Source organism: Tachypleus tridentatus, chromosome 9 (assembly GCF_004210375.1).
Source record: "Tachypleus tridentatus isolate NWPU-2018 chromosome 9, ASM421037v1, whole genome shotgun sequence".
In the NCBI taxonomy this organism is placed as follows: Eukaryota; Metazoa; Arthropoda; class Merostomata; order Xiphosura; family Limulidae; genus Tachypleus; species Tachypleus tridentatus.
In genome coordinates, this window is record NC_134833.1 from 153,448,739 (window position 1) to 153,725,537 (window position 276,799).

General features: G+C 33.6%; 4 protein-coding genes across 28 annotated transcripts; 3 read left to right on the forward strand and 1 right to left on the reverse strand.

Moving 5' to 3' along the window:
• Positions 1–33,615: 33,615 nt before the first annotated feature.
• On the forward strand, positions 33,616–148,727 carry LOC143226687 (apoptosis-resistant E3 ubiquitin protein ligase 1-like). Its single transcript, XM_076457983.1, is given in 22 exon segments — positions 33,616–33,746; positions 34,759–35,023; positions 57,189–57,378; positions 84,588–84,799; positions 96,403–96,623; positions 98,634–98,871; positions 99,344–99,513; positions 101,577–101,745; positions 123,546–123,578; positions 123,581–123,601; positions 123,604–123,680; positions 124,244–124,321; positions 125,278–125,419; positions 127,737–127,858; positions 129,934–130,009; positions 134,209–134,318; positions 135,265–135,444; positions 135,671–135,796; positions 138,023–138,211; positions 144,690–144,776; positions 146,250–146,425; positions 147,315–148,727. Coding segments are annotated over 21 exon segments (2,931 nt in total). The 5' UTR covers positions 33,616–33,746; positions 34,759–34,812; the 3' UTR covers positions 147,418–148,727.
• A 440-nt stretch (positions 148,728–149,167) lies between these two features.
• LOC143226686 (uncharacterized) lies at positions 149,168–190,776 on the reverse strand. 5 transcript variants are annotated; one of them, XM_076457980.1, is made up of 12 exons: positions 190,570–190,776; positions 189,410–189,541; positions 186,060–186,154; positions 182,182–182,867; positions 167,223–167,325; positions 166,546–166,675; positions 161,812–161,863; positions 153,857–154,027; positions 152,710–152,799; positions 151,600–151,682; positions 150,948–151,112; positions 149,168–150,549 (listed from the first exon to the last, which is right to left on the reverse strand). In XM_076457980.1, exons 3-12 carry the CDS (start codon positions 186,136–186,138, stop codon positions 150,483–150,485), a joined length of 1,626 nt encoding a protein of 541 aa, XP_076314095.1. In that variant the 5' UTR covers positions 186,139–186,154; positions 189,410–189,541; positions 190,570–190,776; the 3' UTR covers positions 149,168–150,482. The 5 variants fall into 5 exon arrangements, with proteins under 5 accessions (XP_076314095.1, XP_076314092.1, XP_076314093.1 ...); XM_076457977.1 differs by lacking the exon at positions 190,570–190,776 and adding an exon at positions 190,145–190,270 and having other exon boundaries at positions 152,710–152,823; XM_076457978.1 differs by lacking the exon at positions 190,570–190,776 and adding an exon at positions 190,145–190,268.
• A 9,826-nt stretch (positions 190,777–200,602) lies between these two features.
• LOC143226688 (uncharacterized) lies at positions 200,603–276,799 on the forward strand. 16 transcript variants are annotated; one of them, XM_076457984.1, is made up of 34 exons: positions 200,604–200,780; positions 202,111–202,724; positions 204,699–204,841; positions 213,545–213,820; positions 214,359–214,456; positions 216,185–216,572; positions 217,071–217,280; positions 219,613–219,665; positions 228,599–228,710; positions 229,115–229,374; positions 229,789–229,897; positions 230,442–230,705; positions 231,816–231,905; positions 232,644–232,898; positions 234,229–234,321; positions 235,300–235,389; positions 241,357–241,449; positions 247,496–247,585; positions 248,878–249,087; positions 249,612–249,704; positions 250,321–250,410; positions 252,349–252,528; positions 253,830–253,922; positions 254,100–254,189; positions 257,026–257,205; positions 257,848–257,940; positions 258,481–258,561; positions 260,482–260,565; positions 261,119–261,148; positions 262,076–262,177; positions 269,266–269,430; positions 273,099–273,152; positions 273,776–273,832; positions 274,309–276,799. In XM_076457984.1, exons 2-34 carry the CDS (start codon positions 202,130–202,132, stop codon positions 274,342–274,344), a joined length of 4,857 nt encoding a protein of 1,618 aa, XP_076314099.1. In that variant the 5' UTR covers positions 200,604–200,780; positions 202,111–202,129; the 3' UTR covers positions 274,345–276,799. The 16 variants fall into 16 exon arrangements, with proteins under 16 accessions (XP_076314105.1, XP_076314108.1, XP_076314107.1 ...); XM_076457985.1 differs by having other exon boundaries at positions 274,312–276,799; XM_076457988.1 differs by having other exon boundaries at positions 230,442–230,591.
• Positions 238,818–239,744, forward strand: LOC143226690 (uncharacterized). Of its 6 annotated transcripts, none has more exons than XM_076458002.1 (4): positions 238,818–238,885; positions 238,946–239,282; positions 239,362–239,457; positions 239,488–239,744. In XM_076458002.1, exons 1-4 carry the CDS (start codon positions 238,822–238,824, stop codon positions 239,597–239,599), a joined length of 609 nt encoding a protein of 202 aa, XP_076314117.1. In that variant the 5' UTR covers positions 238,818–238,821; the 3' UTR covers positions 239,600–239,744. The 6 variants fall into 6 exon arrangements, with proteins under 6 accessions (XP_076314117.1, XP_076314122.1, XP_076314119.1 ...); XM_076458007.1 differs by having other exon boundaries at positions 238,946–239,252; positions 239,410–239,457; XM_076458004.1 differs by having other exon boundaries at positions 238,946–239,078; positions 239,127–239,282; positions 239,362–239,744.

Consider the following 276,799-nt stretch of genomic DNA (forward strand, 5'->3'; position numbering starts at 1 on the left):
TTACATCTATATCGTTACATAAACTATTTGATAAGTAGTACAGTTACATCTATATCGTTACATAAACTATTTGATAAGTAGTACAGTTACATCTATATCGTTACATAAACTATATGATAAGTAGTTTGCAGTTACATCTATATCGTTACATAAACTATATGATAAATAGGTACAGTTACATCTATATCGTTACATAAACTATATATGATATGTAGTACAGTTACATCTATATCGTTACATAAACTATATGATATATGGTACAGTTACATCTATATCGTTACATAAAGTATTTGATATGTCGTACAGTTACATCTATAGTTACATAAACTATTTGATATGTAGTACAGTTACATCTATATCGTTACATAAACTATTTGATAATGTAGTACAGTTACATCTATATCGTTACATAAACTATATGATATGTAGTACAGTTACATCTATATCGTTACATAAACTATATGATATGTAGTACAGTTACATCTATATCGTTACATAAACTATTTGATAAGTAGTACAGTTACATCTATATCGTTACATAAACTATTTTTGATGTAATACAGTTACATCTATATCGTTACATAAACTATTTGATATGTAGTACAGTTACATCTATATCGTTACATAAACTATTTGATATGTAGTACAGTTACATCTATATCGTTACATAAACTATTTGATATATAGTACAGTTACATCTATATCGTTACATAAACTGTTTGATATGTAGTACAGTTACATCTATATCGTTACATAAACTATTTGATATGTAGTACAGTTACATCTATATCGTTACATAAACTATTTGATATATAGTACAGTTACATCTATATCGTTACATAAACTATTTGATATGTAGTACAGTTACATCTATATCGTTACATAAACTATTTGATATGTAGGTACAGTTACATCTATATCGTTACATAAACTATTTGATATATAGTACAGTTACATCTATATCGTTACATAAACTATTATTTGATATAGTACAGTTACATCTATATCGTTACATAAACTATTTGATAAGTAGTACAGTTACATCTATATCGTTACGCAAACTATTTGATGTAATTTACAGTTACATCTATATCGTTACATAACCTGTTTGATATATAGTACAGTTACATCTATATCGTTACATAAACTATTTGATATGTAGTACAGTTACATCTATATCGTTACATAAACTATTTGATATGTAGTACAGTTACATCTATATCGTTACATAAACTATTTGATAAGTAGTACAGTTACATCTATATCGTTACATAAACTATTTGATATATAGTTACAGTTACATCTATATCGTTACATAAACTATTTGATATGTAGTACAGTTACATCTATATCGTTACATAAACTATTTGATATGTAGTACAGTTACATCTATATCGTTACATAAACTATTTGATATGTAGTACAGTTACATCTATATCGTTACATAAACTATTTGATAAGTAGTACAGTTACATCTATATCGTTACATAAACTATATGATATGTAGTACAGTTACATCTATATCGTTACATAAACTATTTGATATGTTAGTACAGTTACATCTATATCGTTACATAAACTATTTGATATAGATAGTACAGTTACATCTATATCGTTACATAAACTATTTGATATGTAGTACAGTTACATCTATATCGTTACATAAACTATTTGATAAGTGGTACAGTTACATCTATATCGTTACATAAACTATTTGATATGTAGTACAGTTACATCTATATCGTTACATAAACTATTTGATATGTAGTACAGTTACATCTATATCGTTACATAAACTATTTGATATGTGGTACAGTTACATCTATATCGTTACATAAACTATTTGATATGTAGTACAGTTACATCTATAGTTACATAAACTATTTGATATGTGGTACAGTTACATCTATATCGTTACATAAACTATTTGATATATAGTACAGTTACATCTATATCGTTACATAAACTGTTTGATAAGTAGGTACAGTTACATCTATATCGTTACATAAACTATTTGATAAGTAGTACAGTTACATCTATATCGTTACATAAACTATTTGATAAGTAGTACAGTTACATCTATATCGTTACATAAACTATATATGATAAGTAGTACAGTTACATCTATATCGTTACATAAACTATTTGATATGTAGTACAGTTACATCTATATCGTTACATAAACTATTTGATATGTAGTACAGTTACATCTATATCGTTACATAAACTATTTGATATGTAGTACAGTTACATCTATATCGTTACATAAACTATTTGATAAGTAGTACAGTTACATCTATATCGTTACATAAACTATTTGATAAGTAGTACAGTTACATCTATATCGTTACATAAACTATATGATATGTATTAGTACAGTTACATCTATATCGTTACATAAACTATTTGATATGTAGTACAGTTACATCTATATCGTTACATAAACTATTTGATATGTAGTACAGTTACATCTATATCGTTACATAAACTATTTGATATGTAGTACAGTTACATCTATATCGTTACATAAACTATTTGATATGTAGTACAGTTACATCTATATCGTTACATAAACTATTTGATATGTAGTACAGTTACATCTATATCGTTACATAAACTATTTGATATATAGTACAGTTACATCTATATCGTTACATAAACTATTTGATAAGTAGTACAGTTACATCTATATCGTTACATAAACTATTTGATATGTAGGTACAGTTACATCTATATCGTTACATAAACTATTTGATATGTAGTACAGTTACATCTATATCGTTACATAAACTATTTGATAAGTAGTACAGTTACATCTATATCGTTACATAAACTATTTGATAAGTAGTACAGTTACATCTATATCGTTACATAAACTATTTGATAAGTAGTACAGTTACATCTATATCGTTACATAAACTATTTGATAAGTAGTACAGTTACATCTATATCGTTACATAAACTATTTGATATGTAGTACAGTTACATCTATATCGTTACATAAACTATTTGATATAGTAGTACAGTTACATCTATATCGTTACATAAACTATTTGATATGTAGTACAGTTACATCTATATCGTTACATAAACTATTTGATATGTAGTACAGTTACATCTATATCGTTACATAAACTATTTGATATGTAGTACAGTTACATCTATATCGTTACATAAACTATTTGATAAGTAGTACAGTTACATCTATATCGTTACATAAACTATTTGATATGTAGTACAGTTACATCTATATCGTTACATAAACTATTTGATAAGTAGTACAGTTACATCTATATCGTTACATAAACTATTTGATATGTAGTACAGTTACATCTATATCGTTACATAAACTATTTGATAAGTAGTACAGTTACATCTATATCGTTACATAAACTATTTGATAAGTAGTACAGTTACATCTATATCGTTACATAAACTATTTGATATGTAGTACAGTTACATCTATATCGTTACATAAACTATTTGATAAGTAGTACAGTTACATCTATATCGTTACATAAACTATTTGATATGTAGTACAGTTACATCTATATCGTTACATAAACTATTTGATATGTAGTACAGTACAGTTACATCTATATCGTTACATAAACTATTTGATATGTAGTACAGTTACATCTATATCGTTACATAAACTATTTGATATGTAGTACAGTTACATCTATATCGTTACATAAACTATTTGATAAGTAGTACAGTTACATCTATATCGTTACATAAACTATTTGATATGTAGTACAGTTACATCTATATCGTTACATAAACTATTTGATAAGTAGTACAGTTACATCTATATCGTTACATAAACTATTTGATATGTAGTACAGTTACATCTATATCGTTACATAAACTATTTGATATGTAGTACAGTTACATCTATATCGTTACATAAACTATTTGATATGTAGTACAGTTACATCTATATCGTTACATAAACTATTTGATATGTAGTACAGTTACATCTATATCGTTACATAAACTATTTGATATGTAGTACAGTTACATCTATATCGTTACATAAACTATTTGATATGTAGTACAGTTACATCTATATCGTTACATAAACTATTTGATATGTAGTACAGTTACATCTATATCGTTACATAAACTATTTGATATGTAGTACAGTTACATCTATATCGTTACATAAACTATTTGATAAGTAGTACAGTTACATCTATATCGTTACATAAACTATTTGATAAGTAGTTACAGTTACATCTATATCGTTACATAAACTATTTGATAAGTAGTACAGTTACATCTATATCGTTACATAAACTATTTGATATGTAGTACAGTTACATCTATATCGTTACATAAACTATTTGATAAGTAGTACAGTTACATCTATATCGTTACATAAACTATTTGATATGTAGTACAGTTACATCTATATCGTTACATAAACTATTTGATAAGTAGTACAGTTACATCTATATCGTTACATAAACTATTTGATATGTAGTACAGTTACATCTATATCGTTACATAAACTATTTGATAAGTAGTACAGTTACATCTATATCGTTACATAAACTATTTGATATGTAGTACAGTTACATCTATATCGTTACATAAACTATTTGATAAGTAGTACAGTTACATCTATATCGTTACATAAACTATTTGATATGTAGTACAGTTACATCTATATCGTTACATAAACTATTTGATAAGTAGTACAGTTACATCTATATCGTTACATAAACTATTTGATATGTAGTACAGTTACATCTATATCGTTACATAAACTATTTGATATGTAGTACAGTTACATCTATATCGTTACATAAACTATTTGATATGTAGTACAGTTACATCTATATCGTTACATAAACTATTTGATAAGTAGTACAGTTACATCTATATCGTTACATAAACTATTTGATAAGTAGTACAGTTACATCTATATCGTTACATAAACTATTTGATAAGTAGTACAGTTACATCTATATCGTTACATAAACTATTTGATATGTAGTACAGTTACATCTATATCGTTACATAAACTATTTGATATGTAGTACAGTTACATCTATATCGTTACATAAACTATTTGATATGTAGTACAGTTACATCTATATCGTTACATAAACTATTTGATATGTAGTACAGTTACATCTATATCGTTACATAAACTATTTGATATGTAGTACAGTTACATCTATATCGTTACATAAACTATTTGATATGTAGTACAGTTACATCTATATCGTTACATAAACTATTTGATATGTAGTACAGTTACATCTATATCGTTACATAAACTATTTGATATGTAGTACAGTTACATCTATATCGTTACATAAACTATTTGATATGTAGTACAGTTACATCTATATCGTTACATAAACTATTTGATAAGTAGTACAGTTACATCTATATCGTTACATAAACTATTTGATATGTAGTACAGTTACATCTATATCGTTACATAAACTATTTGATATGTAGTACAGTTACATCTATATCGTTACATAAACTATTTGATATGTAGTACAGTTACATCTATATCGTTACATAAACTATTTGATATATAGTACAGTTACATCTATATCGTTACATAAACTATTTGATAAGTAGTACAGTTACATCTATATCGTTACATAAACTATTTGATAAGTAGTACAGTTACATCTATATCGTTACATAAACTATTTGATATGTAGTACAGTTACATCTATATCGTTACATAAACTATTTGATATGTAGTACAGTTACATCTATATCGTTACATAAACTATTTGATAAGTAGTACAGTTACATCTATATCGTTACATAAACTATTTGATAAGTAGTACAGTTACATCTATATCGTTACATAAACTATTTGATAAGTAGTACAGTTACATCTATATCGTTACATAAACTATTTGATAAGTAGTACAGTTACATCTATATCGTTACATAAACTATTTGATATATAGTACAGTTACATCTATATCGTTACATAAACTATTTGATATGTAGTACAGTTACATCTATATCGTTACATAAACTATTTGATAAGTAGTACAGTTACATCTATATCGTTACATAAACTATTTGATATGTAGTACAGTTACATCTATATCGTTACATAAACTATTTGATATGTAGTACAGTTACATCTATATCGTTACATAAACTATTTGATATGTAGTACAGTTACATCTATATCGTTACATAAACTATTTGATAAGTAGTACAGTTACATCTATATCGTTACATAAACTATTTGATAAGTAGTACAGTTACATCTATATCGTTACATAAACTATTTGATAAGTAGTACAGTTACATCTATATCGTTACATAAACTATTTGATATGTAGTACAGTTACATCTATATCGTTACATAAACTATTTGATAAGTAGTACAGTTACATCTATATCGTTACATAAACTATTTGATAAGTAGTACAGTTACATCTATATCGTTACATAAACTATTTGATAAGTAGTACAGTTACATCTATATCGTTACATAAACTATTTGATATGTAGTACAGTTACATCTATATCGTTACATAAACTATTTGATAAGTAGTACAGTTACATCTATATCGTTACATAAACTATTTGATATGTAGTACAGTTACATCTATATCGTTACATAAACTATTTGATAAGTAGTACAGTTACATCTATATCGTTACATAAACTATTTGATATGTAGTACAGTTACATCTATATCGTTACATAAACTATTTGATAAGTAGTACAGTTACATCTATATCGTTACATAAACTATTTGATATGTAGTACAGTTACATCTATATCGTTACATAAACTATTTGATAAGTAGTACAGTTACATCTATATCGTTACATAAACTATTTGATATGTAGTACAGTTACATCTATATCGTTACATAAACTATTTGATATGTAGTACAGTTACATCTATATCGTTACATAAACTATTTGATATGTAGTACAGTTACATCTATATCGTTACATAAACTATTTGATAAGTAGTACAGTTACATCTATATCGTTACATAAACTATTTGATAAGTAGTACAGTTACATCTATATCGTTACATAAACTATTTGATATGTAGTACAGTTACATCTATATCGTTACATAAACTATTTGATAAGTAGTACAGTTACATCTATATCGTTACATAAACTATTTGATAAGTAGTACAGTTACATCTATATCGTTACATAAACTATTTGATAAGTAGTACAGTTACATCTATATCGTTACATAAACTATTTGATATGTAGTACAGTTACATCTATATCGTTACATAAACTATTTGATAAGTAGTACAGTTACATCTATATCGTTACATAAACTATTTGATATGTAGTACAGTTACATCTATATCGTTACATAAACTATTTGATAAGTAGTACAGTTACATCTATATCGTTACATAAACTATTTGATATGTAGTACAGTTACATCTATATCGTTACATAAACTATTTGATATGTAGTACAGTTACATCTATATCGTTACATAAACTATTGATAAGTAGTACAGTTACATCTATATCGTTACATAAACTATTTGATAAGTAGTACAGTTACATCTATATCGTTACATAAACTATTTGATAAGTAGTACAGTTACATCTATATCGTTACATAAACTATTTGATATGTAGTACAGTTACATCTATATCGTTACATAAACTATTTGATATGTAGTACAGTTACATCTATATCGTTACATAAACTATTTGATATGTAGTACAGTTACATCTATATCGTTACATAAACTATTTGATATGTAGTACAGTTACATCTATATCGTTACATAAACTATTTGATATGTAGTACAGTTACATCTATATCGTTACATAAACTATTTGATAAGTAGTACAGTTACATCTATATCGTTACATAAACTATTTGATATGTAGTACAGTTACATCTATATCGTTACATAAACTATTTGATATGTAGTACAGTTACATCTATATCGTTACATAAACTATTTGATATGTAGTACAGTTACATCTATATCGTTACATAAACTATTTGATATGTAGTACAGTTACATCTATATCGTTACATAAACTATTTGATATGTAGTACAGTTACATCTATATCGTTACATAAACTATTTGATATGTAGTACAGTTACATCTATATCGTTACATAAACTATTTGATATATAGTACAGTTACATCTATATCGTTACATAAACTATTTGATAAGTAGTACAGTTACATCTATATCGTTACATAAACTATTTGATAAGTAGTACAGTTACATCTATATCGTTACATAAACTATTTGATATAGTAGTACAGTTACATCTATATCGTTACATAAACTATTTGATAAGTAGTACAGTTACATCTATATCGTTACATAAACTATTTGATATGTAGTACAGTTACATCTATATCGTTACATAAACTATTTGATAAGTAGTACAGTTACATCTATATCGTTACATAAACTATTTGATAATAGTACAGTTACATCTATATCGTTACATAAACTATTTGATAAGTAGTACAGTTACATCTATATCGTTACATAAACTATTTGATATGTAGTACAGTTACATCTATATCGTTACATAAACTATTGATAAGTAGTACAGTTACATCTATATCGTTACATAAACTATTTGATAAGTAGTACAGTTACATCTATATCGTTACATAAACTATTTGATAAGTAGTACAGTTACATCTATATCGTTACATAAACTATTTGATAAGTAGTACAGTTACATCTATATCGTTACATAAACTATATGATATGTAGTACAGTTACATCTATATCGTTACATAAACTATTTGATATGTAGTACAGTTACATCTATATCGTTACATAAACTATTTGATATGTAGTACAGTTACATCTATATCGTTACATAAACTATTTGATAAGTAGTACAGTTACATCTATATCGTTACATAAACTATTTGATATGTAGTACAGTTACATCTATATCGTTACATAAACTATTTGATATATAGTACAGTTACATCTATATCGTTACATAAACTATTTGATATATAGTACAGTTACATCTATATCGTTACATAAACTATTTGATAAGTAGTACAGTTACATCTATATCGTTACATAAACTATTTGATAAGTAGTACAGTTACATCTATATCGTTACATAAACTATTTGATATGTAGTACAGTTACATCTATATCGTTACATAAACTATTTGATATGTAGTACAGTTACATCTATATCGTTACATAAACTATTTGATAAGTAGTACAGTTACATCTATATCGTTACATAAACTATATGATATGTAGTACAGTTACATCTATATCGTTACATAAACTATTTGATAAGTAGTACAGTTACATCTATATCGTTACATAAACTATTTGATATGTAGTACAGTTACATCTATATCGTTACATAAACTATTTGATATGTAGTACAGTTACATCTATATCGTTACATAAACTATTTGATAAGTAGTACAGTTACATCTATATCGTTACATAAACTATTTGATATGTAGTACAGTTACATCTATATCGTTACATAAACTATTTGATATGTAGTACAGTTACATCTATATCGTTACATAAACTATTTGATAAGTAGTACAGTTACATCTATATCGTTACATAAACTATTTGATAAGTAGTACAGTTACATCTATATCGTTACATAAACTATTTGATAAGTAGTACAGTTACATCTATATCGTTACATAAACTATATGATATGTAGTACAGTTACATCTATATCGTTACATAAACTATTTGATATATAGTACAGTTACATCTATATCGTTACATAAACTATTTGATAAGTAGTACAGTTACATCTATATCGTTACATAAACTATTTGATAAGTAGTACAGTTACATCTATATCGTTACATAAACTATTTGATATGTAGTACAGTTACATCTATATCGTTACATAAACTATTTGATAAGTAGTACAGTTACATCTATATCGTTACATAAACTATTTGATATATAGTACAGTTACATCTATATCGTTACATAAACTATTTGATAAGTAGTACAGTTACATCTATATCGTTACATAAACTATATGATATGTAGTACAGTTACATCTATATCGTTACATAAACTATTTGATATGTAGTACAGTTACATCTATATCGTTACATAAACTATTTGATATGTAGTACAGTTACATCTATATCGTTACATAAACTATTTGATATATAGTACAGTTACATCTATATCGTTACATAAACTATTTGATAAGTAGTACAGTTACATCTATATCGTTACATAAACTATTTGATAAGTAGTACAGTTACATCTATATCGTTACATAAACTATTTGATATGTAGTACAGTTACATCTATATCGTTACATAAACTATTTGATATGTAGTACAGTTACATCTATATCGTTACATAAACTATTTGATATATAGTACAGTTACATCTATATCGTTACATAAACTATTTGATAAGTAGTACAGTTACATCTATATCGTTACATAAACTATTTGATAAGTAGTACAGTTACATCTATATCGTTACATAAACTATTTGATATGTAGTACAGTTACATCTATATCGTTACATAAACTATTTGATAAGTAGTACAGTTACATCTATATCGTTACATAAACTATTTGATATATAGTACAGTTACATCTATATCGTTACATAAACTATTTGATAAGTAGTACAGTTACATCTATATCGTTACATAAACTATATGATATGTAGTACAGTTACATCTATATCGTTACATAAACTATTTGATATGTAGTACAGTTACATCTATATCGTTACATAAACTATTTGATAAGTAGTACAGTTACATCTATATCGTTACATAAACTATTTGATAAGTAGTACAGTTACATCTATATCGTTACATAAACTATTTGATAAGTAGTACAGTTACATCTATATCGTTACATAAACTATTTGATATGTAGTACAGTTACATCTATATCGTTACATAAACTATTTGATATGTAGTACAGTTACATCTATATCGTTACATAAACTATTTGATATGTAGTACAGTTACATCTATATCGTTACATAAACTATTTGATATGTAGTACAGTTACATCTATATCGTTACATAAACTATTTGATAAGTAGTACAGTTACATCTATATCGTTACATAAACTATTTGATAAGTAGTACAGTTACATCTATATCGTTACATAAACTATTTGATATATAGTACAGTTACATCTATATCGTTACATAAACTATTTGATAAGTAGTACAGTTACATCTATATCGTTACATAAACTATTTGATAAGTAGTACAGTTACATCTATATCGTTACATAAACTATTTGATATATAGTACAGTTACATCTATATCGTTACATAAACTATTTGATAAGTAGTACAGTTACATCTATATCGTTACATAAACTATTTGATATGTAGTACAGTTACATCTATATCGTTACATAAACTATTTGATAAGTAGTACAGTTACATCTATATCGTTACATAAACTATATGATATGTAGTACAGTTACATCTATATCGTTACATAAACTATTTGATATGTAGTACAGTTACATCTATATCGTTACATAAACTATTTGATATGTAGTACAGTTACATCTATATCGTTACATAAACTATTGATAAGTAGTACAGTTACATCTATATCGTTACATAAACTATTTGATAAGTAGTACAGTTACATCTATATCGTTACATAAACTATTTGATAAGTAGTACAGTTACATCTATATCGTTACATAAACTATTTGATAAGTAGTACAGTTACATCTATATCGTTACATAAACTATTTGATATGTAGTACAGTTACATCTATATCGTTACATAAACTATTTGATATGTAGTACAGTTACATCTATATCGTTACATAAACTATTTGATATGTAGTACAGTTACATCTATATCGTTACATAAACTATTTGATATGTAGTACAGTTACATCTATATCGTTACATAAACTATTTGATAAGTAGTACAGTTACATCTATATCGTTACATAAACTATTTGATATGTAGTACAGTTACATCTATATCGTTACATAAACTATTTGATATATAGTACAGTTACATCTATATCGTTACATAAACTATTTGATATGTAGTACAGTTACATCTATATCGTTACATAAACTATTTGATAAGTAGTACAGTTACATCTATATCGTTACATAAACTATTTGATAAGTAGTACAGTTACATCTATATCGTTACATAAACTATTTGATATGTAGTACAGTTACATCTATATCGTTACATAAACTATTTGATATGTAGTACAGTTACATCTATATCGTTACATAAACTATTTGATAAGTAGTACAGTTACATCTATATCGTTACATAAACTATATGATATGTAGTACAGTTACATCTATATCGTTACATAAACTATTTGATAAGTAGTACAGTTACATCTATATCGTTACATAAACTATTTGATATGTAGTACAGTTACATCTATATCGTTACATAAACTATTTGATATGTAGTACAGTTACATCTATATCGTTACATAAACTATTTGATAAGTAGTACAGTTACATCTATATCGTTACATAAACTATTTGATATGTAGTACAGTTACATCTATATCGTTACATAAACTATTTGATATGTAGTACAGTTACATCTATATCGTTACATAAACTATTTGATATGTAGTACAGTTACATCTATATCGTTACATAAACTATTTGATAAGTAGTACAGTTACATCTATATCGTTACATAAACTATTTGATATGTAGTACAGTTACATCTATATCGTTACATAAACTATATGATATGTAGTACAGTTACATCTATATCGTTACATAAACTATTTGATATATAGTACAGTTACATCTATATCGTTACATAAACTATTTGATAAGTAGTACAGTTACATCTATATCGTTACATAAACTATTTGATAAGTAGTACAGTTACATCTATATCGTTACATAAACTATTTGATATGTAGTACAGTTACATCTATATCGTTACATAAACTATTTGATAAGTAGTACAGTTACATCTATATCGTTACATAAACTATTTGATATATAGTACAGTTACATCTATATCGTTACATAAACTATTTGATAAGTAGTACAGTTACATCTATATCGTTACATAAACTATTTGATATGTAGTACAGTTACATCTATATCGTTACATAAACTATTTGATAAGTAGTACAGTTACATCTATATCGTTACATAAACTATATGATATGTAGTACAGTTACATCTATATCGTTACATAAACTATTTGATATGTAGTACAGTTACATCTATATCGTTACATAAACTATTTGATATGTAGTACAGTTACATCTATATCGTTACATAAACTATTTGATATGTAGTACAGTTACATCTATATCGTTACATAAACTATTTGATAAGTAGTACAGTTACATCTATATCGTTACATAAACTATTTGATAAGTAGTACAGTTACATCTATATCGTTACATAAACTATTTGATAAGTAGTACAGTTACATCTATATCGTTACATAAACTATTTGATAAGTAGTACAGTTACATCTATATCGTTACATAAACTATTTGATATGTAGTACAGTTACATCTATATCGTTACATAAACTATTTGATATGTAGTACAGTTACATCTATATCGTTACATAAACTATTTGATATGTAGTACAGTTACATCTATATCGTTACATAAACTATTTGATAAGTAGTACAGTTACATCTATATCGTTACATAAACTATTTGATATGTAGTACAGTTACATCTATATCGTTACATAAACTATTTGATATGTAGTACAGTTACATCTATATCGTTACATAAACTATTTGATATATAGTACAGTTACATCTATATCGTTACATAAACTATTTGATAAGTAGTACAGTTACATCTATATCGTTACATAAACTATTTGATAAGTAGTACAGTTACATCTATATCGTTACATAAACTATTTGATATGTAGTACAGTTACATCTATATCGTTACATAAACTATTTGATATGTAGTACAGTTACATCTATATCGTTACATAAACTATTTGATAAGTAGTACAGTTACATCTATATCGTTACATAAACTATTTGATATGTAGTACAGTTACATCTATATCGTTACATAAACTATTTGATAAGTAGTACAGTTACATCTATATCGTTACATAAACTATTTGATATGTAGTACAGTTACATCTATATCGTTACATAAACTATTTGATATGTAGTACAGTTACATCTATATCGTTACATAAACTATTTGATAAGTAGTACAGTTACATCTATATCGTTACATAAACTATTTGATATGTAGTACAGTTACATCTATATCGTTACATAAACTATTTGATATGTAGTACAGTTACATCTATATCGTTACATAAACTATTTGATAAGTAGTACAGTTACATCTATATCGTTACATAAACTATTTGATAAGTAGTACAGTTACATCTATATCGTTACATAAACTATTTGATATGTAGTACAGTTACATCTATATCGTTACATAAACTATTTGATATGTAGTACAGTTACATCTATATCGTTACATAAACTATTTGATATATAGTACAGTTACATCTATATCGTTACATAAACTATTTGATAAGTAGTACAGTTACATCTATATCGTTACATAAACTATTTGATATGTAGTACAGTTACATCTATATCGTTACATAAACTATTTGATATGTAGTACAGTTACATCTATATCGTTACATAAACTATTTGATAAGTAGTACAGTTACATCTATATCGTTACATAAACTATTTGATATATAGTACAGTTACATCTATATCGTTACATAAACTATTTGATAAGTAGTACAGTTACATCTATATCGTTACATAAACTATATGATATGTAGTACAGTTACATCTATATCGTTACATAAACTATTTGATATATAGTACAGTTACATCTATATCGTTACATAAACTATTTGATATGTAGTACAGTTACATCTATATCGTTACATAAACTATTTGATAAGTAGTACAGTTACATCTATATCGTTACATAAACTATTTGATATGTAGTACAGTTACATCTATATCGTTACATAAACTATTTGATAAGTAGTACAGTTACATCTATATCGTTACATAAACTATTTGATATGTAGTACAGTTACATCTATATCGTTACATAAACTATTTGATATGTAGTACAGTTACATCTATATCGTTACATAAACTATTTGATATGTAGTACAGTTACATCTATATCGTTACATAAACTATTTGATAAGTAGTACAGTTACATCTATATCGTTACATAAACTATTTGATAAGTAGTACAGTTACATCTATATCGTTACATAAACTATTTGATATGTAGTACAGTTACATCTATATCGTTACATAAACTATTTGATAAGTAGTACAGTTACATCTATATCGTTACATAAACTATTTGATATGTAGTACAGTTACATCTATATCGTTACATAAACTATTTGATAAGTAGTACAGTTACATCTATATCGTTACATAAACTATTTGATATGTAGTACAGTTACATCTATATCGTTACATAAACTATTTGATATGTAGTACAGTTACATCTATATCGTTACATAAACTATTTGATATGTAGTACAGTTACATCTATATCGTTACATAAACTATTTGATATGTAGTACAGTTACATCTATATCGTTACATAAACTATTTGATATGTAGTACAGTTACATCTATATCGTTACATAAACTATTTGATAAGTAGTACAGTTACATCTATATCGTTACATAAACTATTTGATAAGTAGTACAGTTACATCTATATCGTTACATAAACTATTTGATAAGTAGTACAGTTACATCTATATCGTTACATAAACTATTTGATAAGTAGTACAGTTACATCTATATCGTTACATAAACTATTTGATAAGTAGTACAGTTACATCTATATCGTTACATAAACTATTTGATATGTAGTACAGTTACATCTATATCGTTACATAAACTATTTGATATGTAGTACAGTTACATCTATATCGTTACATAAACTATTTGATATGTAGTACAGTTACATCTATATCGTTACATAAACTATTTGATATGTAGTACAGTTACATCTATATCGTTACATAAACTATTTGATAAATAGTACAGTTACATCTATATCGTTACATAAACTATTTGATATATAGTACAGTTACATCTATATCGTTACATAAACTATTTGATAAGTAGTACAGTTACATCTATATCGTTACATAAACTATTTGATAAGTAGTACAGTTACATCTATATCGTTACATAAACTATTTGATATATAGTACAGTTACATCTATATCGTTACATAAACTATTTGATATGTAGTACAGTTACATCTATATCGTTACATAAACTATTTGATATGTAGTACAGTTACATCTATATCGTTACATAAACTATTTGATAAGTAGTACAGTTACATCTATATCGTTACATAAACTATTTGATATGTAGTACAGTTACATCTATATCGTTACATAAACTATTTGATATGTAGTACAGTTACATCTATATCGTTACATAAACTATTTGATATGTAGTACAGTTACATCTATATCGTTACATAAACTATTTGATAAGTAGTACAGTTACATCTATATCGTTACATAAACTATTTGATAAGTAGTACAGTTACATCTATATCGTTACATAAACTATTTGATAAGTAGTACAGTTACATCTATATCGTTACATAAACTATATGATAAGTAGTACAGTTACATCTATATCGTTACATAAACTATTTGATATGTAGTACAGTTACATCTATATCGTTACATAAACTATTTGATATGTAGTACAGTTACATCTATATCGTTACATAAACTATTTGATATGTAGTACAGTTACATCTATATCGTTACATAAACTATTTGATATGTAGTACAGTTACATCTATATCGTTACATAAACTATTTGATAAGTAGTACAGTTACATCTATATCGTTACATAAACTATTTGATATGTAGTACAGTTACATCTATATCGTTACATAAACTATTTGATAAGTAGTACAGTTACATCTATATCGTTACATAAACTATTTGATATGTAGTACAGTTACATCTATATCGTTACATAAACTATTTGATATGTAGTACAGTTACATCTATATCGTTACATAAACTATTTGATAAGTAGTACAGTTACATCTATATCGTTACATAAACTATTTGATATGTAGTACAGTTACATCTATATCGTTACATAAACTATTTGATATGTAGTACAGTTACATCTATATCGTTACATAAACTATTTGATAAGTAGTACAGTTACATCTATATCGTTACATAAACTATTTGATATGTAGTACAGTTACATCTATATCGTTACATAAACTATTTGATAAGTAGTACAGTTACATCTATATCGTTACATAAACTATTTGATATGTAGTACAGTTACATCTATATCGTTACATAAACTATTTGATATGTAGTACAGTTACATCTATATCGTTACATAAACTATTTGATAAGTAGTACAGTTACATCTATATCGTTACATAAACTATTTGATATGTAGTACAGTTACATCTATATCGTTACATAAACTATTTGATAAGTAGTACAGTTACATCTATATCGTTACATAAACTATTTGATATGTAGTACAGTTACATCTATATCGTTACATAAACTATTTGATAAGTAGTACAGTTACATCTATATCGTTACATAAACTATTTGATATGTAGTACAGTTACATCTATATCGTTACATAAACTATTTGATATGTAGTACAGTTACATCTATATCGTTACATAAACTATTTGATATATAGTACAGTTACATCTATATCGTTACATAAACTATTTGATAAGTAGTACAGTTACATCTATATCGTTACATAAACTATTTGATAAGTAGTACAGTTACATCTATATCGTTACATAAACTATTTGATATGTAGTACAGTTACATCTATATCGTTACATAAACTATTTGATAAGTAGTACAGTTACATCTATATCGTTACATAAACTATTTGATAAGTAGTACAGTTACATCTATATCGTTACATAAACTATTTGATAAGTAGTACAGTTACATCTATATCGTTACATAAACTATTTGATATGTAGTACAGTTACATCTATATCGTTACATAAACTATTTGATATGTAGTACAGTTACATCTATATCGTTACATAAACTATTTGATATATAGTACAGTTACATCTATATCGTTACATAAACTATTTGATAAGTAGTACAGTTACATCTATATCGTTACATAAACTATTTGATATGTAGTACAGTTACATCTATATCGTTACATAAACTATTTGATATGTAGTACAGTTACATCTATATCGTTACATAAACTATTTGATATGTAGTACAGTTACATCTATATCGTTACATAAACTATTTGATATGTAGTACAGTTACATCTATATCGTTACATAAACTATTTGATATATAGGTACAGTTACATCTATATCGTTACATAAACTATTTGATATGTAGTACAGTTACATCTATATCGTTACATAAACTATTTGATATGTAGTACAGTTACATCTATATCGTTACATAAACTATTTGATATGTAGTACAGTTACATCTATATCGTTACATAAACTATTTGATAAGTAGTACAGTTACATCTATATCGTTACATAAACTATTTGATATATAGTACAGTTACATCTATATCGTTACATAAACTATTTGATAAGTAGTACAGTTACATCTATATCGTTACATAAACTATATGATATGTAGTACAGTTACATCTATATCGTTACATAAACTATTTGATATGTAGTACAGTTACATCTATATCGTTACATAAACTATTTGATATGTAGTACAGTTACATCTATATCGTTACATAAACTATTTGATATGTAGTACAGTTACATCTATATCGTTACATAAACTATTTGATATGTAGTACAGTTACATCTATATCGTTACATAAACTATTTGATATGTAGTACAGTTACATCTATATCGTTACATAAACTATTTGATAAGTAGTACAGTTACATCTATATCGTTACATAAACTATTTGATAAGTAGTACAGTTACATCTATATCGTTACATAAACTATTTGATAAGTGGTACAGTTACATCTATATCGTTACATAAACTATATGATATGTAGTACAGTTACATCTATATCGTTACATAAACTATTTGATATGTAGTACAGTTACATCTATATCGTTACATAAACTATTTGATATGTAGTACAGTTACATCTATATCGTTACATAAACTATTTGATATGTAGTACAGTTACATCTATATCGTTACATAAACTATTTGATATGTAGTACAGTTACATCTATATCGTTACATAAACTATTTGATATGTAGTACAGTTACATCTATATCGTTACATAAACTATTTGATAAGTAGTACAGTTACATCTATATCGTTACATAAACTATTTGATAAGTAGTACAGTTACATCTATATCGTTACATAAACTATTTGATAAGTAGTACAGTTACATCTATATCGTTACATAAACTATTTGATAAGTAGTACAGTTACATCTATATCGTTACATAAACTATTTGATATGTAGTACAGTTACATCTATATCGTTACATAAACTATTTGATATGTAGTACAGTTACATCTATATCGTTACATAAACTATTTGATATGTAGTACAGTTACATCTATATCGTTACATAAACTATTTGATATGTAGTACAGTTACATCTATATCGTTACATAAACTATTTGATATGTAGTACAGTTACATCTATATCGTTACATAAACTATTTGATAAGTAGTACAGTTACATCTATATCGTTACATAAACTATTTGATAAGTAGTACAGTTACATCTATATCGTTACATAAACTATTTGATAAGTAGTACAGTTACATCTATATCGTTACATAAACTATTTGATAAGTAGTACAGTTACATCTATATCGTTACATAAACTATATTATATGTAGTACAGTTACATCTATATCGTTACATAAACTATTTGATATGTAGTACAGTTACATCTATATCGTTACATAAACTATTTGATATGTAGTACAGTTACATCTATATCGTTACATAAACTATTTGATATGTAGTACAGTTACATCTATATCGTTACATAAACTATTTGATAAGTAGTACAGTTACATCTATATCGTTACATAAACTATTTGATATGTAGTACAGTTACATCTATATCGTTACATAAACTATTTGATATATAGTACAGTTACATCTATATCGTTACATAAACTATTTGATATATAGTACAGTTACATCTATATCGTTACATAAACTATTTGATAAGTAGTACAGTTACATCTATATCGTTACATAAACTATTTGATAAGTAGTACAGTTACATCTATATCGTTACATAAACTATTTGATATGTAGTACAGTTACATCTATATCGTTACATAAACTATTTGATATGTAGTACAGTTACATCTTTATCGTTTATAAACTATTTAATAACTGTACAGTTACATCTATATCGTTACATAAACTACATGATATGTAGTACAGTTACATCTATATCGTTACATAAACTATTTGATAAGTAGTACAGTTACATCTATATCGTTACATAAACTATTTGATATGTAGTACAGTTACATCTATATCGTTACATAAACTATTTGATATGTAGTACAGTTACATCTATATCGTTACATAAACTATTTGATAAGTAGTACAGTTACATCTATATCGTTACATAAACTATTTGATATGTAGTACAGTTACATCTATATCGTTACATAAACTATTTGATATATAGTACAGTTACATCTATATCGTTACATAAACTATTTGATATGTGGTACAGTTACATCTATATCGTTACATAAACTATTTGATAAGTGGTACAGTTACATCTATATCGTTACATAAACTATTTGATATGTAGTACAGTTACATCTATATCGTTACATAAACTATTTGATATGTAGTACAGTTACATCTATATCGTTACATAAACTATTTGATATATAGTACAGTTACATCTATATCGTTACATAAACTATTTGATAAGTAGTACAGTTACATCTATATCGTTACATAAACTATTTGATAAGTAGTACAGTTACATCTATATCGTTACATAAACTATTTGATATGTAGTACAGTTACATCTATATCGTTACATAAACTATTTGATATGTAGTACAGTTACATCTATATCGTTACATAAACTATTTGATATATAGTACAGTTACATCTATATCGTTACATAAACTATTTGATAAGTAGTACAGTTACATCTATATCGTTACATAAACTATTTGATATGTAGTACAGTTACATCTATATCGTTACATAAACTATTTGATAAGTAGTACAGTTACATCTATATCGTTACATAAACTATATGATATGTAGTACAGTTACATCTATATCGTTACATAAACTATTTGATATGTAGTACAGTTACATCTATATCGTTACATAAACTATTTGATATGTAGTACAGTTACATCTATATCGTTACATAAACTATTTGATATGTAGTACAGTTACATCTATATCGTTACATAAACTATTGATAAGTAGTACAGTTACATCTATATCGTTACATAAACTATTTGATAAGTAGTACAGTTACATCTATATCGTTACATAAACTATTTGATAAGTAGTACAGTTACATCTATATCGTTACATAAACTATATGATAAGTAGTACAGTTACATCTATATCGTTACATAAACTATATGATATGTAGTACAGTTACATCTATATCGTTACATAAACTATTTGATATGTAGTACAGTTACATCTATATCGTTACATAAACTATTTGATATGTAGTACAGTTACATCTATATCGTTACATAAACTATTTGATATGTAGTACAGTTACATCTATATCGTTACATAAACTATTTGATAAGTAGTACAGTTACATCTATATCGTTACATAAACTATATGATATGTAGTACAGTTACATCTATATCGTTACATAAACTATTTGATATGTAGTACAGTTACATCTATATCGTTACATAAACTATTTGATATATAGTACAGTTACATCTATATCGTTACATAAACTATTTGATAAGTGGTACAGTTACATCTATATCGTTACATAAACTATTTGATAAGTGGTACAGTTACATCTATATTGTTACATAAACTATTTGATATGTAGTACAGTTACATCTATATCGTTACATAAACTATATGACATGTAGTACAGTTACATCTATATCGTTACATAAACTATTTGATATATAGTACAGTTACATCTATATCGTTACATAAACTATTTGATAAGTAGTACAGTTACATCTATATCGTTACATAAACTATTTGATAAGTAGTACAGTTACATCTATATCGTTACATAAACTATTTGATATGTAGTACAGTTACATCTATATCGTTACATAAACTATTTGATAAGTAGTACAGTTACATCTATATCGTTACATAAACTATTTGATATATAGTACAGTTACATCTATATCGTTACATAAACTATTTGATAAGTAGTACAGTTACATCTATATCGTTACATAAACTATATGATATGTAGTACAGTTACATCTATATCGTTACATAAACTATTTGATAAGTAGTACAGTTACATCTATATCGTTACATAAACTATATGATATGTAGTACAGTTACATCTATATCGTTACATAAACTATTTGATATGTAGTACAGTTACATCTATATCGTTACATAAACTATTTGATATGTAGTACAGTTACATCTATATCGTTACATAAACTATTTGATATGTAGTACAGTTACATCTATATCGTTACATAAACTATTTGATATGTAGTACAGTTACATCTATATCGTTACATAAACTATTTGATAAGTAGTACAGTTACATCTATATCGTTACATAAACTATTTGATATGTAGTACAGTTACATCTATATCGTTACATAAACTATATGATAAGTAGTACAGTTACATCTATATCGTTACATAAACTATATGATATGTAGTACAGTTACATCTATATCGTTACATAAACTATTTGATATGTAGTACAGTTACATCTATATCGTTACATAAACTATTTGATATGTAGTACAGTTACATCTATATCGTTACATAAACTATATGATATGTAGTACAGTTACATCTATATCGTTACATAAACTATTTGATAAGTAGTACAGTTACATCTATATCGTTACATAAACTATATGATATGTAGTACAGTTACATCTATATCGTTACATAAACTATTTGATATGTAGTACAGTTACATCTATATCGTTACATAAACTATTTGATATGTAGTACAGTTACATCTATATCGTTACATAAACTATTTGATATGTAGTACAGTTACATCTATATCGTTACATAAACTATTTGATATGTAGTACAGTTACATCTATATCGTTACATAAACTATTTGATATGTAGTACAGTTACATCTATATCGTTACATAAACTATTTGATATATAGTACAGTTACATCTATATCGTTACATAAACTATTTGATATATAGTACAGTTACATCTATATCGTTACATAAACTATTTGATAAGTAGTACAGTTACATCTATATCGTTACATAAACTATTTGATAAGTAGTACAGTTACATCTATATCGTTACATAAACTATATGATATGTAGTACAGTTACATCTATATCGTTACATAAACTATTTGATAAGTAGTACAGTTACATCTATATCGTTACATAAACTATATGATATGTAGTACAGTTACATCTATATCGTTACATAAACTATTTGATATGTAGTACAGTTACATCTATATCGTTACATAAACTATTTGATATGTAGTACAGTTACATCTATATCGTTACATAAACTATTGATAAGTAGTACAGTTACATCTATATCGTTACATAAACTATTTGATAAGTAGTACAGTTACATCTATATCGTTACATAAACTATTTGATAAGTAGTACAGTTACATCTATATCGTTACATAAACTATATGATAAGTAGTACAGTTACATCTATATCGTTACATAAACTATATGATATGTAGTACAGTTACATCTATATCGTTACATAAACTATTTGATATGTAGTACAGTTACATCTATATCGTTACATAAACTATTTGATATGTAGTACAGTTACATCTATATCGTTACATAAACTATTTGATAAGTAGTACAGTTACATCTATATCGTTACATAAACTATTTGATATGTAGTACAGTTACATCTATATCGTTACATAAACTATTTGATATGTAGTACAGTTACATCTATATCGTTACATAAACTATTTGATATATAGTACAGTTACATCTATATCGTTACATAAACTATTTGATATATAGTACAGTTACATCTATATCGTTACATAAACTATTTGACAAGTAGTACAGTTACATCTATATCGTTACATAAACTATTTGACAAGTAGTACAGTTACATCTATATCGTTACATAAACTATTTGATAGGTAGTACAGTTACATCTATATCGTTACATAAACTATTTGATATGTAGTACAGTTACATCTATATCGTTACATAAACTATATGACATGTAGTACAGTTACATCTATATCGTTACATAAACTATATGATATGTAGTACAGTTACATCTATATCGTTACATAAACTATATGATAAGTAGTACAGTTACATCTATATCGTTACATAAACTATTTATTTTATTTTATTTACTAAAACTTTGTTAAAACTTAGCAAACAAATTAACGAGACACAAAACAAATTAAAACAAAATTAAAATCACTGTAACGAAAATATAAATGTCCATATACAGTGTCAGTATTACAGAATTGTAGTGCTGAAATCCGGAGATCGATCCAAGAAGTGAACAGAGTGAAGATAGCTAATTATGTAGCGTTCTGTTAAAGGATAGAGAGAGAGAGAAAGATGACGTCAATCAGAACAAAAGAAACGCTGTTGATCAATGCATTAAGATTTCTTTTTATACAAACGACAATATTTATTTTAATAGGTTTTATTTGTCTGTTGGAAAAATCGTTTACTATTCATATAGTTTACAATGATATTTTTCTACGTTTGTTGCTAATTGTATTTCCCTAAAGCTGCTCAGGGGCTGCTGTGTTTTTTTTGCTGTTCCTAATTTTGAAACGATAGAATGAAGGGGAAATGAAAGCCAATCAACACCACTCTATGAGCTACTCTAACTCAATAATGTTATCTTGCAGTCACTTTTTTAATGCACCTACCGCTGCATAAATACGTGGTACAATTTTTTTCCCATTAAATTCGCTGTAAGTGAAGTGGAAGTATCAGTGGGACTCGAATCAGGGAACCTCGGATCTATGGTCCGGTATACAATATATATTTTTTAACTTATTAACATAATTCCTTTTTCCTCTGAGTACCTGCTAAATAAATATTTTAAACGCCACAATAGACTATTTTCTATTAAACTATAAGTCAATAAAACAGTTTTAATATACTGTTAAACACAAGTTAATATAGATGTTATTCCTCTATTTTCACACAGCTTCTGTTTGTTGAAGCTCAGTCTCTTCAACTGGACCTTTTGTCTGATATTTGACCAATCCGTAAGAACAGATTTGTATACAAAATTGATCTATATTTAAAAATAACAGAAATGATAAGATACTATTATAGCTTCTAAGCGCATTTTCAAACATATTCCCTGGTTATAATCCAAATACACGATAGATGGCGCTTTACAACTTAACTAGAAGGTTCGGAAGTTAACATCCGAACATATTACATTTGTTGTTATATACACAACAACATTTTGAATGTTTTCATAATTAAAAGTCACATCTTTTGTTGAAACAGTTTGAAACTGTCTTTAACTAAATAATAATAAGCCAAGGCTTTTTTGAAAGAACAAGCATCTTTCTGTGACTGAATAATACAGTCACAACTTTTTTTAAAGATACTTTGTATTCTCATATAATTGTAAAGTAAACTCACACCTATGTTAGATGTAACTAACACAAAATATCTGTGAAGTTTAGGACCATTCATGGTTCACAGAGACCCTAATGTGTCAATCAAGCTTCCCTATGATATCTAATTATTTTATATTTAATCATAAGTAGGGTTAGCATATATATAAAAAAAAACACTAAACCATTTTGGTATCAAACCGTGGTATTCGTACCTGCGCACGTGAGGTGTGTTTCGTTTGAATAGCTTCTGAGTGAGAATATAAACACAGTTTCAAACTTGATGAACACAGGATCTGGGTGAGAAGGGGTGGAGAGAAGAAACACTGACACTAGATTTGGTTGGTGCATCTCTCAAAACTCTATTCATCGTGTGTTTTCATAACACTTTCTAACTCCTCCCTTTGGAAGTCAAAGAGCAAACGACCAATAATAACGAACTATTTCATAATTAGTTTGCCAATAAAATATATATTATACTAAATAAAACATGTTATCGTGGAAACAATGACTTCAGTTTGTAGTTGAATTGAGAAAACGGGAAATTTTATATTAAATATATTGTTTGTTTTTTGGTGTGTTTTTGCTTTGTTTGCAGTAACTACAGATTTACTCAATTGTTATCTGTGCTGTGTCCACCAAGTTAAACGAAAACCAGATTTTGGGTTTTATAAGCCTTCAGATTTACAGCTGATCCACAAGAAGAGAATAAAATATATTAGTTATGGCTTTAACATGGAATACACTGAGTATCTTGTCGAAATTGAAATTTTGGAACCTTTTTTTTTTCTGGTGAAATATTTTTCCAAGGTTGGTTATAAAATTTCTTGCTTTTGACAACTGGTAACAGATTTTGGAGTTCTTATCTTCAACCAATCAAGAAAGAATGCTAAATCACGTGACAGAAGCATTCTCCTTATTACAATAAAGCATTTTCTATAAACATTTTATCTGAGTACGTTGAAAGATTTATTAAACTAAAACACCAAAAACTGTGTCTTGATAATAAAACAATTTTAACAAACAGTTCAACTTTTTATAAATTAAAAGATAAAAGTATATAAATTAAAAGATAAACTTTATAACTGTGTTTTTAAAGTTAAACCTATTGAACTTAGTAATTGATTAACAACTACCACAACAACCAATTCATCAATGGGTAAGTTTTTATTTTAAGAATTACAACGTTTCGATCCATAGCATTGATAGTATTAGTCGAAATGATGTAATTATAAAAATCAGATCTTTGCTATTGTAAAGAGTGCTGTTACTGTAACCTATATAATTAATTTATAATTATTTGTTTTTGTTTTAATTTTCTTAAGAGCAAACCTGTAAAACTGGCTATGTGAGTTGTGTTTACCATAAGGGTTGAACCTTTTAGTTTAGTGTTTCAGTGTTACCTCCGCTAAATCAGGCAGAATAAATTTATCACGAATGTTCTAGAACTGTATATTGGAAATAAAAGTGATCTTGACAATGATTTTTCTAATTCAAAATGTAGAAAAATAGTTATTATTTTGTAATTCTACATCATTGTCACTGCTGTGGTTTACTTACAAATCTAGATTAGAAGTTCACTTACTTTGTTTAGTGAAAATCTGCAAAATGGTCTATCAGGAGTTGTATCCGCCAAAGTACTCAAAACCCAAATTCTAAATTAACAAGTTTCAAATCATAGAAATTGGTTGCGGGAGGTTCTGTGTTTTGATTTGTCTATTTCTCGTTTGAGTGACAGTTTTGTAGTTTGATGATATGGAAAGGAATCTTGAATTAACAAAGATTTAAATAATAATAATAATTAATGTGGATTTAAGTAACCCTATACATTGCTACGAACTGTCATAAAACGTTTTGAGACAGCATGTAACCTATTTGTCCATCTCAGCTGTTCCATCCTCTAAACTAGATTAAAATAATTTTTAAAATTATATCCAGCAGTTGTCATTCATACACTTATAAAGAAAAATCTTAAACTCACATTTTCTGCTCTTAAAACATCTAAAGGTAATTCATTTTTTAGTTAAATATTATTCTGATTAAATGTTACGTTGCTAACAAACATTATCAAATTGAAAATCAATCACATAAATTATTAGTTTATCAACAAATATCGTTAAGTTGAATGCTATTCAGTTTACATATTACATTATCAAGAAAGATTGTTAAGTTTAAGATCACTTAATATTATGGGGTTATATTAATAATATAATTTATTAAATGATAAATACCATTAAGTTGAAGATAACGGAGATTAAATGTTACATTACAATCAAATACCATCGAATTGAAGATTATTCAGTTTAACCAATACTTTATTAAAAATTTACTCAGTTGAACATAATTCAGATTAAATATTTCACACTATCAAGAAATATCAAAGAGTTCAAAATCACTAGCATTAACTATTGTATTACAATCAAACATGGTGAAACATAAGATCATTCAAATAATATCAAGAAATATAACATCAAATTGAAGGTTACTAAAATTAAATATTGTATTATCAGTAATCATGTTGAAGTGCAATATCACTAAGATTAAATATTACATTATAATCAAACTTCATCAAATGTAAACTCATTAATATTGAATATCACAATATATAAAAGCTTCATCAGGTTGAAGATCGCTCGGATTAAATGTAACGTTATCAGAAAACATTATCAATTTAAATATCGTTAGGCTCAAATATTACGTTAGCAACACATGTCACCAATTTAAATGTCACTCAGATCTCATAATACTTTATCAAAAAAGATAATCAAGTCGAACATCGTTGAGATTAAATATTAGTTTATAAATAAACATAATCAAGGTGAGGACTACTAAGATTAATTATTACATTATTAAAATCATGATTAACTTCAAGATCACTGGAATTAAATATTACGTGATAAATAAACATCACGAAGTTGATAATCATTTGGAATAAATATTATATTATCAACACACTTTATCAAGTTGAATATCACTCATATTAAGTATTACATTAAAACGAATATTTATCAAGTAGAATATCACTCAGACTAAATACTATATTATAAAAAACTCATGAATTTGAAAATCATTCAAATTAGATATCATGTATTGAAGAAAATGATCAAGTTCTAAATCATTCAGATTAGATATTATTTATCAACAAATATCACTAAGTTGAATATCACTCAGATTACACTATACACAATATTATCAAAGCGATGAACACTGTGATTAAATATTAAGTATTCAGCAAACATCATTATGTAAAAGATCATTCTGATTAACTATTACTTTATTAACAAATATCATATATTTAAAACCAGTCAAATTAAATATCACTTTGTTAATAAACATCTTTATTACATCACATTTTAAACAAGTATCATAAAGTGGAATACAACTTAGGTTATATATATTAGTTTATTGAGAATGATGATGAAGTTGAAGATGGCTGACATTAAATGTTATATTAAAATATATAATTTTTAGGTTCAAGAAAACTCAGATTAGATATTACATAGTCAACAAAAATATCATTAAGGTAATGATCCTTCTCATTAAATGTTACATTATTAACATATATTGTTAAGTTGAAAATTAATCAGATTAAATATCATGTCATTAACAAATACCATAAAGTTCAATATCAATTAGCTTACAGTTTACGTAATCCAACTAATATCTTCAAGTTAAAGGTCAGTGAGATTAAATATCACATTAATAGACAACATCACCAAGTTGAATGTTTTTCACAGTAAATATTACATTAATAGACAATATCACCAAGTTGAAGTTCATTCTATTTACGTATTACATTCTCAACAAATACCATGAAACTAAAAGTCACTGATATTAAATATTACATAATTAACAAATATCATCCAGCTGAATATCACTAAATCATTATGTTATAGATCACTTAGCTTAAATATTACATTATGAACAAAATATATCAAGTTGAAGATGGGTCATATTAAATATTATGTTATCAGGATTAAAATCTGATGAAGAATCTGAATACAGTCACCGTTTTAAAGAGTTTTGCCTGGCTTTGTTTCTGTCTAGTTATCATTTTCTTGATATTTTGACTGATTAAGATAAATGAATAAAATCAATATACGAAACATAATTTGAAAGATCTTTTTTTTTGCGTTCTAGTTCAGTGCTTTTATATAAGTTCTTCCTCTAGAAGTCGACCTTGGCAAGTGGATATGAATCTAAGTTCTGGAGTTTTCCGTTCCTTAGTTTGAAACGGAAAAAATGTCATCAGTTTGTGTTGTCTATTCTGTTAGAAGCTGGATATCAACATTATTTTTAGCCCCTAAACCAATATTTTCTTACCGTAAAACAGTCTTAGGGTGTTGATCCAACTCTAGTATTGGATTCATTATGGGGAAAACAATGTGTAATGATAAAGCTGAAGTTGTTGGACGTAATGTTTGAACTTTTAAATAAAATGGTTTGTTTTTTTGTCAACTGTATTCATCTTTATTAATAAGCTTTGTTTTCAAAATCATGAATCCATAATCAGGGATTTTTCCTAAATATATGAGTTCACTGGCAGTTCATCCTTGGTTATCTTTTGGACGAGCCCTCGACATGAATTTCTGCCAATAAATATTTGGTGCAATTAACCATTTTGTCATTGTCGTTTTCCAAAAAAAATCATGGAGCACTTGTTTGTTTTCTAATTCAGATAGTAAATTCTTATCAGTACAATGTATGGCTCTTCTGACACTTACTTAATTTTGTCACTTTAATGAAACCTTGTTTTATTCACATTAACATCAAATTGACATCTTCCTTTATCATAGGCTGATTTATTAAGTCTTCTATGAGTGAATAATTTTATGAAATATTTATTCTTCACCTCAAGAATTCTCTTGTAAACATCAATTCTTCATTATTAGTTAGAGTATTTGGTCTTACTATGTCTCAAACATTATATGTAGATTTATTGTAAATAACTTCTTGAACTAGTATTTCACTTCTTGGTGGTACGACGACCACAATTTCTATTGTCACTGGAAGTTCAATCTCTGGTGTTGTAATTGAAATGTACTCTACAGAGATTTCCTTTTCATATACTGTGAAGCAATCTAAATTGAAATAGAAACCCTTATAACCCTAGCACTTTCGAAAGTGGGTCTTTCTTTTCAGGGATTGCCAGATTCCCTAAAAAAGAAAGGTCCACCTTTCAAAAGTGCTTGGGTTATAAGGGTTTCTATTTCAGTTTTAACAAGACTTCTTGGACCTACGTGCTTTTAGCACATCATGACTACACTTGCACTAATTTTATGAATGAAGTGAACCAAACAATTTTAGCACAGTCAAAATTTCCAACATTATTCCCACGACATTATGGAAGATTTTCCTCAAATAATTATTTTATCGTTTGGAGTAAATGAAGTATTCCCAGTCGACTTTTCTCCATAAATCCAGCTAATTCCTGTCTTAGTTGTTCCTTTGGCGTGGTTGGCTCAAAACTACATCCTCAACGTAATAGCAACTGTTGATACTTACAGTCTTGGTTTAGTGGCTAAGTTTCCCTTATCTATAACAATTCTCCTTTCTGATAACATTTGAGAGAGGTTTTATTCCTTACAATATCTTGTCTGCAGTTACTGACAATTTTAAATTTATAGTTACATTTTAAGCACCTATTATCTTGTAGTTTATTCCCCCCAACCTGTGTAATTAGTTGTCTAGCCAACTATTTTATTTCTTCTAGGCTATCGTCATTGTGAGTTGGTGTTCCAGTATTACCCAATCTGACAAATCTCACAACATTGAAAGCATGTATTTTGACCTTATTTGGTTCAAGTTTCGTTGCCATCTGTAGAGATTTCATCCCAGTTTTCATATCCTCCTCTGTTATGGTAACTATAAATTGGTCTTGTGTTAATGATTCACTATTTCACAAGGATCGTTAAGATAAGACAATATAATTGAGCAAATATTTTTGCAAATTCGGCTAAGGTCTCTTCTTTCCACCATACTACGTTTAATAACATTGCTCTGGATTCTTCTTTCTTGTGTATCACTCCAAACTTATTAGATAAACCAATTAATAATGCTTCAAAATGATTACAGCTCTAAACTGAAAAGCTATTTAATGGTAAATGAACAGCAGGATGAATAACTTCTCGTCAACTGTTTCACCTGTTTACTTAAAAGTTATTTCGAAACGAGCTTGATATGTCTCTATTGGCAGCTTTCCATCATAGCTCAGTGGTTTTCCATTTGTATTTTGTTGAGCTGGTCGGCTAGATTCTGGTGATTTTGATAATAACATGATTGAAGTATTTCCGGAAAATTGTGCAGTAGCAGATGGCATAATAGCAGTAATAATAATAGGTGTATCCTAAATAAGTTATCTTATACTGTATGTAGTAGTAGATGGTGTTTTAGTTTGCAACTCTTGAGCAAATACAGAAAGAAAAGTGGCTGGTTTAACCACTGCATTTAATAATTCGTTTATGAAATGTTTTGTTCTGTCACTAATGTTCTTTACTTTGTAATTTGTTTCTTGGTGGAACAATGATAAGTCTTCGAATTTACAATGCTAAAATCAGGGGTTCCATTTCTCTTGGTGGACACAGCAGATTATTTGATGTGTCTTTGCTATAAGAAAACACAGTTGCCGTTACATTACACCTATTTCTATTTTATATTCACTAAAATAATTCAACTTCTGACAGCAAAGCTGTAGGGATGCGTTTTAGTTTGGTAGGTACTTTCTAGTTATTAGGTGAAAATAATATCTAGTAGTGAAAGTGAAATCATTAAGTTTGAGTTTTATACAATCTTCAGAGAGAATGAAAATTGTGATATTAAACATAGCCTAACAAAGATTAAGTTGCTATTCTGTCTACACGAATATCTATATCGCATTTTCTATCTGTATATAAAGATTATATACGTTTCTCCTAAATTCGTCCAGTCTCGTTATTTCGCATACACACACAATGAAAAAATTATCAGATTCAGAATTTCTCTCCCTATTTTTTGAGCGAAGCTACTGTTACTAGTAGGCCTAACTATCTGATGCTTGTGAGAAAAACGATTTTATCTGGAAGTACCACAACTATACAAATAACTCCAAGAGTTAATGCGAAAAAAAAAATGGACATGGGCTATTTATAAACATTGGAATGAAACTTGAAAAGAGAGTTGCATAGCTGCGCATCTTTCACTACTTAAGCCAATAGATGAAATTTTTAAAATGTACGTTTTGCTGTTACTTGTTCAGATTATTCAGACTTTTATGTTTGTTTGTTTGTTATTAAAGAAAAAGCTACACAGTGAATTATCTGTGCTCTTTCCGCCAGTATCGAAACCCAATTTTAGCGTTATAAGCTTTCAAACTTACCGCTGAGCTACCAGAGGATAAATTGTCAGAATTTAAATTATATGAGTTATTGATATTGCAATACATCGAAAATGTCCCCTTCAAAGTTGGTTGACCTTTACAAACAACAACAACAGCTCCTAGTGGTCAACTGGAGGCTGTAGTATTATTTTAGATAACTTCAAGGAATTTTTGTAAGTAAATAAATCAGTATTGGAGTGACCAGCAAGAAATAAAAGTGATATTTGTAGTAAATTAAAATAAAGTTAAGTTATTGTGATTGATAATTAATTTGTAATTTTATGTTTGCTAAAGCTGCCCTCCGCTAGTACAACGATGTGTTTACGAATTTACAACTCTAAAATGAGGGTTCGACTCCCCTCGTTGGGCTCATCAGATAGCCCAATGTGTTCTTCCAAGAAGAAAACACACGCGCTAAAAGCTAGATTGTATGGAGGGTATAATATACATTTTTATCAGTCCAAGATATATTCATGACCATTTTTGTATAACATCTGACAGCTGAGGAGAGGATTTACTGCGAACACAGCGTCCTCTCTTAGATTGAGCTGTAACTCATTGAAATGCATTAGGCCTACAAGTAAGTTTTTGATCAATTATAAAGTTGTTTGAACAAAACTTTATTGGAATTACAATGGTTCTAGGTTTATCGAAACAATATATGAATGTTTTTATTTTTTTATCATAATGTACGCAAACTACATATGGTTCATCGCAAGTTGTACGGTTCTAGAATCCCAAGAGAAGCGGCTTTTAACGTAATGAATTTAGTGAAACCTAGATCATAAACGACACGTGTAAATGACACATCGTTCAGTTTGCAAATTCATAATTTATTCAAAACCTGGGTTCCAAAAAAGCTTTCATAGTATATTTTAACCCTTATGAGATATGTTTATTCATATGCATGCAATGAATTTACTACATTGTTTTGAATGAGAGGCGAAACTGAAAAGTCTGAACTGAACAACTTATAAATTTAATATGAGTAATACCTCAATAAAATACTGATAGAATACTACAAAGTATAAATTGATATTTATTATAATTTTGTATTTGGAGATGGATTAAAATGTACTCATTTTAATGATATTAACTTACGTGTTATAATGTCCCTACATATAAAAACTAAATGGATCTTTTAGTTTTACTGTTCTTTCTGTTTCAGTTACATGGTTGATGGTTTTGTTCTTCTGCTGATTACCACGTTTATATCATTATTAATATGAATGCAAGTAGAGGAGTAGGCCTAAAATTATTTTTTAAAGGTTAAATTTATTTACTGGGTTGTAAAACCTTTAATATGAAGATAATATTTTACAAATTTGTTGCTCTTGCTGTATTACAACAAAAACTGTAAGCTCTAACATATATAGAGCATTTTATTATTTTTATTCATAAGTCTTAATAACAGTAAAATAGATTCGGTGAAGACTCACCGTCATTTGTTTTTATAATAACTGTAACACAAAATCTTGAATGACATGAGTGTATCTTGAACAAATGTACATATTTAGGCTTACAATAATTCATTAAACATGATTATGTATAGTTATGCAGCATTTGAGCAGTATTATCTTTTATGTTTTCAGATAATCATTTACCCCAGAATTATGATTTGAATAATTTGATTCCAAGCAGACAAAATGTCATTACAATCTTCAGTACAAGGAGAAAGTGAGAGTCATTTTCGATTATCAAGACGCTGGTTTATTTATAGTTCTATTACATTTTTAGCAACATTTACAGCATTATATCATCATTCCAGTGTACAACAAGAACAAGAAAGGAAGGAAGTTTATCATTGGTTGCAAAATATTGGTTTATATTCTCATCGTAAAGCTGTATATAACCAGGGTGAGTAGGTGTCATTTCCATCCTAGTTTTATTACTGTGTGGTAAAAAAAAAACCTGACTTGAACCTTAACCAGGGTGAGTAGGTGTCATTTTCATCCTAGTTTTATTACTGTGTGGTCAGTACGGTAAACAAAAACTGACTTGAACCTTTTTTTTAAGAAAACAATTTTTTTTTGTTTAAAATTTTGGTATTATGTGTAAATTTCAAATAAAATAATGATCCAGGAACTGTATCATTTTACTACCTTTTATCCAGAAATACTGTATAAACCCTGGCAAGACTTTAAGACATTTTAAAGTGTTTTCTTTCTAATCTGTTTATTGTTTTATTCTTTTTTAGGCTTTTGTACTTGTACACTTACAAAATAAGTAATTTTGAGCTTTAATACAATAGTCGTAAAATATTTTGGTAAAGAAAATTAGGGGAATGGAAATATTGCTGGTATTAAAAATAAGTTCCTTGCTCATAAAGTCTTAAATCCCAATGTTTGGTTAGAGATTGCAGAAAGTGATTGTTTTCAAACAAAGAAAAGTGAACTGTTGTTCAACTGAACAATATGTAGGAAAGTAAACAGAGAAATCTGACATCTGAAGTAACAGGAATGGTAAAAGTTTGGCTTCTAAGATAGTTTATTGTGAACTTTGGTATAGCTGAAACTATATTATTGTTACAGAATCATTTATGAGTTGTTGATGGTGCACATTGTTTCATAATGTGAGTGAATACCATGAAGGAAGTTTCAGTCTTTTGTCAAATAAGTGTAAAACAGGAAATATTTAATTTATTTTGGCTTTTGGTTTGTGTTCCTACATTTCAATAAAATCATCACCATCCACAATTAGGGAAGAAGAGATCAAGTGCTTCTGACTTGCCCGGGTTTTTAAGACCTAAAACCCTACAAGGGGAGTGCATGAACCTACATGGCTAAATGCACTTAAAAGATTTTGCTGTTAAATTTTTATTGTAAAACAGATTCAGCTTATATGTCTACATCAGAGACAGTCTGGACTGTATAACTAAACTCCCAACTACTCTTGAAAATGATGCACTTTTAGTTACCTTTGATGTATGTAGCTTATACACTAACCTTCCCATGACCTAGGGAAAATAGCAATACAGTATTGGATTGAAGCCTATGCAAAAGACCTGGAAAGTAGATTTTGATCATAAGTTTATATTAGATGGCATAATGTTTATTATGCAACCCAACATCTTTCAGTTTGAAAATGATTACTTTATCCAAATGAAAGGGACGGCCATGGGAACTAAGATGGCCCGACGTATGTCACCTGTGGCCCCGACGCATGCCATCCTTATGATGGGGTACATCGAAGAAGGCCTTTTGTATCCAAAAATAGCAGAAAGGTATGAAGCAGAGGGCACGATCTATATTCAAGACAACTGGTGGAGATTTCTGGATGACTGTTTTATCATCTGGAAGCAAGACCTGCGGAAATTTCCACTTCCACCAGTTTGTAAACAGCATCAATGATCAAATGAAATTTACAATGGTGATCAGTCAACATGCAATACCTTTCCTGTACTTTAAAATATACAAAGAAGGCCACAAATTGCAAACAGATATTTATCACAAAGATACGGGCTCAATTCAGTATTTGGACTTTACATCTTGTCATCCAAAACACACAAAGACTAACATTCTTTTCAACATGGCCCTGTGCATATGTACCATAGTCTCAGACCCCAAAATAATAGAACAAAGATTGCAAGAATTTTCAGTCCACCTTCAACAAAGAAACTACCCAATAACTTTAATTGAGACGGAATAGTTCGGTCAAAAATATACCAGCGCAAACCCTGAGGACAGTCAAACAAAGAGAAAATGATGACAAAAAAAATTACATTTGTATAAAAACACACAAACCAAATAATCCAGATATTTACAAGATAATCCAAGCATCAAAGTAAATACTCCACGGATCAGAAAAAGAAAGTCTACAAAATCCGGCTGACACAACTTGGGTGAAAAGTGAGAGACAAGCCCCTAATTTGAAAAGAATTCTTACAAATTTGGAGCAAACCAGAAAAACTATGGAGAAATATTTTATCCATAAATATAAGCCAGAATTAATTCAAATTCTTCTAAAATAGTGGTATGAATAATTTTATGAATGAAAACTTTACAAATCACGTGACCCTTATGATGTTCTCATCAACAATCGAACAAACTAATGTTCCGTATTTTCCCACCATTTTATAATGCAGTGTGATCAGTGAAGCATGAAATGCGTAACTGCAAATAAACGACCTTAAAACTCATGTGAAGTTTTAATTTCTATATACATATACAGATAATAAGCAATCGATTTCTTACCTTAATTGTGATTGCAACTTTTCCATCACTCAGTTTTGTATTATCTGACTTTTTTTTTTATTAATTCATAACTATATGTGCATTAGCAAAAAATGATTACAAATTTCAATTCATTTTATGAATCTTTCATAAACTCCTTGATTTAAACATTCTGTATTATTTGGTAGATTTTCTAATATTTATTTATCTGTTAAAAACTCGTTTATACATAAGAAAGAATGTATGTATTTGCAGAAACAACATTAAAACTTGAAATATTGTAAATAAACAAATAGTTAATCAAATAAAGTTTAGCAATATGCATTTAATGCAGATAATGTTTTGAAAAGATTATACTGTGATGTTGCAAAAATATTGTATTCCAAAAATTTGCCAGATTTTGTGCTGTAAAATGTATCGACAGATGGCAGTAGTTGTGTTGGAAACCAATATTTGTCAATTTGCAAATCATAAAAACACAGTTGGATATCAGTATCAATCAGCGGTTATTATTAAAAGGTTGCTACTTTTAATAACCTCAGAATAATATAGAAATCTGGCGAGATTCAAGGTGGATAGTTCAAACTAATATGTACGTTGTATAGATTTCACAGCAATACCTTAAGGGCTAATTTCTTGTCTGAGAATAGAACTGTGTAAGTATTTCATTTTTTTTCCTGACCACGTATTGGAATGAAAGTGTTTGCCAGTTCTTTCACCTTAGTCATTTAAGTAGTTTATAAGAAAATTATGTGTGAACTACATGAAACATAAAATTATTGATTGGTTATGAAAATATATGAAATAATGAGAGAGTTGAGAGCATTTTATCATAAGTTTAATGTTGCTTGTCCTACAACATTTTTTTCCTTGTATGACAGCTTAAGTTATGACTTTGGGTGGAACTGTTATCTCTTTCTTTTCTCTTTATTATAAACTATACATAAGCTATTTGGCTGCCATCTCGTATTGTTTTATTCAATTTTATTTCGTTTTGCAGTTCATGAACTCATTTGTATTTATACAATATGCACAGCGTATTATGCAGTATGCAAAGTGAGTAGCAGTTTTCATTTGGAAACATAATAAATGGAAATAGATATAATAATGCTGGAATGAATTACCCCTGTGTTGTAATTTGACACTGAAATGACTTGATGTTGATTTCTCTACAGGAATATACTGTTTGTACAGTTTATCTTCTCTGAATCCAAACATTCACCCAAGTTTTACCTTACGTAGGGGATTCACAAAGAAGAGGAGAGAATACTGATGGTTGAGTATTATCTGGAACATTTCAATAAACTATTTAGGCCTTGATTTCCTGTAGACAGGTGACCTCTCAGGATTAGTTGCTTGATATCCTTAGCATGAGTCAACCAAATGGTTCTGTGGATCACTTCATCTTATAGGTTGATGAGGTAGTTCTGAAAGGGATTACAAGTGGTTGTGTTTTATTGTGTTATGTCAGTTTAATTTCTGTGAATGTGAATCCATGACTTTGATCATTGTACAGTTTTGCACAATAGGCCATGTAGAATTCCCTGGTGGGTGGGGTTAATGAAAGCCTATTTTATCAAAATTTTCAAGGATGTCCCAATTTCCTAAACACAAGTGGGGCTCATAAAAGGCCCAAACTGATGTTCTGTTACCTGCTCTTGCGGCTCTTAATTTAATATATAATTTTGTGTTCTGTACTTCGTATTTGAAAAATGTTATTCATATGTTTCTCCTTATTGTATTTTATTTTCTAATTCTAAAAGAAATTGAAGATCTGGCATACTCACCTAATAATGTTAAGAAATTTTACTCTGGGTACTTGCTAGTTGAAACCCCACAGGATAATGGCATACTTTAGCAGCAGCATTCGGGCCTTGGGGGTATTCAGGTCATTCGTAATTATTCTGTTTTTGATTTTGATCTAATTTGGTATTTCAGTGCTCTGAGATGCCCAGCCAAGGTGTAACATTAATGAGGTGTTTTTTTCCAGCTGTAACAAATTACATCCTTTGTACTCTTGATTTTGTATGGAGTGGCAGTTCATAAAGGAAAGGGAGGGACCCTTATATTTGTTCTTCATAAGAATTTCTTTTTGGACTTTATCTGTTAACAAATACACTTGTAAGTTTACCCATGATTCTTTCCCAAAATCAGTTCTATTTTCTCCACCCTAATTCCATAGGTCAGAGGCATGGTGATTAGAGTGCTCGCCTCTTATTCTGTGGTTCATGGTTTCAAATTTTTATTATGTTGAACATACTCACCCTTTCAGTTATGGGAGTATTATATCATGCCAGTTAATCCCACTATTCATTGTTAAAAGTGTAGCCCAAAAGTTGGCAGTGGGTGGTGATGAATAGCTGCTTTCCTATAATTTGTCATTGCTAAATTAGGGATGGGTAGGACAGATAGCCCTTGTGTAGCTTTTCACAAAATTTAAAACATGGTACGAGAGAGACATTATCATTTGTGGTCTTGTCCTCCTGAACACATTACTTTTGTCAGTGCGACACCTTTCTATCTGGTCTAATGAAAGTGAATAAATAGCAATCTAAGAAGCAAAATAAACATAATGGAGGAAGTTAAGCCCCTACTTTTATGTCTCATAAGTTACCGATATTGAATAGGAGACAACGACCACTTTTCTTTAGTGGAATTGTCAGGATTTCTCTTCTAACCTTGAAGACATGAAGTCCTTGATCGACCAAGTTTCAATTTTCTTGCAGGAAGCATTCTTCACATCTGCTGATGACATCTCATCAGGCCAGTTTTCAAAGAAACAAGATGCATGATGTAAGAGTTTGTGGTCACGTCACAGTTTTCATCAGTTATCAAATCCTTTTCTGGTTTTCATCACTGACTACCCAACTTGAATTTGTTTATATTCATTTCTCCTTTGATCACAATGTTGCTATCGATCTGTTGACAAGATTAACGGGGCACTTTTGTTTCTCATTCTGACCTGCTCCCCAGTCAATACGAGTCCATTAGCTTATTATCATGGCCTCGTCAGAGTTGTTTACCTGTCTATTTGTTCTTGCCTTTGTGTATGTTACACTTAGTGGGTGGTTTGTGATCTATCTGGCATAAAGTTGTGCACTTTTGTGAATTAATGTGCCTTTGTATTATTTGCTATCATCACATTGTGACACATTCCTGGAATAATTCTTGATCATGAGAAACCCACTTGAAATAAAAATGTATCTCAAAATGGCTGTTATGTGTATTAACACTTTTATTAATAAGGAGAGAACAACGTCTTAACCTTCCCAGGTCATCTTCTTAACCTGAACCTGAAGACGACCTAGGAAGGTCAAAATCTTGTTCTCTTCTTATCAATAAAAGTGTTAATACCCTTACTAGCCATTCTGAGACACATTCCTGGACTAATTTGTGTTTGTGTAGCATTTGCTGTCATCAAGTTGTGTCACAATTGTAAACCAGTCAGTGTTTGTATATCATTTGCTATCGTCACATTCTGGAACTAACTTGTGTTTGTGTAACATTTACTATCATAACATTGTGTTACATTCCTGAATCAACCAGTGTTTGTATAACATTTGCATTCATAATGTTGTGTTACATTTATGAACCAACTTGAGGCATATACAAGTTTACTCACCCTGAATGATGTAGACACGACACTATGCAGACTTTTGTAGCTATTTGAAATCGCTGGAGTTACTAAAATGACACTTGATCCTTTCTCTTGGACATTCAGACAAGACTGGCTTGTTTTTCATTGTAATCAATATCTGCTGAGTTGATCCATTATAACAATCTTGCTGACACTGCAGACCACTCTGGCACTTTCACAGTTTAACCTGATCCTTATAGGAATTTCAGGCTTGTCATTAGATGTTAGTCAATTTAGGATGAGCATGCTTGTCTGGATCAGTTTTACAGTTGTCATCCAGTTTATGTATGGACAAGAGGGTGGAAGTTTTGACAAGGTTTTATATTACACACAGCTGTCTCACACATTGATGTCTCTTTCAAGGGACTGGTTCTTAAAGTCTAGGCTTTGTAACACTGAAATCACACTGACACAACAGCTCATGGTGTCTTTGTGATACCTAAGTTAAAACAGCTCATGGTGTCTTTGTGATACGTAAGTCAAAACAGCTCATGGTGTCATTGTGATACTCAAGTCAAAACATCTCATGATGTCTTTGTGATATTCAAGTCAAAACAGCTCATGATGTCTTTGTGATATTCAAGTCAAAACAGCTCACGGTGTCATTGTGATACCCAAGTCACAAGTGCTCACGGTGTTTCTGTGACACTCAAGTCACATTTACGTTATACTTTCGTGCTGGTGACTCTGTCCAAATTATTGATGTTTTTAGTTTTTTTGCATCTATTTATTTCTCTGATCTTGTTTCACAAAAAGGGTGTTTTTGGTATTTGTGTCGGTTTCATTACTTTATTTCCTTATTATTATTTTTAATAGATAAACCAAACTGTTTGGTAAATATATCTCTGGGGCTTTTGAGACACGAAGACCCAGTAACCAATCAACTCTTTCCGTTTGTTCGTGCTACAGTCGGACACACGTGTGAATAATAATGTATTAGTCACGCCACCTTGGTCTCGTGTGTATAAATGTCGTGAATACCTTTTAAGTACATAGCCACAATTATCTGTTGTTGTTTTTTGTGCTTGGCGTAGTTATATTTGTGTAAAAAATAAATAGTTTCGTGCAACGACATACGTCGAGACTAAAATTAACTGACTCCGTTTTCTAAGGTATATGTGGATGGAAAGGACGAAATAAAGGTATATGTAGAAGGAAAGGACGAAATAAAGATATATGTAGAAGGAAGGACGAAATAAAGGTATATGTAGAAGGAAAGGACGAAATAAAGGTATATGTAGAAGGAAAGGACGAAATAAAGATATATGTAGAAGGAAAGGACGAAATAAAGGTATATGTGGAAGGAAAGGACGAAATAAAGGTATATGTAGAAGGAAAGGACGAAATAAAGATATATGTAGATGGAAAGGACGAAATATATCAGTATTAAACGTTTATTTAATTGAATTATTTTCTCTCACAATTAATTGTAATCTGCTGAACAGAAATCAAAATAGATAGAAGCTCTGTATGTTTTTTGTTTGTGAAAACTTTCTGTGAAAAGTTGATACTTTCTTTTGGATGGGCCCGGCATGGCAAGATGGTTAGGTGCTCGACTCGCAGTATGAGGGTCACGGGCTCGAATCTCCTTCTTTCCAAACATAATCACCCATTAAGTCGTGGGGCATTATTGTGTTACGGTCAATCCCACTATTCCTTGGTAATTAAAGTAGTCCAAGAGTTGGCGGTGGGCAGTAATGACTAGCTGCCTTCCCTCTTAGCATATTTACGACACTGCGTTATCTCTCGCAGTAAATGCAGAAGAAACAATATTAAAAATACATGAATTATACACCAATTCGTTACAGGGACTTGTGTCACATTTTCTAACATTTCATATGCAACAGCCTGATATAAAATGTCACACAAGTACATCTTTTATTAAAATTAGCTCCTTTTAGCTCATTACCCTTTTTCCAACGAATTGTAACTTTATAAATGTCATCTTTAAATAATTTGACATCCTTTGATGCAATCACATCTTCGAAGGTACCTTTAATTGACTTTTGGTATGAAAACATTATCCTTTAACAAATGTTTACAAATGTTTAAAATGATAATCTATAGGAGAAACATCTGGTAAATATGGTGTAGGAGGGAAAGTTTCATACTGAAGTTCGATTAGTCTTTGGACAGTGACGTGTGAGACGTGAAGTCGAACATTGTCATTAAGCAGTATGAATTCCACCCGATAAACTATAGCTGGATGTCTTCGTGACCTTTCTGTATAAGTTCACAACAATGTTTCTTTTGGGTTTAAGAATGAATGATGGATCACATCTGTTGATGACCACCAAACGCTGACCATGGCTCTTATTTTGTAAAGAGCTGATTTAGATACTTCGTGTCAAGCCACTGTCCGGATTGTCGTATAGAACCCGTTTGTCATCACAGTTGACAGACAAGTCTTTAAAGGAACTGGTCGTTTTTGTTGCTAGTAAGGAACAAATTTCAACTTGTTTGGTTTTCAAGTGAGTTCATAAGATACACATTTTTCGAGATTTTTCACCTTACCAAATGATAGACGTTGAATAACAAACGTTATGTTTGTAGGTAAGTTCTCTCAGTTTAACAAATATCTGATTCAACTAAGGCCTTCAGTCCTTCCTCATTAGTGGCTGTCTGAGGGCGACCTCGAGACTCATTTTCAAAGCTTATCACCAGAGCGAAATGTTGTAAACCAATACTATGCTGTGTGCTCATTAGCTGTGCTGTTATCAAACGTATGATTGATATCACGAGCTACTGTCACATTGTGACCTAGATCGAACTTGTACAAGAAAATTACACGAATATTAATGTGATGATAAAATCAATAGAAACGTAATTTAGTTTCTGAAATAAGAAACATAAAGTGAGCTTGAAGTGAACCAGACAGTATACTATGTTATTCTGAGACCATGCTTGTCTTACAGTCGCCAAAAATCGGGTTTCAAATTTTTAGCTGAAAATCTAACATTTTTGATGTAACAGCCTGATATATTGGGAACCGTGGTGTCTGTTCTAGTGTTCGTCTGGCTCTAACCCGACATGGCCGGGTGGGTTAAGGCGTTCGACTCGTAATCTGAGGGTCGCGGGTTCGAATCCCCGTTGCAACAAACATGCTCGCCCTTTCAGCCGTGGTGACTATTCGTTGGTAAAAGAGTAACCCAAGAGTTGGCGGTGAGTGGTGATGACTAGCTGCCTTCCCTCTAGTCTTACACTGCTAAAGCCTTTCTGTAGCTTTACGCAAAATTTAAAATGAACAAACAAATCGTCTGTCTCCTGTTTAAAAAGCGAGGCTCGCACGCAAACGTCAACACTCACTTTTGAAATGACGATAGAACAGACGTTAATAATATTGATGCTGTACTTTGTTTCACAATCAGGATATTCTACACTACCTTGTTAGGAATTAATTACACTACCATTCACACTTTAAAATGCGACGTAACTTGAAATATAAAAATGTAGATTTACCGTATGTTGTTGTTGAGTGGCTTTTATCGTGACTGAAATACTCAACAATTAGTTTTAACTGTGGACAGTGTAAGTAGCTCAGAGATTTGGTTCTGAGTGAAATCAAGTGTTTAATACAATTAACCTATACCTCTCTCGTCACTAGGGGCGATACTTTTGTTTGTATTTGATATTCTTTACCTGTAAATGTTTTTCATAACTTTCTATAAATTTGTCCTTTAAATTGTATGTAATAGATCGTATGTTGGTTACAATGCCTAATTATTTGTTATAATCGACTGCTTTCTTTAAATTGTATGTAATAGATCATATGTTGGTTACAGTGCCTAATTTGTTATAATCGACTGCTTTCTTTAAATTTTGTGTAATAGATCATATGTTGGTTACAATGCCTAATTATTTGTTATAATCGACTGCTTTCTTTAAATTGTATGTAATAGATCATATGTTGGTTACAGTGCCTAATTTGTTATAATCGACTGCTTTCTTTAAATTGTATGTAATAGATCATATGTTGGTTACAATGCCTAATTATTTGTTATAATCGACTGCTTTCTTTAAATTGTATGTAATAGATCATATGTTGGTTACAGTGCCTAATTTGTTATAATCGACTGCTTTCTTTAAATTTTGTGTAATAGATCATATGTTGGTTACAATGCCTAATTATTTGTTATAATCGACTGCTTTCTTTAAATTGTATGTAATAGATCATATGTTGGTTACAGTGCCTAATTTGTTATAATCGACTGCTTTCTTTAAATTGTATGTAATAGATCATATGTTGGTTACAGTGCCTAATTTGTTATAATCGACTGCTTTCTTTAAATTGTATGTAATAGATCATATGTTGGTTACAATGCCTAATTATTTGTTATAATCGACTGCTTTCTTTAAATTGTATGTAATAGATCATATGTTGGTTACAGTGCCTAATTTGTTATAATCGACTGCTTTCTTTAAATTGTATGTAATAGATCATATGTTGGTTACAGTGCCTAATTTGTTATAATCGACTGCTTTCTTTAAATTGTATGTAATAGATCATATGTTGGTTACAGTGCCTAATTTGTTATAATCGACTGCTTTCTTTAAATTGTATGTAATAGATCATATGTTGGTTACAGTGCCTAATTTGTTATAATCGACTGCTTTCTTTAAATTGTATGTAATAGATCATATGTTGGTTACAGTGCCTAATTTGTTATAATCGACTGCTTTCTTTAAATTGTATGTAATAGATCATATGTTGGTTACAGTGCCTAATTTGTTATAATCGACTGCTTTCTTTAAATTGTATGTAATAGATCATATGTTGGTTACAGTGCCTAATTTGTTATAATCGACTGCTTTCGTACTTCCTAGCTCACGTTTCACAGAACGTAGGTGGGCCCGGCATGGCCAAGCGTGTTAAGGCGTGCGACTCGTAATCTGAGGGTCGCGGGTTCGCATCCCCGTTGCGCCAAAATACTCGCCCTTTCAGCCGTGGGGCGTTACAATGTTACGGTCAATTTCACTATTCGCTGGTAAAGAGTTGCCCGAGAGTTGGCAGTGGGTGGTTTATAGACTAGCTGCCTTCCCTCTGGCCTTACACTGCTAAATTAGGGACAGCTAGCACAGATAGCCCTCGAGTAGCTTTGTGCAAAATTCCAAAACAAAAAAAAGCTAAAATTTATTGAAGACTGTACACAAATAACCCTTGTGTATCTCTCGTCCCCGAATGTGAACGCCCTTTTAAGCCGTGTGGGCATTGTAATAAGACGGTCAAACCCATTTATCATTGGTAAAACAGTAGCCCAAGTGTCGGTGGGTGGTATTAACCAACTGTATTCCTTCTAGTTTGTCACTTCTAAATCGTGGACGGCCATCACAGATAACCTCAGAGGGACTTTGTGCACAATTCAAAACCAACCAACCATCCTTCATGTAAGTTTGCTTCAAAATTTTGAAACGAGTAAACTTTTTTAAAGATTGACCATCAAAATATAGTTCCTCTTATTTGTTCATTTTTTGATCATTGATGTCGAGAAACCCACTTGTTGAGAAATTTATATGCAAAACGACTCGTTTGGGTTGAGAAAATATTTTACATAGAAGAGCGAACAACGTTTCGACTTTCTTCGGTCATCGTCAGGTTCACAAAGAAAGAGGTAACTGACCGGAAGCTGACCACATGTTTGAAAGGGGTTGTGTAACTGTGTGTCGAAATGTAGAGGGCGGTATTAGATGTTTGAATATATAATTTTATGTGAACAGGAAGAAAGCAATCAAATATCATTTCTTAACCTCAAAATTACAAGAACTGACACACAATTCAAAACAGAAATCCACCGAAAAATCACCCATACTGGACTATACATTCCTTGGGACTCAGCACATAAAACAAAACAAAAACTCAACATACTAAGAAACCAAATAAACACAGCCATAAAACTATGCTCACCAGATAAAATTAACGATGAATTAGACAAAATAAAACAATACTTCACCAACATCAATAAGTTTCCTCCACAAACCGTAGAAAACATTATACGCAAACACCTAGACAGAAAGCAAAATCAACCAACTAAAGTAAATACAGCTCAAGAATCAAAAAACCACGAAACCATATACTGCTGTATACCATACATTCCTGACATCAGCAAACAAATAACCAACATTTGGCAAAAATTAGTAACAAAATATGACATTCCAGTTAATACCAAATTTATTCAAAAACCCGGCACAAAACTGAGGTCTATACTATGTAAAAACTACACTGACAAACACCACACCAACATTATTTATAAAATACGATGTGATAACTGCTACGACTTCTATATTGGAGAAACAAGTAGAAAATGGAAACCAGATTCAAAGAACATAAAAAGTCACCTTCACACGTTTTCGAACACTGCAAGTCAAATAAACACAACATAACCATGGAAAACACTCAAATACTAAATAAAGAAACAAACATAAACAAACGCAAAATTAAAGAAGCCTTACTTATACAACTTAAACCCAAAATAAACCAATATAAAGGAACGCCTTTATACCTATATTAATATAAATAAAATTATATATTCAAACATCTAATACCGCCCTCTACATTTCGACACACAGTTACACAACCCCTTTCAAACATGTGGTCAGCTTCCGGTCAGTTACCTCTTTCTTTGTTAACCTGACGATGACCGAAGAAGGTCGAAACGTTGTTCGCTCTTCTATGTAAAATATTTTCTCAACCCAAACGAGCCGTTTTGCATATAAATGTTCATTTTTGAATTTCGCACAAAGCTACTCAAGGGCTATCTGCGCTAGTCGTCCCTAATTTAGCAGTGTAAGACCAGAGGAAAGGCAGCTAGTCATCACCACCCACCGCCAACTATTGGGCTACTCTTTTACCAACGAATACTGGGATTGACATCCAAATATAACGCCCCCACGGAAAAAAGGGTGAACATGTTTGGTGTAACAGGTATTCGAACCCCGACTCTTGGATTAAGAGTCGAGTGACTTAACCATCTGGCTGTGCTGTTCATTTGTTCGAATCTTAACCAAGTTAAGGAAATACATTACAAATTAAATGAGATAAAACATTTATTTTCCTAAAAGAGGACCTAAGTCACCTGTTTTAACCGTTCAGTCCTCTACATAGTTATACAGTACTGTTGTAAGTCAGTAGAGAGTAAATTTGACGTTACATAAGAAGTGCTTAACTTTGCAGTTTGTAATGTCGTGACGTCAATAAAACGTGCGCATGCCATAAATCACGAGATGAATTATACACTCTGTAAAGTTTCACAGAGCATGACACACGGACTTCAAAAACAAGGAAAAATACCTACTACTGTTAATTTTGGTTTTATTTACTCTTAAGACGTAACTCCTTCAAAGATGATGTATAAATTGTATATACAAAAGAGTGGCGCAGATAGCCCAGTTGCTTTGCGCTATAAAACACAAAACTAACCTTTTCTTCAATGTCTCATTCTAATAAATTAACAAGGAAACGGAACACTGCTTTGTCGAGCATTATGGAAAAACTGTCTGCCCCTTGAGAATATTTCAAGCTCACTCGCGCTGTGTTGGAATCTATTCAACATCGGTTTCTTTCCATGTATCGATGAAACTTTTTAATATAACGCGTGCTCGTGGAGTCAGGACTGTGTTTACCAGTCGAACTGACGAACAAATGTGTGTAAATGTTTGTCTATGAATGCCTCAAATGTTTGAGCATAGGAACTTGACAGTACTTTCATAAATGCAACTCGTGGAGATCAGCGGATATATATCTGTGTTGTCATCACTGTGTCTGTTGTATGTATCGACTCTTATTGTTCAAATTAGGGTTTGTTTGCTTTACATAGTAAATAGTGACTCTTTTTAATATCCAACGTAAGGCACTCGAGTGGGTGGCTAGGGCCGATTACTTAAATCATATGGCTGAACCATTTGTGGTTAACCGGTTGCAAAACTGGCAGTAGAGTTTTGGGTAACTGTTTATGGGTATGCTTTGTACATACCTCCTGGATATCATTTTCCTGTGAAATGTGTGGCCCACATACTTTAAATCTAGGGACCCAAGGTGCGAGGATATTCTTGGGACCCTTATATGAATAAACCACGATTCAACCGACCGTTATTACTAGTAGTAAAAGTCCGTCAAAAATGGCTGAAAACCATTTTTGAATGGTTAATGAAAATTAAAAAATTTAACTAAAACGAATTTTTCTTTACTCCCAAAATACATATGCTCTTCACGTATGTCATCAGTCTCGAAGTAATTTTTTAATGACCTCGTTTTTAATAAAAACTATGCGCAAAAATGAAATTTTATAGTGAACAAAATTACGTGTGCACTCTAGAATTAAATTGCATTCCCGAGTCTTTTCACTTTATTGTAGGTTAGGAAGTAGAAAACATAGTACATGACATTCAAACACATATTCTCAACTATGTCGACTGTGTATAGAATAAAACATATTTGGTATTAATAACCACTTATTTAGTTTTAAAATCAAGTATGTAACGTGTTAAAATATCAAGAACATTTTTTACCCAGTTAAAACTTTTTATACACGGATCTATAACGTTAGTATTTGTTTGTTTAGAATTAAGCACAAAGCTACACAATGGGCTATCTGTGGTCTGCCCACCACGGGTATCGAAACCTGGTTTCTAGCGATGTGAGTCCGCAGACACGCGGCTGTGCCATTTGGAGGCGATATAACGTTAGTAATAATAGGACTATTTGTTGTCCGACTTAATCCATAAACGTCGCCTTAGCTAAAACATAACTTAGCAACTTTTACTTTGCTCTTGGTTACAATGTATTGTCATAAAGCCCCGGATGTGGCCTGGTGGTTAAAGCACTCGACTCGTAATTTGAGGGTCGCGGGTTTGAATCTCCATTACACTAAACGTGCTCGTCCTTTCAGCCATAGCGGCGTTATAATGTTACGGTCAATTCCACTTTTCGTTGGGCAAAGAGTAGCCCAAGAGTTGGCGGTGGGTGGTGATTACTGACTGCCTTCCCTCAGTCTTACACTGCTAAATTAGGGACGGCTAGCGCAGATAGCCCTCGTGAAGCTTTGCGCGAAATTCAAAACAAACCAAACCAATGTTATGAAACCTTTGAATTACTATTTTGCTGTTATGTCATCGAAAAGACACCCATTAACTCTTTCGACCCTGGAGATTAAAGTGTACGTTTGGAACGTTATTTTCAAAATTTTTATTAAATGAAATTTTTAGTACATACGTCAATGAGATTGGTATAAAAACTTCATTTATAATTTAAAGTTTAAATTATATATGTCTTTTTCTTAATTTAAAAAGAAATGTAAATAAAAATGTCACATAAACACGTCCAGTTGTCATATTGCTACGTTTTATTAGGCCCACCACACATGTACAAGTATATAACGAATTAAAGATTAGAATTTAAGATAGACAAACGAAATATAAAATAAGAACCTCTCGCCCCCTATGATTTGCTGAGATATCAATATGTTTAGTAAATCTACTAAAGTGGTTCCGCCCCTTAAAATAAGTCGTATGAAAGTTCTTAATTAATCCCACCTACTACTACGTAGCTCAAATTTATAACCATTAGAAAGATAATTTTCTCTTTACGTAATTCTAACAATTTATAAGCGACTTGAAAGCGAAGGAAGGAATTTTGTCGTAGAGACGTGTGATGAAAAAGTCGTTTCTCTGAATAGAGATAGGAATTTTTCCAACCCACACATAATTTACTTAAAACCCGACTAAATTACAGGGATTTTCAGGATACTAATACAGTAATATGATACTTTTTATATTTCAAAAGTTAATGTTTGAAGCCTAAAAAATTCGAAACGTTGTTCGCTTCTCTACATAAAAAAAATTTTCCCAACCCAAACCAACCATTTTCATATGTATATTTTTATCTACAAGTGGGTTTTCTCGTTATCACAGGTTAATGTTTTTCAGTGTATTTCTCAGTTATTTTCTATATTATAAGAAATATAACTGATATTTAAACATTTCTTGGTAAACATATTTCTACACATAAGTAACGTACGACAGGCGAAATACAGGGTGTTCGGAAAGTCACTGTACAGTTTTGTAATCATATTTTATTCAGTCTGTTTCAAGCCAGCAACTGATAGCGGTGTTTAGAAACAAAATAAGAAGGATCCAGGCCTGTATTGATGCCAACGGGGTCACTTTCAACATTGTTTATAATTGTCATTCATATTTACCTGTTAATAAATATATAAGTGCACAGTGACTTTCCGAACACCCTGTAGTATACTTTTGTAGGCCACTATATAGTTACGCCTACTGCATTTGTGTTATTCTAATTGTCTAAACTGAGATATATTTAAAAACCATATTCGAAACCTTCAACCAAGAGGGAAGTTAATTATATGTGTCCCATATAACACCTCAATACAGATGTTGTGAAGTTCAACAGACATCAAATAGACAGACAGTAGTACTGAAACACCTGCAGTGCAAATGGATCGGCGAGGCTCAGAACTTACAATGTTTATTGGACCAACGTAACTGTGAACCATATAATAAATGTTTTCACACATTCTAATTGTAAATTTATTACCCTTGGAAATTTACTTTGTAAGTGTTGTACGAAACTTAAGCCGCTTAGTCCGATATTGTGTTCTGCTAACAAGGGAACGTATGAATGTTATATTTATGTTTTGCACGTGGTCTTCATGCTATTTAAAGTGCCATATTACGGTGCGCTCTTCGAACATGGGCTCGGACGATCAGTGATATCAGCTTCATTTACAGTGGGTTTAACTTTGGAGGTTGAAAGTAAAATAAACAGAAACTCTATGTGATATGTTTAACAGTTGAAACCCTCAGAGTATATACTTTAAAATCACTTGATTAATTATGAAGGAAAAAGGTGATGATTTTATTTGATTTTCATTATTGTTGATGAGTTTTCTACAGGTTGAATAGTAAAGTAATAACAGAAAAGTTTTACTGGAAGAAAGTTATATATTGATTTAAGAAGTTCTAAAGGTTTTACAAATGAAATATGAAATTTGTGACGCAAATAAAAGTATTTTTTATCTCAAAATGAAAATCGCTTTTCTCTCGTACTAGTTTAAAAAGAATCAACAAATAACAAATATGAATAAAAATACTTAATTAAAAATCTGATTTTTCTTATGCAAAAGCCTTTTAATGTTTACTGACATACACGTTTAAGTGTAATAATATATATAATGCAGCGACTAATATATGCACGTGTGAATGCACGTGTTTTGTGTTCCCACTGTTGAGTGAACGGTTGAATGTAACACCGCTTATATTTTCAGGTGTATTTGAGTGGGTGATGTGTCGTAAATGTGCGCGTGAGCCTCGCCAGACCTTTATTTTCGTAACTTGAGTTCGTGATTTTGAACACATATTTTTGTCTCGAGACAGTAACTTACAAACTTTAGTAGTCAGAATAATTGAACACGTTTGTGGCGGGTTATTTTTAATGTCAGTTCTTACGTGTGTGGTTTGTGATGTACGCTGTGTTAGTGCTTTATATAGTTAAGATGTTTACGGCCTGTAATTACTATAGAGAATTGCTAAGCTCAATTTACTACAAGGGTAGCTCTGCAGGGCACAGTTTACTATAAGAATCACTCCACAGGACTCAGTTTACTACAAGGGTAGCTCTGCAGGGTACAGTTTACTATAAGAATCACTCAGTTTACTACAAGGGTAGCTCTGCAGGATACAGGAGTTTACTCAGTTTACTATAAGAATCAAGGGTACTACAAGGGTAGCTCTGCAGGGTACAGTTTACTATAAGAATCACTCCTACAGCAGGACTCAGTTTACTTCAAGGGTAGCTCTGCAGGGTACAGTTTACTATAAGAATCACTCCACAGGACTCAGTTTACTACAAGGGTAGCTCTGCAGGGTACAGTTTACTATAAGAATCACTCCGCAGGACTCAGTTTACTACAGGGGTAGCTCTGCAGGGTACAGTTTACTATAAGCATCACTCCACAGGACTCAGTTTACTACAAGGGTAGCTCTGCAGGATACAGTTTACTATAAGAATCACTCCGCAGGACTCAGTTTACTACAAGGGTAGCTCTGCAGGGTACAGTTTACTATAAGAATCACTCTACAGGACTCAGTTTACTACAAGGGTAGCTCTGCAGGGTACAGTTTACTATAAGAATCACTCCACAGGACTCAGTTTACTACAAGGGTAGCTCTGCAGGGTACAGTTTACTATAAGAATCACTCCGCAGGACTCAGTTTACTACAAGGGATGCTCTGCAGGGCACAGTTTACTATAAGAATCACTCCGCAGGACTCAGTTTACTTCAAGGGTAGCTCTGCAGGATACAGTTTACTATAAGAATCACTCCGCAGGACTCAGTTTACTACAAGGACTACTTTTCTGGGCTCAGTTTACGGCTCAAATTACTGTTAAAAGCGTGGATAAAACAATGGATTCTCATCTTTGTACGGAAGAACAAAACCGAAGTAAATTTATTTAATTACACTAATCACTACCTTACCCTAATTACACCAATCACTACCTTACCGTAATTACACCAATCACTACCTTACCCTAATTACACCAATCACTACCTTACCGTAATTACACCAATCACTACCTTACCCTAATTACACTAATCACTACCTTACCCTAATTACACCAATCACTACCTTACCGTAATTACACAGGACCAATCACTACCTTACCCTAATTACACAATCACTACCTTACCCTAATGCGCTAATCACTACCTTACCCTGGATATTACACTAATCACTACCTTATACCCTAATACACCAATCACTACCTTACCGTAATTACACCAATCACTACCTTACCGTAATTACACCAATCACTACCTTACCCTAATTACACTAATCACTACCTTACCCTAATTACACCAATCACTACCTTACCGTACCCACTCTTTTTCACAGTAAGTAGGTAGCTTGCTCTAATCGGGGGCCCGGAATGGTCAGATGGTTGTGACATTCGACTCGTAACCTGAGGGTCGCGGGTTTGAATTCCCGTCACACCAAACATGGTCGCAGCCGTGCGGGAGTTTTAAAGTGACGGTCAATCCAACTATTCGTTTGCAAAAGAGCAGGTGGGTGGTGATGAATAGCTGCCTTGCGTCTAGTGTTAGGGGCGATTAGCGCAGATAGCCCTCGTGTAGCTTTGCGCAAAATTAAAATACAACAACAAACAAACTCTAATCGAGAATATATATTAATTTCATAAGGTTAACTCTAGGGTATTTTCCGTTTTGGAGAAAAAAACAGATTGCGTATTAGTAAAATAATACTAACGTATAATAACGGTCTAAGTCATTACTTAGTATGTTTTAACACAAAATATTTGGTCTCTCCCCCAGTGACACAGCGGCATGTTTGCGGACTTATAGCAATGAGGTTTCGATAGCCGTGGTGGGCAAAGCACAGGTAACCCATTGCGTAACTTTGTGCGTAATCGCAAGCGCACGCAAAGTATTTTAATTTGACTCCATTTTTAATGGTTTGTTGAGTGAATATGTTGGCCAAAGAAACTGGACAGTTTAACCTCTGGCTACGTATGTTACGTACAACGTTTGTGAACCAACTTGTGTCTCAGAACAGCTGGTATTAATACTTTTATTGATAAATTGTTTATAGGAGTAATATCTTCTTGTGTGAAGTTGTTTTTTAGTTTTCTTTTATAAACAACTTGAGACAACAACATCAAAATTCTAAAAGCAGATAAAAGTAATGCTAGAGTTATAATGAACATCAATGAATACATTCAAAAAATGAACAACTTATCAGATACAAACAAATTTAAACTACTAAACACAAATCCAACAAAAACACATGAAAACCAATTAAACAAAATATTACTACAAATGAAAAAAAAACAATACAATCTCTGAAAAGCTTTATTCTTACCTACGAAAAACCGACTCTCGCACACCATAACTATACGGCACCCCCAAACCTTACAAACCTGATTGTCCACTACGACCCATAATATTGACCTACGAATCATTTAACTACAACCTCAGTAAATATATAACGTGGGTATTTACTACATATGTAACATCAGCCGGCTCCTGTTTCAAAGACTCTTTCAACTTTAAATATATTCTTAATCAACTGAATCAGAAAGCCTTAATGGCCAGTTTATGTAATCTCCCTTTTCACAGATGTCCCAACAACTGAAACCTGCAAGATAGATTTAGAACTTTATATCCAAGACCCCGACCCATTGATAGATATCTCCAGTAACCAATTAGCAACCCTTAGAGAATTCATTACCACCAAAACTAACTTTATGCTCAATTACCAAAACTACCTACAAATAAATGACCTAAGTACGGGAATCACGTGTCACCAGTTCTAACCAACATTTTTATGACACAGATTGAATCACAAGCAATCAATTCAGCCTTACACCCTCCACTATACTGGTACAGGTATGTTGATGATACAGTTGCTGGATTCACATCTACAGAACACACACTTAGTTTATTCAATCATGTTAACTCTATACGTACCAACATTAAGTTCACCCGTGAAAATTAACCAAATAGTATTTCTTAAACTCAAGATCACTAGAACTGATACACAATTCAAACCAGAAATCCACAGAAAAATCACCCACACTAGATTATACATTCCCTGGGACTTAGCACATGAAACAAAACAAAAACTCAACATATTAAGAAATCAAATAAACACAAAACTGTGTTCACTCGATAAAGTTAATGATGAAATCAACAAAATAAAACAACATTTCATCAAGATCAACAAGTATTCTCAAAACAATTGTGGAAAACATTATACACACACACCTAGACAAACAACAATAAATATCAGGATACAACAAACTACAAAACCTTATACTACTGTATACCATATGTTCCCGACATCAGCGAAAAAATTACCAACGTTTGGAAACAACATAACGTTCCAGTAAACACCAGATTTATTGAAAAACCAGGTACAAAACTAGTCTATACTGTGTAAAAACTACATTGACAAACACAACACCAACATTATTTACAAAATACAACGTGATAACTACCACGATTTCTATATTGGAGAAACAAGCAGAAAAATGGAAGCCAGATTCAAAGAACATAAAAAACATCACCACACATTTTTGAAAACTGCAAGTCAAATAAACACAACATAACCATAGAAAACACGAAGATATTAAGTAAGGAAACAAACGCAAAATCAAAGAAGCCTTACTTGTACAGCAACTAAAACCAAAATTAAAGCAGTGTACAGGAGCAACTTTATACAATACTAATTAATTACCTAACATCCAATTGCAGCGCCCCCTACAATCCCGTACCCGTTTATACTCTCGACCCTAAGACGTGTCCGGTGACGGTCACTTGCAAACTCTCTCTTTATTAACCTGAAGTTGACCTAGGAAGGTCGAAACGTTGCTCTCCTTCTCAATAAAAGTGTTAATATCAATACCAGCCGTTCCGAGATATATTTTTATTTCAAGTGAGTTTCTCGCCATCAAAAACCAACTTGTTCATATGCCATTTGCTATAATCACGTTGTGTCACATTTGTGAACCAACCAATGTCTGTATAACATTTGCTATCGTCACTTTGTGCTGCATTTGTGAACCAATTTATGTAACAATTGTTATTTTTGAACGAGATGCAGTTAACCAGTCTGTAATTTTCCAATGTGTACGTGTTTGAAACTTGTTACATTCATCTACTTGAATAAAGAGATGGCGCCACCGGACCGTCGTTGAGCAGACGTTCATCACCGTTGTGTTTGTATTCATGCAATGGTTGAGAGTAAAAATAAGAACACGGGAATAATATAGCTTATTTATTACATGCCGTAGTAAAAGGTTTTTATAGAATCAGAATGAGTATGCTAGGAATATTAATATGATGGTTTTCACGACAGTCATAAAGATGCACAACTTTCAGTAAATAGGAGAGCTCTCTATCCTTTGGAATTCATCAGACATAGTGCACTTTGAGAGGACGTGGTTATGCGTATAATGTAGTTCTCATTTCAGAACGCGTAATATTCCGTTGCTGTAACAGAGAAGGCGTATGTGCACATTTCAATGTTTGTTTTAGTGTTAACGCAGTATTTCTTTTCATTCGTCATTTGTATCTGTTTTTCAGACATAAATGCGGTAATGTTAATACGTGTTGTTGTTTTTTCATATTTTCCTTTCTTTGCTGTTGACGTCATCATTGCCGTGGATGTTGCATAGCAGGATGTACATCTCTCGTGCGCTGTGCGTCGCTAATGGCAACCGCCGATTTCTTCAGCGACCCTATCGTCGATTTGCAGAAACTTCCCACAACGGTCCGCGCTTCACTTGTGCACGCGGGAGAAGAACTGCGGCGACAAATCGTTCTACAGCAGTGGCTCCAGTCGCACGGTGTACAACATTTGTACAGAAGGTAAGTCCTAAACCTGATTTTCGTAACTACGGCCTAAAGTCGGGAAAACGAAGGTATTCCAGTTCAAACCCGTATGTAAACATAGTCTTAAGAACGTATGACGTAACAATAAGTAAACTTTTATTGTTGTATCGCTCGAGGTGGTGCGTTCGCGTTTTGTTTTTTTATTATTGTTTAACGATATCTCGTAACTTTCCACTGTGTTATTAATGTATGGATTTGTCCGTTTTGTGTACAGTTATTTTTCATATGTTTCCCTCGTGTACGTACGTCTACACCGTGCAGAAACCGACGGTTGTGATACTTTTATCTATAAATACATAAACGTATTTATTAAAGAGAACGCAGCAAGTAAGTTAAATTGTAAATTAAGAATTAGAACTAACTTCATATCATCTGCATTTTCTTAACCTCGAACAGTTTGTTTCCCTGTTTTATCTGTAAACATTGCACTGCGTGAAAAGAACTTACTTCTGGTGTGTTTTCAAGTTCTGAACATATGATTTTTTTCTCTAAGAACTACGTCCTCTGAGTAACCCAAGCAGACCTCCAAGCCCTAGGTTTATACTAACCACAGTTAAATTTGAAACCATTCTATTGAAATTTGCTAAATGTTGAAGACTATCAGAAGTAGGAACACCACGGTTTCAATGTTTAATTTTTCTTTATTAAAAGACTAGGCTTGATATATTTGAAGAAAGTTTTATGTTTCTTTTAATAAAACCAACTGCAATCTGGTTCAGTGATACTTAAAGACCTTTTATTTTTATTATTTACAAATAACGTTTTCTTTAATTTTCGTCTCAGCGAACATGCTCGCCCTTTCAGCCGAATGGGGGTTGTAAAGTCACGGTCAGTCCCACTATTCATTGCTAAAACAGTACCCCAAGAGTTGGCGGTGGGTGGTGATTACTAGCTGCTTTCTCTCTAGTCTTTCTCTGCTAAACTAGGGACAGCTAGCGCAGATAGCCGTCGTGTAGCTTTGCGCGAAGTTCAGAAAGGAAGGAAATCGACGATTTGTTTACTGGTTGAATGAATGTTATCGTCTTGCATGCATTTTCTTGTTTGACATATGTCGTGTGACACTCCCAGTGACACATAATACACTGTACTAACTTAGCAACATATTTGTTTTCTTCTCTGTTCTGTAAATTTGGATGAACTTTCGTTGAATCGCTTGCTTCATTTATCACCACCAGGGAGCTAACTGATGAAATTAAAACTAAAATTATATGTTAGATTACTTTCTGATAACACTCTGGATAAGTAGTTAAGCCTGTGATAACTGTTCAGAAAATTGTATCCGGTTCAATTTCCCATGGAACTCCATTTCAAAATCAGTAAGTTCCTATTCAGGAATAGAAGTCCCTCGCTGGTACAGCGGTAAGTGTACGGATTTACAACGCTAAAATCAGGGGTTCGATACCCTTCGGTGGACTCAGCAGATAACTCGATGTGGTTTTGCTGAAAGAAGACACACACAGGAATATTAAGGATAATTCTGTTTGGATTCGAAATCTTACACCTAAACACACACACGAACCTTGAAATGATTAATTATATAATTATGTTGAATAATTTCTCCAGTGATACAATGATTATAGTAATGTAATCCTTGTTATACACACTGGATTGTGTTTGTTACAGCCATTCGCATAGCACAAAACAAACTAGCCAGCTAAGTGAAGAACAAATCCTTGTTAGAAGATGGTAAAATATATTTACCATATTGTTTTTATCTGTTAGTTTTACTTTATACCTTTGTCATGTTTCTTGTATGTAGGATTCAAAATGGCCGTCGATCATCGGATTACATTTTATGACATGACGAATTGGCTTCAAAATCTTCGCAACTCTGTTTTTGTTTGGAATAAAATAGATACAAAGTTGTAGCTAGTGTCTAATTTAACTTATGCTATTATTTGTCAAGTATATTTTTATCGATTGAATACAAAGTGAAAGGTAAGATATGATAATGATATACCAACCGTACTGTATGATATCTGTCATATCGACATCGATAAGGCCTTTCGCCTAACACCAGGGTTCTTCAGGCCTGCTGGGGTACCACCAACCGCTCCGTGGTAGTTAATTAGGTTAATATATAGTTCATGCCCTGAATGGGTCTGAAAGATAACTTTAATTCCAATTCATGAATTACAATTATATGTTCAAGGGTACGTCAGATATTTAATTTGTGACGCTATTTATATTAGCAAATCGCTTAACAACAGCTGTTATGATGTAAGTAGGGTAAAGTTAATGAACTATACATTTTTATCTACATATAAAGATGTCAGAATTAGGGTAATAATTTTTAACACTGTATTATATATAACAATTCTTATTATTATTTGTTATTTTCACTGGTTCGTTACTCACATGAGTAGGTGAACCAACTGGGTATCGTTCTGATTTTGAAATAGGTATGTTTAGTGCTAAGATGCTCTTGACATCAACTGTCTATTCGTCTGATTAGGGTACGACCCAAACCCGTATCGAAGAGGGCTGGGCATAGCGTAATGGGCACCGTAAGGTCTGTGAATCTGATAATTGATGGTTCGTGCCCTGTTGCAGTAAAATTGCTCTTTGAACTTTGAGATTATGAACATATTTAAACGGAAAGCGTTATTGGCTAGTTGCTTTGCGTAAATATCTCAAACAAAAAACCATTGTTATGAATGTATAATAAGTTATCAACTTGTTTCGTTTCTAAACTTACATTAAATATTGATTTTCGTGAGCTCTGTTTTAAAATATTTGTATCAGGGCTGTGCGAATAGCTGAAATCACGAGATCGAACCGAGCCTTTCGTGTTGGTTCAGTTTCTTCTCGAAGTCAAAAATGTCCTCCAGTGTATTTCAATGCAGACAGCCTCTTAAGCGGCTTTGTAATTCACAAGAAAACGTAACTGTAGTGGGCATATTTGATTAGAAGAATACGGGCTCGAAATAGGGTAGGAACACAAACTTGTAGGTTAAAAACAAACAAACATGTACTCAGGATGATATTTTTAGAATTACTCCTTCGCGCCCCCTGCATCCAATGTATAAACACTCTGCAGGCTTTTAACATGCAGACGAGCTGGTGGCACTAAAGTTTAAATTCTATCCTTGTGAAAAAATAATTAGAATCTTAATATTAGTTTACGTACTACTGATAGTAGTCGGCGAACAGGTTCTAGTGTATTACAGATAGTATTACGGATATACAAATAACCCATCGTGTAGATTGGCTTTAAATAATAACAACAGCAGCATTTGTCCAAATGTCACTTTTTTATTTATGCTTGAATAACAAGGGAACTATTACTGTTTCATTACGTTTCTGGGTTTCTGGAATTTTTTTTTTTTCAAATTTAATGAAACTTGTCGGTTTGGGGGTTGTTCCAGAAATTAAACTTTGTGAAAACTGCATTCACCTCCTGGTTAGAAGGAGATTCTCATTTTCCTGCGAGGGGATCGATGGCTGTCTGAGGGTTTCACTTGTCTAACCACTCTCACCACTGCACAGTAGTGTGTTGTCTGTCAGTCAATCAGTAGACACTAAAATGACGTCACACGAGTTACACTTAACGTTGCAATTTGTTTATTGTCGTGATGTCGGTAAAACGTGCGCAAGCCGTGGTTCACGAGAAAAATTACGTACTCTGTACTCTACAACACAGCATGATGTATGAACTTCAAAAGCAAGAAATAAAAATATTTGTCACTCATAACTTTGGTTTGATTTACTCTAAAAACAAAACATTTTCGCGGACCCTTCGGAAGTACTTTTAGCTAAATTCAAAATAAACACGGACAAAAATTACTGATAAAGTCAGTTCATTACGTTTTATCCATTAGTTGCACAGTTTCAGTGGAAATTAGACAATACAGAAAGTGTGTTCACAATAATACATTTTTATTGCTTGTTTCCGCCAGTAGTTGTGTACCTAAATACATTTCGTAATTTTGTATTTCTACCAGAAGGTGTCCAGTGAATGAATGGAATGTTGTAGATTACAAAAAAGAGAAAGATTCACTGGTAGTTCAGTAACAAGCATAATAACTTATAGTAACATATTCTTCTATTATTAACGTCAGTGTTAAAAAAAACGTATTTGAAATGCAATTTTTCGTATCAGCATAATAAGTATAGGATCTATGTTTTCAGTATCTCCAGTGTTATCATCAGTAACTCCTGTTTGTATCTCTAGTGTTATCATCAGTGACTCCTGTTTGTATCTCTAGTGTTATCATCAGTAAGTCCTGTTTGTATCTCTAGTGTTATCATCAGTAATTCCTGTTTGTATCTGTAGTGTTATCATCAGTAACTCCTGTTTATATCTCTAGTGTTATCATCAGTAAGTCCTGTTTGTATCTCTAGTGTTATCATCAGTAACTCCTGTTTGTATCTACAGTGTTATCATCAGTAACTCCTGTTTGTATCTCTAGTGTTATCATCAGTAACTCCTGTTTGTATCTACAGTGTTATCATCAGTAACTCCTGTTTATATCTCTAGTGTTATCATCAGTAACTCCTGTTTATATCTCTAGTGTTATCATCGGTAACTCCTGTTTATATCTCTACTGTTATCATCGGTAACTCCTATTTATATATCTAGTGTTATCATCAGTAACTCCTGTTTGTATCTCTAGTGTTATCATCAGTAACTCCTGTTTGTGTCTCTAGTGTTATCATCAGTAACTCCTGTTTGTATCTCTAGTGTTATCATCAGTAACTCCTGTTTGTATATCTAGTGTTATCATCAGTAACTCCTGTTTGTATCTACAGTGTTATCATCAGTAACTCCTGTTTGTATCTCTAGTGTTATCATCAGTAACTCCTGTTTGTATCTCTAGTGTTATCATCAGTAGCTCCTATTTGTATCCCTTGTGTTATCATCAGTAACTCCTATTTGTATCCCTAGTGCTATCATTGTCTTCCAGGGGCTCTGCGACACTCTTGACTGCTGCTTATGACTTCAAAATATGACGTTTTGTTCTTCGTGTTAGGCAAGAGTGTAGACAGCTGTTTTTTATGATAAAAATATTACAAGTCAAACCACACACGCGTGTATATATATATATATATATATACCGTTGTGGATACAACGTTTTGGACAAGGCCTGCTCTTTAGGTATTACTAACTGATCGGTAAATCCAGAAACGGAAGTATTCTAAATCAGTTGTGACCTAGATTTACGACCACTTCCACCACTGTAGCTTTGCGGGAAATTCAAAACAAACAAACTTCCATCACTTGATTATTACACAGACAAATGTAGTGAGATCAACAAACGTAACTTCAAAGCACACGGAACTCTAAGGACAACCTTGTGTAGAAGCCTTGTAACATGTTCGTTCTATTTGACATTATTATCAAACCATCAGACAGAGGAGGAACTGTGATCATGAGGTGCAAAGATCTTTATCTTCTCGAAGTGTGACGTCATTTGAATGACTTACTATCGTACAAACCACTTCTAGACGACCCGCCAACAAAACATCATGAAGTCATCACCAATAGTGTCAACGGGTCGACCTACCACCGAAATATCATGAAGTTATTACCAACAGTGTGAACGGAACGACCCACTACTGACATATCATGAAGTAATTACCAACAGTGTCAACGGGTCGACCCACTACTGACAAATCATGAAGTTATTACCAACAGTGTGAACGGAACGACCCACTACTGACATGTGAAGTTATTACCAACAGTGTTGAACTAACTGATTGATACTGAGGAAGTACCTACGTCTACTAAAAATGAAATGTTACCTATTAACAGGTGTTTCTATGTATTTTGATAAAATAACAACCAGAGTTCATTACAAACTTACACACAACTATTTACATTGTAATCTAACCACCTCATACATAGAAGAAAAAACACAACAACCAAATTCTAAGTTCTGTACAGAAGAACCAAATTCCAAGTTCTGTACAGAAGAACCAAATTCCAAGTTCTGTACAGAAGAACCCTTATCCTCACGCACCACACTTACAACAAAGTCATTATTCTAAATAATTTTTACATTTTAAATCTATCGCCGCTAAACTCATTCTTCCCCCTGATTTCCTTCCTTCACAAAAGCAATATTGAAAAATATAATACATAGTAGCCTTAAAACTCATATCTCAACACATTTTATTGTATCTATCCTTGTAATAGAAAACACGTGTACTTGTATATTTACTCAAGAGCATCCATGTTCCTCGTCGCACCAAACATGCTCGCCCTTTCAGCTATGGGGGCGTTATAATTTGATGGTCAATCTCACTATTCGTTGATAAAAGAGTGACCCAAGAGTTGGCGGTGGGTGGTGATGACTAGCTGCCTTCCCTCTATTCTTACGCTGCTAAATTAGGGACGGCTAGAGCAGATAGCCCTTTTGTAGCGTTGCGCGAAGTTCAGAAACAAACAAACGAACATGAATGTGAAACTACAAAGAGACAAAATAATTTTTGACTTGGGAACTTTCCATCCCAATGTTCTAAATGAATTTTTTTAGTTTCTTGTAGTATTTGTCGTTTTAGTGTTTCCCACATTTAAATGTTTTATACAGTGAATTATGTATCTGTTCGTTTTAATTTTTAAACTATAATGCATGTATAATCATGTGCGCGCGTGGGCATGCATGTTTTTATATATGTTTACATGTATTTATATATGAATTTGTGTGTGTATATGTGGATGTGTCCCCCGCTAGTACACCGGTATATCCACGGATTTACAACGCAAAAATCAGCGGTTCGATTCCCCTCGGTGGGCTCAGCATACAGCCTGATTTGGCTTTGCTTTAAGAAAACACACATGTGGATATATCTGTGTGTTTGTGCGTGTATATATAGGGTACTATTGTTTCAAGTGTTTGTAAGAGTTATTATACACGTGTACTTGTTATACTGTCAGCGATTTAGAATGTTATGTTTACGGATTTACTGTTGAGTATATAATACCTGAAGAACAGCGTTGTCCGAAACGTTGTATCGACAAGTTTATGTATTAATATATATGTAGTTTAACTCTTTGGTGGTATGAACTGTGGAAAACGTTAATTATATAACCTCATATCGTATGGTAGCCGTCCTTACCATGATATTACCTAAACAGAGGACCAGTGTGTAGCTATATTTAAACAGGACAGATTAAAACTCTTTGTATTACAGTACACGTCTAATGCGTGTATGTATTAATACTAAAAAGCAAGATACTATTTTCAAGCATTCTATGAAGACAGAGGGGGAGGTAACTCCCCATGACCTTCCTCGTATTGTCCTATATTACTGGGTCAAGTTGAGCTTATTTAATAGTTGTTTTTTAAAGAAATTAGACATAAAATTAGATGGGAGATTAAACCCCCGAAACTCTTCATAACCGTCCTTATGAAGGTGTTAGACCCTGTATCTTATTAGTAGATAATAACAACACACTTACTCTTTAACTGTTTGTTGTACCAAGCAACATTTGGTAGCATGTACACGAGTCTTTCCTTTTTGTTGTTGTACGAACTGTAGGACAGATTTTGTTCTAAATAAAATAATACCCATATGCATACCCTCAGAATCCCCTTAATATACTTGTAAAGTTTCAGGTATCTCGACTCTCAGAGGTATGTATAGCGCAGAAAGACTGACACACAAGGCATTTTATATTGTTATACATAATGGTTTTAGTAGAAAGTTCATGTCTTTCTGACCGTGCACATAACATTTAGATCTGTTTCACAGCTCAAGTCCTCATAATACAGGTAACATTTAAATATGTTCCACGAGTGAAGTCTTCATGATGCAGGTAACATTTAGATCTGTGTCACGACTGAAGTCTCCACGATGCAGGTAACATTTAAATCTGTGTCACGACTGAAGTCTCCACGATGCAGGTAACATTTAGATCTGTGTCACGACTGAAGTCTCCACGATGCAGGTAACATTTAGATCTGTGTCACGACTGAAGTCTCCACGATGCAGGTAACATTTAGATCTGTGTCACGACTGAAGTCTCCACGATGCAGGTAACATTTAGATCTGTTTCAGACTGAAGTCTCCACGATGCAGGTAACATTTAGATCTGTTTCACGACTGAAGTCTCCACGATACAGGTAACATTTAAATCTGTGTCACGACTGAAGTCTCCACGATACAGGTAACATTTAGATCTGTGTCACGACTGAAGTATCCACGATACAGGTAACATTTAAATCTGTGTCACGACTGAAGTCTCCACGATGCAGGTAACATTTAAATATGTGTCACGACTGAAGTCTCCACGATGCAGGTAAAATTTAGATCTGTGTCACGACTGAAGTCTCCACGATACAAGTAACATTTAAATCTGTTTCAGGCTGAAGAGTCCACGATACAGGTAACATTTGAATCTGTGTCACAACTGAAGTCTCCACGATACAGGTAACATTTAGATCTGTGTCACGACTGAAGTCTCCACGATGCAGGTAACATTTAAATCTGTGTCACGAACGAAGTCACCACGATACAGGTAACATTTAAATCTGTGTCACGACTGAAGTCTCCACGATACAGGTAACATTTAAATCTGTTTCAGGCTGAAGAGTCCACGATGCAGGTAACATTTAGATCTGTTTCACGACTGAAGTCTCCACGATGCAGGTAACATTTAGATCTGTTTCACGACTGAAGTCTCCACGATGCAGGTAACATTTAAATATGTGTCACGACTGAAGTCTCCACGATGCAGGTAAAATTTAGATCTGTGTCACGACTGAAGTCTCCACGATACAGGTAACATTTAGATCTGTTTCACGACTGAAGTCTCCACGATACAGGTAACATTTAAATCTGTGTCACAACTGAAGTCTCCACGATACAGGTAACATTTAAATCTGTGTCACAACTGAAGTCTCCACGATACAGGTAACATTTAGATCTGTGTCACGACTGAAGTCTCCACGATGCAGGTAACATTTAGATCTGTTTCACGACTGAAGTCTCCACGATACAGGTAACATTTAGATCTGTGTCACGACTGAAGAGTCCACGATACAGGTAACATTTAAATCTGTGTCACGACTGAAGTCTCCACGATGCAGGTAACATTTAGATCTGTTTCACGACTGAAGTCTCCACGATACAGGTAACATTTAAATCTGTTTCAGGCTGAAGTCTCCACGATACAGATAACAGTTAAATCTGTGTCACGACTGAAGTCTCCACGATACAGGTAACATTTAAATCTGTTTCAGGCTGAAGTCTCCACGGTACAGTGAAGATGGTGTGATTTAAGTTAAGAAATGCTGTACCACTGTAACATTGATATTGTGGTTTATTAAACAGAGAATAATTAATGTTACAAAACGTGCCTAATAAACTGTATTTTAAAGCTAAATCTGTACAAATGGAATGATTGGTAAAGTAACATGGTATCGCATTTTGCTGTTTAGAGTGATTAGAATACAACGTGACTGCACTGTTGTTGATTGTGTTTAGAACACGAGTTTGACAATACTACATTCATTGTTCAAATCGTATGAGGCCCGGCATGGCCAAGCGTGTTGAGGCGTGCGACTCGTAATCTGAGGGTCGCGGGTTCGCATCCCCGTCGCGCCAAACATGCTCGCCCTTTCAGCCGTGGGGCGTTATAATGTTTCAGTCAATCCAACTATTCGTTGGTAAAGAGTAGCCCAAGAGTTGGCGGTGGGTGGTGATGACTAGCTGCCTTCCCTCTAGTCTTACACAGCTAAATTAGGGACAGCTAACACAGATAGCCCTCGAGTAGCTTTGTGCGAAATTAAAAAAAACAAAAAAAACGTATGAGTAATTTGTTGTCTGTGCTCAGAATAAGTGTTTGACTTTACTGTGTATTCCTTTTTGTTAACCTGAAAATGACCCAAGAAGGTCGAAATGTTCTCTACTTCATTTTTATATCGATACCAGCCGTCTTGAAATACATTTGTCCCATGTATTTTATTTATAACATGAATTTGGCTATTGTGTTTACAACGTTCGCAACGTGTGTTTTATTTAAAATAACAGTTGTTACTTCTTAGGAGTATATGTAATAGCCGCCTACTTTTCATTTGCCTGTTTGCTTTCACTGTTTTTAACTAAATTATAGTTTCTTTTTGTTCAAAAGGCAGAAAGCACGTTTGTGTGCGTGTATCAGTGTTATTGTCTTGATATAAGCTTTCCTAGTGCTTGCTTAGATTCCAGACACATTTTTACATCAACATCTCGGAGTTTTAGCACAAACTGGTCGATGCGAATCCTTCGTGGCAACGATATATAACTGGTGTAGAATATACTAAATGTAATATATTTTCTTGTGGGCACGTCAGGACTCGAACATCAGACTATTACAGACGAAAAAGCCAAATTGCTAAGATTGTTTTGTTTTTTTGTTTCTTTTGAATTTCGCACAAAGCTACTCAAGGGCTATCTGTGCTCGCCGTCCCTAATTTAGCAGTGTAAGACTAGAGGGAAGGCAGCTAATCATCACCATCCATCGCCAATTCTTAGGCTACTCTTTACCAACGAATAGTGGGATTGATTGTCACATTATAATGCCCCACGGCTGAATGGGCGAGCATGTTTGATATCACGGGGATTCGAACCCGCGACCCTCGGATTACGAGTCAAATGCCTTAACCACCTGGTCACGCCGGGCTTAGCGTTAATCTAAATTTTAATTTGTAAATTTTCAAAACAGCAGTCCCCTATTGGATCCGAATAGTTTTGAAAGCTGTCGGGATTGTAATTATGAATTCATATAAAACTTGACACGTTTCTTTAAGGGATTGTTAAAATAAACGTCTACCTGGAAATGTAGTTGTATAGACTTGTATAGACATTGGGACAGTCGTTTAAATGGTTCTTTAAACCAATAATTTACTTTTAGATTTTTTTAAAATATATTGGTATCAGGGATTAGGGTGGTGGGGTATCTCTTAGGACTGACTGCGTGGGTTTACTTGACCATGTACATTTTGTGTACTACTTGTTCCTCGAGTTTCCTCGGGTAAGGAAGAATGTTCCCGAGTTTCCTTGGATAAGGAAGAATCATTTTATTCGCTGTTGTCTTACCTTTTGGAGCAGATAACCTGTTGACTACTCTACAATGTTCTGTTTGTTGTTAGGTTTATCCTCAAATAACGTTTATATTTTCTTCCTTTTCTTCTTTTTTTATCTATTTATAAATAATAAAATACATTCCATGCAAATTTCTGTATCTGTTCTAAGTGATTTTTGTTTTACATTTGTGAATTTCGAAGGTTCCCTGACAAAAATATTCAAACACAAACAGTATTTGTGCTAGTTACCCTAGTCTCCGATGGGAGGCAGGGCGAGGATATAATAATAACTGTTTGGGTTCCAGCGTATCTCGAAAACTATTAGACCGATATGTTTCTTGACACATTAAGGTTGAGACTCATCGTACCAAAAAAAAAAAAAAAAGATCCGGTCCGTTGGTCATTCTCGACCTGAGAAGGATTTTCTGAGTTTTCGAAAGTGCAATTTGACGTCATCCAACAGAAGCGCATGCATTATAGTAAAAGAACGGTGGAATGTCTCTCACTACACTTGTTAGTGGGTGTATATTGAATGTCTTATTAGGGTTAGGAAACCACCTACATTTGGTACTGTATTTGAGAAAACAAATTTGTTAGGCACGGAAGTTCCAAGAAACTTTTCTAATTTTTATATAACAAGTTACGAATGAGATGTTTATTTGAAAGACAAGTTAATGTGTAAGGCTGTAGTTGTGGTTTCAGTTCAGTGATGTAATAACTGATTTCTGACCCCTGGAACGCAGGAACAGTGATTTTACTGGGTGTTCTACTTTTTGTTTTTATGACTCATACTGTATTAGAATAATTAAATCTAGTGCTTCAGTTGAATGCAGAGCTCGGCCAACTGGAAGGGTAAACTATGTAAACAGTTCCAGATATTGATCTCCGTTTGAGTTCCCTGGGAGCAGACGCATGGAGTCGTACACCCTGTAGAAAGTTTGAACCTGAACCCAAGGAAGAAATATATGATGTACGATCATGGAAAATAGCATTAACAACTGCTACCATTACCTTGTAGCATTAACAACTGCTACCATTACCTTGTAGCATTAACAACTGCTACCATCACCTTGTAGCATTAACAACTGCTACCATCACCTTGTAGCATTAACAACTGCTACCATCACCTTGTATAACACACTAATGTTATATATATATGTATTGACTTATCAAGTGGTTTTAAAATAGTTTATCCACATCTGAATGGTAAAAAAGACGATATTTCTTTACCCTATCAGTTTGTTTTTTAAATACTTACTCTGTGTTGTAGAGGTTATCTGTGTTTGTGTGTACTTTGTGTTGTAGAGGTTATCTATGTTTGTGTGTACTTACACTGTGTTGTAGAGGTTATCTATGTTTGTGTGTACTTACTCTGTGTTGTAGAGGTTATCTATGTTTGTGTGTACTTACTCAGTGTTGTAGAGGTTATCTGTGTTTGTGTGTACTTTGTGTTGTAGAGGTTATCTATGTTTGTGTGTACTTACTCTGTGTTGTAGAGGTTATCTATGTTTGTGTGTACTTTGTGTTGTAGAGGTTATCTATGTTTGTGTGTACTTACTCTGTGCTGTAGAGGTTATCTATGTTTGTGTGTACTTACTCTGTGTTGTAGAGGTTATCTATGTTTGTGTGTACTTACTATATGTTGTAGAGGTTATCTATGTTTGTGTGTACTTACTCTGTGTTGTAGAGGTTATTTATGTTTGTGTGTACTTACTATATGTTGTAGAGGTTATCTATGTTTGTGTGTACTTATTCTGTGTTGTAGAGGTTATCTATGTTTGTGTGTACTTACTATATGTTGTAGAGGTTATCCATGTTTGTGTGTACTTACTCTGTGTTGTAGAGGTTATCCATGTTTGTGTGTACCCCACTCTGTGTTGTAGAGGTTATCCATGTTTGTGTGTACTTACTATATGTTGTAGAGGTTATCTATGTTTGTGTGTACCCCTCTGTGTTGTAGAGGTTATTTATGTTTGTGTGTACTTACTATATGTTGTAGAGGTTATCTATGTTTGTGTGTACTTATTCTGTGTTGTAGAGGTTATCTATGTTTGTGTGTACTTACTATATGTTGTAGAGGTTATCTATGTTTGTGTGTACTTACTCTGTGTTGTAGAGGTTATCTATGTTTGTGTGTACTTACTCTGTGTTGTAGAGGTTATCTATGTTTGTGTGTACTTACTATATGTTGTAGAGGTTATCTATGTTTGTGTGTACTTATTCTGTGTTGTAGAGGTTATCTATGTTTGTGTGTACTTACTATATGTTGTAGAGGTTATCTATGTTTGTGTGTACTTACTCTGTGTTGCAGAGGTTATCTATGTTTGTGTGTACTTACTCTGTGTTGTAGAGGTTATCTATGTTTGTGTGTACTTACTATATGTTGTAGAGGTTATCTATGTTTGTGTGTACTTACTCTGTGTTGTAGAGGTTATCTGTGTTTGTGTGTACTTTGTGTTGTAGAGGTTATCTATGTTTGTGTGTACTTACACTGTGTTGTAGAGGTTATCTATGTTTGTGTGTACTTTGTCCACCAAGATTTCTCGAGAAAAGCTAAACGGATTTTGACGAAAGTTGAAATACTTTTGGACAATGATCCAACTGAGAAGTGATTAATTTCTGGAGTGTCCACGTTAAAGGTCAAGGTTAGGAAAATAAAACAGTTTTTCTCACTGTTTTGCTATATAACTTCATGGGCGTATGTGGAATATTATTCATCACTGTCCTGCCAAAATGGTCAGTGTCTGTTGAAAACGACGAACATACCGACACATACTCGTATTTTGGATGGCCGAATACAATCAACGTTCTGGTTATCAAATCGTCATGGGATGGGTTCGCTACAGTGTTATATAATTTATACAGCTAATATTAGTTGAAATTATAATGTTTTACTTTAGTTCGAAATTTGGTTTTATATTATTAACGTAACTTTAGGTGTCTTAGTGTAGCCCGGTATTGTATAGAGTTTTATTTAGGTTGTATAATTAAATTAATTTAATAGATAAAGACGTAAGTAGTAACATCGGGTGCATTAAAAGTTTTATTTGGAGCTTACGGTCGTATTTATTGTTATTAACGTAAATGTTGAGCCGTTATTGTTTTAATTTTATTTGTATAATGAAGCCGAAACACCGTAAATTTCAGCTTCAGTTAAAAAATACAGATGTCGCTGTAAATGTTAACATTTTATTTCCATTTATACTTGAAGGGCACTGATTTTCTAAAGGGTCGAGATCAATTTGAGTAAACATACTTTACTAAATAATCACGACAGTTCTGATTGTGCAAATAAACGGCACGTTATGGCCACGTAGGAAGGGCGCTCGACTCGCAACCTGAGGGTCGCGGGTTCGAATCTCCGTCCCATTAAACATGTCCACCCTTTCAACCTTGGTGGTATTATAATGTAATAATCAATCCTACTATTCGTTGGTGGTGATAACGACTAGCGAAATTCCCTCTAGTCTTTTACTGCAACATTATGAACGGCTAGTGCATATGTAGCCCTCGTGTAGCTTTGCGCGAAATTCAAAACAATCCAAAGTGTAAATAAAACACTTTGCATTCCAACATTTATAAAGTGTTGCGATTGTTACCGCAAGTGAAAAGATGACGTGGAAGATTTTAATTGGTTTAAATAAGAAAACTGATGTAAAATCGTATAATATTACCGTAATAATATTGTAATAATAGACCAATAGTGAGCTTTTAACATAGTCGTAAGTATTAATAACAGTTACTCGATTCACCACTTGTCATTGAATTGCATTCAGATTTAACGTATTGTAAATATAGGTTCACTGGTGAGGCTCTTCAAACCACCGTACAGTTATATACATATATATATAAAGACAAAATGTGTGTTTGTTTGCGTCCTAACTCTTCCCGGCTCGGGCATGGCGAGGTGGATAAGGCACTCGACCCGTAATCCCAGGGTCGCGAGTTCGAATCCCTGTCACACCAAACATGCTCGCCCTTTCATCCGTAGGTGCGTTATAATGTTACAGACAATCCCACTATTCGTTGGTAAAAGAGTAGCCCAAGAGTTGTCGGTGGGTGGTGATGACTAGCTGCCTTTCCGCTAGTCTTACACTGCTAAATTAGGGACGGCTAGCGCAGATAGCCCTCGTATAGCTTTGTGCGAAATTCCAAAAACCAAACTTCTCAGAGCCTATTGGTCCATAATTTGTACGTAAACACTATGAACTGTGAGAAATGTCTTAACCTTTATTTTCATTTTGTAAAGCCAGTTTAATTACTACCAGCCTATTGAATCAATCTCAAACAGTCTTATCAGGTTGACGCTTTGGACAATGTTCAACATTCTAAAAGAGATTCAAGGTCAAAATATGAAAGTTGCTTGGTTGTTTCTCAAACAACCATGGTCAGTGAGTGTAGGGTGTTGAAGTGTCGGGATCACCTTAAAATACTTAGTTGATAATATATGGAAAACAAGCTGTAAATGTTGTTTTACTTTGTTATACTTTTAAAATTTACAGGTAAAGTTTATGTTCAGGTTATTATTTTGAAATTTGTGATTTCTGTTAAACTTTGTTTTAATTAAGTTTAAACATTTTCTGTCACTTGATGGATATTCTCCATCAGGATATGAAAACTGGTCTTATTGTTTCTGTTTCCCTTCTCCAGGTTTACTGTTGTGAGTTGACACACGACAAATCAAGAAATACACTGGGCTAAGTATTTAATATTATTGTTTTAAACAGGTTGTCTGCTGAATAGTTCGGTGTTACATATTATTCAAATCCTATATAAATACAGCTTCACTGTGGCAAATAAAACAAAGTTAAAAACACCATGCGTATAGATATTGTAAGACAACTAAAAACACCATACGTATAGATATTGTTAGAGACAACTAAAAACACCATACGTATAGATATTGTTAGACACAACTAAAAACACCATACGTATAGATATTGTAAGACACAACTAAAAACACCATACGTATAGATATTGTTAGACACAACTAAAACACCATACGTATAGATATTGTTAGAGACAACTAAAAAACACCATACGTATAGATATTGTTAGAGACAACTAAAAACACCATACGTATAGATATTGTAAGACACAACTAAAAACACCATACGTATAGATATTGTTAGAGACAACTAAAACACCATACGTATAGATATTGTTAGACACAACTAAAAAACACCATACGTATAGATATTGTAAGACACAACTAAAAACACCATACGTATAGATATTGTTAGAGACAACTAAAACACCATACGTATAGATATTGTTAGAGACAACTAAAAACACCATACGTATAGATATTGTTAGAGACAACTAAAAACACCATACGTATAGATATTGTAAGACACAACTAAAAACACCATACGTGTAGATATTGTTAGAGACAACTAAAAACACCATACGTATAGATATTGTTAGAGAACTAAAAACACCATACGTATAGATATTGTTAGAGACAACTAAAACACCATACGTATAGATATTGTTAGAGACAACTAAAAACACCATACGTATAGATATTGTTAGAGACAACTAAAAACACCATACGTATAGATATTGTAAGACACAACTAAAACACCATACGTATAGATATTGTTAGAGACAACTAAAACACCATACGTATAGATATTGTTAGAGAACTAAAAAACACCATACGTATAGATATTGTTAGAGACAACTAAAACACCATACGTATAGATATTGTTAGAGACAACTAAAAACACCATACGTATAGATATTGTAAGACACAACTAAAACACCATACGTATAGATATTGTTAGAGACAACTAAAAACACCATACGTATAGATATTGTTAGAGAACTAAAACACCATACGTATAGATATTGTTAGAGACAACTAAAAACACCATACGTATAGATATTGTTAGAGACAACTAAAAACACCATACATATAAATATTGTTGGACACAATTAAAAAACTTCATATATATATATATATACACACGATATTGTTGTGAAGGTACAGTTTCAGTGACGTTCAACTTCCACGTGTGTATTTCGTTTCCTTCATCATCATGGGGCCCAACGTGGACCTCTTCTTCCTTACTTGGATTCATTTCGGTGCTTTTATTTCTTCGGAATTTCACGCAAGGCTACACGAGGGCTAGCTGTTCGTAATGTAGAAGGAAAGGTTGTTATTGTTGTATCTTATGCAACAGAAAGCTACACCAGATTTATCTGTGCTTCGCCCACCACGGGTATCGAAACCCGGTTTATAGCGGTAGAAGTCCACAGACGTACCATTGTGTCTCTGGGAGCAACAGTGATGGACTAGTGAAGGAAACTAGTCAACACTACCTACCTCTTCAGATACTATATTACCAACGGATAGTGAGATTGATGGTCTCATTATAACACCCCCACTGTTGAAAGGGCAAGAAATGTTGCGTACACACACGTGAACATAATAATAGATACGGTTTCATGTTAGAAATCGTGTGGCTATGAAACATGAGACATAAAACACTGTATAAGGGCATTCATTAACTCTGCCATTTATTTCATTAAACCACTTCGGTACGTATTTAGTGCTTGTAAAGTTAAAAAAGAAGAAATGAAACACGAAATCGGTTGTAGCGAACAGTATTCTGTGAACAATTCTTTGTTAAAAAGTATGGATTTCTTCTGACGATTATGCTATTTTATTTTTAGTATTATCCACAGAAATCGCGAATTGAAGATTCAAAAACAGGACAACATTTTATCATTTATAAAACATAATATAGACCATTCTTGTCACGTGCAGTATAGTTAGTTAGTGGCCGGTCGTTCCCAGAACGAACTCGTACAGTATTGACCAATCTGAATCCACTTGACAAATCAGTGTACCGAATATATATGGTACGTGATCACTGTACTCGTCTGCTCACGCGAGATGAGAATTAGGGTTAAGTACAAGGGAGGTACCTGGGACTGGTACAGTATGGTGTACATTCAGTAGCCACTGGTAAAGGACTTCCCAATCATCATTGTTATATTTGAGAGACATTCATTGGTGCTGGAAACACGCAAGTTACTTATTCATTCTCGAGAGTCAAGGAGATACCGTTTTACAGTAAAGTAAAGATGAATCGAAAAGAAATTTGATACGTGAAGTTTCTTATATTTTAGTAACGTAATAACTATTTTAGTATTTTGCCTATTTATAGGAGCATATTGTCACAGATGTTTAAATAATAATAGTGTTTTAAGAGAGAATTATGTGGGGCCTGTGCAGGGTTGTCCCTTGCAGTGGCTTTGTATGTAGTATCCAGAGGTATAGGAGGCAGATTTAAAGTGAAGGAGGCCAAGGTTTATTTGATCGAGTGAAATGTGTGCTATAGGCGCATTCGAATATTAGAGTCGGAATCAAGGTTAGTCTTAAGAACCTAGAAGCTTTACACTCTTCCTGACTCTAATTTTTTCTAAATTTGATGCATTCTTACAGTCGCAAAATATAGAAGATGAAATATTTCTAGTGAAAACTGTACTAACCAGGTAATGTTTCGGATTGCAGTTTTCTTTTCGGCTATACCGCATTTGTTAGATCGTGTAAAAGCACTAGCTCTAAACGCCACCTAAGAATAAAAAGTATATTTTGCTGGCAGTACTTAAATTTTTATTAGTTTTATTATCTTCTCTGAAGTGATTTATGTCAGCTTTTATTCATTTGACTGGTGCAGTTTGACTAACGCACGTCACTTACCAAGCCTAATAAACGTGGTGTGTCACAGAAAATTTATTAAAAGTTGGATACTTTATATTAAAACGATTTCGAATATATTAGCGAGCAAATCACGTGCCAGTTATAGTAACACAATGTGGAGTAGAACTGCATTTTAGCATTGTTTGTGTGATGTCACCGAAAAATTGATGCTTTTGAGAAAGGTGTACATACGCTTGAATTGTAAATGTATTTTCGGATTACGGATTTAAAATTTCCAAGACAGAGATATCCTGTGTATTTAATGGGTTTGGAAAATAAACAAACGTGGATTAACTCAAGAAGCTTGGTCTGTCCAGGAAAAGACTTTATAGTAAGTTATATTCCAGTCATGGTTAGCAAATTGTGGTGTATTTTATAGAATACACGAACGCGCAGAAACATTGGTGGCAAAGTTATCCACTGATCTCAAAAATTATCAACATAGGTCTCCTTCTAAAAATCCGAACAAGAAGGTATGTGATCGCCAAGATAAGCATCTGAGTCACACCTCCCACTTAAGTTTCCACAGTTTAAATAGCTGGAGAATGAACGGGTATTCGTGCTGCTTCGTATTAAAACATACCGGTGAAGTCGCCGAACACTTGCCTATAAATTTTTTTGTGTCTGTACTGTTGAAAGGGACGCTGGGAAATGGTTGTCATAACTAGATGGATTATGAAAAGAATACTAGGAGGAATGATGTGCTTCAGACATTAGAACCTTTACGATACAACGGTTTGCAAATTATGCCTTGGAACTATTTTCGAAATGCACTGTCGTTAGATAGAACACAACCGAACATGATATGTAATGATGTGATAAGTCTCCAAAACGGTTTTTAGGTCACGACCTCGATCCTTTATGAGTATATCGGTGGGTATGACTAGTGCTAGTGCTTATGTCTGAAGCTCTCTAAACTACTGTCTCTCTCTTTTGTTTTGCAATGCCTTAACAGTTTTATCGTTATTGTCAATGTATAAAGTTGAAATAAATTGTATGCATACTAATGTATGCAAACATATAAATTAAGAATTTACTAAGTTGCAAAGAAGAAGAGAACGAGGGTTTTGAAGACCAGCTGTTATACACACACACATACACAGCTGGCCAAAATCTTAAGGCCAATAAACATAAAGAAAAAATATGCATTTTGCGTTGTTAGGCTCAACCACTTATTTGAGTAGAGCTTCGAAAGATGAAAATAAGAAAAGGGAAAATAAAAAAACAACTTTTCAGCATTTAATAGGGAAATGTGAACACTGTGAAAGTAGCCTAAATCCTAGCTGGTCAAAAGTTTAAGACCATACTGAAACAAAGCGTTAATCGGTAAACACAACGAAATTTAGTCATTTGTGTTCAAGCATTAGCGTTGTCAACATCTCTCACTGATATCTCCTGTGTTACATTTGGTAAAAAACATGGCAAAGGCTAAAAAGTTGATAGAGTTTGAACGTGGCAGAATTGTTGAGCTGCAAAAGCAAGGTCTCTCTCAAGATGCCATCGGTGGTGAGATTGGGTGTAGTAAAACTTTTGTTGCAAATTTCTTAAAAGACCCTGAGAAATACGGAACGAGAACTTCAAGTGGTCGACCCAAGAAAATTTCGCCGGCGTTGAGCAGGAGGATTCGACGTGTTGTCCGGCAAGATACCAGCCGATCGTCGAACTAGATTAAGTCCCTTACAGACGCAGAATGAAGCTCAAGAACAATAAGATGGCATCTACGAGAGAAAGGCTTTAAAACAGTAAACGTCTTCAAAGGCGACGCCTCCTTCCACATCACGAAACAGCTCGGTTAAACTTTGCTGAGAAGCACCAAACATGGGACGTAGAAAAGTGGAAAAAGGTTTTGCTCTCTGATGAGAAAAATTTAACCTGGATGGTCCAGATGGCTTCCAACCTTACTGGCACGATAAGAATATCCCACCGGAGACATTTTCTACACGACACAGTGGAGGAGGTTCCATCATGATCTGGGGTGCTTTCTCCTTCCATGGAACAATGGAGCTTCTGGTTATACAGGAGCGTCAAACAGCAGCTGTCTACTACATTGGCATGTTGGAGAGAGAATCCTTATTGGCTGAATGCCCTCGTTTGTGTGGAAATGACTGGATCTTTCACCAGGACAACGCTGCAATCCACAATGCCCGCAGGACAAAGGACTTTTCATGGCGAATAAAATGATTCTTTTGGACCATCCAGCGTGTTCGCCCGAACTGGGGCCGGCATGGCCAAGCGTGTTAAGGCGTGCGACTCGTAATCCGTCGCGCCAAACATGCTTGCCCTTTCATCCATGGGGGCAATATAATGCGACGGTCAGTCCTCTATTCGTTGGTAAAAGAGTAGCCCAAGAGTTGGCGGTGGGTGGTGATGACTAGCTGCCTTCCCTCTAGTCTTACACTACTAAATTATGGACGGCTAGCACAGATAGTCCTCGAGTAGTTTTGTGCGAAATTCAAAAAACAAACAAACAAACAAACGCCCGAACTGAACCCCATTGAAAATGTTTGGGGGTGGATGGCAAGGGAAGTCTATAGAAGTGGACGACAATTCCAAACAGTGCATGATCTTCGTGAAATCATCTTCATCACTTGGAATAACATTTCAGCCAGCCTTCTGCAAACGTTTATATCGACCATGTCAAAGCGAATGTTTGAAGTTATTCGCAATGACGGCCGTCCCACTCACTACTGATACCTCTTGTTGGTCATTTCCTACCCTGTTTAGGACTTCTTTTTGGTATGGTCTTAATATTTTGACCAGCTAGTAATTAGGCTAATTTCATAGTGCTCACATTTTCCCTATTAAATGCTGAAAAAGTTTATTTTGTTTTCCCTTTTCTTATTTTCATCTTTCGAAGCTCTACTCAAATAAGTGGTTGAGTCTAAGAACGCAAAATGCATATTTTTTCTTTGTGTTAATTGGAGTTAAGATTTTGGCCAGCAGCGTACATCCCTTCACAGGCTTGGATGCGACTGTATGTCATTACGACTGTGGCACACGTACATCGAAGCATGCCTATATCCTCGGCCCGGCATGGGTAAGTGGTTAAGGCACTCGACTCGTAATCTGAGGGTCGTGGGTTCAAATCCCTGTCACACTAAACATGCTTGCCCTTTCATCCATGGGGCAATATAATGCGACGGTCAGTCCTCTATTCGTTAATAAAAGAGTAGCCCAAGAGTTGGCAGTGAGCGGTGATGACTAGCTGTCTTCCCTCTAATCTTACACTGCTAAATTAGGACGGCTAGCGCAGACACTCTTGGTGTAGCTTTGCGCAAAAAAAGGCCTTCAAAACTCGGATGTGACTTTACGTCATTACTGCTGTGGCACACACACAGTAGAGCGCACTTTGTTCTATGTGAAAATTTGACTACTTTGTCTTGAATAATTGGACTAAATGTATCGATAAATATGTAACTTTATATTTTACCGATTGTGTTCTCCACATCGTCTTTGCCCTTCTCGTTATCGGCTTGGTTGGGTATTATATATTATATTGTACTCTTACCGTATAGGATGGTTTTTCACTTATTGATCAGTTGTCGATCTCTGTGCTATTTTCCGATATATATGATTCGTCCTACATCTATTGTATTCTACATTACCAAGCTGTCTGGTTAATTGCGGCCTTTATAACAGTAAAGCATGCAACTGTCTTATGTATTTACGTTATGTCAGTAAGCTCAATGTTTTATTTTTAGAGCTCTAGCTGGAAAGCAAATGTACCACGAGCTTTTACCAGTTGTACTTTTTTTATATACTGATGAGTTGATGCTTGGTTCAAGTTTTCCAATACGTTTTGTTTTTTGTAATATATGTGATGACAGCTAGCTTTTCATTGTGATTTTTAATGTAGTCTTCTAATTTGAGTAAAATAAATGCTGACAACTTTCGAGCTACTTGTTGATATATATTATTTATAAATTGTAATTTTACTTTTTTTTATGTATATGCGACAGCGATGAATGTATGATTGATTACCTTGTGTGTACCAGTAACTTACATAATTTGCTTTTTATCAAATTATTCGTTATTTATCGGTAAATTATTAAGATTTGAACCACTCTTCTTATGTTAATTATAAACAAGTGTTTTGTTAAATACACGTAATTCCTCGGATCAACCACTTGATGGATTGTTGTTCTGTGATGTAACCGTTGCCATCTATCCGTGGTAATCGTCACTAACTTATTTTCTCAAAATATTTCAAATTTGAAAAAATAACCGATTTTTAAAATGCTGTTGTAGTCATTACTTGACTGTTTATATTCAAGAACTACAATTTTACTGAAGAGTTACTGGAATATGATGAGACCGACAGGTGAATATTTGTCAGTTCAGATTTTCTTATTTCTTAGATTGTAACTACAGATTGTTTTAAAGATTTCTGATCTTTAAATTCCTTTAAATTTATTCTTTTGAAAGAAAACTGAAAAGTCTCAGACCACTTAACAATAATAAAAGCGTGTTATTTTTTTAACTACAAGTTAGGCTTTAATAGTTAACAAGTGTTTGATAATAGGCCTAATTTAACTGTACTACAGAACACAACAATTTCACTTGCTAATTTTCTGTCACATGTACAGCAATGTTTTCGAATTTTACTACTGTGTTGAATTACGAACTCAATATTAGGACATCTGAAATAACGAAAGAGCTAACCAATGTACTAAGTGAATGATCAACCCAACACTGGAATGTAAATGGGGAAATATCACACACTTTTGGACTTATTGGGAATGTATGTATTCACAGTCACCAAAAAAACAGGTTGCTTAATGTTACCTACATGAGTTTAAAATAAATATTCACATTAAGATGTTTGTTATGCATACAGACTATCCATGATGTAAGGCTTTCTTTTGTGTAAGTTGTTAAATATGGTAGTATCATCAAAGCAAGTTTGTGGTTGAAAACATTCACATTTTAAAGTGTATACACATACTGTACAAACATAAAGGCTTGGGGTATGCTACTAGTACTGTAGCTTGTTGTACATCATTCTGTCATACTGTCTGTATTCGTGGTGTCGATTCAAGTTTCAGTGAATGGAGCTCATGTTTTACACACAGCTTTTGTACTGGAAATGCATTTTGCTTTCATGTGGGTAGTGTTGTACCATGGTACAGAATTTACGTCTGGGATGTCTGGTGGTACAAATCTCTTATTTGTATTCTTTCTTAGGTGACATCTACAATTCTTAATGGAAACTAGTGGGGTGGCTTATGTTTTATAAGATGCTGGACAGTGTTAGTTTGTGAGATGTTGGGCAGCATTTAGTTTATAAAATGTTTGTCAACGTAATTTGTATGATTTATCATAGTTTGTATCATTTTGGATAATATGTAGTTTGTAAGTTGTATGTCAGCATGAAGTTTATAAGTTGTTTGTCAGCATATAGTTTGTAAAGTGTCGGTCAGTATGTAGTTTGTAAGTTGTTTGTCAGCATATAGTTTGTAAAGTGTCGGTCAATATGTAGTTTGTAAGTTGTTTGTCAGTATGTAGTTTGTAAGTTGTTTGTCAGTATATACTTTGAAGGTGTTGGCTAGCATGTAGTTTGTAAGGTGTTGGCCAGCATGTAGTTTGTAAGGTGTTGGCCAGCATGTAGTTTGTAAGGTGTTGGTCAGCGTGTAGTTTATGAATATTCATGTTGGCACAGTTTACAGTAATATAGGTACCATCAACAATATTTGTGCCCAAATGTCTTCAGAACCAACATTTTCCTTCATCTCTACTCTTCAGAATGGTTTCTTCTGACTTGTATTCATCACCCACAAATGCATCTCCATCATCCTGTGATTGTATATCTATATCATTGTTTTGCTTATGGGTGGATTTTGAGTGAATAGTGAAAGTGTTGCTTTTGATTATGACACTTGTACCCACACAGACAGTGCCATCACCTGTACCAGATGATGTTTTACTTTTACTGGAACCAGAACCCTTGCTTCACCTTGAACTATTTATTGCAATATCCTCCATGAAATGCTGTTTCCTGGTTTGACATTTACTTTTGATCATCAGTGTTACACAGGTTTATCACTACTGGTACTAGTGCCATACTGCATCTCTTTGAAAAGGTTAATCACAGCTTCTGACATGGCAGGTAATAGAGTGGTTGGGTAAGCCCTATTATTTTGACGTTTGCTTGTGAACATAACATATTTTGAGAGTGTTAAGGACACATCCTCATGGTTATAAACCCAGCGGTCATATTTGAAAATTCCTTGTAGCCATCATCAATGGCCTCAACACAATTCTTCCCTATTAGAAGATATGGATAAACAATTTTTGTGATGGTCTGACTCATTTTTCAGTACCTCTGCTTCTACTTATCTAGTAGCTTCATCCACACTCTTTTAAAACCTTATAAAATTCAGTGGTTTGGCTAGATGTATGAACCTTTTCAAAGTACAAGCAAATGTGATGTTAAGGTTGTCTGTAAGTTAGAATATCCCTTGATAGAAGTAACTGGAAAAATAACCACCAATAAAACCATTGGTTTGGTCAGTTTTCAGTTAATATTAGAAACAAGATGTGTGAAGCCAAACTGGAAATTTGAGTAGCTGACCATCCACTTGTATATGTGTGGTATTGACTCTTAGGTTGGCTGCTCTTCATCCATGTTCCATGATACATATGGTGCAAGTGTAAATTCACAACCACAGAACTTCAGAAATGTATTTGCTTTAGGTGCATAACTCCCACATTTGGACATTTAATGCCTTTTAAAGATGTGAGGTGTGAATCCAGGATCATTACAGAGGTTTTTCCATCATGGCTAAAGAATTTACTTGGTGGTGTTGGAATTCCATCAGCTTCCAAGGATTTTCAGGGTGATTAAAATACAATGATACAACTCCAGGAGTCGCACATTCTGATACTTTGGTACATCTGTTGGCCAGTTTCATTCTTGGAGCACTGTAAAAAAATTACTTCCTCTCTCTCTCTGTTTCTGCAAATAATTCATTACTGTGGCCTGTATATCCGGAGTGTTAAAGCGAAAGCCGACTTACTCACTGTGATAAAACATTGTACAAAGCTTGATTTTATTTTCTCAAGCTCTCATAATTCTGACTTCCATTATGCATGAAGCATTTCTCAAAAAATTTAAACAATATATATTAACAGGTGCAGGAAGAAAGCCCTTTCAGATGCATACAGATCTTTCAGTACTGCTGCTGTACAAAGTAAAACATTGTGAGATGATTTCAGTCTTACCCCAAGATAACACATTGCCACCCTGCTTGAAATACAAGTATTATGAATACCAGCATATAGTGCATAGTGTATTTTATTCTCTCACTATTAAGAAAAACCGATATTTCCATTTATTCTGTGCAGAGTAATTGTAACAGCTGGTTGGTCTTTGTGTTACAAGTGGTGTGTTTTGATGTGGGTGAACACCATTGCCAACTAATTAACCACATTACTAAATGAACAAACTAATGCTGAACTTATAATGATCTGTAGTTTGTGTATACATGTTTGTAAATAATGCCGTGTGTGTATATATAGCAAGGGAGAGTTACTAGAATTGAGCGATACTGTGAATGTATTGCAGTATAGGATAATAAAATAACCTTACACTCGAGTAAAACAATCCCCAAACTCACAAAACTTTTGACAGTTATATTTTGACAGATTGTTGTTAGCATATCCCAGCATGTTAACTGGGTAGGTTTTTTACAGTTCACAAAATACATGTTACACAAGTTCGACTTGAAGCCTAACAGATAAATGGCAGGAGTTCCGCTATTTTTCTTCCTAGTTATCCAACAGTGGCAAGCAATGATAACAAGAACTTATGATACGTTTGCACGCTTGGATTCTGGAATACTATTCCCTTCTGTAGTGCACACACTTTATAATTTTGTTAAAAGTCTCTAGTATATGCAGGTATTTACCAGTTTCATCTCAACCAAAACTGAACATTTTTTGTAACACAAAACTCTCAGTGTTAATTGGTGAAGAGGAATGAACTTGTGTGTCGTGTGTTGTGCACTAAACACATTTTAAAACATGCCAATCTGCAGGCTACCATATTTTATCAGGATTACAGTTCAAAATTAAAAAAAGTAATCACATCCTACAGAAACATAATTATATAAGTTTAGAAGATTTATAAGGAAATATAATTTCTGCTTCAGGATACAAAATTATTTGGAATATTCAATAACTTTCATCCTGGCTTACTAAGCAAACATACAAACTGACTGGCTCAGTAATTAATCCACCACTGTAATACATTCATTAACTGGTTATAATTTAACATAATTAACATTCTATACTGGTATTAAAATTATTTTCTGAACTTTAAGCCGCATTAACTCCTTTATGTGGTATCAAAACTCCCTCTAACCAAAAAAACAGTAGCATTATAAATATTTAGTAAGAGCAGATATTGTTTTAAGCTGTTTTTTTATAGTTGATATATGAAATGTTCTCATTTCATCTAGTTTAACAAAGTTTGGAATAAATAGTCTTCAAGACATCTGTAAAGAAAAGCATCTTTCCGACACACAATTGTCCAAGACCCTTGGGGTATCCGACTGGGGGCTGTGGCAGGCAGCAGTATCAACCCTACCTTCTTCTAAGAATGACCTGACCAAAGTGACTGAAACAACCTGGAATTCAGTTATTATTGGAGAAAAAACACCATGGGGCTTTGGTAAAAAACTTGTAACATTATGTATAATTACCAATAGATAAAAAACATCTGTTATTTCACACATTATGTATAATTGCCAATAGATAAAAACATCTGTTATTTCTATGAATAGAAGATTAAAGATGGTTGAAAAGACAATTTTAAAACTTTTATGTTTTACATTTTGCATACTATATATTCTCTTAAATCATCTGTTACATCCTAATAATATTATCAAGTTGTAGTTTGCTTTTGTAAGTTCTAATTTGTTCTGTTGTCTTCCTATTATATTTCACTTTGTTAGCCATTGTTGTTGTTAGATGGATAAACATAAGTACAAATGTGCTTATTAACTCAATTGTAAAAGGGTGTTCTCATTTATATTAATGTATTTTCTATCTCAAGATGTCCAAACTTGTGGTATTATATTTCAACGAGTACCACAATGTGAGGTCATGTGCCTGCTTTCATTACCTAGTGACTGGCTATTGGTCTTGTAGCCTAGTTTCAACACATAGTGACTGACTGTTGATCTTTTTGTCTAGTTTCATTACTTAGTGACTGGCTGTTGTTCTTGTAGCCCAGTTTCATTACTTAGTGACTGACTGTTGATCTTGTAACCTAGTTTCATCACTTAGTGACTGACTGTTGATCTTGTTGCCTAGTTTCAATACTTAGTGACTGACTATCAGTCTTTTTGTCTAGTTTCATTACTTAGTGACTGACTGTTAATCTTGTAACCTAATTTCATTACTTAGTGACTGAATGTTGATCTTGTTGCCTAGTTTCAATACTTAGTGACTGACTATCAGTCTTTTTTAGTTTCATTACTTAGTGACTGACTGTTGACCTTGTTGCCTAGTTTCATTACTAAGTGACTGGTTGCTGATCTTGTTGCCTAATTTCCTTACTTAGTGACTGATTGTTGATTTTGTTTGGTAATTCATAGTGATTCAGTTTTCTTAAATGTATTTGTTTCTACAAATTTTCTGTTGCTATGTTGTTGTTAATATATGAAAGCTCTTCATATTGTATATCTTTACTTAGTTCAGAATTGCTGGTCTTTCGATAAGCAGTTATCCAAACCTTACAGGGTTGCTCCATTTGCACCTCGTTTCATTACTTTCTGAACCAAGTTAACTGAAAGTTAAAACTATAATATATTTTCATAATATTTGTTTGGGTTAGTAACTTTCTTCCTATGAATGACATAAACTGTTTAGTGTTTGTTGATTTGGTTGAGTACAATGTCTAGGGTGAACACTATCTGTGTTATTTTAGGGTTTCACTGACAGTATAAGGCTTTTCGCATTTTAAGTCATTTGTGATGTAATGCTAAATTTGATAAAATTAAATCATAAAACCTAAACAAAATATATATATTCAACTTGACTCAACAATTTTGTTTTCATGTTTATAAATTCATTTATTAAAGAATTCCTCTGAAATAAAGTATTTTCTCCTCTATTGTACTTGCCTCCTCTCATGAGATTAGCTATTTTTGTTCTGTGCTGCCCTCTATATGCAATTTTTCTTTATGCATACCAAAAGCATTGTGCTCCCCACACCTTTCTTGCTTCTTGTCTTTATGATCTGATGCTTACCCCTAGGGTATAGATATGTTTTAGTTGGGATATGTTGTTTTGTTTTTTATTGCTGCATGTTCAGTTTTTTTTCCTCTCCAGAAGTGGTTAATTTTCAACTCAATTCTGATAAGTGTTTTCATCAGTTCATTCAAGTCACATTTTTTCTGCACTCATATTTGGAGTAAACTTTCTATACTTTGAATTCTAAAGATCATATTGCAGCTTTTGGGATTACAGGTCTCAGATGTGGACAACCCGATGATGGATTTATTTGCTTTATATAAAGCATTGGGAGATCAAATGTTACATAGTTCACCTTTCCCCAGCCTTCTCCTTGGCTCCTACTAAGACTTCTTATATTTGGGTTCATGCTGATCATTTAGCCTCACTGTTACATCGGGGATTAATATTCTGTGCCCCAAATTATTTGAGAGAGAGGCAGCCCCACATAATGTGTCTATCATAGTTTTACATACATGGTTTCTTTGTTGTTGGGGCAACAGAGTTCATGATTCTATATTGGTTTGGGTCTGTTTACCCTCAATTTTGCATAAGATTTTCAGTAATCTCCCCTTTGACATCTTTGTCTTTGATACAGTCCCAGAATTATCAGGTTTTGGTGTCAACAGTCCATCTACATTACACCCTTACAAACACTGTAACCATTTATCTCTGTTGGATCTTTGTTAGCTTTCATGTCACCCCCCCAACAGGAACAACAAAATCCACTGCCACTGGTTTCTTATTTACCTGTTTCCTTCCCTTCTCCTCAACCTACTATGACTGACCAGCATTTATCAGAAGCACTTTGGTAAGAGCTGTAGTATTGGTGAATTTAACCTGTTCATCATCCTTCCTGGGTTTTGTTCCCACCTTTAGTTGTCCTCCAAAACAACTCAAGATAGCAGTTGGTAACTAACTGTTCTCACCTCAACCTCTTTATATCAGTATCCAAGTTCACCTCAAAGTCCTTCTTCCCATGAAACAGGTTTTTTTTCCTGGGTTCTGAGTATCATCTATGGGTGTCTCTTACACTTACCTCATATGGTGCTATGACCTCTTTCTTCTCCTTCTCGTTGATATGTCACTCTTGGATTGGTTAATTAATTTCAGTCTTTCCTTTAAACTTATTTCATTCTCTTACGTGTTTGTTCAAAATGTCATTAATCATTATAGTCCCAGCTTAATTCTTCTAGCTCCTTTCAGACTCTTATTTGACAGCTTGGATTATCTGGTTAGTCAACATATAGAAGCCCTTTCTCTGACCCACTCACTATCTTGTTCAGTTGGAGGTCTTTTCCAATTTGAATATCTGTCATACTCTGTTTTCTCCTTCACATATTAGTTTAATGGAATTTTAGTCTGCTTCCTTTTGGCTCAGTTCTTATTGCTAGCATGATTCTGTTGCTTTTGGATATTTTATCTTCCATGACATCATTGGTCTCCCATGGTCATGCCTGTTTACAATCAATTCATAGGGTGTTTCATGAACAATAAGTAGAACCTGTGTCAGTATCATTTTTCTTCTGTCCCTACAAGACGATCTGCATTGGTGGCTGGACAATATCCACACATTGACATTCAATTCATACTGTTTCCTTTCCTGATGGATCTACATCTTTTCATGAATGTTTCCCTTTAGCCTTTTGGTCTGGGATACTGTATGATAATGATTTCTTTTACCAATTCTATGATAGTGGCATGTCTTCCTCAGCAAAATGTTTTGGTCATTGGATCTCTTCTGCTGTTGCCCCGCTCACATCACATTTGCATTATAACATGTCCTTTGCAGGATGATTTCCATCTGGTTATAGACTGTCTTTTATTCCCCAACTGGTTATATTCCACTTGTTGTGCATTAGATCTCATTTTCAAGGTTCCTTTCCATCATTTGGAGTCCCAACATGTGGATGCATTTGCTACAGACGTTATACATTAAATTTCCTCATTTATTTTTTGGTTGCCTGTACTTTATCCACTGGTAATTGACCATACAAGCATCTTTAGGTGTTTCATCAATCTGCTTACTTCTTTGGGTAACTTATTCTCTTATTCACTCCTTGTTGAATCATCGTGACTGCTCACTATTGACCAAATCAGCTTTAATTCACAGGACCAAGTTGACTACTCCTCTACCCCTTGCCTCTTATCTGCTCCTCCATCCATTCTTTACTGCTCACAGGTTCTACATTTCAGTCTTCACTCTTACCTTTTGTCTGACCCTTGGTGACATGTTCTATTTTCACAGTCAAGCTGCCTCCTTGTTAGCTAGCCCCAATCCATCCATTTTACATGATGGCATAGCTGACGTGCGTTGCTAGCCTTTTGCAGTTGGTATACTTCTAGGGATTTCCCACTGACTGATCTACCTCAGTTCATTTGGCAGACATTCTTCAACTCTATTATCCTCACTTTTGCAGTTGGTATACTTCCAGGGATTTCCCACTGACTGATCTACCTCAGTTCATTTGGCAGACATTCTTCAACTCTATTATCCTCACTTTTGCAGTTGGTATACTTCCAGGGATTTCCCACTGACTGATCTACCTCAGTTCATTTGGCAGACATTCTTCAACTCTATTATCCTCACTTTTCCAGTTGGTATACTTCCAGGGATTTCCCACTGACTGATCTACCTCAGTTCATTTGGCAGACATTCTTCAACTCTATTATCCTCACTTTTTTGCAGTTGGTATACTTCCAGGGATTTCCCACTGACTGATCTACCTTAGTTCATTTGGCAGACATTCTTCAACTCTATTATCCTCACTTTTGCACTTGGTATACTTCCAGGGATTTCCCACTGACTGATCTACCTTAGTTCATTTGGCAGACATCCTTCAACTCTTTATTCTCCTCACTTTTGCACTTGGTATACTTCCAGGGGATTTCCCACTGACTGATCTACCTCAGTTCATTTGGCAGACATTCTTCAACTCTTTATTCTCCTCACTTTTGCAGTTGGTATACTTCCAGGGGATTTCCCACTGACTGATCTACCTTAGTTCATTTGGCAGACATCCTTCAACTCTTTATTCTCCTCACTTTTGCACTTGGTATACTTCCAGGGATTTCCCACTGACTGATCTACCTCAGTTCATTTGGCAGACATTCTTCAACTCTTTATTCTCCTCACTTTTGCAGTTGGTATACTTCCAGGGATTTCCCACTGACTGATCTACCTTAGTTCATTTGGCAGACATCCTTCAACTCTTTATTCTCCTCACTTTTGCACTTGGTATACTTCCAGGGATTTCCCACTGACTGATCTACCTCAGTTCATTTGGCAGACATTCTTCAACTCTTTATTCTCCTCACTTTTCCAGTTGGTATACTTCCAGGGATTTCCCACTGACTGATCTACCTTAGTTCATTTGGCAGACATTCTTCAACTCTTTATTCTCCTCACTTTTCCAGTTGGTATACTTCCAGGGATTTCCACTGACTGATCTACCTCAGTTCATTTGGCAGACATCCTTCAACTCTATTATCCTCACTTTTGCAGTTGGTATACTTCCAGGGATTTCCCACTGACTGATCTACCTCAGTTCATTTGGCAGACATCCTTCAACTCTTTATTCTCCTTACTTTTGCAGTTGGTATACTTCCAGGGATTTCCCACTGACTGATCTACCTCAGTTCATTTGGCAGACATCCTTCAACTCTTTATTCTCCTCACTTTGCAGTTGGTATACTTCCAGGATTTCCCACTGACTGATCTACCTCAGTTCATTTGGCAGACATCCTTCAACTCTTTATTCTCCTCACTTTTGCACTTGGTATACTTCCAGGATTTCCCACTGACTGATCTACCTTAGTTCATTTGGCAGACATCCTTCAACTCTATTATCCTCACTTTTTGCACTTGGTATACTTTCAGGGATTTCCCACTGACTGATCTACCTCAGTTCATTTGGCAGACATCCTTCAACTCTTTATTCTCCTCACTTTTGCACTTGGTATACTTTCAGGGGATTTCCACTGACTGATCTACCTCAGTTCATTTGGCAGACATTCTTCAACTCTATTATCCTCACTTTTGCACTTGGTATACTTCCAGGGATTTCCACTGACTGATCTACCTGAGTTCATTTGGCAGACATTCTTCAACTCTTTATTCTCCTCACTTTTGCACTTGGTATACTTCCAGGGATTTCCCACTGACTGATCTACCTCAGTTCATTTGGCAGACATCCTTCAACTCTTTATTCTCCTCACTTTTGCACTTGGTATACTTCCAGGGGATTTCCACTGACTGATCTACCTTAGTTCATTTGGCAGACATACTTCAACTCTTTATTCTCCTCACTTTTGCACTTGGTATATTTCAGGGATTTCCCACTGACTGATCTACCTCAGTTCATTTGGCAGACATTTTCAACTCTTTATTCTCCTCACTTTTGCACTTGGTATACTTCCAGGGATTTCCCACTGACTGATCTACCTTAGTTCATTTGGCAGACATCCTTCAACTCTTTATTCTCCTCACTTTTGCACTTGGTATACTTTCAGGGATTTCCCACTGACTGATCTACCTCAGTTCATTTGGCAGACATTCTTCAACTCTATTATCCTCACTTTTGCACTTGGTATACTTCAGGGTTTCCCACTGACTGATCTACCTTAGTTCATTTGGCAGACATTCTTCAACTCTATTATCCTCACTTTTGCAGTTGGTATACTTCCAGGGGATTTCCACTGACTGATCTACCTTAGTTCATTTGGCAGACATCCTTCAACTCTATTATCCTCACTTTTGCAGTTGGTATACTTCCAGGGATTTCCGACTGACTGATCTACCTCAGTTCATTTGGCAGACATTCTTCAACTCTATTATCCTCACTTTTGCAGTTGGTATACTTCCAGGGGATTTCCCACTGACTGATCTACCTTAGTTCATTTGGCAGACATCCTTCAACTCTTTATTCTCCTCACTTTTTGCAGTTGGTATACTTCCAGGGATTTCCCACTGACTGATCTACCTTAGTTCATTTGGCAGACATTCTTCAACTCTTTATTCTCCTCACTTTTGCAGTTGGTATACTTCCAGGGATTTCCCACTGACTGATCTACCTCAGTTCATTTGGCAGACATTCTTCAACTCTTTATTCTCCTCACTTTTGCACTTGGTATACTTCCAGGGATTTCCCACTGACTGATCTACCTCAGTTCATTTGGCAGACATTCTTCAACTCTTTATTCTCCTCACTTTTGCACTTGGTATACTTCCAGGGATTTCCCACTGACTGATCTACCTCAGTTCATTTGGCAGACATTCTTCAACTCTATTATCCTCACTTTTGCAGTTGGTATACTTCCAGGGGATTTCCACTGACTGATCTACCTCAGTTCATTTGGCAGACATTCTTCAACTCTATTATCCTCACTTTTGCAGTTGGTATACTTCCAGGGATTTCCCACTGACTGATCTACCTTAGTTCATTTGGCAGACATCCTTCAACTCTTTATTCTCCTCACTTTTGCAGTTGGTATACTTCCAGGGATTTCCCACTGACTGATCTACCTTAGTTCATTTGGCAGACATCCTTCAACTCTTTATTCTCCTCACTTTTGCAGTTGGTATACTTCCAGGGATTTCCCACTGACTGATCTACCTCAGTTCATTTGGCAGACATTCTTCAACTCTTTATTCTCCTCACTTTTGCACTTGGTATACTTCCAGGGATTTCCACTGACTGATCTACCTCAGTTCATTTGGCAGACATTCTTCAACTCTTTATTCTCCTCACTTTTGCACTTGGTATACTTCCAGGGATTTCCCACTGACTGATCTACCTCAGTTCATTTGGCAGACATCCTTCAACTCTTTATTCTCCTCACTTTTGCACTTGGTATACTTCCAGGGATTTCCCACTGACTGATCTACCTCAGTTCATTTGGCAGACATTCTTCAACTCTTTATTCTCCTCACTTTTGCACTTGGTATACTTCAGGATTTCCCACTGACTGATCTACCTTAGTTCATTTGGCAGACATCCTTCAACTCTTTATTCTCCTCACTTTTGCACTTGGTATACTTCCAGGGATTTCCACTGACTGATCTACCTCAGTTCATTTGGCAGACATTCTTCAACTCTTTATTCTCCTCACTTTTGCAGTTGGTATACTTCCAGGGATTTCCACTGACTGATCTACCTCAGTTCATTTGGCAGACATTCTTCAACTCTATTATCCTCACTTTTGCAGTTGGTATACTTCCAGGGATTTCCACTGACTGATCTACCTCAGTTCATTTGGCAGACATTCTTCAACTCTATTATCCTCACTTTTGCACTTGGTATACTTCCAGGGATTTCCACTGACTGATCTACCTCAGTTCATTTGGCAGACATCCTTCAACTCTTTATTCTCCTCACTTTGCACTTGGTATACTTCCAGGGATTTCCCACTGACTGATCTACCTCAGTTCATTTGGCAGACATTCTTCAACTCTATTATCCTCACTTTTGCACTTGGTATACTTCCAGGGATTTCCACTGACTGATCTACCTCAGTTCATTTGGCAGACATCCTTCAACTCTATTATCCTCACTTTTGCACTTGGTATACTTCCAGGGTTTCCCACTGACTGATCTACCTCAGTTCATTTGGCAGACATTCTTCAACTCTTTATTCTTCTCACTTTTGCACTTGGTATACTTCTAGGGATTTCCCACTGACTGATCTACCTTAGTTCATTTGGCAGACATTCTTCAACTCTTTATTCTCCTCACTTTTGCAGTTGGTATACTTCCAGGGGATTTCCCACTGACTGATCTACCTCAGTTCATTTGGCAGACATCCTTCAACTCTTTATTCTCCTCACTTTTGCACTTGGTATACTTCCAGGAGATTTCCCACTGACTGATCTACCTTAGTTCATTTGGCAGACATTCTTCAACTCTATTATCCTCACTTTTGCACTTGGTATACTTCCAGGGGATTTCCCACTGACTGATCTACCTTAGTTCATTTGGCAGACATTCTTCAACTCTATTATCCTCACTTTTGCACTTGGTATACTTCCAGGGATTTCCCACTGACTGATCTACCTTAGTTCATTTGGCAGACATTCTTCAACTCTATTATCCTCACTTTTGCACTTGGTATACTTCAGGGATTTCCCACTGACTGATCTACCTTAGTTCATTTGGCAGACATTCTTCAACTCTATTATCCTCACTTTTGTACTTAGCATACTTCCAGGGATTTCCACTGACTGATCTACCTCAGTTCATTTGGCAGACATTCTTCAACTCTTTATTCTCCTCACTTTTGCACTTGGTATACTTCCAGGGGATTTCCCACTGACTGATCTACCTCAGTTCATTTGGCAGACATTCTTCAACTCTATTATCCTCACTTTTGCAGTTGGTATACTTCCAGGGGATTTCCCACTGACTGATCTACCTTAGTTCATTTGGCAGACATCCTTCAACTCTTTATTCTCCTCACTTTCTCAGGCAGTTTTTATCCCATGCCTTTGGTTTTTTTCCAATACAATATTGTTTGTTCTTCCCTGGTGTCCTACCCTTCCCAGTTGGGTAATTAATGTGGTTAATCATTTCCTTACTTTATGAACCACTTCCTCATGTTTAGTGCTACATTTTAATGTACTATACATTTCCTTTTCTTATCATGTGAATGTCAAGAATCAGATTTCTTTGTCATTGTCACTTGATGTATCTTTCTCCCCTACCAGTTTTTCCTTGCCTGGTTTCTTCATCCTCCCACCAATCTCAGGAAGGCTGTTCCTCCTTTTATCTCATCTCCCTTCTCTTTCTCATTTTTGCCCTTCACCAGATCCTAATAGGCTTATATGTCTCTTTATTCTTTTAGAGCCCATTTTGCTACTGTCCAGTATACATGATTCTGACTCTTTATCTCATGGTAATCATCATTCCTTTTTTAATTTACCCTCTTCCTTTACTAATTGGGTCCATGATTTGGTTTGAATGTCTTATTCTACTATACCATTCTTCCTCCCAGAGTTCTTCCAGTTGGCCTTCCATTCAATCTCACATCTTTTGTTTTCCTTGCTTCTCATCTTTGTCATCTGATGCAAGAGATTTTTCATTCTGATATGTGGACCATTCTCTGTATGTTCATCTCTCATTCTCTACATCATATCATGGTTTCCTCTTTGTTGGAATTTCATCCACTACCTGTGACTGTTCTGCAGACTTTAATGCAACCTTAACATGTAACTTTTATATATCCATTTTTTTCAGGGACACTTCTCTGACTCTGTTGTGCATGGATACCACTCAGTGGCAAGTGGTGCTGACCAGGTATTCTTTAAATCTAAACTGTAAGCCATGTTGACTGTCACCTACATCCACAGAATTGCACACTCACTGTCTAGACAGGATGTTCCAAAAGTTCACTTGACAGTTATCTACCTCATGATAACTGTTTCATAAACATGTCCATTCGTCACTGCACCACCCATGAACTACATGGTTAAAACAGAAATAGATTGTTACCCTTATCTACCATGTCTTGAGTGAATAGCTTGATATGGTCTGCTTTTCAAAATAGGGTTTTGTGGTTACCTGTAATATTGTCTCTAGTAATGACATCCATCTAGACTCTCCAATGAATTGTTGAGCTGAGCATGAAAGTCCTTAACACTTTCGGTTCCAAATCACTGGGATGTTTCACCATGGAGGAATTCCACAAGAAACATATTAGAACCATTTAGTTGAGAGTATGGCAGCAGTGTTCTGCTGGTGTAGATACAATGTGACCTCTACAGCAGTAGAGCTGTTACCTTGCTCTTTGTAACATTTACAAAACCACTGGGATTGAGTCATCATCTTTTGGCTGACATGGCCTCCTAAAGCTATTTACACAAACATGAGAGTTGAGCCTTCATCTTTTGAGATGATGTAGCCTTCCAGTTTCTTTCACACAAGTGATGGAGTTGAGCTGTTGCCTGACTGGGACACATGGCCTCCTGATGCACATTACATGCACACAGGTGCTGTACCATCACAATTACAGTTCACCCCTTTGATTGGGAGTCCTGAACTTAGCTTTGCATGGAAGTTGGTTCCCAGCATTGAGGTTTTGGATTCAAGTGAACCAATCACCATAAGTCCTCATACAAGTTGATTCCTTATGATAGACATCCTTTTCATACCACTTGACAATTCCAAGATTGAGAGATGAGTGAAGATCTTCACAACATATCTAGAAATTGATGCGAGTTTTAATCCCAATTCTTGGGTTTGTGGTGGAGACGGTATGATTATAATCATTCTTTTATATGTGTATCAGTACCTTGCAAGGTGGTTGTGGATGTGGCTGACATAAGAAATATGGTTGATAGTGCTCCAGCTGCTCCACTTCTCACAATGTCTCCTTTATATGTGTATCAGTACCTTGCAAGGTGGTTTTGGATGTGGCTGACATAATAAATATGGTTGATAGTGCTCTAGCTGCTCCACTTCTCACAATGTCTCCTTTGTATATCACATGCTACACAAAGGAGAAGAAGTACACCTTGATAAGAAATGCTGTGGTTCTCCTCTGATCTTCAGATTTATTTCTCCCATTGTCAGGGGTATCCTTCAATGCTTTCAGGGTACTTCTCAGTGTGGAATTTAGCTAATCTTGTGAGGTGAGGTAAGAACCATGTTGGAAGATATAATTTTCCTGTGCTGAAAATGTATTTCTGACAGGTACTTACCTCGCTTCATCTTACGCTTATACGGTGCTTACGTCTTCTGCCAAACTTTGAAGTGATAGTTTGGTAGAAGAGTATAAGAGACTCACATGCATCACATGAGAGTGTCAGTGGTCAATAGGTGATACATGATGGGTTGCTTAGAGACATATTCAACCATCCAATTCCGACAGGAGGAAGTGGAAGGCTTGTGACATAAAGAAGTTTGCATATAGAGGCCATCACCAAATTAGAATAATTTATTTTGTGAGTGGAGATAAGTACCTGTTGGAAATATATTTTCAATATAGGAAAATGTAACTTTTACTACATTGTACATGTTGTTTTTTTTTCCTTTTTTATAACAGGTGCAATATTTTTTGTCTCTCTCTTTGTGACTGCTCTTACTCTGGTGGGCATGGCAACAACCATGTCCCAAACATTCCTTTTCTTTGATCATTCCACAACTAGAAAGTTGGGCTGCCTGGCTTATGTCACTGGCAAATATCTTGCTCCACAGAACTGTAAAGTTGAATTCTTGTGGTCAGATCCTGAGGTTGTGGGAGGTACTTTGACCTTCACTATCAAGGTAATATTTCGCTTTTAAACAGTTGTTGTTCTATTTTTATATTTTGTGATACCTTTTGTCTACTTACTGTTCTTTCTTAAATTGTGAAACATATTTACACACTTGTCACTGACCACTTCCTTTTGGTATTATTCTTATAGAATAAGAACTCTAACTAGAAAATAATTGTCAAACAGTTCAAAGCTATTATTCCTTAATGTTTCTGGACATTTGAAACAGCTTAAGTCTAGATAAGCAAACTATCACTTCTTATCTGTTCCTAACTAATGATTTGACCTCAAGTATTATCAAACTATTCAAAGACAATTTAAGTTTTATATTTTCCCTTTAATAAGACACATTCAGACACATTGTCTGAAAATAATTGTTAAGATAGAAATAAATTGATATTTAAGTATCTTAATACTCTACAGTTTGTACATGTGTATATTAATGTTGTCACTCACACTTTTGTTTGTACATGTGTATATTAATGTTGTCACTCACACTTTTGTTTGTACATGTGTATATTAGTGTTGTCGTTCACACTTTTGTTTGTACATGTGTATATTAGTGTTGTCGTTCACACTTTTGTTTGTACATGTGTATATTAGTGTTGTTGCTCACACTTTTGTTTGTACATGTGTATATTAGTGTTGTCACTCACACTTTTGTTTGTACATGTGTATATTAGTGTTGTTAAACTCACACTTTTGTTTGTACATGTGTATATTAGTGTTGTTGCTCACACTTTTGTTTGTACATATGTATATTAATGTTGTCACTCACACTTGTTTGTACTTGCGTGCGATATCAGTGTTGTTGCTCACACTTATGTTTGTATATGTGTATATCAGTGTTGTTGCTCACACTTCTGTTTGTACTTGAGTATATCAATGTTGTTGCTCACACTTCTGTTTGTACATGTGTATATCAGTGTTGTTGCTCACACTTCTGTTTGTACATGTGTATATCAGTGTTGTTGCTCATGCTATATTTTAAATACTTGTCTTGTGTAACTCTGTTTGTAGTAACAGTGTGTAATGTAATACTTTTTCTTACTGAAACTTTGAATTGCTACATGTTTGGATTAGGTATTATTCTAGATTCTACAGGGTGTTCAGAAAGTCACTGTGCAGTTTTGTAACCATATTTTCTTCAGTCTGTTTCAAGCCAGCAACTGATAGCGGTGTTTAGAAACAAAATAAGGATCCAGACGTGTATTGATGCTAACGGGGTCACTTTCAACATTGTTTATAATTGTCATTCATATTTACCTCCTGTATTCTATATTGAAACATGTCTGTTAATAAATATGTAAGTCCACAGTGACTTTCCTAACACCCTGCATATTTCTTAGAAACTGCAAATTCTATGATGTTGCATGTTATCTGCTCTAATTTTATCTTTCTGTGTGCATGCATATATATATGTGTGTGTGGTTTACAAATACAGTGTAACCCCTCTAAGCAGCCACCCCTCAGATTCAGTCACCCCTTGAAAGCGGTCATTCAATCACAGTCCCTTTTTTGTTTACATAATCCCTAATTATGTACAGTGGAACCCCTCTAATCAGGCCAGTTTGTCTCAGTCCCAAAGGTGGCTGCTTTGAGGGGTTCCACTGTACACAGAATGATAAGTAATGAAAGTTATAAATAAAGTGTTAAGACTTATTTTTACATTTTCATATTTCTTTTACATTTTCTTCACTTTATTGACTTCTGTAATATACTTGAGCATACATACTGTAAGTATTCAGTGGCATTATCAGTATTTTTGTCAATGTAAAAACTACTAAATAGTAATTTTCCAAAGATATCTGAGGATATTTTATCAGAAGATTCAAGTTTTTGAATTAATGTTATTTTTGTAAGTTTTTACAGATAAATTATATTAAACTTTGATAAGTGTTATACTGATGGTCTTGCTGGCAGTATTTCTTGGTTAATATTTTTACTACATATCTTTCATTCAGGTATATTTGTCATAGAAGGATGTACCTTATCATCTGTTTTATATTTTTTTTAACAGTTTTTTCAGCGTAATGGACGAGCATATCCCATCTGTAATGAAGATAACCTTCTTGTGGAAATAACACAAGGGACTAATAAAATAGCTTGCAGCATAGAACTTGGAGGTCAGGATCCCAGTGATGCAAACAAGGCTTGCGTTCAGTTTAGTGTGCGGCATGCGGGAGAATATAAGATATCAGTACTGTTAGGTGTTGTACATATCCGTGGAAGTCCATTCGTAAAACACTTTCTACCAGGTACAAGCTAGTTTTGTTTCAGGATCAACTGCATGCTAGTTATCTTAATATCAGAGACATTCTTTAAATGTTAAAACTTGCATATAAACTTGTTCAGCAAGAAACAGAACCAGCTAATAATTGCAGGATATTACATTAAGATTCGAATATATTTTACCAATAAAAAAAAAGAAAAGAGAGAGAGAACAAGATAAACCTCGTACAAGATTTAAGAAGTTTTTTCATTACCAGGAGAAATGATTTTAAGGTGTATGCAACACTGTGGTGTAAAATATTAAAATTACTAGTCTATTAGGAACTGTTTAACTTTTGATGAACTGGAGGGGACCTCTTCTAAGTTCCAGAAGAATTAGGTCAGTCTTTAAGACCCAGTTTTAATAATTTTCAAAATTAAGTAAATCAACAAGAATTTTGGATACTATATATTAATAGTCAAGTAAGTATGTTTGAATTAATGTTTAACCATTTATAGGTCCACCAGAACCACAAAAGACAGGGTTCATACACCATTGTTCTACAGTTGTATGTACAGAAGGATTACCTTACCAGCTTTTTATTGAACTGAGAGATCAGTACAATAACTTGTGTATTGTGGAAGCTTCTGCTGATCCCAGTGATGAGTTTAGTGTAGACATTGTTGAAGTAAGTATTCTTGGACATGATTCTAGTGATGAGTGTATTGTCGACATTGTTGAAGTATTCTTGGATTTGATTCTAGTGATGAGTGTATTGTAGACATTGTTGACGTATTCTTGGACATGATTCTAGTGACAAGTGTATTGTAGACACTGCTGAAGTAAGTATTATGGATATAATTATAGTGATGAGTGTAGTGTAAACATTGTTGAAGTAAGTATTATTGGATATGATTCTAGTGATGAGTGTATTGTAGACATTATTGAAGTAAGTTTTATTGGATATGATTCTAGTGATGAGTGTATTGTAGACATTATTGAAGTAAGTGTTATTGGATATGATTCTAGTGATGAGTGTAGTGTAGACATTGTTGAAGTAAGTATTATTGGATATGATTCTAGTGATGAGTGTAGTGTAGACATTATTGAAGTAAGTATTATTGGATATGATTCTGGTGATGAGTGTATTGTAGACATTGTTGAAGTAAGTATTCTTGGATATGATTCTAGTGATGAGTGTATTGTAGACATTGTTGAAGTAAGTATTATTGGATATGATTCTAGTGATGAGTGTATTGTAGACATTGTTGAAGTAAGTATTATTGGATATGATTCTAGTGATGAGTGTAGTGTAGACATTGTTGAAGTAAGTATTATTGGATATGATTCTAGTGACAAGTGTATTGTAGACATTGTTGAAGTAAGTATTATTGATATGATTATAGTGATGAGTGTATTGTAGACATTGTTGAAGTAAGTATTGGATATGATTCTAGTGATGAGTGTATTGTAGACATTGTTAAAGTAAGTATTGGATATGATTCTAGTGATGAGTGTATTGTATACATTATTGAAGTGGGTATTATTGAACATTATTCTGGTGATGAGTGTAGACATTGTTGAAGTGGGTGTTACTGGATATGATTTGCATAATAAGTTTTGTACAGATGCTGTTGAAGTGACTTTTGTGTCTCGCCAGTAATAAGTATAGTATAGATATTGTTATCCTGACTGTTGTCTGTCCAGTGATAAGTACAGGGTAAACTTTGTTGAAATGAATGTTGGGTCTCAACCGAGTAATATACACATTACCAAAATGAAACCTGGATAAATCCAGTTAGGAAAATAATATATGTATTTTAATTCATATTCAATGTGATTTTTGTGAGTAGATTTTTGTGGGCATGGTTGAAATGAGTAGTGGCAGTAATTCTATCAAGAAGTGTAGTGTAAATTTTGTGAAAATAAGTGTTGGATATATTTTAATATAACATAAGCACCGCTGAAGTGTTTATTAGGTGTGAATCCATGAAATAATCTAGTTAGGCATTAACAAAGTGAAGACTGCATCTAATCCTGTTAAACATTGTAGTTAGAAGTTAACCATTATTAAACTGAATGGTGTATTTGGTCCCACTGAATAGCATAGTTGGATATTGTTGAAATGAGTAGTGAATTTGATCCAATTGAATGATGCAGTTAGATATTAATGAAATGAGAAGCGTATCTAATCCTATTAAATAGTTTAGTAGACATTATTGAAGTGAATGGTGTATCTGATGTCAGTGATGAGAGAAGTTAAACATTATTGAAGTGAACAGTTGATGTAATGTTAGATATGAGTGTTGTACAGTCAACATATGACATAATACATAAGAACATTGTTGTAATGGTGTTAATTATTTTATATATTTTTCCAAAATAATGTGTTTTTTAATTACGTGATTTGTATTTTGAAGTGCTATTTTCTAATTTTTTTTTGTGTTCATTGATGCTTGAGTCATCATCATTTGTATCTTTGAATATTTAAAAGAATAAAAATATAAAGTAATGGAAGCACTTACATATTAAATATTTATTAACAATTTTTCCTTTCTTCACTACTGGAAAGATCACCAAGAGACTAAATAATGTTTTAGCCTAGAAAGTTGTAATTGTATTTCAATATAATTTTTCTTCCTCATTTATCAGACATTAAGAGTTTCAGTAGAAAATTAAGTACTTTAAAAGTTATAAAATGTTTAATTACTTAGAACACAGATATTAAAGTATGCTTTTAATGTCTTGCAGACTAATACAGGCCGACCTATACACGCACCTTTCCGATGGGAATGTCATCCCCACTCTTCAAGAATAGGATTGATTTTGAAACTCGATAAAGAAGGGTGTTACCGAGCCACGGTGTCTTATTGTGGGGCTGCTTTACGAAACGGAGACTTTCACATTATCGTTTTGAATCGTAAGCATTTTGTTCTTTAAAATGTGTTTCAGTTTCAGATAATTTGTCATGATATTTTGGTTTATTGTCATGAACTGTTTTATACTACAAGAAGTTCTATTGCTACTGGACTTTTCAAAAACTGCTTTTAAATAGTTTTCTTTCTGGTTTTTGCAAGAAATTCAAGATAATACCCTGTGGCAGTGTTCTAAATTATTGAACTTGCCATTATAGATTAATAACAGCATGAACCACACAGAGATATTTTATATGTCATAAATACTAAGGTGAAGGAGTTTCATATTGGGTACAGAAATGCATAAGCATATGGTTGTGGCTACAACAGAAACTATATGGAAGTCTTAGAGAGCAAAGAACCAATTTTTAGGCCAGGTTCACCCAATGATATTTTACTGTCTTCAATACTTGAATATTTATTTAGATGCAAATTTGCTATGATTTAATCCACCAGCCAGCTACTGGTTACAGTCATGTATATTCTACAAGTCTGCTACTGGTTACAATATTATTACAATGATAATGATGAACGACTCGTATGGGTATTAAAACTTTAATTAAAATAAAGTACAGAACAACGTTACAACATTCATAGACCATCTTCAGGTTTACAAAGAGAGTCTTTAGAATACAAGCTATGTCTGTAGAGAAATATATATGTAAAAACGGCTCGTTTGGGTTCAGAAATGTTTTACGTAGAGGAGTGAACAACGTTTCGACCTTCATCGGTCATCGTGAACCTGACAATGACCGATGAAGGTCGAAACGTTGTTCACTCCTCTGTGTAAAATATTTTCTCAACCCAAACGAGCCGTTTTTACAAATATATGTCTCTACAAGTGGGTTTTCTCGACATCACTGAAGCTATGTCTGTGTTTAACGAAGACTTAGCTGAGACAAAGAAATGTTCAGGACTGGCATATCTGAGTTTGTCTTCATCAGGTGACTGCACCACAAAGTTGAACCCAGACAAACTAGTCACTGTAAGTAAACGACCTTTAAACGAGAACTTCAGTCGTTTTCATTCAGACAAAATATCCACCTGGTGATGGTTGGTGCAACGTAAACGAAGTATTCTGAATAGCAAAGATTTTTCCTGAAAGTATAAGTAATCCTTTGTACACCTATTTACCTATTTATGAACCTGTGCTATGATATACAAACAATAAACGTCTCTTTCTTTTGAAAACATTCAAATCACCTTTATAATTCAATATAAAACAATAACGTCATGGCCCCTGTCAAGTGGTTGACTGAAAAACGCTTGTTTCTCCGAAAATCAAACAAAGCGAAGACACAAATTGAATTCTGTATTTTTAAATTTTAATAACAAAAAATGTCCAAATTTAACGAACTGTACTCAGTATGGAAACTATAAGGTCCACTAATACCTACATTCATAACAAATGTAACAGTCTCCACTAATATCTACATTCATAACAAATGTAACAGTCTCCACTAATACCTACATTCTTAACAAATATAACAGTCTCCAATAATACCTACATTGTTAACAAATCAAACAGTCTCCAATAACACCTACATTCATAACAAATGTAACAGTCTCCACTAATACCTACATTCATAACAAATGTAACAGTCTCCACTAACACCTACATTCATAACAAATGTAACAGTCTCCACTAATATCTACATTCATAACAAATGTAACAGTCTCCACTAATATCTACATTCATAACAAATGTAACAGTCTCCACTAATATCTACATTCATAACCAATGTAACAGTCTCCACTAATATCTACATTCATAACGAATGTAACAGTCTCCACTAATATCTACATTCATAACAAATGTAACAGTCTCCACTAATACCTACATTCATAACAAATGTAACAGTCTCCACTAATACCTACATTCATAACAAATGTAACAGTCTCCACTAATATCTACATTCATAACAAATGTAACAGTCTCCACTAATACCTACATTTATAACAAATGTAACAGTCTCCACTAATACCTACATTCATAACAAATGTAACAGTCTCCACTAATACCTACATTCATAACAAATGTAACAGTCTCCACTAATATCTACATTCATAACAAATGTAACAGTCTCCACTAATACCTACATTCATAACAAATGTAACAGTCTCCACTAATACCTACATTCATAACAAATGTAACAGTCTCCACTAATACCTACATTCATAACAAATGTAACAGTCTCCACTAATACCTACATTCATAACAAATGTAACAGTCTCCACTAATATCTACATTCATAACAAATGTAACAGTCTCCACTAATATCTACATTCATAACAAATGTAACAGTCTCCACTAATACCTACATTCATAACAAATGTAACAGTCTCCACTAATACCTACATTCACAACAAATGTAACAGTCTCCAATAACACCTACATTCATAACAAATGTAACAGTCTCCACTAATATCTACATTCATAACAAATGTAACAGTCTCCACTAATATCTACATTCATAACGAATGTAACAGTCTCCACTAATATCTACATTCAAAACAAATGTAACAGTCTCCACTAATACCTACATTCATAACAAATGTAACAGTCTCCACTAATATCTACATTCATAACAAATGTAACAGTCTCCACTAATACCTACATTCATAACAAATGTAACAGTCTCCACTAATACCTACATTCATAACAAATGTAACAGTCTCCACTAATATCAACATTCATAACAAATGTAACAGTCTCCACTAATACCTACATTCATAACGAATGTAACAGTCTCCACTAATACCTACATTCATAACAAATGTAACAGTCTCCAATAACACCTACATTCATAACAAATGTAACAGTCTCCACTAATATCTACATTCATAACAAATGTAACAGTCTCCACTAATATCTACATTCATAACGAATGTAACAGTCTCCACTAATATCTACATTCATAACAAATGTAACAGTCTCCAATAACACCTAGAAATGTGCCAACCAAGAGCTATTAAATAATAGTTGTGAGTGACAATTGTGGGCGATGCCTCGTTTCTTTCGAATGTATTTACCTTGTTCCTTCTTGATTTTGATCTGATGAAGCACAGATGTCCCATTGCGTAACGTTATGTTTAATTCCAAACAACCAAACCCAATTTCTTACTTGACGTATAATCGTTTGGTAATTCAAACTGGATAATGGAAGATTATTAAGACCGGTAAGGATTTAGCTAACAATTCAATCCATCAAATGAAGGATTATCAGCCAGCAAGGTTATTCCTAACAATCCATAACCAATAAAGAAGGACTGTTTATATTTCAACCAAATGTAATAATTACTTCACCGGTTTCTTCTCTGTCTGCACAGGAAGTATATAAATATAAATATATGAAACGCTTTTAGACATTTTATAAGCAGCATTTTTTTTCATTTCACTTTATTTGATTAATTTAGTTTAAAGTCTGTGAGAGTCCCCAACCTTAAGTGAAACACTTCTTTAAAATATATATCTTGTTTGAATGAAGTTCTTGAAAACATTTACCACGACATCAAGGATGAAAAAACCTCAACCAGTTTATTATACAAGAATTTCGCGCTATGGAAGGATGATGTGCCGTGAATTGGTTCATTATATAAGGATGCCATGCCATGAATTGGTTCATTACGTAAGGATGCCATGCCGTGATTTGGTTCATTACGTAAGGATGCCATGCCGTGATTTGGTTCATTACGTAAGGAAGCCATGCCATGAATTGGTTCATTACGTAAGGATGCCATGCCGTGAATTGGTTCATTACGTAAGGATGCCATGCCTTGAATTGGTTCATTACGTAAGGATGCCATGCCATGAATTGTTTTATTACGTAAGGACACCATGCCGTGAATTGGTTTATTACGTAAGGATGTCATGCCGTGAATTTGTTCATTACGTAAGGATACCATGCCGTGAATTGGTTCATTGCGTAAGGATGTCATGCCGTGAATTTGTTCATTACGTAAGGATGCCATGCCGTGAATTGGTTCATCATGTGAGGATGCCATGCCGTGAATTGGTTCATCACGTGAGGATGCCATGCCGTGAATTGGTTCATCACGTGAGGATGCCATGCCGTGAATTGGTTCATTACGTAAGGATGCCATGCCGTGAATTGGTTCATTACGTAAGGATGCCATGCCATGAATTGGTTCATTACGTAAGGATGCCATGCCATGAATAGTTTTATTACGTAAGGATGCCATGCCGTGAATTGGTTCATTACGTAAGGATGCCATGCCGTGAATTGGTTCATTACGTAAGGATGCCATGCCGTGAATTGGTTCATTACGTGAGGATGCCATGCCGTGAATTGGTTCATTACGTAAGGATTCTATGCCGTGAATTGGTTCGTGATGTAAGGATGTCATGTCATCGATTAGTTCATTAAATGAGGATATTGTGTCCTGGGTTTGTTTATTATATAAAAAAATGTTGTGCCCTAGATTGGTTAATTATATAAATATGTGCTAACTTGGATTGGTCCATTATTGGTTCCTTAACGAGAATTTCGTATTCTTAGTAGCTATTACTTTACGGTTGACTCTATGACAAGGTAATGCTTTCCTCACGATGTAGCCCCTTCCGCTCGGGGGGACGGCAGTAAATTTATGGACTTACAATGTTAGAATCCGAGGTTCGGTTACCGGTGGCGGACACAACAGATGTCCCAATGTGGATTTGCTTTGAAACAAACACATTCTTGGTGAAAGTCTATTTTCTCAAAAGCTCTAAAGAAACTCACTGTAGGTAATAACTACAATAACCTACTTACTGTATTCAATAACCACGGAACTGAAAGCAACAAACTAACGAACCTACTCACTGTATACAATAAGTACGGAACTGAAAGCAACGAACAAACGAACCTACTTACTGTATACAATAACTACGGAACTGAAAGCAACGAACAAACGACCTACTTACTGTTATACAATAACTACGGAACTGAAAGCAACAAACTAACGAACCTACTCACTGTATACAATAAGTATAGAACTGAAAGCAACGAACAAACGAACCTACTCACTGTATACAATAACTACGGAACTGAAAGCAACTAACAAACGAACCTACTCACTGTATACAATAACTACGGAACTGGAAGCAACAAACTAACGAACCTACTCACTGTATACAATAACTACGGAACTGAAAGCAACTAACAAACGAACCTACTCACTGTATACAATAACTACGGAACTGGAAGCAACAAACTAACGAACCTACTCACTGTATACAATAACTACGGAACTGAAAGCAACAGAACAAACGAACCTACTCACTGTATACAATAACTACGGAACTGGAAGCAACAAACTAACGAACCTACTCACTGTATACAATAACTACGGAACTGAAAGCAACGAACAAACGAACCTACTCACTGTATACAATAACTACGGAACTGAAAGCAACTAACAAACGAACCTACTCACTGTATACAATAACTACGGAACTGGAAGCAACAAACTAACGAACCTACTCACTGTATACAATAACTACGGAACTGAAAGCAACTAACAAACGAACCTACTCACTGTATACAATAACTACGGAACTGGAAGCAACTAACAAACGAACCTACTCACTGTATACAATAAGTATAGAACTGAAAGCAACTAACAAACGAACCTACTCACTGTATACAATAACTACGGAACTGAAAGCAACAAACTAACGAACCTACTCACTGTATACAATAACTACGGAACTGGAAGCAACAAACTAACGAACCTACTCACTGTATACAATAAGTGTAGAACTGAAAGCAATGAACAAACGAACCTACTCACTGTATACAATAACTACAGAACTGAAAGCAACTAACAAACGAACCTACTCACTGTATACAATAACTACGAACTGGAAGCAACTAACAAACGAACCTACTCACTGTATACAATAAGTATAGAACTGAAAGCAAGAAACAAACGAACCTACTTACTGTATACAATAAGTGTAGAACTGAAAGCAATGAACAAACAGAACCTACTCACTGTATACAATAACTACAGAACTGAAAGCAACTAACAAACAGAACCTACTCACTGTATACACAATAACTACGGAACTGGAAGCAACAAACTAACGAACCTACTCACTGTATGCAATAACTCGGAACTGAAAGCAACGAACAAACGAACCTACTCACTGTATACAATAACTCACGGAACTGAAAGCAACTAACAAACGAACCTACTCACTGTATACAATAACTACGGAACTGGAAGCAACAAACTAACGAACCTACTCACTGTATACAATAACTACGGAACTGAAAGCAACTAACAAACGAACCTACTCACTGTATACAATAACTACGGAACTGGAAGCAACTAACAAACGAACCTACTCACTGTATACAATAAGTATAGAACTGAAAGCAACTAACAAACGAACCTACTCACTGTATACAATAACTTCACGAACTGAAAGCAACAAACTAACGAACCTACTCACTGTATACAATAACTACGAACTGGAAGCAACAAACTAACGAACCTACTCACTGTATACAATAAGTGTAGAACTGAAAGCAATGAACAAACGAACCTACTCACTGTATACAATAACTACAGAACTGAAAGCAACTAACAAACGAACCTACTCACTGTATACAATAACTACGGAACTGGAAGCAACTAACAAACGAACCTACTCACTGTATACAATAAGTATAGAACTGAAAGCAAGAAACAAACGAACCTACTTACTGTATACAATAAGTGTAGAACTGAAAGCAATGAACAAACGAACCTACTCACTGTATACAATAACTACAGAACTGAAAGCAACTAACAAACGAACCTACTCACTGTATACAATAACTACGAACTGGAAGCAACTAACAAACGAACCTACTCACTGTATACAATAAGTATAGAACTGGAAGCAACAAACTAACGAACCTACTCACTGTATACAATAAGTATAGAACTGAAAGCAAGAAAAAAAAGAACCTACTTACTGTATACAATAAGTGTAGAGTTGAGAACTTCAAAACACAGCTTGGCGACTCACTATCACGTTTCGTTTAATTACAGATACCAAAGTTGACTAATGCTATTACAACCGGACAAGCTCATAACCCTACACATAAGTACGCGAAAACACTACAATTCAAACAAAATAGGGCGTGAAGTTTTATTTCAAAGCACCTTCACAGAAATAACACAATTTTCTGCCACCTATAATAACCAGTAGTTATGTTCCTCGCTGGTTTAATGTGTTGTGTAACTTACAGTTTACTTCATACTGAATGTCTGTCAGTTTATTATAATGTATCTCGTTGTTAAACGGTACATGTTTTTCTTATAACACGTTACACTTCCAACATCAGTTTAACCACCAAGTGAAGAACTGATGGGCAACCAGATACACCAGACAAGAAACGTTTAAACAATACCCTCTTAAATAAATCCAATAATAACATTTGGCTTCGAGTAAGATTGACCATTAGGTTTTTTTTGTATTAGCTGTAGCATTCAAACCTTTAGTAAAAATCTCTTATGTTAAATCTCTGTACTAGTAATAACATTAATAACATTAGACATATATTGTTAGATAGCTTTACATAAGTAATAGCATTTGAAACTAATGCGATTCTGGTTGTTAGATATATCAGAATTAGCAACAGTATTCGGGCCTAACCTATGTCTTATTATTAGATATCTTTGGTTTAGTAATAGTATTCAGGCTTAATGTAGCTCTGATTGTAAGATATCTTTGGCTTAGTAATAGTATTCAGGCTTAATGTAGCTCTGATTGTAAGATATATTTGGCTTAGTAATAGTATTCAGGCTTAATGTAGCTCTGGTTGTAAGATATCTTTGGTTTAGTAATAGTATTCAGGCTTAATGTAGCTCTGATTGTAAGATATCTTTGGCTTAGTAATAGTATTCAGGCTTAATGTAGCTCTGATTGTAAGATATCTTTGGTTTAGTAATAGTATTCAGGCTCAATGTAGCTCTGATTGTAAGATATCTTTGGCTTAGTAATAGTATTCAGGCTTAATGTAGCTCTGGTTGTAAGATATCTTTGGTTTAGTAATAGTATTCAGGCTTAATGTAGCTCTGATTGTAAGATATCTTTGGTTTAGTAATAGTATTCAGGCTTAATGTAGCTCTGGTTGTAAGATATCTTTGGTTTAGTAATAGTATTCAGGCTTAGTGTAGCTCTGATTGTAAGATATCTTTGGTTTAGTAATAGTATTCAGGCTTAATGTAGCTCTGGTTGTAAGATATCTTTGGTTTAGTAATAGTATTCAGGCTTAGTGTAGCTCTGATTGTAAGATATCTTTGGTTTAGTAATAGTATTCAGGCTTAATGTAGCTCTGATTGAAAGATATCTTTGGTTTAGTAATAGTATTCAGGCTTAATGTAGCTCTGGTTGTAAGATATCTTTGGTTTAGTAATAGTATTCAGGCTTAATGTAGCTCTGATTGTAAGATATCTTTGGTTTAGTAATAGTATTCAGGCTTAGTGTAGCTCTGATTGTAAGATATCTTTGGTTTAGTAATAGTATTCAGGCTTAATGTAGCTCTGATTGTAAGATATCTTTGGTTTAGTAATAGTATTCAGGCTTAATGTAGCTCTGATTGTAAGATATCTTTGGTTTAGTAATAGTATTCAGGCTTAATGTAGCTCTGATTGTAAGATATATTTATGGTAGCAACAGTATTCAGGTTCTAACCAAGTCTGATTATTTTATATCTTTGGTTTAGTAATAGTATTCAGGCTTAGTGTAGCTCTGATTGTAAGATATCTTTGGTTTAGTAATAGTATTCAGGCTTAATGTAGCTCTGATTGTAAGATATCTTTGGTTTAGTAATAGTATTCAGGCTTAATGTAGCTCTGATTGTAAGATATCTTTGGTTTAGTAATAGTATTCAGGCTTAGTGTAGCTCTGATTGTAAGATATCTTTGGTTTAGTAATAGTATTCAGGCTTAATGTAGCTCTGATTGTAAGATATCTTTGGTTTAGTAATAGTATTCAGGCTTAATGTAGCTCTGATTGTAAGATATCTTTGGTTTAGTAATAGTATTCAGGCTTAATGTAGCTCTGATTGTAAGATATCTTTGGTTTAGTAATAGTATTCAGGCTTAATGTAGCTCTGATTGTAAGATATATTTATGGTAGCAACAGTATTCAGGTCTTACCAAGTCTGATTATTTTATATCTTTGGTTTAGTAATAGTATTCAGGCTTAATGTAGCTCTGATTGTAAGATATCTTTGGTTTAGTAATAGTATTCAGGCTTAATGTAGCTCTGATTGTAAGATATCTTTGGTTTAGTAATAGTATTCAGGCTTAATGTAGCTCTGATTGTAAGATATCTTTGGCTTATTAATAGTATTCAGGCTTAATGTAGCTCTGATTGTAAGATATCTTTGGTTTAGTAATAGTATTCAGGCTTAATGTAGCTCTGGTTGTAAGATATCTTTGGTTTAGTAATAGTATTCAGGCTTAATGTAGCTCTGATTGTAAGATATCTTTGGCTTAGTAATAGTATTCAGGCTTAATGTAGCTCTGATTGTAAGATATCTTTGGTTTAGTAATAGTATTCAGGCTCAATGTAGCTCTGATTGTAAGATATCTTTGGCTTAGTAATAGTATTCAGGCTTAATGTGGCTCTGATTGTAAGATATCTTTGGTTTAGTAATAGTATTCAGGCTTAATGTAGCTCTGATTGTAAGATATCTTTGGTTTAGTAATAGTATTCAGGCTTAATGTAGCTCTGATTGTAAGATATATTTATAGTACCAACAGTATTCAGGTCTAACCAAGTCTGATTATTTTATATCTTTGGTTTAGTAATAGTATTCAGGCTTAATGTAGCTCTGATTGTAAGATATCTTTGGTTTAGTAATAGTATTCAGGCTTAATGTAGCTCTGATTGTAAGATATATTTATAGTAGCAACAGTATTCAGGTCTAACCAAGTCTGATTATTTTATATCTTTGGTTTAGTAATAGTATTCAGGCTTAATGTAGCTCTGATTGTAAGATATCTTTGGTTTAGTAATAGTATTCAGGCTTAATGTAGCTCTGATTGTAAGATATCTTTGGTTTAGTAATAGTATTCAGGCTTAATGTAGCTCTGATTGTAAGATATCTTTGGCTTAGTAATAGTATTCAGGCTTAATGTAGCTCTGATTGTAAGATATATTTATAGTACCAACAGTATTCAGGTCTAACCAAGTCTGATTATTTTATATCTTTGGTTTAGTAATAGTATTCAGGCTTAATGTAGCTCTGATTGTAAGATATCTTTGGTTTAGTAATAGTATTCAGGCTTAATGTAGCTCTGATTGCAAGATATCTTTGGCTTAGTAATAGTATTCAGGCTTAATGTAGCTCTGATTGTAAGATATCTTTGGTTTAGTAATAGCTTTAGGTCTTACCTATGTCTGAATGTTCGATATATTTGCACTAACCTACAGCACTATCGTGTTCTTTTTCTGAAATTCGTAACCAACTTTAAAGGTTCTAACACGTTTCGTTTAAAGCTTTTAGGAAACTAAACTGTACAGGCGATTCCGTTATGATTTTTAGGTCGCTTCGGTTTCAGCACGAGTTTTGTTTGTTGTTTTTTGTTACAGGAAACCGTGAAAAAAAACAGATCCATACAGTGGGATATTGGGTGTGAACAGACATAATTTTTATTGTAATAGAGTTTTCACAGTGTCAGCCGTGTACCAGGATTTGGTTATTTATCTACTCAACTTGGACAACAAACGGGCTGTTTGATCTAGAAACCCGCTGTCATTGATTTATATAGAGCTTAAAAATTCATTCCTCAGTGCTGAAGAAAGCGAGAATTGATGATTGCGGTGTATGTAACTTTGACTTGTTGTCGGGTTTGTTCGTAGGCTGGAATGAATCAGCAACGCCCGTCGAGTCGGAGTCAAGTGGCTCGACCGATGTAACTAGTTCAACATACGAGTGCTTCTGTTTCCTCCACCGGGACAGATGAAACTGAGAAAGCACTGGTCCTTTTGTGACGGAACATCTATCTTCCTCGCGCCCCTACTCCCAATATTACTATCCGCCATTTTTCACGAGTTCCTGCCACTCACGCCACCTATATCAACGGCCACCTTTCGTGAGAGCTGAATAGGCACGTTGTAGCAGTAATTGAACGAATTCAGACGCTCTGCTCTGTTCAAGCTCTTAACCCGCACTACGCTCGAGGAATCGCTTTCTTGTGACAGCAAACAATCAACTCCGTTTCCAGTACAAAGAGAGTATATTTACAAAAACCCGAAACTGTCAACCGATTGTTCGAAACGGAAACAACGAAACTGGTAACTGTTGAAGCTAAAGGCGGTTCCTGAGCAATAGAGTAACAAGCGGGAAAGAATCCCCACCAAACATCCCCACTCCTCGAAGAGTAGACTATTTGAGAGAAATCAAAATTGATAACTGTATCAATTTCTAGAAACTCGAAGCATAGAGAACACAGTAATGATTAAAGATGAGGATTAGTGTTAGCCGTTCTAAACCAACCAATTATTATTCACCTTTCATGACATCAATAGACTAAACCAACCAATAAAGGGCGAGTATGTTTGGTACGACAGGGATTCGAGCCCGTGACCCTCAGAATAGGAATCGAACGCCTTAACCCACTTAGCCATGCCGGGCCATTGGAAATGAAGAACAGGTTTTTTGTTTGTTTGGCATTTCGCGCAAAACTACAGAGCGCCTAATTTAGCAGTTATATACTAAAGGAAAGATAGCTAGTCAAAGCCACCCACCGCCAACTCATGGGCTACTCTTTTACCAACAAATAGTGGAATTGACCGTTACGAAATAAATCACCTGCGACTAAAAGGGTTAGAATGTTGTGACGGGGATTTGAACCCGTGACCCGCATATTGTGAGTCGAACGCTACAACCACCAGGTAAATGCAAGCCTAAAGAACAGAGCTCGTGTTCATGTAGATTTAGTAATTCCTTTACATTGTTCTCGTTTGATTATTTGTTGGATAATTAAATTTCTAAAAACGTGTTTTATTCACTTTAAAAGTGGCTCAGAATACTCAGGTGTTTAAGGCACTCGACTCGTAATCTGAAAGTCGCGGGTTCGAATCCCCGTCGCACCAACATGCTCACCCTTTCAGCCGTGGGGGTGTTATAATGTGACGGTCAATCCCACCATTCGTTGGTAAAAGAGTAGCCCAAGAGTTGGCGGTGGGTGGTGATGACTAGCTGCCTTCCCTCTAGTCTTACACTGCTAAATTAGGGACGGCTAGCACAGATAGCCCTCGAGTAGCTTTGTGCAAAATTCACAAAAACACAAACACACTTTAAAAGTCATACCCATGTTCATTATTTTTTAAGGTTTCTTTTCTTCAGAAAGGCAAGTCTGATTTGGAATAAACGTTTAAAGAAGGCATATTTATTTATTCATTTTGCTCATATTCCAGGACGTCAAGTTTATTTGTCTGGGATCAGACATTTACAGAAAACCATTTCTTTCTCCAGAACGTCACGCCTTTGATGCGGTTCTCTCTGGCTTTGTTGTCACCATTAGTCGATCTGTTACGAAACACTAAAGGTCGCCACAACACGTCCCAGTTCCAATTATTAACTGAGTAGAAATGTGTCACCGTTTTCGTTGTTTCCCGCGCCATGCTGCCTGTACAAATATCTTCCCCACGCTAATGTTTCTCCATACTTTGCGACACAGAGCGCTTAATTAGGTCGTTGACACAATATGGAGATTATGGATTAACAGTCACCAACACCTTGTTACAATATGGCGACTATGGATTTAAAGCGAACAACACGTTGACACAGCATAGTGACTATAGATTGACTGTGAACAACACGTTGACACAATATGGCGACTATGGATTAAGAGTGAACAACACGTTGACACAACATGGCGACTAAGAAATGACTGTGAACACGTTGACACAATATGGTAACAACAGATTAATAGTGAACAACACGTTGGCACAACATGGCGACTAAGGATTGACTGTTAACACACTATGGCAACAATGGATTGAAAGTGAACAACACGTTGACACAACATGGCGACTAAGGATTGACTGTGAACACGTTAACACACTATGGCAACAATGGATTGAGAGTGTTCAACAGGAGCACCTGGAATTTCGCAAGTTGTTTCATCGGTGTATGATCACCCTACTTATCCCGGCTAATTAAGGAAAGTTGTTCTGTTGGTCTGAAAGACAAACAAAAACAGTTTTCTGGGAAGATGGGAATTATTACACCGAACCTAAACGGAACAAAAAAAAAACAACTAAAATGTTTTTACAATAAAATATTATTGAATACTTTGGAGACCAAATTTAATTGCAACGTTAAATGCACTTTATGTGACGTTATTTTAGTGTCTACTCACTGACTAACAGACAACACACTACTGTATTGTGATGTGAGTGGTTAGACAAATGAACCTTCAAGGCCTCCTTTAGGGGAAACTAATACAAAGTACATAAAACAATTCACCAGTAACTATATTATATAATTATATATTTTTATTAATTTTTTCTCAGTGTATCATACATTAATCAACAACATTCTGGACTAGAAACATGAAGCTTAGAATAATGGCAGGATATACGGACCTTCATAGCTCGTTTGAGGACTAATATATGTACTTGAAAACTGTAACCATTTTGATCAATTTCAGTTGGTAATAACCAAAAAATCGCGTGTTAAATTCAAAACTCAAACGGTTTTTATGACATCTAAAATTACAAATGAAGCTTAATTTTTTGTTTTAGAGATTGACAACGGTTTCTTTGTCTCAGAAATTTCGCTCAGAGCTATATAAAGGTGTATGTGCGTATAACTGTTCTTAATTTCGAACTGATAAACAAGAGAGAAGTTGGCTTGTCAAAAGCATCTATTGTCATCTTTCGGGCTACTGTGATCAAGCAGTAGTATTTGAAAGTCACTCTTTTAGTGTATCTACAATCTCAAAGTAAGTTTTTGAGGAAAGGAATACGAGCTACGAATTCTTATATTCAATGTCCGGGCATCGTAATCGATAGGTTACGCCTGACCCCGGAGGAATAAAGGCTTATTTCTTTCTTCATTTCGTGAACAGCTACTCTAGGGCTCTCTGGGGCCATCACCAACTCTGGGGCCACGCTAACTGATGGTTTGTTTGACCGTCACATTATCTGAAAAGGCGAACGTGTTCGGTTTAGGATTTGAACCAGAAACCTGCAGATTGTAAAACGACCGTCGTAACCTCAAGACCCTCAATAACTCAGGTAAAGATAGGTGAAACTGATACACATATAAGTACAGGTAAAAATGATATTCAGGTGAAGGCAGGTGAAACATGTTAAGCTGCACCATATTTTCAATATCCATTGTCGACGAAGACATTCGCTGAACAAGATTACATCAGTGTCATGGAATGTTTAGCAATGTTTAACTCTCACTGCACGTCAGAGTTATAGAAGGAGACCTTATTGCTATATTATTTATGTATTTAAGCAGGTCATCCATTATAATTATTTGACCTATTTTAGCTGCCACCTAACCCTAATTCCTTCTCCACCCTAACGGCTCAACACCAAGTCTAAAGACTTAGACTGCTAAATACTGGGTTTCGATGCTTGTGGTGGGCACCTCACAGACAGCCCATCGTGTAGTATTATGCTTATTAAGAGCCACACAATTTTAACTTCATGTCTTTATTCAGAAAATATGTCGAACCAGCAAAACAATTGAAGGTAAGTAAATGTTTAACCTACCATTCGAAAGAGAAGATATAAAACTGGTTGAGAAAAGGAAAGCTCGTGCTAACTTAAAAGTGGCCAACGCCCTCTTCCGGATCACAGCTCAGAACGGTGTCTCTCTTCAGTGCTATTATTCAGTTTACTAACAAGTTACGTCTCACGCGCTATTTTCCGCCTCTTTTCTAGATAATTTCAAAGGATAGCGCGTGACATGAGCCATTTGATTCGCCTGGATACCGTAGAAATCCACATACCACATATCCGTACATAATAAAATTGAGTAAATACATCAGGGAGGGGTTAACTTCACATCGCCTCATGAGGTGTGCCCCAGAGGACAACTGTTAGGTGATGGTAAATTATTAATAGTTCTACACAGACAGACTCTGATGTCATAGATGGCGTTTCTACTTTGCTCGCCTCGCCGATCAGTATCAGAAACCACAAAACGATAAAACTCCGCGTGAACGACGGGATAATTAGACGTCTCTACGGCCAGTCACTGGATTTGTTTCAACCACGGGTCACTCTGTTGTCCATTCATTGTTTACACGAACTACTAATTTAACATAACATAATCCCATTTTAATCGAACACTTTTAACCCTTCTATTATCCCTTCATATTGTCCCTTCAAATCAATCAAGGATAGAACTAGAAAACCCTAGACCCGAGCACTTCGGATGAAATGAAGTACAACCAAAGTATAACCTTCCTTAAGGACATGGATTACAGGAATCCATGTTTTTGTTTACTACTTATAACTGTTATAAAATACACTTTTAACACAAGGAAAACTGTTATATATATACATTTAATAACTCTTGTACTTCCCTTGTATAGTGTATTGATTTTTTATTTCGGATATTCATTAAAAGCTACTCGAGGGTTACTTACATTAGTTATCCCTAGCTATTGAATTTATAAATTTGAAGTAACGAAGCTAGCTAGACAATGCCATCTACACTCAACTATTGAGCTACTATTGTGAAACAGAATAGCCGGATTTCGATTTCACTGTCACACTTGTAACTCACATGTGGCCCCAAGTGCGGAATGCAATTCCTATTGTTGACTTAATTTTGTTGAATATTACAAAAGAATAGCTGTGTAGAGTGACGCAAAATTACAAAACAGGAAATGTATGTTTTATTAACATTTAACATTATATATTCTTTTTTTATCTCGCTTTTCTCGTTAAAGTTTTGTAACGTAATTCTCTACAAAATATTTACCACACTATACAGCCCAGTTCTAAGCCTTAAAATGCATAATTTCATAATGCTTTTGCTAAAATATTTTGCGTATGCAATTATTAATGTATCGGCTACAGCGTGCCAATGGTAACTAACATACATTATTATGTCCTTTACTATTTAAAGTAACTAGATATGTGTCATACTTGTCACAAAGTAATAACACACGTTATTTATACAAGTATTTGAAAATGTGTTCAGTTATTTTTACCAACCATTTATTAATATGCGTGTGTTTTCTTATATCAAAGCCACATCTGGCTATCTGCCGAGTCCAACGAGGGGAATCGAACACCTGATTTTAGCGTTATAAAACCATAGACTTAGCGCTGTATCAGCATGGGATTTATCAGTATGTGATAACGGTATGGTATTTTTTATTATTTCATTTGTTTTAAGCGTCTATTGACTTCAACAAATTATATATCCTGTGTCCGCAGGATGGATCAAACCCCGATTTTAGAACTATAAGCTCTCGAGTTTACCTCTGAACCATCCGGGTCAAGCGATTTCACGTCATTAAAACTTCGCTTGAGCTGATGAACTATACGTTGTTTGTTTGCTTGTTTGAAGTTAAGCACAAAGCTGGTATCAAAACGGGGTCTCTAGCGTTGTAAGGCTGCAGACACATCATTATGGTGAGATAGATGTTGTTAGAAAGAGGGAGTTATAATACAAAGGTAGAATCGCAAAAGTTTCTGTATTGGTTCTCTTCATGACCAGGTGGTTAGGACGTTCCACTCGTAATCTGAGGGTCGCTGTTTCGAATCTTCGTCACACCAAACATACTCGCCCCTTTCAGCCGTGGTGGCGTTATAATTTTACGGTCAATCTCACTATTCGTTGGTAAAATAGGAGCGCAAGAGTTGGCAGTGGTGGTGATGACTAGCTGCATTCCCTCTAGTCTTACACTGTATAATTAGGGACAACTAGCACAGATAGCCCTCGTGTAGCGTCTTACACTGTATAATTAGAGACAACTAGCGCAGATAGCCCTAGTGTAGCGTCTTATACTGTATAATTAGGGACAATTAGCACAGTTAGCCCGAGTGTAGCGTCTTACACTGTATAATTAGGGACAACTAGCACAGATAGCCCTCGTGTAGCGTCTTACACTGTATAATTAGGGACAACTAGCACAGATAGCCCTCGTGTAGCGTCTTACACTGTATAATTAGGGACAATTAGCACAGTTAGCCCTCGTGTAGCGTCTTACACTGTATAATTAGGGACAACTAGCACAGTTAGCCCTCGTGTAGCGTCTTACACTGTATAATTAGGGACAACTAGCACAGTTAGCCCTCGTGTAGTGTCTTACACTGTGTTTAGGGTCAACTAGCACAGTTAGCCCTCGTGTAGCGTCTTACACTGTATAATTAGGAACAACTAGCACAGTTAGCCCTAGGGTAGCGTCTTACACTGTATAATTAGGGACAACTAGCACAGTTAGCCCTCGTTTAGTGTCTTACACTGTATAATTAGAAACAACTAGCACAATTAGCCCTCGTGTAGCGTCTTACACTGTATAATTAGGGACAACTAGCACAGTTAGCCCTCGTGTAGCGTCTTACACTGTATATTTAGGGACAACTAGCACAGATAGCCCTCGTGTAGCGTCTTACACTGCATAATTAGGGACAAGTAGCACAGTTAGCCTCTGTGTAGCGTCTTACACTGTATAATTAGGGACAACTAGCACAGTTAGCCCTCGTGTAGCGTCTTACACTGTATAATTAGGGACAACTAGCACAGATAGCCCTCGTGTAGCGTCTTACACTATATAATTAGGGACAACTAGCACAGATAGCCCTCGTGTAGTGTTTTACACTGTATAATTAGGGACAACTAGCACAGATAGCCCTCGTGTAGTGTTTACACTGTATAATTAGGGACAATTAGCACAGTTAGCCCTCGTGTAGCGTCTTACACTGTATAATTAGGGACAACTAGCACAGTTAGCCCTCGTGTAGCGTCTTACACTGTATAATTAGGGACAACTAGCACAGTTAGCCCTCGTGTAGCGTCTTACACTGTATAATTAGGGACAAGTAGCACAGTTAGCCCTCGTGTAGCTTTGCACGAAATCCAAAACAAACAGTTCCCATTATTATTTATATTTGCCGAAGAGAGAAACCTAGCATAACTGTTGACACTATGGTAAAATGACATTTGTCGGATGGACCTCAGTTTTAAGGTGTAATTCTTGAACAAGCTCATAGAATATGGGACCTAATACAAGTTATCTCGTAAGGCCGTATTTATTAACAAATAACGTTTTCGTTACCTAGTCTATTTTTGGCTTGTTCAAAAGCGCTCTGTTATACCGTCTGTGATAGGCTTCTGCAAGCATGCCTAAAAGAAGACAATTTTTTATTGGTTGCTGGATCACTGGCGGATCGAAAATGAAACAGAAAGGCGGGATTCAGAGGGTCAGCTCCAATAGACACGAGAAACGCATTAAAGCGAGTGGCCATACGATTATGACTCGGTATAAACGTGAGTGGTAGCAGTTCATACCAGAAGTAATCGATATCAGTAGAGAACTATCAGTTGATACCAGAGGTTAGAAACATCGTCAGAGTAATATCAGTTAGTTGGTAAATGATTTTCTCTAAGGTAGAGAATCCCTTTGGTGGCAATACTTATAAAATGACATTTGTGCCTATAATGAAACAGTACTCTATTAATGTCTTAACAGGATATCAAACCTATATTTGCCAACAAGGTTGACACACGTAATTTTGTTTTAATATACAATACAGTTTATAATAACGCTTACTTCAAATAGTTATTTAAAATAATTTATATACGAGAGTTTTACAAAGTTCCAAACTATAATGAGCCTTCTATCTGGTTTGGAACTGAATACTTGATCGATGATCCCGGTCCACCACGAGCGAATTCATTTTATGTTGATACGCAGCTGCACTTCACTTAAAGGGAATACTAGCTAGCTCTGTTCTTATTTGGCCTGAAGCGACTCACAAGCTTACTTTTCACACATTTTATTTTTATATAATTTCGCGCAAAGCTACACGAGGGCTATCTGCGCTAGCCGTCCCTAATTTAGCAGTGTAAAACGAGAGGGAAGGCAGCTAGTCATCACCACCCACCGCCAACACTTGGGTTATTTTTTTACCAAGGAATAGTGGAATTAACCGTTACATTATAACGCCTCCACGGCTGAAAGGGCCAGCATCTTTGGTGTGATAGGGATTCGAACCTGCGATCTTCAGATTACGAGCCGAGTGCCTTAACTACCTTGCCATGCCGGGCCGGTGTTGATATAGAAACAACTGGAGGAATGTCAAAAGACGACGTGCCATTATTATGGTAAATCGCGCTGCTAAATAAGTGGTCCTCAATATTATCCATATTGGCCTGAATAAAACACGTACTTTACCCTAGCACGTGGATATTAGCACTTTGGCAAACATCCGGGCGGTAAACGAAACAAACTTCGTCAAGATACGTCATTTAATGATGTAATTCAAGTGTCACCGAATTCCATTTACCCTAATCGTAGTTTAGATATAAAATACGAGTTCTAATTTGCCTTAATCATAGATCTGATACACTGGTTCTGTCAAATATCGATTATTTATAGAGTCAGAATACACCTGTGTGTGTTAGAGCATGCCCAGAATATCTTTAGAATACACTCAAAAGCATAATTTGATTTAGCTGTCAGACATGTTGGTTTGTTTGTTTTTTTATAGTAAAATGAAACTGCTAATTGAATCTTATATTTTGAGAACAGCCGGATGAAAAGTTTAATTAAAGCTTTAACCCAACTAAGTCAAACAATATTTTCACCGCGCTGTACGGTTCAGTATTTGCTTTCTATAACCATCAATTAATTTCTACACGAAAATAAGCGCAGTAATTCATTCATAAAGGAAACTCCTAAAAATTTAGTACAAAGTTTAATAAAAACTTCTAACTCAAATATGAAGTGAAACTTGATAAAACACGTGCTAAATCTAAATGTCAAGAAATAATTAATTTATAAACTCACGTGATAAACCTACAATATATAACAAGAGCTGTGCACAACAATAAGTATTTCGTTTTCAGGACAGGTCAATATAGTTTCAACAGCTGGGGGTGTGTGGGTGGGAAGGTATGGCTGGAACCATGATTAGTTATTAAGCCTCTCCACTCCTTGGCGCGTTTTTCTTCTGATGCACGTGAAGCCGGAACTTATCTCGCCATAGAGGTAAGAACAAGAGAATGATATATATCTTTAGTGTAACAAGTTATCTAATCTATTGACTAAAGGGGCGGCGCTTTGAAGCCAGAGGAAGAAGCGATTCGAACGAGACGCGGGCGGGATAATTAGGGTTTCTTGCGTGCGAAAGGCTGATGGAAATGGAGAAGTATATATATCGTTTGTATTTCGGGTTTCCAACCCAACTCTGGAAGCGACTAAAGGTCTCTCTCTGAGGCAACAGAAACTAAAGACGAGAAACAGGAGGCAGCCGTGACCGATGACGGTCACGTGTATATTCTACAAGTCTGCTACTGGTTACAGTCATGTATATTCTACAAGTTTGCTACTGGTTATGATCATGAATATTCTACAAGTCTGCTACTGGTTACAGTCATTATATTTTACAAGTCTGCTACTGGTTATGATCATGAATATTCTACAAGTCTGCTACTGGTTACAGTCATGTATATTCTACAAGTCTGCTATTGGTTATGATCATGAATATTCTACAAGTCTGCTACTGGTTACAATCATGTATATTCTACAAGTCTGCTACTGGTTACAGTCATGTATATTCTACAAGTTTGCTACTGGTTACAATCATGTATATTCTACAAGTCTGCTACTGGTTACAATCGTGTATATTCTACAAGTCTGCTACTGGTTACAGTCATGAATATTCTACAAGTCTGCTACTGGTTACAGTCATTATATTCTACAAGTCTGCTACTGGTTATGATCATGAATATTCTACAAGTCTGCTACTGGTTACAGTCATGTATATTCTACAAGTCTGCTATTGGTTATGATCATGAATATTCTACAAGTCTGCTACTGGTTACAATCGTGTATATTCTACAAGTCTGCTACTGGTTACAATCATGAATATTCTACAAGTCTGCTACTGGTTACAATCATGTATATTCTACAAGTCTGCTACTGGTTACAATCGTGTATATTCTACAAGTCTGCTACTGGTTACAGTCATGTATATTCTACAAGTTTGCTACTGGTTACAATCATGTATATTCTACAAGTCTGCTACTGGTTACAGTCATGTATATTCTACAAGTTTGCTACTGGTTACAGTCATGAATATTCTACAAGTCTGCTACTGGTTACAATCATGTATATTCTACAAGTCTGCTACTAGTTACAGTCATGTATATTCTACAAGTTTGCTACTGGTTACAGTCATGAATATTCTACAAGTCTGCTACTGGTTACAATCATGAATATTCTATAAGTCTGCTACTGGTCACAATCATGAATATTCTACAAGTCTGCTACTGGTGATAAATGAGCATCCTTCAGCATGAAAGATATGCTTATGAATACCTTGAAAACTTCATCACTGTCAAAATTTGTTTGTACCATCCATGTTTATGGTAGTCATACAATAAGTAATGTTTACAAAAGATTTGTTTCTTGTTTTGTTAACAATAATTGTTCACATTATGTGTACTTTACTTCTATAAAACCCAGATCTTTTCTTATACGCTTGTTATTAGTGAGCTTTAATAATTTTTACACTTACTTATGTGTGTATCGTTTACAAATAAGTTAAATTTCACTGTTACAACAGTTAGTTCCTGTACATTTATAGGTGGTGATGCAAGCTTAGTCCAGAAGAATGTTGCTAAAAGAGCCACAACATTTGGTACAAGCCCGACTCATTGCTGTAGATGGTCAGCGACTACCAAAGGCCAAGAAAGTATACTGTTATATTTCCCCAAGGTAAGCCTGATTATAGTAATAAATCTACCTGTATGTTTTGGTAATGAACACATTGTTGTATTTTATAATAGTAGTTATATTAGAAAACTCAGAAAAACAGAATTTTCTTTAACTGAACAGCAAAAAGTTTTTGTGACATTTTTGAAATATGACAAATAAGCTGTATTACACCAAAATTACACATTATAAAGTTTATTAAAATATTTCTGTGCCAACCATGACCTAGTAGGACATGTCAGATTTAGGTACTAGAGAACCCATTACTTTCTACCTTATTCTTGCAAAACTGTACTCTGTGTATTGAGGTGATGAGTGGTCTGTTGTAGAAAAGACTGTTCAAATCCCTCTATTTGGTTAAGGTAGCCCTAGAATTGATGGTGGATGTTTTGTATCAGTTACTGTCCCTCTCTTTTATTAGTTCACAATTAGAGATTGGTAGAATTGGTAGCCCTTATGTGGGTGTTTGAAATTATCTAAAAAATCACGTAAAATATTAGACTGTTAGAAACCTTACATGATATTTACCAAGTGTAACAAAATTACTAGGAGGTTTATTCTAATTTTCAGCAATTAACTATCAGAGAGTTCATGCTGAAATTTATTCCAAAACGTTTCACAACATTCCGTCTCTGTCCATCTACAAAGGTAAGAAGGAATTTGTTGGATTTGTTTATATTTAAAATATAAGACTTGAGATTAGTTTCTGGTAATACCAAACATGATACACTGTGTGTATGGAGTGTTAATTTTCCTAAATTCTGGTAACATATTTTATTAAGTAACGTGCAGGTATACAGTAAAAATGTACTGAAACCTACAAATAGGTTTAGGTAAAAGTTTGGAAGTTGCTGAATTTTGTTATTCTTGTCTAAGACATTAAACATTGGTTAATCGTTATTAGAAAAGAATACAAGTGAGGTTTCTAAAAGCGATGTTTCAACTAGCTCAGTATGATTGTAACACCAGGTAGAACTGTTTAATTTAAATTGGAAAGTGATGTGTAACCTTTATTGAGTGACGTAATTGTAAAAGTGCTTAATATTAGCCTCTGATGAGAGCAAGTGATCAACTTAGAGCCAAACTCAACAACATTTTGGTAATGAGTGTAGCTAATTAAAATTTATTTTCTTATGTTCCCACTTATAAAAATTTGAATGCATTATTCAGTTTGCTGGGTACCTTGTTCTTAAGAATATTTTTTTGTCATAAACCCACTAACACATCAAGAGATTTAGGTTAGTCCTAAATACGTGTATTAATGTACTTTTTGAAGTGACACAGTTTACTATACACAATTTAATTGTTGCACTGTAAGCCTGATTAGGCTAAATTAGGAAGTTATTGGCCAATAAAAGGAATTCAAAGTAAGTGGCATGAGTTGTAGAAACGTGTTTCAAAATCTCAAATTTTCTTCTTCATTGTTACCTTTTAGTTATGTTTAGAATGAAAAGTGTGCTGCTGTGTTTGTTAGCGTTATCTTAGTGTGCAGATTTCTGAAGACCGAGTGCACGAATAATATTGAAAGTGTATTTGATGTCCGTGTGGTTGGAAATATCTATTATGATGCTACAGTTCTGATTACTTTAAATCTTTTTCATTAGTTTCAATTCCAGAGTGCAAACAACAAACAAGAGAGTCATGTATTAGTGATTGATGATGGTTGCCAGCCACAGGTGGAGCTAGTGTCTGCTGAGAGAAATGTGATTGCAGCCACTTTTACTCAGTTTCTTCTGAAAAACATTGGTGGGCAAGCAGAAGTATTCTTATCATATATGAATTTTAACACGAACTACAGTACACATCTTCATAAAGTTAATATGCACACACACACTTCATGCCAAATGTTTAATCTTTATGTATGTATAATTTTTATGATAATGTTGTAATGTGTTATTTAATTAAGTAGGCATTTTTGTTTTGAAATTATTTATTGAAAATAATGCAAGTTCCATGTAATGGTAACAATTTTATTAATTTTACTGTATCAGTTGTAACAGGCTACTATCATTTTGCACAGTTGTAGGCCTTAATTTACATATAACATTTTCACTTTCAACAGTATGTTTGTTTTAGTGCAAAGCCATACGAGGCTATCCCCTGTGTCCACTGTGGGAAATTGAACCCTGGATTTTAGTGTTGTAGGTCTGTAGACTTACTACTGCCCCACCAAAGAACCATTTTAAATATAAACTTACTTACTAATGTACTATTACTATTGCACAAATAAGTGTACAGTTTCACAACTACTTGGTAGAGTAACTGAATATATGTGATAACTAACACTGCTTTTAATAATTCACTAACTTCTCAGTCATTGACTGACTAAAAAAAGAAAACTGTACTGATTCTAGAATTATTGGTATATTGTTCTAGATGTTTCACAAAGTCTCTTGATCATCAACATTCTAGGACTACTTTTATAAGCTTTGTAAATTTAACATCATCATGATGTTAGCAGCTCCCTCTAGTGAAAATTTTAATTAAAACATTGAGAGTATAGTACACAATATATGTTAATAAAATCAGTAACAGTACTGTTTTACATTTCAGACATTTTAACTGTTACTGAACTGTAGAAAACATCAAAGCACCTATGCACAGTCTTGCTGAGTAAAACGTTTCTAGGAAGTTGTGATGTTCCATTTTTTAATGACTAAAACTCTGAAATTCTTTGTTAATTAAACTTAAAAATGTATGTTAACCCTTTATACAGTTTTGTTCCATTTACATATGCAAGTTTAGAATGTGTTCTTAAAAAGATATATTACCATATAAACCTGTGTTTTTTCATTTAGGAGGGATGCAAGTTTAGAATGTGTTCCTAAAGAGATACATTACCATATAAACCCATGTTTTTTTCACATTTAGAGGAATGCAAGTTTAGAATGTGTTCCTAAAGAGATATATTACCATACAAACCTGTGTTTTTTTATTTAGGAGGAATGCAAGTTTAGAATGTGTTCCTAAAGAGATATATTACCATACAAACCTGTGTTTTTTTATTTAGGAGGAATGCAAGTTTAGAATGTGTTCCTAAAGAGATATATTACCATATAAACCTGTGTTTTTTCATTTAGGAGGGATGCAAGTTTAGAATGTGTTCCTAAAGAGATATATTACCATACAAACCTGTGTTTTTTTTATTTAGGTGTTCCTAGGAATGCAAGTTTAGAATGTGTTCCTAAAGAGATATATTACCATATAAACCTGTGTTTTTTCATTTAGGAGGGATGCAAGTTTAGAATGTGTTCCTAAAGAGATATATTACCATATAAACCTGTGTTTTTTCATTTAGGAGGGATGCAAGTTTAGAATGTGTTTCTAAAGAGATATATTACCATATAAACCTGTGTTTTTTCATTTAGGAGGGATGCAAGTTTAGAATGTGTTCCTAAAGAGATATATTACCATATAAACCTGTGTTTTTTCATTTAGGAGGGATGCAAGTTTAGAATGTGTTTCTAAAGAGATACATTACCATATAAACCTGTGTTTTTTCATTTAGGAGGGATGCAAGTTTAGAATGTGTTTCTAAAGAGATATATTACCATATAAACCTGTGTTTTTTCATTTAGGAGGGATGCAAGTTTAGAATGTGTTCCTAAAGAGATATATTACCATATAAACCTGTGTTTTTTCATTTAGGAGGGATGCAAGTTTAGAATGTGTTCCTAAAGAGATATATTACCATATAAACCTGTGTTTTTTCATTTAGGAGGGATGCAAGTTTAGAATGTGTTCCTAAAGAGATATATTACCATATAAACCCATGTTTTTTCATTTAGGAGGGATGCAAGTTTAGAATGTGTTCCTAAAGAGATATATTACCATATAAACCTGTGTTTTTTTCATTTAGGAGGGATGCAAATTTAGAATGTGTTCCTAAAGAGATATATTACCATATAAACCTGTGTTTTTTCATTTAGGAGGGATGCAAGTTTAGAATGTGTTTCTAAAGAGATATATTACCATATAAACCTGTGTTTTTTCATTTAGGAGGGATGCAAGTTTAGAATGTGTTTTAAAGAGATATATTACCATATAAACCTGTGTTTTTTAGGAGGGTCAGAGACTTTTAAAGACAAACAAGATTTTTTCTACCATGAAGTACGCAAACTTCATCAGAAGCACTTTCATGAAAAGTTGCCTATAAGGATTCATAGAGAAAAATTACTTGAAGGGGTAATTATGGATAACTCTCTTACTGCTCCATTGATAATGTTTCACTTATACATGTTCAGTATTATAAATAAATAGGTTTTGATCATAATGTGAGTTGTACAATAACAAAAAGTTTTATTATTTTTAAACATCAAATATTAGCTGTTGCTAATAAGGAAAATAAACAAGATAAATAATTATCTATGGAATAGAAATTTCAGTTAAAACAAGTACAATGTTTTGTTTATGCAATAGACATTTTTATATAGGGTCAACCTCTGGTCACCATCGTACTTGACAGTTTTATCGTGACCAGTATTATTTACTACAGAGTATACTATGGCAAACTTTCATTAGTTTGGACATTGGAAAACTGGATTACTAATATTCCAGGTGATTTTCAGAATATACAAATCTCTACAATGGAACATTTAACCAGTAATCTGTATATTTGTGTTTCAAATCTAAACAGTTGTATCTTATTATAAATATACATTTCCTATGGATTCATGATTCAGTAACTCCACGAGAGTCGATCAGAACGTGAAATGAGGTGACGTTACTGTCTATAAAAAACCTACACTTGCAGTGGTATTGATTTACACCTTTCACAGTATAACATACTTATAAACCAGGGTAATCCAGCTTTTCAAGTGTTGAGGTAAAAAAGAATACTCTTAACCTAGTTTTGTGGACTACACATACTATTGGTTATAAGATTCTATAAATAAACCTGCCCATAATAACTTGTAGTTCGTAAACTATGAACAGTGTATAATGTAAACAGTGTTAATTCTTTGTTAAGTGACTAAGGTACTAGGTTAACATTGCAACTGGTAGAGAGAGAATAGGTTTTATGTAGTCCAGGGCTCATTAAAATTATACTGATGTGCTCTCTAAAGTACTGTTTATTTTTTCTGCACCTGTCATTAAAGTGATTTATCTTTCTCAAGATAGCCTTCCCAGTAAATAATTTTTTTTTTCTTTTTTGAGAGGTCTGTAAGCCATAGAAATTATCTTGGGGGTCACATTTGGCCACTGAGCCTATAGGTAAACCACTCTGTTATAAACTATAACAAATATTGAGAAGCTATAAAAGTACTTAATGTTATAGTCACGTTAAGTTACAGTGGTCCAATAAATTATTTGTATAAAGCTGTTGGTAAGCTTCAAAAGAAAAAAGTTAAAGATCAGACTTTGGAAAGTGATGTGTGTGTTATAAATACGTCATTGGTTTGAACTAAAAGTTAATTAAATGACACGTTGTACATACAGTTTCCTTTTGTTTTCCAGTTACGAGCATTTTTGTATCAATAATGACTGATAACACATGCGATTAACAGTGCTCATTCTATTCAAAATGAGTGGCTTGACTACCCAGACGTATCAATAATCCATAAGAATATTTTTATTATAAGTGTATTTGGATTAATTAGGTTTCACTGTGATTTAAATTGTATCTGAAGGTTATCTTGTAGATGATTTAGACAGACAAGTGTTTTGTGATGAACAAATGTGAAATAGGTGGCAACTGCTTAGTTCAGAGCAATACTTGAGGACAGTGTAGGAAGACATTAAATTGAAAGACTTCTGTCTTTAAGCCAGCTTGCACTACTTTTTGCAGGCTTTATCTAATATCTGAGAAGAATGAAAAAAAACAGGATACATCTGGCTGGTGGTTTGTGGAATTAGTGACGTTTGAAACAATTGTAACAATAAACTGCTGATTTTGATGGATAGATAGATTGTTTGATTTTGCTAAATATCATCCTTTCTTCATGAGATATTTTTGTAGATTAGTCTTTTAAAACTTTCTGTACAAGTTTCTCTGCACTAGGTAGTCGATGCCCATTTAACTGTGTGTGTTCATCTTAAATGTCGTTATTGTCGTTATACATGACATTAAAAGTAATTTATAACCTATGCATATTTTTTCACAAACTTTAAGCTAATGTATTTTAGGGTTTTGTACATTTTCAGGTTATGTAACTTTGCACCATATGAAATTGTACTTCATTATTTTTCTAAATTTTGTGCAAATGATGTATAAAAAGTCTGACATCAAAACTACATCTGAGCACTCAATTTCTGTTTAGTCCATGAAAACAACTAAGAGCTTTAGCCTAGCAGACTGGTGCAAAAACTTTGAAATCACTTTTCTTGGGGAAGAAGGTGAGTACAGTTGGATTTCATTTCTAATATGTTCAAAATTTTATTGAACTACTAATTCGGTATCAAATTGCAGAATAACCATTTCATGACGGGTCATGGGTCAAAGGCCATATCATCGCATTAATTGACTTGTGTTAAAAAATTTTTTGAAGTACCATTTTATTTGTATCAGTAAGTTTAGAATCAGATTGTAGATTATAATTCAAATTTCTAAATTTAAAAGTAAATATTTAAAGAACACATCTAATATCAATTTTTGTGAGCCATGTGGTAGGTTAAATGCAGCACTAGTTAAAATTAGTTGTTTGTGATGTCAAAAGATCATATCAATAGATATACTAGGTCTATAGTTTTGTATGAATTGGAAACTCAAACGACCGATATTGACAAGCTAGAATATAAAATAAGAACCTCGTATCTTTTTTGTTTGCTCAGATTTGGCTTATATACCGAATCAAACACAGTGGTCCAATTCATATCTTTCTATTTTGGAAATGGTCCCTAATATACACTTCCTTCAATATATGACATATGAATAAACAATCAACAGCTTATAATATACCTTTAGTCTCCTCAGTCATATTAATGTGTTAGAAGTCCTCCTTGTTCTTTCAAAGCAAGATATCAAGAAGGTAGGTTAAAAAAGTTTCATAATTTTTTAAAGACTTAAATACAGTTTAGTTTCTAAGCTTAATAAATTACAGTGGAATTCTGTGGTATCAGTATAGTTATTTATGATTTTTTGGTTATCACACTGTATATATAAAACCTAAACAAACTTGTTTGATTTCCTCTATGTGTGAAATTTTAAAAGGCTTAGCAACCTATGTCCAGCAGCAACTGAATTCAAATGTCATGGCTAAAAGAAACAATTGTATGCTTTACTTTATTTGTTGTTTTGTATTTTAAGAAAAATAAGTTTAATAACTTATTTCTAAATAGTAATAACCTGTATACATATACAGTATAGTATAACATATAGAAATTGTTACTCTATAATACTAAAAACTAATACACTAAAATACAGCCAAGATCATGTCAGTTTTATGTTATTGGGTACAGTAACATAAGTGCACATGCACCATGTCAATACAAGTTATGTAATGTTAGGTGGGCATGACTAGATGGTCAATATAATAAAAAATAATAGATACATAATGTTATGAGACTTTGTATTTTCATTTTATAATACGTAGTCATTCTGGCATGAAAAAACATATCTGTATTTACTTTTTAATTTTTTATGATGGTTACAGGGTTGGTCAATTGGCAGACCCCACACAGGGTATAGAAAAGTAACATAAGATATAAAATATATTGAAAACAAACATTTGAAATGTATTTAGGAGGCTTAAGAGATTACGAAATAATATTTGAGATTTTTGGGAGAGAAAATAGTTTGTAATCATAACATGAAATCACTTTGCACTTGGACTAGTAACCAAACAGACTCAATACTTTTACAAACAAATCTCAGTGAAAATATTTCATTAAAAAAATCTGATTTTTTGTGTTCAAAAAACTTCTAATCTTTATTAAAAGTCTGCTTTTTTTTAAAACACTCATGCTGTATCAAATGTTATAGGGTAAGTACTTAACGTTTACAGATGTGTGTATGAACTCATATATTATACTGAGCCTGTTACAGAAGGGTTAAAATTCGGATTTTTAGTATTATACATTAGTTAATTTCTTAATAAAAAGTCAGTATTAAAAAATAAATCTTAAATATCAATATTTGTTTGTAACATGATATGTTGAATGCAGCTTTGATTTAGATTAGGTGTTGTAATGTCCAAATACAAAGACTGTAGTTTCGTACAAAACATAAACTCAAAGTACTGTTGTTGACAAGTCAGATAGAAAATAAGGACTTTTTGTCTTTTCTATATTCTGAGACATTATTACATTTAGCAAATCAAACAAGTTCACCTATTCCGTCTTTAGAAGAGTTTGTCAGTATATGCCTTCTTTGCTCTGTGATGAGTTTATAACCAATTGAAAGCTTAGAATTTTTCAACCCATGATATTCTCAGCCTCAACAAAGTCTTTTCATGGGAAAATCTGTCTCTCTTGTTGTAGACTCACAAGGAAGAGACAAAATAAAATGGTGCTCCAAAAACACTTTTCTAAATCCAAATGCATCTTAGTTACTAAGCCTGATTAATTACAGTGGAATTCTGTAGTACTGATATAACAAATTATGATTTTTTGTTTTACCTACTCCGATGTGTAAGATTTGACGAGGCTTAGTAAATTACAGCAAGTGAATACAATTTTCTTAAGTTGAAGAGATAATTGTTATACATAACTCTTTATTTACTGTTTTATGTTTTATGAAAAATAACAGAAATGTAAGAATTTATTTGTAAATAGTAGGAATATATATAGGTATATTATGACCATAATTTTTTTTTTAAACCATAAACCAAAACACATTAGCATAAAACTTTAATGTGTTTTAGTTTATGGTTTGGAAAATTTTCATGTTTATAATAAAATTAATCAGAGGTTGTGATTTGCTGTTCTTAACACAGTCGTTCTTCATGGTTTTCTTTATTCATTTAATTTAGATATAATTATTTAATTTCACTGAAATGTATATATACATATGTAATGCATTACAAGCAAAATGTGATTCTATTCTACAACATACTGGTTCACTATAATAAAGGTAAGACAGTTGTATTTTTTTAAAGGCCAACTTTGTGCTGTTGGATTTGGTAAAATAAAACTGCACATACCCATGTGAAGCTTCTGTAATGCTTAATGTTAGCTACAGCTGAAGTGTAAATAAAATAATAAATATATGTATGTAATGTTATTAGATTTAAGCTATTTTGAGTCCACATTTGTAATCTTGTGTTATAATTCGTAGTCATTCTAAAACAAAAAAGAACATAATGGATCTATTTCCTAATTTTTTTATGGTGGTTACGAGATCAGTAAAATTGACCAGACCTGTACAAGGATAAGATAGAGGAAATAACATATGAAATATAAAGTTTTTCAGAAAAAATGTTTGATACTTACCTTGAGGTTATGGAGACTTTGCAGGTAGAATACGACAATTTTCTGATTCATAAAAGTAGTTTTAATTTTAATGTTAAAATTACTTTTCGTGTTAGATAGTCAACATTTGAAAAGATAAAATACTCTAGCAAATAATTAATTTAAAAAATCCTAAAACTTAATTAAAAACTTCTGATATTTTGTATGAAAAACCCTTGTACTGTTTACTGTTTAGTTACAAAATTTCATGAATATGACTGATTTATGGCAGCTTTGATGAATATGGGGTAGGTGGTTTCTGCCCAGACTATAATCAAAGAGTTAAGACTAGTTGAAATACCAAGGTTGTGAGGAAACTTACAAAGTTAAAAGGAATGCTTTAAAACAAGTTGCATCTTTTTTAGTATTCTGCTGATTGAAAATGAGTGGTATGTTTTAGTATGAGAAAGATACATTATAATTTAAAATGCTTTTATTCAATACAAACTGACTAGTGAAGCTATCAAAACAAATTATCTTTGTATGTTGCTGGTAACTAAAAGAAGACAATACACATTTCAGGAATTTGATTTGTTCTTACATTGAATGTTTTGAATTACTATGTTATTGCTCAGTTTAAACAGTTTGAGGAAAGTCCAGCTGTTGCCAAACCTTCACGTCAGAGGTAACACAGCAACCTCTTCTTTGTTATTGATCTGTGCTTTGCATTTTCACTGAATCAATTTAACAGACTATTCACACAAATTTACAGAGTTAAAGACAATCTGAGCATAGGTATCACTAGTTTTAAACTAATAGACAAGATGAAAGGCAGCTTGTCAGCACCCGAAGTTCTCAGGTTGCTGTTTTCTGATTGGATAAAGAGGTTTCACAGTTGTAGCACCAGAGCAAGGAATGATTGTTTGTGACATGTGGTCATGAACCATGAATTTAAGGATTCATTGTTTAGTCAAAATAACCTCTAATAAGCCAGAGCTGGCTCTTATTTGTATGTAGAAGTTACATTACATACAAGAGACATTGTATCTAGTATTTCTGTTCTGACAGTTTTCTTATATGGCTCATTCCATATTTGCAGTACATGTATAGTAATAGTGGGCTTTCTCTTGAAGTAAATATTGTTTGATCCCTTAGTAGTATTAATATCTGACTACTCGCAATACCTTTTATTTTGTTTCCTTCTGTAGGAGTGGACTGGGGTGGTCTAAGAAGAGAATGGTTTGAGTTAATTTGTGAAGCACTGTTTGATCCTGAAAACCTTCTGTTCCACAGATTCAAGAATGATAAACAAGGTTTGGTAAGATAATTATTGTTTACTTTATGCTTATATATCTCAAGCTTTGTACTACCTAACTTCTTGTTTTATTAGAAAGGATTCTCTTGTGATAAAAATATATTCCTTCGCAAACACATTCAGTCAAACTTATCTTTGTTTCTTGAATAATATGATAAGTTTTGAAAGATTGTACTTCATTACTTTATGTTATTAAAGATTGTACTTCATTACTTTGTGTTATTAAAGATTGTACTTCATTACTTTGTGTTATTAAAGATTGTACTTCATTACTTTGTGTTATTAAAGATTGTACTTCATTACTTTGTGTAATTAAAGATTGTACTTCATTACTTTGTGTAGTTAAAGATTGTACTTCATTACTTTGTGTAGTTAAAGATTGTACTTCATTACTTTGTGTAATTAAAGATTGTACTTCATTACTTTGTGTAATTAAAGATTGTACTTCATTACTTTGTGTAGTTAAAGATTGTACTTCATTACTTTGTGTAGTTAAAGATTGTACTTCATTACTTTGTGTAATTAAAGATTGTACTTCATTACTTTGTGTTATTAAAGATTGTACTTCATTACTTTGTGTTATTAAAGATTGTACTTCATTACTTTGTGTTATTAAAGATTGTACTTCATTACTTTGTGTAATTAAAGATTGTACTTCATTACTTTGTGTAGTTAAAGATTGTACTTCATTACTTTGTGTAATTAAAGATTGTACTTCATTACTTTGTGTAATTAAAGATTGTACTTCATTACTTTGTGTAATTAAAGATTGTACTTCATTACTTTGTGTAATTAAAGATTGTACTTCATTACTTTGTGTAATTAATATTGTACTTCATTACTTTGTGTAATTAAAGATTGTACTTCATTACTTTGTGTATTAAAGATTGTACTTCATTACTTTGTGTAATTAAAGTACAAACTAAGTAGCTGAATTGATTTTCTTTAGGCTCATCCTAATCCATGGAGGCCTTTGCATTTAAAACTAAAGCACTACGAATTTGCTGGCAAAATTGTGGGCAAGTGTCTTTACGAGTCTGCTTTGGGTAGTACATACCGACAGCTAGTAAAAGCCCGGTTTTCTCGTTCTTTCCTGGCTCAGCTAATTGGCCTTAGAGTCCATTATAAGGTATGTTAAATTTTGGCTTTAAAAAGTAATATGAAATATTATTAACCATAGTGTTTACAATTAAAGAAAAAATGATTAATTAATTACATTATTTAAGTTAAATTATATTAATTAATTAAATCATTGTTCATTTTTCTGTGATATCTCAAGAGATAAAAAAAAATTCAAAAAATATTAAAAAAGGCTTAGCATTTGTTAATAATTTGCTTTATTACTAAATTAACAGTACTTTGAGCAAGATGATCCTGACCTCTACGTCTCTAAGATTCGTTATATTTTGGAGAACGATGTAGAAGATATGGAACTTACTTTTACTGAGGATGAATACGACGATAATGGACAGTTAGTGAAGGTAAAGACAACGTTGATCTATTAATTATATTTCTTGCAAGTCTATTAATGATTTTATAAATAATATATACATAATATATATAATGTATGAAAATTTAATATGCAAAGTGCATCATCATTTCTGTCTTTCTAGAAGGCTTTAATGATTAAAATATGTAGTAGGACGTGTGTAAAAATGTTCAGACTAATAAAAGAAATGAACCCAACTCCACTTTTTCAGATCATTAATAAAATAAACCTTTATGAAGATGGAGGATGTGTCTGAGGAGCACATTAGGCATATAATATTTTATGAGTTTAAAAAGAAATAGTGCAGTGGAAACTACACAAAACATTCAAGGTATTTACAGTGCGGAGGCTCTCAGTGAAAGAAAACGTCGAAGATGGTTACAAAAGTTCGGATCAGGTGACTACGGCTTAAGTAATGCAACATGTTCAGTCCGTCCTGTTAAGATTAGTGATGACTTGTTGTTGGCTACATTTGGTAAAGATTGTGCTGTAACAGTTGAAGAACTAGCATAAAAGCTTAATTCAACCCATTTAACAGTTCACCATTATCTACAACAGCTTGGAAAGGTGTCAAAACTTGAAAAATAGATCCCCTATGATTTGACAGAAGCCAACCTCAGAGCAAGAGTGGACATTTGCATTTCTCTGCACTCTCTTGAACGCAACTCACTTTTTTTTAAACCCGTGTACAAAATTCTCACTGTTTACAGTTTATACAATATAAAACTCTGTACGATTTACACATTTAGTAGTGGTATGTTGTATGGATCTCCACCCTAGGAAAGTCTTGTTAAGCATTTGGTGGGATATTGTTGGTGTGATCCACTTTTAGTTGCTGCCACTTAGTGTAGTGATTACATCAGACTACTATTGTCAACAGTTAAGAGTGTTTGAAAGTTGCACTGAAAGAAAAGAGGCCTACTTTGACCAATCGTAAAGGTGTTTTGTTTATATCAGGATAATGTATGGTCCCATACAGCAAGAATCACATCTGTAAAGATTGAAGAGCTAGACTGGGATAAACTTCCACATCCTTCTTATTCTCCAGACCTTCCCCCATCTGATTATCATGTATTCCAAAGTTTGCAGAACTATCTTGATGGAAAAGAGCTTGGAATACATGAAGATGTCAAAACTACCCTCTCTACATTCTTTTCCTCCAAACCCCAAGAATTTTATAGAAGTGGTATTTAGAAGCTTGTGAATCGTTGGCAGGAAGTAATTAATCATAATGGAACATACATTATTGATTATATAACATTAAAAGCGTTTGAAGTTCTTTCTCTTTTTCTGAACCCAAAATCGGACATTACTTAAGGGATGAACTAATATATGAAACATTATGTGCACACTTTTACTTCACTTTTGTAAATTTATATTAAAAATTAAGGCAGTATATAGTTTAACAACAGTAACCATACATCTGTACTCTACAGGAGTTTTTTTAAAACATTTTGTTTTAACATACTGACAAGATTATGTCTCTATTTTGAGTTAAAATATTTGTTCTGCTACTGTGTTCCCAATCTTATATCTCCATTCTACAGATTTCTGTAAACAATTTGTACTAACATTGTAGGAAGTTCATTTGATGTTATAATTATGTCACGTTATTTCTTTTAATTTACCAGAATAACAAGATAAAGTAAACAGCCTTCACATCATAACTTTCAAATGAAATAAGTTTGTAAACTTGCTCAGTGAGATTTACCATCAAGAACATATTCAAACTGAAATATACAGATTGGGTTTCCTCATTCTTCTTGTGCATTTAACTCCACTACAACCATGATTGACCAATGTATAAATGTCATGTGATAATCAGATTTTTGAAAATCCTCAGTCATGAAATCTAAAAAGACTGTTGATGTGGAAACATTTCCATATTAGGATTTTTTAAATAGTTTTTTATGCAAATTATTTGGGGACAAAGCTATTAAAATACAATTCCTTCTGCAATATATAAAATAACTTATAATTTATCTGAGTAAAGTATTTAACTGCATTAAAAATCAATTATTTAAAGTGACTTTGTTGATATTACACTGTTAGGAGAAAAGTCTGATAACCACTGTTTTAATGTGTCACATCATCACATCTGTTTTCTATATAACTTTTTCAGGTTATGAGGTAAAAAGACTTATCTCAGGAATTATGAATAGCTGAGTATAAAAATTACTATTTATAACACGGTAGTGATTTCTGTGGCTTTTTACAGGTGGTAGAACTGATACCCGGTGGTTGTCGGATCCAAGTTACAAGTCAAAACAAACTAAAGTACTTGGATGCTCTTGCACAGTATAGACTAGCAAACAATGTGAAGGAAGAAGTGGAAGCTTTTCTGAAAGGTCTTAATGAACTGATCCCAGACAACTTGCTGAGTATCTTTGATGAATATGAGCTTGAGGTGAGATTCATTATATCCTTAAATTCATAACTTGTTTCTGATTTCTGCCAGAATAATTTTCATGATGTTCTTATAAGATATTATAATAATTATCTCACTTTTACTTTTCCCTTCAGTACCTGGGATACCCATGTGAAATATTGTTAAGTAACATCAGACCTCTCCCTGTTAAACCTGTTAGAAGGGTGTATAGAGAGACTGATGGGTGGCAAAGTAGTCTCAAATACATAAAAATGTGAATTTAGTAATGGTGTTATCATTCTAAGTAACTTCAGTGACTAATAGTTGGGAAAGGGAGTCCAGTTCACGTGCCTCGACCATCTCCGAATGGGTGTTTTCATTACAACTTGTGTTTTGACGTGCATGTTGGTAATAGTGATGAGGTCATTACATACATGCACTTCTAGTGTCCACTCAGGTCTAAGGAGTTAACTGTCTTTATCCCATGTTGCATTATGCATTGTAAGTTTAGTAAACATAATTCCATCTGGCTCATTCTTGGACTTTAGATTTTCAGTGTAGTTGTTTTAGAGACATTATTGACAAATAAAATGTACAAAAAAAAGTGTAATGATCTGCCACACTGATCCAAAGATGGAGCATAGAAATTATCTCAACTCTCATCCAACTTAAATTATTGGGTAAGTTGCCAACAAAACTTCACTTTTCAAGTTGTTGTTTTTCAGTGTAACTTTGAATATTTAAATTAGGACATCAATAAAAAGATTAAATGGAAAAACATCCAGAAATCTTGAATGTGTCAAAACTAGTTTTTTCAGTATGAAAACTTCTGTCAGTTTGTTCTATATTCTGTAATTTTTTGTTCTTGAGCTCTTATATAGATGGCACAACTGATGAGGAAAGATGTTGAAAAGTTAAGATCTCATAGATTTGTGAAAGTTATTTAATATGTGTACTATAATATGGTCAAATAACACAATAACTAGCTATGATAATTTTGGTGAATAAAACTTATACAGTAAGAGTTTAAATTAGAGTTTGGTGGTTTAAATTTTACTACAACATTAAAATAAGCTCAGTGCATGTTATGGTACTTTAGGCTTAGATATATTTTAGCTAACTGATAAATCATAAAACAGGATAAATACATTCTTTTATTAAATAAATGCAATCTACATACGAAGATATCTCTTAACATTTTAAGAATTAACTTCTTTACTTGAACTTAGATCCATTAGTTTAAATTCAGCTTATACTGTTACAGATAGGTTATAAACCAAGCTAAATTACATTTTACTACTAACATTATGTATTTTGTTATTTCTAATAAATTATTAAGTTCTGTTTGTATGTTATATATAATTAAAGATAAAATGTATTAATTTCGTGTGAAGACAAAATATAGTAATAAAAAAATATTATTATTGGTTGTTAAACATTAGGCTTAACAGTAACTGTTAGGAATAGGTTACTCATATTTGATATTAAATATTTAGTTTCAGGCTGTAAATATAAGTACATTGCTTAAAACTAGCACAGGAGTTTAGCGTTCAGAGTTTTTTTAAATGTAATAAGTGCAATGAGTGGGTTTTATTTGGCAACTCAGAGCTGGCATGTTCTTTTAAGGGTAAGATGTGCTGTTTGTATGTAGAGTTTGGCAGGTTTGAGGAAAAGTTGGAGGCAATAGATAAAGAGAATTTTACATCAGCTAACAATGGCTTTCAGGAAGGTAAGTAGAGAACTATTAGAGTGAAAAGTAGTGAATTTAGTTGTAATGAGTGTATTCTGTGGGGCAAAACATTTCAGCCCTTGTCTTCTGAAAATGAAGAAAACAAATGATGAGGAGGCCATAGTTATCGGTAATTCATTGACATAAACTAGTCTGTGAGGTAAGCAGGGGGAAAAGAATCAGATTATGTTACTCAGGATATAACTAACAGAGCAGGAGATATAATAAAGGTAGCAATCAGAGATGTAGTCTTTGTTGTGCAGATAGGGCTAATAATACAGAGAAAGGTAGGTCAGAGAAGTTAATTAATAAATACAAATGGGTGATAAGGGCATTTCAAGAAAAAAAAAGCCATAACTTAATTTTGTCAGGTATACTGCCAGTAATTAATTGTGAAGATAAAATTATATATAGGTCACTAGGACTAAATGCTAGGCTTAGGTTAGTACAGTTATGACAGAAAGTGTTCGAACCCCTGTGTCACGAGTGCTTTTTAAGTTATGAGCAAAAAAAGCAAACACTCGTTATTTTTATGGTAAAAATAACCAAAAATAGGAGGAGCAGAAATGATGCTCGGGACTTGCGGCTTGGACGTTGTTGGATCTTCCAGTATGACAATGAGCCTAAGCACACATTGGAACGATATAAGCATTCTGGAGTGGCCATCGCAGTCACCCAATCTCAACCCAATTGAAAATGTTTGGCATGAGTTGAAGACCAGGGTTCATCAGCATCATCTGAAAAACTTGGAAGAATTGGAGGCCTTCTGTAAAGAAGAATGGAAGAAAATACCAGTCGAATACTGTCAAATAATCATGGAGGGCTATGAGGAGATTGTGCCAAGTAATTCACCTGAAAGGCTACACAACTGACCATTAAAGTAGATGCACGAACACTTTCTGCCCCTCGTATGTTTGGTTATTTGTTTATAAATAGTTTATTTGTCGTTTAATTTACATAAACATTTATGTAGATGTGTGTTAGTATAATATTTATAATATACTTTACTTTCATTATCCTAATCATGATACTTTTTAAGTTACGAGGAAAAAACTACTCGCAACACAGGGGTACAAACACTTTCTGTCATAACCGTATATAAGGATGTGTAAATAGACTGGTTCAATCAGTTCAGAGGAAGAAGGATGGTTTATATTTTAATAAGATAGGGGCTGGCTTCTTTGCTAAGACTATTAACTTCAGCTGTAAGGGAAGTCTTTAAACTAGGATTAAACAGTGGTCAGGGCCAAGATAAAAACTAAGTGGCAGAAAAAAAGTTAGTATAGAAAATACGTATAGAAACAGTTATAAGGTTAGGCTTAATTGTTACTATTGTAATTCTAAGAGTATAAGAAATAAATGACCTCAGGGCATTCGTAGAAATAGAGAATTTGATATTATGGGAATAACTGAAACATAAATTATTTTGTGGACAGAAATTTCTTTGAAATACAGGGCTACAGGCTATTTAGTAGGAATAGAATAATAGGGGGGGGGTAGTGGTTTTATAAGTAAAATGTGAATTACATCCTGTTTAAATTGGGGATATCAAAGATAATAGCAAAAAGATGGAATCCATTTGGGTTTCTGTTGGTGGATATAAATGGAAAAGGCTTTTAGTAGTAATTTGGTACAGACCACCATGTGAAACTGATGAAATTGGTGAGAAACTTTATAATGAGATTAAAATTTTAGCCTTTAGTGAAGTCATAATTACAGGTGATTTTAATATCAGACATATTGGTTGGGAAATGCTTGAGTCAAATTATGAGAAAGATTTAAGGAAACCATTCAGAGTGGCTTTCTTTACCAACTGGTCGAGAAATCTACTAGAGGTAATGCTATTTTAGATTTCTTGTTAACTTCTGATATAGAAATGATTGAATGGGTGAAAAATGGGGAATATCTGGGTGCAAGTGATCATTGCACTAATAAATCAGTGTTTTACTGTATATGGAGATAAGGAATAATGATATTTTGGTGATAAAGTTCATTAGAGGAAATTGTGATGGGATCCAACAATAATTATTTGCTGTGAGTTTGGCAGATGAGTAATTTGGAGACACTGATCTGATGTGGAAACTCTTGCTGTGAGTGGGGCAGATGAGTAATTTGGAGACACTGATCTGATGTGGAAACTGCAAGGATAGCTGGATGTGAGAAACCAGGTTGGCTCACAAAGAGTTTAAGAGATAAAACTGAAGGAAAGCATTGGAAGTTTAAAATGACTGATATGACAGAAGGTTGTTAAAACAGGAAATTAAAAAGGTTGGCTGAATTTGTAAAACTTAACAGTAAGGATTTCTTTAAGCACATTAACTTGTTCAGTGCTGTAGAGGAGTTAACTCGTCCAAGCCGATCGGTAACACAGTGCTACGGACAAGTTAATTAGTTCTCAATAATACCTAACTTCAACGCTAGATGTCAGAACCATACATGCATTTGACCTACTTACAAATTGTTTCACTTTTGATCCAAAATGGCCTCATGAAAAAAGTTACAAAATGAAGAAGCATTAGAGTTGTATCGTAGCAGCTGGAATACTTGGCAGTCAACAGGTTAAAGGTTAACAAAATGTTGGAATTAGGGTGCAACCCTTGAGAGATGATAATGGAAGGCTAATGTCTGATGATCATGAGATGACTTGGATATTAAATTTAGTCTTTTCTTTGGTTTTTACTAACAAAGATATAATCGGTATTCCACATCTTGAGCAGTTGAATTGAGATCAAATAACATGACTGCATAGATTCTGATAAAAAAAAAAAGGAAAGTTGAAGAAACAGTAATGTTTCTAGACCAAACACTATATCCTCAAGGGTTTTGAAAAAGGTTAAAGGATGGATATGTGAGCTACTTACTACCACTCTTTGAAAGTATTTAAATGGTGGGTAAGTACCAGAGGATTGAAAGTTACCTAATGTAAACTCCTCTTTTGAAGGGAGGTGATAAAAACTATCCTAGTCATTATAGACTCATTAATCTTACATCAGTTGTGGAAAAAGATTTGAATGTCTAATGAAAGATGTTATACAAAGTACTTTAACAAAGTTTAGAATTTTATTGAAGAGTCAACTTGGTTTCACTGAGGAAAAAATCTTGCCTTACAAATATTTTTATGTGCTTTGACAATGTCACTGCATGTGTAGATGAGATAAGGGGTATCTGGATTTTCAGAAAGCATTTAACAAAGTGTCACACAAAAGGTTTGTAAAACATTATTTCTACTAGTGTGGAGGATAAGTTGGTTGATTAGATACAAAAGTGACTGAAAGGAAAACAATAGAGGATCTTATCAATATAATTCATTCCAATTGGATTAACATTACCCCAGGACTCAGCCTTGGAACCACTGCTCTTTTTGATTTACATCAACGACACAGATGAAGAAATGACCAATAAATTATTTTAAGTTGCTGATGATGTTTGAGGTGTTGGATGTTGCTGGCTGTGAAGATGTTGATGCTTTACAAAAGGATTGAGAACATTTAGTGAGTTAAGCAAATAAATAACAGATGGGTTTTCATTATAATAAGTGCAAGATAATGAATGTAGGTTATCATAAATTTGAATTATAAATATAAATTGGATGGGAATAACCTTGAGAGTGTTATGAAAGAAATGGATCTTGATGTTATAGTTGATCAGTCTCTAAAGTCATTCAAGCAATGTGCTGCTGTTAGTGGTAGGGCACGTAAAGTGTTAGGTTGTAACTACAGAAATATTGAATACAAATCTAAAGAGATTATGGTTTCACTATATAGGTCACTGGTTAGGCCACATTTGGAATAATGTGTTCAATCTTGAATTTTTTACCTTAGGACAGACATTGAATTTTTCAAAAGCATTCAGAGAAAGATTACTAGAATGGTGCCTGGGGTGGAGGGATTTTCATATGATGAAAGGCCAAAATCCGTCAAGCTGTTTTCTCTTGAAAAATGAAGAGTTAGGGAGAGTGATTGAGGTTTTAAGATTGTATAGGGAATTCATAGTGTTGATGTATCAACATATTTAACAGTAAGAATAGTAGGACTATGGAACACAAGTATAAATTTTAGTAGGGTAGGAGTCATCTTCAGCTAAGAGTTATTTTTCTAATAAGATGGTTGGCCTTTGGAATGGGTTACATTCGGATGTTGTAGAGACAGTAAATTTAAATGAGTTGAAGAAAAGTTTGATAAGTATATGAATTATAAGGGCTGGCTTTACTGTTGTTTTTTGAAGTTAATTAGGTTTAGTGTATGGAAAGGCCAAGATGGACCATGTTGTCCCAAAATGTTATATTATGTTACTACGCATGTTCTTGTATAATTTTATGATGAAATTAAAATGTACAAGTATACAGTAAACATTTTGTGTAGATACCACATTACTGTTGAAATAAACATGACTTGGAAGAAACTGAGGATCTTTATTAAAACTCTTTCATTCTGATGTCATGTTTTACCAAAGTTTTATTAATTACAAATGCTTTGATGTTTAGTAACTTAGGAAACTGATCATTATAACAAAAAATGTATTTTGGTTTTACTGTTAGAGTAGTTTTTATGAAATTTAATATTACGAACATATTAAAATAAACAAGTGTTTTACAAGTTTCACATCATTTTACAATCTTCTTTAAATTTTTCAGTTTTCAGTATTATTAAAGTTCAGTTAGTTTTACAAAAGTTATTTAAATACTCATGTAGAATATTAAAATAAATTTTAGTTAGTAACTATAACAATTTTAGATTGATTTTTTAAATTAAAATTGTGTTTTTATAAATATAAAATGCTTTCCTATAGTTGTTGATGTGTGGAACAGGTCACTACAGCATTGCTGATTTTAAAGCTAACCATGCCATGACAGGTTCTTCCTATGAATTCAGAAAGGTAAAGTTAAAGTTAATATTTCGTGTTATTGAATGAAAAAATCTGACTCAGAAAGGGTTAAGCATAATATTTTCTGTATATTTTTGCAATTTATGCAAACAGAGCTTGAACATATTTTTCCTGTTTTTTTCTAAGCTAAGAAGTTGTTGATAAAACGTTTGAGGGGTGTAAAGTTTGTCCAGATGATTAAATTTGTAAGTAAGACTCAGAAATATGTCTTTGAACTGGAAATGATACAAATTTTCTGCTCCTTTATAAAATAATGAAACCTGGTTACAAAATGGCAAGTGTTTTAAATAAGATTATCGGCCTGGTGGTCAGAACATACAACTCGCAAACTGTGGGTAGCATAACTAACAACCTGCTTATCCTTTCAGTTTTGGGGTAATTATAATATTACAGTCAATCCCAGTATTCTTTGTAAAGGGTAGTTGAAGAGTTGGCTGCTAGCCAGTTGCCTTTCATGGTCAGCAGTTGAAAATTAGTAACAGTGACGAGATAGCCTTGTAAGCTTTTTACACGTTTAACATTCACTTACATCATTCAGGGTTGAATGTACACCGTTACATTCCTTAGCAAGTATGAAAGTTTTACAGTCTGTTCTAGGCAAATTTCTTTTTTGATTTAGGATAGAATTCCTACATGTTTGTACTAATGAAAAACATTTTCTTTCAGTATAAATAATTATGAAGAGATTGAAAATTATAATACTATAATATACATTCTATCTGTTATAATAATAAGTGTGCTCAAAGTATATGAGGTCTGTATTCATAAATATTTAAAGTGGCCTTTTTTTAACCAGATTTAAGATTGATACCTCATGTAGAATAAACTCAAGTACATCATATTGAAACTTCCATCTAAGTTGAATATTAAATTAAACATACAGTGAGACGGTTTGTAATTAGACCAAGAACAGAGCATCATAGCTGAAATTAAAACACATTTTTGTTCCATCTACATTTGGAAAAAATAAATAAATGGAGATAGATTTTCTAATATTATAGCTATGACAAAGCAAAATAATATATATTATCCTCCTCACTTTATTCTTATTCAAATCAGATGTTTCATGTTAGGCTGTGAGACAAGAGGCATACATGAAATTTTCATCTGAATCAAAGATACACATGTTCTGTGGCAACAAAAGTCAGTTTCATTTGGCACAAACTTCACATATTTTGCCATGGTCCTTACTCGATTCAGTCTTTGGTCATGGTATTAAGGTAGCAAAGTTGAAGAGGTTACTGTTTAAACCCATCTTTAGAGAATCCACTTGAACATTTCTATCAATTTTCATTAAAATTCATATAGCCAGATCATTACAACAACTTGATACTAGTTGGACATCTCTGCTTTACATAGGTGGATAGGCTCCAGTTATCTTCTAATTGTTCCGTGCTGTGATACAAATCTTGGATAGGCCCAGGAAAAAAAAAGTTTAATTTCTCCATTTTTTACTTTGTGCAGGTGTTGGATTGGTTTTGGACTGCCGTGTCAAATTTCACTGAAGAAGAAATGGCTCGACTTCTTCAGTTTACAACTGGATGTTCTCAGTTACCACCAGGTGGATTTGCAGAGCTCAATCCTAAGTTTCATCTAGTTTGTGCTCCAACTTTTGGAGTTCTACCTACAGCCCATACTTGGTAAGTTAAACTTTAAGATGACAAGTTCCTTGTAAGTCATACTTGTTCAACTTCAGAAGAAATATTAAAAACTATACTTGGTAAATGTGGTACTTCATTTTGAATAGCAAATATGATGAAATATTACAAGAGGTTTGAAAATAAACCAAATAACTTTGCAGTGAACTGACCCAGTATCAATTTTCTGAAAGAATACTGAATATGAACATTTTTAACTATACTGTTTAATGTGGGAGCAGCATGGCTTTGTACTTTGAACTTGAGCTGGTGAGTGTCCTTAAGCACGACCCTCTTATTCCAGTTAACCCAAATATATGATGAGTACCAGCTGCAATGGACTGTCATCTCATCCAGGACAAGAAAGGGCCACCATTTTCATCTATTTGTGCCAGGTGAAACTAGAGTTTGAAAACACCAGTCTGTGTGTCTTTCGTAGATATGGCAAGCAGTTAACTATTTGATGTATGCTGCTGCCCACAAAGACTTTTGCTCTTTTGGTCACATTACCAATTTGAGCTTCCTCAGTTTAGGAAGTTCCACTTATAGTTAATTTTCTTTACAATTGTGAAAAACATTGAAAGTACTACCTACTTTTCCAGAGAATGGTTAAAAGTAACTCGGAACTTTTATCCATACATTAGTTTTAAGCATGTTCCATCAGGCTGTTTGTGTTGATTACTCCATATTTAAATCAGTTGCTCAGAACCGAACCAAATGGCTTTTGTAGTTCTTTATTACCAGCCTTACATGAGAAATCAAACTTTTTCAGATGTATAACAATCCATATGCATCCTGTTTTCAAAACAGCAACATCAATTAACTAGAGAAGTGATTTTTAAAATTTTTCATTAATAGATATTTTGATTACAGTAAATGTTTTTCTTTACAGCTTTAACCAGTTGTGCCTACCAGACTATGACTCTTACCAACAATTTGAAAGCGCCTTAAGGTTTGCTATCAACGAAGGATCTGAAGGTTTTGGAATGATATAAAAAATCAAAAATGTAATACATTGTAAATTAATACCTACTGGTGCTTCATAAAAGTTTCCTTATTGGGTACAGGTACACGAGTTTTTGTTTGTGACTTCTAGATGTATGTTTGTTATTCAGCTAATCTAATTATTGAAGAAACCTGGAGTGGTCATTCTACTTTGTAATTAGAAGTGGAAATGAACCAAAATGTGTTGCAACATTTAGGTTTCTCACAGCTACTTCAGACGTGTAGTATAAATCTTGATCAACTATTTGTTCATGTAGGTGAACCAATTGGACAATGGTCAATTTGTAGACTCCTGAAGTAGCCACATGGTGACGAATTAACACAACGACTGAACCGACTATTGTTAGGGTGATTTAACAAGCTAGATTTCAGCTGTTGTAACCTTTGTAAATAAGAACTTAATTATAAAACATGTTCATTCAACTACACACTTCCATCATCTAGGATTATTTTCAATCTAATGTTTTGTATCATGGAAGCTTAAAGCCAATTAACAGTATTAATTACTAGATATTATTAATGAATATGCTTAGAGCAGCTATGGGTACATCATCTTAAAATGTTTCATGTATAGCTTATGGCTGGCAATGGGAATCTTGCAGCCCACCACTTGCTTATGTTAACAGTGGTTTATAAAGTTTCACTGCTATACTCCAAGTGTTTGTTCTTGCACAGTTCTGTTAAATAGAAATGAGTGTCCATTTGATTCCTCTGAACACTTTGTTTTCTTTTTTGGAGGTGTGCTTAAATTTTTCTATTAAACATAGTATGTGTCAAAATAAAGTTCTATTCTTGGCTTTTCAGATATATATTAGTAATTCTGTATTTGACTTGAAAGAGCTACGTATGAAATACCATAGTGCATAGAGCTAACACTAGATCCTATTGCGTACTTAATACTTCTCATTGGTACAATTTCAGATCTAGTCATTCTATATATATCAGTCACTCTGTTTTTAAACTAAACATAAGTGTTTAAAAAGTCCTTTTACAGCCATTTCTTAAGTTGAATTCAAATAAAAAGAAACCTACAAACAGTTCAACTTTCTCTATCCCTTTGTTTTGTTAAATGTTATAATAATAATTTTTATATTCCAATTGTTAATACCATAAGGCACATTTTCCATTATTATCTCGTAATAATGTTCAGAATTCCTTACATTGTAATTTAGTAATCAGGTTTGGAAAGGTGAAGCTGCCAGCTGAAACATTTTTTTAAAAAGTAGTCTTAACATTACATATAGTCTGGTTTTAGATATGGTGAAGAACTGTAATTGACATATACCTTTTTTTTTTTAAATAAACTGTTTCTGGCTGACTTACTATATCTGCAAGCAGTTTGCTTAACTTCCTGTTTCTATGGATATTTCTACCCAGTCTTAACTAAAAGAATTATAAAGAACACAGTTTCTTTAAACTACATATGATAAACTCAACCACTGTTTAAGTTTGCAAAATAAAACATTTACTCCAGAGGATCATCAATAGCAAACTGACACGATTTAAAACCTTCACAGAAGTGTCTTGTTTAGTTGAAAGGTGCCCCAGTTACACAGTGATGTGCCTTCGATTTCCGATGCTAAAATCGGGGATCGATAGCCTGATGAGGCCTTGTTGTAACAAGACATGCTCCACAGCAACAAATGTTTTTTAAAGTGTGTAAAGTGCCTAAGATGTATGGAAAGATCAAACTCAAATAACTCTATACTAGAGTCACACTACTTGCATCAAACACAAGACTTAAGAAAACAGTGTTTATTACATATTTCCTCAGTAATAGTAACTACAGAATAAAGTTTCCTGTTTATTTATGATTGTAATATTTGTTATATGTACATCTATACAAAATGTTGTATACTCTCCTTCAAAAATATATACTAAAGAGGACAGCACTTTTGTGATGTAATCATTATAAGGTTACACAAGAATCACCTTTCTGGTAACAAAATATTCAAACTCAGTGTTCAGACACATTGAACAGAGTACAGCCTCTGAATTATCGGTTTCAAATTAGCTTGTTTTTCAAACAGTTTACAACCACATCTAAAAGGTTAAACAACTTGTTCCTAAGTTTTAATCTGTCAGATTGGTCTACAGATCTTAATCACATCTTAAAGTTAAAACAGTTAAATAGCCATGAAGAGATCCTAGTAGCAATATTTGGATGTGTAACTATTCCTCAGACTCTGGCAAAGATACAATTGGAATATACAAGTTTGGATATACAACTTTCCACACTGTGGAACCTATGAAATTATAATACACAGCTGGTACAGTAAAAAATTTATCACTGTCCTAAGATGGTCAGATAAGTTGTTTCCTTTCAACCAAAATATGTATATTAAACTAAAACTATTATATCTTAATCAAAAACAATAAATACTAGTTACTGACAACTGAGTAAATAGGACTAAATGTGAGACATAAAAATGAACACAACTGTAATTTACTGTTTGAATCCCAAATTCAATTAAACTTTTCAACATCTTTGAAGGAGGTTCTTCCACATGACACTGTAAGAAAACGTTTCCAAAGAAATAGTGCAGTGAAGATTTTGCATTTAATAATACAGCAAGTAGTAAACAAATGGACAGACTAAACCACAGAATTACACTCATTTATCATCAGTGTTAACACTAATCTGTTTGATACCATACAGAAAACTGATTCTATCATTTATTTAACAGGAATACTAGGTGATGATAACTTGAATATTAACACCATCTACCAGCTTGAATGTGTGTAAATAATGTGGCTATAAAGATAGTTCTTTAATAAGCATTTTTTTTTACACTATTAAGAACAGAAAGATATATATTTTTAACTGTTTCTACTTCTTTCATATAATATATATATATAGTGGCCTTGTCATGTTTAAAATGTTGTGACATATACCAAGCAACTGTATAAAAATAAAACCAATTGCAACAGTGTGTTACAAAGTAACGTGTCAGGCAACTCTACAAAAATGCAAAACCAATGACAGCCAAATGCTTTACATACTAAGCAATAAATGACACAGTGACCATGGATAGCAACAGATAATTCTGTTGTTTCAGACTGCCAGTCCAACAGTTAGACCATTCACTTTCTTCTGGAGAACATTTATCAAAGTTTCTAATCTGAAAAATTGTAAATGATTTATTTATTAGTTCTGAAATCATTTATTTTCTATCAAATTAATTATGAATATAAGAATTGATACAGAATTTATACTTTAAATCTTACAACTGGGTAAGGTGATGTTACCAAGTTCTTTATTTTAATAAATTTCCAATCGTCAAACCTTCTGATATTCTTAGTTTGATTCAATATCATAAGCCTAGCTGAAGATTCCAGATAACTTGAAAATTGCAAGTCTGAAGCTTGTAATAAACCCATACAATTAAGAAATGTCCCTTTTCCTCAGACTGTAAGCTTCAAAGTATAAATTTCATAAAACAGTAGCTACTACTAATAACATTCTACAATAATCATTAAACAGGTAGCTGACCAAATGAAGGTGATAAGTGGTTATTACCTCTGACATTTTGTTTGTGCCCTGTATCTTGCACCACTCTCCTGTTTCAGAGCATCTTCTAACCTTTTGATCTCTGCTTCAAGGTCAGACTGTTTGTTGGAAGCTGCTTGAAATGTGTGTTGCTCAGAGCTTAGCTGTTGATTGTCTGTGTGGGTTGCAATGTTCCTGTCAAAAGTTCAAGTTCACAAAATTCAAACTTGTAATAACTTTATTATATCTCCTTATTTTAACATAATGATGAACAAATCTCTTACTTGAAACTAAACATTACAAAAATAAAGCAAAAGATTCTCAATCAATAAATTTTTTTACTTAAACTTTCATAATTAATTGCTTTAAAATTTTAATATTAAATCTCAGAAGAGTGCATACGTTGTTAACCACAAAACTACACAATGTGCTGGGCCCCACCAAAAGTTTTTAGTGTTATAAAACTACAGCCTTGCTGTGGATGAAAGATGGTTCACAATATTTCAGTAATCAGGAGGCACTGGAAAGTTAACACTTTTTACACTCAGCTACCAACTGGTTTATCCAAAATGAAATCTTGTTTGAAATCTTCTGTGAGATTCAAATACAAACAAGGGAACTTTTAGTTAAATGATCTTCTTTAAATGCAAGACTATAAGTAAAAGAAAAAAATCAAACTTACTGCTGGTCCCTAAAGAGAGCTGCTAGTTCCCGATATTTGGACATGGCCAAATCACGATCTTCTGTTGCTTGACGGACTGTTTCCTAGAGGGGAACAAATATTGATGAAGAAGTTAAGAAAATGTACCTCTATGAAATTACTTTACGATTGTAACGGATTTACCGTTTTACATTTATTTTAATATTTACGTTGTTTTCAGTTTAATGCACACAACTTTTATTCTTAAATGTGTATTATGCAGGTTCCACCTGTTCTCTAACTCTGTAGAAGATTCTTGAGAGTAAGAATCAACAACATGTTTTATGAAAGCACTAGTGTATCTTCGAATATTGTTTAAAGTTTATAAATCGATGCACCAAGAGATGAGAATATTGTTGTTCAGCTGCAGTCAGTATACTCAGCCTCGGAAGCTATAATTGTAACAAATGCTTTTTAATCAGAAAAACCACAGATATTTGGCCAGGAACGTTTATAGATTTCAAACATTACAAATCATGTAGCTTCAGCAAAATAACTTCAGATGTTAGTATTTCTATGAGGATATTAAATATCTTCATCAGTAAAAAGACAGCATGTGAACAATGATAAGCCACAGGAGAATAGAGCTAGCTAGCATTTATATATAGTGAAGTGTATTTGTGTATCAAAATAAACTTAATCCACTGATCATGGACCTGGGCCACCAATAAAATATTCAGTTTCAGACCAGACAGAATACTTAATATTGTTTGTAAAACTTTTCTATATAAATCATTATTTGTAATAATTGTTGTTAATAACTATTTTTATAAATTGTTTTGTTGTTTGTATATTAAAATATATGTGTAAAAAAAAACTTGCAGGTATCAATCTTGTTGGCAAGTATAATAAATTCTATGCATGAACATTTAATTAACTTGTAATTTGAAATTTACAACTATTTAAACTTATAATACATAATGTACATAACATAATAAATTGGAGATTTATTATTATTTACTTTATCCAAGATAAAGTATAGTATGCAACACAAGATGTTCTTTACATGGTTGAAATCAAACTTGAAATTTCAACTACAGAAGACAACTAAAATTCAATATTACTTTTAAATCGTCAGTTAAAGTAACTTGCCTTTAAATTAGCTTCCCAATCTTCACAGGTTTCCTTCCAAGAACTACCATTTCTACTCCAAAGTAGAATTTCCTGTTCCAGTAGTTTGGTCTGGTATGCAAATTCAACAGAAGTCTTAATTTTGTGTAAATAAAAATTGGATTTAAAAGTGTCTGGAAATGTATTAAGTATTTTTATATGTATAGTGATTTTTTAATACACAGATGAATGTTAGTTAAACTTTATTAACATACTAGGTAGAGTACCCTTCCCTTTGGACAGAAGTTACATAAATTCACAAATAAAGAAAGGTTAGCTTAGGACATGAGATGTTGCTTCCCTTACACATAATTGTAAAAAATGCCCACAAGAACTGCAAAGTGCAAAACCGTAAGTTTGCACATATCTCCGTATGGACTCAACAAACGTTCATACCATGTTTGGTAAAGATCCGTTAATAGAGAGCAGAGTTGTGGTAAAAAATGCAAAATACAAAACTGAAAATTTGTATGTATCTCCAGATTGGATCCAAGAATCTCTCTTATATTTGGTGAGATCCATCATCCACAGGAGGTGAGGTAGTGGTAAAAGAAAAAAATTTCTCAGAAACCACACAATGCAAAACAAAAAAATATGAAAATTTGCATCTCTTCCTGCATGGATATCATGAACTACTGAACCAATTTTGGTGAATATCCATCCACACTCTGCTTAATATTTACATGGACATACAACAGACAGCTCTATTATATTTATATAGATCCATGTTTCAATAAATTTCTGTATATAAACTACTCGAAAGGTGACTGCAACCACAAAGATTTACTTAACCAGTCACTATATAAACTACCAGTGAGGCAACTACCACAAATAACTGTTTAATACATATTAATGTTTAAGAACATTTTTATATTATTCAACATAATGCAAATAAAGTCTGCAGGAGTCCATAGAAGTTTTCATTTCTTATCATTCTTGTAACAAGTCAAAACTGTTAAATTTCATATCATGAAGATAATATTTAACCTTTCAGTATTTTATTTCAGACAAGTTGTGAGATGATACAAGGTAAGCTTTTTAAAATAAAGACAGACATTTTTACCATCTATCCAAATAAACCAGAGAAACAAGCAGGTGACAAAGTTCACATTATAGAAAAACTGTCTACCTTCTCTACTGCAGTATTTCTTTCATGTAATAAAGTATTAAACTCTTTTGTAAGTTGATGTTGTTTGCTGACTCTTGCTTTATGAACACATGCTTGTAGTGCTTCCTGGTTGTAAAGAAGTCGAGCTGGGCTGCGTGTTGTTTCTAGACTATCTAGTATCTTATTGAGATCCTGTAAATACAGTACAAACACATCTTATTGATTATTTAATGGTAATTTCTAGTATCTTATTGAGATCCTGTAAATACAGTACAAATACATCTTATTGATTATTTAATGGTAATTAGTAAAAAATATGTTTCTTCTAATATACAACTTACCATTAAAATATCTTTGAGATAATATGGTTCATGAAATTGGATATCTTCAAAGCTCAGAAATCATGTGCAACTAAGATCTGAAATCACTTGCAAAATGTAAATTTCTTTTCATGAAACAGTATTAAAACTTAATATCCATACTTTGAAAGTTAACATTTTCCTAAACCAAAAATGCAATTCCAATAAACCCCTCCCTCACACTTACAACTTTTACTCAACTGTCAAGGTTTTGTCCTTTGCCAGTCTAAGCATTGGTCTGAATTTTTTCTTGTTTGCACCCATCTTTTATATCCAACTTAATTGCCCTTGGAAATATTTGTCTCATCACACTATTTGTCTACTTCCATACAACCTCCATCCTGTTGCTGTATATCATTCATATAACGTTATCACTTTTTCCAGACTAAATCAGCAGTCTCTAACACTGGATCTTAGTAGGAAGAAAGGACAAGAGTGTACAAAAGAATACACTTTTGATTTTGAGAAATGTTAATTTACAAAAACATACCTCTTCTCATGCTACAGCTGTAATCCCACATTAAGAAGGTAGAGTGGCCAGTGTTTGCATAAATCATGGGTGTGTCACAAAAGATTGGCACCCTAGTGGGGGGATACCACACTACATCCAGAACAGGTATGCTATACACCTGGAACTTAATTTATGTACTGTGGATGGAACTTTACATGATTTATCACTACTAACCAGGCCCCAAGCAAATAGGCAAGGTTCCACTACTCAGGGTTGGAATTATAGGGCTATGGTCCCTATATCCTATATTGGTCCACAAGATTTATATACTTATGAGTGGATCCCAACATACAATCATAAGGTGATGAGTTCCAAGCCATCAGAATCATGACCAAAAACCAAACGTAAGTAACACTGAAGTGGGCAAGCCTTCTCTTTCACCCAGGCTCGGAATGATGAAATCATTTATGTCACACCCAATCAAAAGAAAAATAACTCATCAGTCTAATTATGAATATTCATCCTCTTCTCAAACGGTGCTGGTGAGGAACATTCCACAAGGTCTTGGAATCAGGGGGAGAATGAGGAACACTTATGCTCAACCAAGAACCTAAGATGAGATCACTCCATGTTTAGAATTATGAGGAGATAGCGAACAATGTGCTGAATTTATACTGGTCAAACAAAAGGACCACACATGCTCCAATCAGATAGAAGAACATTAAAATCTGAACCAGTATTACAAGTAGGCTCCTGCATTGGCGAGTGCCACTCCTACAAACGTTTGGGAAAAACATTCATGAACCTCACTAGGAGAACCCTAAATTTATCCTATTTTTTAAACGTGGATGAATTCACTCTAACACCTTGATGGAAAGGCCTCTGTCCACCACCCCAGTAACTGTAATCTGGGTATGGTAAGGACTTCCAAGCTCCACTAGTAGGATCTGGGGAATTATGTACACTGGTGAGTCCAGGAAAACAGTGCAATAGGTGAACCAAGTTCCCGAAATTCTTAAGAGCAAACTGACCCTGATTTATTCAGTTCAATGATTGATATGGATGGGCAGGATCCTCTTATGCTTTACTTATGATAGTCCATGAATGAATCAACTACAGTACAGTAATACCACCTGGTCAGTGTTTAGGGGGTCTTATGGAACACCTCATTTCTACAAAACCTGTTGTAACTTGTATAAAGTATATTGAATTAATGGTTGCTGGTTTGGAATTGCTTTGATAAAAGCACACCTGCCAGTGCAAAACTTGCCACAGAGTGGGATCCTGTGAAAATAAGTTAAAGGGCCCTGAAAATGAAAAAACTTACTTTTCTGTATAATCTAGCTGAAATGGTAACAATTACTAGAGGAGTAGGCAAAAATGCTCATATGAAAAGGCTGCCAGATCAAGCAAATAATACAAAATAAAAGTAATGGGGAAGATCAACATATTGCCTAAATCTCCACCTCAGAACTATGAAATGTAAGATGTGTTACCCAAGAGTCATAAAATGCTTTCACCTGGTGATGGAAGGCTAAAATCACCAAGTCTAACAACATATTGGTTGGTTGGTTGATTTGTTTTATGGCACAAAGCAGCTAGGCTATCTGTGCCAAACATCCAGTAAAAAGTTAAAAGTAAATTCAGTGAAATTCATAAAAGGAAATTAAGGTAAAACAAAACAAAGTGAAAAACAAACAAATAACATAAAACCAATGTTTACATCTAGTCTACAGCAGTAAGAGAAAAACTACAGTAACACAAGTTGTAAAGGACTTTCTGTATCATAACTCTAATTATCATAACTCGCCAGGAAGACAACCAGGTAAGTATAAAAACCACCGTCAGTTACCTGAAGTTGGCCTTTCCAGTACTGGTTCCAAGTTATTTGACATTATGGTCATTTTCAAGAAGGAAAATAATAAAAAGGTTTTAAAAGACGTGTGGCAAAATTATAGTAATAACTTGCCAGGATGACTAAAGCGTAGCTGAAACAGCAGCAAGAGAAGGTTGTTTGATTCAAGGAACCAAACAAGACGAGCATTAACCATGCTCTCTAAGGTCTTACAGAGACAGCTGGTCAAAGCAATTGAACAGTAGTTTGAAGGAATGTTGGGATCCTTCCCAGGCTTGGAGAAAGGTAAGACATTAGCCTGGTGCCAGGCATCAGGAAAAACATTCTCTTTCCAGATCCAGTTAAAAAACAATCAGAAGAGTAGCAAAAGAAGCAGGAGATAGATGGCGAAAAGGAAAGAGGTGATTGCTCTGCCCGCATCTTGATGGCTAAGAAGAAGCAGAAGTGCTAAATACCCGGTAAAAGCTTTCACATAGAGTATCGGCGATGCTCCAGGTATCAGCTACTTCCTGGCCATCAGAGAGCAAGATCAAGAGGGGGACAGAGTTATATTGCCAACTGACCTTTCAAATCTTGTTCCATATGACTTTGGAACTGGTAGTAGAAGATATGCTAGTTGTGAACTTAATCCAAGACTCCTTCTGGCTTAAACGTCTTACCCATCGAGCATGTGCACGGGCCCTCTGGAAAGTGATGCAGTTCAAGAGTGTGGGATATCTACAAAAAGTATCCCAGGCTCGTTTTTGAGCCTTCTGTGCCATGTAGTAGGCAGGATTCCATCATGGACAAGGATATAGTGGAAAACGTGTCGAGGTTTTAGGAATACATAGAACAGTTTGTATAATACAGTCAGTTACTGCTGTCACACAATTGTCTATTGGTGGCTTACAGACTATGGCAGGATCAAGTTCTGCGAGAGCAGTAAAGAGGGCCAGCTTGCCTGATCCAGCTTCCACCGGGGCACTCGGGTCGGGTGGCATCGACCACGGCCAATCTCTCTCAAAAGTATAGGAAAATGATCACTGCTTCATGGATTATTGTCAACCCTCCATGAAAAATTGAAAAAAGGGGAGCAAACAGAGATCAATAGCAGTAAAGGACTGACTAGGTGGATAGAAATAAGTAGAAGAACCAGTATTGAAATGAGAAAGGTTGTGATCAGAGAGCATACACTCTACAGAGTGACCCCTCCTATCAATATCAGCACTTCCCCAGAGGGGATGATGTCCATTAAAGTCCCCCAGGAGGAAAAAGAGAGACGGCAACTGTTCAATGAGAGCATCAAGATGTGATTGATCATAGGTCTCTCCAGGTGACAGGTAGAGAGAACAAACAGTGATGGTATGACCCAAGGAAATACAGATGGCTACAGCCTCCAAGAGTGCATCGAGTGGCAAGACAGGGTGGGCCATGTGCTGATCAACCAACAGTGCCAATCCTCCATGCACTTGTCCATCACACAGCCTGTTATTTCTGTATAAAGAAAACCACTGAAAGGTGACTGTATCAGCAGGTTTCAGAACTTTTTCCTGCAAGGAAAGACAAACAGGATAGTAGGCAGCAATCAGTGTTTTGATGTCATCCAGATTAGAACGTAAACCTCGACAATTCCATTGTATCAGGGTGGCCATTTTTATTTATGTGTAGGTGAATTGGGTGGAGAACCCTTCTGTTTACAACCACGTCTTTCTTCCTTATTGTCCTTATTCGAGGGAGGTCTATCGACCTTCATGGATCCTGCCCTTGGTCGATTGGGCAGGTCTCTGCTGTTGGAAGGGAATTCCAGAGACTGAGGACATGAACGAATTATTGTTTTGCATCTTGGGGTGGGAGAAAAAGATGTATCTGAAGAAATGCCTGTACCTGAAACCAAAGGATGTGGATCTTGGGGTTTGGTGGAATGTATACAAGTTGATTCATCAACCTTTTTAACCATGGAGACTTTTCATTTGTTTGGAGAACCATTCTTTAGGAGGTCCAGAGAGATCTGTCTGCACTCCCACAGTAGTTGTGGAACAAAGTACAGCAGCATATGTCCAAGATGAGGTGGAGGACAGCAATTTTCGTGACTCAGGATAGGTAATGTTATGAATCACTTTCAAATGCTGCACCTATTTTTCTTCCAACCATTTAGGGCAAGAACAAAATTAGGACAGATGAGAGCCATTACAATTGATGCAATGAGGGTCCGTTTCACACTCACAGGCATTATGGTCCTTGTCACTACAATGAGCACACATCAAGGAACCACATCATGACATCTTCAAATGACCGAACCATTGACACTGGAAACATGAGAGAGGGTTTGGAATGTATGGCCGTACTTTGCAATTAGGATAACCTGCCTTGATGGTGCCAGGCAGACGTGGTGACATAAATGTGAGAATGAGGACATTGGTCAGCACCATAATTTTATATTTGCAAGAAACCAGCAAGAATCTCTGACTCTGGAATGTTCTTCAAATCCCTCTCAATGATAACTCCTGACTAATTCAAAGTAGCATGAGATGTAACCTCAATAGGTATATCCCCATCACCTTTGAATGCAAGAGGAGTTCACTGTGTTGAAATGTGGAAGTTTTCACCAATATGAAACCAGATCAAAGTTTCTTTACTGACTCTGGAGAGCCAGCAAGCCCCTCTAATCCCTTCTGAATGAAAAAGGGAGACATTTACTCTAAAGGTTTACATGAAAGTGAATGCAATTTTAGAAAATGAAGTACAACAGGTGGTACAGATGGTGAGGATTGCTGCTCGGAATCTTCAAGACATGATCATTTACTTATTTACTGTTTTATTAAGATTTTATTAAGATTTTAATTCAAGTGTCCATAATGAAGAAAGGAAAATTTTGGTGCCGACTGACCCCACCCCACCATGGGAAGCACTACAATGTCAAACAAGGACACTGCAGCAATGCCAGGGTTTCGTGAGCACTATACCCAAACACCAGCATGGGATATAATGTCCACAACACCTGTTGAGAACACCCAACACTGGTACTTGGTTGACCAGCTGATTGACCCAAGGGGGGCTACCCCAAAGCAGCCCATCTACAGGAATTCAAGGCCAAAGGTGTGTTAGGGTTGGACCCTTGACCACCAACATCCTCTCCTCTCCTTCACGGGTTGCCAAGCACAGCAAACACATGGGTGAATGTTTAGATCCCAGAGGAGGTAAACTGAAAGAACAGAATCTTCCCTGGTTGGTCCCCTCACCACATACAGGAATCCACACTGAGGGGACAACATGTTGGATCAGGCATAACTATTCCTCCACATAACTGAAAAGTAAACCTTTCAGCATGAACCACAATATCCATGGATGGAGAGAAAAGCTAAAATATTTGCTCCCAGACCCAGCAGCTATCAAGTAAAACAACCAGAAAAAAACCCAAAACATAAAAAAAAACAGATGCACATTAGCTCCCCTTTTTTCCTCCTTTAAAGACTGTTGATTACCATTAATTTAAACAACCATTTGTAAAGTCAATTTATTTTGTTAGAACAAAGCAATGCTGGGTAATCCAACATGTCCACCTGAGGGAATCATACCCTGGACCCCAATGCTTCAAGTCTGCATACTCACCACTGTCTCAAGGGACTAAAAAGCCAACAGCTTGTAAGAAGGCACAAGAAAAACAAATATGAATTCTCTCTATAATGCTGAGGATCACCCTCAATTGCAGCCTCAGAGGACTATCAAAGATCACCAACATTCTCAACCCCCAATTTCTATGTGTTAAGTATCAGAGGTGAGGAAATAATAACCTGGGAATTCACTTGATAAATTGGTTTGTCAACTAGAATAGCAAACTTTTTTATTTTTCATTTATCGTAAATTACTACTATGAAAATCAATCAGATAACAGTGACAACTGTTAAAGTATCTTTGAAAGATCATAATACTGAGAAACCTGTTAGTAACACTTTGTTGAGAAAAAGTGTTAACATAATCTGAATGAGGTCCTCATATACAGTTCGATGATAGATGGTGTACTGATGCAGGTGAAGAGCATCATGAGACAAATACTGCCAAGGACAATTGATTTGGTATAAAAGACTGAAAAAGAATGAGACTGCTGCTACTTACATGGATCCAAAAAGAGACCCTAGCAGTCACGTAGTAGCTGTAAGTAAGTGCAGAAGTATGCATTGACAGAATGAATTTATAAGAAAACTTCGGGATCAGGAGATACATTTATACACTGATGTTAGACTAAACATGAAACTGATCAACTCATCAAGAATGATTTGCATGAATTCTAAAGTTTTCAAAAGGCATGAACCACAACAATGACAGGAAATATAACAGAGGATTACTTCATCTAATTTATCTTTGTGGTTCCTGGACCTACAGCAAACACTTAAGACTTTAAAGAGTCTATACACACAAATTCAGGAAAATGTTGCTGTAAATGTGAGGCACCACATCTTTATTGCCTATATTTAGTTCACAGCAAATACCTAATCCTATGGCAATGCACTGTTAACTGATCTTAGATCCAGATGACACAACACGTGAAGAACTGAGTTTTCAGAACTCTTCACGTAATTAGCACAGAAGGCCATTTGTGATAACAATGAGCTCTGAAACGACACCCTAAACCAATCTAAAGTAACACCCTCACCTGCATGAGACCTATGCTTATACATTAAAGCCCTCTAATCTGAAAAGCTATTGTGATTATAATGGACATATCTTTTGGTACTGTTAGTGAGGTAAGTAATCAAACCAGGATTTAAAGATTGTCGAAGCTTCAGATGTAAACCTTCTACAAAACTCCACCCTTCCAAGTCAATAACTGGTTTGAGGGAAACGATGAATACATGAACTGGAATCTCAGCAATATTACCTTACCACATTTTTGTCAATCCCCCTTTCCAAAGTAAAGCTCCAGTAACGGTATGCAACTTCTGTTTAAATATGGTACTTGGAAGCCCACATCCAGTGTAGGATTTCTGAAAAGCTTTTCAAGCAAACATACACATCCAGTGTAGGGTTTATGAATAATTTCTCAAGGGATGTGGTCTAACACAACCTCACAAAGATGTTACTATGGAAACTACAGCACTGGTTAATAGTACATACCCACAGTCATAAGGCTGAGTATGCACGAGATGAGGAAGTAAAAAAACAGCACATCATTCTTATGGAGTGAAATTAACCCTAAAAACAACCATGAAGTATTCGTATAATTAAAAGTCTATTTATGTGAAATGTTATATGCTAAAAAAGTATTGAAATTTCAAAAAATCAGTTGAAGTACAAATTTACATAAACGATAAACAGTTATCAAAATACATCTTACCAAATCTACAGAATCTTCATCATCACAGCTGTCTGTGTCTGGCAAGTGATTACTGAACAAAACAAATATCAACCAATTACCATAATATCAAAGTTCAACAAGCTGTCAAAATACTTTTTAAATGTTGAAACACACAAGTTGAAATATTATATGACTAGCGACGTACTGAAACATAAAAGGTGAAATGTTTGTTTACGACTATCGACATATTGAAACATACAAGGTGAACTGTTACACGACTACTAATAAACCACAGTACAATGATCAACAAATTCCTTGAACACTGAAATAAACACTGTCATATGATTACTTTTGCATTAACCAACCAGAATACAAAGATCAACCAATTCTCATACAACTCTTTCCTAACATAAACTGTTACTACTGTTACATTGACTAACCATAAGATACAAATCAACTGACTATAATTCCTTTAACAAAGGTTTCTTTGTTAAACCTTCACATCTTGGTTTAGCACTTCTTGTACATGTCACAACCTTTTGCAGTGTTAAAGAACTTTACTACAAATGTATTCACTTAGAGAGTTTTAACTTATTAAATATTACACCAAAACAAATTTCTAAAAACTTTAATTTTCTTTATCACGAGGCACGCAAGAAATCACTTTTACCATCAAAAACAAAACACGAAAGATCACTTTTACCATCAAAAATAAACTGCTGCAGTTTTTAACCAATTTAAAACATAAACTACACATAATTATAAGAAAAATTTGAACTCTGGACTTCTTTCCCTCTGAATTTGTTTAGATATTAACAAATTTGTCAAATCTACTAGAAACATATCTCTGACTTTCAAGATTGTTTGCTTTTGATGACAAGAAACCCACTGGAAATAAAAATGCACGTCAGAATGGCTGGTATGAATATAAACACTTTTACTAATGAGCATGGAACAACATTTTGATCATCCTAGGTTATTTTTAGGTTAAAAAAGAGAGAGTTTGCAACTGACCATTACTGGGCACATCTAAGGGACAAGAGCATAAACAGGTATGCATGCTTATCAACAAAAGTGTTAATATCTGTACCAGCCGTTCCAAGATTGTTTGCTGATCAACTTTACATAACTGATGGACATTTGTAACCAAAACAAAGAACAGACTCATCTTTATAGATATATTAAAATTCCTTGTTTAGTTTTCCAGCAATAAACTGTTAGTCAATAGAACTGTATAATTTATATTGATCGTATGTTGCTGCTTGGAACATTAAAGGAATGTTTTAAACTGATTTATAGATTATTTAAAAAGCCAGATAAATTTTTTAGTAGTTTTAGGTCATTCTTTCCTAGTGAATGATAAATTTTTGTCTTCTATAATACGTATTTTAAAACTAAGTCTTTTTGGAAATGCCATGGAAAACATTTTCACTCCTTATTCATGTGGAACTTAGCTAGAGTTATGAAGTAGTAGAAATCCCTGATTTTAAATAAGCATTTTGCTTATTACATGTTTTTCAACAAGAATAAATAAACTATCAAAATCAGCAACTCCCAGTGCAGCCTGCAATAAAATAAAACATTTCACATTGAATGCATGCAAGCATGTATGTGTATATATAACACGACACCTCGACACCTCGTGATCATTGGCTCTTAAGGGTAATAGGCAAGAAACTCACACGATTAATTCCTCTCCATGTAAGGATTACTACACCATTTGGCTTATATTACAGCAATAATAAATCCATAAAATTACAAATGAAGCTGACAAGAAAAAGTTAACAGCTGAAGTTGTGGAGATGAGAAATTTGGAACTTTCATAATCAGTGCAGAGTAAAATGGTATAATTTATATTTATTTAGTTTGTGAAAGCTGTCACTGTAGTTAGCAGTAGGAGACAGAAAATAAGAGACAGAATACAGTTTCAATGAAAAACTTTCAGTATCCATTTGGAAACTGCAGAGGGTATGAAAATGAAATTTGAAATTGTAAAATGAAAAGAAATATTTTAGTCTTATAAAAAAAATCACCTTTCTCTCACAGAAAAGGCATCAGAAATTTACAGACCAATGGTTAGCAAAAATACTTTATTTAAAAATTTGACATTTTGTGTGCAACAAAATGTAACTAAATCTTTAATGAAAGTTTGTCACATTTTGTGAATAAATATGTATTAAATTCAAAATTACTATATACATTATTATGTACAACTTAACAGATACAGAGGTGGGTTTAGTTTGATTTTTGTGCAAAGCTACACAAGGAATACCTGTGCTAATCGTCCCTAATTTAGTAATGCAACTCTTGGGCTGTTCTTTTACCAATGAATAGTGGGATTGACCTTCACATTATAATTTCCCCATGGCCAAAAGGGCGAACATGTTTGGTGTGATGGGATTTGAATCCGAAACCCAAGATTACAGGGGTGGGGGTGGGGTCTGTCAATTTGACCTAGCTCGTAAACATAGTATCACAAAAATATGCATAACCATCAGATTACTGTGAACAAACTAATCAAAGTCCAAAGATCATTGCCCTCTCACAGACTTCCTTTAAACCTCCAAAAACAGATAGGTCAAAGAACATGTCACAACCTTTTACGTTAAAAATGTAATTCAACTATTTTCTTATCAGTCAGGAAGTTGCAGATAAGAAACAAACAACACATTTAAACTGTTAAAAGACTTACATACATACATGTTAGATATCCATGAGATAAAATGAAAACTTGTTACACATATTCTTCCTGCTTTACATGCTATAAACTGACACCACAAACATGTTGTCTTACATGATAATAGTTCCGTCCGACGCTTGCTACTGAATTACTTATAATTAACACAAACAGAATATTTCAATTTACTGCCTTCCTTATGAGACTCACTCTCATTCATAATTGGTTTAGTTATTCTTTATCAATTTTTTATTTTTCTGCAGCAAGATCACCTCGACTATGGTAACTTCCAGAGCCTCATAAATGAATATCAAATGTTGTTTTTTTTGGTAACCATTTATATCCTAGACTTTCTTCATTCTAATGAAGCGTAAAAGTTTAAAACTACAAAACAATATCAGTACACTTCTGTTTGCTAGAATTACTGTAAGCTGTAACGGACAATTATAGTTACTCACAGGCTTATATTAACAGACTCAGCTTCTAACCTTTTCATGGATCATCGTTCATTTTTCATGTTTAATAAACCCTTCTTCTTTCTTAATAAATAAAATGTGTGTTTAAGTTTTGTCTCCTTTCCCTAACAATAAAGAGAGCTCTGCTTTTTCAGCCAAATCTCTGTCTTATCATACTGTACAAACATTACTGTAATGTTATGTTCATTTTTCATGTTTAATAAACCCTTCTTCTTTCTTAATAAATAACTAAATGAAAGATTTCTTCATTTACATTATTCTTTTTTTACATTTTGTGTGTTTATTTCTTAAAATCATCCAGGTATGGTTTACATTACAGCAGCAGTCAGTACCAGTAAAAAGATTGCTGATCACACCTTTATTGCAAAAAAGAATTTTACCCATCCACACAGGTGACTGGAATTTGAAAAGTTTGATTCTCAAGAGTGTGATGTGCACATTTAGATTGTTGAGTCACAGGTTGACAACTTTGACTGTCATTGAAAGTGACAGAAAAGTGCATGTTAAAGTCTAGTGTTATATTTTTTTTATTAAATTTTAGTCTATAAATGATATGAGAAAAAAAAAAACATTTCAATTTAAATCCCTGAAATAAAACTGTCAATTCATTTCATACAGATAACACCCATTTCTACTCTCCCAGTGATTCTTTAAGTGATGAACACCAGTCTGAAACTAGAGACAAATTATGTGTTGACCACTTCCACATCTAATACTGATGGAAATAGGAGAGTTGTTATTTCATGATATGACTATAATTACCACCAGATGTCGCCACATGTATGAAGGAAAAATCATTGTAGTCCTAAATTTTACATTTACCTGTCAATCAAAAAATTCGGTATGGAACTATATTTTAGACAAAAATGCAAAATTGGGTAAGTAAGACATTATTATAAGATCCTGTATTATACAGGAACATAGAAAGGTGAGTATTATGGTAGAGGTTTAGGGGGTTTGTATTGTGCTATTGAGGCTCCAGTCTGATCTCAAAGTTGACCCCATATGGTGATACCCAAATAATACAGCCACTCCACTATGTGACAATAATTACTTAAATCCACAGTTAACCAGATAAATGGAGCTGGACCATATTTCCTTTTGAAAATAAGAAATTAAACTTTCATTAGAGTGACTTTCAATTATAAAATGCCAGATGAATGACATACATTGATAATAAAGTAATTTAATTAGATTTTGAATGTAACTGTAAAACAAATGTGCACTTTGATCCATCTCTGTTAACACTAAAATGTACATTGTTTGTAACTACTGTTACATCAATTAATCAACATTCTTACAATTTTTTTTTAACACTGAAATGTACAAAGTTTAACTACCACATTTGCCAATCATTTATTTGTTTACAAACCTTATCTTAAAAAACTATACATTTTCTTTTTGATAAGTTGTCTTATTATTTCTCTGTGAGGTACTTTCATTTTGTGTGTTTTGGTTTTCAAATTGGTTTGTCCAAGCATGGAATGTTTCTCAAATCTCAACAGTGAGGTTACTTACTAATATAATGACACAATTTCATTCACATACAACTGTTATCACTCAATGAAAGCTACAGTTCTCTAGAGCAGCTGTTATCATGATTTCATATTTTCTACTTACCTTCCAAGGACATGCACAGCTTGATGAAGCTGTTCTACTGCTCTATCCCTCTCCTGATTTGCCAACCTCAACCTTGAGTTAACAGCCTCATCTCTGTCTTTCTGTGCATAATATATACTTCCTAAAAGTTCTATGAAAGGGAAGCCAAAATATTTACATTAACACCTGATTATATTAAAACATTTAATGATTGTTTTTTCTAATAATGTTTAAAGAAAAGAAAACAGTTTCAGAAACTTAAGAACTAAAACAATCTTGGTTGGATTTAAGACTAATCATTCATCACTAAAGACCATTTCTCTACTAAAACTTCCAAACATACATTCCAGAAACAACTTATTAACCTGTATGGTGCCTAACTGAATCAGTTCGTGTATTTCTGATACATAACAATATATAAACAGGCAAATAAAACAATTATTTTTTAAAATCCAATATTCAGGTTTTCACAGTATGTGAATGTCAATAGTGGCTAATAAAATATATTGGTAACTCATTGAGGTTGCCTGCCAAGTTCAAAGCATTGGACTTATTTCTTTTAATAATTTTCAAAAGTTCTTGTGTACTCCCAAACTGAAAATGACAGTTTCAATGGATCGCAATTGGATAACTAAATTAGGTTACTATTACATTTTATAAACTTTAAACAAGTGTTCCATAAGCACATATCTGCCTACCAGCAAATCCAGGACCCTCATAATCAACATGTGGATGTGAATCTCCCCTAGTCCTTCTGAGTATTTCAACCTCTGCCTGGGCTTTCTGAAGCTTCTGCCACAACTGTAAAATACATCAAGTTCTGAATTATCCAAACCCTTTGAAAACTCTTCCAAATATTTCTTGTACTTTAACATATACAAAACTTGTGCTTTAGAAACTATTAAACAAACATATTTTATCAAACTAGCCATAAATATATTTCTTGCCATCTTCAAAATACATTTTTACTTGAAGTTGGTTTCTTGTCAACATGAATTTTAGGGCAAATGTTTAAGGGATAGTTACTATGTGCAGAGGTTGCTTCCCCTTAAGCATTTGCCCTAAAATTCATGTTGACAAGAAACTGACTTCAAGTAAAAATGTATTTTCAAGATGGTTGGTACGGATATTAAAACTTTAAAGAAAATAAAGTACAGAACATCTTCAGCTGAGTGAAATTAGTATCACATAATCATGTCAACAAATTTTACCAACACAAACCATTACAGCTTAATTATGAAATACATCTTGTAGAAAAACATACTTGAAACAGAAGTCTAGCAGAGAAATCATTCATCCCATACTCTTTGAAGAGCAGGCAAGGCATACAGTCCTGGCTAAAATTATCAACAGCCTGAGCTTAAGGATGAGGATAAGGGAAGTATACTAAAGTTTAGAGAAAAGGCAAAGAGATCCACGAGAGATGTGTTCAACCAAGAGAAAGCCAAGGAAAAACCCTAAGGATGGAGAGACCACACTGTGGACAGAACAAAATTTGGCCAAGAGAGATGATTCACTGCAAAGTTCGAAAACCATGATACGTAAATAACAAAATCAATTTGATGGAAAAAATGACCAGAAAAGGAAGTCCAACACTTGAAAGCAAAGAATAGATGTCCTTTTGAGTAGTGATATATGAAATCACCATGGAATTGTCAGAGTGTATCATGACACTGATCACCCAGAAGAAGTAGGAAATGAGAACATACCCAACAAAACTTGAGAAGTTGGAGTAAATTGATGTGACATGAACTTAACAAGCCTAAACACCAGAAAATGTAATGTTGTACAAAGATGCAACACGACTCAAAAAGGAATCAACTACAGAAAGATGGATATCTGGTCGGTGGTAATGAATTGCCAGTTGTGCTTCTGGCATGGTCTGGCCATCAGTCGAGAGCAATGGATCTCAAATAAAATTGCACTGGTTTTGCAAATTCACTGGGGAAGTGCATGTATGAATGCCACAAAGGAATGTGTGATTACAAGGAAACCAGATCCCACAAAAGGGAAAGAACCTTATGAACAAGAGGAAAATGAAAAGTGCAAGTAACTAGACCAGTGGTTTCCAAATATTTTGTGCTCACAGCACACTAGGAAAATAATGTTAACTTTACGGCATACTCGTCTAGCCCTGCACCTAAAGAGAGCACAGTTTTTCTAATTAAAAACATGAAATACACTAATTTCTAATTATTATGAATAAAGAAAAATGCTCTCAATTCAATAATACCACATTGGCTAAATAAACCTGATTATTTTACACAGTCATAAAAAAGCATAATCGATGCCATACATTTATAAAGTTTGCAGCACACCAAGATGGCTTTGCACCAAACCATTTGGGAACCACTGAACTAGATATTCAATAGTTCACAAGCAAAGAAGTAAAGGCTGAACCCAACACAGACAAGAGTAAAATAAAAAGCCCAGATATACTAACTGGTGTGTAGGCATGATAATGGGGAAGGTGTGAGACTGAGAGAGACATATCCTAAGAATGGGTAAGTAGAAGCCAAATAGCAAAGCAAATATGGAAACATAGCCCCAAATAGGTGTTGAGTGAAAGCCACCATGACAGAAGACACAAGCAGCTGATGCCATAACGAAAGGGAAAAGTATGTAACTGAAATACTAAATTCCATTGTACGAAACATGAAAAACACCTGGAGGGTTGAGTCATTGGACACTCATGAGTCAAGTGAAACATGAAAAACACCTGGAGGGTTGAGTCATTGGACACTCATGAGTCAAGTGAAACATGAAAAACACCTGGAGGGTTGAGTCATTGGACACTCATGAGTCAAGTGAAACATGAAAAACACCTGGAGGGTTGAGTCGTTGGACACTCATGAGTCAAGTGAAACATGAAAAACACCTGGAGGGTTGAGTCATTGGACACTCATGAGTCAAGTGAAACATGAAAAACACCTGGAGGGTTGAGTAGTTGGACACTCATGAGTCAAGTGAAACATGAAAAACACCTGGAGGGTTGAGTAGTTGGACACTCATGAGTCAAGTGAAACATGAAAACACCTGGAGGGTTGAGTAGTTGGACACTCATGAGTCAAGTGAAACATGAAAAACACCTGGAGGGTTGAGTCATTGGACACTCATGAGTCAAGTGAAACATGAAAAACACCTGGAGGGTTGAGTAGTTGGACACTCATGAGTCAAGTGAAACATGAAAACACCTGGAGGGTTGAGTGGTTGGACACTCATGAGTCAAGTGAAACATGAAAAACACCTGGAGGGTTGAGTGGTTGGACACTCATGAGTCAAGTGAAACATGAAAAACACCTGGAGGGTTGAGTAGTTGGACACTCATGAGTCAAGTGAAACATGAAAACACCTGGAGGGTTGAGTCATTGGACACTCATGAGTCAAGTGAAACATGAAAAACACCTGGAGGGTTGAGTCAGTTGGACACTCATGAGTCAAGTGAAACATGAAAAACACCTGGAGGGTTGAGTCCTTGGACACTCATGAGTCAAGTGAAACATGAAAAACACCTGGAGGGTTGAGTAGTTGGACACTCATGAGTCAAGTGAAACATGAAAAAAACACCTGGAGGGTTGAGTCATTGGACACTCATGAGTCAAGTGAAACATGAAAAACACCTGGAGGGTTGAGTAGTTGGACACTCATGAGTCAAGTGAAACATGAAAACACCTGGAGGGTTGAGTCATTGGACACTCATGAGTCAAGTGAAACATGAAAAAACACCTGGAGGGTTGAGTAGTTGGACACTCATGAGTCAAGTGAAACATGAAAAACACCTGGAGGGTTGAGTCATTGGACACTCATGAGTCAAGTGAAACATGAAAAACACCTGGAGGGTTGAGTAGTTGGACACTCATGAGTCAAGTGAAACATGAAAAACACCTGGAGGGTTGAGTAGTTGGACACTCATGAGTCAAGTGAAACATGAAAAACACCTGGAGGGTTGAGTCGTTGGACACTCATGAGTCAAGTGAAACATGAAAAACACCTGGAGGGTTGAGTAGTTGGACACTCATGAGTCAAGTGAAACATGAAAACACCTGGAGGGTTGAGTCATTGGACACTCATGAGTCAAGTGAAACATGAAAAACACCTGGAGGGTTGAGTAGTTGGACACTCATGAGTCAAGTGAAACATGAAAACACCTGGAGGGTTGAGTCGTTGGACACTCATGAGTCAAGTGAAACATGAAAAACACCTGGAGGGTTGAGTCATTGGACACTCATGAGTCAAGTGAAACATGAAAACACCTGGAGGGTTGAGTCATTGGACACTCATGAGTCAAGTGAAACATGAAAAACACCTGGAGGGTTGAGTCATTGGACACTCATGAGTCAAGTGAAACATGAAAAACACCTGGAGGGTTGAGTAGTTGGACACTCATGAGTCAAGTGAAACATGAAAAACACCTGGAGGTTGGGTCATTGGACACTCATGAGTCAAGTGAAACATGAAAAACACCTGGAGGGTTGAGTCATTGGACACTCATGAGTCAAGTGAAACATGAAAAACACCTGGAGGGTTGAGTAGTTGGACACTCATGAGTCAAGTGAAACATGAAAAACACCTGGAGGGTTGAGTAGTTGGACACTCATGAGTCAAGTGAAACATGAAAAACACCTGGAGGGTTGAGTCATTGGACACTCATGAGTCAAGTGAAACATGAAAAACACCTGGAGGGTTGAGTCATTGGACACTCATGAGTCAAGTGAAACATGAAAAACACCTGGAGGGTTGAGTCATTGGACACTCATGAGTCAAGTGAAACATGAAAAAACACCTGGAGGGTTGAGTAGTTGGACACTCATGAGTCAAGTGAAACATGAAAACACCTGGAGGGTTGAGTCATTGGACACTCATGAGTCAAGTGAAACATGAAAAACACCTGGAGGGTTGAGTCGTTGAACACTCATGAGTCAAGTGAAACATGAAAACACCTGGAGGGTTGAGTCGTTGGACACTCATGAGTCAAGTGAAACATGAAAAACACCTGGAGGGTTGAGTCATTGGACACTCATGAGTCAAGTGAAACATGAAAAACACCTGGAGGGTTGAGTCATTGGACACTCATGAGTCAAGTGAAACATGAAAAACACCTGGAAGGTTGAGTAGTTGGACACTCATGAGTCAAGTGAAACATGAAAAACACCTGGAGGGTTGAGTAGTTGGACACTCATGAGTCAAGTGAAACATGAAAAACACCTGGAGGGTTGAGTAGTTGGACACTCATGAGTCAAGTGAAACATGAAAAACACCTGGAGGGTTGAGTAGTTGGACACTCATGAGTCAAGTGAAACATGAAAAACACCTGGAGGGTTGAGTCATTGGACACTCATGAGTCAAGTGAAACATGAAAAACACCTGGAGGGTTGAGTCATTGGACACTCATGAGTCAAGTGAAACATGAAAAACACCTGGAGGGTTGAGTAGTTGGACACTCATGAGTCAAGTGAAACATGTAAAACACCTGGAGGGTTGAGTCATTGGACACTCATGAGTCAAGTAAAAAAAAAAAATCATGAAGAGGAAATAATTCTCCAACCAGAAACATGGAATGGGCAGAAACTGGTTAAGAGATGATAGGTCAATAATCAATCATCAGTCCTAAGCCTACTGAAGTGACCACCAAGGGGTGAGAGCAAAAGACCTGTGGAAAGAGTGTATAATCTTTCAATGGCATGAGATGCTGAAGAGAAATGGGACCAGAGGAAAGAAAAAAGGACATTGAAAAGAGATCAAGAAAGAAAAAAAGAAAAAAACTGTCAGTAAGAATCTGGGACCAAAAAGAGGCAAAGTGGAACGGACTTAAGATGATAAAGTGAACCTCTGGGAAATGCCTCTACAGCATGAGAAAGTGCCTCAGACAAAGTTGGAAATAGGAGAGGGAATGTAGAAGGATGGTAAGGAAAAGTCATAAAAACAGGAAATTAGAGTGAAATAACAGAAAAAGGTTCTGCTCCTCAAGCAGGGAAAAACAGATTCCACAGACTTGGAATACAAAAATAAAAAGAACTGAACAAGAGAAAAAAAAAACAAAGTGAGAAGTGTGAGTCATGTGGTTGTAAGTGTGGAGTTTTTCAAGAAATGAATTAGAATAAACCCTGATATCAAGTGAAGACAGAAAAAAAAGTAATCCTGAGAATTGGTTTCATGAAGAAAAGAAAGGCACATACCTGAGATACCATATCCACAAAGTGAATGGTAGGTTGATGGTTTTTTGCAAATGGTAAAGAGATACCAAAAGCAAACCTAGTTGGGAGGAACAGTTAGTTAAATTAAATGTCCTCATGAATATCAACCAAAGTGGTAGGAAAGGTCCTAAAGCATGCTGCATAAAAATAACAGTCAATGAGTTTCCAGAAACCACAACAGAAACACATCCTGTGTTTGTAGCTCTGTTACCTTCACTTGAGAATTCATTATATTGAACAATGCTTTTGAAATAATAACAAATGCAGAATAAAACTTTTTTTTGTTGTTGTTGACAACAGCAAATCTGTAAATTACTGAGAAGTTACTGCACATGTAGGTTGTATTGGCAGATAGATATTGCCACATGGTAACATCGTCATACACCTAAACAGATCCTGTTAAATACAAATTTTAGGCGGAAGTCAGTTCAAACTCAGTAGCATGCAAATCTCCTAAGTAGACATGTCTGGTGTAGCCGTTTTTCTTGAAGAGGTGAGGTGTCATCTTGGAAACAAATTTTTAGTCTTGGATTAGAACTGGAGATTAGTGAAAATATAATATTACAAAGAATTTTATTAGTCTTCCAATAAATGGTCTGTTTGAGCAGTGGGTTTATAAATTTGGAAATATACAACATTAATATTACGGATAATAAGTTGTAGATTTGAAAGTTTTTCTGTTAAGTCATAAACTTCAAGAATGTGTTATCTGATGATTTAGTTTATGCTGTTAGTTTGAAATATTCTGAACATTTATGTTAAGCAAATGTGAGTAGGAGTGTGGATTTGGTGAATCTGGATTTTCAGAAAGCATCTGACAAGGTGCCACATAAAAGGATTGTTACAAAATAATGACATTGGTGTAGAGGAATAAGTTGGTTGATTACATACAAAAGTGACAAAATGGAAAAAAACAGGATTCTTATGAAGGTCTTACCAATATAATTCAGTCCAATTGGATTAACATTACCCCAGGGCTCAGCCTTGGAACCACTGCTTTTTTATTTACATCAATGACACAGATGAAGAAATGACCAATAAATTATTTTAAGTTGCTGATGATGTTAAAGTCTTGAGTGTTGCTAACTGCAAAGAGTATGCTGCTTTACAGAAAGATTTAGATGATTTAGTAAGTTGGGAGAATAAATGGTAGTTGGTTTTTAATTTAACGAATCCAAGATAATGCATGCAAGTTGTCATAACTTGAATTATAATTTGAACGGGAATAACTTTAACAGTGTTATGGAAGAAAAGGATTTTGATGTAGTAGATGAGCAGTCTCTAAACCCATCCAAGCAGTTTGCTCTTCCTATTAGTAGAGCAAATAGGATTTTAGGTTGTACCAACAAAAATACTGAATACAAATCTAGAGGATATAATTTCATTGTATTGGTTACTAGTCAGACTATATTTTGAGTACTATGTTCAGTTTGGGATCCTCACCTTAGGAAGGACATTGAATTGTTGAAAATGGTTTAAGAGAGAGGTACTAGGATGATAAGTTTGTCGTACAAGGACAGGTTCAGATCTCTAAAACTGTATTCTCTTGAAAAACAGAAGAGTTAGATGGGATCTAATGGAAGTATTTAAGATTGTTAAGGCAACTGATAATGTTAATGCATCATTGTTTTCATAATTAATGGTTAGAATGATTGTACTAGAGGACACAAATATAAATTTTGGAAGGATAAGAATTATCTTCAGCTAAATGTTTTAATTTTCTAGCAGGGAAGTTGGCCTATGGAATGAATTCCCTTCAGATGCAGTGAAGAGAGTAAATTTAAGCAAGTTTAATGGAAGGCTTGATAAACAGATAAACGGTTTTAATGACTGATTGTTTCTTTGTCAATTTGATTTTTCGTATGTTTATATGCATGTAATGGACAGAACTATACATCAGCTTTAGTGATTAAACCATTTTTGTGATAAAGGCACAGACATTTATTGTTATTTTCACATTTTAGCTTCTATGCACCAAGTTTAAATATTTAACAAGATTTTAAAGCTGGACATTTCCCTTATTATCTAAGTTTTTTCATGCACAGAAATTATTTTAAAAGTTTACAAATTAGCACACATGATTTGCCATTTCATTTTATCAGAATCCTCTTTCACTGGAAATCCCTTAGTCATTGATTTTACTCCACTGAATGGGTGCATAACATTAGTCAGCACAAAGTCGTGTCACATTAGCTTTCACAGACAGGTATCTCATATTAGTCCATGCAGAGAGGAGTGTGTCACATTAACCTTTAAATAAATTAGTGCAACACATTAGTCTCCATTTTTATGACACAAAAAGCCCTATCATATAAATTTATGTAAGAATTAACAGTCTCAAGGCTTTGTGTTAACACAATTTTAAACCTTATCATTCTAACAATGCATCAAAGAATTCAGCTAGGAGTAAGTTGTATATCAATGAATACATTAATTATCATACATTTACATTTCTTATACCAAAAAGGTATTTTTCATAATGCTCACTTCCTCTCACACTTTAACTTTATCCCAATGAAAGGTTCTTTTTTTTTTAATCAGTCTAAGCAACGATATGAATTCTACCTCACTTGCACCAATGTTTACACCCCACTACATCACCCTAAGCAATTTTAATTTTGTGACTTTCTCTTTGCCAATGTCAATGCACCCTCTTCACCCAATCCATATATAAGCTCCCCGTTATTTTTTCTGGTTCACTCTTTCAAGACTGGCAAGATTATCAGACCAAAGCACCAGCTGTCATGAGAAGGAAGGATGAGGTAGTGTGATAGGGGAAAAGTATTACTGAAAATAAATTTTTGGTATAGGAAAATGTAAACTTCCAAAACACGTGTACCTCCACTCACACTTTAGTTTGAATCCCATGCTGACCAGTTGGAGGGGCCAGTGAGGACAAGAACTGCACAGAAAGCATCTGTGTAGAGAAACAAGTATGCAATATTGAAATATAATAAAGCAAACTGGTGGAAGTCCACACATCTTCTGGAACAAGCATGCTGGAAGTCCACACAACCTCTGGAACAAGCATGCTATTCACCCACATACAGTGAAATTTAAACACTGGCAGCAAAGGCCAATTACATAGTCAACACTGTTCATTATCATGATATTTGTCCAGGCCTCAACCACACATAGGAGGTTCCACATTTTGTCACTGTAATTATGAGACTGTGTACTCAAAGATAAATCCAAGGTGTAGTGGCTAGGGCATGGGGACTGTAATATGACCTAATTGTATAATAGAAATATGATATGAAGGGAACCCAGCCTGAAAGTTCCAAAATGTTGCATATCAAGCCACCAGTTTTACAAAGAGATGGCAAACAACACTTAAGTGAACAAACCCTCACTTCAACCTGAAGTATGAAATGCAACTAACTGAACTTGGAATTATAGGCTCAGGTACACAACCTGAAAGTTACAGAATGTAGCACAAAAACCACAGAAATTACAAAGGGAAGGCAGGGAAGCAACATCCAACAGAACAAGTCTTCCCCTCAACCTGAATAAATTCACAATGTAACAAACCAAAACTGGAATTACACAACCAGATGACATCTCACCCAATCTGAAGAACCAGTGATCATCTGGCCTGGGATTATGAACTCAAATTCTAGCTCCCCAACCCTTGAAGGCAAGGCAACACCTTTTGCTCCTGAATTACAAGAAGAATATGGAACAAACAAATTGCAATCAATGGCTCACAAACATGACACTCTGCATGTGGAATTACAGGGAGTCAAGGGCCTTCTTCCATGATCATGAAAAGTAAGAGACTTGAGACTTACCAAAAAGAAAGGCCATGGTCACCCAACTAGATTGCAAAGTGTCATTTCTGAACTGAAATTACAGGGAGGTTCCCACACAGGCTGGATCCAACATCTGAGAGGACCATCCAGGATTAAGAGTGGGACCTTCTCTATCTTCTCCATGAGTGAAATAAAGGGTACAAACATCACTCAAGAGGAGCAGACCTTTGTCCAGGGAATCCTGAACAAAAGTGATCCAAAGACAGTGCAATAAATGAACTACATACTCTTTCTGGAAAGCTAAGTAACTCTGATTTATTGAATCCAGGGATTAGTAGGGTTGGTCAAAATTTCCTTATATTTTACTCATGATAGTTCATGAGTATTATACATAATATCTAAAATAAAGAAATTTTTCACCATCTAGAAAGTGCCAAGACAGTCTCATGAACCTCCCCATCTCAAAAGAGCTCACTGTTACCAATAATATAGTTACTGGTCTGTTGGTAGCTACTGCAGAGTTGTAAAAGCGTACCAGACCAGGCAACACTCATGACTGAGTAAGATCCAAATGAGAATGAGAAGAAGGTAACTGAAAAGGATAGAAATCAAGTTACTCACCTCTGTCACAACTGAGCCAGCATGTATACAAAAAGGGTAGCAAAAACCAATATTAGGAGAAGACAGTCTAAATCATGTAAATCGTGTGCTATAAAGCTGTTAAGTGTTATCCATATACCAGCCTGTACAATTTCCTCCAGTGGGCAATGCAACCATTGCATTGATATATGACAAAATTGATGAGATAAGACCCAAACAAGTCTCTGATCTTCCAATGAAAGACCAGAATAAGCTAATCGAACCAACTGATGAATAAAACTTTCAAAAGTTACAGGGAATAAGTTGCAAGAAACTGAAGGATCCTAAAGAATAAAGAACCTATGATATGACCCATAAAATGCTTTAGTGCATGCCACATAGTACTTGAGAGGCCAAACAGGGCAACATAAAAGACGTTTTGGATCTCAAAAGTTATAAATGGAAAACAGATGGAAGATGAATAGGAGAGAAAACCTTATTTCCTTCCCAGCTCTTGGAATTTTAGGTAGAAAGGATCATCTTGTCTGGATACGAGAGAATATAATTGGAAAGGTACAGTGTTATGAGAACATGGAAAGCAAACACATCTGAAATTCTACCCTGCCATCCAATAACAGAAGAAAACATATCTTAAGTGAATATAACCCGAAAATACAAAAGATGGGTGTCATAATGCATGGTGTACCACTTCAATATTACAATTAGGAACTTAGAAAGGGTGATGAGGATGGATAGCTTGAAATGATTTAAAATGTAACTACAAAACCATGGACTCAATAACGTTTTGTTGCACAGAAAAATGAAAGGGAGCTGATAAGATAGTTTAATACATGGAAACAGAACTCTGTCAAACAACTTGTCAAATATTGAGACATGATCTGACCAAGGCTAATGTAAAAGAGACAGCCAGGAAAGATAGGGAAGATGCTGACTCTCCTGCAGCTATTGGAGGAGCAGAAACCAGGGCTGACCAGGCCAATATAGTACCATCAGAAGAATTTGACAAGTTGTGGAATGAATCAGTGCCAAAGCCCTGGAGAGCTAACAAATCAGAGGGAATACATAAAGATGATCATATCCTGGCTGAGAAGTTCTACTACCAAAATCAGAGAGTGAAGTACTAGAGACCAGAATATGGGAAGCTGAACATTCCAATGTGCATCAAAAGTCTTGACCAATTTTGTCCCGAGAGAAGTGTAGATTCAACAAATTACTTGAAAAAGAAGCATTCATTCCATAAAATGATCCCTGTTTGGATGAGATAACTAATCAGCCACTAGATCCAGTACCCTTTGAACATGACAATCAAGGAGAACAATCTGGCATTTGTGGATCCAAAATAGAAGATTCAATGTTCAAAACAGAGAGATAAAGAGTGAATGTTCCCTTGCTTTGATGAGATTACTATGAAATTGTCCAAATGAATCTCTTGCAACAATGAAACTCTGAGTCATAGCTCATTGAACTGCAAAATGTTCTAAGACAATGATGTACCTCTTTTATCCTCCAACCATTTAGGGCAAGAACAAAAGTAGGAAGGGTGAGAACCATTGCAATTGACACAATGTGGGTTCATGTCACAGTCATAGGCATCGTGGTCCTTGCCTCCACAACGAGCATATGTCAGGAAACCACGACAAGATGTCTTTGAGTGGCCAAATCTCTGACATTGGAAACATCAAAGAGGGTTTGGTATGTATGGCGAACCCTGCAATTGAGATAACCTGCCTTGATGGTGGCAGGTGCACGTGGTGAAGTAAATGTTAAAACGAGGGTATTTGTTGGCAGTGTAACTCCATCTTTGTGAGTGGAGATGCACCTCACTGCAGAAACTCCTTGAGTGGAGAGACCAGCGAGAATCTCTGACTGGGACGTTCTTCAAATCCCTTTCAACAATAACTCCTCGTGAAGAATTCAAGGTAGCATGGGGTGTAACCTCAATAGGTATATCCCCAATTGCCTTTGAATTCAAGGAGTTCACTGTGTTGGGATGTGGATGTTTCAACCAATATGTCACCAGATCGAAGTTTCTTTACTGACTTTGGAGAGCCAGCAAGTCCCTCTAGTCCCTTTTGAATAAAAAAAGGGGACATTTGCCCTAAAGGTTTTTCGAAAGAGAATGTAATATAAGAAAATGAGGTAATGCGTGTGTTACTGATGTTGAAGATTGCTGTTCTGAGTATTCAAGATGTGGTCGCTACCCATTGACTGTTTTTACAATTTTATTTAAATTTTTTGGAGGATCCATAGGAAAAGAAAAATTTCGGTACCCACTGACCCCACCCACCATGGAGCCCTACAAGGGGCGACTACAAAGTCATGCAAGGACAATGCAGCAATGCCAGGGTTTCGTGAGCACTATACCCAAACACCAGCATCAGGCACAATGTCCACAACACCTGTTGAGAACTTCCAACACTGGTACTTGGTTGTCTCTAGCCCAAGTGGACCAGCCGATTGACCCAGGGGGCCACCCAAAGGCCGCCCGTTTACAGGAATTGAGGCCAAAGTGGTGTGTTAGGGTTGGACCCCTTAACCACCAGGATCCTCTCCTCCCCTTCACGGGTCGCCACACACAGCAAACACGTGGGTGGATGTTTAGATCCCAGAGAAGGTAACCAGATAGAACAGAACCTTCCCTGGGAGGTCCCTCACCATGTACAGGAATCCACACCGAGGGGTTCACCAATGTGTCTCCAGATCGAAGCTTCTTTACTGACTTTGGAGAGCCAGCAAGTCCCTCCAGTCCCTTCTGAATAAAAAAGGGGGACATTAGGGACATTTGCCCTAAAGGTTTCTCTGAAAGAGAATGTAGGATGTGAAAATGAGATACAACTGGTGGTGCAGATGTTGAAGATTGCTGATCAGTCTTCAAGACGTGGTCGTTTACATATTTTTCACTATTTTATTTAAATTTTTATTAGGAGGATCCACAGGAAAAAAAGAAAATTTTAATGCCAACTGACCCAACACACCATGGATCCCTACGAGGGGACATGCTACAATGTCAAGCAAGGACACTGTAGTAACACCAGGGTTTCGTGAGCACTATACCCAAACACCAGCATCAGACACAATGTCCACAACACCCATTGAAAACTTCCAACACTGGTACTTGGTTGACTCTAGCCCAAGTGGACCAGCCAATTGACCCAAGGGGGGCCAACCAAAGGCCAACCGTCTACAGAAATTCAAGGCCCAAGTGGTGTGTTAGGTTTGGACCCCTCAACCACCAGGATCCTCTCCTTTCCTTCACGGATCTCCATGCACTGCAAACACATGGATGGATGTTTCGATCCCAGAGGAGGTAACCTGAAAGAATAGAACCTTCCCTGGGAGGACCCTCATCACGTACAGGAATCCACACCGAGAGGCATGGACTGAAGACTAATCCCCTTCTGAGAAGTTAAATAACCCACAAATCTGTGGTAAATGTCTCCCATACAGACATAACCTCTTTAAAACAAGACCCCACAGGACCTTACCCCAAAAGATAGTCATCAACAGCAACATGTCTGTGCTCCACCATGGAGCAGGATCCTCACTGATAAGATCAAAATCATCTAATATTCCAATGTATCCCAACACCAAAACAGGTCTGGACACATAAATGGGAGATGTAGTAAACCTTCCTGTAGAACAACTTTGAGGCAGTCAAGAAGACAGTGTAGAAAATTAAGAATGTAGATGTGCCACATCTACTCCAGATTCCATGAATGCTGCAAAAAAATAATAATAATGAAGGATGTATGTAGGAAGACCAACTTCCTCCAGAAAGGCATTTCTGTCCAAAAGATTCTGCAGCAAATTAACCACAATACAAAGAAAAGAGAAAAAGAAATCAATAAATGACTAAGACTCTCTGAAATGTGAGGACTTGTGATAAGCCTCCTACAACAAATGCAAAGATGATGATAAACAGAAAATTGTTACATATGACAAGTGAATTCTGAAGAATTAAGTTGTGTATGATGAACAGTGGCATCTTGCCCAGAGCCCCAAATAGGATGTAGAGGGTCTGACCTCTGAGAGGCCATATAAGGATCCACCAGAAAATGGAAAGCCAAGATATGCTGATCCAATAAACAAGGAAAGCAAGGCATGGTAGCTCTCTTCCACAAGTGATTTGCAAATCTCCTCATATGCACTGCAATCTATGGCAAAGATCAAAGGGCCAGATCATCTAATGAACTATTTTCTCTCAATAAAAAAGGAGAAGATTCATAAGCCACAGGATAAGTACTCAAAACATGACATACCAGTTTAAACAAAAAGGTGCAAGTGGCAGGATTTCTATCTGAGGTTCACAAGTAGCTGTTTGAGCAAAGGAAGATGCTGGAAAAATAGTATCTAAGTTCTCACTAGCCCACTCTTGATCTCTCACAAACTCTACCTTGCACCCAACCAGAGATGATAATGTTAGACCACAGGGAAAAAAAACTACCTATCTGTATAAAAGGGACTGTGCATATTCTGTTGGAGGTGATCACTCCCAATTCCTGAATTGGTTGGTTGGTTTGACATTTTGTGGCACAAAGCAACTAGGCTATCTGCATTCCTGACAGTAAAGGAGTGGCTTCAGATGACCCCATGTCTAAGATATGAACACGAGTATTCATATATGAAAAATATCTCCCTTTTGTTTTTCATAAAATCAAGAAAATAAACAGTAAACTTGTGCCCCATGTAAAAGACCCAAAATAATTCAAAAGAGAACACTGTAAATGTAATAACAGCACTGAAGAGAAACCCTCAGTAGGCATGTAAGATCATAATTTTTCCTCTGATGAAAATTGAATCAGAAAAAATAACAAATCATGAGGGGTGACACAGTTGGGTATAAAGACTGGAGCAAGCAAAGTAACATCCGTTCCATAACTTAGATGGGCAAAGAAGAGAATGTTTTGCTGGAATAAAGCTGGAATGAGGAGAGGTGTGTTCCAGAAGAAAGTTTTAAATACTTGTTCCAAAAATTGATATCCATAAGAAGCATTCTCACAATTTCTTCACATTTTCAAATCCTTCATTCCACACAACTTTAAAAAATGGAAAAAAAATTATCAAAAATAAGATATAAAATCTGAGATAAACATCTGGTTAAGTAAACTTACTTTATCATTTATTTCTTCAAGCATTCTAATTTCTTCCATTAACATTTCTTGATCTTGCTTTGCCCAAGGTATATGTCTACCCTTGATATGGTTGCTGCATGAAATATACGGAATATTTTGAGAGTCTGACTCAACAAATGACCTACTTCTCTTGGAGCTTCTATTTTTGCTATGCTTTTCATCCCATGGAATTAACGGGTCACTATGATGTCTTCTGTGATAAGAGCCTTTGACACCTTTAGCTGAAAACTCTTCACTCCCACTGTTTTTTACCAGTCCACAAGAACTGGTTTTCAGAAAAGGATACAAGACCTGATTATACCTACTCCAAAGAGTTTCCACTCCAACATGGCTACTTGTGTTTCTATACTGAGGAGGAGTGTGATATACTGAAGCTGGAGAGTTGCTTGTAGAAGAAAATGGACAAGAACGAGATTCCTTACATAATGGAGTACCACAAAACAGTTGTAGTTTCTCTAACCTTGGGGAGCTATAACTCTTCTTAAAGGAAGTTTCCTGAGAGAGTCTAGTAGGAAGAGAGTAATAAAATTCATCCAAACTCTGTCTGTCATTTTCGTTTTTTTCGTAAAAGTCTACGATTTCAGATTTAGAGTTTTCCGACACTAAATGTTTTTGGTGACTGTGTCTGTGGACAAGTTTTTTTAAGTTCAGAGATGATTCAGAATCTGAAATATACAAAAAGAATGGACAATCAATCTCAGTAGAGGTCAAAATGCCCAATTTTACTTTATTTCCTAGGTTATGATAAAATAAAATCAAAGCAATAAACACATTTCCTGGAATACCAGATGGCATCATTCAACCTGCTTTATATATAACTCATCCAATTACATCACTATTCCCCGTTTGCTCTTAAAACTCTCAGATTATAAGGTTTTTTATCATTTTGTATCAAAACTTATTGAACTTGTGTGTTTTTCTGACATCATACACACATTTTCCAATGCTGAAAATGTATATTTTGACAGATACTTACCTATATTCACATTACAGCTTTCCTTGATTTGTTCTGCCCTCTATATGCACAATATATGCTTCCTATTAGCCTTGAGGCTCCAACCTAATATCAAGGTGTTTACATGTAATATAGCTAAATTGTAGCATGCAAATGAGCCTGCAAAAGCTCTCCACCAATAAGAGGGTGACACACCCTCCTAGTGCAGATAACTCCCCCTATAATACCACAGAGTACAATCATCACTTTGAGGTTTGGCAAAAGATTGTTTGTTTTTGAATTTCGCACAAAGCTACATGAGGGCTATCTGGTAGATCAGTCCCAGCTAAAAGAGAATGATGGGTTAAAAATCCTGAGACCAATGCACAGCCTAGCCAGCATAACTTCCTCCTTCAAAAATCTAATGGAAATAAGACAGCCAAAGAACAAAAGGTTTGATCTGGAAGAGCTTTTCATAATGTTTCTCCCTCCATTTCAACTGCCAAATGGTGCCTTCAACACAGAACTGTAGTCTATATATGAGATAGGCATGGCTGTTACAACACCAGAGCAGATGGATCTAATGTTGCATCAGTAAGCTTGGTCCCATAAATATCAGGTCATTCCTTAAGTACTGTCCGATTTTAGGTTCAGAAAAAGAGAAAGGATTTCAAGTGCTTTTAATGTTATTTAATCAATAATGTATGTTGCATTATTATTAATTACTTCCTGCCAATGATTCACAAGCTTCTGAATGTCACTTCTATAAAATTCTTGGGGTTTGGAGGAAAAGAATGTAGAGAGTGGTTTTGACATCTTCATGTGTTCCAAGCTCTTTTCCATCAAGATTGTTCTGCAAACATCAGAATATATGATAATCAGATGAGGCATAGTCTAGAGAATAAGGATGTGGAAGTCTTTCCCAGTCTAGCTCTTCAATCTTTGCAGATGTGATCCTTGCTTTATGGTGCTGTACATTATCCTGGTGTAACACAACACCTTTACAATTGATCAAAACAGGCTTATTTTCTTTCATTGCAACATTCAAGCACAGCAACTGTTGACAATAGAAGTCTGATGTAATTATTACATTGAGTGACAGCAACTCAAAATGGATTACACCAACAATATCCCACCAAATGCTTAACTAGGATGAAGGTTCATTTTTAGACTGTGCTTTAGCCAGTTCACCTGCACTGAGCCATTGTCTGTAGTGCTCAACATTTTCACAATATATCTATTTTTCATCCCCAGTCACTAAACTGTCCAAAAAAGTGAGTTACATTCACAAGAGTGAGTGCAGAAAAGTACAAATGTCCACTCTTGCTCTGAGATTGGCTTCTGTCAAATCATGGGGGACCCATTTTCCTAGTTTTGACACCTTTCCAAGCTGTTGAAGATGATGGTGAACTGTGTAATGGGTTGAATTAAGCTTCTGTGCTACTTCTTCAATTATTATAGCACAATCTTGATTCAGTGCAGCCAGTAGCAAGTCATCATTAAACTCAACAGGATGACCTGAACGTGGCACATCACTTTAGCTGTAGTCACCTGAACTGAACTTTTGAAACCACCTTCAACATTTTCTTTCATTGAGACTCTGCACCATAAAGACCTTGAATGTTTTGTGTAGCTTCTACTGTATTGTTGTCCTTTTTAAACTCCTAAAGCATTATATGCCTAATGTGCTCCTCAGACACATCCATCTTCATAAGGGTTTATTTGATTAATGATCTGAAAAAGTGGAGTTGATTTAGTTTCCTTTATTTATTTGAACATTTTTATACATGTCCTACTACATGTTAGTCATTAAAGTTTTCTACAAAGACAGGAATGATGATGCACCTTCTGTATGAAATATTTGGACATTACTTATGGGATGACCTGATACCAATTTGGCCAGGTATCGAGAAACTGGATACAGATAGAAGAAAAATGAGGCAGTCATTTTTGAATATTCATGAGAATAGGGTGAGAACTAACACTAAATGATTTCAGGGCCAGTAGAGAGCTAAGAAAATTTATGTAAATAGTACAATCTTGTTACTGCATAGCTTCTGTGCAATCCAGGCATGAGAAATGGTATACAGTTCAGCAGTGAACACAGAAACTGTAAAGGGGATCCTGTAAGCAGCCATCAAGCCATAACAAACCACAAAAGATCTTATGGAATCACTTGATTTTGAACCATTCATGTAAACTATGACAGAAGAATGGAACAAAAAACGTTTGGCAAAGAGAAGACAGTACTTTCAATCAGGGCTATCTGTATTCTTCAGATGACTTATAAAAGGTCACAGGTAAGGATAGTAATAAGCTATGGAAAGATGGAATGATCAGTAGAGGTAGCAATGTCATCCAGTGACACACAAAACTCAACCAGCTACACCTGGGTATGAAGACCTAAAGGAAGAATGGCAGATCACCTATTCCAAAAAAGCATAACCAGCACTGTTGCATGAGTGCAAAAAAAAAGTGGAAATTGTGCTCTACAGTATAGAGGAAGTCAATTATGCTAGTAGGGTGTGTTGGGCTTCTATTGATGGAAGGCTGTAACACTTGCATACTACAACACAGCTATACTTCACATAAACACATGGTGTTAGGTGGGAGCTTCGAGGATAGTTGGGAGCAAAATTTGCACATGCAGAGAGCAACACAAACCAAGGAAAGCTAAAATGTGAGAGAAGATAAGACAAAATAATCATGTATCATTATGCTTCATATTAAAATCTACACAATTATCAAAATAATGCATCATTTTATGATATGATTTAGTACAAGACACATAATTCTGACTTTAGTTCTTCCTGATGGACTTTCCTAGTCTATATTTGCAGCCCTGTTAATGAATATAATTTACTATCATATTGTACACTTTCATTTTACAAATGCAAAACTAATTAACCGGACTGTGACTTACCTAAATTTGTCAGCGATTTCCCAGAATGCCGTCGACGAGGTGGTTTAGGTGGAGGAGAACAGGATTTGGTTTCCATCATGCTCGATGAGGTAGATCTGTACAAAGTGTTATGAAGAAATCAAATTCCTTTAACACGATGGAATGGGGCAAAACAAACTTAATCTAAACAACAGCCCTTTAATACACATCTGTCTAAAGTTAAACTACACTTTTTGAATTGTTTTTTTTAAATCAAACAATATTTTTCCTTGGGTTTAGCTGAAGGTTATCATATAAACAATTAACCTCCAAACTACCAAGAAAACTAAAATCATAGTTCAAGATCTGGAAAGAGGAAACAAGATGTATGATTCATTGTAGTCAAAATATTCAATATCAAATTTAAAGGATAAATAAAGTACCCATATATTTTTTTAATCCCATGTCAGAGTTACATAAGACTGCTTCAAATTCCAGAGGAAAAAAATCTTGAAACCTCACTTATAAGAATCATGTGTGGAGGCCTCTACTAATTTAACTCTTAAATTCATAACGTTTTGCCAATTCTAACACTGATCTAAAATTTATTTCAAAACAAACAACAATGCTTCATGGAACTTCCCATCTATTTATAAAAAGTGAATAATAACATGATTTGGATTAGTTCTCAGCCAAAGAGGCATGAATGTTCTTGTACTCACCACCTAATGGGTAAATTGGGATTTTTAGACAGACAGCATGCACTCGGGTTTAAGGAGTTAAAAAAGTTAGACTCCAGTTGGTTCAGCATTATTTCACAAAATTTGGTCATATAAACATCTAAAAATATCACATCAATTATGTCTTTCTGACACTACTTTTCACTTCAGGGATTAACATTTCTGCATGTGTTAGAAACATTTAACAATTGATTACACTGTTTTCACTCCTAAAACAAGGGTCCTTCCAATACTGGAACCCTTGAGGGCTGTCTATTTAAGTGCAAATAATCAAAACAAAAGTACTTGACTTGTACACAATAATGCCAAATTAATCAAATCACAAAATTTTAGTAATATTATGGTAATAGCACAATAAGATGACAGTTTGTGTTGATTTGAATGTTAAAACAAAATGAAACCTATTTAACTGCATTTCTATGATTACAAATACAAGATTTGATCTGTTGACAATCACATGGTTCGTTTGTTTTTTTACCTTTTGATAATTGCATTTAAATGAATACATTTTTAAGTGGATAAATTGTCACTATTAAAAATAGTGTCTAAACATATTGTGACTTCATGTCGTTTTGTTCCTTGTAATAAATTATGAAAGTTGGCAAAAAAAATGTAGATATGTTTATCATTTCATTTAAGGTATTAATCTTACTGAAGGAAAGTAACATGGTACTTGCACATGAATTGCTTAAGGTATTAATCTTACTGAAGGAAAGTAACATGGTACTTGCACATGAATTGCTTAAGGTATTAATCTTACTGAAGGAAAGTAACATGGTACTTGCACATGAATTGCTTAAGGTATTAATCTTACTGAAGAAAAGTAACATGGTACTTGCACATGAATTGCTTAAGGTATTAATCTTACTGAAGGAAAGTAACATGGTACTTGCACATGAACTGCTTAAGGTATTAATCTTACTGAAGAAAAGTAACATGGTACTTGCACATGAATTGCTTAAGGTATCAATCTTACTGAAGGAAAGTAACATGGTACTTGCACATGAATTGCTTAAGGTATTAATCTTACTGAAGGAAAGTAACATGGTACTTGCACATGAATTGCTCATACAAAATGTTATTACATTCCACACTTAATAACCAGGAATTTCAGCATTTAAAAAACATTCTTATGCAAATGATTTTTAATGTTGTGTTGTGTCAAAATTTCTGCTAGTACTGGTATTAACACAATATTTAGGGACAACAAGGGACCTATTGATACATCCCAGTGTCCCATTCTCTAAATTAAACTAAAACTATTAAATAATTAAATTTAAAAATAAAAATCTTAAAGCTACCTCAAAACATCCAAAGGCAACCAGTTTAAGACCAACAACCTTGTCAGAAAAATAAAACCATCACAGCTGAAGATGGCTTGTACCCTACCAAAATTTGTGTGTCTCTTAGTCCTACTATTATCACTCTAAGTTTATAAACAAGATAATGTATCAACACAATCAATTATCCTTATAATCTTAAACACCTCAGTTACATCACTTCTACCCTTTCCTTTTCAAGAGAAAACCATTTCAGAGTTCTTAAGCTCTCTTCATATGACAACCACTCTATCCAAGACACTATTCTAGTTGCCCTCTTCTGAAATTTTTCCAACAATTTAACATCCTTCCTAAGGCAAGGATCCCAAGACTGAATGCTATACTCCAAATGTGGCCTAACCAGTGACCTATCTATACAATGAAGTTATAACATCTTTAGATTTATATTCAATATTTTTTTAGATACAATCTCAAAATCGTATTTGCCCACCACAATGGTTTGTTGGCTTTAGAGACTAGACTAATTGACTATTCCTACACCCAGTTATTCCTATCCAAATTACACTCATAATTCAAGTAAGATAACCCACATGCATAATTTTGTATTTATAATAATTAAAACTGCCAAACTCACTAAATGAGTCAAATCCTTTTGTAAAACACGTGTTTTGTCACATAGAAAAGCCACATTGGGCTATCTACTGGGTCCACCGAGAGGAACTGAACCCCTGATTTTAGCACTGGTAATCTGTTGACTTATTGCTATGCCAGTGTGGGACCTTTTTGTAAACCAGCAGCCAGCAACACCCAAGACTTTGATATCACTATTTGTTGATTACAATTTTAAATATGCAGTTGCATACTCCAGATATAAAATTCAAAAACTGTAATCAGTTTGAGAAAATATTTGTAAAGTTTATGTGATACATTGGTTTACTGTTCTTGTTACACAGAACTTAAAAGTATATCAAGCAATATACATGAATAAAACATTTCAGTCAAGCCAATACAAAAAAAGCCTAAAACATCTTAATAAAAGATGCAACTTACAGTAAAATAAAAGAACTAGACACTTGCACATTCATTATTTGATTATTTGAAACTTTGATGTTGTTTTTCACCAAAAATAAAGTTATAATTCTTAAAACATATGGAAATCAAAGTTTCAAATAATCTAAGTTTCTCTTCCACCTTCTAATTATGACCTAACATTAGTAGATTTAGATACAAATCATGAAATTCAGAAGCTTAAAGTCAACACCATACTTTGCTCTAATAAAAAAAAAAAAAATATATATATATATGCACACACACATATATCCATATGTACCTGATATTTTAAAACTGATCATACTAAGTTATCTAACCAAACCTGTTTAAGAAATAATTAACTCTATTTTTAGTTATTTCTCCTTCAGACTTCAGAGACTGATCTGCATCTGGTAGGGCTAGATGACTGTCTTCTGAACTACTTTCTTCTTTACATTTTTGTTCCACATAATTCCTGTTAACCCAGATATTTTTTTATTTAAAAAACAACAACAAATTATTGCTTGAATAATTATTATAACATACAATTCTTTTTAAATACAATTATAAATGTAGAACAAGATATATATTATTATACAGAAAACAGACTGATTATTCAACTTTCAAAATTATCTTTGTACACTTTATTTTTCAGAAATTAGTTAATTATTCCTCTGTCATATTAGATGCCAGCCTCAACTACTGCTGATGAAACTTGTTTTCTAAGTAATCTACCCTGTTAATAAATAAAACTGTCACAGCTAAGGCTTGGTCCACCTATTCCAAATCTTAGATTTTGTTTCAGATAATCTTGTAAACTTTAATAAGTTCCACACTTACCCTTCTTTTTTTCAAAATGGTTCTTAACTTATTCTCATTTGATAGTACATTAGCAGCCACTATTACTATTACTTTGTAAATATACCATACATCTTCCAAGATGCACTTTTTTGCTTTAAAAATACTTCGAAAACTTCCCCATATGTCTTCCAAGATAAAAGTGATAAGTTAAGGCAAGAGGTTAACTTAGGGTCTACTCAAAACGGCCTCTCATACAGACCGTAATCTCATCACTTACCAATTACAAGTCTTTTCAATAGCATAAAACATTCAATTTAACTAATATTGTCGATATACTATGAAGAATATGATGTATTTGATAGTATTTACTCAGTAGGTTGAAAAGGTCAAGGCTGCACCAAGGTATCGGTTGCTGATTCAAATTTTTTTTCTTAAAATTATCTTTCCAAAATTCGGGTGCGTCTTTCACAATGTAGCGTCTTACCAGGGGTAAAATACGGTAATATTAAAATATGCATAATTACTGTGAGTATTAACGAATTGTGAATCAGTGTGATAACGGTTAAAATTAGTACTACTATTACTGCCAAAGTTCATAAAGAACTATTGGTAATGGTAGTAAGTAATATATTATGCTACAAATAAGTAATTTTCTAAGAATAAATACAAATACAATTATTATAATTACTAATAACTTCTCACCACTGGTTTTCTTTTTGCTCTTTATCAAAATTCAAAGAAGCCGGGACTTTGCTTCATTCTTATCAATTGAATTATAATCTTCATCTTCAACGTAAAAGATACTTTTATGACGAGAATAAAAAGGCACATTATTTTTAATAGATCTAACCAAATCCTTTCTTTTACACTTATTTTGGACTGCCATGATAAAACGTTATCCTAATAAAGAGGGCGCTGTGATTTTATACTGTGAAAACTTTTTACAAATATAATTGTCAAAAAAAGTAAAAAATGAGTCTGTAATTGATATTATGACAATCGGCCTGGCATGGCCTAGCGCGTTAAGGCGTGCGCTTCGTAATCTGAGGATCGCGGGTTCGCGCCCGAGTCGCGCCAAACATGCTCGCCCTCCCAGCCGTGGGGGCGTTATAATGTGACGGTCAAACCCACTATTCGTTGGTAAAAGAGTAGCCCAAGAGTTGGCGGTGGGTGGTGATGACTAGCTGCCTTCCCTCTAGTCTTACACTGCTAAATTAGGGACGGCTAGCACAGATAGCCCTCGAGTAGCTTTGTGCGAAATTCCAAAACAAACCAAAACAATTATGACAATTTGCAAATAAGTTAACATTTTGATTAATTACAAACACTATGAGGTTTGCAATTATAAAATAGTCAACCTAAAATTCTTTACTCACTGTCAAATTAATTAGTGAGTTGAAAGCTCATAGAATTGGCGAAAAAATGGCATGAAGGTAAAAAGCAAAAAGTTATCAGAAATTGTTCTTTTCCGATTCGGAATCTGATGAGATTCCTGGTCTGTTTCGGAGCATTTTGTTGCTCATTATTTGATCGATAAATTTGTAAAACTTTTAGACAGTGATACTTAAAATGCATTTCTGATACTGAAAGAAATGGTTCTACTGTATATGTTTCTCTCCACCAAAACTATTCTGTCAGTCGAAATGGCTAAACTGTAGCGTGTAAAATCATCGAAAAATGAACTTTGAAAAAAAAAACTTTTAGTATTCAAGCCTTCTACTACGTCTTAAAATTAAGAGAAAAACTTAAGTTATCGCAATGCCCTGGCAAATGTCATTTGAAGAACTCTGTGAAATGTTGTCCCCTTTCAACAGAGAATTTGTTTACATAATGAAAATAATAAAAAAGAAGAAACTAGTATGATACCTTGTTTAAACAAATATTTAAGAACTTGCACTTCTTTTCTGTTGAAATTAGAAGAAGTGAAAGTGACCTAATTCTGGTATACAAAATTAATGTTTAAAAGTACCTTACTAGGAATTATTAATCGTCCAACTCTTTCTCTAAACTAGTATAGATTCCTTTGAAGTGCGACAGGTGTCAGGTGCAGACCCTCCAAGAGAAGATTAACGAAAGAGTCCGAAGGATTTGGGACTGTTTTCATGAGGAATTTGTTTTAATTGTGAAATTAGAAGCCAGGTCACTGGTTCATAATAAGTTGAAAATCTGAGAGGAATGCCTGTTTTGGAGAAAATTATAATCTTATGGAAAATACAACCAGTCTGAATGTTTATTGGCTAGGCCTATTGAGTCGAACGGTTGTTTTTGTATTGTTATTAAGTATAACGTTTATGTTATTTTTAGGTTTAGACAGGTAGTTTTTAACCAGGAATTTTCAGACTTTTACACACATACATATGTTTCAATGCACTTCAAATTTATTAATAGAGTCGTGGTTTGAAACATGAGTCTGTTAATAATTGCAACTACTTTTTTTTTATCAAACATGAAAACGCGCACTATTAAATAATGAAACTACTTTTTCGTTTATTATCTTAATACACATATATTTATATTCTCAGTCTGATTTAACATCTCACGACCTGTAGGTGACAGTAGTTAGCTACAATCAAGACATAAATACAAAACATTTCTTTTTAAATTATATGGAATGTACTCTTATGAACAAAAACTAGAGGTAGGAGTGGACTGCCTCTTAACCTTGGGCTATTCAGAAAATTATTCTGACCCTTTCTTTTTACTTGCTCACTATCTCAAGTAAACAGTGCCTTATTAAAATTTAATGTCCTATAAATCCAGCGAAGATTTCTTAATCCTAGGGTAATGTTGGCTTTAGGCATTACACGTACAATCCAAGCTATTCAAGTTGTATAGGATCTAGGAGAGCAACTGTTTCCAGTGTACCAGATCTATCGTTGTACATTGATTTTAATACCTACGTTTGTTTCAGTTTAATGCATGTAACGTATGTTGTTAATTATGTATAGCGTAAGTCCTGCCTATTTAATAAATTTGTAGAATATTATTAAATATAGGAAACAACAATATATGTTTTACGAAAACACTAGCGTATCTTCGAATATGGTTGAACATTCGAGAATCTTACCTTTGCCAGAGAAGATATCGCATCAATATACAGCATTCTAGGTTGAGAGGATTAGCGCTATAATATCTCTTGTTGGCCACGTTGATGTTGGCTAAAGGTAACAGCCATCTAATGCTTTGAGCTAACAAGAGTCACGAGGAGACGTTCTCAATGAGACAAAAAAAGCGAATTTAGCTGTTCATGACGTCAGTGACCATGAAGAGATGATAATACATGGTCGCCTTGTATAATAATCTCTGTTGAATTTTTTTTTTCTGTCCAAAGACAAACACATGCTAAAGACAAAAGACATTTATTTAGCTACTGGTGAGCAACGTGCTAATTGACGATAATACTTACCTACAGCCTCAAGGGCGTTCTCCTTACCTTAACATGTACCATTCATTTGATGGTGTTCACTTTTTGTTTTCTTTTCTTGAAGTCTTGAAAAGTACTTTTTTCTGGAATATGATTTTTTTTGGAGGAAGGATACAAGTTGAAAGGGTGTGATAAATCGCATAAAGATGAAATCAACATAAAGTTTAAAGTGTTTGTAAACAAACAGCACCACTTCGAGAACAGTTTTCCAAGTTCTTCTCAATTTCTGGCCACAAATGACGGTTTTCGCTTGAATACTCAGTGGATAGTTGAATGCTGTCCGTTTTTGATGCTATTCATCTTTGTAACTCCATAAACGTCAAATTTACGTGTCACTTCTTCATCTTAGTTTTGCTCTACTATGCGTAGCAAATTCAGCTGTCCAGTTTTTCTGCACATTGGAATTGAGAAAAAATAAAGTTCTCCATGACGGAAAATGGAGGCGAAATGGGAAAATCGTGCCCCCAATTTCAATTATACATGCACACAGAATAAAAATTTCGTGCAGTTGGACTTTGCACATCGCGTAAAAAAACGTTTTTTCAGTATCACACACACAAGCAAGAGTTTCATTATTGCGTGATATATGGTAAGTATAATCAAATCCCTGTAAATCATTACGTAAAACTGATTTACTATGCAGATCAGAGCCTGTATTATCTTGTTACGCAAAGTGAATACACAATGATGATTTAACATTTGTTAAGCAGAATCGATCATTTCTGCAGAATTAACCCCTATTTATTTTTTATGCAGAAATGATCTGGTTCGCAGAACCAACTCTTATAGTATCTGATTAATTAATCGGAATCGTTTGTTTGTTTTAATTTCGCGCAAAACTACACGAGGGCTATCTGCACGAGCCGTTCCTAATTTAACATTATAAGACTAAAGGGAAAGCAGCTAATCATTACCACCCACCGCCAACTCTTGGGCTACCCTTTTGTCAACAAATAGTGGGATTGACCGTACCATTATAACGCTTTCACAGCTGAAAGGACGAGCATATTTGGTGCGACGGGGATTCAAACCCGAGACTCTCAGATTACGAGTCGAAAGCCTTAACCCACCTGGCCATGCCGAGCCTAATCGTAATCGACTTCTATGTTTAGTACACCATTGTTTAAACTTATTATACAGAATGATCATCTCATTTTTTGATATCAACCAGTTGTGCTATTTGTGCAAAATAAAACAGCGCAAATGTCTGTAGATTCAGGACTTATGTGAAAGTTGAATGATCGAGTTATAAAGAAATGCTTTTAGCATTTATCAACGAAAAAGACTATTACACTGACTACGTGATTATATTTGCTTCAAAGCGGTTTTATTCACGTGCTTTTAATGGTTCTGACTTCTATTAAAAGTTAGGTTACTATTGTAAGTTGTACAAATTGTAATGAAGTTTTATAAACTGCAACTTGTGTAAGTTAATCTTGTTTTTGTAACGTATAAATATTGATTCTGATAAAATGTTAATAATTTTTATTCATGGCTAGCTCAGTTATACGTTTTCTCTTGTGGAATGCATTCACACGCATTGACTCGGCGGTAACTCTGATGGGTTGTAGCGCTAAAAACTGGGCTTCACTGCTATTGTAGGCACGTGTAGCTTTGTGCTTAATGTCAAACAGACTGTTGTAGAAAATGTATGACCTAGGAAGGTCGAAACATTGTTCTCTGCTTATCAATAAAAGTGTTAACATCCAAACCAGTAGTTCTGAGATACATTTTTATTTCACGTTTCTTGTCATCAAGTGTTGTATGAAATTACTCCTCTGCTAACATACACTTTCATTAAAAGGACTGGAAAATCTTCCGAAATAATGGATAACTATTTGATAAAGAAAGACATGTAGGTGTTTTTATGTTTAGTGTTCAACATGTTTAGTCGTCCATATTGCACGTGTTTTTAGGAATAAGATAAAAGTTAACCTGCTCTTTGACCCAGTCACTACAGTATTTTTAAAGTTGAATTTAATAATTAGCTTGAGGACAAGTCTGAAAGAGAGAAGAGGGGAGAGTAACCACATGCAGGTGTGTGCATTTCCTTGTGTGATTTCAAGATTTGAAATTTGATTTAGTTATTTAATATACGTACTTGGCTTAATGTCAGGAATACATGTTCCAGAAATTACCTTGTTCTAGTTGTTTCATTTCTACAATAGGTGGCATTTCTTCTGCTAACAGCGATGTTGCACCAATGTGTATTGCAACTGGATTAAAAAAGATTGGAATACTATTTATTGGTCAATTATGACTTTGACGAATTCCATCAAACACCCAATCAAAGATTATTAGATGATGTTGCCAACTAGACAAAGAAAGTTAGTGTACCTGCTGAATTTAGGTGTACTTTTATTGTTCTGTTCTGATAGGCTTTCATTGGAGTTAGTTCGGCACAGATTCGTCTTGAGGGTTTGGTTTGTTTTGAATGTTCGCGTAAAGCTACACGAGAGCTATCTGCGTTAGCCGTTCCTAATTTAGCAGTGTAAGACTGGAGAGTAGGCAGCTTGTCATCACCACCCACCGCCAACTCTTGGGCTACTCTTTTCTCGGATTACGAGTCGAGTGCCTCAACCACCTGGCCATGCCGGATCGCGTTATAATGTGACAGTCAATCCCACTATTCGTTGGTAAAAGAGTACCCAAAGAGTTGGCGGTGGGTAGTGATGACTAGCTGCTCTCCGTTTAATCTTACATTGCTAAATTATGAATAGAGATGACTCTTGTGTAGCTTAGAGCGAAGTTCAAAAACAAACAAACTTTAGAAAAATCGTTAGCAAATTTAAGTAGTCATAATTTCTGAAGCATTAAAATGTATCAAAATAGTAAGATAATAATGATTATCAGTTTATAATAATCATAGTATTACTAGCGTTTCGTCATATTTTTTAATGTTGTCAATAGATGTGAAGGGTTTCATTTTTAGTTGGTGTTTTACAACACAAATGACTCAAGAAATGTTTAAGCAAACATAATTTAAGTATAAATTAAAAGTAATTACGTGTTTTTAAAGGTATGTATTGTTGTAATATTGTTCTTTTAGTGAGTGAGTTATTTTAGGCTATTTGGATATAATACTAATAAATTAGCTTGTTTTGTTTTGCATTTCACGCAAAGCAACACGAGGGCTATCTGCGCCAACCGTTCCCAATTTAGTAGTGTAAGACTAGAGGGAAGGCAGCTAGTCATTACCACCCACCGCCAATTCTTGGGCTACTATTTTACCAACGAATAGTGGGATTGACCGTCACATTATAACGCCCCCACGGCAGAAAAGGAAAGCATGTTTGGTGCGACGGGGAATTGAACCCGTGACCCTCGCATGACGAGTCGAACGCCTTAACGCACCTGGCCATACTGGGCCAATAAATTAGCTTATTTCTACCTTAACATGTGTTAAAGGGCAACATAAAAATCACTTGTTCATAATTCTACATATAGGCCTAAGCTCACTAATAATGTTTCAATTTAAATTTACTTATTAATGATACTAATTTACACACAAGCTTACCGGTTAAGTTTCAAAGTAAATTGATTGAGAGTGGATATACGTGATAACAAACACTAATTTAAATCCTTTACTTTAATTAGTATTCTGCTATCGATAAACTGACTCAATACTTCACTGATTCTGTATTTATAATGTATTTTTCTTTCTAGACACTTCCTAAAAATTCCTCATCTTTAATATTCATGACTATTCGAAATGTTGTAAGATTACTTTGATAAACTTAATCTTAATATTATATGCTCTTTAGTTAACACCTAAATTAAAACGTTAAAAGTGTAGTTTATAATACTATCTTTCTCTTGGATTGCGAGGTTCCTTTCAAAATTCTAACACAGAAAATAAAACACTTCACTAAACTGTACATTCACAAAATCTTTTTGGTGTTTTTCGCTTCCGCGGACCTTGGAATCAAACAGGATGGCCACTTGTCCCTTTTTGCCACTGAATTTCGTATTGGTGGGGAGTTCTTCTTAAGTATGTGGCCGAGTTTCAGTGTTTGTTTTGATAAATTATTCTTTGGAGTTACCCAGTTGGTTATTTTTCACTGAACTAGTTCCAAAAATGATGACAGTGGATGATTTTTGTTTCAGTTTGTCTATCTTTGTGAATTCTGTAAGTCACATCATTGATTGTTTTCAGTACAAGATGTGGTCTTCCCCAACACATACCTAACTTTGAAGTTTTTCTTCTTTGCAATGTAAATTATTCAGCTATATCAAATCAACTTAATGTTACCTGGCCTTATTAGTATTAACATTAAAGAGACTTTACATTTTATCACAAGCTGACCTGATTAAAGTCATGCATGACATTTTTGTTCTATCAGATATACAGGAGCTCTTTTAACCTTTGATCCTTCAAAATATGTTGCATTGTTTGTTTCAACTATTATCCTAAACAAAATATTGATTTACTGCTAATAATTCTTAGTATGACTATTTCATTTTTTGGTGATACAATAATCACTCTCCCAGCTTGCCACAAGAATTTCAAGGTCTGATTTAATGCTTGCCATGAAGTTTATATGTCATATACTGTCATGCTATTTGAAATTAGTCTAAACTTGCATCAATTTCTCCTCATGCAGTCATTCTCCAGTGCACATTCTTCCCAAATGTCAAATACTTATACATCATGAGGTAAAGAGCAGATTCCTACAGTGAGGTTAGCTTCCATTTTATTGGAGCTTTATATTCATTTGCTCTTTGTCTCAGCCTTTCTTCTTTCTTCTTCTCTGGAGACGATTTTCAACCTTTTACTAACAAATAACGTTAAACAATTGTAGCTGTATAACCAGTATTAATCAACATACTGCAAGGTTTTTCTATCGATAAACCAATCAAATCGTGGACCATTTTACTCAAATAGTGAACTTTTATATCATTTGTGGTACATGGAGTATTTTTAACTGAACTAGCCTCATAAGTTCATTTAATTTATATTTCCTTAATGTTTGGTTAGCTCTTCTTGTTCTGGTTAGACTTGGGGTGTTATATTCTTGGCGTATTAACAATTGTTGCTTCCTTACATGTAATGATCAGCATTTTCACATCTGTAACAGTTTTCTTTAGAAGTAGTTCTTATTTCCTACAAGCTTTTGTCTAAAGTTCCTGGTAACATATTCTTTCAACATACCCTGGAAACAGTTATTGTCTTGTTTTTATTTCTTCCATTCGGCATAACTAACTGTCTAATTATTCCTTTTATTTCTTCCATAATTTTTTCAGTGTGAGTTGATATTTCAATACTATTGAGTCTGTAACTTTGAGATGGTGTCTTTAGTTGAATTCTTGTTCTATTTCTTAGTGAACGGCTCCCTTTAAAGATGTATACCTACTTTGGTTCAGTTTCATTCTCATAGCCTTACCTGTTAGGCTATATACAGATAGGTTACATGCTAACGAATCCATCATTTTACGAGGAACATATGTGCAAGATAATTAAGCAAGTCTTTCCAAATCTTCTACAAGTTTAGCTAAGGTCCATTTTGCCACAACCTCATGTTCCAAACCGAAGCTCTGAATGCTAGTTCATTCCGGTGTTTTCTTCAAACTTATATAAGACAGGCACCCTGGTAGCTGTTACAGGACTAGAATTACATTAAAGTTGGTCGTTTTAAACAGGTAACCGTATGAATAAATTCTTAATTGTGATTTCATCTGTTCACTTTGAAATTATTTCTAACTGATCCTGAAATGCCTCACACGATACACTTCCAATTAGACGTTGTTGATTTAGCCTTTTAAATTCTGCAACTGGATTTGATAGTGCCATGGCTGTAGTGGTCCAGAAAAGTTCTTCATTGACAGATGGCACAAAAGTAGTGGTAATAGATGTAGACGTAATAAGTTCTATTTTATATTTCGTAGCACTAAACATTCCAGACTGAAACTTATGAGCAGATGCAGAAAAACTTTTAGCTGGTTTAATTTTGCCATTTTAAAAAAATAATTTTCCACATGTTTCATTCTGTAATTGATGTTATTTTCTACTTTGTTCATCTTGCTCTAGTAATTTTTCAATTCGTCACAGATGTCTTTTTTTAGTTTTTACTTTTGTTGTTATCTCCTTCCTGCACTTCTTTGATGCTATTCTAGAGCTCTTCAAATTTGTTGCTGTAATCTCTTTGTATATCCCTGTAGGTTTATGGATCATGTCTTCAGTTAGATTTATTTTTTTCTCTTAATTGTTTATAAATATTGTGTCTAATTATGTGTCTCTTCCTTCTTGGTCTTCGTTTAATTTTTAATATCATTCTTTTTTAGTTTTGTTTAGTATAATCTGTCGTATTTTCTGATGTTCTTTTAGTAATAATATCATTGTCTCATTTACTCACTTATGGTTTGTTTGAAGTTAAGCACAAAGCTACACAACAGGTTTTCTGCGGTCTGCCTACCACGTGTATCCAAACTATTCTAGCGTTGTAAGTACGTAGACATGCTGCTGTGCGACTAATAGTATTACGAACAAAATATAAATAAATTTATTTGTACAATTCTCAGGTTAATCAGCAAGTAATTGGATGAATACAGTAACTAGCACGATCTAAATCTTTCACTTGGAATGATAGTAACTTAAACATAAATTATATTTTTGTTTCATATTTTTGCCTGCAATGCATATGTTGTTAACGAATCCTTTAAGCAACAAAAACTTGTATCCCCATGCATTTTTTTGTATAAATAATACAAACAAATGTGTTTAAAAAGTTGATATGAGTAAATCCGATAGATGATTCTAGGTTTATGCAGGGTATCACACTGACTGATCCATATGCTTTTGTAGTTGCTAGGGCGTAATCGATAAAGAAGTGTTTATCTCTGTCTAGTAGTAAGACTTCTAGCTTTCTTTTATCCGTCTTTATTTTGTTTCAGATGTAAATTTTTTTTCTCATACTTTCACATTAATAGTGTAAAATAATACTGTATCATAAATGTAATTTATAGGTAATTTATTAAACTGCACATTATGTACATTCTGATAATAAAGGCTACATATTCACGAAGTCTTGTGTGTTTCAGCATAACGAAAGGGTAAGTCTGCTCTGGTTAATACAATGATCTTTTTTAAGAGATACAAATTCGATACACTTCCACAAGCAGCTTCTAGCATACACATAAAGTTGCGACCCGGGTCTCTTAGAAAAGGAATCGAAAACACTACCGGCAGTGAGCCAGCAGACCTATCACGCGTTTGAAGCCTGATGCAATTCTACGTCAAAATTGGTGCAGTAACCAATAGAATCGTGCAACACAAAACGCTTTCCATATAGCACGATTGTATTAAATCGGCCCTACTAATACTCTTAACACAGTTCCTGTGGTTGTTTCTGCATTGCGTTGTTTGTAGTGAATCACCAAAGTTGGTCGTCATCTTTCGCACAGTTGGCATAGAGTACTAGCCGGCAAAGATTCTAGTCCCATTTTTCCTGGGTGTTGGCTTTTGCCGGTTATTGTTTTTACATTCCAGTTGGTAAGTCATCTATAGAGGTTTGATTCTCGTCGTTTATATAATATATTTGATAATGTTAACTTAGTAGCTAATGTAGCACAAATATTACGTTCCTGTTTCATTAGAATCTTAGGCCTAAAGGTGAAAGTGAAGTGTAATGTAATCTGTGATGTTGATGCGCATCGTGTGCGTTAATCATTTAATAACGCAGTGATACTACTAATATTACCAGCATTTCGCCGGTTTTGCAATATTATTTATATTAGCGTTAGGCTAACATTACATACTGCAAAACGTAGTCAGGTTTGAATTTAAATTTTAGAAAGGTGTTGGTCTAGACTTCCATTGTTCCAAATAAACGTATTTTAAAGTTTTTATAACGTGCTGTTGTAAATTTTTAATTTTTTGCTTGTATATTTTCAACCATATAAATTATGTGTAACCTGTGAATAATGCAGTAATGAACTGATGATGCTTTAAGTGTTTCACATAAAATTGTTTGTTAATCTTGGAACAGACTCCGTAAAATCGTCCTGATACTTAACGAGACAAAAATGGCGAAAATGTATAATATTCTGTTTTCCCAGTATCAGAAAAATCTTTGGCCACTTGAAAAAAACAACAATATTCTGTATGGATATGAAGTTGGAATAAAAATATAATTTGCATGCTGCTTATTCTGTTAAACTATTTGTAATTCCAAATACTTATTAATACATATTTAATAAATGAGTGATAATATTCCATATCTATATGGACAATATGGACTAATATAACAATAACTTTAGTGTTTGTGCAAGTTACAAATAGAAAATATTAGAGCTAACAGTACTGCTTTTGTTTTGTTATGGCTGCATCTACAAATATAGTTTTTGTTTAGTTTAACAAGATGTATGGTTTTACTAATTTTCTTCACTCTTAGCAAAAAAAAAAAAAGGCCCATTTTTACAAATTTTAATTTCATTTATGTTGTGGAATTCTGTTTATTATGGCTTCTTCACTGTGTAATATAAATAGAAGTTTGCTTTAGTAGTTATGATATTCTGGCATATTTTCAGGCTTGGCTTTGGTTTCTTGTTTATCTTCTTGCAAAACCTTTCTTACCATGGATTGTTAAGAGTGAACATCTTTCTTGTATGTGTAGTACTGTGGTCCTGTACTTGCTCTTTCGCTAGGTACTAGAAACGTTTCTTGCGTTTACAGAATTTTTATTTGGTGCAATAGTTGCCCATTTTGTTTTTTGACAGATGATTATAAGTACATATGGAAAAACTAAGCTCAAATAATGTTAATTATTCTACTTCTTGTGTACCCAAATAAACACTTGTAAGTTATATGTCATTATTTTCAGGAACTTCTGATTATTGGAAATGGATGTAGAGACTGGGTTGATTTGTGCTGGTGTCTGTGTTCTCTCTGGTGTTGTCGTGTACTTCATTTCCATATTTGGAATTAGACAAAGAACATTTGAGTCAGCTGTTGAGGAACAGCTGACAAAAAGTAAAGAGAAGTGTGAATTTGGTGTTGAGAAATCTCCAAGAAAAGAGAAAAAATACAAAAAATACGGTCGTAAGCATAAAGACAAAGATGATAAAGGAACGTCTATTAAAAATGAACTTTTAGATAATGCTGGTCATCTGGATGGTCAAGATAGATTTGTTGAAAATTTTGAAGTTCTTGAAAGCTCTTTGAATAATCAGAACTCCTCTCTTGCAAATGAAGATGATAGTGATTCCTGTGATAGACATAAAGAAGCCATGGAGTTAAAACATCGAGGAGTCTGTCGTGATTTGCCAAGAACTGATGCAGATAATTATAGTTTTGGAGAAGAAGACAGTCTTAACACAGAAGATGCGATGGACTCAAAATCCAAAGATATGAAAACCCAGACTGTAGCATCTCATTTTATCATGCAGACAACTCTTGATGAGAGTGTGAAACAACAAGTAGAAAACTTGGAAAATGGTAAGTGTTTACAATGAAGTAAAAAATGGATTGTTACAAAGTATTGCTGGTGGATGTGTGTGGTCTGACATTTGACCAGGAAAATGTAATGGAAAGCAATAAGAGGGCAGCAGAAGCTATAAATCTGTGATAGTTGATTTGAATATACTTCATGGTGGTGGAAGTACAAAATGTACAATAAGTTCTGAAAGTCTGTATGTAGTGTGTCATTACAAAGTTGCATTGTTCAGTGTATTATGTCATGAAGTTTTAACTTGAAGGTAAAAGAATGCTTAGCATGCCTTGGAATATTAAAACAGCATAGGAAAGTGCATACATGACTTGAATAAGACTAAAATGTATGTAAATAGCTCCTCAACATTTATGTAGAAATGTCCTATGTGATTTTTTTCTTTTTTTAACTACCAAAATTGTTTTTGTTGTGATTTATTTCTGAAGTTTGTCATACATTCACTTTCAAACATTTGTGTTCTGTTAGATGTTGTTTTGAGATAACGAAGACTTGATGTTAATAAATTTGAATTAGGGACTAGACTGTGTGTAGGTACAACTTTAATACAGTAGTGTGATGTTTGTTTTTGATGTAATAATTTGTTATTACACTTTTTGGTACTGTGTTGTATAATACTTTTATGGTGTTTGAAAAGAGAGGAGCAGGATTTATGGATAAGTGTTTTGTGTTTAGATAATGTACTTGTCTACATTGGTGGGTCTTATGATACTTCTACTGTGTTGTGGATTGTGTGGATAGGCCTTGCAGTACTTTCATTGCTTATTAGTTTTCTAATGTTAGTTTTTTTGTATAGGTGGAAGGGAAAGATGTCTCATAAGTAAATATTTAATCATTTTATAAATAAGATGCACTTCTGTGTATTGATTTAATATTTAACACATTTTTCTCAAAATCTATGGGATTTTCATAGATTAAATATCTAATAATATTTGGAACTTCTACTGTTATGCCTGTGATCAAAATGGAGGTAGCAGTGACTTACACTGTATTATGAAACATTTTAAATGTTTAGCATTATTTTTAGTGCATGTTATGTTGCTTGCTGGTTTTGGCATTTGTTTCATTTATTTTCTAATCACCAGATTTTTAACTTTCTATTAAAATAATGCAATTTTAATTTTCCTCACTCAGCAGTGTTTATTTGTGTAGTAAATTCTTTAAGTGTATTAAGACTGAAAATAAATTTTTGTTGAAATATTAACATTGTGACTGTTTTTGCCAAAATTGGAGACTGTTCAACTTAGTTGTTAACTAGCTTTAGTAGCTGTTAACTTTGTTTGTGACTTGATCATTAACCAGAATACAAGAACTTGATTGTTAACTAGCTTTAGTAGCTGTTAACTTTGTTTGTGACTTGATCATTAACCAGAATACAAGAACTTGATTGTTAACTAGCTTTAGTAGCTGTTAACTTTGTTTGTGACTTGATCATTAACCAGAATACAAGAACTTGATTGTTAACTAGCTTTAGTAGCTGTTAACTTTGTTTGGACAAGTGACTTGATCATTAACCAGAATACAAGAACTTGATTGTTAACTAGCTTTAGTAGCTGTTAACTTTGTTTGTGACTTGATCATTAACAAGAACTTGATTGTTAACTAGCTTTAGTAGCTGTTAACTTTTGTTTAGCTTTAGAGCAAGTTTGTGACTTGATCTTTGATTGTTAACTAGCTTTAGTAGCTGTTAACTTTGTTTGGACAAGTGACTTGATCATTAACCAGAATACAAGAACTTGATTGTTAACTAGCTTTAGTAGCTGTTAACTTTGTTTGGACAAGTGACTTGATCATTAACCAGAATACAAGAACTTGATTGTTAACTAGCTTTAGTAGCTGTTAACTTTGTTTGGACAAGTGACTTGATCATTAACCAGAATACAAGAACTTGATCATTAACCAGAATACAAGAACTTAGTTGAAACAGTAACTAGAAAATTAATATTGCTCATCTTTCATCCAAGGAGTTGAGAAGGAAGTCGTCATGACGTCCGAAAGATTACTTCACATGTTGGAAAATATTTCCTTGACTGATGAAGAAAACCAAATGTTGATAGATGTTCTAGCAAACAAACAAAGTGGAAACTCAGAATGGACTACAGTTCAGGTAATTAGGGTTATTTTGTTTGTATTACAAAAGTTGTCAAAAACACACCTGAATATCTCTATGGATGTTTTTGTTTTCCTCTAATATTTTTAGAATATGCACTGGTCAAATATTCTGGTTCTTTTTTTCAGTTTTTGTTTTTGGAATGCATACTGATCTGATTCTGGTGTCTATTTGACATGTTATCCCTTGAATTTAATATATTTTGAGTACATATTTCTCTGGGACACCAAAATATTTTATGTAAATTACATAAGTAAATATTATAGCATTATCTGAAGTATTTGTTTGTGGAGGTCCTTACTTCCAGATATTTCAGTATATTACTTTGTTTTTTCATACTCTGATGCTTGTATCTTTTTTTTTGTCTTGGACTCATAGCAATCAAACATTTTGGTGTTTCTTTAGTTTTTGTTTTCAAATATTTGATGTGCTAGTAAGACCTAGCTTTGAATTTCTAAACAGTGTGGTTTCACCAAAAATAACTAACAATTCTTGTTTAAGTTTGGCTTTTGAAAGAAATCTGTTGAATACAGAAATTGTAAATGGCTGGTGAAATAAAAATGTTTGCATGTTTATATTCATCTGTTTATATTTTTCTCATCCGTCATGTGATGGTCTTTATTTAAATTTATGTTTAATTTGATATGTTAAATACACATCCAGTGAGCTCAACATATATTTCTGCTTCATGATTACCATGTGAAATAGAGCATGTATCTCTTCATCTTAACACTTTACACACTCGCATAACACTCTAAATTCCATTGTGAAACCACTGGTACACACACACACACACACACACACACACACACACACACACACACACACACACACACACTTATTATATCATCTTTTATTACATTCTATGGTTTATAAATAATCAATAAACTCGTTTGTTATTATATAATTTTGTAATAAAGTTACCACATCATGCTTGAAAGTATTTAATATTTTATATCCAGTAATTATTTTTGTACTGAGAGTAGATTTTTGTTTAAGCTACATACATTCTTAAACATGTTACTGAAACAACTTTAGCATTTGATGTAAATGTTTTTTTCTTTTTAATAAATTCTAATAACTAATGTGTAAGATTTATGTATGCTCCCCCCCTCCCCTCCCAGCTAAAATATTATAAACATCATGTGTAAATTCACCCATTTCTCTTGTAGTTAAATTGATCATGTCTAATAGGAAATTCATAAAACACTTGGTCTGTTTGCACACATCATTGGAACAAGTGTTCAAACTAAACTCCTGTTTTGAGCACACAGCCTGCCTACTGTTCCATTTCCATTATAATCTGCTTTGGTTTGTAACACGTGTATGTTTTGTCTTGTTGAACCAATGCAAACTTGCCCTACCTCATTCCTGTAAACACAGACAATATGGAATGTTAATGCTTCCTTGGACATAGTTTTCTCTTCAATTATGCTTGTTAAATGTAATTATTTCTAGGAAAAGAAGTTAATTCTAATAATTTACATTTATTATGCAAAGATTATCAATCTTTTGTTTCTAGTATAAGTATGTGCTCAGTGTGCAAAGTTTTCTTTCAAATAGAAAAAGTTCTGAATTATTGTAATACAATAATTTTTTACACATAATGATCAATAATAATCCAAGAGGTATTAATAGCTTTTGTTAAAGTAAATGTATTTAAAAAGAATTGTATTTCATTTTAAACTTGGCTAAAAGAGTAATGACTTACATCTAGGAAACAAAACCTATGATGGGTTGAACTGTTGGCTTACATGTGTTTGTTGAAACTACACTTGTTAATAGAACTTGTTTTTTTTTTTTTTTTTATTTAGCACAAAATACTAATTCAGGTTATTCAAATACATAAACATTTTAACATTCATTGAATGTAACCAAATTGAACTAGTAGTTCTGTTGTACAATGTCAACTCTATTACTAGCTTGTTTTCTGTCAACACACACACTTGTAGCATATTACTTTTTAAAAGTGGGAACTGTGTACATTGCCATTAAGTGCTCAGTGCTGGTTTACTCACGAAGTTTGATAAAAATAATTAATATATAATTAAACTAAAACATTTCATAAAGAACAATTAATCTTCAATTAATAAGGTGAATTAGTAAATAACATTGCTTATTTAGAAAATGCAGCACTGTTTTGAAATTCCTGAATTATCCTTATATTATTATATAATTTAATTGCTTTTCATGTGATAAGTTATCCCATAAGGTCTAAAGTCCTTGTACATTCCTCTTGGTGTGGATTCCTGTTCTTAGTGAAGGGATCTTCCAGAGAAGTTTGTTTCAGTTTACCTCTTCTGGGGTCTAAACATCCACCAATCCTTTGCAATGGGTGACAACCCATGAAGGGGAGAAGAGGATCCTGGTAGTTAAAGGGTCCACTCCAAACACATCACTTTGGCCTTGAATTCTTGTGGACAGATGGTTTTCGTGTGGCCCCCAAGGTTAATCAGCTGGTCCATTACCAGTATTGCATGTTCTCAATGTGCATTGCTGCAGTGTTCTTATTTGGCACTCTAGTGCATTCATTTGTAAGGCTCCATGGTGGGTGGGGTCAGTGGGCACCAAAACATTCTCTTTATTATGATCACCCTAATATTATTTTTAAAAAATGGTGAAAAACATACCATTGGTAAATGACTCTTTTGATTCTCAACAGCAATCTCCAACTTCTGCAACATCAAAACCTTATTTTCTGATATCACTATTTATCAGACAAATCTTTTATGGCAAATGTCTTTTTTTTTTTTAATTTGGAAGGGACTTACTGGCTCTTTTAAGTCAGTTATAAAGCTTTGTTCTGGTGACATGTTGGTGGAAACATCCACTCCTAAACACCGTAAACTCCTCTTGCTCAAAGGCCATTGGGGATGTACCCATTGAGGTTACTTCCAGTGTTACTTTGAATTTGTCATGAAGTTATTGTTGGGAGATATCTGAAGAGCATCCCTGAGTCAGAGGTCCTCACTGGTTTCACCACCCAAGGAGTTTCTGCAATGAGGTGCATCTCTACTTTCAAAGATGGAATTGTGATGCCAGCCAGTATCCTAATCTTGATGTTTACATCACCACTTCAGTATAAAGATTAATGCCATCACTGAACAACTCCTTACTGTTGTAAATGGACTCTGTTGTTTACTTCCACATTTCATGTCAATTGTTGAACATGAGGCTTATTAAGCAGCAGCTACAAACTGCCATCAGTCATTTACTGGAGTGGACCACACCAAATGGTTTTAACTTCTCTCTCTCTTTCTGAAACCATTTGCATGCACTTTTGCTGCCAACAGGGTATTTACCCCGATCCTGAACTCTGTGTTGGTGAAGTTGTGCTTCCTGTGGTCTGAGGCAACGTTCTTGAGGCTTATTGTTAACCTTAAGCTGACCTTTATATCACACCTCAAGCAGCTACAAGTCAAATATACAAGAGCACTGAAATACTGTGTCCTCTCTTCCTCTTGAAATGGATATGTGTTTCTTGCTAGATACATTGTGCTATCATTAGATCGAAACTGCCAGGACCTTGGTCTTGAAGATGCTGGGCCCTGCTCATCATCAGGATCTTCGGCTCTGCAAAGGGGCTTTCTGCACTTACAAAGTCCAGAGTTTGTACAGTCTCGTGAACCTCCACCATTTGCAACTGTCTTTACTGTATGCTTCTAAACTTCGATTCTTACTACAACATCCCACCTGGGGTTGTTTTCCTTCCTCAATGGGCTCTTTCATTACTCATCTTGGTCTTCCTATCCAGGTGCAGTTTGATGAATTGGATCTGTCCTTGGATGATATTGTTATATCTACTGGTCAATGCATTCCACCATGACTTATTACCATTCCCAAATGTGACTCTTAAGTCATCTGAGAAAAGAGTGCACTCCTGACTGGAAATACTATCTTTTTACTAAACATTTTTCAAACCATCCTTCCATTCCCATTTATACAGATAGTTCAAAATCAGATGACTCTGTGGGCTCTGCCGAGGTTTGGTGATTGTACACAGAATCCTTTCTACAGTTTGTGTTAACTACCAAACTGTATGCCATTTCTCTTGCCCTGGATTACATGAAAGCTAAGCAGTACTCAAATTGTACTCTTTACACCAACTTGCATAGTTCTGCTGACTCTACAATCACTTCACATTAGTTCTTACCCTGTTTTCACTAATATTCAAAACCAATTGACACCATTTCTCTTTGACATCTACTTCTATCCAGTTATGGATACCAGGCCATGCTGGTATTTGTGGGAATGAGCTCACTGACACCATAGCTAAGTTGGTCTGCTTGGGTGCTATCACTGCTCTGCCTGTTCCAAACATGGACTATGATTCTGTATTCAAGGCTCATCTCCATGCCAGTTGGCAATTTACTTGGAGTGAGGAACATTTAAAACGAGCTTCTCTAGATAAAACTTCTATTGAACCTCGGCTATTTTGTTTCCTTAAGGATTGGAAGGAGGAAGTTTTCCTGACTAGACTACGCGTTAATTAGCTTTTTGAACTTTTTTCTTTTATCTGGGACTGATTCACCAATGTGTGACACTTGGGTCACAATAACTTGCAGTTTGCTGTCATGCCATCATTGAGTCATAATGATGGCACCATTCTAGACATGTATTGTCGAAAGGTTTATCCCTGACGTTTTTACAAATGTTTCTCGTTTTTTAAAGGTCGTTGGCCTTTTAATGCTCATGAAGTTTTTACTTCATAAGCTACTTTGTTTTTAACATGATTCCTTTTTATGAATTAAAGTAAAATACGAAACTAGAAAATGGCCTTGTTGTCAAATAACTCCAAACTAGGACTGTGAACGGCTGATTTCAAGTGACTAATGCTGTTTGAACTGACCTATTAGTCATCCTGGAGAGTTACAATAATTAAAATTATGCTACAGTAAGTCTTTTAAAACTTGTATTACTTTATTTTTTTTCTTGCTGCTGTAAACTACATTTTAATAATTGGATTTAATGGTACTTAAGTTTTTAATTCAAAAAATAAACTGTTTTACCTTGATTCCCTTTTATAAATTTTAAGTTTACTTTATTTTTTTTCTAGTTGTTTGGCAGAGATAGCCTAGTTGCTTTGTGCCATAAAACTTCAGACAACCAACAACCAACATTGTACACTTGTTTGTAAGGATAAGATTTGTGCTCTCTACGTGACAGCAATTACCTTTTATCAGCAGATCATGAAAAATAAGTGATCTGATTCATTCTAAAAAGTTTCAAAAATGAGTCATTCTGGTGCAAAACATGTAACAGTTGCTGTGTGTGTGCGTGTACACACACACACACACACACACACACACACACACACACACACCTATATTAGGTATCAATAATAAAATTCATGTTATTATATTTTTTGTGTTGAGTTTTACAGCCTTTAAATGTTCTGTATGTAGTGATAATAAAGTTTCAAAGTAACTAAACATTCCCTCTGCTATTACAATACATACAAGTATTAACAAGGTTTTATGTCTTTATGCTGAAACAAACATTAAAGAAAATGCACACAAAATAGAAGTTTAGGTAAAAAGGTACACTTCAAATAAATCTGAAGGGTTATCTATTTACCTGTTTTGAAGGTAAGACCTTCGTCATTTTATGTATATATGTGCGTACACAGACACTATTATGACAATATTTAAATGATGAGTAATGTATGTATTTCAAAAGATTGTGTACTGTGATAAAGTATTGCTGTAACAAAAGAATACATTAAAGTGGGAAGACAAAGTTCTTATAAATAAATACAGAGACTTGTAACAGTTAATGAACTAGCTAAATTATGCATGATAATTAAATTATTATGGAAATTAGTTTTTTATTTAAGCTAGGTGAAGATAAGGTCCCTAAAGTGTAAATGAAGTGCAGTTCTTTATATTCAGAGAGACAATGGTAAGACCAGATAGCAGAACAACCATGTTAAGATATCACAATCTTGTCTTTATATTCAGAGAGACAATGGTAAGACCACACAGCAGAACAACCATGTTAAGATATCACAATCTTGTCTTTATATTCAGAGAGACAATGGTAAGACCACACAGCAGAACAACCATGTTAAGATATCACAATCTTGTTTACTTCTTGTTCTGGTACTGGAAGATCAAGATTTCTATTTTTCATGTATCTCCTGTATTCACAAGACATTGTTAATGTAGCAGTTTTTCTTGCCAGTGTATACTAATAATAATAATAATAATAATAATAATAATAATAGTAAAGGCTTGTTAATGTGAAAATTGCTTTTAGGACCAATAATTTCCACTGTCTCAGAACAAGTGTATCTTGATGACTAGGGTTATGAGTACAGTGTACTAAATACTGTACCCACATTTTGAATACTTGTATGACTATCCTAAATCAACCTACAAGTCAACACAACACCTTTATTTTATGTAAATTAACTATACATATGCTGCTTTGTTGTGCTCAAACTGAACTCTAACATTCAAATGGTCATGACATATGATGGAGTGCCTGACATGCTGTTATATAAATTTAGATTCTGATTCAATGGAAAGCATATATATTTTCATTTCTGTGGTTTTGGTTTTATTTTTAGATATCCTTCCATATTATCTGAAATGCAAATAAAACTTAATCTATATACACACATACATTTGAATAACTCCAAAATCATAATTTACTATAATAGTACCATAGAATTCCATTATAATTTATCAAATTTAATAGCTAAGCTATACATGAAATTTCAAATAAGCTAAAGACTTCTAACTGGTGTCACCTCTTTCTTTCAAGACAAATATTTAAAAATGGCTGAGAAAGCCACTGAGGAAACATTCTGACCTTTTGAATAGGTTGTTCTCGTCATATGTAGGAGTGTACGTGAGGGTCCATTTCCTAAAATGATAAGGTGAGCATGGCACTGTTTGTTTGATTCAGTATATGATTAATATCTCAGTAAATAGAAAATATAGAGGTTCTTATTTTATATTCTAGCTTGTCAGTATCAGTAGTTAAGTTCATAATTGAACCAACTATTAACTGTGTGAACAATGACTTTTTTGAATCAGATGGAATATTATCAGATGAATTACCTTAAGTCCAGCTGATTCCTATCTTAGTATCTGGTTGGCTATTTGTTTGAATTGTTTGGTTTTTTTGCTCATATTTTGGATAATGTCTATTGTTCTTCATAGTTTCAGTTTTAATGGCCATATTTCCAACATGTGTAACAATTCCATTTTTGTGGTATCATTTAGGAGTTCTTATTCCCTACCAGCTTTTGTGTGCAGTACTCCCTATCAGGTTACTTTATACAATTGTGTAGTTATTCTGTCTGTTCTAATTGTAACTAGTTTATCTAATCCTTGTAGTTCTAGACTATCACTTCAGGTAATAATGAAACCACAGTTCACTCTTGTAATCCCATAACTTCAGATGGTGTCTGAAATTCATCTCCAACCTTAATGAGTTCAATTTGCTCTGCTAATTGCAGTTTTCAACACCTAATCTGCTTCAGCTTAATTGTCATTTTCTTGTGTTATGGCATTTATAAATTGGGTTTCTGCCGAAGAATCTATCATGTCCCAAGTGGTTCCAAAGTAGATTGCTGGAGAAGCTTTTCCTAATCTACTGCAAGTTAGACCAGGGTTTGTTCTTCACTTCATACTTTCTTCTATAACGTTACTCTGAACACATTTTACAAGTGTTCATTTACATATGAAGTTGCTATTAATTGTTGACTGTTATTATGGCTTTCTGCTAGAAGGTTACTTAATTTGTTAAAACTGCTTTTGTGTAACTAAACAGGCAGCAAGATAAACAGCTTTTTCACTACTACACTTCACTCTGGAAATGATTTCAAACTGAGTCTGATTTCTTAATTAGCTACCTGAATTCTGGAATGAGACTTAGTACCATCATGGCTGAAGTAGTCTTAAAAAGGTCCTTCACTAACAAATGTTATTGCTGTAATAGGTATAGAGCAAATAATTTCTTCTATTCCTTATTTTGTAGCAAATAGCATTTTAGGGTGGAATTTCTGGGCAGGTGGTAATGTGGCTGGTTTAATCTTTTACATTTAATAATTTATTTTACAGCTAAGTTTTCTATCATCAGTAAGTGGTATACATAATAAAGATCCAAATGCTTTACAAAAATGCAGACTAATTAATCTATTTTGAAATAACCCCACACACCTTGCATATTTCTAATTTTTGTATATACAAAACCAACTAATATTCTAGTCCTACTTAATGTCATCATTAACACATGCACATTTTTTCTAGCTTTTAAAAAATACTTTTGACAAAAGTTTTATATTGGACACACTAACATGACTGTAATCATACAATAACCAACTGCAACATAATTATTTTTTTAATGTTTTTTAATTCATTTTGACAGTTTTTTGAAACTTCACAAAACCAAAATGTTTGATAAATACTAAATTATAAAAGATTTTCAAACACAAACCTAATATTATTTAGAAGATCTATACTAAATTGTATGCAATTAGAATAAGCATTTTAAGTGTGAGAATAAACCAAATGGAAGGTAACTCTACTCTACTTTGTTGTGCTTGAAGTGTTAACTAAATTCTGTGTATTGTAATATTTGAATTTTATTTATTGTGTTTAAAAACTGTTTCATTTATTGATTAAAGTTGGGTATAACCTAGTATTGTCATTTTGTATTTTTATTTATTAACTTTTTCATTTAAATCAGAAAAATGACCCTGTAGCCACACTTAAGCGACAACTTGCAGATAGGGAAAAGCAATTGGATATAGAACAAACGCGGGCTGAGGCAGCTAATGCCAAGATGCTGGAACTAAAGGAGGAACTTGGTAGAGAAAAGTCTCATTTAATGACAGTTGAAAAGTCTCTTCAAGAAAAAGTGACTCAGCTGGAGAGAGAGAACAAAACTTTGAAGTTTAACATCCAGCAATCTTGTGAACAACATCAGGAAGAAACTTCCCTGCTCCAGTTGGAAATTGAGCAGGTACCTTAAGAGTTATTTAACACATGATTGTAAACTTAAATTTTAGTAATCTACCTTCAGTGTATGGTAGCATCACTTAATCGTATTTGTCAAAGAATTTTAAGTGTAAAACTTGTTCTAAGAATTTACTACTAGGGTTTAACATTGTGATCAAATTACTATACATTAGGTATTGTTCTTTTCAATTTTTTTGGTTAGTTCAAATGGCTTGTTGATGTATGATTTCCCTGAAAGTATGCCAGAAGGCTATCTGGAGAGGTCACCTATTTTAACCACTTTCACCACTGTATACTAATGTTATCCATCAATCAGCAGACACATGCTGTTGCAGGGAAGCATAATGTTGCACTTTGTACTCTCATGATACCAGTAAAACATATGCATGCCCTGAATTATGAGAATAATTTGGTTGTATTTACTATTAAAACAGGACACCTTTAGGGACTCTGCAAAAGTATGTCTAGTGCATTTAAGTTTTCTCTGCACATGTGATGGAGCTGAATGTGTGGAATAACATGGATATTATTCTTCTATGTAGATGCAATCAAACTTGCAGGGAGAACAAGCTTTAATAATAAAGAAACTGCAAGAAGAAAATGACCAGCTGAAAGATGCCCTGGCAAACTCAGAGGCAGCGTATGTATCAGTTCTTATACTTGGGAATTAGCTTTATGTTAGGTTTACTATTGAACTTGTAATTGATAGTCTATATCGCTTAAATATAAACTGGTGATGTTTGATTTACAAAGTCATTATTATAATTTATCTTCAGAATTTAGTTTCTGGTAGTTCTTTTTTATCCCTTTCATACCAGGTTTGTGTTTTACAGGACCTTGCAACGTAGAAGGTGCATGTACTGTAACTGAACGTATATTTACCAAATGCTTGTAAAACTAAATGTTTTGTCTATTTTTAAATATCTAACAATCTTGTCTTAACTCTCTCCACAAGGGCTCAGTCACTATGTCCAATCATGGTACATCTTGTACTAGTTTGAATTATTTTACAGATACCTCTGACTTTCAACGTGGTTTCTATATCTTCAATTTTTTGGTTGAACTAAAGTCTTTCACATATTTAAAAAATAAAATAAAATAAACTGAAAGATTTGCAGATAAATGAATATTTATTTAAAATAGTTTGTGTGCAAAGTAAGTTTTGTATGAAGATTAAAAATACTTTCTCAAATTTTCTAAATTTCTTTCTTTGTAATCCAGAAAACCGAAACACACTTCTTTTCAGTAAAACTTTATCCTTTCTCAAAATAGAATTAATCAATTTCACCAACTTTGCAACTATTATCACCACCTGACAAAAACAAAACTTTTCATTCGTTTTAGAATGACTTCAGATTGTAACAGGAAATTATGTTTCTTTTATCTTGAGTAGCTTTAAGCTTCTTACAGTATCTACCTATTTACAATTAGATGTTTTGTTTATATTTTGACTGTCTGTCTGATTTGCACCAATGTAAGTTCCAAATTACTCATGGCTAGTGCTGCTCAAGTGTGTGCCTTGTAAATTTATTATGATTTTATCTGATCTTAACTAACTTTAAATATCCCTATTTTAGCTATTTTTATAATAATAAATAAACATGGAAAACAAGAAATACAGAACTTTTCCAATATTTGTTACACTCTCAAAGTTTGGCATAACTCTAGGTTTTCTATACTAATTATGCAGTAAACTTTTATTTAATTAAATATACCAAAGAGTGTAGGCTAATAAAGATCAAAACAGACAGTTTCTTCTAAGAATCCCATTTTGTTTTGGCTTTCTAACTATGCAGTTAGGAGTGTTTATAAATTAACCCTAGCTAGTTAAGTTTCTAACTGGAATGTTGGAATTTTTCTTCTACTTTCAGTCAACCAACTACCATCTGTTCAGAATGCAGATTTATCCAATGTCATTTGATAGATGAAAATATTGACTTTCTATTAGTTGCATGTAACGTATAATTAAATGTAAGAGAAATGTTCACATCTTGAAAGAGATGACAGGTGGATGTGGCAGGAATTGTTTTGATTTTCTATTGGTAGCACTGTAACCAAACAAAACTGAAAGCTATAGTTTGTCTGAGCAATAATAATGCTATAGTGAAAAATTTACTTTGTTTCTTTATCTTGTAGCTGTGGTAAGTTGTTCAAACCTTGGTATACGGATTACAAGGTAAAGAAACCTCACAAACTGAGTTACCTGCACAACTTGGTGTGTAATATTTAATATATAGTTAGTATATCAAGCTATAAAGTTTCCACAGATCTTGGTATATGTGATGACTATTATTGGTTATTTATAACACTTTCTTGTGTCCTTGCACATGTTACATTTTAATAGTTTTTTTTTGCTTTTTTCTTGTAGGAAACATAGCCATTTTACTGAGGAAATATCCAAACTTGAGGAAAATGTTGAACAACTTAGGGCACAAGAAGTCATGTTACAGCAGGAGCAGGATGGGTATGCCACAAAAATCCAGTATCTAGAGGAACATAATGGCCAACTAGTTCTGTTTCAGAGGGAGTTAGAGAATAAATATACCCAGTCTCAGCAGCAAATTACAGATTTAACTAATCAAGTGGAAGAGACTGTTAAAGCTCGCCTAGAGCTGAATCAAGAACTTGAGCGATCAAAAACTGCCTTATGTAATCGTGACAATGATTGCTGCTCCCTCACACAGCAACTTGAAGAATCATCACAGTTACTGAAAGTCAGAGACCAGGAGCTGACACATCTTCAGCAACATTTAGAGGTTTCAAATATTATATTTATTGACTTGTTTCAAAATCCAGTGCTAAACTTGTACAGATTGGTGTTGCATACTTTATAAACATAGTAAACCTTGGGTTTTTCCTGTTCCTTCATTGTTTGTTTTGTTTCAAGAACTGAAGTATTAATATTCCTTCATTTCAAACATTCTTGCTGAAAGACATGTTGCTAACTGTACAACATTTTCTTGGAAGCACTCCAAAATTGATGTAGCATGCTGCTGTTTTTGTTTTAAGTTTTATTTAAATTTTGAGACAAAATTTTACAAATCTCAATGGTATTAATTGGTTGATAGTTATGGAATAGTTAAAGACTTGTATTATATCTTGTGTTTAGAACACCTTAAACGTGGAACACAATATTTAGAATATAAGCAAATCCGTAAAGCATAAAGTATGAAATATTTCTTTTAAAGCATTGGTTAGATTACATATTCTAGTTTTCCTACAATGGGATATTAACAAACACTTAATGCATTTAGGAGACCGAACGAGTGAAATGTAATACTGAATCCGAACTTCATGCTCTTCGAAATGATGTATCGGATCTAATGAACAAACAGAACGATTTAATGAATGAAATCGACAGATTAAGACAAGAGAAGGAAATCCTTTCTTCGTCAGCTTCTCTTGCTAAGGAGGATGAGCCAGTCCAAGGTGCTGAAAAGCACAATGGAGATATCAGTTTTGAAGTAAGTAGGACTTAGTAGCAAACAAGATAATATGGTGCTTAACAAAACATTGTATAGTTACTTTAGGTTCTGATTTGTTAATAACGGACTGTTACGTACATTTTATAGCATAAGATGGATAACATCTCTCACGGTGCAGAATAGAAACAAAAACACTTGGCTTGCTAAATTAATAGCTCACTAAAGGCTGCTTACTCAATATGATCTATAATAATAAAAGTAAACTAAAATGCAAATGACCATTGGCTGAGATTGTAGACTGACTTTCTTCTTAGAGTTCCAAATTTTTAAGGTGGTTAGCTCATTCTATCTTGTAACTGTAAAAATATACATACTAAATAGACACTACATGGGCACTAAACCTGACGGTGTTTTAAAACAATAAGTCTGTTATACACAAAATTTTTATTAAAAATGTAATGCTGAAGATTTGTATCTGATTTTCTAAACCCTTTAATTGGTCCTGGAAAATTGAAGTTGTAGATTTTATGTAGAAGAGACTGTTCATTTTATTGGTTAAACATGTTCATAAGCCATATTCAGATGAGAGGGGATTTTAGACTTGACAAATTTATTTTGATCTGAGCAAAAGAAGGTACGATGTTCAAGTTTTGTATTCTTGCTTGAAATTATATTCTTATTGGTGATGATGAGAAAACCCAATTGTAGAGAAAAAATATATATGTAAAAATGGCTGGTTTGGGTTGAATTCTTTTTCATGCAGAAGAGCGAGCAATGTTTTGACCTTCTTCGGTCATTGTCAGGTACACAAAGAAAAGAGGTAACTGACCGATAGTTCACCACATGTTTTGAAGGGGGTTGTGTAACTGAATGTAGGAATGTAGAGGGCATATGCTCAGATGTTTGATTATAGCTATATTAATAGGTATAAAAAGGTGTTCCTTTGTATTAGTTTATTTTGGGCTTGAGTTGTTGTATAAGCAAGACTTCTTTAATTTTGCATTTGAAAACATTATATGCACACACCAAGGCAAAAAGCAAAATCAACTAACAAAAGTAAATGTATCTCGAGAATTAAAAAATATCAAAACCATTTACTGCTGCATACCATATATTCCCAGCATCAGTAGAAAAATAACAAACATTTGGCAAAAACTAGTAACAAAATATAACATTCCAGTTAATACCAAATTTATTCAAAAACCAGACACAAAACTGAGATCTATACTATGTAAAAACTATACTGACAAACACCACACCAACATTATTTATAAAATACAATGTGATAACTGCCACGACTTCTATATAGGAGAAACAAGTTAAAATGGAAACCAGATTCAAAGAACATAAGTCACCTTCACACGTTTTCGAACACTTCAAATCAAATAAACACAACATAACCATAGAAAACACTCAAATACTAAATAAATAAACATAAACAAATGCAAAATTAAAGAAACCTTACTTACACAACTCAAGCCCAAAATAAACCAATACAAAGGAACACCTTTATACCTATATTAATAAATATAATCATATGTCTAAGCATGCCCTCTACATTCCTACACTCAGTTACACAATCCTCTTCAAACATTTGGTCAGTTACCTCTTTCTTTCTTTGTGAACCTGATGATGACCAAAGAAGGTTAAAACGTTGTTCACTCCTCTGCATACCCAAAACAAAATATCAACCCAAACCAGCTGTTTTTACATATTATATTCTTATTGGTTAAATTTTGTAGCAAGCTTTATTATTAAAGATATAAAATCTGAAACAGATGTAATTGACTGCAGGTGCATAACAAGATGCAGAAAAGTGACAAGACAATTGTATTAAATATTTCCTTTTTTTTAGATTAAGATTTAAACTTGGATAATATAAACTTTTTTAATTGCAAACTATATTTTCTTACAAAACTTACTATCATACATTAATAATGATAGTTTAAAAAGGATTGTGTCATGCGTGGTTTCATTAAACCAGGGCTGTAGTTAATCGAGTGGCCAATGTGTTGGAGTTCCTGTTTCCATTTTATAACAGTGCTATTTACACTTGTTTCTGTAAGTTTAATGTTGATAGTTGTGTTGCTTATCTGCAAATATCTGTTAAACAGCATCTTTATTTCCAGTGGCATTAAGGCATAACTACAAACTAGTGGTTTCAAATTATAAGTGCTATTAGTTGATATCCTGTACAATGTGAAACAGGTGTCAGATCATGTCAATGTATGTTTTGTATTTATGTGAAAACATAATATTCATACCCCAGTCTAATTTTAAATACACACTTATCTGAATATAAGTTTTAAATGTCTTTAAATATCCTTAGTGTAAAAGTGTGTGTGTAAAAATGCTATCATTTTTATTTCAGGATATAAAAGGGGACCAAGAGAATATCTCTGGTTTTGCTCAGTATGAGAAAATGTAAGTATTTTTTACTTTTGCAGTTTTTAGCCCTAGCTGCTTTAATTGTTCAGTAAGGCATTATGAATTGGTTCTTACGTCTCTCATGCTGGTTGCTAATAGTAAAACATTATGTGATATTGTAAAAACGCTTCACTGTGTTTTAATTTTCATGGTGAAAATACTAAATTAAATTTGAAGAAACTGTAAACTTAAGTAGTTTCTACTTCCATCATGAAAAAATTCATAATTTAATTAAACGTTTGTAAATTCTTTACGAGTGAACAATGACCTTGCATTTCAATATAATGACACCATTACTATTGTTGGGCTTAGTAATGGCCAATATTATTTTTGAGAAGTATATTTCAAATAATCATTTAAAACAAATTAAGTTCTTTTAAACTGCAAAACATACCTTCTACCTCCAGTACACTAAAGCTTTTACTCAGCTGCTAGGGTTTCTTCTTTTGTCCATTTAAACTTTCAGTTAAGACTCAGTAGTTTTATTTGTGTTTGGTGTTCCTCCAAGGGGCACTTAAGCTGTAATTCAGAAATTCAGAGGGGTCCTTGGCATTTTAGAGAAAAATTTGGATTCACATTTTCGTATGCCTTCTTTTACTTGTGCGTGTGTGCTACTGAAGTCACTGACCTATGATGTGTTCCAACCAATTGAGTTCTGTTTGACAGCTACATCATGGTTTCTGATTTGACAGTACCTTCAGGAGTGTCCACCTGTTTTGGCAGCCATGGCTTGATATGGCATACCTGCCTGTTCAGAAACTCCATCTTGAGGTATGGAAGTTATGCAGTCTTTTGCCCAGTGTTAGGGTTTAGTTTCTAAGGTTTCCAAGTATCTCTCATTCTTTGCTTAACCTTGCAATGGATACTTGTAAAGAGAAATGACATGCATGTTCTCAATGTGTATTTAGAGGAGGTTGAACCCACTTTGATCAGAAGTGCCAAATTCTTTGACTTGACTCTTTGAAAAGTTTTTGCATCTTCCATAATGGCCCTGTGAAAGGCAACCTTATGACTTTCATTTGATACTCTACAAAATATTAGTCTCCAGTACTCTTTGGATTCCAAATGGGCATTTTAATTATTAAACTGGTATATTAGTTACATTAGGTCCTTTCTCAACACTGATGAGACTCAAATGCCACCTCTCAACTTCACCTGAATGTTTGTTTTATTGTTGCTGATATACAAACATCACTGGTCACATTGGTTTACTCTAATTGTTCCCACAATGCTTCATCATCCTTCCTGTTTTTTCATGCTGGTTACTCTTACCTGAAACACTCTACTTTTCACCAATTATATTATTGCTATTGCTCACTTCTGTAACTGGTATTTTGATCATGTTCAGTGATGGTCTTAAAGGTTGTGTTACCCACATTAATTTTTTCTAGAGATGATAGACAATGACTTTTTTCATTTTTTGAGATTATTCATGTTCCCAGGATTTCTGGGAACATTAGTGTTACATTAATGCAATGGATATGAAATTATTCTGCATCATATATTCTGGACTCTCTTTTGAAGACAAGGAGTTGGAGATTGAATGAGTAAATGTTCATATTTCCTGACTGGATGAGTTTCTGTTTCCTCAAGTTGAGTAAAGCATTCAAGAACATGCCATGCCAAGGTTTCTGTTTCATCGATTCTTATCTACTCATTCATGATTCTGGTGGCTTGGAACACATTACTATATGGTTACAGGTTGGGATCCACTTAAAATTATACACATCATGGCCCAGTTGCCCTAACCACCAATATAGGATATAGGGACTGATTCTATAATTCCAACTCCAAGTGGTTGAACCTTGACTGTCATTTGGGGCCTGGGCATTAGTGATAACAAGTCAACTAATTTCACCCATCATACACCAGTAAAGTTCTGGTTAAGAGCATACCTGTTCTGTAAGTGTGATTCCTCTATTAGGGTACAATCTTCTGTTGACACACCAATGATTTTTATATAAAAATGCATTCTATATGGATAATGGCTCCTCCATCTTCAGTGTAGGACTCTGGCTGTAGTATGAAGAAAGTTATTTTGGAAGTTAATATTTTATTAACTTGTTAGTGTATCTCCAGTAAATATTGTGTTAGACTGTTGAATAAGTTGATCATGAAAAAAATTATATTATCTGAATAAGGTGCTTAATACTGTACCAGGAGTAGAGGGTGAAGTGTCACTTTATCTGGAAGTGTAAGGAGTATTGTCACTATCTGAATAAGGTGCTTGTGTACCAGGAGTGTATCTCACAGTAAGGTGCTTAATATTGTGTTAGACTGTTGAATAAGTTGATCATGAAAAACTATTATCTGAATAAGGTGCTTAATACTGTACCAGGAGTAGAGGGTGAAGTGTCACTGTTATCTGAATAAGGTGCTTAATACTGTACCAGGAGTAGAGGGTGAAGTGTCACTGTTATCTGAATAAGGTGCTTAATGCTGTACCAGGAGTAAAGGGTGAAGTGTCACTATTATCTGAATAAGGTGCTTAATGCTGTACCAGGAGTAGAGGGTGAAGTGTCACTGTTATCTGAATAAGGTGCTTAATGCTGTACCAGGAGTAGAGGGTGAAGTGTCACTGTTATCTGAATAAGGTGCTTAATACTGTACCTGGAGTAGAGGGTGAAGTGTCACTATTATCTGAATAAGGTGCTTAATGCTGTACCAGGAGTAGAGGGTGAAGTGTCACTATTATCTGAATAAGGTGCTTAATGCTGTACCTGGAGTAGAGGGTGAAGTGTCACTATTATCTGAATAAGGTGCTTAATGCTGTACCAGGAGTAGAGGGTGAAGTGTCACTATTATCTGAATAAGGTGCTTAATGCTGTACCAGGAGTAGAGGGTGAAGTGTCACTATTATCTGAATAAGGTGCTTAATGCTGTACCAGGAGTAGAGGGTGAAGTGAAGAGGGTGAAGTGTCACTATTATCTGAATAAGGTGCTTAATGCTGTACCAGGAGTAGAGGGTGAAGTGTCACTATTATCTGAATAAGGTGCTTAATGCTGTACCAGGAGTAGAGGGTGAAGTGTTACAAGACTTGTATTGTGGAGGGTAATTACCTGGGATAAAAGACTGGAATAAGTGGGAAAATAATGTAGGCAGAGGAAGAAATTCTAGCAGTGACATCAGTGTGAGAGAACTATTATTGGAAATACATTTTTGATTTAACTCTACCCACCCAGGTATTTTTACTGCATGTGACATAGGTTTAGTGTCTTACACTCAAAATTGTTACTTTTGTTGATATTACACCAATTAGAATAGCATAAAATCAAAGCTAATATTCCATATTTTAATAGTATACTAGTTTTCTTACTTCTACAAGGAAATATTTTAAAATCCTAAACTTCCTCTAGTGTCACACACATGACACAATTTCTTGTAGCATGTTATCATTCCTGTTTTATCCATCATCCCTTGAAAGAACTTCAAATTAATCTTAAACTCTAAAGAATTGTCATTATTCAGATAAACTACATTTTATTAGTGTTTGGTTAGAGCTAACAAATATAAATAACATCCCTCCTGCAACAGCCTACTTAACATGTCCTCTCTTTCAAAATTCAGTAATAGTTCACTCTTTTGTTTTACTTACCTATTATCAACAGAAACTGTTATGTATCATATGTTGTATAACTTTGTTCTGAACAGTACAAATGGTATTCCTGTTAGAAAGTTAACGACAACCTTGAATGAATGTGTAATTGTTTTTGCACAATTAGCCAGAACATTTTTGGAAGGGAAGGGAATTTGTCTATTTTGCATGTTATTACTCTGTATTGTTTAGAGAATTATTTAATTAAATAAAAGTTAAATGTAATACTATGAACAGCATTGAAAAAAAAACCAACAACAAAACGGTTCTCTTCAACCTAGATCAAAAGAAAAAGTACAAATATTTTATTTCTTATTTTTGTTTATTCCTTATATATACTTTTAAAAGCAACTAAAATGTATAAAATAAGGATATTTTTAGGTTAGTTAAGATTAGATTAATATAAATAATAAAATAAGTTTCGCAAAATACACGTGCACTGTTTGTACTAGTTATAGTTGCTTGTGGGTAATACAGTTCAATAGTATAACATGAGCTGCATGTTCCCTAAGTATATCAACAGTTGTTAGTCATGGTTCAAAGGGCAGCAAAACATTAAAATTTTAAATGTATACTGCTATGAACTTTGAAGTAATTAGGATAAACAAATGTTTTATATTACAGTATGAAGTTCTTCTAGAAGAAACAAAGTGGTAATTAGGTTTTTATTTTGGTTGTTATGAAGTTGGTCAGATCTACGGAACCCATTTTGAGTTAGGGTATAAAAAAAAAACAATGTATAAACTGTTAAGTTTTACTGAAAGAAAATTAATGTATTAGGTCATAGATTTACAAAAATTTTGAGAAAGAAAAGTATTTTTAATCTTAACATAAATTACTTTCCACATGGACTCTTTAAAACAAATGCTTAGTATATTGTTTAGAAATACTTCACTGAAAACTGATCTTTGTATATAACAATGTAATTAAGTGAAATACTGCCAAATTTTCTGAAGATATATATATATATATATTCAAAGTTAGAAGTAATAAATCTAAAGATAAATGGATAGAAAAAGGTTACCTGGTCAATTATGCAGACTCTTTCTGTATTTGAAAGAGTTAAAATGTTAAACTTCTTGACCTGTATTGTTTTATGTAGTGTATATAGACATAAAATGTTGACAATTAAAACTAATCAATATTTTAAAGTTTGAATTACAAAATTTAGATATTAACGGTTAGCAAGTTCAGACTAACAAGATGAGTTTTAGCAAATTTGATTGAGACTGTCTGCATGTGAGGAACTACATTGTGACATGAGGTCAAAAGGTCTGCCAGATTGAACAGAAATTTTCAAACTTGTGACATACTACTGATATACAGTGGTACCTCGGTTCTCGAACTTAATCCATTCCAGAAGGCTGTTCGAAAATCTAATCAATTTAACCATAAGAAATACTGTAAATTAACTTAATTTGTTACAGACCTCTAAAAATTATGCATTATGAAGCATTTTAAGTAAAAATATTGCTTATTTATACCTGTGTAATAATACTTACATGTATAAAGTTAACCCCCAAAACTATAAACACAATAAAAAAAAAAAAACAATTATTGAAAATTTAATTGCCTCTTTTATCTACGCTGAGGAGAGCTGATGGCATAAGTGAAAGGTGGTGAGGAACGTGGAGAGTAGGAGGGTTATCGTTTGGAAGGGGAGTCACCTTCCATAAAAGCATCAGGTAACTCTCCTTCTGGGGTTCTTTTTCTTTTCTGTCTCTTTGCACTGCTACAACCTGCTTGAGCCTCACTGGACTTATTTCTCACTAAATACTTGTGTAATGAGGTTTGTTTCTGCCTGGCACCCTTCCCATGTCTCACCACACTATGTAAGCCACTTCTCTTCCTAAATTTTTCAAACCACCCCCTATCAGCCTTAAAGGCATCACCTTTATCAGCACTCATTCCAGGGATGTTTTTCAGGAGGTCAGCATGCAACTGCTCTGCTTTCTCGCAAATGGTCTCAGAAATGCTATCACCAGCTAACTGTTTTTCGTTTACCCAAATCAACAACAGTTTTTCTACCTCTTCCATTGTTTGTGATCTTTGTTTGGTAAGCACTGTCACTCCTTTTGCAACATCAGGTCCTTTGATGACCTCTATTTTTCAGTATGGTGCCAACTGTAGACTTTGCCATACCAAACTGTGTAGCAAGGTCAGAGATTCAAACATCACTCTCATACTTCGCTATGAGAAATTTTTCACTTCTATTGTGGCTCTAACAACTTTTTCTTTTGGTTTGTTGCTTTGATTATCCTTCTTTGACCCCATGGTGGCTTATTTAATCAGAATATTTAGAAAAACAACAATGAGAACATTCACAGCAGATTTTAGCAGGGGTGTGGACTGAGTGACAGGTGCAAGTAAAATGTTATGGGCAAGCTTGGCATGGGCCAAAATGGTCAAAGGGTCGCTTGGGTCATCCGTCGGGTTATTTTGGGGGTTCGGGCCATGACAGCTTGGTTTGGAAACTGAGTTTATGTTCATTTTTTTCTCAAACAATATGTTCGAAGACCAAATTGTTCAAGAAGGGATTCGTTCGAGAACCGAGGTACCACTGTATTTGTTTTTATATCAATAAGATAGACATTTGCTGCCTAAAGCTGCTAAACTCAGTCAGTCAATAGAAATTAACTTACCATAGAATTTTATAAATAAAAGAAATTGAGATACCACAGTAGTCCACTAACAACCCCCATGGATTGTTTTATCAGGCTTGTTTACACCCCTCGTACATTTCAGTTGTAGACCAATACCCTTTTCAAAGCTCTGAAACATTCACAATCCTTCATATTACTTTGTCATGCATTAATTGTGCGTTCATCCAATAAATCCACAGTTTGACAAACATAAAATTATGAAATGAATGTCCATTTAACAAAAAATGCTGAAATGTGATTGAAAGAAATAAACTTGACTTTTCAACTAGTTCCAAAATTGATTAAGAAAAAATCAGAAGTTTATTGTTTACAGTTCAGACTTCTAGAGGTGCAAAAGAAAGACAAATGTTTCATTCTAGAAATAAACTACACAAGTAACATAGTGCTACAATATCAATTCTTCAATACAATTGAGCAGAAAGTAGTTGAAAAATTATTAGTTGTATTTTTAAATTTATTATTGAAGTGTGTATACATGTCAACTTTAACCTTTACTGGTCATGAAAAGGTTAATCCTATTGCTGTGGCTAATTTGATTGAGTTCTTATCTTAGTTGACCATGTCTTTTCATACTAACTTTTATGTATCTTCCCAAAATGTTAAGCTCTCGGCAAAAAACATTGCAGATATTTTGTGTTCAGAAAATCATATTTTTACTGAAATGTTGTCTATGAATATTAAGCCAGTGTTAATTATTCCAAGTGCAAGCAGTTTTCATGTTAACATTTAAAAGTACCTATCTTCACCTGAACATTTGTAAGTTTCCTTTGTATATAACCTCTAAAATCTTCAGATAAATCTTGTTTTCTTCCAGTTAGTTCTTGTATCTTTTAATTTTGTGTCCTAACTACATTTTGTCAATTTGCCTGATCTTGTAAGCACCATAATAAAATACATAATAAACTTAAATTACTGTTTCTTTCTCTTTCTATATTGATTGCAGGTTTTAAGAGGGAATGCTAATAATAGCTTTTAACACGTTTATGTATATTTATACCAAAATTTTATTTACTGCCCTTTGACCCATGTTTAACAAGTAATCTTGCTACACAAGCTGTAAATCATTTGGTGACCTCATAGCCCATGTTACATTATTTAATGATGTAACATGCAGTTTGCAAGCATATCTCGTGAATAATTTGATTTATCTAGTCTAACCTACTAAGTTCCTAATTTTAACATTTTAGTTATTTTATAATATTAATAAATGAATATACAAACAAACAAGGATTATGGTCTAGATCTGTTTTTTTACTGTTGGCTTTCAATGAAAGTTAAGCCTTCTGTTTTTATATTAATGGTGCCAGTACACCAAATTTTTATCCAGTAAAATAATACATGTAAGATCACAGAATAATAACATGCACAAGCAAAAACACTCCTGTAACTATTGTAGTTCACCTGATTTTCTGTGGTTTATAAAAGTATTTTAAAAATGTAGCTGAATTTGTTAGTGTGAATACTGTTTTCAGAGAACAAGATAATATAATTCATCATTTGATAGTCTAAAACCTTTGCTTTCTACTAGTTGTAAGTAACAGTATGAAACATCATGGAGAACTATTGATAATTTGTGAAAGAGGATGTGACAAGGGGCTGTGGCAACTGGATCTGGTTTTGTAAACATAACATTGAAAACTATAAAAAAATTATACTACATTAGTATTATCTGTATTCTAATGAACAATTTGTGAAGTTCATTACTTTTAAGGGGTTCTAGGTTGGAGAAGACAGAACATTTACAGAAGAAATGTTGCAATTCTGAAATTGGGGATGTTGAGGGTTTAAAAAAACAATAAATGTGTTGATGCCAAATTTGTTTGTGTATAATGATTATAAAATAGTTTAATTATCTTTAGAATATAATCCTGTAAAAGTTGCAACATGCACACTTTGGACTACCATAGTGAGAGAGTTAAAATAACTGTATCAAATAACTTTTGGTTTTTCACATCACATTGCTAATTTATACAATTCCTTTATGTGAGTGTAAACAACAGAATGTAGAATTCATTATAAGACTGAAATATTTTAAATTTATTTATCATTTCAAGTTTCTTAAGCCCGTGAAAGGTGGTATAATATTCCTTTGTTTGTTTAATTAGCAAAGCTGCTCTTCTACCTTCTGTTCAAGATATGAAATAAATGGTATAAATCATATTCAGTGTAGAACAACAGTATCTTTTACTGAATTAATGGATAAGTTTGAGAGGACAATATTTAACAAATTATTCCTTTATAATTAGTTTTTGTTTAGATGAGTTTAATTTTTTGGCAATTTCATAAAAGTATATTTATACATTTGAGGATTATTTTGAATTGTTAGCTTAATTTGTAGATAAGATGACATGTATTGGTAGATTACATTTGATTCAAAGTTATAAATAAAATTATTTGACACTACCATGTCAATAACATACAAGAAAAGCTGTCGGTGCTTAAAAGCACAAATAAAAAAAATTTACTTTAATCACTACAATGAGAAGGCAGCTGGAGTTCAGGGAGTAAAAACAATCTCTTTTAAAGTATCTGATATGAAACTGTTTAAGGTACAAGGAACTGAATATAATTTAATACTATAGTTTGGATTTAACATTGTTTTTATGTGTTATGTGAAATAGTTTAAATTCTTGGTGTTGAATACCTTTTTGAATTTGAATCCACTCGCTAGTGTTAACAAGAAGGAAGAAATTGTTCAGAAACTTCAAGATGACATGAATTTCTTTAGAGGTCAGTTGAATGATGTCAGGGAAGAATTAGATTGTCAGAGGAGGAAGAACAACGTAAGTTTGAGTTGTTTGTTTCAAAATTTTAAGTGCTGTCAAGAAATAACTATTTTACATATAAACACTGTAATAGTAAATAGGAGTTTTCTGATTTTATATGAAATTTTCTAAGCCTTTGAACAAAGTAGAATATATGTTCTAAGCTTTTATTGTGTAGTGAGAGTTTTTAATGAGGGTATCTTGAATTTTAAACTTTAAATCTTAATTTCAATTTTTATTAATACAATTATTGTAACAAATACAAGCACTGGTACTAACATTAAAATACAATGTTAATTTTAACTCACTGATCAAGGAGTCTAAAAGAAATGGAGGATGTTACAGTACTTCATATAAAAACTGGACTATATATAAGTGGTTCTTCAATACTTTGAAACCATAGTATTTGTTGTTCTTTGTAGGAGCTGAGAGAAAAAAACTGGAAAATTGTAGAGGCTTTAGCTGAATCTGAAAGGTATACTGATAAAAAGTTACTAGAAAGTGAGAAAGAAATAGACAGAATCAAGAAAGAAGCTCGGCTTGAAACTGAAAAGAAAATTCAGGAAACCGAAAAGAAATTTCAAGAGAAGCTGGTTCAGATAGAAAAAGAAGTTGAAGAGAGGTCTTTCTGGAGATACCAGGAGGACCAAAAAAGTCAAGATTCATCTGACAGAGACAAAATGTAACTATGTTTTTGTCTTAAATTGTATGTATGTGTCTGAATAGTCAAATTCACTCCAGACAGTATTATAGGTTGGCAAATACTATGCTTATTTTTATCTTTCAGGCTCTTAGCAGATACAGCAAAAGCTAAGTTTCTATTAGGTTAGACCAGCTTAGTTGACCATCATTACACCCAGCTTTGAGTTAAATGAAAGATACAACAAAGTATTTATTATTGAGATAATCTCTTGTTGTGAAAAGATGTATTAAGGATTTATACAACTGTCAGCATGCATAAAGTTAACATAAGACCATTAAAAGTTTTCTTTACATAAGTAAATTAGGTTGAAGTCTGTTTAATGTGTATCAGTATTATCTTGATGAGCTATAGAAAGATCTTACTACAATTTATGCTTGTGTATCTCTCTTCTAGGATAGGAGAAGATACATTTATTCAGTTGTTGCAAGAGCAGATTGACTCTTGCAAAAACCAAATAAATCTTCTTGTTGAAGAAATTGAAGAGCAGAAGTCCAAAAACAATGTAAGAATTAGCTAGCATTTATTGTAATAGGTGACTCTGAGCAATGTAAAGACAGTTGGTCACTAATATAAAGAACTGGCTACCATCTGTTTTTATGTATCTGGCCACTTGGAGTGGGATAAGTAATACTGGAGTTAAAATATACAGTTACATTCTTGTTAACTATAATTTGAATTTAGTAGGGTTTTGGAGTGTAGGGTTAGTAGGTTTGATCACATTTATTGTAATGGATATTTTAGTGTCTATTAAGCCTACAGCATCATGTTTAGTTTTTGTGTCATTGCAATTCTTACACTGCCACATGCCATTAAAATATAAAAAAATTAAAGGGTAATTCTGATTTGCCATGTTGCAAATTTAAAGAAGTAAAAAAAAAATTATTTTTTAATACATAATTTCTACTTTCAAAGCTATCCATTAAGTCACTCTGGACATGTACCAGTTTATTTACTTTGAATCTCTATCTGAGGAATGTAGATACAAATAACCAAAGTATAACTTGTTTAAATAAATGGAATTAAATTAGGGTTAAATACACCGGTAGGTATTACAAGAGAGAAACTGGAAGATAACAGAAGCTCTAAGAGAAGCTGAAAAGTACACCAAGAAGGTCAAAGAAGCTGAAGAAGAAAAGATGAGAGAATTAGAAGATCAAATAAAATGTGTGAAAGAGGATGTTGCTCTTCATCAGCAGGTAGATAAACAGAGAATGTGTGAAAATGTGGAGGTTAAAAGTCAAAATGATCGAGAGGAAGACATTTTAAAGGAGCTTGACAAATGTAAAAGTGAATGTTTAAGTCTTCAAAAGGTAAGTATGAATGAAATTGTGTTAAACAAAGCATTCGTTACAATTAATAATTGCTGTAGGTCACTCTGAATAAGAGTGGTGAATGTTTTAAATAGACTGAATTTATAGTTGTATTACAACCAATCTTTTGTTAATTTAACACTGTAGTGCCTGGTCTTTAACATGTTTAATTCATATGCATTAATTGAAGTAAGTGAAGAAAAGCAGTTGATATTTTCAAAGATTGTGCTTGGTAACTATATCTCGGAAATATAGTAACTCACTGGTTATAAATGGAAGCAAACATTTTTTTTCAAACATTAGTAACATTTTGTTTTGCTTATGTACACATTCAAATCAATAACCAGTCACATAATTAAAACTTGTATGGATTTTACAGCCTTGTTCACTTGTACTTTGAATAAATATTATTGTCCACCTGTTGAGAAATACTTTCTATAAATATCCATCATAGCTTTTGCAAAGCATGATTCAACACAAGCACAGTGTGAGTTTAGTTGCATGTTGGCTTCTTGCCAATTTAACCACTAGATTCTAGACAAATTTACATGTGGAGTATGCGTTATAGACCTTAGCTACTTTTCAAGGACTTAACATTGTTTTAGTTATTTTACTTTTCAAACTAGGTCACTAAGTATTTACTCTTAAGTTCTTTTTTGTTGTTAGATTCCATTATTTTTCTGCATATCTTAATATAATTGATCAAACTGTTAATGAGGGTTGAACTATTATGTGGCATTTAAATGTTTAAGTGTTTTTTTATTAAAGAATTGTAACAACTAGCAACAAATGTAGTACAACATAAACTTGAACATATTAACATTGGTACTTCAATTATTGTAGGTTTAAACTTTTGTAAATTATACTTACTGGTCGATTTAATATTTTTTAATATTAGTTAGTAATTAAATAGAACATTTCAAGCTATAAAGTCAGATCTATTATTACACATTGAACTTGGTAAACATCCATTTGTCTTTCACATTAGTGGTTTCATCACTTCTTGACAAAAACTTGCAACTAGTAACTAAATGTATGAATGGGTATTTGCAACTTAAAATTTACTGGTGCGATTCAGAAAATTTAGTTAAATTTACATCCTTATTTAAGGAGGGTACAATCAGACTACAGGAAGAACAGAAGAGACTGAAACAAGTTATCCAGAAGGTTTTCCCACAACTGAATGTGAGCAGTGAAATGGTAAGTCTTTGTTTTTTGTCGTTGTGGATCAAAGATTAAGTATGACATTTCTAATCAGCTTTAATTCAGTGTGAACAATGCTACTTTCATCAGGAGACAGTCACAGATATATAAAATATGTAGACGAGATTTCAAACTTAAACTGCTAAAATGGGATAGAAATGCATCTTAAGTGTTTCACTGCTGTTTACACAACACCCTCATGTACTCAGCACAGCAGTACGTAACATTTACGTACACCCAATTGGTGGTGAGGTTAGTATTAGATTCTTGACAAATAATGAAGTTTATTATTTTCATTACAAGTTTCTGTATCTTTTAGATTTTGGTAAATGTGACGCAGCATATCCATGTTGTGCTATTCTAATACTTAAATTTATACCAATCTCTCCAATATAGTCCGTACATTCTACACTGTAAACTACTTTTCCCAGTCGTGGTTGATTTTAATTCTATTTTTTAAAGATTATTTTTATTTCCTCATTTAACAACAAATTTTCATAACTTGAAGCTTATACATGTTTTATTTCTTTCCACAATCTGTGAGCTAAGTTAACTTTTTATAGCAAATAGTTTAATATAATTTGTGATGCAATTCGTAAGTGTAATTGTGGAAAACTTGAGTTAAAAAATCAACATGTTTTTATCAAACGGTGAGTTAAACCTTTTGTATAATATGTTGTAAAACATACTAACTCTTTTCCTTTTAAGAATGTTTAGTTTCTATTATTGAACCAGGACTTTGACAACTGGCTACAAGCATTGCAAGAAGCAGCTTTAGCAAGATTCGCTGATCAAGACCTATTAGAAAAGGAATCGTTAGAGACGCCTGGCCAAGATCAGCTTTACGTGGAAGCCTCTGAACATCAGAATAGAATCAAAATTTTAGAAAACAATTTAGAAGCAACTGGGAACAAGTTAGCTGAGACTGTAAAAGCAAAAATTGCCTTAGAGAAAGAAGCTAAACATTACAGATCTCTCCTTGTACAAGTGGTAAGAAATTCATATTGATGAGTAAGTTATGAATTAGAACATTACTCTTTTAATGGCTTCTAAGTTATCCTAGGATTTTTAACCAGTAAGGTGAGGGTAGGTGCATTTTTCATTTTGAAATTGACAACTAATATAATTGCAAAATAAAATGGATAACAATCTCAGTGTTAGAGTATGAATGAAGTAATAATGTTTAATTAGTGCAGTGCATATTGGTGTTTAGATGTGTATTCATACTAGAAATAACTAACACCAAAATGTTTTTATTTAAATAGGTACCTGAAGTTTTTGCTTTCCAGCTTCTTCAGGAGTGTTCATTAAAACCCAAACCTGACATTTATACTAATGTTATATCTTGTTTCATCTGCATTTTACAAACTTAGTGCTTGTGTAAAATAGTTGTGTTCTAATTCAGCTTTTGAATACAAGTTTAAAACATAAAAGCACTTAAACGAAAACCCTTTACCCAAGAAGCTTGACAGGTAACCTGTAAATTGTATGTACTGTCTATTGAGTAAATAAAATTGGCAAGTATTCATAGACATATATTTCAGTATGTAAACCTGAATAAATGAAGTAGAGGAGCAATAAAAGACACTGAAACAAAGGCTGGAACATACAGCACTCTGCTAAATTTATTACTAAAATAATCTAAGTAAGAAACATTACTTGCACATAACTATGAGAAAGAAACCAATTTGCCCAACGATAGTAAAACCTGATGGGATAGGATGTAATCGTAAATGATAACCCTTTGTTCGTGTTTTGTTTATCTTGTTTTGCCACATATGGTAAAAATTTAATCTGTTTTTGGCAGTAAGTTTGGCCTAAATAACAACATTCAATAATGGCTTCCTTGAAACAAAATGCTGAGCTTGAATAAGAAACAAAATTAGTAAAATTGATCAACTTCAGTTTCTTTTTTATGAAGTTTCTGAAAAAAAAACATAGTACTTACCATAATCTACTGAATCCAGAGTTGCATAAGTTATTGTTTGTAATAATAAGCGAGATGAAGTGTGGTGCCCACACGCATGCATGGTAGAGTTAGTGCCAGTACTACATTCCAATAGCTAAGTTAATATCATTAGTATATTGTGTTGCATTCCACCGAAATGTCACCGCTGAATATATCACTAAAAAACATGTAATTACCTTGCATGCAGTATTGTACTTAAAGAATATGTTTATGTCGAAACATTAGATCTTTGTTCTTGTTGGCTTGCGTACATATTGGTCTCTGCTATGATAATGGCCTGTATAAACATTTATATTTCAATCAACTGAATGATGTGAAATAATCTCCCATGTGTCATTTCTTTACCGTTAGGAGGAGTTTCTTGCCAAGCTCCAGGAACATGCAGCTAAAGAAGAAGAGAGCTGGACAGAGAGACTAGCTGCCAAAGATAAAGAAATAGAAAAGGTGCTTTTAGTTTCCTTTATGGAATTAATGCATGTTACAGCAAGGCATTGTGGTCTTACAAAATAGACATGAACTATTATTACACTGGGTTTTGCTTTTTCCTAATTAAATTAAAGATGGAAAGACATTCCAGAACTGTCTTAATATGTCAAAATTAACAGTGGATCCAGTTCTATTAAATCAATCGATCATGTTTGTGGTAGGCAGCAAATTATTTATCTCAAGGTATTTTTTCACTTCAGTATTTATTCTATTTATGTATTTACTTATAGATGTGAGTGCATCTCTTAACCTTTAATTATGGTTAAAAATGTTTAGTATTTAATTCTTATGTTAATAGTAAAACCTGTGGGTAGCTTGAAAAGATGTTTGGGTGATACTGGAGGGATTGCACTTATGTAAATTATTTAACTTTGTAATTAGAAGGACTTATGTAAATTATTTAACTTTGTAATTAGAAGGACTTAACCCTTAAATATTTGGCTATTTGATTCTAGTGTCTCAGCGAGACAACTTTGAAGGGATTATTTAAATATGTAGCTAGCTGAGTGAAGAGTCTTGGTTAGACAATAATAAACTACAATTTGTATCTCTAAACTAATAATAATAAAAATCACTGTGGTTGTGTAATTAACATCTAGATATGCAAGTTTGCACACAAAAGAATGAAAAATCTGAACATTACAAATTCTTGGCATTTCCACTACGTGGTTCTTTTTATCAATTTTCTTGTGAAACCTGAGTAAAATACTTAAAGGAATTGAAAAAGTCAACCTGAGACATTGGTTCTTTCTAGTTAACATTGTTTTTTGTATGCCTTTTTAAGATAAATGTTAAGTGAAACTTCAAACTGATATCTTGTGTAAATAAATGAAAAATAACAAACCCTCTGTTACTGATTTTTATATTCATTGTGATTCAGCTTAAAAAGTGAATCTTAAAGGTGAAAGTTTAGAACAAAACCTTTGTTTTTTTTAGAAATTAAACAACAGTTTGACAGAAGAACACTTGAAGACAAAACAACTTCTCCATAGGATTTTTCCAACTGTTAATGTGAATGATCAGTTGGTATGTGGTATTGTAGAAAATAACCTGCTCTTGTGTGTAGTATATACATCATAGTGTAAGTGTCCATAAAGAATAAAAACTAAACATTTGAGTGTTTTCAAAGAGTTATTGGTGGGCTTTTCCTAATGGTTATTGTACCTTTGAATGTGAATCTAGTGATTTGTTTCAAAACCTATTGCTGAAAAAAACATGCAAACTACTTTGGAGCTGTAAAAGTGACATTTGTGTCCCCATGTTGGTCAGGTCAGAAACAAATTGACTTCCTACCTTGTTAGTTTGTATGATAAAATGTAGGGACAGCTATGTAGAGTTGTGTGAAAAATCTGTAAACGTAAAAAGTCACCCAGCGAGTCAGTTAAGTTTATAGGCTTAACAAATTATCAGTTCTGGAATTCATTTCATTGTGATGGACAAAGTGCAGAAAACCATATTGTATTAAATAGTAACTTCCTTATTTGCAGAAATATTTTTCACTTGTGTAGACGTATATTGGAAGTGAGGTTTTAAAATTCACTCCATTTTAAATTGGTTACTGAATAGTTTTTGTGATGAATGAGTACAATGTCATTAGTGCACAACCTTGACACCTATTAATAGTTAGATTATTCTTTTCAGTGGCTCTCACTAATCTATAATTTGACATTTGTTGTGGTCTTTTCATAAAGATATGATCAGATGGGTGTATTTTCAAAATTGTTATAAAAACATGTTTGAAAACTATCTGATGGCATTAATCTAGGTGTACTGTGATCAGTAGAAACTAATTAGATAATACTTCCTTTCATCTGAACATTCTTTTAACATAGACTGTTACTAGTGAAATGTAGTTAGGCACATGTAATCAGTTTATTCCATGACATTCTCTTTTACATTAAATCTCATGATTGAACTGTTTTAGTATCTTGTATAAAATTTATTTCCAGATGTAATTTTGATTTATTAAGAGAAACTTTCCATCACTAACCTTGTGTTCAGCTTTATCAGTTTAAGTCAATATCCCTGGAAAATTGAAGTTCTAAAGTTATACAGTTTCTAATCTGTACTTACTACCACTTTAAAAGAACTAATATAACTTATTTTTTTTGTATTTGTCTTTTTAGAAAATATTTGAGTTTCTAGTGAATTTTGCAATATTGTTGACAATTACTGCAGAGTTTGTGAAAAGTAAACGTTTTTACTCCAAGCAGTTTTACTGTTTTGGTATTTGTGTTTTTAATAAACTAATGCATCGGTCATTTTGTTATTTAAATCCTTGATTTGGTACAAAATTATTACAGGGAAATATAGGAAAGATTTGCTTTGTTTTTTTTTCTTCAATGAATTAGGATTATGCAAACTGGTGCACACAATTTGAGGAAGCCTTGCAGGCATTTGGGAAACTAAAGTCTAGTGAAATATCCTCTTACAAAAGTTGAAAGAAGATGAGAGATTGACTGAAGGCTCGTTAGAACTGCAGAGGTTGGCTGAAGGCCCTGTTAAGGAACAGGGGATGGTGGAAAGTGAAATGCTGGCTGAAAGCTCTGTCAAAGAGCATAGGTTGGCTGAAGGCCCTGTCAAGGAACAGGGGATGGTGGAATGTGAAATGCTGGCTGAAGGCTCTGAGGAAGGGCAGAGGTTAATAGAAGGTTTCAGTAAAAGTGAGATGTTGGCTGAAGGCTCTGTGGAGGAGCAGAGGTTAACAGAAAGGTTCAGTGAAAGTGAAATGCTGGCTGAAGGCTCTGTTGAGGGGCAGAGATTAATAGAAAGTTTTAGTGAAAGTCAAATGCTGGCTGAAGACTCTGAGGAGGGGCAGAGGTTAACAGAAAGTTTTAGTGAAAGTGAAATGCTGGCTGAAGACTCTGTCAAAGAGCATAGGTTAATGAAGGCCCTGTCAAGGAACAGGGATGGTGGAAAGTGAAATGCTAGTTGAAGGCTCTGAGGAGGGGCAAAGGTTAATAGAAAGTTTCAGTAAAAGTGAGATGTTGGCTGAAGGCTCTGTGGAGGAGCAGAGGTTAACAGAAAGGTTCAGTGAAAGTGAAATGCTGGCTGAAGGCTCTGTGGAGGAGCAGAGGTTAACAGAAAGGTTCAGTGAAAGTGAAATGCTGACTGAAGGCTCTGTGGAGGAGCAGAGGTTAACAGAACTGTTCAGTGAAAGTGAAATGCTGGCTGAAGGCTCTGTGGAGGAGCAGAGGTTAACAGAAAGGTTCAGTGAAAGTGAAATGCTGGCTGAAGGCTCTGAGGAGGGGCAGAGATTAACAGAAAGTTTTAGTGAAAGTCAAATGCTGGCTGAAGGCTCTGAGGAGGGGCAGAGGTTAATAGAAAGTTTTAGTGAAAGTGAAATGCTGGCTGAAGGCTCTGTCAAAGAGCAGAGGTTGGCTAAAAGCCCTGTCAAGGAACAGGGGATGGTGGAAAGTGTAATGCTGGCTGAAGGCTCTGTCAAAGAGCAGAGGTTAGCTGAAAGCCCTGTCAAGGAACAGGGATGGTGGAAAGTGAAATGCTTGTTGAAGGCTCTGAGGAGGGGCGGAGGTTAATAGAAAGTTTTAGTGGAAGTGAAATGCTGGCTGAAGGCTCTGTCAAAGAGCAGAGGTTATTGAAAGTCCTGTCAAGGAACAGGGATGGTGGAAAGTGAAATGCTGGCTGAAGGCTCTGTCAAAGACCAGAGGTTGGCTGAAAGCCCTGTCAAGGAACAGGGGATGGTGGAAAGTGAAATGCTAGTTGAAGGCTCTGAGGACTGGCAGAGGTTAATAGAAAGTTTCAGTAAAAGTGAGATGTTATTGAAGGCTCTTTGGAGGAGCAGAGGTTAACAGAAAGGTTCAGTGAAAGTGAAATGCTGATTGAAGGCTCTGAGGAGGGGCAGAGGTTAATAGAAAGTTTTAGTGAAAGTGAAATGCTGGCTGAAGGCTCTGTCAAAGAGCAGAGGTTGGCTGAAAGCCCTGTCAAGGAACAGGGGATGGTGGAAAGTGAAATGCTGGCTGAAGGCTCTGTCAAAAGCAGAAGTTAACTGAAAGCCCTGTCAAGGAACAGGGATGGTGGAAAGTCAAACGCTGGCTGAAGGCTCTGAGGAGGGGCAGAGGTTAATAGAAAGTTTTAGTGAAAGTGAAATGCTGGCTGAAGGCTCTGTCAAAGAGCAAAGGTTGGCTGAAAGCCCTGTCAAGGAACAGGGGATGGTGGAAAGTGAAATGCTAGTTGAAGGCTCTGAGGAGGGGCGGAGGTTAACAGAAAGGTTCAGTGAAAGTGAAATGCTGGCTGAAGGCTCTGAGGAGGGGCAGAGTTTAATAAAATGGTTCATTGAAAGTGAAATGTTGGCTGAAGGCTCTGTCAAAGAGCAGAGGTTGGCTGAAAGCCCTGTCAACGAACAGGGGATGGTGGAAAGTGAAATGCTGGCTGAAGGCTCTGTCAAAGAGCAGAGGTTAGTGAAAGCCCTGTCAACCAACAGGGATGGTGGAAAGTGAAATGCCAGCTGAAGGCTCTGTGGAGGGCCAGAGGTTAATAGAAGGTTTCAGTAAAAGTGAGATGTTGGCTGAAGGCTTTGTGGAGGAGCAGAGTTTAATAGAAAGTTTCAGTGAAAGTGAAATGCTGGCTGAAAGCTCTGTCAAAGAGCAAAGGTTGGCTGAAATCCCTGACAAGGAACAGGAGTTGGCTGAAGGCTGTATCAAAGAGGGGCTAGTGGAAAGTGAAATACTAACTGAAGGCTCTGCTGAAGGGCAGAGGTTAATAGAAAGTGAAACAGTGGCTGAAGGCTCTGCTGAAGGGCAGAGGTTAATAGAAAGTGAAACAGTGGCTGAAGGCTCTGATGAAAGGCAGAGGTTGGCTAAAGGCTTTGTGGAGGAGCAGAGTTTAATAGAAAGTGAAACAGTGGCTGAAGGCTCTGATGAAAGGCAGAGGTTGGCTAAAGGCTCCGTGGAGGGGCAGAGGTTAATAGAAAGTGAAACAGTGGCTGAAGGCTCTGATGAAAGGCAGAGGTTGGCTGAAGGCTTGTGGAGGAGCAGAGAGTTTAATAGAAAGTGAAACAGTGGCTGAAGGCTCTGCTGAAGGGCAGAGGTTAATAGAAAGTGAAACAGTGGCTGAAGGCTCTGATGAAAGGCAGAGGTTGGCTATAGGCTTCGTGGAGGGGCAGAGGTTAATAGAAAGTGAAACAGTGGCTAAAGGCTCTGATGAAAGGCAGAGGTTACTAAAGGCTCTGATGATGCATGGGTATTATCTGATTTCTCAAAAGAAGTTGAGAGGCTGATCGAAAGTTTAAAAGAAGAAAAATTATTATCTACAAACTTAAAAGAAGAGAAAAGAGCAATTGAGAACTTGAGGCAAGAAGAAAGAGTGGCTTTTATACTTAATGAAGAAGAAATTATTGCTGAATGTTTGAAGAAAGAAGAAAAGTTAAATGAGATGACTATCCAGTTAGCAGAAACAGAAGATTGTTGTTGCAAGTTAAAGACTGAAGTTGACCATTACAGGATCATTCATACAAAGGATGTAAGTTACTGTTTTGTATTTGTTGTTTGTAATTCTGGTAAGGCATTGATAATTGAAACTACTGAAAATATTTTCTCAGCAATGTGTTCACTGTGATGCTATTGCTTGAGTGTGTCTAAAACGGGCCTCGACAAATATGTTGATATCGAGGAACCAACCCTAAAACTTAGGAACCAGGTGTGTCTAACTTAACTTCTGTATTCTTTGTACTGGGAAATGTATATTTACTTACTTTAATAACTCATACAATACTATAAAATGGTTGTTTATATTGTTTATTGCCAACTGCCTTTGGTCTCTTCCAGGTCTAAGCATACTTGCTGATTCATTGAATTGAGAGAAATGATAAAAACATGATGGTGTGAAATTAGTAATGTTCTACAACTGCACTGCTTCATTTCTGAAAAACACCAAATGTTGAAGTTGCATTAAAATTCTAGAAACAATGTTTAATTTAGGACTCGAAGAATGTGAAAACAGTTCCAGCCTTTCAGAAGTCCAAAGCTATTCTAGATTCAAGTTCTATTTAATGCAGTGCTACACACAAATAAAGTGGGAGAAAATGCAAGGTGCCTTGTTTGAAATATTTAATTACTATGGTGACCTGTCACCCAGGATTTGTCGAGGCCTGGTCTAAAACAAAATCCTTAACAATGAAAGAAAATGTCATCCTCAGATTATGCTTGTTGTTCATTATTAGGAAATATGTTTGAACTAGCCTCATTTGATTGAATTTGTGATTTTTGTAGACATTAGATAGATACATGAAAGCAACCATAATATTACCATATTGGCCCAATTATAAAGTTGTTTTTAATTAATAATTAATATAAAATTAATAGTTTTCTTATAACTGTGGCCAACAATTAAGCCCCTTACTTTGGCCTATCACATTCATGAGCAAATATCTGGTGCACATGCATAGTTGGATGCTATCTGGATGATCAAGACTATTACCAATTATTGCAACTAATTTTGTTGCATTATTGCTTTGTCTGTGCTTATTTTAAATTTTATGATTAATTCTTGTCTGTAAGTCTCATTTTAATGATTGACCCTTGTACAAGATTGATTGACCACAGCAAGACAGAATAAGAAAGTATCAAATTAACAAAACATTATTATAGAAGTTTTAAAACTATGGTGGTGCATGAGGCAGAAAAGATCCATTGTACTGCTTCTAGAAATCTGTAACAGAAAATTGTGTGAGACGTTTGTAGAAACAAAATAAACAGAGTTCCATAATGCACTTTCTGCAAGAAAGTTTTAGTGTACTAAAAAGGATGTTATGACACTCATTTTCTTTAGGGTACATTATATTTGAGATTACCCTATAATCAGGCCAATATGGTACTTATATCAGCATATTTTGAAAGTTGCCAACTTCAGATGTTAACCTTTCTGAAGCACTTTCAGTTGAGTAACATGCATCTGTTTATTTGATGAAATAAGTAGTGTACAGTATAATTTCCAATGGATAATTGGCCTGACTTGAAATATTTTTATTGTGTTTAGGAGGAATTGATAAAAAGCCTTGAAGAGATAAAAGTGAAGGAGGTGGATTATTGGAAAGGAAAACTGGCTAATAAAGAAGAAGAAATTACAAAGGTAATAAATGTGTTTAATTATTTGTTTACCTCTTAATTACAGTTTAACCTAACTACGTTTATGTTGGATTGTTAATGTAAAGAGCAAAATGTTTATTGATAATTTGTTACTTTATCAAATTAGCTAGCATCTTGATATTAATGAATATTTCAAATAGTTCTTGAGGAGTGAGATGTTTTAATGTTATTTGGTTGAAACCTATTGACTGCTGTGGTAATCTCGGATGTGCCCAACGACACAGCTATCTGATCTTCAAGGATTTAGTGTGTGAAAAGACATTTTGGTGATTTGTAACAGATGTATTGAAACAGTACTGTGTGTGTGTGTGTGTCTGTGTGTGTAAAATGTCTAATTTAAATGTACCCTTTATTTGCTAATCATATTGGAAAAAATATAAAAATGGCTAATCAGATAGAATTAGGACAACTATGCAGTGAAGAACTGTATTTATATTAATCATTTTAACAAACTTAAAGTATACACAATCAGAAGAAAAAGGTATAGCAAAGCAAGAACTGTACATTATTAGTGTTTTCAAATGTGAAATGAATTGTCCTTTTTAAAGGTTAGAACCACATTATCCTGAACTACATCCAGAAAGTACATTCTTTCTGGAGTTGATAAGTCAGAAAACAGACACCAGAGTACCTGTTCTTAGTAACTGTTACAAAGTTGCCTTGCATATGCAAGTTAAAGTAAGATGCAATACCATGATTTCATTCCTTGACCAGACAGACTACTGAAAGTAACATCTTAGGTTGAATTGTTTGCTCACCCAGATCTCGGCTAGTTCTACAATTAGAACATAAAGATGTTAGAAACTTCTGAGGAAATAAATACTATGCAAGATTGAGATACTTTTTATTTACGTACTACAAACCCTTCTTTCTTATGTTGGGATTATTCTCAAACAGATATTCAATATGGTAATGTGTATGAAATTAACATCCTCAATTAATACAAATGCACATAAACACTGATTTTAAATTGAATACCATACTACATAAGTAAAAGTAGTATCAGACAAACCTCTTCATTTACTTCAGTAAATACAAGTTGAAAGCAAACAAACTTTTAAATATGTTGATTAATGTATGCCTCAGTAACAACAGGATAGTCTAGTCTGGTATCAAAGGACTAATTTTCATCTATATATATAAACATTAAACTACCCTTTGTAATACATCATACAATGAAACTTAATAAAATTATTGATTTAAGACAGTACAGAAAACAAAACAAGTAGGAAGTATGAAAACAAGTTTTTAAAATATATCTTAAGGTAACACTAACTGGGAAATAAGTAATAATAAAAGATGACTGGAATAGATCAATTTTACATTCATATTTAACTATTCGATACCTGTATTGTATAATATACACAAGCCGGGGTTGGTTTTTATTGCCTTACTTCTTACATCTGTGAACCAAGTGAGTGGTGATTGTTCACTGATTTCTTCAAAAGAAGTCTGGAAGTTGTTCTCCTTCACAATGGTAATATATGTGCATGTTTCTTTTCTCTCTTGTTCACTTTTAAGAAATGTACACAAATCTAGAACTTCTTAATTAGGCCAAATAAAAATAACGTGGTTAGCTAACTTTTGGACTTTAGTTCTTTCTTTGTGGGTCAACAATCCAGTTATAAAGTTTCCACGTTTTTTATGTGAATGGGACAGCAAAGCATCAAATTGGCACTGAATAAAGAAGCGGTGGTCATACAGAGTTGGCCTGAAACCAGAATTAAACGTTCAAACCTTGAACGTGAAAGTTTTGTTGAATAAACTTCATAATCCACAAAGATTCTCAGGACTTTATTAAAACCAAAGTCCTCTTCCTTGGCAGTATAATGTGTATGTCTGTTTGTTTAAGTTGTGTCCATATTGAAAATGGGACCAAATCTAATTTGTCTGCATTAATCCTAACACTTTTAACAGGCAGACTCTGTAATACTGGTTCTGGGGAGTCTAAGGGTTCCTACTTGATTTATGAGTAATCCTGGTTAAATTCTGCTTTTATCTGCATTTATTCCTTTGGCTAAGAAAAGACAGAACCTGTAACACAAACAGTAGACATACTGTTTGTGAAACTCTGGGGGGTTAGGAGTCGCATCACTGATTGATTCTTCTGCAGTCTCTGCTTTAACTTCATAATGTGATAGGTATTAAAAGGAATCTGTCTTCATTGCTGTGAACAGGATCTAAAGGACATCTGAGATTTCACATATGAGTGCCATGCATGCTGGATCTTTCAGTTCAGTTGATATCAAGGATGTCTTGCATGATACACTAGAGAAACAAAATGAAGTCTAACTTCATTGGTCATTATTAAAATATTGCTCAAAATGCCAAGTACAAAAGAGAGGGGGAAGGGGGTAGGCATTAATCAACCTTTCTGAAGACAGGTCGGTAGTGTCCTATTCTATTAACCTTTCTGAAGACAGGTCGGTAGTGTCCTATTCTATTAACCTTTCTGAAGACAGGTCGGTAGTGTCCTATTCTAATATAGGGTAATGATTGTTAACTCTCATTCTAACTATAGATCAAAGTTTGTTGCACTGTTAGTGTACAGCTAAATGTAAAGGTGTTACCTCTTATTGTCTAAAAGGAGATGTATTCTACTCCACCAATCTTGGCCATTATTGCTATACTTGCAAATGTTAACAGCACAGTGGTTTAGTAGTGCTTTCTTTGCAGGAGAATTGGTTAATTCCTAATTATCATGAGAACAGTATTCCATGTGACATTGAGTGGCACAAGAAAGTAAGTCATATATAACCCTAAAGCTAACAGACTAACATCATCATTGGCCATGCATATGTCATCAATTTGAACAGCATTTTCTTTCCTTTCTCTGTAAACAGCCAGAAAGGTTTGCTGGTTTCCTTTTCCAGATGGTGTTTGCATCACCTTCCATAAGTTTGTTGGTATCGTCCAGGTTCATCTTGTTAACATGTTTGATGCATTTTTCCAACTTTAGGAATGTTGAATCTTGTATTGTAATGGATGAAGGTGCTTTAAAATAAGTATTTGAGTGGTTTACATTGGACAGCATCGTCCAGTGCACTTGTTTAATGTGGTTCTTTTGTAATTTTTCATACATCTTGTCCACTTTTTCTGTGTTTGTGCAAAATTGGACTTTGATCAAGTTGACCAGCATCTGTTTTTGCAGACCTTTTGTGAGAACCTCACCAAAGTTTTGTATGAAGTATATTTTCATATCTGAGCATTTAACATTTGTATTGAATGTGCCATTGTTATATATGGTAGATAACTATCCTAGTCATCTTGATCTGAGTTTAAGTCTTACAAGGCATATGTTTCATTGTTTAGAAAAACTGTTAAACTGAGGAAGATATGAAGTGTAAATCTTTACCACATGTAAATTCATGCCACAACTTGGAAACAAGTGATCATTTAAGATTACTCCTTTCTCCATGTGGATCTCTTCTGGTGCTGTGAATGGAGCTATCCACTGCTTTAACCAATATTTCAGCAACTGTTTATGCCAGAATTTTGTAGGTAGTGGCTCACCACAGATGTTTAAAAAAATAAAAAAGTAACAATCTTTAACATTTTATTATGAATTTTCAACAAAATATGAAAAAATGGAAAGAAAAGCATAATATTAACTTATTAAAAGTTTATTTTTCATACCCTAAAAATATTTTATTCAATGCACAATACTACTCCATATTTTTTACACTAGGTAGTCACTATCTTTTACTTTTCATGTATATGTGGCATTGTCCTTTGCCCACTTTTTGTAATTCCTGAGGATGGAATGCTTTACAAAGTGCTGAGAAAATGCTTTTCCAACAAGTCTTTCAGGAACAGTAAGGCTGTCCTCCTGCAAAAGGTCTTGTTACCCTCCCATACCTTTCCAATAATTGGTAAATTACATTTTAAATTAAACTGTCTCAATGATGGCTTCTTGCCAGTTTTTACTAGATACATGTTATAAGAATTCAACATGGAGATATCAAATAAGTGAAAATAAAAGCTTCTACCATTTCACACATGAGGGCAATCAATTTGTCCAATTTGTTTGTCACTTTTGTCCTCTAGCCTCATGGTTATTATAATCTAAAACCATATCGGATTTGATTATTGGTTTAGTTTTATAATGATCCTTTCCATTCTATTTCATTTCATCTTTATTAGTGCATTGAGCAAAATAACATGACATTTGTCTTTCATTGAAGCACTAAAATATTCCCTTGGGTCTTGGTCTCAATATCTTTCTTCAGAGGTGCAAATTTAGGCATGTTCTTCTGATTAGTTCCAACTGTTTCACACAATCCAGTCGTATTTTCATAGAGAGAGTTGCATAATTCTGGACTTGCATAATAATCATCAGTATATAATTACCTTTTCTAAGGTAGTCTTACATCGATTACTTGACAACTAATCCTGGAAATCCTGATTGAGATCTTTGGGGACATCTTCATCACTTGCAGAATAGCTAGTCATAGCTATTACAATTCCTGTGTCACAATCAAATGATACAAAGATCTTTGTTCCAGATCCATTGTGCTCATTTGGAATGCATTGCTTAATGCAACTCTTAAAGAATCAAAGATTCTTCAATAACTACTTTATGAAATGAATAAAAAGATTCCTTAGCTTTATTATTCACCATTGTAAATACTTCTGAAACTTTCCATAATGAATCATTTGCACTAGGTTCTTCATTAGTTGCAAATTGCAAATATCTAAGAATCTTTCTGAATCAATTTCAAGTTATATATTCTGTAAAAACTGGTTCCTATAAGGGAATTGTTCTTTCAATAATCAGCCAGCACATGCTTTTTTTACATGTGGCATTAGCCATCACCACATCAAAAAGTGTACATTTCCATAATGTATTTTCCTGTTTTTTCCTTCATGCAGTAGAGGGAACATTAACTTCCTTTGGAATTCAAGGATTTACAAAACTGGTGTTTCTTGCTTAAATATCATTCATTATACTTAGATAAACTTAGAGTCTCAGATGATTCTAAAGAACATGAATATTTGTGCTATATTTGATCAGTCCAGTATTTCTACCATCAAATGAATGAATAAATGGATCACAAGTGACACCCTACCCATTGGGAACCATTAGATTATGATTCACTATTTTAAAAAAAAAAAAAATTGCATTCAGATCTTAACAATTGAATTTGATGATGAAAAATCTGAAAGTTTTAATAAAACAATGATTCAGTGAAATAATTCTTCAATATTTCTTTTGATGAAAAAGTTTTGCTTCACTCCTTTAGCTGATGCAGAAAAGGGAAGGTGAGAAAATGATTCAGATTCGACACTTTGAGTGGGTATGGTCACTATGGTGTGAGGGGGATTAGTTACTAGCCTGTATCATCAATTGATTACTGTACTGAGTGCAAAGCATGAAATCATTAATTCATGATGGCTACCATGTAAGAGTTAACATACTTTGTAACTTCTCTATCTGCAATAAAGATATAATTAACTAATGCCAGTCTACTAATATTCAGGGCTATTATTTTGGGATGGATAATAACTTTCCAATTTTCCCTGACATGTACAACTTTCTTTTGATGCTTACATTATTCTATATTCTTGTACTCACTAAGAATATCTCCTTTAGGTTTTCTCTAGTAGTCTCGGGTGTTCTGTGGTGTCTTATGATGTGTATTTTATAATTTCGAGAACCTTGGTTTATACAACTGTTAGGACTACAAACTGCAACACAAGTTGGACACTGCATTTTTGCAAGTTATAATAATTTTGCAGCAGTCCCTTCCCCCATTCACTGAGTTGTTAATAACAGTTACACAGCAAATTAAGTTGTAATGTTGTTTGTATCAATTAAAAACTCCATGTAAATTGCAGGTCTTAACAACCACCTTTCTTAACCACACAGGTTACAGGATGTAACAGTGTTGACTTCTGTATAAGAACTTAACAGGACTTTAGTAGCTTGGGAATCAGAGTTTGAAATCTTTTTTAAAAGTTTTGTCAGTGTGATATTTTTTCATTACTAAACTACTCAGTAGAAACTCAAGTGTTTATCCCATTCCAAGTGGCTAGACATAAAACTTCAAGAAGAGCAGCAGAAAACAAAGGAACTCCTGACGAGTATTTTTCCCACTGTTACTGTGGAAGATCAGTTGGTAAGTACCAACTTACAGATTTGTTAGTTATGTAGGTGTTTATGGCCTATTAATAAATTACTTAAGGATATTAAACTGTATATCAGATATTATGTAGATTAATGTTATATTTTAGTGTTTCATAACCTTTAAGAGTAAACTCTACGTAAATCCATTTTGAGTATTCCTAATTGAGGTTTGTATTAAATTCTTCCTTCCATTTGCTGTAAGGATGAAAAATTCACCAGCCTTACACACATTCAACTTACTGACACTGAAAGTGGAGAATAAGTGAATTTGAAATTAAAACAATTCTCCACTAAAAACTAGTTTAGGAAGGCAAACAACAGTTGATGCTTTTTAATTTGCTAAAAACAAGTTATGTATGTCATGCAATACTCTTGAGTCATTCATGATCCAAAACAATGTTAAGGATATATCTGTGAGAAACTTGTTTGAATTTAATAAAATGAAACACATTAAGATCTTTGTTCAGAGGCCATCCCTTCTGTTGAAGATTTTAAATGTCAAAAATACTTTTTATGAAGCATCATCTTCAAATAAAGTGCACTCAGTGCTATTGGCTATACATTCCAGAACCTCCATCTTACTGATTACTACAACTCTTATGGTTAGATTAAATATACTGTTGATGGTTGGTTCTGTCCTTCAGCCTTAACATTATCCTAACCAAAGTGTGCAGTATTTGTGTATACAATTCAATATTGGTGGGTGAAAATTACATTTGATTTTAAATTTGAGCCAGTTGCCAAAAAACAAACTGCAGTGAAACCAGGTTTAGTACTGGAATGTGTTAATATGTATAGTGTGCCTATGCCATGCCAGAGCAACCTACATTTGTGGGTGAGAAGGTGCTGATTTTGCTTGCAGTATTAATAAGGTACAAGTACACCATTCTTGTGTTTTATTAATTCTATGAAAGATGTTAAACACTCTTTCCTATAGTGTAATTCTTGAAATTGAATCAAACACATATAGATGACTGTCAACCAGAAACCTTTCTATCAGGATTATCTTAAAGTTAAAGATAAATGATCGTTTCACTGTAAAGATGTGGAGTTTGGTTGGATGATCACTGTGTAACCTTTAGCATCACTTTGGATTCTTTTGTTTTGTACTAAACAAGTATGTAATGCAAAGAAACCAGACACTTGTAATATAATCTCTCATTTGATTCATGGAATTCCATATGAGGATTAAACAATATAAAATTTAAGGTTTTGATTGTTTCTCACTTTGTTAACTGTGAAAGTTTTAAAAAGATCTTGATTGAATTTCATTTGTGTGGATAGGATTATGCCAGCTGGTGTTCTCAGTTTAAGGTGGGAGTCTTAAAGGTACTGGAGCAACTATATTTCACAGAAGCAACACATTCACCTGAAGAATGCTTGAAAAAGGATGCAAGATTGGCTGAAATGACAGCTCAGTTAGCTGGAGCTGGAGAGTATAGTCGTAAACTGGAACTTGAAACTGATCATTATAAGACGGCTTTAACACGAACTGTGAGTTGTTGTATCTAAACTAATTTACTCTGACTGCTAACACTAAAGTAGTTACTTTGTTGCACGTTGTCACGTAACGTCTGATGGGCCACCAGAATTGAATTAGTTTTAATAAACACACAGTAAGAGAAAGACTAATTACATCTTTTATTTACTTGATAACTGTTTACTATACATTTGAATAAACTGAAGTAGCTTTGTTACTACTTTCCCACATAACTTAAACTATAATGTATAATTACTTTGCTTAAATTTTGTTTATTACATGGTAACAATTACAGAAGGAACTGTTTCTTATTTTGTTTTACTGTTCACTCACTAATATTGAATCAGTGTATTTTATTTATATAAAAACTGCATAGTCATCACATGTTTTAAGGGTTACAAGTTCTCTTAAAGGCATGTTATATATAACATTTGGTGATAGTTGAACTTGTGTAAGCAGCATTGGTTCTGTTTAGCTGTCTTAAACTTGTAGGTGGAGACGTACATCTGTGGACGTAATGTGATTTTATCTGTCTTAGGAAGAAATGTTAGTCAGCCTCCAAGAAACGGCAGCAAGAGAAGAAGAAATTTGGAGAGGGGTAGCTGCTTCTGTAAAACTGGAGTATGAAGAAGTAAGAAGTAGTCCTTATACTGTCTTCATGTGCTGGTTGTTGTAGAAATGTTTCATTAACATCAGTTTGCCATAGTCCTTATACTGTCTTCATGTGCTGGTTGTTGTAGAAATGTTTCATTAACATCAGTTTGCTAGTTCATAATTTTTAAATTTTCTTTTATTTATTACACAACTGGCATTTGTAAACCTTCTCTTATTTATACTTACAATTCTTATTTCACTAATTTTTAAAGTATGTTCATAAGAATTACTCCTCACTTTGTAGTTTTTAACTGTTGCTTATAAAAACAAAACAAAAAATGGCTGAAAGGTTTGTAGTAAATATAGATACTTTTACTTAGTTGCAACTTTTGTAACTTACAATAGTTGCTTCTCTTTTCCTTATTTATGAGGTGCTTAGATTATTGCTAAATATATATTATTATTATATTAAGTTTAAGGAAATTTAGGATATTCATATATCTATTTAGAGATTTTTATTTGTTACTGTAACAAGTTTTAGTGTTAATAGTAGTTATTAAATCATTTAGAAATTTTAGAAATTAATTCGTTATAAATAATTATAACCAGAAATGTTTTTGATAGATTTTTTATAAACTTGTTTTTTGCTATAGAAAATGAAATGCCAAGTTAGAGAAAATCAACAGAAAATTATGGAACTTTTGAAGACATTGTTCCCTGCAATAAACCTAGATCATGAAATGGTAATAAAGGAAATCTGTACTTGAATATAGACATCCTGTATAATGTGATGTATCTACTAATAATGGTATCTTAGCTGTTCAGTTCTTTCTACCCAGTCCTTGAATGTAGGCATCTTACCAATGTTGTTGCTACCTAGAATGTTTAATAATAGTTTCTTAGTTATTCATTTCTCTGTACAGAAATCTGTACTCAGCAAGTTTTAAGTTATACACTGCAAAAGTTGATTTTAGATATTACAATAACTCATTTCTAAATCTATTTGTAGATTCCCAATAATTAAATTTGCAATATAGTAAGAAATATTGTTCAACTTTAAGTTATTTTAACTCGTAATTTCTTTAAAGCATAATTATGTTTTTAACTCTGTATATCTGAAAGCTCAGTGTAATCATACATTTTATTTATTGGTTATTTTATATTGTAGTAGCTGTATTTTCTCACAAAGAAAATCTTTAACTGTGTTTAATAAAAATCTATCCTGTAAAAAACTGGATATTTTCTTTAGTTCAATTAATACCCACAAGTTTAACAAGATTTATATCAGAAAAATGTGACTGATTGTTTAATGAAAAACTGCAGCTTTTGTAGATCATTGTCTCTGTCTGCATTCAGTAGCCACTTGATTATGTACACTTTCTCTTTAACGAATTAGCCAAACAGTGAATCATGTATGCCAGTCAGTATGTAAAGCATGCAGACATGCTCAAAAGTATGAGTTGTTCAACCAAACATTAGAATAGGGGCATGACCTAAGTAACTTTTAGGAAGTCCTGACCTTCTGTGATTTTTCAAGCTCTACAATCTCTAGAGTTTACTGAGAATGGTGTGAAAACAAATATCCAGTGAGTGGCAGTTCTGTGGACAAAAACACCTTGTTAATGTGAGGTCAGAAGAATGATTATGCTCATTCAAGCTGATGGGAAAGCCACAAATACTCAAATGACAACTTTACAACAATAGTGTGCAGAGGGACATATTTGAATGTACAGTGCATGAAACCTTGAAACAGACTGTCTATAGCAGCAGAAGACCACATTGGGTTCCACTCCTGTCAGCTAAGAACTGGACGGTGAGGCTACAGTGGATATAGAATCACCTAATCTGGATCATTGAAGATTGGAAGAATATTGCTTGGTCTGACAAATCTCTATTTCTGCTGTGACATAGATAGTATGGTCAGATTTGCCATAAATAGCATGAATCCATTTATCTATTCTGCCTTGTCAATGGTACAGGCTGGTGGTGGTGTAATGGTGTGGGGAATGTTTTATTGGCACACATTTAGTCTCTTAGTATCAGTTGAGTATCGTTTCAATACCTCAATGTACATGTGCATTATTGATAACCATGTGCATCTCTTTATGGCCATAGTATACCAGTTTTCCAGAGGGGCTACTTCCAACAGGATAGTGCACTGTTAAAAAGTACTCATCACCTCACGCTGGTTCCACAAATGTGACAGCGACTTGAGTGTACTCTAATGACCTCTACAGTCCCCATATCTCAATCCAGTGAAGCACTTTTGGGACGATGTGGAAAGGGAAATTTGCAGCGCGCGTATGTGTGTGGCTGACAAATCTGCAGGAACTGCATGACGCTGTTGAGTCAGCATGTTATAAAATCCCTAATGAAGGATTCAACAAAATGCTGGAAACAATGATGCAAATAATTCAAACTGTTCTAGAAACAAAAGGGGGTCCTGCCCAGTACTAGATAGGTGTACCTAATAAAGTGGTCAGTGAGTTTTATTAGTTGATTTAGTTTTACTCTGTTGTTTGATTGGGGAAACTTTGATAAATCAAGCATGATATATCAAGTAACTTGATTGTGAGAACATTCCTTGTGATATTATCAAAAGTATTGGTAAAAATATTTGACAACTATTTATATCAGGATGGCATTTCAAGCTAAGAATTGGAATGTGTTTATACTTCTAGGATTTTTGTCAGTGGCTGAGTTGTATTGAAAGTGAAGTTTTGAAACTGTTAGATGAGATACAGGTAAGAGCAACCAGCACAGCTACAGAGCTTCTTAAGGAACAAATTGTCAAACTTGAAGAAGAAAAACGAACATTAGCATCTGAAGTGGAACAGTGCAAAAATTCTCTACTTGAGAAGGTGAGGAAAGCAATGATGGGTCAAACTATACCAAGAGTAAGCTTACACATGTTGCAAACAAAGACTTGTTCTGTTTTCTAGGGGGGTTTTGTGATGTTTGAGTAAGAGCTAAACTTGTTTTGTTAGTTCTTGATAGTTCAGTGATAGGTCTAGAACAGTGGTTCTTAACCTTTTTCAGTGTTTGCACCCCTTTCAAATCAGTAATCATTTCTTGCACCCCCTGGAAACTTAGGAAACTTCTTCTTAGGAGAAATATAAAGCATACTCTTATGTAAAAATATAGATTTGCTTTAATTATTCATGGGCATCCTCGCACCCCTTGGGAATCATCTTTGCACCCCCTAGGGGTGCGGGCACCCCTGGTTAAGAACCCCTGGTCTAGAAGCATACAATGGTGAAATTTAGATATCGATGCCCATTGTATAGGCTTATGATTAGTGATAATTGTTATTTACAGAAGTATAATACATCAAAGACTTGTTAATTCTTTTGTAAACTTTTTGACACAACAGTAAAATTGAATTTTAAAATGTAATTGATATATAATAGAAATATTCTTAGATTAAATCTTTAAATTTTAGTGCTAATATTTACTTTAACCTTATTATTGATAAATGAGTAGAGCAAAGAGAACAGATTTTTGTTTTTACATATTTTTCTCTACAAGTGGGTTTCCTCAACATCATAGATTTTTTTGTTTCTATTCTACTAAGGTACAAGTAAAACTTTGAGATTTCCATTGTGGTTCTGTAATATGTACCAATGTTGTAGGTTTGGTGTTTTTTGTAATGTTTTGTTGGGTTCATAAGTGCTTTAAAAAGAACTTTTTATACCAGTGTACAATGAGCAGTTTCATTACTATGTAATGTAAACATTTTGTAATATTGTATGCAAGAGATTCACCAGTATATTCTTACAGCAGCTAATGCATAACACCATATGAAGTAATGCAAGTTAGTTTAAATCCACAGTAATACAACATCAACATCAAATAAATATATATGGATACAGGTTTTAACACTTTGAAATGCCCTCTTCAGTTATGTTTGACTGAAGAGTACATGTGAAAACATCAAACCTTGTATCTGTATAACTTTGAGGTTCTGTTATTGCAGATCATTTAAACTTTATTTTACCACGTATTTAAGACATTAAAAAGATTATCACAATTGCAACTAGTCGTGTTACCCATAAATGATTCTGAACTGATTTTTAAAATAATTCAAGAGAAGAGATTTTGGAGAATTGTGACTACTGATATTAAGGAGATATTTCAACCATTGTGATTTACTAATATTCAGGAGGAATCCGTCAACAAGTTAAGAAGTGAGGTAGAAGTAGAAGAACAGACATGGAGAGACAAGTTTGTCACTCAGGAGAAAGAACTTAAAGAAGTAAACAAACAGTTTGTCTGTATTTGTTATTTATCATGTAAATACAACATTGTCAATATTGCTTTAAAAATTAATTATATGAACCAATCAATACGTTTTAATAGTTACTAAGTGCATTTTATAATTAAGTCACATGTTAAATATAACTTGAACTATATTCTGCTATTTTTCATTTAGGAGTTTATGATGCTAGTCAGACAGGAACAGAAGAAGGTGATGGAACTGTTGAAGGAAGTTTTCCCCTCAGTTGTCATAGATGATGAAACTGTAAGTAAAAACAATTTCCATTACCATGTAGACTTACTGCGTTAACTCCCTGTTGTATGTTTTTCAATTTTTAAGGTTTCAATACAGGATGATCTAGATATCCTACTTTACTTTTGGGCTTGCCAATTTTGTCCTACAATTTTAATCTTCAGTTTGTAAATATCTGTTCAAGATAAGAGACAACATGGAGTTGTGATGTAAAATAACCTTTCTCATAAAACTGAAAGGGTGAACTCCCTTAAAGGCTGTTTTGGTCCTGCTATGAATTTGTCACAAGAACAAACACACTGGTATGTATGTACTAACTACATAAGTAACTATCAGGTATTAATGAGGAAGAAACACAAAATCATTGTTATTTTTATAACCCACATGAAGCACACCTGTAGTGAGCCCAAGGCACAGATGCAATGTGAAAAAGTTCATATTCTGTTACTAGAATTCTAGCCCTTGTCATGGCTACACAAATTCTGTGGTGGTATGTACGTGTGCTTGATGTTAAAGTCAGGTTCATAAGTGGAAAAATTACAGTAGAAAATAATGCAGTAATCATATATCCTACATTGACAAACGAGTTGAAGCACCCATATTGTGGATGGAAGATGTGTAAGTTCATGGTTAATGATAGATTATCTTCAGACAAGAAAAATTGCTTTCTTTGTATGTAATTGTATAAAATAGTCATGAAAATTGGAAAACAAAAATTTTAAACTGCAAATTTGCATGGACTTAATTAACAAACATTCATGCCAGATTTGAAGATCCATTAACAGGGAATGAAGTAATGGTAGGGGAACATTCATCTTTCTGTGGACCAAATGAACTTCCATATCTGATAAGATGAAAATGTATCTACAGGGAGTGAAGTAATGATTAAAGAAAACCCATAAAACTTGTAAAATGCAAAACTGAACATTTTGTATGTACCCTGCAAGGACCCGATGAACATGCACATCAGTTTTGGTGAAGATCCATCCACGTCCTGTAGAGTGATGTGTGAATAGATAATACTGTCTATATTTATAAAAATATGTTGTATGACTCTTCACACTGGCATGATGTAGAACAGTACTGGCATAAAGCTACCAAAAGCAACATTTGTTATTGTTCAGTGGTTTGGGACTTGTTCTTTATACCTTTCAGAATTTTGTAGGGATTAAAAAGTTAATTTGAGTAGCAAATGTGGCTTGGACTTTGAACCCAGACAAGAATAACAAATTCTTTGTTTTGAGCCTTTTATGGCCAGTTTTTGTTTCAAAGATATATCGGATTACTTCATTTCTATTAGTACCAAGTAATAAAGCATTTCATCGTGTGTTTGTCACACTTATGGTTTTGTATATAGAATTATTGCATAAAAACCATGATTTTCTTTGTTTCTCCTTAACCAGTAGCTGAAGTGTTTAGACATGTGAATTCTCACTTCCATTTAATGTACAATCTTCCTTAGTATCCCAGTGATTACTGATGGGCTTCTCCCCTCTCCAGATTGCCTTCTTTGACCAGCGTAAACCCAATGTCTCAGTTGATCTTATGAAAAGAGTCCTTCATCAAGGAGGTATATTACTCCACCCTTCAACATTTCAGGACCATGCTTACCTAATATAAACTATGAAATGCAAACATCAATATCCAGTGTTCTCCCACTAAAAGTTCCAGTAGCCTGTACTTAGTATTCATTAGGAACATTCATCTTTCCATAACCACTGCTGAAATACAACATTCTCTGGAAATAGCCACATCCTCAATTCCACGTAGCACACAGAATCTGCTCCAGGACCACACAGGCCTACCAACTCATTTTTAAAAGTAGTGACTTATCATAAACAGGTACCTGACTACATACTCAACCACAACTGCACCCTACGTTTTCATTTTGGTGCCGAATGTCCTCGGGGTCGACCAACTCCACACCAACCTTTCAGTCTTGTCAACCAGAGTGTCCCATGTCCAGTAAACCTTTCAACTCCACTGACACTGCTTACTTCTGCTGCCAGCAGCATATCTACTCACCTCGAAGGAAAAATACAAGGACACTCTGACCAACGATTACATTAATCTACAACAGCAACCTGATCTGAAGAATAAATGCAACAGATCCTGTCAGACCCCAACTTAAACTCCATGTACTACAACCACAACCCAAACATTAACCTCACAATCAGTCAGAAGACAAATAGAACGACTCATCGATACGGATAGAATCAATCACTCAGTTTTGTTTCCACGAACAGCCTATCTATATCCTCCTGGTGCCTTAAACCAGTCTCTTATGATCCATCTTTGCTTTAACTCGTATGTTTTGTTGTTTTTTTCCCTCAAAGTTTTACTAACCATGACTTCCTTTTCAGCAACTTCTGGGTATGGTCATGGTAGATTATTCGGTGCCCTGTTCGTGAAAGTGGGTTTACTCGGGTACTTCCATTTCCCTCCACACTCAAGTTCTGAGGATTTTGAATTTACAAATCCCTCCCTCTTGTTTTTCTTTTCTGATCAATGTTTAACCTCTTGCAGACCTTTTGTCACCAGCCTACAGCACAATCTCATACTTAAAAATTATTTTGGTTTATCTCCTAATCACTAGCACAGCACGAAATTTAACTTCACGAGGAGGGCAAAGAAAAGGACTCTTCTGACAGTCCTCAATTGCTTTGTGTTTCTTCCTGAGGCACACAGTGTAAAAACAGAACACCTACCATGCTTTATTTATTTCCTTTCTTCTAATACTTAAGAGCTAGAACATTAAAAACTGAATTTCAAGACTTTTCATTCACATGTAAACATGATAGTGGTGCACTGTGTTTTATTGTGATATTTGTTCTTCAATACTTTGCAGGATTTCTGTCAGTGGCTTATGAGCTTCAGAACTGAAATGGACAAAATATTAAACTGCCTACAATCAAGATCCAGTAACCAAGAAACTGAACTTTTGCAGGAAGAAATAGTAAAACTTGAAGAAGAAAAAAATGTATCACTTTCTCAAGCTGAACATTACAAGAATGCTCTGTCAGAAATGGTGGGAATTTTGAATTTTATTATATTAAGACTATATGTAGCTTGTTAATGTACATTAACAGAACGTTTTGTAAAAATGTATTTGAATTTGGAATGCCTTCATACCAATTTACATGTATAGTGCTATGGTTAAATTGTTCAACTTCTGTTTAAATTTTGTATTCAAGTTTCAAACAGTTACTCTTTATGTAGACTGTCACAGTGCAAGTCTTAAGCTTTTCACATGTTTGTTACTGTGTTGATTATTGCATTGCATTTACTGATATATCGGGTATTTTGTTATAACAATTATTTGACATGCCTGTAATTTGCTGCTAATAGTTAAAATATTTGAATGTTTAAACATACAATCAAAATAACAACAGTTACTAGAGGCATGAGGATTACATTTTCACGCATTTCTGTTTTAAGCTGCGAGTTAGTTTACTCACTTAAGAGTTGTGGTTTTCATCATCAGGCTTAGTACACATCTTATTCTTAAATTAACAGTTACTTTGAAACATGTTTGTAGTAACAATAAACATCATATTCCAGTATTATAGGCTAAAATTGTGAACTACGTAGCTATATTTTGTTGTGCATCATGGTGCTGTGTTCCAGAGTAATACCTGTCAGATGCTCATGTACTGAATTTGTTATTCAGGAGGACTCCTTCAGGAAAATGAAGAGAGAAGCAGAAACTGAAGAGCAGTTATGGAGAGAGAAATTCAACACCATGGAAGAAGGACTGAAAGAGGTAACTGTGAAGTGATGGTTATATTGTAGGACTGTCGTCAAATCTAAATGTATAGAGTATAACAGACAAGCTGTGTATATGTACCAGATAAATAAGAAAAGCAAGTTAAAAAAGTAAATATTAAATATCTAATTTACTCAGAGTAATGCCTTTTTAAATTTAACGTAATTTGATATTGAGTCTGGGAAGTTGAATGATATGAACAAAATGCAGATTAAAATTTGTTTCCAACTGATCCTTAACTGGGTTTTGTGGTAAATATTTGTAGCAGAATTTCTTAGATATTACTCAATAGCCATAATCACAAAGATTACAGTGTAGTCAGATGTGCACAAAACACAAATCAGATTTTTAATGAACAACCATAACTCTCAACTCTAATGATTTAATAATGAATCAGTTTGTAGTTGTGTAATTTTCAAATGTATACAAGAAACAATGTAATCTATCATGAGAAGGTACTCCTCCCCTCTTAGTTGAAACTGTAGTTTAAACAAATTTCTGTAAATAATTCTTTTTTGTTTTTCAAATAAATGGCAGGCATTGAAGGAGAAGGAGAAACTTACTGGAGAAAAAGTAACATTAGAAACGAACTTATTGCAGCTTCAAGGAATTGAGGAGGTAACAAAACCTTGAATTAACTTCAGTCATGATTTTAACAGTTTCTGTTACAATGTATATAAACAATGAATTTTGGTGACAATGTTCATAATGGAGCATTCCATATTGGCAATGTTGATTTTAAACCATATTGATGCATAGAAACAAACTTTGATTGTGGTAATTTGTTCTAAGAACAAACCAGCAAACTGTTATTTTAACACACTGAACACCAGCTTAAATCCTGACTGGTAAAATCAGCAAACAGTGATACTGTTTGACAGTGTCTTGCTGCTAATGGAATTTTGTCTACTTAGTTTCTTACAGAATCACATGCTGTGTAGTTTTTACTTTTCCATAAGCTTGTTTTATGTCAGTATAATCTACAGAAACAATTATCAATTTAAAACTTTAGCTGTGTGTGTGTGGTGAATTCTATTAATATAAAGGCCTATAATATATAGCTACTAATTATATAATGCTTGCCTTCTGAACTTCAATAAACCTCAACATACACTTTGATCCATTTCTTTTAAACATTGCAAAAATATTTTTGTAAGTTTTGTATTTCTGACAGTTAAACAAAACAACAGGAGTTGTGTGTAGAGTGATTTAAAACTTGTTTGATACAAACATCTGTTAAGTGTTATTAGCTAGTTTTGAAGATTAAGGCAGTTATTCTGTCTCTTTCAGGCCTTTGCAGAGGTATGGGAAAATTGTATGTATATGTACTTACAAAAATAATTTTGCTAATGCACTTTTCAGTATATTTTTATAGTTTATGTGAATTTGTGTTGCTTTGTTCAGTTCTGGCATGGCTTGTGCATCAAATAGCTACTGTCTTAGTTTTGATGCATTTTTATAAGTTATTTTGATAGATATAATTTGTATAAATATATTGTTAGTTTTCAACTTCTTGGTGAGTACCTGTTGTTCGTAGCATGAATGTTTGTTTTTGCTTGCTTATAACAATTGAGATATGTAGTAATTAAAGCTTTTAAAAACAAGCTTACAAGTGTTGTTCCTACAGAATGCATTTTCTTTAATTCAGTATCTTGAAAGTGCGGACGATGCTGGCTAGTAGTTTGCCATGTTTTTTAGACACTAATGGTCATTTACAAGTGATTCAAGTATGACTGAGAAAAATAATTTTCAAATAAATTCTCTCTTGTATGCTATGGAAGGCATTTGTTAGAGGTTCCAAAAGTGAACATTGAATATCATTTAGATCAATGGCCAACAATCTTTCTAAACCATGGTCAACTTACAGTACTGTATTAGAACTAGCAGGTTTTTGTTTGTGTTGTATTTGGTTAAGGATGACAACTCTGCTGAAAGTTGACAGAAATGCACACAAGGTGATGGAGATTGATGTTGGTTCCAAGATGAAAATCTAGTTTTACAAGGTGATGACTCTTGAATTCAAAATTATCAGTGGAAAGGTGTGAAATGTGCCATACAAACTCAACTGTTTCTTGGAAGAACTGAAGTGTCTTGTTATGGAAAGTTAATGCTTTTTCTGATGTTCAAAATATAGGAGATGGGAAATTCTACATGAATATCTAATTATAAAGTTAAGACATTGAACTTTCAATTAAACCATTATCAAACCCTCTCCTTGACTATGGCAGTGAATATGGGCTTTGCTGTTGTTATGGTTAAGCCCCAGAATTTTTAAGCCTGACATATTTTCATCATTGTTGAAATATTTTGTTTATTATCAATTGTTAAAACAAAAATTATTTTTGTCAAATATTTAACCAGTTTTCAACCACATAAATTTAACATGCACCTAAATTATCCTCTTAGTATGTTTTTTTTTTTAAACTGGTGTATGAATAAAAAAAAGCATCCCAGTGAAATAAAACCACAAGTTTTAATATTACTTTAAATTAGTATTGTTAAACTGGACTTTATGCTATAAATTATTCTCTGAAACAGATGCAAGCCAAACTTGTTGAACTACAAGGCAAGCTTCAAGGAGAGGAGAAAGACAAACAAATGCTAGTAGATAAGTTTGAAAAGGTTTGTTAATCTGTGTGTGTGTCTATATATACATATTGGCCATAAATATAGTTAAGAAGGATCTTGATACATTACCTATTAAACATAATGGTGATGCCATTTTGTAAGCTTAACTCTTAATTTCATCATTTTATGATACATCCATTAATTTACAGCTAAGTGACAAGTCAACTGACTGGATATATAAGATGGAACTTCATGATTAACAGAGAAAAATTCTAATTAAAATGAAGTAAAGATTTCTGATTGTTTGTCAAAACATTTCAAAACAAAATTTTGAAAATATAAGAACTGAAATATTATTGGAATACTGAATCAAATTGTATAGATATTTTCAATGTCTATCTTACAGTTTAGTTAAGTATTTCCACAAAACAATTGGGGTTGGGGGGACATCAGAGGCCTCCTTCTAGTATAGACAGTTAAGTAACTTGTATCCAATTTTAATGTTTAAGAATGCTACCATTAAAATTAGCTATTTTTCTTTCCCTTCAGATTGTTGGATAACAAAACAGTGCTATGACTAAACATCTGTTCTTGTTTCTTTGGGTAGGTCAGTCAGTACGGAGTAATTTTAGAGAAGGTATATTAAACAACTTTCTACCTATCATTTGTCTGTAAAACAAATTAATGTACTTTTTTCCTTACTTCTGTACAATAGGTTAGTTTTTTGAAACAAAGAACTAAATGGTAGTGTTTCTTTATAAATTGCAAATGTTTTATGTTCTTGAAGCTGTTAAGTCTCAAGTTGATTTTGTGTCAGTAAACTAAATATTAACTATATTTTACTTAGATCCTGATATCAATGAATTTTGTACATGTTTTGTGAGAGTTAGTGGTTTGTAAATGCACATAATACATTTCAGAATGTGAAAATTGTTACTTTTCTTGTCACTTGTTCTGAAATATTTAATACATAATATAATCCACTCAAACAAAAGGAAGCAAACTTTGAGTGCTTGGTTGGGTGTAACTTAGTAATTATCATGCTTGGGGGTCCTCCACATTTTTGGGATTGTATGGTGCATAATAAGAGAGTTAAATCATACTTGAGTTGGTAGTAATGCTGTTTATTAGCTGTTTTATTTTTTTTTAATTCATAGCTCATAATTAGGGTTAGCTATATGTAAGTACCTTTTTATGTTTTGCATAAATATCTGAATCGAATGGTGACCACCCACACAGCAGTCACTCTTTAATTTCAAATCACCTAAGAAGACTGTTCCTTCCTTTTAATATATATGAATTTAAAAGGTGTTCTTAAAATAAGTTTTTGACATCATAATAAGATCAATACATCTGAAAGGTAAATAATATCTGAGCTTACTTGTGTGGTTAATTATTTAGTCTCAACCTTCGTTATTATCTTTCTGTGAATTGGGTTTGTTTTTGATGCTTAATTGGAAGACAAAGTATTGTTACAAACTTGATGTGGTCAGAGTATGGTATATTACTAGATAACTTATACAGTAACATGAAGTGTTTAACATGGAGTTTTATACTCCTGCAGGCAAACAAAGATGCTACAGACCTCCAGGATCAGCTTCATTCTAGACTGAAGGAAGTGGAGGAACTGAAGAAGGACAAAGAAAGATGTAATGAGTTGAGGAAGGTAAACTACGTTGTGAAATATTCACTGGATTATTGTTCTTGCTTGATTGCTGAAAATAAAAACAATTGTATTTTTGTTTTATTGTATTGTAACTATTAATCCTCTCTTTGGGCTTGTTGGACAACACTGACCATGTGACTGCCAGTTTCTGTATTACAACTTGTTATGGTTATTGAAAGTTTGCCTAATTTCATAAAGGAGGAAAATTTACAAGTATTTTGTACACAAGAAATTTTAATTTAATTATTTGCACTAAACAACTTCCTCATGAATATATGGAATCGGAATGTTGGATGTATGGAGTCCAAAGTTGTTTTCATGCTAGGACTAAAGATACTGTTTTTCACCTGAAAGTTGAGACTTCATTTATGTGATCTCTCAAACCTTCAAAATAAATATCGACCCTTTTCCTTATCGGTGAAACTTTATTTTTTTCTTCCCAAACTCTGCGTATGTTTGGTCAGTTTTACTGACCCTCATAACCACCAAAAACAAAATGTAAAATAGATTTACATCAGACTGCAGGAAAGTAAAGTTATTTAAATATTATTTTAACCTCTGTAGTACAAGTTCCTGTATTTAATTATCAAATGCCTGAGCTGCTGTTTTGTGAGGAGGCTACCCAGTGAAGGTAAACAAGTTTCAGTAAATTCTATAATTTCAGTTTACCACCTCTGGGGATCTGAACATCCACCCATTTGTTTCCTATGTATGGCAACCCATGAAAGGAGGAAAGGATCTTGTTTATTGATTGGTGTGATGTCTGGAGCACTGCAACACATCATTTTGGCCATGAATTCCAAAAGATGGGTGGCTTTGGGGTGGCTCCTGCAAGGTCATTCAGCTAGTCCTGTTGGGTGAGGGTCAGCTAAGTACCAGTATTAGGTGTACTCAGCTGGTATTGTAGACATTTTTTCTGATGCTGGTATTTGATTTTAGTGCTCGTGAAGCTCTGGTGTTGCTGCAGTGTTCTTGTTTTGCAACTTAGTGCATCCCTTCAGAACTACATCTTGGGTGGGGTCAGTAGGCACTGAATATTTCTCCTTTTCTTATGAATCACCCAGTCCTTGAAGAGAATAAACAAATAATAAAATAACAACAGCTAATAAATAAGCAGCCATATTTAGAAGACTCTGAGCAGTACCACCTCATTCTGCACTGGTACTTCATTTTATCATGTTGCATGTCGGACTAAACTTTACGGAAGTATCTTTATTCAGAAGGTATGATAGGGGCTTGCTGGCTTTCCAAAGTTAGTGAAGAAGCAATATGCTGGGGCATCTTGGTGTGAGCATGTACACCAAAATATAGTGAACCCCTCAGTTTGAAGGCCATTGGGGATATACTTGTTAAAGTTCCTCTGAAGAGGTGATCTGTTGAGGGATTTGAACATTCATGAGTTAGAGATCCTCTGTTTTCTTGATCCAAGAATTTCTTCTGTGCAATGCATCTCCACTCATAAAGATAAATTACACCTCCTACCACTGCACTTGTATTGACACTTACATTGCCATGCCCACCTGCCACTGTCAGGGCAGGTTACCTGAACTGTGAGGTACAGCTATATATTCTTAATCCTCTTGAACTTTCCAGTGTCAACAGTTTGATTGTTCAAAGTCATCTTGTTGTGATTCTTTGACATTTGCTTCTTGTGGTAGTAAAAACCCCTAACATCTAGAAGTGCAACTAGACCCTCACTGCATTAATTGTAATGGTCCCCACCCCTCTTGTTTTTGCCTTAAGTAGGTATAGGAAAACAGGTACAACATTTACATATTGTAAACATTTATCTCGAGGCTTGAAAGTTGTGGTTCTTGTTCCATCTTGGACATGCTGCTGCTTTCCATTCCACTGTTATGGTGGAAGTGCAGACAAATCTTTCTGTGCTGCATCAGTATTTTTCATACCATGTGAAGGGTCTTTTCATCTCTTTATTATGGGAGTTGAAGTCAACATCTGTTCTCATCTCTATTCAAACTATTGCATCCAGTAACTGCTCAGATCTATTTGCTTCAGCCACAAGGTACAGGACCAGTATTCTTGTCTGACAGATCTGTTCATTAGAACTAAGGCAAGTTCCATGAAGTTTGGACCTTCTTCCACTAAAGAAAAATGGCATAGCTGCAGAAAGAAGGGTTCACTTCCACCTAAATGAAATTGAGATTTTCATTCTAATTTGGATGACATTAAGGCCTTTATCAACTCTTATCATCCTGTATGTGTGTTTTTTACAGGAAACATCCCTGAAACACTCCTGCTGTCACCTTTTAGCAGTTTCCTTTACACTGGAATGATAGGTTGTGTGATGGTAGAGTTCAAGGAACTGTGGTATTCCTGGTTGAGCAACACCATACCAACATTGTCTGTGTTGCTCGATTCTCCAGTGAAGGCTGTCACTATTTGTTTCTCTTTACCACAATTGATTGTTCTTTCTACTTGTCTCCCTTGCCATCTGTTTTTAATCCTGGAAGACTTTAATGGACACAATCCTCTCTAAGGTGTTGCCAGTATTGATGGGATGAGTCATTCTGTGGAGCACATGCTCTCAGTTCACAATGTTTCTTGCTTCAGCACTGGTGCTTTTTGTCCATTTTCATGCAGGTAGTTAGTCTTTTACTGCAATTGATATATTTATGTTCACTTTCTTTCCCTCATATTTCTTAAAGGGTTGACAGTGACCCATGGGGCAGTGATCATTTTCGCATCATTTTAGAGGGAGATTGTTGGTGATCAATACCACCTAACGTGAGTACTGTGGTAGGAGTTGAAGGGCTGACTGGTTCTGTTTCACTTCTCATGGAACTTGAACCTGCTGTTATTAGTCTTCCATCTATTAAAGAAGCAGTAACTGATTTTATCATTCAAGTAGCCTTTCATTCTATCTCCAAAACCTCAACGCATTTCACGTAGTATACTCATCAGTAAGGGTGGTCTACCTGTCAGCAGATGAAACTGTGTTGGTCTGTGACCATTTTGTTTCCATAAAGGTAAAAGGAGGAAGGTATGTTGACTCGGCTACACATCGGTCAGTTTTAACTTTTCTTTCCAACACTTACTTTCTACAGGTTTACCCCCAACACATTGTATTTGTCGATTAATGTCCAACTTGATCATGTTTTTCAGTTTTTATGGGCCATTGCCCCCCCACACACTTTAAATTTTGTATTTAACCTGTTTTTGTTTTCTTCTTGATAATGGTAGTATTTAAATTTATTTTTTAATAGCTGTTTGGGGCAGATAGCAGTATATCTTTGCACTAGTAAACACCAAACAACCAATCAATCATTATCTTTCATGATCTAACTTTGACCTAAGTTTCTAATATTTATATTTTAGGTACACTTTTAATAATAATAAATAAGAATAATAAAGAAAAAACAAGAAATGTATAATACATAAATACAGTTCTGTTGATTAAAGTTAAGATTTCTTTACACAGATGGTACAACTACAATAAATTTCTATTTAATTAATGCTTATGCAATGGGTTGGGGTCAAAGGCCACATCACTACATTTGTTGACTTGCATCCAAAATGTAAGTAAACTACAATTTTATTAGTTTATGTAAATAAGCTTATAGAATCAAATTTTAGTGAATCACATGGTATGTTGAATGCAGCATTGTTTAAAATCAGATGTTTCTGATGTAAAAATACTAATTCTATAATTTCATACAAATTACAAACTCAAATTACTAATTGATAAGCTAGAATATAAAATAAGGACCTTGTATCTTTTTATTTTGCTGAGGTATGGCTTATGTACTGAATAAAACATAGTGGCCGTATATACACTTCAGTATGTAATGTGGGAATAACTCATCAACAGCTTAGAACATCCACAGAGGTGTTTTCCCTGCTGTTTTAATCTTTGAAAAAGCTTCCAAATCTGTGTTAATAAGCTTAAATTATACTAGAATTTTATGATATCAGTGTAGTTATTTGTCTGATATCCTCAATGTGTGAAATTTTAAAAGGCTTAGCAATCTATGTCCAGCAACAACTGAGTACAAAGGTCATAGCAAGAAGAGGTAATTGTTTGCTTTACTTCTTGATTTATTGTTCTGTACCTTTAACTAAAATAAGTTTTACTATTTAGAAATAAATTATTAAATATATATAACATAATGTACAATAATAGAAATGTGACTGTAGCAGATAAGTACTTTGTAATATAAAACACAACCAAGACAGGGAAGACTTAATGGTCAGTTGTATATTAGTGAATAGCTGACCTGAGTGCACTAAATTATGTCAGGTAGGCATGACTGAAAGGTCACTATTTAGAAAGCATATAATAAACATTGTGTATGTTATGAGACTGTCAACTCTACATAAATACAAATGTTTAGTTTATAATACGTGATAAAAGTATAAATAATTATAAGTATTTATTTCATTTTGTTGTTTGTTTTATGATGGTTACAATGTTGGTTAAGTAACAGACCCCACATAGAGTAGTTAATATATATTAGGTTTTGGAAATTATGCAGATATTTGAGATTTCTGTGATAAAATTAGTTTTTCAATCATAATGTGGAATCCCTTTGCACTCAAATTAGTAATGAAATAAATCTTTAGTAAACATATTTCATTACAAAATCTTGTACAAAGCTTGTGACCTTTGACAGTCTACTAAAGTTTGAAGATATACATTCTGTATCAAAACTTCTAATGTAAAGTTTGACAGTCTACTAAAGTTTGAAGATATACATTCTGTATTAAAACTTCTAATGTAAAGTTTGTGTGTAGACAAAATCATTTATATTATACCAAGTCTGTTGCAAAAGGATTAACTCTCAATCAATTTAAACCATCATGGTAGTCCACTGTGTACTTGTTTAAGGTCCATACATTTTACACTAACTTTCAGTACAGTGTCTGTATAGTCACAAAATTAGTCCTTCAGCTAACATTGTTTTTATTATTAGTAAATTAAATATCCTTGATATATCTCCGAATATGTTTTATCTGTTGTGAATAGTCTGTGTGCAAAGTAATTTTTATGATAAGATTAAAAATACTTTTCCTCATCTCAAATTTCCTTTGTGTAATCACTAAAACCTCCTAAGTCCATCTGAGGTATCCTTTGTGTAATCACTGAAACCTCCTAAGTCCATCTGAGGTATCCTTTGTGTAATCACTGAAACCTCCTAAGTCCATCTGAGGTATCCTTTGTGTAATCACTGAAACCTCCTAAGTCCATCTGAGGTATCCTTTGTGTAATCACTGAAACCTCCTAAGTCCATCTGAGGTATCCTTTGTGTAATCACTGAAACCTCCTAAGTCCATCTGAGGTATCCTTTGTGTAATCACTGAAACCTCCTAAGTCCATCTGAGGTATCCTTTGTGTAATCACTGAAACCTCCTAAGTCCATCTGAGGTATCCTTTGTGTAATCACTGAAACCTCCTAAGTCCATCTGAGGTATCCTTTGTGTAATCACTGAAACCTCCTAAGTCCATCTGAGGTATCCTTTGTGTAATCACTGAAACCTCCTAAGTCCATCTGAGGTATCTATTCTTTCAGTACAACTTTACATTTTATGTATTATTTGCTCTACCCTATCTCTACACGTGATCAATCAATTTAACAAACCTCGTAACCACGAAAAAAAAGATAAATCTAAATTACTAAATGTTTTCCTTTGTTAGATTGGCTTCATATTGTAGTATGAAACTACATTTTGTTTTATCCTAAGTACTTAACAATATACATCTATCTATAATTAAATTGGTATTGTTTCATTGCCCTTTGAATAGTATCAAACTATTAATTACATTGTAACTTGTACATCCTTTGGGGAATAAGCAGCTCTCATTACACTATCAAATTACATTACCCATGTGGGTGTGACTAGTTAAACATTTATTGTTATTTTAACAAACCTAAAAAGATCCCTATTTGTTACATTTCTAATAATACACAAACATGTTGGTGACATTTACCTCTAATTTAAAAAAAAATACTAATAGTACTAGTATGCTAAATTTTTAATTTATTAAATAATGTACCAAAGAACATACTAATAATATACAAAATGTAGACAATATTCCATCACTCTTATGTTTTTCTGACCTTTTAAATATGTGATAAAAGTTTTACAAGTTCACTCAAGCTGGTCATTAACCTTTTCACAGAACTCTGAGCAAAATTGAAGATTATCTCTTTGAAACGGTTATACAATACATCATTGGATGTATGAAAACCTTGATTTCCTATTGGTTATAGGTAATATATAAAATCAAACTTAAGTGAAAGCTATTCATAAATCCTAAGATGGTATGATTCACTGTTTGACTCCATAGACAAATTATGTTGAAAGCTGTAAACATTGCTTTACATCAGTAACAGCTACTTTAATGAGTACTTTGTTAAATTCTGTACTATTAGAGGGGTGGTAAATAAATTTGATAAGAGGGAAGATAGATTTTTTAAAAACTATTTATGAAATTAAGAGCTTATGTTGTATAATATTAGTTTGCATCAAAATGTAGGTGAGAAACCAAAGTTTATTTGTATACATTGATAATAAGGTAGTGTTATTATATTTCAAACATGGCTCCTTTGAAACTCTGCATCATGAACTATATAACTATTCATAACAAGGGGATTAGTTTAGATACAAGGTTTTGTTACTAATACATGGCTAGGTGTTACCTGGTGGCTTGTATGATCAGCTGCTTATTGGAAAATCTAAGGTTTGAGACGTAGTATGCTGCTTAAAAGACTCCAGTTATAACAGCTAATCTTAACAAAAGCAGAATTGGCCATTACAATGTAGATGGCAGATATTACTAGTTGTTTCTGGTCGTGGTCAACATTACTTACTTTGCTGCTCATCCTATGTATTTTGTAAAATACTGTCAGTTAAGTTGCATTGATAACCACTAAGTTCAAACAAAAGATGGAATTTTTCCTCATTAAGTATTTTCACATCTTTATTGATAGGAACTGGAGTCTGTCAGGCTTAACTTTGAGAAGGAACAGAATTAAGTATTTTCACATCTTCATTGATAGGAGTTGGAGTCTGTCAGGCTTAACTTTGAGAAGGAACAGAATTAAGTATTTTCACATCTTCATTGATAGGAGTTGGAGTCTGTCAGGCTTAACTTTGAGAAGGAACAGAAGAAAACTCAAGACCTTTCAAGTCAGGTGGTCCAACTCTCAGAAATGGTAAAAGTAGGCCAAGAAACTGTCAAAGCAGAGAAGGAGCTTGTACAAGAGCTGCAAGCACAGGTTGAAGCTCTTAAGGTGGGTAAAGTGGACAATCACCTTTTTTAAATAAGATAATCATGACCCCCTACAACTGTCTTGTACCAATGTTATTGTACTGTAAATATAGGTTAAACATTCTTTAGGATTACTTGCATGATTCTGATATTACTGCAAGTTTTTGCTTCTTCAACACTGTTGGGTGTTCCTTATAGATGTTTTGCTGCTGATCACGAAAAATCGCATCTAAACTTGCCCATCACGTACCATTTCATCGAAATCTTCAGTTTCACCAGGACATTGCTACAATGGGAAAAACAAAATCAGGGCAACTGGAATACGTCAATGCTTGCTGACTACTGTTGGACACTGCAACGTGATACACTGGACATTGAATACAAACGAAAATCGGGAGCAAAACGCTTTTAATTATGTTGTATTTAATTGCGTTTATGTTTCTAATACGTTTATTAAGTTCATTATTGCCGGTAAACAGCTAACTGTCTATTTCTCAGAATTCCTACGTGATGAAGCAAAACCAAAACTATATTTGTGCATACCCACCAGTTACCTGTCACAATCAGCAAAAACTTTTCAAAAAAATTGTTGTGCAGTGTAGTTTGATGTTGGAAACCAGACATTGGTTGTTTTAATCATAATAAGTGATTTTAAGACTTTAGGATAAATATTAACCTTGGTGATTTACAAGTCTACCAACTGTGATAACCTAATCAGTTAATATGCTAATTAACATTTTAATAATTAGAGAAATAAACTAAATAATTAAGTAGCAGCATCTGTTTTCTAATATTAAGGTGATAAAAAATGTTTTATTACTTTTATGTGTGGTTTCGTTTAGTATCTTCTGATTTAAGATATAAATTAAGGCCTTTTAATTTAACATCATCCAAACTTGTGGTCACCAGTGCAGTGCAGTCCACTGTCTCAGGGTCAAGCTGCACCACTGAATTAAAATATCTGTAAAAAAACAAATTTGCAGTAGTTGTTGCACAACTTGTTTGGTATTAAAGTATATCGAAGGGAAAAATTTTTATAACATTTTTTGAATATAGTTAATATCATACATAAAATTGTGTATGTAAAATCCCAGATTTTTATTCTGGGTTGTATTAATGTTTGTGAATTTTGAACATGTAACACTCCTATCCATCCCTTCAGATCGAACATTAAATCATGTTTCAACAAAGCAATGCTAATGTAGACTTCACGATACCAGCATAGTTTTAATGATTTTTGTCCACTCATTGTTTTATTACCTTGTTCACGATTCTATGAACACTTGCATATAGCTTAGTTAGAGAAGTCATATGCTAGTGATCGAAACACATAATGAAGTCTTTTGTTTGCTGACCTTTTCAACTTTACGAGTCAGCATGGCTTCTATTTTAAGAGAGACTTTTGTGTAAATGAGAACAAACACAAAGCTTGGTTTTGTTGCTTCAAGAAAAGATGTTTGTTATCAACTTCTGTCTTAACTATAGTTCTGAGTTCAGTTTTTCAAGGTTGTTTTACTATTTGGTCCCTAACTGTAGTTATTACATTGCAATATAATAGTTTGATTCCAATTGTACAAAAACAAGGCCCAGTATGGCCAGATGGGTTAAAATGTTCAACGCATTTGAGAGTTCCAGGTTCGAATCGATCATTGTCGCACCAAACATGATTGCCCTTTCAGCTGTGAGGACGTTATAATGCAATGGTCATTTCTACTACTCATTGTTAAAAGAGTAGCTCAAGAGTTAACAATGGGTGGTGACGACTAGCTGCCGTTCCTGTAGTCTTACACTGCTAAATAAGAAAAGCTAGTGCAGATAGCCCTCGTGTAGCTTTGCACAAAATTTAAAAAACGATAAAACAACAAAAGGTAATTTTTATGCTTGGTTTAATCACTTTTACACTGGAACATACTAAATCTCATTTTGCTAGTGAGGCCCCTATTTGTTAGGCCATGCTTACATTATTCTTTATTAACCTAAGTAACTACCATAACTTATACCACACAAATAACAGCAAAGTTTTGTATTTGCAACAGTGACTGTAAACTGATTGTTGTTTTTCAAGTGAAAACAAGTTTACAGTTTTATCAAATAGAATCTTCATTGAAGAGCAGTACAGGAAGTTGGACACAAGAATCAAGGATGAGGAACCCTCTGTTAAGAAAATAGTTTGGAAATGGCTTGAATTGGTAGTGAAATAAACTGTTATAATTGGACAGTGTTTTGACAAGCTTGTCATATTGAGGAACAAGTAGTTTACACATGCACGCACACAATATTTATGACACAAGCTTGTTGAATATTGTTTATGTATAATAGTTTTACATACTACCCATACAAGTAGCCTCCAAACATTATGTAGTAATTGGTAATTTAAATTTACACCAAAAGGTAATTTTTAATCATTTTTACAAAAAGAAATTAAGGAACATTTTCATATTCACAAAACTAAATTTATTCAAATACCAGTTATTATATAGGTCCTTATTTTTAATAGAATTATTGTCTCAGGTTTACTTTATATAATAGTATTTTTCTGCCATGCAATAAAAGAAACCATGTGACAAATTGATGAAACCTATCCACCCAAGCATATAAGGGTTAAAACTAAATTTTTCTACTTCAGTACAGAAAAATCACTTTTGGTGAAAACACTTTTACAGTAAAAACAAATGTGAACATTTTAGGCTGTATTAATAAATTCAGAAACTGAAAGTAAGATTGTTTGTTATTAATAACTCATCTTCTTTTCTACGGCAACCCTCATAATCTCTGTAGAACAAATTTAATGGTAGGTATAAAAGTAATTTAATCACAGTAAGCAGGGGAACAAGTTTAACAGTTTGTTACTTGGTAGAATGTTGTCTACACTTGTCACTTTGTTACTTATAACAAGAACTAGCTAGAAACTAATATGAAAACCACTAGTGTTTGTAATTTAATTTGAATGTTTTAAATAAAAAATGAAATTCAATCAGTGTGTGAATCTTTTAAAACAGCAATTTGACTGTTAATGGTTTGGAGCTACTATATGAACATCACTTCCTGTCAATACGTAAACTGTTAATATATTGACGAACAGCAATTTCTCACATTTTGTAGACATGTATGTTTCTTTTAGTACTAGAATATTTATGATGGCTAATGTCCAATATGCAAGAACACTTTGTGTATGCTTTGAAAATGAGGCAGATGTTATGAGACAAAACTCATTTTATGTTTGGTAAAATGGTTATTTATGAACGATCCCTTGGTAATTTGAACACCAGTATTTTTATCACACTGTTCTTTACAGTAACTAAAGTTGTCCAGTGAGAAGTGTTAGCAGATGAACTAATGACTTTAGATAGCTTTGGTTAATTTTAGATAAAAAGGAGCTTATAGACTTGTTCCTAACACCAGTTTCTACTGAAAGATTTCAAACTCTAGGGATGTAGTTAAACTGTCAAACATATTGCACATGTTCGAATGAGCGACTGAACAAATGATGAGTGTATGCTATTGAAAATTTTCTGAAAAACTTGACTTATCTACAGTTAAAGACAGACTAAAACACTTACAAATATTAAGAAGTTTTAGTGACGTTTTATTATGAAGTAAATCTTTGTTTTGAGAAGTTTAACGTGACGTTGTGGAACATACAGGTTAATATTGTGTGAACAATACATTATCATTTTCTTCTATATCTAGAAATCTTCTACTGCTGAATATCCCTTACAACCAGCTGCTACTCCCTCAATGCAGGTAAAGTGTTTTATATTTACTGGTGTTAGTAAATTACTAGCTTTGTCATTGTCTAAACACATGGTTTATTTTCAGTACAGATAAGTAATAACTTAAGTTTATGACTCTACTTTATGTTCCAATGTATAAAATCAAGCTGTGCTAACAGAAAGTACAAGTTTCTGTGTGTGTGTGTGTTTAATCCTAAAATGTTACTTTGCAGAAATGTAAGTATAATGGAAAGTTTTGCAACTGTTCTTAAGGAACAGAATCTGTTATTGTAATGTTTAAGTATTTATTAGTTACAGTTTATGGCATTTGTTATTGTACTGTGGTCATAGAAACAAATCTTGTATGTTACTTTTCACTAAAGGTAAACTTGAGGAGAGACTAATATAGAGGTCTGATACATTGCTTTATCAGCCATACGCAATTAGGCCTACCTCAGATTTTTAAAACTTTACTTTTGGTAAACAAAAAAAGTAATAGATATATAAAACTTTTGTTACCATATAATATTGAAATAATGAATTAGATCTAATGTCATAATATTAACATGTTTAATTTAGTTAAAAAGAACCACAAAATACACATGAATTAATCTTGTTTAGTTCCTTCTGTTTTATTACTTGGATCTTTTACAGGTTCAGTTACGACCAAAAGCCAACAAAAAAGGAAAAACTAGAAAATCAAAAAGAAAGGTAATAGTTAACTGTATGTTACTTCCGTTTTACACGCTACTTGTTACGTTTTTTTTTTACACGCTATTGTTTATACTGTGGCTTGTTCCTCTGACAGTATTGACAATCAGTTTGGTTTGTTTTTATTAACTTTTTATATGAATTAAATACATCATATATCCCTATTCCTTAACTTTTGGATGTTGAACATAGTGTTTGATCTAAGCATGCAACAGTAACCAGGCTTAAAAGTACCAGATATTTTCAAACTCTTACTATCTTGTTATGTTACGTATATTTTAAAGTATATAACAAAATAGTTAATGTAATTTAGTATGAGCCTGTAAGTCATGCCAACTACCTGAAAGTTTCTTTTTAAAGGATAACAATATTGGAGTGAAGAAGTAAGTTACTTGTTTTATCACTATTACAGATACGTCGTACATCGTGTATCAAAACAGTGGTTGTCTAAACAATTTTTTTTTTTATTCTTTTAGCAGGGAATTTCTGGAAAAAAGGTCCCTTTCAGCTAGTCAAACGATCATTGGACATCTCATTGTTAACGTCTACAACCATTTTGCCGTCTTGTGGTCAATTTTATTTTCAACTTTGATTTCTGATACCTTGCATGTCCCTCTGTAAAACTGTTCTAAGGTGCTGTGAAGGTGTATATTTACAGAAATAAGGATGAAATATTGTGATGTTAATTTTTAATACAGTTTCAGCTATTTGTGGTGTAATTGACTAAATTAATGTCAGTAGTAAATTTTGTTTCAAATATTCTTAAATTTCTTGGTAGTTGAATTTGCAGTGGATTGTTTCGATTTGGTGTGGGGGGATAGAAGGTATTGGTATGTTGGATTGTAATGCCCTATAAAATCTGTTTCCCCTTTAAGTTGTTTTTTCAGAAACTGTAGAGGTAAAACATTCCACATTAATTTTAGTTCACAACTTGTGCAAAGCACTTCAGTCACTAGAAGGTCTGTTTAATTCTGGTGTTTGATCTTTGTAACTCGAGTGTCAATTTCTTGGTGTCCACTTCTGACTTATGACTAAAGTATTTTGCTATTTTCACCAAAGATTCGTATCCTAAGAGAATTTCCTGAATGTCTAAAGTAACATTATCACTGGTTATGTCAAATGGCAGCTGGGAAACCTGTATGATTTTCTAATATTAAATATTTCTATGGTAAGAGTTACTGCATTAGCTGCAGAGACACTTCAGAATTTGATTAATAGTCTAAGTGGGGCTGGTTCGATCTTTTATGATGTTTCTACTTTTTTTATGAATTTACTATGGTATAAATACCTACGAGTTTTCTGTAGTTGTGTTTTTTTAACCTTATTTTAGTGAAGTTTCTGCAGACGTGACAAAACATTCGTGTTTTTGTGTTATACTGTGGGCAGTTGGTTAGAGTGGACCGTATTTTGTGTGCATCTCTTCAGCAAAACCAAGTTTAACTGGATTCTCATTTTTAAATACAGGAAAAGTTTCATTTTGCTTTTACTTTGCAGAGATTGGTTACTTGAAATAATGGGTGTGTGTAATGGATGTTTGCCACTTATTCACAGCTTTATTAAATAAACTTGTCAGGTTACTAAATACAATTATACAGATTTCATAGTCTACTACCAGGTTCCTTGAAGGTTATTATACATTAGTAATTTTGTATTGTGTCCAGATTTTAAAGTTGAAATTCTGTAAGTGTATAAGTTCTATTTGACATAATTTCTCTCTCCATCTAAGACTATTAAAGTATGCAGTGTGCCAATTTTAGTCACTTTTACATGGCTATGAATCAAGCAGCTAATTTTCATTGGTGGTAATATACCCAGTTTATTAATGCTGATAGTGTCAGCAGTAGCTATCATATTAGTTAAATGGTTTTGAACATTACACAGAATACTCTTTAGTTAATTAGAAGTTAATATTCTGCTTTATATATTTCATATGGTAGCTGGAATTTACAATGAACATTAAACAGTTTGAATTATTATTTATTTTTTCCACTGCCTGACTAAAGAAAACAAACTGTTTTTGAGTGATATCATGATAACATTGGCTGTATTTGTGCAGTGTATACCTTATTCAGAAATGTGATACACTAGCTAAACATTTGTAAGCAGACATGTATTGTGAAATTCTTTTAGAGAATCTTAAATACCATGCTTTAAGATGGAAGCTTCTGAATTTATTTTGTAGAAATACTTAATCCTGAGTGATCCAGAAGTCCTTAATCAAATGTGATACCAGTATGTTTGTTTTTTAAATTATTTTTACTACTGTTTTGGATGAAGATAGATGATATATGTATTTAAATTTAAACAAGTGAACATTAGGGGAATGTGATATTTTCTAGTATTATTTAAGTGGTGATTTAAAAAAACAAACAGTAAACTGAAATTTTTTTGTAGTTTTGACCCTAATTCTTATTGCATATTTTTACCTATTACCAACTTGTTTATCTAATAGTTTTTATTTTTTATTCATTTTGGCAGACTTGTTCAGAATATGTTTGGAATTTTTCTGATCATGTTCTTTTTATTCTTTTTTGGTATTTTAAGGTAATTATTATTTCACTGTACCTATAGGGAAATGTTTGAGGATTTTAAGTCGCGAGGATGTTATTTTAGTAAAATTCCCCTTGCAGAGAGTTGACCAATAGTCGTATTCTAGTCCCAGTAGAACTGGACCACCGAGCTTACTCTTTATTTCTGGTCATTATTATTAGAAAGTTTGTTCCAGTTTTTAGTTAAATTATATTAACAAGAATGTGTTTGAAATAAGTGAGAAGCTGTGAAGAAAGTCTTGAAAGTGAAAGGTCATGTGGGATAAACCTCCAGATAAAGATCAACAACAGCAACACCTTCTGGTATGACTAACAGCTGAAACGTTTGCTGTAGTGTAGTTTTCATCAGTGTCACTATAACTGTACTGTAAAATTACTTGACCCCACCACCAACACTCCTGTTTTTTAATGTGATAGA

What these genes read in the sequence shown, in the direction of transcription:
- LOC143226690 (XM_076458001.1), top strand. Translation starts at nt 238,822, where the DNA reads ATGCCAGCTGAAGGCTCTGTGGAGGGCCAGAGGTTAATAGAAGGTTTC. An exon ending in TTTCAGTAAAAGTGAGATGT is followed by an intron (nt 238,886 to 238,945) that starts TGGCTGAAGGCT and finishes AAAGTGAAATGC; the next exon opens with TGGCTGAAAGCTCTGTCAAA. An exon ending in GGCTCCGTGGAGGGGCAGAG is followed by an intron (nt 239,283 to 239,361) that starts GTTAATAGAAAG and finishes AGGAGCAGAGAG; the next exon opens with TTTAATAGAAAGTGAAACAG.
- LOC143226688 (XM_076457984.1), top strand. Translation starts at nt 202,130, where the DNA reads ATGGATGTAGAGACTGGGTTGATTTGTGCTGGTGTCTGTGTTCTCTCT. An exon ending in ATGGAGATATCAGTTTTGAA is followed by an intron (nt 217,281 to 219,612) that starts GTAAGTAGGACT and finishes TTTTTATTTCAG; the next exon opens with GATATAAAAGGGGACCAAGA. An exon ending in TAAACCTAGATCATGAAATG is followed by an intron (nt 250,411 to 252,348) that starts GTAATAAAGGAA and finishes TTATACTTCTAG; the next exon opens with GATTTTTGTCAGTGGCTGAG.
- LOC143226686 (XM_076457977.1), bottom strand. Translation starts at nt 190,176, where the DNA reads ATGTTTTATGCTATTGAAAAGACTTGTAATTG. An exon ending in GTTAATTATTTCTTAAACAG is followed by an intron (nt 186,155 to 189,409) that starts GTTTGGTTAGAT and finishes CACTTTGTACAG; the next exon opens with ATCTACCTCATCGAGCATGA. An exon ending in ATTGGGAAGCTAATTTAAAG is followed by an intron (nt 151,683 to 152,709) that starts GCAAGTTACTTT and finishes GTTCCCCTCTAG; the next exon opens with GAAACAGTCCGTCAAGCAAC.